Source organism: Harpia harpyja, chromosome 9 (assembly GCF_026419915.1).
Source record: "Harpia harpyja isolate bHarHar1 chromosome 9, bHarHar1 primary haplotype, whole genome shotgun sequence".
NCBI lineage: Eukaryota > Metazoa > Chordata > Aves > Accipitriformes > Accipitridae > Harpia > Harpia harpyja.
Genome location: NC_068948.1, coordinates 31,721,480 through 32,000,794, shown reverse-complemented (window position 1 = coordinate 32,000,794; position 279,315 = coordinate 31,721,480). Strand labels below are relative to the sequence as shown.

General features: G+C 47.3%; 11 protein-coding genes across 25 annotated transcripts; 6 read left to right on the top strand and 5 right to left on the bottom strand.

The window, feature by feature from the left end:
- Positions 1-2,010: 2,010 nt before the first annotated feature.
- On the bottom strand, positions 2,011-8,424 carry TRPV4 (transient receptor potential cation channel subfamily V member 4). The gene is given in 17 exon segments (XM_052797989.1): positions 2,011-2,301; positions 2,468-2,589; positions 2,818-2,945; positions 3,087-3,403; positions 3,645-3,711; positions 3,940-4,105; positions 4,216-4,289; positions 4,485-4,577; positions 4,715-4,873; positions 4,953-5,132; positions 5,619-5,917; positions 6,019-6,159; positions 6,415-6,567; positions 6,789-6,961; positions 8,031-8,248; positions 8,250-8,384; positions 8,386-8,424. Coding segments are annotated over 17 exon segments (2,592 nt in total). The 5' UTR covers positions 8,410-8,424; the 3' UTR covers positions 2,011-2,158.
- A 3,779-nt stretch (positions 8,425-12,203) lies between these two features.
- On the bottom strand, positions 12,204-15,412 carry GLTP (glycolipid transfer protein). Its single transcript, XM_052797994.1, has 5 exons — positions 15,218-15,412; positions 14,324-14,385; positions 13,863-13,996; positions 13,394-13,544; positions 12,204-13,072 (listed from the first exon to the last, which is right to left on the bottom strand). The coding sequence occupies exons 1-5, from the start codon at positions 15,318-15,320 to the stop codon at positions 12,890-12,892; spliced, it is 633 nt and encodes a 210-aa protein (XP_052653954.1). The 5' UTR covers positions 15,321-15,412; the 3' UTR covers positions 12,204-12,889.
- Positions 15,413-16,719: 1,307 nt separating this feature from the next.
- Positions 16,720-23,717, top strand: TCHP (trichoplein keratin filament binding). Of its 2 annotated transcripts, XM_052795632.1 has the most exons (12): positions 16,720-16,927; positions 17,007-17,211; positions 17,523-17,579; positions 18,148-18,216; positions 19,048-19,221; positions 19,721-19,833; positions 20,160-20,226; positions 20,517-20,689; positions 21,694-21,775; positions 22,010-22,195; positions 22,278-22,409; positions 23,039-23,717. In XM_052795632.1, exons 1-12 carry the CDS (start codon positions 16,743-16,745, stop codon positions 23,069-23,071), a joined length of 1,476 nt encoding a protein of 491 aa, XP_052651592.1. In that variant the 5' UTR covers positions 16,720-16,742; the 3' UTR covers positions 23,072-23,717. The 2 variants fall into 2 exon arrangements, with proteins under 2 accessions (XP_052651592.1, XP_052651594.1); XM_052795634.1 differs by lacking the exon at positions 17,523-17,579.
- Positions 23,718-23,992: 275 nt separating this feature from the next.
- Positions 23,993-59,072, bottom strand: GIT2 (GIT ArfGAP 2). 4 transcript variants are annotated; one of them, XM_052795628.1, is made up of 20 exons: positions 58,900-59,072; positions 54,158-54,291; positions 53,499-53,611; positions 52,646-52,751; positions 52,192-52,278; positions 51,916-52,046; positions 50,680-50,774; positions 49,797-49,842; positions 48,177-48,228; positions 46,052-46,124; positions 45,614-45,711; positions 45,195-45,306; positions 44,027-44,169; positions 43,076-43,225; positions 39,598-39,846; positions 38,102-38,191; positions 33,204-33,286; positions 32,881-33,063; positions 27,691-27,754; positions 23,993-26,817 (listed from the first exon to the last, which is right to left on the bottom strand). In XM_052795628.1, exons 1-20 carry the CDS (start codon positions 58,949-58,951, stop codon positions 26,605-26,607), a joined length of 2,274 nt encoding a protein of 757 aa, XP_052651588.1. In that variant the 5' UTR covers positions 58,952-59,072; the 3' UTR covers positions 23,993-26,604. The 4 variants fall into 4 exon arrangements, with proteins under 4 accessions (XP_052651588.1, XP_052651589.1, XP_052651590.1 ...); XM_052795629.1 differs by having other exon boundaries at positions 48,177-48,225; XM_052795630.1 differs by lacking the exon at positions 38,102-38,191.
- A 773-nt stretch (positions 59,073-59,845) lies between these two features.
- On the top strand, positions 59,846-74,734 carry ANKRD13A (ankyrin repeat domain 13A). Of its 3 annotated transcripts, none has more exons than XM_052796410.1 (16): positions 59,847-60,426; positions 61,690-61,753; positions 62,767-62,899; positions 63,034-63,158; positions 63,600-63,645; positions 64,347-64,490; positions 64,922-65,117; positions 66,213-66,279; positions 67,715-67,796; positions 68,541-68,599; positions 69,517-69,653; positions 70,030-70,187; positions 70,669-70,782; positions 71,540-71,691; positions 71,928-71,992; positions 72,803-74,734. In XM_052796410.1, the coding sequence occupies exons 4-16, from the start codon at positions 63,069-63,071 to the stop codon at positions 72,999-73,001; spliced, it is 1,509 nt and encodes a 502-aa protein (XP_052652370.1). In that variant the 5' UTR covers positions 59,847-60,426; positions 61,690-61,753; positions 62,767-62,899; positions 63,034-63,068; the 3' UTR covers positions 73,002-74,734. The 3 variants fall into 3 exon arrangements, with proteins under 3 accessions (XP_052652369.1, XP_052652370.1, XP_052652371.1); XM_052796411.1 differs by lacking the exon at positions 61,690-61,753 and adding an exon at positions 62,046-62,099 and having other exon boundaries at positions 60,312-60,426; XM_052796409.1 differs by lacking the exon at positions 61,690-61,753 and having other exon boundaries at positions 59,846-60,426.
- A 1,356-nt stretch (positions 74,735-76,090) lies between these two features.
- C9H12orf76 (chromosome 9 C12orf76 homolog) lies at positions 76,091-78,133 on the bottom strand. Its single transcript, XM_052796413.1, has 2 exons — positions 78,003-78,133; positions 76,091-77,859 (listed from the first exon to the last, which is right to left on the bottom strand). Exons 1-2 carry the CDS (start codon positions 78,109-78,111, stop codon positions 77,774-77,776), a joined length of 195 nt encoding a protein of 64 aa, XP_052652373.1. The 5' UTR covers positions 78,112-78,133; the 3' UTR covers positions 76,091-77,773.
- Positions 78,134-79,156: 1,023 nt separating this feature from the next.
- Positions 79,157-87,182, bottom strand: LOC128146459 (sodium-dependent serotonin transporter-like). The gene is made up of 13 exons (XM_052797860.1): positions 87,080-87,182; positions 85,281-85,415; positions 84,907-85,126; positions 84,483-84,621; positions 84,064-84,198; positions 83,292-83,395; positions 82,886-83,013; positions 82,452-82,564; positions 81,977-82,108; positions 81,729-81,828; positions 81,426-81,526; positions 80,147-80,314; positions 79,157-79,649 (listed from the first exon to the last, which is right to left on the bottom strand). Exons 1-13 carry the CDS (start codon positions 87,165-87,167, stop codon positions 79,569-79,571), a joined length of 1,644 nt encoding a protein of 547 aa, XP_052653820.1. The 5' UTR covers positions 87,168-87,182; the 3' UTR covers positions 79,157-79,568.
- Positions 87,183-94,724: 7,542 nt separating this feature from the next.
- Positions 94,725-144,330, top strand: SGSM1 (small G protein signaling modulator 1). Of its 4 annotated transcripts, XM_052796782.1 has the most exons (26): positions 94,725-94,815; positions 94,903-94,946; positions 108,275-108,350; positions 117,006-117,168; positions 118,001-118,153; positions 118,719-118,786; positions 119,312-119,457; positions 119,928-120,059; positions 120,629-120,753; positions 122,730-122,797; positions 123,244-123,407; positions 123,936-124,065; positions 125,692-125,871; positions 126,979-127,117; positions 127,503-127,567; positions 127,968-128,113; positions 128,753-128,881; positions 129,371-129,553; positions 131,974-132,045; positions 132,860-133,444; positions 133,648-133,772; positions 135,124-135,206; positions 135,571-135,680; positions 135,973-136,069; positions 136,490-136,657; positions 137,180-144,330. In XM_052796782.1, the coding sequence occupies exons 1-26, from the start codon at positions 94,797-94,799 to the stop codon at positions 137,266-137,268; spliced, it is 3,459 nt and encodes a 1,152-aa protein (XP_052652742.1). In that variant the 5' UTR covers positions 94,725-94,796; the 3' UTR covers positions 137,269-144,330. The 4 variants fall into 4 exon arrangements, 3 of the variants coding, with proteins under 3 accessions (XP_052652742.1, XP_052652741.1, XP_052652740.1); XM_052796781.1 differs by lacking the exon at positions 125,692-125,871 and having other exon boundaries at positions 123,247-123,407; XM_052796780.1 differs by lacking the exon at positions 125,692-125,871.
- Positions 144,331-154,526: 10,196 nt separating this feature from the next.
- On the top strand, positions 154,527-241,472 carry KIAA1671 (KIAA1671 ortholog). Of its 5 annotated transcripts, none has more exons than XM_052795366.1 (13): positions 154,527-154,693; positions 176,346-176,481; positions 176,976-178,635; positions 179,833-179,926; positions 181,749-184,964; positions 185,760-185,882; positions 227,594-227,712; positions 233,862-234,117; positions 236,150-236,324; positions 237,396-237,523; positions 237,905-238,044; positions 238,216-238,298; positions 238,844-241,472. In XM_052795366.1, the coding sequence occupies exons 3-12, from the start codon at positions 177,029-177,031 to the stop codon at positions 238,292-238,294; spliced, it is 5,937 nt and encodes a 1,978-aa protein (XP_052651326.1). In that variant the 5' UTR covers positions 154,527-154,693; positions 176,346-176,481; positions 176,976-177,028; the 3' UTR covers positions 238,295-238,298; positions 238,844-241,472. The 5 variants fall into 5 exon arrangements, with proteins under 5 accessions (XP_052651326.1, XP_052651327.1, XP_052651329.1 ...); XM_052795367.1 differs by lacking the exon at positions 154,527-154,693 and adding an exon at positions 155,348-155,432; XM_052795369.1 differs by lacking the exons at positions 154,527-154,693; positions 176,346-176,481; positions 176,976-178,635; ... (1 more) ...; positions 181,749-184,964; positions 185,760-185,882 and adding an exon at positions 192,037-192,213.
- Positions 241,473-241,623: 151 nt separating this feature from the next.
- On the top strand, positions 241,624-250,681 carry CRYBB3 (crystallin beta B3). Its single transcript, XM_052795373.1, has 5 exons — positions 241,624-247,603; positions 249,027-249,145; positions 249,311-249,443; positions 249,588-249,730; positions 250,345-250,681. Exons 1-5 carry the CDS (start codon positions 247,529-247,531, stop codon positions 250,508-250,510), a joined length of 636 nt encoding a protein of 211 aa, XP_052651333.1. The 5' UTR covers positions 241,624-247,528; the 3' UTR covers positions 250,511-250,681.
- A 2,721-nt stretch (positions 250,682-253,402) lies between these two features.
- CRYBB2 (crystallin beta B2) lies at positions 253,403-257,586 on the top strand. Of its 2 annotated transcripts, none has more exons than XM_052795371.1 (6): positions 253,403-253,597; positions 254,486-254,561; positions 255,360-255,478; positions 256,447-256,621; positions 257,014-257,156; positions 257,276-257,586. In XM_052795371.1, exons 2-6 carry the CDS (start codon positions 254,508-254,510, stop codon positions 257,442-257,444), a joined length of 660 nt encoding a protein of 219 aa, XP_052651331.1. In that variant the 5' UTR covers positions 253,403-253,597; positions 254,486-254,507; the 3' UTR covers positions 257,445-257,586. The 2 variants fall into 2 exon arrangements, with proteins under 2 accessions (XP_052651331.1, XP_052651332.1); XM_052795372.1 differs by having other exon boundaries at positions 253,406-253,597; positions 256,447-256,579.
- The last annotated feature ends 21,729 nt before the right edge of the window (positions 257,587-279,315 follow it).

Here is a 279,315-nt window from a genome sequence, read left to right as displayed (position 1 = left end):
ATTACCAATTATGCTGGAAAATCCCATCTCTGGCGCTGTAGCTGGGGGCAGCCGCGGCACAGAGCCCACCTCTGGCACGCTGGGCGGCCGAGCCCTGTGCCGGGGCTCGCCCAGCTGCTCCACACTGCCCGGCCAGCACTGGCCACCGTGTACCTGGTGGGGACCTGGCCGCCCGGCTGGGCAAAAGCAAAGTTTATCATTTTCAAATAACAGCTGGCGTGAAAGCAGGAGCCGGCTCAGGTCCTCATTCGATTATGCAGTGTGAGCCAAGAGCTGAAACCTCAGCCTCTCCTAAGTAGTGATAATGAAACTTATTCATTCCCTCACCCTGGGGAAATACTTAAACCACAATATGAGATATATGTAAATCACATTTAAACGGAGACAGTGCAGTTAAAGCTAACAGCGAGTAATCAAGTTTGAAGAAGTGTCCCCTTTTCTGCTATATCATTTGCTTAGCGAGCTGGGCTGCCTCCAAGGCCCTGGCCAGTGTCCCTGCCACCAAGTCACTGTGCCACCATGCCATCGTGCCACCCCAATCAGTCCTTCAGACCTACACAATGCCCAGCTGCAAAAGGAAACTACACCGTTGCAGATGGCTGCGAGGGGAGATGAGCAGAAAAGCAGCAACACGGTTAAAGAAAGAGGCACGATGGGATGGGATGGGGATTGGAGGGGATGGGATGGGATGGGGATGGGGAAGGGGAAAGGGATGGGATGGGATGGGATGGGATGGGATGGGAATGGGGAGCATCCTGCCCAGGCAGTACTGCCTGTCCCACTGCCCATCCTGCCGGGAGTTCATCCTGCACCAGCCGGGCAGCCCCCCGCTTCACCCCCATTCCCTGCCCGACAGCAGGACATCGCAAGGGCAGCCAGCAGGAGCAGGACACCGGCCTCATCCCGCGGACCCGCATCCCGCAGGCCGGTCCCCACCCGAGGACGGGGCGAGGGGTGCGCAGGGACACCGGGGCGGATGCCCAGCTCGGCCGCAGACCCTCGGTTCGCCGCCGGTCCGGCTGCCCCCAGCCCGGGGCTGCCCAGCCCCACAGCCTGCCCGGCCGGACGTGGGGCAGGAGCCCGGCGGGGCCCGGCCCCGGGCTCCCTCCTGCTGCCGGGGCCGGATCCGGCATTGCGCGGTGTGTGGTGCCCTCCAGTGGAACGGCGGCCCCGACGGGACGCAGTCGGGCATCGCCGGCCCTGCGCCGTGGGCTCTGCGCTGCAGCGCTCCACCGCAGCCCTGCACCGCAGCCCTGCACTATAGCCGTGCACCGCAGCCCTGCACCACAGCCATCTAGCATAGCTGTGCGCTGCAGCTGTGCATCATACCCACGTACTGCAGCCATGCAATGGCAGCTGTGTGCTGCTGGCCACGCACCTCCGGATGAGCGCAGGGCTGCCAGGGCCGGGCTCTCCCATCTCCCAGGCAGAGCAGCCAAGGCCAGGAGGGTGGCACCGGGTGCTGCAGCCAGCCACGACCCCATCCGCTGCTCGGTGCGGCCCTGCCCATCTGCAGGCACATGGTGCTCTGCCCAGTGTCCCGTGGGCTTCTGCCTGCTCCGTACCATCACAGTGCCCTGCCAGGTTGGCAGCAGGCTCCAGGAGGCACAGGGCACCACGGGAGGGTCTGTCTGCAGAGGAGCGTGAGCTCAGTGTGTTGGGTGGCCTTCCACCATGGCACAAGAAGCAGCAAGCTCCTGTGTCCCTCCCAGAGACCTGCCTGCAGCGACGCTCTCCCAGCTAGAATCAGTCAATGCCAGGAGGAGGCAGCGGCGGCAGGCCAGTCTTTATTGCTAAATAAATAGTCATATAAATCTTGTGCAAAAACATGTAGCAAAAACCATTGGCCTTTGTGGGTGGAGGGGGCCATGCTCCCTGCACCCTGCCCGCAGCAGAGGTTCCCAGCCTGGCACAGCCGACAGCCCCAGTGTGGCAAAGCGAAGCAGCAGCACTGGAGCTCATCCGAGCGAGCCGGCGACCGCCAGGGCAGAGCCAGGATCCCCCCATCCGCCAGGACAGCAGCTGCTGGAGGGACAGAGGCTGCATGAATCCCTGAGGAGCAGACAAGCACCGTCCAGCCTAGTCCGTGATCCTGCTGGCTGTGCCAGGGCCGTGCCGGGGGCCTGGGCAGAGTCCATCGGCTCCCAGCACCGCTATGCTAGAGCGGGGAGCTCGGGGCCTGGCCATGCCGCCGCTCCCGCGTCTCCACCCTCCCCACGGTCCCCAGCGGCACCACCACCTCCTCCGGCTGGCAGCTCTTGTTGAGCTCCACCACGCGTGGCACCACCGTCGACCAGCGATCTGCAGAGATGGCAGGAATTTGTCAGAGCCAGGAGCCTGTGGCTGCTCCCACCTTGCTGGTCAGCCCTGTGTCGCCCAGGCCCCAAAGCAAATCTGCTCTTGGGGCTCATCAGAGGCTGCAAGTAGCATCCCAAGGGATGCTCCCAGCCCACAGCACCATGCCTACCTCTCCGCAGCCGGCCCACGGTGTGGGACAAGCCATAGTACTGGTACGTGTCGCTCTTGCCCGGGTCCTCGCTGATGATGCCCAGGTTCTGGTTCCAGTGGGACCAGTTCACCTCGTCCACCCTGCAGGGAAGGTCAGACCCGGAAGGGCTGCACGGAGCGGCTGGGTGCCAGAGCGTCAGCTCCTGCATCCCTGCACCATCCCGCCACCAGTAATGCCACCTGGCTCCAGATTAGTACAAACTACCCAGCAAACGAAAGCACGGCCCCATCACCCCGAAATGCTGGTCGCTGCAGTGGGAGAGGCTCAGCTGCTCCCGATCCCCAGCTCCCAAGGGTGCCTGCCTTTACCTGAAGCACCAGCGGCGGTCAGGCGTCCCATCGGTGCCCTTCCCCACAGTGACCATCTCCCCCGAGCGGAAGGCTCTCCGCAGGAACACAGGGAAGGAGCGTTCGATGTCCAGGATGGTGGTGGCCCACTGCCGGGGACATCAGGGACCCCTCAGCCGCTTGGGAATGCGGGCATGGGAGTCCCTTGCCCAGGTGGTGCTGCTTTGATGGAACTTGGGGTGCTGCGGTGCTGCAGCCCCTCCCTGGCACAGGCAGCCCCGGGGTGGTACCTGCAGCTTCCAGATGTGCTTGCTCTCCTTGGAGACTTGGCCCACTGTCTCACCCATGAGAGCGATGAGCATGTTGAGGAGGAGCACAAAGGTGAGGATGATGTAGGTGACGAGGAGGATGATGAAGACACCAGGGTACTTGGCACTCTCAAGCATCTCCAGGTCACCCATGCCAATGGTGAGCTTAAAGAGGTCGAGCAGGAAGGTGCTGAAGGTCTGGCTGTCCCGGCAGGAGGGGTAGGTGGGCACCGTGCAGTTGGACTGCTCCTCGCCACAGGACTCACTGCTGGGACACGGGTTGAGGAGGGACACCAGAGCTGGGGGAGGAGGGACAGGGATGGCGAGTCCGTGGAGGCAGCAGCAAGGATGGGGTTCACAACGGGCCCCCACATGGCTCCACACTGGCCGAGCCCCTCTCCACCACAGGAGGAGGCAAAGGCTGAGCCTGCAGATGGGTAGGATGGAGCAGGGGCTCTGCAGACCCCTGCCATGCTGTGCCATGCCGTGCCACAGGGCTTGTCCTTCCCCTGAGCCCCAGCTTGCCAGCCAGGAGCCTACCTGACGCATAGCCGATCATGAAGAGCAAGTAGACCAGGAGGAAGCGGAAAAGGTCTTTGAAGAGGATCTGCAAGTGATGGAGAGTGGGGTGAGACGTGCTCGACCACAGTGCCCAGTTGTGTGCCCAGGCACCATGGCCGAGCCGTGCCGCAGAGATGATGACCGGGCTGAGAGCAGGGCATTGGTGAGCCACAAGAAACCCTAAAGAAAGCATGGAGGACCCTCCTTTTGGGCCACACATCCATAGGAGGACCAGCCCTGCTGGGGAAGGAGAAGACCCCTGACCCCGCCAGACCTTCTGGATCATGATGCTGTAGGTCCCCGTCAGCTTGAGCCCCCGGGTGAAGTACAGCGCATTCATCCAGCCCAGGACCAGCGCGAAGACCATGACGGCCAGGTACGCCTCAATGCCGCCCAGGTACAGCCCTGCCGTGACGATCACCAGCACCGAGTAGATGAAGCTGGAAGAGAGCCGGGGTCAGACCCTGCACCCACAGCCATTGTCGGCTACTGCCCCTTGCAAGCCTGGAGGTGCTGTGGCTTGGGGAGGCCCCAGGGGTTCCCCACGTACTAGAGCAGCTGGAAGGAGCCATCTATGAAGAAGGAGTTCACGCCTGGGCACTTCTTCATGAACAGATCTTTGATCTGGAGGAGAGAGGGAGAGGTTGGGGGGGGTCAGGGGAGCAAGCCCCTTCGCGGCAGGGTCCCAGTGTCCTGGGGGCATCATGGCAGGGGATGATGCCTCAGGACACGGGGCTGTTGCCCTCGAGTCACTCCTTGCATGGAGACCAGGAGGGCTCGGCCGTCCCACGGGAGGACCCCCAGCCTCGCCACACTGACGTTTGTGAAGAAGAAGAGGATGCCGGTGAGAAGGGTGATGATCTCCCCAGCCAGGCGCAGGTAGTCGACAGTGGTGATGTACGGGTAGGGAGGCTGCAGGGAAAGGACAGAGCTGAGCTGCTCCACCGTCCCAGGGCAGGCAGGGCTGCTTGGGGCAGAGACCCGGCAAACCCCACCCCTGCCAGGAGGTGCTGGCCCATGGGGCTGTGCCATGGTGACACGGGACTCACGGGGCCTTCCATGGGGCGGTAGTAGGCAACAAGGGTGAAGATGACCATGGCGCAGAGGTAGGAGACCACGCTGATGTAGAAGGAGACGGCCCCAAACTTGCGCCACTTGTCACGCAGCAGCTCGTTGATGGGCTCCACGGCCAACATCTCATGGCGGTTCTGGTGGGACACGGGCGCTGTCAGCGGGGACCCAGCCCCGTGGTCCTCCCGGTCCCCCTCCCCCCCGGTCCCTGTGCACCTCAATCTTGCTGTTGTAGACAAGGATCTCCAGCACGGACACCTCCTCCCCACAGGTGTCCAGCGAGGAGAGGTCATAGAGGGAGGAGTAGACGGGGCCGTACGCCCAGTCCTTAAACTTCCGTGAGAGGTGCCGGGCATCCTCGTCCGTGATCTCCCGTCTGATGATGTGCTGGAAGATCTACCGGAGGGAGGACCACTCGCCCGTGGGCAAACCCGCATCTGGCCCCCGCCTGCTCAGGACACCCTGCTCTCCTCCCACCCCACCCTAGGCAGCTCCCCTTCCACCGCTGTACACCCCAACCCACCCCCCTACAGCCCACGGGGGCCTGGGGTGCTCCTGGGGTGCAGGGACACCGTCGCAGCAGGCAGGCAGCCCCCCAGGATGCTGCAGCTTTTGCATTTTTAACGACCCCCCTGCCCGCACCACTGGAGGACGAGGGCAAGTCAGGGGAAAAGACAGGATGTATCGAGAGCCTCGGGTTAATTAGGGAAAGGTTAATTAGCCAGGTTAATAGGCTGCACATGCAGGTTTCTAGCATCATCTGCAGAGGGAAGCCATGCTGCTCGCTGCTGTCGGGGACGTGCACCAAGTGCGACATGGCTCAGCCAAGACCTGACGGGGCAGCGCGGCAGACGGATTGCAGCTCGGGGGGGGTCACCGTACCCCAATCTTGCCGGTCTTGGCAGCCATCATGAGGGGGGAGAGGCCATCGTTGTTGAGCAGCGCCTCCAGGTTGGTGTCGGGGAAGAGCTTGGCACACTTGACGAGGAGCAGGTCGTACATCTTGGTGACGAACTTGGTGTTCTCACGGGTGTTGTCGGCGATAGCGACCAGGGCGTGCAGCACGGTATTGCCACGAGAGTCCTGGCGCCGCAGGTCCGCCTGCTTGTGCCCGTTCTCCGTCAGGTAGTGCACGATGTGGGGCTGGTTGGTGCAGGCAGCCAGCGAGAGGGGCAGCTCGCCTGCAGGGACAGCACGCTGTCGTGACTCAGCCTGCCACTGGGGCATCCCTGGGGTGCAGGCGGTGTCCCCCAAGCAACCCACCGGCTCCCTCCCCACTCACCAAAGTAGAAGTAGCCGCCCTCGTCCTTGGGCTGGAAGAAGCGGCCGCGGGCCTGGGCATGCACATCTGCTCCCTTCTCCACCAGCAGCTCCACGTAGTGCTTGCAGCGGCGCTCAATGGCGATGTGCAGGGCTGTCTGACCTGCACCGCCGGCACCCGTCAGCCCCCCGTCTCACCCCACAACTTCCCCCAGGTCTCTGGCGTTCCCAGGGTACCTGCTGCTGCAGTCGCCAAGCCCCCCTGGAGCTTCTCAGCCTCCCTAGGGTCCTCGCTGCTTTGGTCCCCAACCTGCCAGCATCCTCCATCCTCCCCAGGGTCCCTGCTGCTCCGGTCCCCAAACCTCCCTGGGGTCCCCCATGCCCGGGCAGGTCTAGCAGCACCCCCGTGCCCCCCTACCTCGGTAGTAGACATCCCTGAAGGGCGAGTTGATGAACTCCCGCATGTTGCCCGTCTTCTCGGCGATGTCGAGGAGGAGGGGGATGGTGTCATTCCTGCCCCCGCTCAGGTTGAGCAGCGCCTTGGGCAGGCAGGTCTTCCCCGTGGAGGGCTCTGGGAGCAGAGGGTGCTGAGGGGGTGCCGGGGCGAGCCCACCAGGCTATGGGGGTGCCCAGCCCTGCACCCCCTGGTCAAATCCCCAGCTCCTCCCGGGCGCCGCACATCGCAGCCTCCCTGTGCCAGGGCTATGCATCACCATTCCCGAGGGGACACGGGGACCACTGGTGGCATGGCGCAGCCCCAGTCCCAGAGCAGAACCAGCCCCAGGTGCTCACCTCGAAACTCCTCATCCGTCAGGCGCTTCTTGTGGGTGAGGAGGAAGGAGAGGAGCCCGTCCAGGCCAGCCGGGGACCCCCGGGAGACGATATCGAAAAGGATGGGTCTGTTGAAGACCTTGAGGACGGGGGGCGGGTTGGGAGCCGGCGCCTTCATGCCCGCCGCCTGCTTCCTGCAGGAGAAGCGCCAGCACTGGGGTCCGGAGCCGCTGCCTCAGTTTCCCACCCATGGAATGAGCTTGAGGGTGCTTAGCTGCCACGGAAGGGCATGGGCAGCCGGGGGCACCCCCCAGCCAGGGTCGCCCATGGGGCCAGGGCAGCCTCCCCACCCACAGCAGCCCAGTTCTCCCAGCATCCCACCTCCCAGTATTGCCCACAGGGGCTGGTGGGCATCTTGCCAGCTCCCAGCTGGGTGCTGCAATATTTTGGGCCCCCAACCGTGCCCCTCCCAGCAGGGACGGGCCTCAGGTTCAGTCACGCTCCAGCGCCGTGGGCAAAGCCAGACCGGTCGGAGCAGTCAGCGGCAGCTGGACAACCGGCCAGCTCCGGGCACGGGGAATGGGGGGGGGAGGAGGATGGACGGCAGTTGCCCCAGCCAGGGGTCTCTGGGGCAGGGGGCACATGGGGCATCCTGGCGCCCTCCACCCACCTGCATCCCCCCCCACCCAAGGGACCTAGCCAGGCTGCACCCCTGGGGTGAGGACAGTGGCAGGGGGATACAGCGGCCGCCCCAGGTGCCCGGCACAGAGGGGCATTGTGTGCCCGGCCGCGGGCTGCCCCCCCCGGCTCCGGTTTCCTGGCGCGGGGAGGGTGGAGGCCCTCCTGAAAAGCCCTTTCATGCCGGGGAGCCAGACGTCCGCACCGGCCAGGGGAGCGGCCCGGCGCACAGAGCCTCTTTCACGGCACCGCCAAAGGGGGAAGGGGAGCCACGCTCTCGGCCCCACAGCACAGCGGGGCTGCAGACCCACGCCATGGCATGGCATAGGGCACCATGGCATGGCATGGGGCAGTGTGGCGCAGCCCAGCGCTGCCACTGGGCCTGGCTGGGAGCTGCTCTCTGTGTATGGCACCCCCTGCCCAAAGCACCCCAAAGGACCACCCAGAGAGCCACGAGGGGTCTGTCCCCATCCCCAGCTGCTGAGCATCCCCATACCCGTCATGTTGCACCCAGCGTGCCCTGGGTGCCCCCCCACCCCATCACTCCCTGCCAGCACCGGGGTGCATGGGCATCGCTGTACTCACTCCGCAACCCTCCTGCGCCAGCGCTTGTTCTCACTGGGGTGGTGGCGGTAGGTGCCATAGTCAAAGAGGGAGTCCATGGGGGCTTTCTTGGGTGCGGGGACCACAGCCGACTCATAGATGGTAGCCTCCAGCAGCTCCATGGGCTTCGGGGCGCCTTTCCGGAAAGCCCCATGGAATTTCATGCGGAGGTTTTGCTTTCCATCCCCAGCGCCGGGGGGGGCCCCGGGCTGCCTCAGCAGAGGATGGGGTGTCCTCGCTCTCGAACAGGTTGGCCAGCGAGGAGAGAGGGAAGGAGTCATTCTGGAGAGAACCGTCATCCCCCGGCCCCTCACCGGCATCACTGCCAGCAGCGCGTGGGGGGGTCTTCGGTATCTGCCATGCTCCCTGGCCAGGGGGACAGGCACGAGCAGCCTGCCTGCGCGGCTGCAACCCCCAGCTCTTTCCACGAGAGTGGGAGACCTGGCAGAGGAAAATCCACTGTCATCCCCAGATAACCCCTGTCCCTCCCCATCCTCTCCCACGGGGCACCGTGCCCCCACGTGGGAGCAGATCCCACGCCGACCCTGGCAGCTGTTGGGGCCAGCGAGACCCCCTGCAGCCCAGGGTCTCCCAGCCGCTCCTGCCTGCCCTGACTCTCCTCAGTGCCCACCTACCCAGCCGTGGGGACCCCTCACCTCTGCAGAGGCCCCACCGGCTGTGGTGCTGCTGGCTTCAAAGCGCAGCTGTAATGGGCAAGGGCGAGCCCGGCCCCGCTGCCTCTCCCCACTGCGGTCAGCTTGGGTGCAGCCCAGGACAGGGCACAGAGCAGACCCTGTGTGCTCCGATCTGCCGCCCAAGGAAAGAAAACATTCCTGGGATACACCCCGCTCCCGGAGAAGCGCCCAGAGGCAGCAAGGAGCTGCTGCTGCAGCGGGGCTGGGAGCAGGGCTGGGGCTGGTCCTCGATGCCCCACCACTCCTGCAGCCTTGGGGGGCTCGGTGGGATCTGGCTGTGGGAGCCGGCGGTGCCGGCACGGCCACGCTGGGCACCGGGAAGGGGACGGACGCAGCATGGGGAGGTTGCAGCCTGTGGGTGCTGCCTGGTGGGAGCAGCGGTTAGGGACAAGAAATTATGGGTTTAGGTTACCCAGAGGAAACAGGGCTGCAGGAGAGCCACGCTACCAGCACGGACAGCAAAGGACTGCACCATGGCACGGGAACCACCACGCCCTGCCTGCCAGGTCCCTCTGGGCAGGCGGTGCTGGCAGCGGCACGGACAGGCAGGTGAGTGACCCTGGGTTGTCCCCCAGCCCCGCTTTCCACCAAAACACACCCACAAAACACAGCAGTGTTAAGGCTCAGCCCAGCTCCTGCCTCGGGGGAGCTCAGCCCTCCCTGCGGGTCCCGGGACAGAAAAAGCAGCCGGGAAACGTATCATTTGCTGCTGGGCTGCAGCTTTGTACAACGAGCCATAATGGCAGGCTGGGCCCTCCCGGGACGGGCAGGGATCTCTGTCGGATAACGTGCTTCTAATTAGGCAGCGTGTCCCACAGCTGCCCATGGCAGCCCCACGGCGGGGGCCCACGATGCTCCCAGGGACATGGGGGGGATGAGGGCTGCAAACGGCCCCGAAATCCTGCAGCAGTGGGGGGATCCCAGGCAGCAGTCCCCTCCTCCCTACTGCCCTGGGGGACACCCAGCAGGGACAGTGCAGCCCCGGGAGACACAGGGCGAGCCGCAGAGCTAACACGGTTTCTCCTCTTTGCTGACTTTCCTGCCATCGCCCTCCCTGCAAGAAATTCCACAAGCACCTGCCAAAGCCCGCAGGTCCCACACCCTGACCCCGGGCAAACACGGGCCCTCGCACGGCCATGTTTGTCCTTGGACAACAGAGAAGAGGGGATTACCAAGCACGCTGACCCTGCGGGCTGCGCAAGGGGACGGACCGCCAGACCCCTCTGAGCTGCATTGGGAATCCCAGCCCCAGACAGGCACAGCTTTAGGGAAAAGCCCAAACATGGTGCGGGCTGTCACATGCGGCTGGAGCCCAGGGCAGAGCCAGGGAGCCACCGGCACAGGATATGGTTCCCTGTAGGAAGCAGCTGAGGACATTGGCCAGGGGACTCGGCCGGGCAGCAGACAGCCCCGGGGATGCCCAGGGAGACACGGGGCAGAAGTGAGGGGACAAGAGGAAAAGGCAGGTGGGGCCGGGAGCCAGCGCTGCCGCCAGGGACCGTGCAGGAAGCTCACGTCGGAAACGACGGGCTCGCTGGCTGGTGCTGTCAGCCCGGGCGCTCCCACGGGTCCAGCTGCTGCCAGGAAAGGTGCTGTCAATGGGGTTTTATTTGGCTTGTTCGTTATTTGGGTTTTTTATTTTTCAGACTTCCTCACCCCATGGAATAAATGAGTCGGCGCAGCTCACCGCGCGCTGAGGCATGGCTCTGGCTCTCCCACCCAACGCAAACCCTCCCGCCCGCTCCCCCACGTGTGTTCCCACCTCTCCCCAGCTTTCCACCAAGTTACCTCCCAGCCAGACCAGTATCCCCAGTTAGTCTCCCACTCCAGCCCACCGTGGGGGCATGGACACCGGCACCAACACCAGGATGTGCCGGGGCATGCCCTGGGCGGGTGGCAGGGAGGATACCCCATTAGCAGGTGGTTAAAGTGTTCCTCAAACTAAAGCGCGAAGGGCTCTGGGTAAGAATGAATCACTGAAACCACACCGCAGTGTTCATGTCCAGCCCCGGTGGAAACACTCATCCGGAGTGAACCAGCCACCTTCCAAAATAAACCGCACTGCCGGGACCGCGCTCACCTGGGCGAGAGCCGTGAACTCCCCGTGGTCCAAGGGATGACTTTCAGAGCCGTTGGTGACCCCCTCCTCAAAGGTCCCTGTGGGAACGCACCTGGCCCCTCACCCTCGAAGCAGTGAGACCCCAAATTGGCCAGACAGGTCAGGACCCCACAGTGCCAGGGGGTCTGCACCCTGCCTGGCCCACCTCGGCCTGCAGCCCTGCCCTCGCCCCGGGGGTTCCATCCTGCCCCAGTCCCCGTGTCCCATCCCGGGGCTCCATCCTGCCCCGGTCTCCTCCCACCCCGGGGCTCCATCCTGCCCCGGTCCCCGTGTCCCACCCCGGTACCTGCGTCCCGGCCCCCGCCACGGTCGTGCCGCCCCCCGTTTTTGCGGGACCCCACGTCCCGTCCCCCCCACCCCCCGGCTGCCCGCTCCGCTCCCGGCCCGTACCGCGGCACGTCCCGCGAAGGGTCCCGCAGGCTCCGGCGCCGGGGAGTCGCCGCGGGGCCCGTCCCGGAGAACGGCCCCTCCCCGGTCCGGCACCGGGGGCGGGAGGCACCGGGACCCGCCTGCGGGAGCGGCCCCCGCCCGCCCCCTCCGCTCCGCTCCTGCCGGCACCCGGGCACCGGCACGGCCCGGAGCAGCCCCGGAAACCCCTCCCCGAAACAGCCCCCCACCAGGAACAGCCCGCCCAAACACCCTCCTTGAAACACCCTTCCTGAAACAGCCCCCCCCCCAGGAACAACCTCAAAACGCTCTCCCAAAACAGCCCCCCCAGGAACAGCCTCCCAGAACAACCTCCCTGAAACAGCCCCTCAGGAACAGCCCCCCAGAACAACCTCCCCGAAACAGACCCTCCAGGAACAGCCCCCCAAAACACCCTCCCCAGAACAACATCCCTGAAACAGCCCCCCCCAGGAACAGTCCCCCAAAACACCCTCCCTGAAACAGCCCCCCAGGAACAACCTCAAAACACTCTCCCCAAAACAGCCCCCCCAGGAACAGCCCCCCAAAACACCCTCCCTGAAACAGCCCCCCAGGAACAACCTCAAAACACTCTCCCCAAAACAGCCCCCCCAGGAACAGCCCCCCGAAAGACCCTCCCCAAAACAGCCCCCCGAAACACCATCCCTGAAACACCCTCCCTGAAAGAGCCCCCCCCAGGAACAGCCTCAAAACACCCTCCCCAAAACAGCCCCCTACCAGGAACAGCCCCGACACAGTCTCCCCAAAACAATCCCTCCCCAAAACAAGCCCCCCAGGACAACCTCCCTGAAACAGCCCACACACAGAAGAGCCCCCAAAACTCTCCTGAAAACAGCCCCCCCCAGCACAGCCCCCAAAACACCCTCCCTGAAACAGCCCCCCCCAGGAATAAGCCCCGAAACAGCTGCCCAGGCCGAGGTTACCGTGAGTTTTTATTAAATTTTGCCTCCCTGCCCCACCAACATGGGGCTCGGCAGCACTGTAAGGCGGTCGGTGAACAAGGCAACACGTGCTCCCACAAACACCGTGTCAGAACAGTCCCCCGGCTTCAGCCGGTGCAGCCGTCCCAGCAGAGGGGACTTGCTCCCACGCAGGCACTGGAGGAACTGGGGGTCACTGGGGAAAATCATCAGCTCCTCCGCCACGGGCATCGTTGGCATCATTCGGGAAGTTTCTCACTCAGGTGCCGATCGGGCGCCCGTCAGCACGCGGCAGGTACCAGGCGCAGCGCAGCCGAGGGTGCAGCGGTGCAGTCCAAGAGTCAAGGTAGCATCAGCGGGACACTGCCGCCAGCCGCGCTTCATTCCCCGTACCGCAGTAGACACAAACCCGGTGGTTAGGACTAGAAACACTTGTTTTTCCTCTTTAGTACAAAAGCTTGAGAAATCCTACGATAACATGGGGTACAATTGTTTTATTGCCATATTCTCAATAGAAAATGAATTTTTTTTTTTTTTTTAAGAAAACAGGTTATCCACTGCAGATCCAGAGGAGAATCAAAGTCGCCTGACAGCCGGGAGCAGCCCTGGCTGCCTCAGTGATTAAAGACACAGGTAGCACCCATCACACCTTATTTCAGCCCTGCCAGTCCCGTGCAAGCCTTAGGCTTTGTAGCTCAGCTCGGCGTTCATCTTTGTGTACATCTCATAAATCGCATCCAGGATGGGAGTGACCCTCGAGAGAAACTGATGAATCTTCTCTATGCTTTCCTCCTCTTTGACGTCTTTACCCTTCTCTAATGCCTTCAGCAAATCCGATTTGTACGGAAGAGCATAGACTGAGCCCTGTAAAACAGGGGAAGAAGCTGTAAGGCTCCCACAAACTCAAAGTCCTCCCCATTCCACATGTAGGACCCTGGTTTGGGTTGTTCCTGTGCACCTCTGAGTGCTCAGGAACAACCTTGGGGATGGTGGCTGGACAAGCCACCCTCGGAGAAGCAGGGATGTGCAGAGAGGGTCCCCTGGAAATACTGCTCAAAATAGATCAGCAGCTTCCCATGTTTCCTAGCCTTTGTTCCTCTAAAGCACATCACTTCTCGGGGCAACTAACGGAGCAACTGGGCTTAAAGAAAGGCTGCTTTCCTCCATGGAGACGGGAATGCTCACCATGAACAGCTTCTGCAGCATCCAGCCGTGGTATTTCTTCAACGCGATCTCGTAAGCCTTCATGGCATTCACCCGGATGAGGTTCGGATGCTCCTCGTCCCGCTCGCCGTCGGAGATGCTCTGCAGCAACACCAGCATGAACTTCAGGCCCCTGTGAGAAGAGCAGAGGTGATGGGGGGGTGGGGAAGGGCATGCTGCTTGCCAGCCTCCAGCAAAGCACCCCCCAAGCCTGGTGCATATCCAGGCTCCTCCCAAAAACCCACTGCCCTGGCAGCACACCCCCCTCGCAGAGCTGATGCCTGCCCCTGCATATTCCTGCTCCCCAAAATGCAGCACCCCATGCTATCCCAGCCAGACCCAGCCCAAAGGGACCAGCCAGATCCACGCTCTCCGCAGCAGGCTCTGGCCAGCGTTCAACGAGCTCCCCACGTGCCGGGACACAGCCCGGAGCACCAACACCATGAGTCACCTTTTCAACCACATCAGCGCCAGCGTCGCACCCGTCTTGGGCCAGGCTGAGCCATGCATCTCCTTCTCCACCTCCAGGATGTTCTGCAGCGTTTTGAACTTGGCAGGGTTGGAGTCGTAAACCGCCCGGATTTTCTGAGGGTAGAGAAGGCAGGGTTGGCTCCCGGGAGCTGCCGGGTAGAGCGGCAGCAGGCGGCACCGGAGAGCAGCCGGGCTGGAGCTTACGGCTGCGGTGTGGGGAAAATGTGGTGCCTGCAGCGAGCACCGTGGCCACTAAACGGTGCTTTCGCCAGTGAACCCCATTAACAAACACACGCGACTGAGACGAGCCGCCGCTGAGCCTGAAAGCCCCCATGGGAAGAAAAGCCCTTTTAAAGGCCTCCGGGTCTTGCCTCTCAAATCCCACAGCATCTCTGCCTGGGGGTTCACCCCCGCCCCGAGCCCTCCTGCGTCCCTTCCTACCTTGATATTTCCAGTCAGGTCTGCTTTGACTGGCGAGTAGACGATGGGAGTCCCCAGGCAATCTGTGGAAACATGGAGAGAGGACTATTAGTCTTTAGGGGACACGGGAGACACAGCAAAGTCCTGAGCCGTAAACAACAGGTTTCACCTTAACCGCAGCCAAGACACCGAGACATGCACCAGCAAAGGGCTCTTCAGGCTTCGCACATGGCCCCGCCAGCCACCCTCTGACCCCCGGCTCCAGGACACGGCCCCGATGTGATGGTCCGGAGTGATGTGACAGACACAGGACCCTCTCTGCCCGCGTCCTGCCCGGTTGAGCCCTGCCACGCCACCATCACACAATAGCTGACATTGTGGATGGCAGCGGGATGGCGCAGGCATCGTGGCATGAGGGTGGCCGGGATGGCATGCACCCACAGTCCCAGCAGCGCCTGCTCCATCCCTGACACGGGGTGAGAGGTGGCGGGTGGGATCCGTAGGCCAGCCGGGAGCTGCCCACCCCGGAGCGATGCCTCCGGCCGGGGCGTACTGGGGGAAGGCGTCCGGGCCCTGGCGTCGGGATGTTTCCCAACGGGGGTTGCTCGGCGGGTTTGACAGGACCGTGATGCAACCCTGGTCCCGCCAGGCTGTTTCCCCGGGAGAGCACGAGGCACCGGGGGGGGGCGGGGAGCAGCCGGGCCCGGGGCTGAGCACCGACCGGGGGTCCAGGACCAGGAATGGGGGGACGACCCAGAACCGGGGGACCCCTAGGACTGGGGTGGGGATACCCGGACCGGCGGGACCCGAGGCCCTCTGCCCGCACACGGTCACAGACGGGCGCGGCGGCGGGGCCGGTACTGGGCCGGGCCCTGCCGCAGCTCCCGCCCCCGCGGACGGCCGGACCGGGCTCACCGAAAAAGGGCGGCAGGTGCGCCACAGCCTCCAGGAAGGGCAGCGTCTCGATCTGCTTATCGGCCGGCAGCGGCTTGAACTCGTGCTCCAGCAGCAGCGCCATGGCCTGGCCCGGCCCGGCCCGGCCCTCACCGCTCCGCACCGGGACCCGCACCGGGACCGGCCCCACCGCCCGACCTGGCAGCGCGCTTCCGCCGCGCCCCGCCCCCGCCGCTCCGACCAATGACCGTGCACCGCCCACCCGCCCCACCGCCAATCGGGGCGTGGCGGCGGGCCTAGAGGGGCGGTGGGGACGGTGTTGAGGGGCGGGGCTTTGCTCCCCTCAGGGCCTCCTCAGGCCCAGGCCCGGGCCCGGCCGGTTTGGGCGTCCGCCTGCCCTCACCTCACCCCGGTTCATCACCCGCTGCGGCCTGCTCCGGGCCTCACGAGCGCCTGCAGGCCCTGCCCCGGTAGCGGCGGGGCGAAGGGGGGGAGGGAAATCGGATCTTCCCCCACCGCGGTTCGTTCCTCCCCTGGCCGGGTGCAGTATTCCTGGCTGGTGGTTGTTAATTATTTAGGGGAGATAAATTTTTGATCGGGAGCAGATGGTTCAGTTAGCGGGGCCTTGGCCTGCGCTGGGAAAACAACCCAACCCAAAGCCGAACGTGGGAGTGATTAATTAGTGATTAATTTTAAAGGACACCGAGCTCTGTCCAGGCAGGGTGAGCTTGCCCTCCCTGCAGTGGGAGAGGGAATGGGGACGTTGGGGTATGGGGAGGGGATTTACCCGTGACAGAGCCCCAAATCTGGTGCTTTTACCAGCTATTCTGGAAAAACGGGTTGTGGGGCGATACCCATCTTCGGCTCACGCAGAAGGTGCCAGCACAAGGCCGAGGCTGGGAGCCGCGTGTCACTGGCGGTGGCACACGCTGGGGGGGGCCTCCGGCTGCCACCTCCGCCAAGCCGGTGCCGGCTATGCCTGCACCCGGTGTCCCTGGGTGCTCGGCACATGCTGGGTCAGCCAGGAGCTGGCCCGGTCGGGGTTTGGCACGGGACGAGCTTCTGCAGGCCGTGCCAGGCCGGTGTTGCTGCTGAGGCTTCCAGAAACAGGAACCTTTAACCCACCTGAGATATTTACAGCACAGTAAAGACTTGAGCTGTCGCTGGGAGCTTTAACCCAGCACAACACGTGCCAGCACCGGCCCGGCTGCCCCCACAAACCACCCCCCCAGCTCAGCGAACCGATTCTTCACATCCCGCCACCGCCCGGGCCTCGGATAGGGAGGTGGCAGCAGAAGCTGTTCCACCGGGCCGGGTCACCCCGGGGTGTGAGCCTGCGGGGAGCTTGCCTTTTGGCTTTTCTCTTTTGCCTTTCCCTTTCGCCTTTTGCCTCTTGCCTTTCCCTCTTTTCCCCCTTCCTTTCCCCCTTTCCCGCGAAGCTCCTCCCGGCCTGTCCCTCGCCGGCTCCCGTAGAGGCCGCCGGCGTTGCCGTGGCGCCGGGCAGCGGCCGTTGCGGGGGCGGGAGGAGGCGGGGGGCGGGCGGGCGATGGCGCTGTGGCGGGCGGCTCGGGGCCGGGCCCGGGCCCCGGAGCGCTGGGCCGCCGAGCGGCGGCGGGAGCTGGAGGCGCGGAGCCGGCAGCAGTGGGAGCGGGCCAGCCGCTCCTTCGCCCGGGCCGCCATTTGCTGCTCCAGGCAGGCGCGGTGGAGCGCGCCGCGGGCCCCGCCGCCCAGGTAGGGGCCGGGCCCCGGGGCGGGGATGGGGGTGGCCGGGCCCCGGGGGGCTTCCCCTGACCCGCCGGGTGTGTCGCAGCCCGGCGGCGGTGCGACGGGAGGCGGAGGAAGCGGCGGAGCGGCTGGAGCAGCGGCGGGCGCGGCTGCGGCGGCTGCTCGGCGAGGAGCGGGAGGCGCTGGCGGCGGAGCTGTGGGAGCTGCGGCGGGAGCGCGGGCCGGAGCCCGCCGGGATGCGGCGGCGGAGCCAGGAGCTGCGAGCCGGCCGGGAGGAGCGGAGGAGGAAGGTGAGGGGGCGGCGGCGCCTCCCGCGGCCCCGGCCCTTGGCGGTCCGGGCAGGCGGGGTGCCGGGAGAGGCTCCGCAGCACCGGGGTTCGTTCCCCACCTCTCCCGGTGAAGGAGCGCTCGTTCGGCCCTCCCGGCCCGTACCGCCGCTCCCTCGCTGTGGGCACGCGAAAGGGACTTGCTGGGGGCCGGAGAGAAGTGCCCCGGGCTGCGGTTTTCAGCGCTTGGTGTCCTTAACTAATGGCTGCCTTGGGAGGGCTGGGTGCCTTGGGTCCTTCTGTGCTCTGACATCATGCCACTCTCCTGTCTCCAGGTTGCTGAGCAGCTGCTCTATGAGCACTGGAAGAAAAACAACGCTGAGCTCCGGGAGGTGATGCTACTTGCTTTGTTAGTCCCCGCTGCCTTGCATTTATGAAGCCAGTTTTTAACTCGAAAGCCGTTGTGTATCTGCTGTTGTCATTCACCTTGAATCACAGCAATCGTCCTAAGTTCTGATAAGCAAAAGGCAAAGAAGTAAAATGGCTCAACTGTGTAAGAAGTCCCCCCAAAGCTGGTATTTTTCAAAAAGAGTCAGAAATCTCTTCTGACTCGGAGCAGATTTTCAGTTCCCATGATGTAAATACCTCAGGTGCTTTTTAAAGCTGTACCTGCCGTGTCCGTGGCGCTTCCTTATTCTTTACTCCACCAACCTGCCGCTCTAGCCGCCACAGCCCTGGTTTCAGTGTCACTGTAGTGTTTCCCAGAACTGGCATGTGACATTGACCCTCAGCTTGGAACCTGGTGGGCACTGAGGACACCCAAACAAGCCCACCACTGCAGAGGCAGATCCTGCTGGGACTTCAGGGCTACAGCTGGGCCAGATGGTGCTCCAGAGAGTCCAGTAGACCCTGGGGGACCGGGGAGCCTCTGCCGCTAATGATATCTGTTGTCATCTACAGGTGGAGTCAGAGCTGCACAGGAAGCACGTGATGGAGGCTTGGGGTGATCAGCTAATGCAAAAAATCAAGGTACGCTGGGGTAGCCCTGGTGTTACTGGTCACTAGGGCAGACTCCTGAAGCACATGAGCAGGTAGAAGTGTGACACTGTGTGCCTTTTGACCTGGCTGGCAGACAGCCTGCTTCCTGTACAGGCAGGGCTTGGGTGTGGAAGGAATAGGAGTTGGCTGTTCATTTTCTCTCACCAGTCTCGTACCAAAAATAACGACTGAGGTTGCTGCGCTGGTTCCTGTAGCGATGGGGAGTTCTGGTGTCCGCAGAACGACAGGAGCTGCTAACAGGGAGGATGCTTTTAATGAAGAGCCATCGTTTCTGTCTAACAAGTACATGCTATCCGTCTCTTAGAAAATCCAGTGCTATCTGCTGAATGGATCTGTTGTAGGATTCAGTGTGGCACTGGGCGCTCGTCTAACAGTGACCTGCAGTGCAGAGCCAGTGCAAAGCTGCAAGAGCTCAGTATTTGAATACAAACCTACTAGATACGGGAATACAGTGATTTTGATGTGAAAGAATAATAAAGGCCTTCAAATACAGGTGTCAGAGTTAACTAAAACAATAATCTAGGTTGTAATAGGAAAATCTGAGTGTATTTGTGAGACCGCCTGTGCTTTGCACCAGACCTGTGCAGAGTCCTGTGAAGGACGGGTATAGACAACCATTTTTGGGCAGTGATCAGCAGATAGTTTGGCTTTGTCCTTGTGTTCCTTCCTAGCGTATTTTGTTCCATATTTTCCCAATAGGTGTCAGCTTGCAGGAGTTTGATTTGTGGATTTCCTGAGCCCGAGGCTGGTTTTTTGGGTTAGCCTAACCTTAAATGCCATGTTTTCTTTTGGTTTGGAAAGCAAGAAGCAGCTGAACTTGAAGAGAAAAAACGTTACGAAAACGAATATGAAATTGCGCAAAGGGACACACTGGAAAGAATGAGACAAGAGGAAGAGAAGCGTCAGCTGGAAGAGAAGCAGCAAGCGGAGGTGTTGCTTCAACAAATAGAAGAACTGAAATTACAGGACACAGAGGTAATCTTTAGTTTCTCCTCATTTGAGAAGCAAATTCATTGTTTCTTGTGGAAATAAAGCAACACTGACCTGACCTCTCCCTTCCAGGTTTCCACTAGATTAAATCTGGAACAAAGTTAGCTGTGACGTAATTTCTGTGTAGCAATGTAGACCTCTCCCCTGAACACTGGCATACTGACTGCATTCCGGTAGCTTTTGTTTGCTTGTCTTGAAATGTGAGCACCTTTTTGTGCTGCACCAGATGAGAAACAGGTCTGTAGAAACTTCTAAGTGTGACAGGTTCAGGTCAAAGGCTTTGCCAGCTGGAGCTCCTCACAGTGTCTCTGGAGCTGTGAGCCCCTGAGCCACGAATGAAATGAACGTGGAATATTTACTGCAGTGAGAATTTTGACCACTTGCAGAGGAGCAGAATGGGGTACAAACTCCAGTAAAAAGGCTCTTTCTGGGATGTCCTAGCTCTCTGACGTACCCTTTCTTGGTGGTTGTTTTTCCTGTTCAGGCAACAAAGCTGAAAAAAGAACAAGAGAATTTATTAAAGCAGCAGTGGGAGCTGGAGGACTTGGAAGAAGAAAGGAAACAAATGGAAGAGCACCGGAAGAAGAAAGAGCTTGGGTATGAGATCAAGTGTAGCTCATTTCAGCGGGGCTTCGATAGAATCTGTTCCTACATCCATGATAGTACTTGCGGCACGAGGGGATATTTCAGATAGTGGTGGGTTGTAAGTATTTGGTTTTTGACAGAAGCGGCCAGAACAGCCAACGAGCAAATGCATTGGTGCCGTTACTTCTTTTTGTTCACATTTGCGGTAGCAGGTACCCCTGTTGTCTGCAAGTTACGTTGTCACAGGTGTACCTTCTTGAGTGCTGGTGTATAATAACATAGGGCTTTAGAGTCAGTCTGAATGTGTTCTTTTTTTTTTTTTTTTTTTCCTCCTTCAGTCGCTTTTTGAGGCATCAGTGCGATATCCAGTTAAAGAGACGAGCCCAGCAGATACAAGAGGAGCTGGTAAGAGGAAGTACCCCTTGATTTATATGTTACAGATATTGTGCGCTGAAGAAACTTGTTCTTCGTGTTTCATTTATGTGTCTGCCTCTGATGTCTACAGATAATTAATTAGGAAGCCCCTTCCAGCTTGTGAACAGGGCTGGAGCACAAAGAGTCATGGGGAAGCCAGCAGACCAAGTGTCTCGCTGAGCGCACCCTTGACACTACGTCACCAATAATTTGTAGGGAATAGCCCTGCACACATCCTGGAAGCCTGTTGGATAGTTGTTAATCTTGTGGTTTTTCTCAAGGAGATAGACAGGCAAATCTTATTAGCCCTCCTCGAGAAAGAAGATGAGGATCAGCACCATCAGTCTGCACAACGAGAACGAGCTGTTGTGGATGTTGCCTGGATGAAACATGTCATTGAGGAACAGCTCCAGTTAGAAAAGGAGAGGGAGGCAGAGCTGCAGACTATTTTTAGGTGAGTCTGCTCACCTCTGAATGTCATCTAAAGAGACCGTACGTGCTGAATGTTCCTGCCCGGTTGGCAGAGCTCCGTTCGTGTTTGTTAAATAGGCTTTGAGAGCGGATGTTAGAAAGTGGTGTCTGGTTGGCCTTGCAGTTGTAGAAGCGCTGCAGTTGAAGTGAGCTCTGCCCCTTTGTTCCGTGTGCCGAGTACCGTGCTAGGCGGTCAGCGTGCCAGTACAGACAGAGCCGAAGCTTTTCTGCCAGGACAGAATCAAAAGCTGAGGCTGTTTTTCAGCTACCTCAGCCCAAGAGCTAGTCCTTAATTTCTGTTAGATTAGCTCTAATGCAACAGCTTTAATACCAAAAAAAAATGTAGTAATGCAGAGATGGCAAGAATTACCTTTTAGTTGTAAGTACATTGTAACCAGCTTTCAATGATTCTGCATTACCGCTGTGGAGGGGCTTAGTGACTCCAAAACCTGCGTATTATTTCCTTGTGTATCTCAGAGCTTGTAGATGAAAGCTGCCTCAGGTTCCACGTTCAGGTTCACCTTTTGCTCTCCCCAGCACAGAGGGCGTCTTCACTGGTGACAGGACAGTGCATGCTACCGTCAAATTTTAGTTAAAGGTTTTGTTGCGGAGGGAAGATTTGCAAAATCTTCAGCTTTTCCAGCAATGCCCTTAACTACCCATCCCCCATGTGAAGTAGTATCCTTGCTAAGAGGCAAGTTTCCTCCCGAGGCCCTTCTGTGCCTGGGGCAGATGGGCGCATCCAAGAAGTCCTGCTACAGGCCAGTGTTCCCTTTGGCCTGTTACCTCCTGCTGCTCAGTGACAGAGATCGGAGTGGTTCTCTGAAATAGGCACAGGTGGGGTGGGCACGCTAGCTGCCTGGGAACAAATGTGAAGAGAAACCTGAGTGCTCCTCTAAAGCACTTGTCTATGCCCATAGAGTATATAGGTGGGGTTTTTTAACTGTCAATAGTAACCTTAGAGATAATTCTTTCTTTCTCCTTTAGAGAAGAAGCTAAAAAAGTGTGGGAGAAGAGGGAAGAAGAATGGGAAAGAGAGAAGGTGGCCAGAGATCGCCTGATGAATGAGGTGATGACCTTTTCTGATGAAGTGTCTCTCCTGGTTCAATGAAGCCATCGTTCTAGCTGTGACCCTCCACCCTCTGGGGGGTTACAGCCTTCACTACCCAGGGCAGAATTTTTCTGCTTGTCCGATACATTTTCTGAGAACTGTTTAGCCGTCTGCACCGGAATTTCCCCAGTTCTGCTTCAAAGGCTGGCCCCCTTGACTTACCTTCTCCCTTAATCCTCTCACTTCACGAAGGTCCTTGCAGGCAGACAGCGCCAGATCCAAGAGAAGATGGAGTTAAACAGACAAGCCCAAGAAGAGTCTATAAAGTATCGAGAGCAGCTGATTAAAGAACTCGAAGAGGCAAAAGAACTGACTAGGCGAGAGAAGGAGCAGGAGGAGGAACTGAAGGCAGCCAGCAGGCGGGAGCTGGAGGCGCAGGTACAGCACGCTTTCCAGATACGTGCCCAGCTGCTGAAGGTGCCCAATCTTGCCCTAACAGCCCCATCTTCTCTGTGCCCAGCTGACAGCGTGCCGCTTGCAAGAACGGGAGGAGCAGCAGTGCCAGAGGGAGGAGGAGGAAGAGGAGAGATCAGCCCGGCAGCACTGCGAGGAATTGGTGTGGCAGGAGGCCGAGCAAGGGTATCGCAGCAGGGTAGGTAGCAGCACGAAGGGGAAGCCCGTACACGCGGGTCATTGTTTCTAATCTGCACCTTGGTTGCCACACAGCACCAGGGCAGAACACCGGGCCTGTTCCTCTTTCTAACAGAGGTCTATGGTCCTCTCTTATAAATTGCTTTTTTTTTTTGCTGATATTGATGCTTTAAGTCCCCATTTTAAAATAACTTCTGAGGCAGACTTGTTGCTACTGCCTCAAATGTTACTCTAATTATTTTTAGCATTACCAGCTGCATTAACACAGTTGGTACAGTGCACCTCAGCTGCTGTCTTTCCATCTTCTGTTGTGCTTTGCCTAGCTCTAAAAACGAAGCTAAATTTGAGTAACCCTACCAAAACCGTGTGCCCAGCAGATCGTATTTTTCATACTAAACTGTGAGGTACTCTGGAAAGTAACTCACCTCTGTCATTTATTAGACAGTAGCTACTAAAGTCAGAGAAAGCCGGAAAGAGGTGTTAGTGCCTTGAAAGTATCAACTCTTAAAACGTTACTGATGCTTTTTCTTGGAGGATATGCTGTACTCTCCAACGTACCTCCTTCGCATGCACAGAAAATTAATTCTAGAGCCCATGACATAGTTACGGTCTTTGTTTTGACCCTCTTAGCTCTACAGTTACCCAAAAGCAGCATGGACCTGAGGATTCCTGTCCTTTGCACCCGAGGAATGAGCACCAAATGCAGCTGCAGACTACAGAAAGAAAATTTTGAAGCGTCAAGCTTCAAAAGCTTTTGAGCGTTTAACTCCTGAAATGACAGTGGCTTTGGAATAGCCTACAATGACACAGACACTCAACTTAGTAGCTTTCTGAAAATACTTAGCTGTGGCTTAGCTGAACACAAGAGCAAATTCCTACTGGCTTCAAGAATGTGGAGGTGCGAGCATCCTTGGCGGATGGAACTGCTTCATTCGCTCCACGTTCAGGGATTGTGATGACCTATTTCAGTATGTGCTACACTGGGGTCACACAGCCAACGAGGGGGCCCTTTGGACCTGAACCGTAAAAGAACTGGTGCCTCCTGCGGAACGGGATCTGTGAACCACTACGTGCTGCGTTTGCTCTTTAGGTGTCAGACTCCCACCTCTGAGCAGCAGGATGTGCCCAGAGGCCCAGCTGGCTTTTAGGAGTTAATTCCTAACACATACTGCAAATTGGTAAGATAGATAATGTGTGCTGCGGCAGTAATTCCTAACACATCCCATTCCTCTCCAGAAGGTGCTGAAGACTTCATTAAATGTTGCTTTTCACTTGTTTCATAAATAATGAATAACTGCAACCTGAACAAGTGTTTGTTTCTTTACATGAGCGAACTACTGCAACAACAAGAGGGGAGTTTTAGTTGATTATTGCACTTGATTCCTTGCTATTATTGTCACCAACTGCAGCTTAAAATATCAGTCCACGCACTTCAGCTGGTGTGGCACCTTCAGCTCTTGTCACAGGGCTGTTACCAAGATGGGTGCTACCTCAGCACCGCAGGCTTTACTCAACCGTAGAAACCTTCTCCAGGATCTTTCCTTTACAAAACCAGCAGTCAAATAACCATAACAAGTTCGCACATTGAAAGGGTTTTAGCATTTTATAGTAATACTGTAAACAAAAGATTAAGTCAAAATATTGTACAGATAGAGCAACACTGATAAATACAAGTTTTGGAAAAAGGCAAAAAAATTTTTACTTTCCTATGCAGCATTTTGTAAAGAAAGAGCAACTTTGTTTATAGGGGAAAAAGAAGGAGATCTAGTCATAAAACCAAAAAAACCATCTTTGTTATTTCAGGTATTATGCTGCATGATCTGAGGACTAATTACGTACTACTTTTTAGCTCCACTGTTGGTTTGAACCACTCTGCCTGTTTGTGAAGAGAGCTGATGCAGGTCATCAGCATATGCTCGGACCACTTCTGTTTTACTGGGGATGCCAGAAAAGGGCCACTCTTGCATCACAGGCACCGTTGTTCTGGAGCGATGACAGTGTGACCATAACCAACCTAGAGCAAACCTTTGTTCAGAGATGGGGGAATTGACCAGAAATGCTGTTGAAGTGACAAAGCAGGAAATCAGTTACAGGTTGGCCATGGTTTTATAGGTAGGCCTTCCAACAAGTTAATGGTTGATTTTAGAAAATCTGGAGCTAGCGTAGCTGGAACAAGGGTGTGCAGTTATCAAAGCGTCCGCTTGTTTTTGCACAGAGGCAAGTTTAAACAACTGGTAACTTACAAGCTAACTCAGCATTACCCTGCTTTGGAAATGGGGTAAGATATGTTAAAGAAAAGCATACAACGGCATCCTGAGAGATTTAAAAATACCATCTGCTGCCTTTCAATGATGCCAATTTAAGGAAAAGTTCCTAGAAGATTATCAATGTATTTAATTGCCAGTAGCAAAATTTTGAAGTAGGTTTTACAAATGTCTTCTGCAGTTCTAATCCCAGCCTGTCTGCATTCCCATGAGTTTAGAGACAGTTCTGGAATTCCAAAGTGCAGAAAGGAACTAAAAAACCCCACGAAGAACATTAATTTACTGGGTTGTCATCTACTCTCCATTCCTTCCCTCCCACAAACTTGTGCTACTTTAGAAAGGGAGTTAATTACAACATAGAGGAATTGAACAGTCTTATGGCACTTAGTGTTTATATACACATACAAACACACTATGATTTGAAAAGGAACCAACCACTGAACTTCAGTTCGTTTGTTCACCTAAATATGGCAGTTTTTCACCAGAAAGCCTTGAAGAGTTTGTGGTTTTGGCAGACCCATCTATGGAACAGCAGACAGCCGTTTCCAACTCAAAGCTTTCTGTGAAAACTGTCTAAACGTTCACCTCAACTGCTGCCACGTGACAGCCACTGCAGTTCCCCAACTTCACTCTTAACTACAGGACCACTTGAAGTGCCCGCCTGCTGAACTGCCACGGCCAGCTCCTTGAAAATGACAACACACTTCCAAATGGGGGACAGGTGGAGGCAAATATTAGTGATCTCCCCCCCCCACCATGGAATTTAGAATCCCCTGAAAACTCTCACTTTTGAAATTATGGACGGACACATATTTTTGGAAGTTTTGTGAACCGTTATGAATGAAAAAACGTGACACACATTGACATTTGCTACCCATCTACCCTCCTGACAGGCAGCCTAGCATGGGTTACTCCATATGTAGCTTGTGAAAGATTTGCGAAAAACTTACTAGATACAAGAAATCTTTTCACATTTGGATATGTTGAGGTACAGAGGTTATATGCTATGGCAGACACAGCTGCTTTTGCACTGGCACTCTTCTAACTTCCTTTTTTTTTTTTATTTATCACAGAAATCTTTAGTGAAATTGCATCTTGAGTTACTGAGCAATGCTGCTGCAAACAAGATGGTGCCTTAAAGATGACAGTAAAATTCTGGAGGAAACTTAAGAATGAATTATTAAATCAGAAACAAAGGATAATATTTTAACCACTAATGCCCTAAAGTAACATCAAACATATATATTAATGGCATAGTGACAACTAAAAGAAATAACTATTAAGTTTCAAATTCCTTCCCAAACAGATAAAGTGACAAAGACCTTGTATAGTTACATGTAATAAGCTCAGATGCCCACAACTACTATTGTTTTAGCAGACTAAAAACATATTATTGCACAACAGTTGATATGGGAACAGATAATATTCGGCTTGTGCTCCATTATCAGGACTACAACCTTCTTCCTGCTGGTTAGCAGTTATGGTCCTGGAGCCTTCAGAGCCTGTTTCGCTGCAGGCTTCTCAGTCAGTGGCATCACAGCATGTGAGGCTCCAGGACGGACAGACCAGAGGCAAGATTCTGCCCTCTGATATGTGCAGCTGACTTCAGTGGGAGTTTTGCAAGCAATATCTGAAAGCAGAACATGGCCCCAAGGAAACACCTAGCAAGAGCTTGATACGAGGCTGGTACGCAGTACTGGCTCAACAGCTATTTGCAACATGCTATTATCTGTAACTAAACTGGCAACACAGGCACAAAATAAGGCAGTGGGTTAAATTAATCATAAAATTGTTAGAAAACATGCAAAAATAATACTGAGTTTTAAAAAAAGTTTCTTGCCCCTTTAGTTTTTCTCATAAAAATTTGAATAGTTCCACACCTATATTTGAAATCCAACCTTTAAAAAACAAGACTAAAAAGCCAAGTGTGACTCAGTTGTTGTTCTCTTTGGTTGTGATGGTAACCAGCTGTTTAGCGGCCTTGGCGATGTCGTAGGCGCACTGGATAACTTGCTGTGTGACCAGCTGGATGTCTGTCGTAGGGCACGTCTCCACAGGAAGGGTTTTTGTGCACTCAGATTGGAGTCTGTAGGCACTAGATGTCAGCAGACGTAAAGAAGTCCTTACCAGTTCAGATTTGGGTTTCTGGGAGAAGAAAGTACAAGTTGAACTTGACAGAACAACAAAACCATTTCAGAATCACTTTTAATTAGCCAGTAGTGTTCTTTAATACAAAACTTCTGCTGCTAGGGCCCTGCTTTCTGCACAGACTTCTCTGTGCTGTAGTAGACATTGTAAGCCATCACTGCTGCAGAGACATGGGGTAGGGGCGGGTGAAACATGTCCCTGGAATTTCTCCTCTCTCATCTTGGGGAGGTTTCAAACTGCTGCCAGGCAGTACACAGGGAACACTGTTTTCATGCTCTCATTTAGGAAGTTACTCATACAAATTTTCTAGTGCCCGTTTACTGCTACCCAGCCCACGTCCTGGCTGACATCAGAGTAGAACATGTACAAGACAATCAGTTCAGGCAGGCACAACAGCAGTAGATTTTCCTTGCAGTTTTACAGAGGTAGATAAGACATTACAAAAACTCAATCATGGAGATTTCACTCCCTAAACTTGCTGTGAAGAAACAGATCGCTTTGGTAGATGGGTAACAGATCCAAACATACCTGCAAGTGAGAAATCCAAGCAATAGCACTCAAATGGAAACTTGGGGGTGATGACTCTAGCAAAATTCCTGTATAACCACATGACTCCTCAAGCAAGTAGCCTCCAGTTTTGGAGGAACTGTGTGCAATTCTTAGAGTTTTAAGTTCAAGAGCAAAATTAAAGGCCTGGATTCATACATTAGCCCTTCCCAATTGGCATGCTAATAAATACAAAGGATGCAAGATGTGACAAAACTGCCTAGTCATTTCTCCCTACCTTCGGCTTTTGGTTTTCATTTACTGAAAGGAAATCTACTAACGAGGAATGAGGCCAAAAACATTTTAATGCTGGAAGGTACTTACTTTTGGGAACAAGGCTGCCATTTCTGTTACTGCCACATGTATTCTCTCGGAGCATGGTATATAGCTGCACAAAGATGCAATGTATTATTCATTATGTAAAGACTCCTCTTTGATTTCACTAGTCAGCGGCTATTATTCTGAAAACAACTGAGTAACAAAACCCCTGTATATATTCTAAAAGTATCTTTGTAGGCTGCACTGAAGTCAACTGAAGTAGCTAGAGCAACACACAATATGGTGACTCTTAGCGTCTCATCATTCCCCAGCACACTGCAGCACAAGTTTGTATATAACTATGCGACTTCAGAAAAAGCAAGAACTTAAGAAATAATTTTGTACTATTGGTTAAGTTTTCATTATTCTTCAATCAAAGGTTGTTTGAAGGAATAACTGTCCACACCTATTATACCAAACATTGTCACTAGAAGTCTCAATTTGTATGCAATTATGGAAACATATCTATGAATATTAACTGCACATTAATTTATACGCTCGCATTTCCTAACCTCCCCCTCCTGCCTGACTACTCAAATGCTAGAATTCGTCTCCAAATTGTACAGAAAATTGCTCAACTCGTTTTCTCTTTGGTGTATGCACAACGACATATTGTTATGTGTGGGAGAGCATGCCCAAGCAAACTGGTTCATGTAAGCCAGGCACAAAGTAAAGTAAGATTCTGCAGCTTGAAAATATTTAAACAAAATCCGGTGATACAGAGGTGCTTTGGAAAAACAGCAACTTTTTTTGCTCAGTGCAGTGTTGACAATCAAAAGCGGATTTAAAAAAAATAACACTTTGTGTGTGGAATCTGAGTAAGTTTAACTTGCTGCCATTTTAGGGAAATCTATCCATTTGTTTTCAAAGAACTTTTTCTCCATAAGGCAAGAGACTGTAAAACCAGATTACTAAAAGTTTTTAAACTGCTAAGGATCTAAGCAGCTAAAAAATATCCAGTAATCTCTGAAGAAAAGTTACAAAAACCCGAAGGTGTTTCAATTGATTTTATGTTTCAGAGCTGAATTTTGGCCATCCAAACTCTTAAAAATAATCTGACAGCCAAGTGTTGATATTTATAGGACTGTCTTGTCTGCACCTCTGAAGCAATGCAATTTTCCTGCACTTCTTTTCCATGTGTTAAGTTACAAAGTAGAAGCCTTTAAAAAACCACTTTGTACTTAAGTTACCAAAATACAGTAAACTCAGAAAACTGTATTCAAAACACTTGGCAGCAAGACCTGAGGTCTGACCTCCCTAAGCTTTTAACCCAAGGGTTCTCAGCTACTCTGAGCGATCTCTGTAACAAATACATGCCTCTCTGGGTCTGCAGCGGGGCTGGAAGCTTTAGTTTGTTGCAGAGATGCACGCTGAGGACACACCTTGATTCCAAGGAGATTCATTTCCATCCTTGTACCAGTTCATTCTCAGTTGAAGCCAGGAATGCAGCACTATGCATGCATTTCCCCTTTCTCAGTTTCACAAACTGGAAGGTTAGACACCTGAGAATGGGGTATGCCAAACTTCCAGTACAGAATTCATACCTTGCTTTTTTGGTAAAGTTTAACTAAAACATCACATGAAGGTAGCTTAAGAACACCAAGATGCCTTCTCAGATTAATTTATACACAGTAAACGGAAAACGCACAATTCTGATACAGCAGCTTACAGATACATGCATCTTCAAACTACCAACTACTTTCACAGTGTGTGAGTTTTAGGCTAAATATTCAGTAATTCTGTTGAGTAAGCTAATAAAATAAAGGCAGATTCCATTAGTCTTCAGATTCCACTTCTGATTTATATACCAAATGAAAATTGGTCTGTTCAAAATAGATTTTAAAACTATTGCCATAAGCTGCTGTGAAGTGCTGTGTTAGCATGGTTTGTCAAAAGTCTAATTTCAGAAGACTTGTTTTTGTGCTTCAAAGGCTCGATGTTAGCATAAGTTAGTTAACACAATTCAATCTTAAGCAAGAGAATCCCAAAAATCACAAAGCAACAGCATTCAAGAAAAATATTCAGCGTCTGTAGATTATGGTAGATCATTGCCCTTTCAAGCAAAAAAAAAAAAAAAAAAAAAAAACAAACCCAAAACCCCAACCCCCCCAGTCATTACTTAGGCAGTCATCTTGCAATACCACAGGTGCAAAAATAGGTCACTTGCAAATGCACTGCGAAAGAAGCAACACACTGGGGTCATTCTGGCAATGCAGGAAAATTGCTTTAAAAAGGAGTATTTCTGTATGTCTCAAATCACATGAGTTCTTCCAAATAAACTAAAAGTGGAGAGAAGTTTCCAAGTTCACTGTAATTCCCATTCTGCTATTGAGTTAACAATTAATTTGCTCCCTGCAAGCCACACCAAACAGCACCTCACCTCACTAAAAAGCCAGTTTGCTGATTAAACCCTTCACTAACAAGGCAGAGAAAGCACTAGGAGTAACTTGAAAGAAAGAGACCAAGATTAACGACACATATTTCATAATATGTTCTCTAGTTTAGCTGCAAAGTTTACAGTGTATCTTGGAGGAATGGCTTTATTTTATAAACACTCACTGTAAGCTCATGAAACAAGCTGACACATTTGTTGAGTTTACGCACTTTCCAGTAAGACATCAGGAAGATATTCAAGTAGTGACAGCTTGGAAAAAAGAATCCATCATTAGCAGTAACTTGTGGTAACCTCTTCCTCCAACCCTGGTATTTGTCACTGGCAGTAACACCTGGGGCTAGAACTTGGGAAGTTCTGTTTTAAAGAACACCTCACTCAAATTTCATTTTTATTTTAGGCATTAATAAACAATATTTTGGTCAGGTTGGAAGATACTGTATAAACACACATCTTTTTTTTTCATTGATTCAAGATACAAATTATCTCATTTGACACACCAGCTGTATAAACAGTTGAGGGCCTAAGCTGTCAGGTGTGAAAGTTGCATGCTGGGAACCATGAAACTTCTGCTACTTTTGCGACAGTGCACAGAAGCAGCAACCACATGTTGTGCTGTTAGTTGTCATAATTTATCATCTCAATGAACAATAAACAGAACAGAGACAGGAGAATCTTTTACACTAGAGACAGTTACACTTCCAGGCTGTGATTCTGTTCCCAATTAAATCACTACCAGGAGCTTCGACTGAACGGGTAATATCACAGGTTCACAACTCTCTGTACTAGCTATCTGCAGTTTCATTACCATCCGAAGCATTTCGTGCATAGCCTTCAACGACCCCTGTGCAGGTGGTGCATGAGGGAAAGAGGCAGCAGAGAGAAAGAGAAAGGACACTGTGCCTGGGAGGCAGGGACAGAGGCCAGAGCACCAGGAGGCAGGACTGGGCTGCTGGATGGTCAGAGGCTGCAGGGGAGCACTCTCAGCCCAGGGAACCGGCGTGCTGAAGCAGCCGAGGCTATGTCTGAGCTTGAGCGTGCCCGCACGCTCTAATGGTCTACTCGGCCAGTTGAGCACAGGAAAAGGCACGGAAGAAAGCAAGAAAAAAAAAAAAAAAAAAAGGAAGAAGGTGTTTCATTAATAGATGATATTCTTGCATCATTTTATTACTCTCTCATTATCTATGCTGCATGTGATTTTCGTCTACAAGGTTCTCAGTACTAGCTTGGAAGATGTATTATTATATCCCAAAGTATCTCCTTTGGTTAAGGAAGCGTTCCCTTATTGCAAGAAGGCAATGCTGGAACAAGCCTACTCCATCTCCTGCATGCCCCAGGCCGTGCAGTTCTCAGCCCGCTGAGACAAAGCCAGGGAATAGGAAAACAAAGAACAGCAGCTTCATAGTTCAGTGTTTTGCACGATTATACTCATGTAACTACTGGCACACACCCCACTCCACACATGGTACAGAAGAGAAAACAAAAAAGTACATAACAGGTTGTTTAACAACCTATACAATTTAACAGCGAAAGCCAGGTAGGCTGCATTGTTTCTTTCAATGATGTTTTAAAAAATATAATTCAAATACCGTAAACTCTGATATTCATAAAAACCAAACTCATGTAAAGCTTCTCTTACTGTTGCTTCTCTGTGAGAAACAAGCAACAAGGGATTGCAGTGGAAAAGGTTACGGACAAGGGCAATGAGCTCAGCACAAACACGTTAGAACTCACTATTCAGCGTGAGAAGGAGAGGCTGCACGCTGTCCCTTCTAAAAATAGGAAAGTAAGAGAAGGAAAAAACACAGAACAAAAGTGGCCCCGTTGTTGTGCACTTCTCTCAGCAAGTCAGGAAGTGAGGGCTTAACATAAATTGACAGCCGCTTCTCACAGGCGAAGACAGGCACAGAACTTGGGACAGGAGGCAGAACATGAAACCTGCCAGTCTGCAAAGTTCAGGTCTTCTGGAGAGCAAGGCTGTTCCAGACCTAAAGCGTGTTCATACCTGGGAAGATGTAACTCTTATTCACAGCCTTCTAAAAGAGCTGTGCAGTAACACCACCTGATGATCAGTCAAGGGCAGTATTACTTTTACTCACTTAGGGCTATTCTGGAAATTAATTGTTCAGTTGGGACAGAAGTTCCAGAGGGAGCTGAAGCTGCACGCTACCTGATGTACTGATCAACAATCTCCTGCTTACTCAGCTAGGTCTGCGTCTAAACCCAATAGTTCAAAACAGCTTTTGCTGGTATGTTATCTGTACTAATATTTCAGTAGGAAAGTCAAATTGCCTTCGCAATTTTTTCCTGAAACAAGACTTGGTGTTACTATCACACTTCTGCGGGGTGTCCTTACCTAAGGACGCAGAGGTCCAAAGATCTAAGAGAAACTTACGCCAAGTTCCCTGCAACACGTTTGATTTGTATCCAAAACACCATTCATTTTGCAGCAGGACTTGACAAGCACTTTGCTCCCCAGCACTCTCCATCCCCGTGCCAGTTGTGGGCAGGCCAGACAGGTGACAGGCAGCACTGCAGCCAGAACTCACTCGCAGGGGGCTGCGCCGGCTTTTTGGATGGGAGTGTGTGTGTTCCCACCGCTTGTGCTGGTCACTCATCCCCACTCATCTTGGTGCACTAGGTCCAGTGCACCAGGAAACGCCACAGACCTACATGTTTTGTAGGTGTGAAATCTGCGTCTCCAGTGTTAACACAGGGGGTGGTGGCTGTACTTCTGAAAACACCTGAAGAATCTCCTTCATTTTCTCACAAACTCTGGAGCTTTTCTAGCACTCACACCTTACCTGTCATGCTTGTTCTCTTGCGCTGCTCGCAGCAGCTCCTGAATATTCTTAGTGATCTGCTCAGTCTTCCGAATCACATCTTCTGTGCTGGGCAAACTGGAGCTGGGGGCTGTGTCAGCATCTTCAGGGATGGATCCCTCCCCCTGCCAAAGGACACTCCTTTGCCGGCCCTTCCTGCCTGACCTGCAAAGGAACAAAGCAGAGGTCGGCCCTGTGGGACAAAACTGGCTGCTTCATGCAGCTCCCCATCTTCCAACAGCGCAGAGCTGTGCTGTCAGCTCTGCATCACCGCAGCGTCAGCCCTGCGTCACCACGGCACCTACCCCGTCTCCTCCAGCTCCAGAGGGGTGGTGGGGTTATCGTAGTCGCTCTCAGACACGCTGCTCTGCTTCTCCAGCTTTGAAGCCTGCAACCAACACAGATCTATTTCAGTGTTGTGCAGGAAAGAAGAGCCCCGAGCTGTGCCAGCGCCATGTCCCACGTACCCAGGCTTCCTCTTTAGCACAACAGCCTCTGCACCAGACGCTGCCCTGGAGCCCAGTGTGTCCCCATGCCCTGCGCTGGGCTCCTGCTGCCAGTGGGTAGCCGAGGCCCTGGGTGATGCTGGCACAGCACAGCCCCACCAGACCCAAAGTGGGGCTGCGGGAAGGCCACAGCACGGCATCCTTCCCCTGCTGCTGAAACTGCTGCATGGGCATACAGGGGGAGGCCCAGAGGGGAGCAGAGGCCAAACGGAGAGGGCAGGACCACCGGGGAGAAAGAGGCCAGACCAAGAGGAGGAGGCCCACAGCAGACTGGAGGCCAGACACAGCATGGGAGGCTGAACACAGAGTGGAAACCAAACTGAGCATGGGAGGCTGAATGGAGAACTGAGGCCCAATACAACGTGTGAGGCCAAACTGAGTGTAGAAGGCCCATGGCAGAGTAGGAGGCTGGACAGAGTGTGGGAGGGTTGTGACAAGAGTAGAGGCCAAATCAAGCATGGGGGTCTGACCACAGAGCAGAGGCTGACCCGGGCATGGGAAGCCCACCGTAGAATGGGAGACCAAAACGAGGGTAGAGGACTGTTGCAATGGGAAAGCCAAAATAAAGACAGGAGACCGAAACAATGGTGGGAGGCCCATCGCAGAGTGGAGGCCAAACTGTGGGTGGAAGACCAAAGGGCACGTAGAAAGCCGAACCAATGAGACTTGGAGCTGACTGGAGGCTGAAACGGGGGCGGGAGGCCGAAACGGGGAGAGTCAAAGCCCATTGCAAATTGGAGGCTGAAACTGGGGTGGGAGGACGAAACACGGAGAGTTGAGTCCCACTGAACACTTGACACCAATACAAGGTTGGGAGGCCAAATAAGTGAGAGTTGTGGCCCATAGGAGTGCATAGGATGAAACAAGGGTGAGAGGCCTAACCATCAGGAGTAGAGAGCCGCTGAGTAATGGGTGTCAAAAGGAGGGTGGGATGCCAATTCCAAAGTGGAAGCCACAACGAGGGCAGGAGGTACACAAGGAAGCGGAGGCTGGACCAAGCGTTGCAGGCCCATTGCCAAGCAGGAGGCCGAACCAACTGAGAAGCTGAACCCAGGGTGAAGGCTGAATGAAGAGTGGGATACCAAAATGAGCTTGGAGGCCAAATCTACAGCAGAGGCCAAACCCAGAGCGAAGGCCCGCAGCTGAGCGGGAGGCCAAACCGAGAGCAGGAGGCACACAGTGGAGTGGGGGCTGAACTGAGCCTGAGACTCTGACCTCAGAATGGAGGTCTGCCACAGAGTAGGTGGCCAAACCTAGACTGGGAGGTACACGAGGAAGGTGAGGTCAAACCTAGAGTGGGAGGACCATGACAGAGGGAAGGCCAAAGACAGAGTTGGAGGCTGAACCAAGCGTGGGAGGCCGGACCAAGTGTGGGAGGCTCAGCTGCTGAGTGCTGCTCCAGAGGGTGGAGGCCCAGAGGCCCAGTATTTTCCCCTTTCCCCTTCATGTGGCATTCCCTTGGGAGGTACGCAGTGACTGCGTCCACACCGGGAACCGGAGTGGCTCCCATTCCCTGCCTCTGAACACATGCGCTTCTTCCCAGGTGCAGTGGCAGAATGCTCACCACCTCCTAGCCCTATACAGACCAGTTCTGCAACTCCCAGTAAAGCATCCAACCCATGGGCAAGGATGATGCTCCATTTTTTTTTTTCCCTAAACTCCTTTTCAACTTATGGTTTTTTTACTCTCTCAGAAGGCTGCCAACACAAATAAGCATACTTACACTATGACAGCTCAAGAGTGCTCTCTCTGCAGATCCTAACATACAGCAAGAGTTTCAAATCAGACTTTCAGATAGAGAGCTAGGCTCCCTTCTCTGACCTAGTTTAGCCTTCTTGGATATTTTATGCCCAGGCAATACAACATCCTGGAGGGTTATGCTATGAATACCTACTGTCAGGCTGATCTCTGCACTTCACATGAATTTGCAGTTTGAAGTCCCTGAGGCACACTCCCATCCTCAGCCAGGCCCCAGGATCACCACACGTCCACCTACTCTAGTCTTAAAAATCGCGAAGCTCATCAGAAGCGCCTACTACAGCTCGTCCATTTGCAAGTACGCCACATCAGTGTCACTCTACATACATATCAGCCTCTGCATCAGCTCCTGCCTTAGTCACAGGCACTGCTCATGTAATAGGGTCCTTTGCAATCCCTGCTGAAGAACCAGCCTTCAAGCTTTACAGAAGCTCTTAAGTCAAGATGAAGGAATCTCAGGTGTCAAGACTGTAAGGGACACCTCCAATTTGCATCCCGGATCCATACACTTAGGAAATAATATTTCTACCTCGAGGACAAACCAAAAATGTGACTAGGAACTGGTTTTCATTGCTTAAGATCCAGTACATTTGTTAAGCACTCATCTAATGTTAAAACCAACAATTCTTAACTCTGAAGCACCTGGAGTAGGAACACTTTCCATCCACTTTAAAGTTACTCTGCACAGAAGGAAAAAACAAGCACTTTTTGAAAGCTCACTTCTCAGGATAGCTAGTAAAGATCAATTCTAAAAGTGACACATATTTTGAAGATACGAAACTACTATATGTAGGGTCTGACCCTTCCCCTCTCCCAGATGTACAAAGGAGAACAGTATGATTAGTGGCAAAGCTCTACACTATGGTCAGAAATACAAACAGACAACAATGAATTACAAGAATAGGATATTATGGAATCAGTAATATAGTATAGTAATGGAATAAGTGTACAACAAAAACTAACAAACAAAACCTCTGCAAGTTTCTAGTACTACACAGTACTGATATCAGCTGCAGCCAAACCTAGATTCACACTTGACCAAGCAGGATATTTCCTCCTAAGTTTTATCATCTAGCCCTACTTGCAAATCTAATATTTTCTTGACTGATATGTCCAAACACTGTACAGTCAAAATAAAATGGGGACACAAGAATTTAAAAAGCAGATTCTGTATCCCAGCAGGAAGAGGCCAGAGTATGACCATTCAACATCTAAACCCACAAACCTGTCTTTTTTGAAAAATTTAGTATTATATAGTAAAATTTGATTAGAGACACTGCAATGCTTGCCCAAGAAACGGAATGAGACAGTACTGATTTCATTATATTAACCACACAGAAATAGCAGTGCAAGAAGAGAGAACTTTTCTTGAAAGATCTTTTCAAAATCAGTTAAGTCTTACAAAGAAATACAAATACTTCTCTCTCAAGTTTACTCTCGGAAAGCCTTGTTTTAACACAGAAATAAGCAAAGCCGAAGTCTTGAATATGTGATACAACAAAATGGGTATAAGCTACTCATTATTTCCTACGAAATGAGACACAGACATCTAAAACCAGCCCAAAGGACCTTGTATCAATATTTGCCTCAAAGTTAAAGAGGTTTAGTCAGAGCAAGACCTCAAAATGTAATCAACTCATTCTGATGACGGAGGGTACTTTCTGCAAGCAGTGCAAGCTGATAGCTCAGGCTGGCCAAACAGCAGCGTAAAAGCTATGGGTGTTCATCTTCAGCATTCATTAGTCTGTGACACATTAAGATGTACCTGCTCAGGGTCCATTACTTCAGTCACAGCCCCTTCACAGCCAAAAATGGATGTTATTCTAGAGCTGCAAATCCAACGTGCTTTTCCCTTTTTTTGAATATGTAACTTGCCATTAGTTCAAGGATCCTAAATAAAACAGTCTAAAAAGAAGCTGTCACAGACTAGTCTATCATACTGTTTGCCTTGCTAAATGTGTCCTTTTGCAAGGTGGCATTTTATGCTCACTTCTAGCAGGTGAATTTGAATAAGACTAAATTTAAGGTGACCCACTACAAAAAGAGAACAGTGTTTAAAAAAAGTTTAAGAAGCTGGACAAGGCTTCTTCAAATAGCTAATAGCTCACCTATCAGGCCACAGCAAAGACAGTGTCTTTGGAATAACATAAGCTTATAGAATGCATTTAACATTTCTTGGTAACATTGCAATTTTTTCCCCTAGAGTCAGTACTGTAGCTAACAACCCTAAGAACAAAGCTTTGTAGATACTGATGGAACACCAATATAAGCTTCCTTTATACACTCTCAGTGTCTTTAATCTTGCCCTGAAAGGAGTCTTGCTAAAAAAAATTCCCACGCCCATTCAGTCTTTCACCTATCAAGGTCAGCAGAAGGCAGGCTAGCTGATACTAAACGTATCGGTGGGCAATATGAATGGCCATCTGTTTGGATGCTTAAAGAACTCACTTCAAACAAACTAATGAACATCTGTAAGATAAACAGTCAATCAGTACCAATTTGGTTTGGTGCAAACTGACAGCCCTCAAAGAAAGCAGGCTTTAAAGCTAGGACCCAGTGAGCTTCAAATGCCTCATGCAATGCATTTTAGTCAGTAGGAAGAGTTATATATTGGCTTATGAAATATCAGTGAGTGCCTGCCAAATTACTTTCCAAACAGCAACCAACCTGTCTTCTGGCTATTTTCAGTGTTACACAGTCGATACAAGTGATCTGGAGTAACTGTGCATGGTGTTAAATGCTAAAGATTTTAGCTGTTGTGAAGTTAGAGAGAGGCAAGTATCCACAGCATGTGGCAGAAGAAACGGAAAGTGATGAAATACTGCTTCATGCAAGCATGAAGGCTAGTCAGCATAAACGGGGAGAAGACAGAGGCATAATGGCTTCTAGGGAGACTGCCACCTCCTCCAGGTAAAAGACCAATTGGGAAGGTACTTAACCCTTCGTGTGCTTTCATCCCTTGACCAGGAAAGCGTGGAGGGGAAGGAAGGTAGAGATGAAGAGGAGGTCACAAACGCACTCCTCCCGATCTAAAAATGGGAAAGAGAAAAACACTCGGGAAAACCAAAAACAAAACACAAATAAATTCTTAACTGAAATAAAGGAACATTCTTAAAACCATGGAGATGACATAAAGCAAGAATGATTTTGAGAATTTGGCTAAGCCTGAGTGGACTTAATTCTTTCAAAATATAATTGACTTCATGTTAATTCTAATATTGATATTCCAGAGGTGCTAAATTCCACAGAGAATAAAATACATTCACCACAATACCACATAACTAACTCCATGTAACGAATCAATGCTTCAGAACCGCTACTTCTATCCAAATTTCAAACCAAGTGACCAAAGGACCTATACAAAGCACTGTCATATTTTGCAAACATTGCCACATACAGAAGAATTCTGACATTTCTTGCTGCCAGAACTGCCTTTATATCAACATGTCAATATAATTTCAAATGATCCAGATTTCACAGTTTAAAGTTCTTATTAATTTAATTGAAGGCAGGGAAAAACCCAGCATACAAATTTCTCTGCTGATTCCCTGGTGCACTAAACTGTCATCTTCGGAATGTGCACGGAACATTTGCCCTCCCTCATGCCAGGCAAAAGAACCCATTAACTCCCAAATATATTTTAAAAGGCTTAATTGTTTACCTGGAAGGAAATACAAGATAGTGCCACCAACAGGGAAACATATTGAAACAAATCCACAGATGTTAAATACGTGCCTAAAAAATACCATCCTGTATTCCTGCCCACAGGGCAATCTTAAAAAGATGCAGTAAAAAATTAACTTTAATAAGCACTAGTGTGTGTTGGGTCACTTATCTGAAGTGTGAACACATCAGTGCAAAATTCTTGTGGCTTAATACAGAACTCCCTCTCCACTATTAGCACATCATACAGGAATATACTAAACCAGAAGAATTTGTTCAACTAACAGATCTAAACCATCTTCAGCCTCCAGTTCCAAACTCAGAATAAGAAATTGGTGGCCTAGTGAAAATTTAGCTTCAAGTTTATTTAATTTTTGAAAGGTGATTCTGAAGTTCCACAAATTGGCACATGCCTGTGTATCTCAAGAAAGAAATCCATGAACTTTACCTACCTTCTTGGAATACTATTTCCACCCCCCCTCCTGGTTTTCAAACAGCCACACATTGATATTTGGCATATATACTGTGATGAAAAGAAACAGCTGAGCAGAAGCCAAAAACTCCGTTTACATATTCCACAATTGTTATAGCTTTTGCTTTTCAAAACATCGAGCTCCTGCAGACATGTTAATACAGCAAACATTAACAATTCTTACAGTTCAAATTCACTCTGAAGCTGACAGTTGAGCAGCTTTGGTAAATGAGCATAGTTGGAATAGACAGAAAAGCTGAACATAAGAAGAAATGCAGAAGCATCAGCAGTTCTACTTACATGTGGAGGGAAAGGCTGCAGTCTTGTTATGCTTTCTTCTGGGTATGTGACCTCTCCCATGGGGAGGTAGGGTTTCTGACCTGATCCAGTCTCATACATGGACATGGGTCTGCTACCCCGTGCAGATGGTCGCCGCTTTAAAGAAGAATTGTTGGCAGGGTCTGTGTATTCAGAACCAGTTTGGACCTGATATATATTGGTTGTAGCCTGTCTTCTGAGGTTGGTATTTTCACTCTGTAGCGTTTGAAGCTGAAAGAAATGTTTAGCAGTGGGACTTTGTTTTTCTAATAGCAAGCGTCAAAAGCAAACTGACCATACAATATACGCTTGTCAGCTTTACTAGTAAATCCAGTTACTAGTAGCTAGGGTTTGATTTCTTTTTCAAAATCTACTTGACTTGCTTAGTATAAGCATAGAAGCATCTATGTTCCAGATCTGGAAATATATATGTGCTGATTTCCAGCACTTTTTGCTCAGATGCAAACTGAATTAGATCTTAAAATTGCCTGTTGTAGTTAAAAACACACAATCCGTTTCTTCCAGACCGGCTGTACTGGCACATGAATCGTGTAATATAATGAGATTGTGGGGGGAAGGACTGCCAACAAAACAGTTTTTCAAGCAAAGTGATCCATTTCAGCAGTCAATACAAGAACTTAAAAGAGGACTTTAACATAAGGCCCATGAAATCTGAAGATGCCAGCACTACAGCACAGACACCAGAGGCAGCGCAAAGAAAACTAAAGCTTGCTCTGCAAAGCAAGAAGAGAGTTTAGCTTATGAAAATTAGGTATCAGCTACTGCTTTCTAAAGAAGCCAACAAGAAATAATTTTAAAGCTTTTTATTATTATATATTTGATAGATAGTAAAAATGCAACAATTCTGATTTTTTTTTTTTGTGGAGTTACTCACAGTAAGTTTGCTATATTAACACATCATAAAGAAAAGATGTAAAAAAAGTCAGCATCAGCAATTCTCTAACAATAATTGAGTATAGTATTTCAAACAGCTGATGGCCTTTTAAACAGGAAATTGCATATTTACTACTTGAATTTACTTTGCATCATATGAACCTTCAAGAGCATTCTCTATCAAAAAAATCCTATTTTGCCTGGAGCACTTCCCAGAACCCTAAATCGAACATGCAGACTTCTAACAAGGTAACTCATGCCTTTTCTCCCCACTTTCTGTGTGCTCTGTAGTAAGATGCATCAAGTCTTAAGATTTGAGGATCACCCAGGAGCCAAGCTGCCCCCTTAAAAGTTTGACATTAGAGGCAATTAAATATGTCAACTTTATAGCCTCCTTCTTCCAAACTTCTTCCACATTGTATAAACCTGCTTTTGGTGCAGTTTTAGCCAACAGCTAATGTAAATTCAGGCCAAACTCTTAACCACCTATAAGCACCTAAAAAAAATCCGCAGGCATAAAAAAAAAAAAACCAAAACTTTTTCCATTGGAATGCCCATTAAAGTAACGGAACTATTTTCACTTTTGTTTAGGAAGAATCTACTCTGAAGTAGCATTCATCAAGTACAGCTTTGCCTCTTTTAATTAGCTTCTTTTGCTTAGTAATTGCCATGCAAAAGATTAGATACACAGTTGGCTAATAAGGTGATATATCAAGTGGATAGATTTTTTTAGTTTATGACCTTCTAAACCCTTGCTTAGAAAACAAAAAACAACAACAAAAAAGAGACTCCTGAATGACATCTACTGCATTGGAATTGCTGAAGTAGTACAAATATATTGGTGTCATGCCACAAATAACCCAGCAGAAAATTCCCATATTGTAGTGAAGTTCCCAGCAGCTTAGAGCTAAGACAGCTGTTATCCCTTCCTCCCATGCTGCATTCTGCACTGGCATACAGCTCTATCGATTCTTCACCAATCCAAAGCCACTAAACATGAAGTTAAAGAAGCCCCATAGCTATATACATCATCAGGACATAAAATTAGTGCAACTCATCTCCAAGGTGAGTGAGCCCTGGCTATGCCATCTTTCAAAACAAGTTCAACTGCAGCACAGCAATGATCTCTCTTCTGCTACACCACATAAATATACTAAAGTCTCATTAATTCCTACGCCCTAAAGATTTTTTTTTTTTACCCTAAATAGACTTCATCTAGTTAAAGAAACTCAGTGTAAGTGAAAAGTTAATTCAATTGATGCAGAGAAGTGCTTAACCAGTACAAGCTGCTAAAAGACCACGGAAACACCCTGAGATCTCTTAGGTTCCTCTCAGTATTCACCATTCCAATAGATCTGAAAGGCTGAACACAGTTGTAACAGAAGGATGGCACTTAACAGACAAAGATATTTGAATCCACTGAATTAGCTTGGCTTCAGATGCTAGCTCAACAATTCCCACCACTCTCCAAAGCATCAGCCTCTTTGCCCCAGAACAACAGGGAAAATCTCTCAGCACAGGTTCACCTCGGCAGAAGCACAGCTTGAACACCTTTCTCTACAGAGAGAGAACACTTCTGTAGCACATACTGTAAGTCTTGCAGTATTGTAATTATTTGGAAAAGAGGATTTTTAACACTAGGCAAAGAATTAATTTGAGGAAGCAGCCAGCCTTTTCTAGGCTAGCATGACACACAGGATAGTGAACTCAATACAGATATAAATTCTCCTCTACCCTGCAAAAATCTCAATTTACCAGAACACTAGCAAAGCATTCAACAAATTGTTGATTTGTTTATATAAAGATTAGAACGCCTGGCTTCCAAACTGGGTTTTAGGAGCTTTAAATTCAGGATTTTGGCAAAAAATGTGCAGTTTTCTGTTTGCATAAGACTACCTATACATAGTAACTCATATTGTAAATGAGACCCCTCTACCTTATCCTTGTCTAGACAAAACCCACATTGAAGGTTTAAAGCAGTAATTGAGTTTACCACTATATCCTTTATGTGCTATTTCCCACAGATTCAAACACAAGCAAACAAATAAATCTTGGCCTCCTGGTATACGAGAACTTTATATGGTATTGCCTCATTTCAGATTATTTTCTACTGCCAAACTGGATTGGGATTTTAATTTCCCTTCATTCCAACTGGGCTTATTAATGGAAAAAACCCCAGCATATTTACCAGAAAAGTTGCAATTTCATTATATAGATATGTGCACACACGTAAGGTGTGTGCTAGCACTTCCTCATTGTTGAAAACTGCTTATCTTGAAGCAAGACAGCAAAAACATACAAGACTTGTAACAACTGTCTTGTCACTTGGAAAACTTATGTCCAAGTGAACTAAGCAGATCATCATCTCCACAAAAAAAAACATTCAAAGCATGTGCTGCAAACATACATTTATAGTCTTATATCCAATGCCAAGGCAGCTCCATTTTAAAATAAGTATTCTCACTATCCTAATATTGGGTTATTGCATCTTCAGTTTCAGCAGTTTTATTCCGGTCAACTTAAAATACAGCAAGAGATGAAGGGGTTACACTGTTGTGCCTGTTACCTTTTTCTGCATGATTCTCAGCTCATCACTCAAGTTGATGTTCACTTTCATTAACTGCTGAATCTTTACCTCAGAAGCCACCAATGCATTTTTAACTTGCATATATTCTTGGGCTGTCACTGGTCCATCTGATAAGTCTGAATCCAGGCTCTATAACCAGTAAGAGAACAACACTTAGACCATTGAGAAACAGATTACCAAAAGAAAACAAGACAATGAGATTTCAACAGCTTTTCAATGTACTTACTTTAAAGGAATCATGGTTCAAATTAAGTTCAAATTAATAAGATCCATTAAAATAATTTTAGTGTAATATAAAAGAAATTTGATGTCAATCGTCTCTTAGCTCCTCTATGCATAAAAACATTTGTCTCAGCATTTCAGTGACACAATACTGTTTCACAAGGATTTTTTTAAAATACGCAATAAGGAACTGGAAAGTCATAAAAGACAGATTACTAAATATCCAGTGTGCATATTACCAGGGAAGATTAAACTAGAAGTACTAGGTTTACTGCCCCTCTTTCACCATGCTGCATTATTTTCAGGAACAGTTTAAAACACTCTAATCACTATTGGTCTCCTGTAAATATTTCTTCAGTAGGAAGCAGTTTGTGAAATACCATGGAATCACTGATGAAGAGTGTTTTGGTAGATCCAATTATTTCATCTATGCAATTAGATCTATATCTTCACTCCAGACATGCACAGTGGCACACATTACTTTTCTAGAGGAGCATTTTATTTACAATGAAAATTCCTGAAATCAGAACACGTAATTTTGTTAAAGTTCATAGACTGAGAGATGATTCTGAAATGAATTTGAAAATGAATTAGAATATTCATTTTCTGATCGTTTACGCATGTTAAATCCCCTCACAAGGGGCAAGACTGACTGCAGATTACCTATATGAATAAAATTTGGTGTGTGTGTAAATATTGCAAACCTACCTTCTGTCTGTTTGATTTAGCTGCATTTGTTTCCAGATCTGTGTCTTCATCTGAAGCAACACTGTCATAATCAGGCTGGTCATTATCCTGACTTTCACTACTATGTTGATTGCTGATTGATTTGAGTATCAGCTCCACATTTTCTGCAATCAACATACACCATTTAAAAACATACTAGTCAGTTTGGAGAAGAAAGAGAAGTGCATAATTTAAAGTAATGTAAAAAATAAATAAATCAGAAAATATTTTCATCCAGAGAGACAATACAAGACATGCCATAATAAAGTACCATTTGACTAGCCCAGTTCAAAAAAATTAATTTAGATCCACCTAATAGGTATGGATTATTACTGTCCAAAACGTCAAAGTTTTATGGTTTTGTCTTTTCATTCTTCTAAGTGTTTAGGCAAGTTAAAATCAGTGGTGAGAAACATGCTTAACAACTTAATACAATTTACATAAGGGAAAAAAAACCCCAAGAGACTACACTGGCAAATGGATGTCAACATTCAAATGAAAAATATAGAGGAAAAATTAAAAGTTAGAATAGATTTTTTGTATCTTCTCTCCAGAGGGAAAACTAGTGTTCAAATCTTGTTCCATACCATCAAGGCTAGAACTATGGCTCTGTCTGGTTGTTGGCATAGGTATTTGTATTCTTTGGTATCTATTGTACTCAATAAATACAGAAAGTAAACATTTTTAGGTGAATTCGCAATAAGCTCAAGAGCATCTAAATTACAGCAAAGTCCTGCATATATAGAGCAGCCAGGACAGCCAGCATCTAACACACTGACATTATCCTAGCTGCCTATGAAAAGTACCACCACTCTAAAACTGTACAGGAGCATTCTGGAAAATTTTACCAAGTTATCATAAAAGTCACACCCAACATAAAAAGATGTTCCTGAATTGCACAAATTCCGCTTGATTTAATTGTATTACAAATACCAACCTTAACAGACAAATCTCCTGTACTTGGGCATTATTTTGGTGGCCTAATGCATGTTGTCAATAGCCTGCTATCCACATGATTTGTTCTTTTCATTTATAAAAACAGTACAAATCTCTTTCTTCATTCATATAGTACTTCTGAATGAGGCTATGGTATCAATTACACTACTGAAGAACTGCATACAGAAGTGGTGACAATCAAAAGTATACTCACCTTTTGAACCAGTGAGAGGATTCCCCTGTTGTCTTCTTTTGGCATCACTTAAAATATCTATAACTAGTGTAGCAAATTCATGGGCATTAAATCGAGCCAGTTTCTGTCTTCCCTAAATTACAGAACAACGCAGAAAAAAAAAAAAGTATATCGTATATTAGATGAACAGCAGAGTTCCCAGGTAAAACTAAGACTATAGCACTTGCAGTGAGTTGATTGTTCAATTACATTTATTGCAAAAAGTGTGATTTAAGTTATCAAGCTGCACGCTCCAGGGCAGGGGAAATGTGAAGCTATTTTAACCTCTTTACAAGTAGATGCAACTCTTCTACAGTAATGAAGTACAGTAAAACAGTATTACTTAGAATACCTGGCCTATTAAATGAAAATAGTTTTACAGTATTAAGAAGATGGCATACCTGATTCCTGGTTGAGGAATATTCAGGATTTACAGGAAGAAAAGGGACCACTGTGGTCTCTGTCACAAGAGTACTATGATTCTGAGTAGCAAGCCAGACTGCTCAGGGAAGAAGAAAAAAAAAAAGAAAAAAGAGGGAATAACCTTCCTGTACTATTTGACAGCGTTTCTCATCAAAGAATAAAAGACCACAATTTCAAACACATACACAATCAATTCAAAGGAAGGCTTTTTTCCCTAGAGGGTTCTCTACTTCATAAAAACGCAAGATTTTTTCAACTAACATCACCTTCAGACAATGCAAGATAAAGAAACTACTGTTATCAGCAATTACGGAATACAAAAGTACTTCAGACAGAACATATGCTTGCAGTAGTATCTTGTACATAATGTAACAATTCAAATTTATTTTATACATATTTCAGAAAGCCTCATTCACCTGCATCTGTTTCCCTCCTGTCAACTTCATCATACACATCCATGGCAAGTTCTTCAAATAAGTGGTTGCTTAGCTAAGGGTAGAAGAGAATAATTACAGCTTGAAAAGAAACAAAACCTAATAAGACCTCTATAACATAGAAAATATAAGAGCACAACCCTACTCTCGCTTGGCTGCTCTTCAGCCTATACAGTTGCTTGTTCCTCAGCCTGCATAGTAAAGTAATCCATTAAGCAGATATATACGACTGCCTGATTGCTAGATATGGAGACAACAATACTGTTCTACACTTTTCCTTTACTGGTTAATGGATTTTTCTCCTCTCCTATCTGATCAAAAACACCTTGTGTATTTGGGGTGAAGCAGACCTACTCTGAGAATTAGGTATCCAAATGCCACTGTAGATTTGGGCTTAACTGAACAGTGAAGACTAAGAAAATGTTTGCATGTTTCAAACTCTGCTGCTGCAGTGGATGGTTCAAGAGAGATACTTGCATTATAAAGAAGTGAGCTGTCAGATGATCAGACATGAAATTAAGATGTCACAGGGCTTTGTGGATATTTCACTTACTGAAGTACAGTACATTAACATTAGTAATGGGTAGACTTGATAACTAACTGACTGTAAGCAAGCCTGAATAGATGGCTCATCTTCCTTCTCTGGTACAAGCTGTACTAAAAAGGGTGAAAAACCTAACACTTTCTAGGGTGATTAGCAGGAAAACCAGTCCTGCTTTTTCCAGAGTTTGAGTCCTATTCTTAACCAAAGAGCAAGTGCCATCATTCTTTAACCCAGATAAAGCCAGTATGTTTACTTGTGTACTGGGTGTGGCTGGGGTGGAATTAACTTTCTTCATAGTAGCCCGCATGATGCTTGCTGTGTTTTGAATTTGTGGCTAAAGCAGCGTAGATAACACTACCTAGTTTTGGGTGCCGCTGAACAGTGCTTGCGCAACATCAAGGCATTCTCTTTTTTCCCCCCACTCTGCCCACCCCACCACCCAGCAGCAAGTAGGCTCAGTCAGGGTGGGCATGAAGCTGGGAGGAGACCCAGCCAGGACAGCTAACGTGAATCCGCCACAGGGATATTCCATACCATACCATGGCATGCTCAGCAATAAAATCTGGGGTAGAGGAAGAGACAGTTTGGTTTTTGGCTTCCAAGATGGCTTTTCAGAGACTAGCTGGGCAGTCTGTAGTAGTCTGCGCCTGTGGGAGGTGCTGAGTGATTTCATTTGCTTCACTTGTTTTTCTTCTCTTCACCTATTAAACTGCCTTTATCTCAACCTATGAGTTTTCTCTCTTTTGCTCTTCCTATGCTCTCCCCAGTCATGCTGGGGTGGACTGTGTTGGTGCTGGGCTGCTGGCCAGGCTCAACCCACCATAACTTGCAAAAATACAATGCAGGAATCCATCTACTTCTAGCTAGCGATGCACTTAAAGTAGCCACTAACAGCATGTTAACAGCAGAAAGCCAATTCTAAAGTAGGATTCATATTTGGTTTGTACTGATTGCTATCTGAATACCAGTTCTACACAGGCTGGCTTGCTTAGCTGGAATTTTCATGACCACTAGCATTACCTTTAGAGAAAAATGGACATTGTCGAACAGAAGAGTATCACCAGGATTGTTCCTCCCCCAACTGCAAGATTTTTATCCTTTGATACAATTTGTTCCAGCTAAAAGCTTTAAGTAGAGGGAAAACATATCCCCACTCTAACTTGTACAATGATTTCGTTACCAACACTTTAAGTGAGCTGACATTACTATCAACTAATTAGCAGACAGTAATGCACTATTCTGGCTTTGCAGAAAATTAAAGGCAAAGTAACATTTAACATACAGATTTATATAAAATACATGAGTGCAAGACAAACAACAAAATTTAAGGTTCTGAACTGGGGAGACAGACCTAGAGATACTACTCCAAATAAGACCAACATCTCCATAATGGATTTGTCATCATCTCTGCTCCTCCATTTCTGCCTATTTTCATGTTCTTCTCCAGACTTTTAACTTGCTACAGAGTTGACATTTATTTATGCAGGAATTAATAGCAGCTGAAACCAGCTTGAAAGATGAAGTGCAGAGTTTGCCACGTCTAGACAAAGAAGTTTTACTTACAGACTGAAGCTTCTTCTTAGCTGCTTTTGCAAGTTCTGATAAATCTAGACTGCTATGAAAACAAAAATGATCATTACATCTACAGCATTTAACAGCTTGTTTAAACACAAATTCTATGTTTCGATAATTCAATTATTAAAATGTCACTTTTATTTGAAAGTCCTTGATCTTTTAGTATTTCTAATACAGTTTTTAACACATTGATCTTACTAATATTGCTAATACACCAATTAGTATATTCTTAAGCTTGTCTGAATAACAATCTTACATTTAAAACAAAAGAATCCCAAAAATCCTTTGGAATGTGAATACCCACATTTGCATAGCTCAAGAAGCAGTCAAGTTGTAGTGCAACAAAATGCTTTCTGTAAAGAATCAAAACAATACGATCATTCTGACCAAAACTTGAGTCCACATAAAACACACAGGATTTGTTCCACTGGACTGTGCAGGAGGTAGGTGACCATCAGGCTGGCAAATGGCTACATCAATAGGGCCATGCTTAAAATTATTCTGTACCGATTAGTAAATAATCTCTTCCACTAGTTTCCAGCATTCAACATGAGGCACAAGATGAAAATTGTGCAGTTCAACAGAATTTATTCTAAAAGCCACAGATCAGGAAGCTGACAAATTTTGAGTCCATATTTGTATCACCAAGGAGAAGACTCCTCTGACCTAAAAGGATGGAAAGGCTCAAATAAAACTGCTGTATGATTAACTGACATCACAGAGAGTTTGTGTAAGCAGTCATCTAGACAAGGGGAAAAAAAAAAAAAAAAAAAGACCAGCAGAGGACATCAGGCAGAGGCAGGACAGTCAGGTTGTACTGCAGGCTCTGCAATCTGAGCAGCATCTTTGAACAAGTAATTTTCTCTGCATGTCAACTTCCTTCTCTGTGTAATGAGGCAAATGGTACTTACTGTGCTCTGCAAAATATTTTGCACTGAAAATACACAGTACTTTATCCAATAGCTAAACACAGCATATCTAAAAAAATTACAGATGTTAACACTAAGTATTTTACCAACTATTACATAGTTTCTATAATTATTTTATTACAGTTTTTCATAGAAATTTTGCAAGCAATAAGTTGAACAGTAGTTTACTTACAGCCGTCTTATTTCCAATTGCATAGCAATAAAAGAAAAATAGGGACTTATGATTAATACTTGATATTTTACACAAATATGATTTCATTGACTGTAGCCAAAAGTTAAAAGCACTCAGATGATCAAAAGTACAAATATTTTCAGAGAAAAATGCAGCTTTCTTGCAGGTATTAGTTTCAAAATGCTGTGCCAGGAAACTAACTCAACTGTTCCTTACATTATTTACAAAAATCTGTTTCCCAGGAATCCCCATGTGCGTTCCCTTAATATAATTGTCTCACCTTCCCCCTGCATTTTAACAAATACAGTAAAGTTCTATAATTTTCTGATTTTGCTTAAATGACAATATTCTTTCTAGGAAAAAAAAAGCTTGCAAGATTGATAAAGGCACACACTAAAAAGTTAGAACGACAACAAGCTTAAAAGTTGTTTCAGAAAGGAAAGGAAACTTAGTTATTAGGTTTTTCATTTTGATGTTTTCAGACATGCCGTGGAATCAGCAACTTACCTGTCTGCCATCTGAGGTATAACAAAGTGCTGTCCATTTTTATGCTCTAGAGTTGAAAACAAATTGCACTTTAATAGGTTGTTACTAGAATATAGTTTTCAATGTTGTCAGGATATACAGCTTGTATTCAGTGTTACTAAAAGACAGAGTAATGAGAAACCCAAAAATATATGCAACAGGCAAACATAGAATCATTTATCTTGCATGTAATTACTCAATTTCCAATTACAGGAATCTAGCAAGTCTTCAAAGAAGGTTCCTACCACAATTTCCTGGTGTTATCAAAGATTCCAATTAAGGCTTATCAACTGTATTAAAATTCCACTAAAAAAAAAAAATAAAGTTCTAATATAGGTGTCTTTATGGTACCTAATGGCTAAAAACTGTTAAGTGTGCTTGTGTTCAAAAGGTACCTGCTTAATTGAATACTCCCCTGCTTTTGCATTTCAATGAGAAGAAACTACTCAGACTGAGTTTCTACAATATCTCCTGGAGACTATTCAACATTCACAAAATCTGTATTTTCCCTGCAATTCATTCCTTGAAGTTAAACTGTACTCATCTGATCTTATACATAGGTTGCTCCACACTTTCAGGGGTATTCTATTTACAGAACACATATTTGTGGAAAAACAGAAAGGAACTTAATTTTTAATTTAGGTATACTTAAAATCCTGCAGTTTTATCTGAATTTTAAATGCATTATCACTAATCTTACATCTTATACTTTCTTCAGTTCTTCCTGTATAAATTCATGTAATGTTAGAATATTTGAAATGCATATAAAAAGTGTAGTAACAGCGACACAAACATTATATACCATAGTTTGAACTGTCCTATAATTAACACTGAAAGATCTCGGAGTGTAGTTTTTTCTACTTACCTGGTTTCCTGCCACAGAGATAGAAAGCTAACCTGTCTGTCAGTTCATACTGAATTTCCACCAGGCGCTCTGCCAGTTCATGATGCCCACCTTGTCTGGTTTACACACACACACACACAAAAGTTAGATTAGTTACTCATTTCGAGACATACAAAAAATTAAAAAATGGTCAGAGAAACAGCTTTAGTTTAGCCACTGTTCAACAATGCGCATGTTTGAGCCTATCAACATAGCACAGACGAACAGCAGGATTTTCAACAGTATGTTCCAGCGGGCAAAAAAAAACCTAGATAAACTTTTATGAACTTCCCAAATGAGCCAGTCAAAACTCTGAAAACCTTTGCCTACTGCTTTGGTGTAGAAAAAAACAAACAGGTTATATAGGCTATTTTGAATACATTATTTACAATTTTCTAGACGGTTCATGAGGTCATGCAGCAAACTCACCCAACTTCACATTTGAATAATAACATTGAGAAATGGAAATATTCTGGCATGTTGTCTTCTGCAACCAAGCTAACTTACACAGTCATCAGATTCCATTCATGGCCCCAACTCAAAAGGAATCAGAGCAACGAGGATGCTTCATTTACACAAATGTGCAGCTTCTAGTTGATCAGTAATGTCCAATTTTGCATATAAACACTAAAAATCTTCAATGCTGTGCTGCAAATCTTGCAGTGCCTCATTACTGCCCAACTAATCAGCAGAGACATTCATGTTTAATCTTTCTTGACATGAATATTGTCTGCCCTTCAGAAACCTAGAGCCCTTCTAAAGGTAGGCTTTCCTGAGGGTGCAGTTCTGCCACTGGATGCACCTAACAGTTCACTGCCACTAAAAAGCCTGGTTCTACCCCCTGCTCCCTGACCCATCTGTGCAGTCCAGCCCTTTCTTTCCTACAGCCATTCCCTAGTTAATCTGCACTCCTGGAGTCTACTCAACTTGCTGAGCTTGCAGAAACTCTTCTCATTACTTTTCTGTGAGCTGCTAGATTCGCACAGCCTGTTTCATTGGGATTACAACTGTTGTCTCAAGCATCCATGAGAATACAGGCTATGAAATTATGAAAATGCTTATTTATACTCTTTATGCATTTGCTCTTTCTGGAAAAAGTACCTACTAGCATTTAACAGTCAAATTATTTTCAGGACAGAAACATATCTAAGCAGGTTCATCATGTGATTTAGGAACATCATTTAATATATGAGCATCACATATGTCAGAGCCCTCTACCTTGCATAGTCAACTGGAGTTTTCCCATTGGAATCTTGCGTGCCAGGATCAGCACCATAAACGGATAGTAATTCTGCTTGTAAAGTCTGTCCTGCCTTAGCAGCAACATGGAGCGGGGTGTTTCCTTTCTCCTACAAGTTATTAAGAAAAACATCTACTTAATCAACAGGTCCGAGTAGAAGATTGAAATATAATGTGTATCAGCTGAAATTAGTATAAATACTATGAACTGTAAGAATTGATTGTATATCAAAATAATGAAAAAAGTGTTCATACAGGATGAAAGAAGTTGGCTTGAGCTCCTAAGGAGAGTAATCGCAAACACGTCTCCAGATTCCCTGTCCTTACACTGGAATGGAGTTGCTGAAAAAAGAAGCGGGATTGTACTTAATACAGCAGCAATAACTGTGATTCAGCATTTGTTTTTTCAGCCATGCTTTTAGAAACAGGTATGCAAGAATTCTTGCTACAGCTGCTTTGTGTAAACGTTCTTCTCCAGGTTAACCTAAATTGATGCCTCTTAACCATCCACATCTCCAGTATCCACATATATATTACCAAAAAAAAGTGGCTTCAAGTTGAAGTCAAGCTGTATTTGTTTACGTAATAGTGCTGAAGAACAGCAATAGTTATCTCAAGTCAAAAGCAACCAATTTAATTCAGTCAGATGTCACTGTTCTGTTACACAAAAGTTGTAGTTTCTGAAGGCTGCCAGAAAAAACATACTAACCTTACTAAGATCTTTGGCAGTAACACTGTCATCTTCACGGCATGGCAAGCGATGAACAAATGCTAACATTTGATATTTAGCTCTAATGAATTCTGCTTTATTGGGACTGTAAAGAGAAACCCAAGCAACAGAAGGGAAAGAAAATAAATATTAGTGCTTTCACAATAATACAGATGCTCTAGAAAAAGGAAAATTCACAAGTGAAGATTGCATTAGACTTCGCATGCTACTAGTAGCAAAGTTAGACGTGGAAAAATATTTTCATTAACAAAACAACGCAGTGCAGACTGTCTAACTATACAGAGCATACTTTTGTTACAAACATCAAAATATCTGCAGACTGTAGGATGTAGTGTATATTTCTTAGAAGTAAACATTGAACTTAATTATGCCAACTTAAGACCTATACTTACTATAAGCATTTATTTACATTTTAAAATGAAGCACCATATTCATGACAGAAATCTCTCAATTTTTAATTCATCAACCAAACGCATTCTCATTAGCAGCATTCAGTTAACTGAAGCACGTGGCATGAGAATTAAAAGTCTTTTGAGTCAAGTACAAGTAAAGGTTCTCACTACTCAAACCTAGAGGTCAGGAATCTATAGTTCAGAGAATTCAACCAATGTATTTCCATTTTTGCAATAATTTAAAAAAAAAATCAATCATTGGAAATTTTTTAAAAAATAAAAAAGGTAAAAAGTGAGTGAACAACTGACTAGTTTACTCCTGTTCTCTTCCTGCAACAAAATACACACAGGTTCCCACGGACACCTTGCTGTCTCAGTTACTGCTGAATAAAACAATCACGCTTCTACAAAAACAAAAAATTCTGTAATTTTCCACTTACTGCACTTTATCCTGTGGGCTAGCTTTGCGCCTTCCGCTCATAACAGAGGCAGGGTCCAGCAACGAATGTTCCCATATGGAGTTAGCACCATTATTATACAGTGTTTCAACCATCTGAAATCCAAAATGTATACAACCAGGCAGTAAAGAGATTTTGCTGCTAGCTGCACAGACTGACTATCAAATATCTGTAATTATTTTCAACCAGACAGCAAGCCAACAGAGATTCATATTCTGTGTGCCAGCATCCATAACGTACTGGGGTATCAGAACCAGGCACATGCCTAGGAGGTTATTATGTGGAATGTAGTAAGAACCCCCTTAAAATTCTCTACTCTTCCCAACAGCAGCTCTACTGAAGAGGGGCTTGCTATAGATTGAAAATTTAGGTTGAAGCAGATGCATTGCAGAAGTCTGAAAGAAAAGTTGAAGGTGACCTTCCAAAACAAAGGTATCAAATTAAAAAGGCATAGACAATTCTGATTTTAGTGGTCCATCATAGCAAAACAAGAGAAATAAAAGCAGACTAACTTAGAAAAAGAAAGCTTAAAAGGACAAGCCCCTCTCAAACAAAAACTTAGTGATTTAAATTCCATAAAAAGTGTTAAAAAAATTAATGTATCTAGTTTTAATGAAGGAAGACACAGTTTTACTTTCTACCTGCAGCAGTGTTGGAGGCCATGGTGTATGCTTGAGATGTCTCACTTGAGAGATATGACGCCCCAAACTTCGATGAACACTGCAACACTCATCACAGATCAGAATCCCTCTGTTTATAGATGCCCAACATGGATCTGAAAAAGAATATGTTAATTACAACACAGAAGGCAATATGACCTTGTATTTCAAACACAGAGTCTAAAATGAGGAGCCCTGCCTTCTAACCTTAGTTTTACTGCTTAGCCATTGTATGAGCCTGTGAATGTTATAGCCTTGCTGGGCCTCTGGATGCTGAGGAAATAACAGCCCTTGCACTTGCTGGGGAGGTAGGAGTCCTAGGACAGCAAGGAGACCTGCTGTGGAAACTCTGAAGCAAGCCCCACTGTTTGCAGTTCTTCCTATGAAGATACTTTCTTTGCAAGTGTAACAGGACACTAAATTTATTACCTTCTTGAAGTGCTTACCTTCCTTTAGTGGAGTTCTACAGAAATATTTCTAACAATAGTACCTACCTCCTCTTCTGAAAAACTCAAAAGTCTATGAATAAAAAGTGGTAATAGCAATAATGCTTTTTCACATACTACTCAGTCTTCAAGTTCTATATTAGTACAATTTTTTTTTAATTTCCACATTAAATAGTAAAAACACTCAAGAGTGTCAGAGTAAAAAAAAAAAAGCAAGATATATGTGTGTCAAGGTAAACACTCAGTAAAATCAAAAACTGTCAAGCAAATTAACTTCAACTCTGAACAGATCCAAATCGAAACCATCTTATAAGCAAACCAGAAAGACAACTGATGGAAGGTGAAGTAGTAAATAATATATACTAGCTATTACGTAGCTTCAAACATCAAAAAGTATAAAACTGAGGAGTGTTACATCAGATTGCAACTGAATATATGCAAAACAGGACATTAAACTGAGGTCCCTCTGCCGCTCTTAGCTCAGTCTTCAGAAGAAACTCCAGTTTTCTGTCAGTGACACATGAAACTCAACGTGGCAAGAACCCTGCAGTAACAGGCAACTGAGCAGCAAGACAGATCTTCAGATCTAGCACATCCCAGGAGAAAGAAAAAGGAATTCAAGATTCTCTTTTGTTTTGGAAAATTCTTCTTAATTTCAAATCCAGAGATCAGTTTGAGGCCAAATAAGTGAGTACAACACAAGGCTGGTATCTGATGCGAGAACTTCTGCATGCTGTCAGAATACATCTAAGCAATTGTGCATCATAAGAAAGTCTTCTCTGACCCATGCAATAAACTTACTGAATCCCTGCAACATGAGATCTGATTACAGTTGTGGTTTTTAAGCAGAGTTGATGTATGTGTGCTGAAGGCAATGTAGGCAAACCTGTTCGAACCACAGGCCATGAGGGATGGGAGCATCTATTCACAGATGATAACTATCACAGCCCAAAGCCAAATTAAAGCATATGTTTTAGAAAAAAACCCTAACCTAATTTAAAAAACAAATTAATAACAAGCACGCAACCTCCTTATTAAATCATTCCATTATTTTAACAACTTTCACCTCTAAGAAGGAAAAAAATAACAATGAAATGAGATGCATTAGCACTAACCTAACAACCCAAGACTGGAGGCAGCCTTCCAGATTAACGAGTCTAGTCCCTTTTCATTACAGACAACCTTATCACATACTCATTCATAAACTAATAGGATTCTTCTGAAAGCCATTACGTTTCTTGTTTCAATCACTAGTTAGAGGCTGCTGTGAGCCTCACTCTGTTTTGACTAAGAGTCATCATCAGTTTTTTTTTCTTTACATCCACCTCAATACCTAATTTAACTGGCTCCAAACAATTGCCATTTATCCATTATAAAGTCAGCTACTGTTTATTTGGTCATTTCATAGCAGAAACAGGGTTTTAAAATTCTTCTGAAGAAAAAAGCTGAGACCTTACTTATAATTTCAGCTTGTATATTCTACTTAAAAGAAATCACATTGATGAAAGAGTCCACGTTTACGTAGAATCCGTCAAAAACTGGCACCCTTGGAAATGTGGATGGTGTGATGCAAAAAAAGACGACAATAAAAGAAAAACAAAAGGAAAGACAACAGATGGATTCAGCAAGGCAACTGAAAAGTTCAGCACAATGGGCAAAGAGAAAGCTCTTTGCTCCTAGTGAGCGTTGGGGAGGCCAGAGAGAGGACCGACAGTGGCTCAGGCCCCAGTTTAGGAGCCTAAATGATACGGAACACAGCGGATTTGACAGCGTGCCTGGTGGAGAGTGGACTAATCAAAAAGCAGTCAGAAGTTGAGCACTGCAACCCGTTTTCTGAGTCACGCTTGTTTAACTGAAAGAGTTTTTTCAATGAAACTGCACAACTATTTGTAGACCCTCAATTCAATTATACCTGGCTTAGTACCATGTACTTCTTCCCAAGTAACAGGTGGGGATAGGAAAGGGAGAAGGAACACAGTGTTACACAGTCGGAAGAAACAGAGAGAGCGCTGTCAGGTTATGGGAAAATTGGTATTTTAGGTTTAAATTTAATTTAATGAAGTGTCTGTGCTGGAATTTATTTCAAACATTTTTAAAAGAGATCCAATTACGGACACAATCAAAATATGCTTAAGCCGATACCAAAATACAACAGGGGAGAAGCTAGAAAGATAGGTCAAATCTGTTTTCAGGAACATGGCAGAGTGATTCAAAACAGGAAGCGTGTGATGAAGACAAGCCTGAACTGTGAGTTTGAAAAGCGAACTCCTGCCCGAGAATAGGAAGTGTACCAGAAAAGTACATGTAAAATCACCTCATGTAAAAGAAAACTATTCATACTTTGCCAAAGAAACAAAGTGTATATCGATGAAGTTCAAGGGGCAGCTACTGATTATTACAGCAGTCAGGCATTCTGCACTTGCTACACCTGATCTGGGTGAAAAGGCTGCAGTCCCCCCAGGTCTCCTGACACAGCCACAGACGCAGCAGCTCCCTACCACCCCTCGGACAAATTCTCTCTGGTTTAAGTAAAAGAAGGGTTTGATTTTTTTTTTTTAATTTAAGAAAGGGTTAAATTAAGACTTCTTCATATATATGAGTAACCCAGCAAATTTCTTCAGCAAGATCAAGTAAATATCTGACAATGCAAATATCTGACAATGCTATAACATCACGACACAACAAAATAAAAGGCCGGCTTACAAGATTACCCTAGTAGTGATTCTGACACGCTGCATAGTCCTGACGAGCTTAACGAATATGAACACAATAACACAACTTCATCTCAGAGTCATAACACCACTGATGTTTAAAAGCATAGATATGCTACCTTGTATAAGATAGGGACAACTGCCTACGTAAGATACGCATGCTCTATTTATTGTGAAAACAAAATTATATGAAGATAAAAGTAACTCCCTGGGAGTTAATTTGGGATTTTTTAATTTTTCTTTTTAAACAGAAGTCCCATTTTATAAAAGTTGTTATCCCCTCTCCCACATCGTATCTTCTGGCCATTCAAATGTTATCTACATTACAGTGTTTTAATTAATTTCAGTATCTACATAAGTAATTATATTGGAAGAACCAGCACAGAACACAAACAACAAAAACAACGTAACTCTGGGAAGGAAAGACAATACATACATACAGTTGCTAAAAAAAAAAGTGAACTAGACAGTTTTAAACATAAGAACAGGAAAGCCACAGACGGTCAGAAAAGGAGATGCAATCGACTTTCTAAAAACAAGATTTGTTTCAATAAACTCCCAAACTTATCTGCAGTGTAAGGCAGACAACATGCATGTCAGCACAGAACCTATGCTGCTCACTGAACATTTCCAATCCGAGTCTATCAGACAGCTCAGAACACCCTTTCTTTGGAAGTCTGGGGTACCTACGCCCAACCCACACTGTGGGGCCAGTCATACACCTAACAAGTCTAAATTTTACTTCCCCCTGACCCTCAGAATAAGGGAGGTCTCCAAAGCCAGTCCCATTCTCATCTTCCCAAGTCCCCCGAAAAAGCCACTGTCCCTTTCATTTCCAGCCTACACCCTCCTCCCACCTTTTAGCTCCCTGACTGGAAGACTTCTTTGAGTAAGCCTTCCTCCTTCCGAAGCTGAGAAGTTTCAGATTTACTTGTACCCAGAGCGTGGTCGCTGCCCACGGCCCGTTCGTTCCCCGAAGCTCTGGCCCCTCAGCGCGGACCCGGGGCTGACCCGAGAGGGCAGCGGGGAGACACAGCCGGCTTCCCAGGGCGACCTGTACGCACGCTTTTAAACTAAAATTACAGCAAACCGATGAGAGGGTTGGGCGCACCACCGCTCGCTACGAAAACGGGTCCTTCAGAAAAAGGCCGATAGGGACAAAACCGCTAAAACCGCCTCCAAACCCACCAAAACCGGCTCCCCGCCGACGAGGGGCCGCTACAAGGCGGTGACACCCCCCGGCACAGCGCCGGCAGCACCGCCTTCCCCCCGCCCCGGGCAGTCGGGGCCGCTCCCGGGGGGCGGCCCGCTGACAGAAGCCCCCCCCCCCCCCCCCCCCACCCCGGGGTACCCGACTCGGTGGTCGCGGCCACTGCGGGCCCAGCGGAGGCCCTGCGCAGCCCGCCCCTCACGGCCGCCACCTGCCCGCGCCCCCTCAGCGCCTGAGGCGGGGCCGGGGGGGGGGGGGGGGGCGGGAAACGCCGCTGCCCGGTCGGAGGAGAGGGGGATGGGCTCGCCCGGCCGCTCGGGTGCCTTCGCCTCGGCCCCGGCCGCCGGCGGTGCCTACCCTGGGCGCTGCAGTCGGCGCAGACCTCGCTGCTCCTCAGGCGCTTCGACATGGTGCGCGGCGGCGAGACCGGGCGCTTCCTGCCGCGCTAACGGGTCCCCGCCGCCAGCCCCCGCCAGGCGGCCGAGCCGAGGCGGCAGCGCGCAGGCGCACGGTAACGCCACCCGCTCCGCCACCGGCGCTATTCACCAAGCTGCGTACGCCAGCGCCGGGCTGCGTTCCGCAGGACAACGGCGGGTGGTGCGAGGCGGGTCCGGGCCGCCATGTTCGCTCCTGGCAAAAGGGCGGGAGTCAGCCTGGGCGAGGCTGTGGCCGCGGCGGGGTCGGCCACGGTTGTCCCTGGCAGACGCCTGCCTCGGGCTGCGCTCTGGCTTCACAGAAGCGTTGCGCTTCTGCGGGGAAGCGTAGAGACCTCCCGTAAGTGGCTGCGCCGGCCTGCTCGCTGTCCCCTCCCGACTAGGGCAGACGGGGAGCTGGGAGAAACGAGGTTTCGAGCGCCTGGCCCCGCAGGCTGGCGGAAGAGAATGCTCTCCATCAAGCCCTGCCCTCACCAACCATGGCGGCGACGGCGGCGGCAGGGCGGGCGAAACCAATGCCCGGTGGAGGGAGGGGGAAGCAGCCAGAGCTGAGCGCCTCTTGCGGCCCAACGCCGCGCTGCCGGTCCCCCCCTCACTTCGCGCTGAGGGCGATGGGGCAGCGTGCGGGACGGACGCTCCATCTGCCCGCCCGCGCGGGGGCAGGGTGGGCGGAGAGCAGCAACTTCCTCTTTCCGTGGGCTCGCTGGTGGCGGCAGGCTGAGGGGCTCTGAGAGGGAGCGCCCCCCCCCGCACCTGCTGCGCTGTGGTCCGTCCCGGCCGCTGCCCCGGAGAGACAGGAAGGAGGGGGGCGGGGCGAGGCGGAGGTTGGGGGCAGTCGGGTGTGTGAGGCTGGGGGGGCGGCCAGGAGCGGGGGAGACCCTCAGGAGCGAAGGGGCCGAGGGGCGCAGGAGGCCCTCAGCAGTGTGGGGCTGTGGGTGGGCTGGCTCAGGAGTAGGGGAGACGCTGAGGAGTGAAGGGGCTGAGGGGAGCAGGAGGCCCTCAGCAGTGTGGAGCTGTGGGTGGGCTGGCAGGGGACTCCCCCGAGTGTGGGGCTGAGGGGGGGTACCAGGAGCAGAGAAGATCCTCTGTAGTGTGGGGTTGAGGGGGGGTGCCCAAGAGCAGGGGACCCCCAGGAGTGGGATTTTGCATGGGGCACCCCTTGGAGCGGGGTGAAGGGTTTGTAGGGGGTTGTGGCCCAGTGTTCCGCACCACCACCTGGGGCAGGTGGGTGCCAGGAGAGAGGAGAAGCTTAAGGGGTGAGGGCTTGAGTATTCTGGGGTCTCCAAAGTAAAGAGAGGGGGGAACAGTGAGGGTAGGCACCCTGCTTCCCCGGCTCCTGCAGGTGTGTGGCATGATGAGTTCCCCTGGCAGGGCCAGCAGCGTGTTTCCCCTGCACGTCCTGGTCTGGAATAATGACTACAGGCGCCTGGACGAGGAGCTGCAGGACAAGGTAACTGGGACACCCGGGCGATGGAGGGGCTGTTGTGGGGCTGTTGGCCCCAAAAGAGCTTGTGGCATGGTACAGGGCTTGGTGCCCCTCGCTTACTGCCTTTCTAGAGAGAAGTAACCTGGATGGTACTGCCAGGTCTGTTTGCTGGGCTTGTGGGATTGCTGCGCTTCTTTCTCTTTACCTATTTATTTGTGGTTGCGGGAGTGATGTAAGAAGGCATAGGAATATACTTTTTGTTATGTAAGATGTTAAACATTGACTGTAAAGCTGTGCTCAGAGCGTTTGAATGTGGGTTGCAGAGTAGCTCTTTAGAAAGTATTAGGAGTCACTGAAACAGATCAGGAAGAGCAGATGTGATGGACATTAATTTTTTTTCTGTGCCAGAAAAGCAATAAATACTGCTTACCTTAATGGGAAGTCAACACGCAGAAAAGGTGGCTGCTGCTGCCCAAGATTAAACCAGCCTTTAGCTTGCTGAGGACCAGCACTTACAGCTTCGTTGCTGTCCAAGACTGCGGGGGCAGCATTTTTATACTGGCTGGAATGTTTTCAGCATCTCTGGTAAAAAAATGGATCATTGTTTCATGCTGTGGAGTAGAAAAATACAAAGCTGTTCCCTCTCTGTGATGGCTAAGCGAGAAATGGTAATGACGTAAGGAAATGGTCTGAAAAGCTGCAGCAGAGCTCAAGCAGCAAACATCCTTCTTGCTGACATGCTCTGTAAAAGCTCTGACATTTGCTAGTGTGGAGTATAGTTTGCAGAAGCAGAGCATATTAATTACATTATACCTGACACCACAAGTATATGAGCCAAAGATCAGCTGTGCCACCTCCTGACTAGTGGCTATCATCTGCAATTCTAATGGTACACCACGATTTACTAATGCTTGCTTAGAGCATGCTCCTGTCCTATTTTTAGGAGAATCTTTGGAATGCAGTTACTTTTTATCTAATTCATGTGATCTTATTCCTTAACAAAATCTTTAACCTTACTGGCACGTTGCTTCTGTGTATTTATTTCTGTTTCAATAAAGTTCTCGCCTGTGAAAGTTTGCCATTAAATAAGGATCGTTCTGCTTCTTGTTAGTCTGAGACTGCACTTCACACCTGTAAAGTGCTGCTTCCTACCTCAAATGCTTTATACTGTAAGGAAACAAGCAACGTGTTAAGATGGAATATGTCTGCCTTTTACTTCCTTTATCTGCTTTTAAATAACTTCTTTTTTTAAAGTATTCCAAAGATACGTTTCCTCCTGCTTCCCAGGGATAAGCTTCTTGCTGTCGGAGGGTGCGTGAGGGAATGAAAAGACACTAGCCAACTGCACTTGGTATGGCAAATGACAGGTAGAATGTATGGTTACCGGTTAACAGCAGCAAAGACAATTGGGAGGGACACCTTAGAGTCCTTTAACTGTTGGTGCAGTAGGCATTGGAGCTGTAGGAAGTGGGGAAACAAATTAATTGGTATTCCACCACAGAAGTGAAAAGGGAATGCTTTAAAATGAAGCTTTCCTTACTCTGTGTGTGATCTTTCTAACTTAATGTTGTCAGATAACCGTGTTAACTTGCATAATAACTTTCCTTTCTTATTCTGCTATTGACTTTCCACTTTTCCTTTAGTTATAGATGCTCTTCTGTTTCAAATCTCTAAGCTAATAGTGAAAAATATGTAAGGTATGAGTATGTTGTGCTTGCATGTTTTGGATATTTATGCCTGTGTATTTTTTCTTTTTTTTTTTTTTTTTAGTGACTTGTACAAAATGCACTCACTCTTCATTGTGCTGTGTGTCAGTCAAATGGATGCTTTGTAAAATACCATTTGCTTCTATACTTTCAAAAAGTGCTATACAAAATCGGTGTTGTATGCCTTGTTACTTTTTTTTTTCCCTTCTCCCCGTTATGTTGTATAATGTTAAATGCTCTATTGGTCTCTCAGGCTGTTGACTGGCCATGGTGCAATGCACACAGACTAGAAGTCCCATCTTCGCCTGAAAGAGACCCCTTCTGAAGGGAGATAGAAGGGGAAATAATTATCGAAAAAGAAACGAGAAGCATTAACAAGAACTCAGTCATGTCTTACAGTGATACCGGTTCTTACCATGTCGGTTTTATAGGCCCTGTTCTGCTTCTCCTTTTATTTCAGTGGGGAAGGGCAGGACAGTAGTGTTTGAAAACTGAGTTGGCTGTGCACCACAGGCTGATACATGGGAACACCTAGGGAATATTGACCCCTGGATTACCACTGACAAGCTTTGTTTATATAAACTCTTCTCAGTGTGCTCTGATTAGTTGCATTTGATAGGACAGCTTCAGCATTATTTTTCTCTCGGATACTCAACAGGATGTTGATCAACGTGATCCACGAGGCCGGACCTTGTTGCACCTTGCTGTTTCCTTGGGTTATATAGAATCTGCCAAAGTCCTTCTTCAGCACAAGGCAGATGTAACTAAAGAGAATGCACAGGGATGGACAGGTAAAGATAATTTGGAAAACAGAAGTCATGTGTTAATACTTTTCAGTTGCAGATGCTGTATTTTGACTGCTTTTATATTATGTATTTTGCTCAGAAAGCAAACTGAAACTACCTTGTGTCTGGATTTCTTTCAGTTTTACATGAGGCTGTCAGTACAGGAGATCCAGAGATGGTACAAATGATTCTGCAGCATCGGGACTACCAGCAGACCTCTATGACACTTGGAGGAGTTCCTGAATTACTCCAAAAGATTAATGAGGTAATTATTTAGTTTAAACCTCTTACTCCAGACTGCAATTCTCATTCAAGTACTTCAGTTAAGTAAACTGGAATCAGATGGGCAATTGTGTTCTTCATTTCAACTTGCATATTCCATAGCGTGGTGGGAGATGGAGACTTTTTCCTTGACTTGACTTTGAAATCCTTAGTCATGAACTCCAACACTGGATGCTGAATCTTGAAGGTGTTACTGCTCCTATAGTAAAATAAGGAAGAATAGCTCATCAGAAAGCAGTAGTGGTAGGCCAATGACTTTTATGTTTGTTAATTTCAATTTCATTTTTTTAACATTCCTTTATCATGTCTTGAGTTCTGTTCTTTTTTTGTTTTCCTTTATCTAAAATGTTCACGAGAAATGCTGTACTGAATGTTAGAATAAAACTATTTCATGAGGTATTCATAAAGTATTTTCCTTCTCCAGACTCCTGACTTTTATGTGGAAATGAAATGGGAGTTCACTAGCTGGGGTAAGAATCCTGGTCACTGCTATGTCTTCTAAACTGTAGACAAAGGGACTTGCTTATGTAAAAATGTCATGAAGGATATGCAGACAAATATCTGCTCCCCAGAATACTTATCTCTTCACCTCTCAGAATAACCTCTTATATTTTTGTTGCACGGTTATGCTTTGTTTCCTGTTTATTTGGTTTATTTGTTGGGTTTTGTTTGGTTGGTTTTTTTATGGAGAGTGTAGCCATTGTTAGAATTGCTGAAGACTTCTTGGGATTTTGTTTACCTTAGTTGATGACTAAGACAGTGATATATATCTCATACATAGATGCACAGACTGCTTGGGAACTACCTCCTTTTTTTCTAAAGGAGTGAACGCTAGGCCTTAGAGTTGACTTAATTTTCCAAACAGCTAACTATTAGATTGCTAAGAAGTGGGGTTTATGCTAAGAGGTGGGGTTTATGCCATTTCACATCTTTTAGTCTGAACTAATGTCTTCTTCCTTTTCATGTTCATCTTTAATTTAAAGTTGGTAGGTTTTGTCCATAGGTTGATTGTTCTTAGAGCTAAAGATCAGTATCTCACCTCCTCTGGAATAATGATCGTAGTACTGCGCAATCCTGTGTCAGGGATATAGCTTCTGCTTGAGTTCAGACTTCCTGTGCGCTTAGTCTCTTGAATATTTTCTATTTACATTTTTCTCTTCTTTTTTTATAGTCCCACTGGTTTCTAGAGTTTGTCCAAGTGATGTCTGCCGCATCTGGAAAAGTGGTGCCAAGCTGCGTGTTGATATCACCTTACTGGGCTTTGAAAATATGAGCTGGGAGAGAGGAAGGCGTAGTTTAATTTTCAAGGGAGAAGGTAAATATTTTATCATGTCTGCACCATTGATCACCAAATACTATGAAAGCCACAATGAGAAATCCCAATTTTGCACAAAAAGACCTGTTGAGGCTGAGTACTAAAATTTATAAAAGTTTTATACATACATTCTGTGACTGTCTCCTAGAGATACTGTTTTGTGGTTTAATGTAATGGCTTAATATCTTTCCTTTGAGTAAATCTGAGGTAAAAATTTGGTAATAGGGCTAAAATTTGACTTCAGTCTTTTACTTAGTTTTCCCCTTTCTGTTCTCCTGCCCCCTGAATAATTTTAGATGCAGTTCCAAATTTGATCTCAGCTGAGCGCAAAATACAGTGAATTAGCGTCCACCCTGATTTGACATACAGTTTTTCATTTTGGAATACTGTTGCTAAGTTTTTTTTAGACTGAGGTGTACCATTTCCAACAGATACTGGAGGTTGGGCAGAACTAATTGAGATCAATCATGATGATAAGTTTGTTACAACAGAGCGTTTTGAGATTTCCCAACACATGAAGCGTTTGACATTGGGATCTATGACACCAAAAAGAAAAGATGTGGAAAGACGCCTTACATCTCCAATTATTAATACGTGCCTTGATACAAAAAATATTGCTTTTGAAAGGTAAGATACAAAGTTTCTCTTAACAAATACACACTTCAAGATTATGGATGGTCATACCTGCAATAAAGCTTTAAAGGCAAACTCTCAAAAGCCGTGGTAATAAAAACTTTTAGGGCTAGATCTGAAATCACTTTAAACTTCACACACCAGTAGGTAAAGAAATTTGGCTTGGTTAGCTTGCCACTATTGCTTGTCAAAAAGCTTCCAGTTGAAAGAACTGATTTGCAGAAAACTTCCAGTTTATCATATTAGTGAGATCCACGTTAATGTCTAATTACAAGTTTGCATTTCACCCAAATCTGTATGTATAGTGCTGAAACTAATGGGCAAGAACTTGGCATCTTGTAGCTAAGTCAGTCAAATCTCACATTAATGCTTTAAATAAAAATACATGTATAGTGTGTCTTTCCACAGACACACATTTGTCTTCCTTGTTTACTACACGTGTTTATCTAGGTATCTGTCAGCTTGGTTCAAACAATCCTTTTTATGAAGCTCCTTTTGGAGTGCTCTGTGATGCAGTAAACTACCCCCATGATCATGCAAAACAAGTGTTTTCAAAGTGAGCTGTATAATTCCAGCATCTTTCTCCTGAATATTTAGTACCCTCTCAAAGCTGCCCAGAACTAGTCCCTGTGATGTTCACTGAGCCTTAGTAACTGCAGCATCTACACATCCAGAAAATAAGATTTCTTAGACAGAATTATTCCTACTATCCAGTTCCCCAAATTGCAGTGACAGGTTACTTTTGAAATTAAACTGCGTGTTAAAAGCTGCCATGCCCAGGCTGTTGGACAAAATAAATCGGTAAGTTTTTAGGCTGTCTTCTGTGGTTCAGGTATCCACATCTCAATCTAAAATCTCTGTCTGAGCCTTTGCGCTTTGGCCATGGACTGAATAAGAACAGAAACAGTGTGACTTCCTCGGCCCTCCTGTGATCGGTGTGGGTGAGGACAGATTGACCTGTGCTTTTGTCTGGGGTTAATAATCAAAGAAGCTATCAAATGTTGTTTCAAAACAATTTTAGAAAAAACGGGCTGGGGATTGTGTAGAAATGCAACTGTATAGATGCTTGTGGTGTTCGCTTTTTGTCAGAACCACATCTGGATTCTGGGTATGGAGGACAGAAAAAGCGGAAGGTGTAAATGGTTATGAAGCAAAGGTAAAGCCCATTCTATTCTATTAAGAGGTCTTATAGCTAACTGAAGTCTGGTTGTGTTTTGCCTTTATTTCCTAAATATTTCAGGTCTTAAAAATTCCAATCAAGAGCTTTATTGTGTTGCCAGCAGAACTGGGCAGGAGTGAGGAGCTTCAGGGCTGCCAAGCTTGTGGGAGGGATGGGGCCCGTACGCAGGAACATCAGCAGGGGCTTTAGGGGAGAGGGAGGATCAAAGCATTTCAGGAGAAGAGGGGCAAAAGATTCAGCATAACTGCTAGAACTCCCATCCAAAAACTGGAGTTTAACTCATTCTTGAATAGTCATTCTTTCACTGTCTAAAAAACGAGGAACCTGTTGGTGAAGTGCCTTGAGCACTTTCTAGTAACAGTATTGCTGGGAAATAACAGCCTCCTGCTGCCATGAGTTGCATCATGAATTCAAGTAATAAAAGACTGCTGGTAAATTAAAGACCCTGACCATGCTCGTGAGTCATACAGTTGCTCAGATTTGTTCCATGTGACACTGTTTTTGTCTTCCATTTCACTTTGGTGAAATATTTTTGAAGATGGCTTTACAGCCTTACCGTGTTAGGAATTTAAGTTAAGAATCAAAAGAATTAACTTCCCTGATTCATAAGTCTGTGTTTACTCCAGGTTTTGGAATTTGTGCAATAAATCACATCTTGTAATTTCATTTAACAGAAGAATAAATGCTGAATAGCTTTCGACATTTATATGAAGGCTTTTCCTGGTAAGACTGCAGGACTATTCAGTTGGACATGGGGTTCATTAGTGTTCCTGCAGAATTAAACTATCACTAAATTTCATTTGGAAGGTCTTACGAGTGACCTCTGTTTAGGAATAGCGTTATCTGACTTTCCCTCCCCGTTGTCTCTTAAAATCTCTGCCCAGGTGGGGATTCTTTCCAGCAGGCTTGGAAATGTCTGTCTAGTTTTGAGGTTGGTTTGGTTAGTTACGAAAGCGTATTTAAAAGTGTAAATGTGCATTCCAGGAACTTGGTTGAAAGGCTGACTTCTGTTGTCATCAAAGCTGATGAGCAAACTCCTTTGCCATTCTTTTGGCACAGGATGCTTGCGAGATTAATGCCGTCTGGAGAGAATATGATGTATGATTTGCAGGGTTTCTTATTTTGTCAACTTGCCCAGCAGGTGGCATGTAGATTCAGCCTTAGCATAGGTCTGTCAAGATTATATTATGTAGGATTTCCATTATACCAAAGCGAATAGAAAAATCAAAGTGCAGCATTTCCTGTTGATCACCTGTATGTTAAAAATTAAGATCTTTGTCCATGAGAGGCAGATCCATGCTGATTTATTCTGTCTTTAGATTTGTGTACATGGTGTTTTACTAGAGAGAACTCTCTTTTTTAACCTGTGATGCTTTTTGGTTTTTGTCCTTGTACTTTTTTTTTTTTAAAGGTATACATTGCAAACAATGTGAATGTGGTCACAAAAATCCGAACAGAACATTTAACAGAAGAGGAGAAGAAAAGATATAAAGGTAGTTTTCCTATAGTATAACTGGAAATAAGTAGAAGCTTTTGGCTCTCTGATGCCTTCTCTGCATGACTGCAGAAGAATTGGGCAGGTAGACAAGGGAAATACTTTTCTTGCTGACTTCACCCTGCTTTACTTTCACATGTTGTGTGTCTGAGGTAGCTCATTACTTGACTCCTAACCTACAAATGAACCAGTATTTATCCTAGCTGTATTTAGAGGAAAGAAGAGCCCTTCAAAACTGTTGAAAGTTTATTGAAAGTTAAAAGGCTGCACTTTTCCATACTTTTTCCTGCTCTGGAATGTATTCATGCCTTTACTTCGCTTTGGCCATGATTACAAGATTCATGTAGGCTTTGTTTGCTTGGACTTTTTGTTTTGTTTTGGTCCATTAATTTTTTTCTAGTATTTAAACTAGAGTAAAGGGTGACCAGCCAGTAACTTCGTATGGAAACACTGCCCTTCATTGGTCTACCTTGGGGGCCCAGGAGGAGAGGCACTGTGAATAATAAAGCTATCTCCTAATGATAGGAACCACTGAAAAATCTTTGCCTCTATTCTTTGTATTGTACCAGTTTTATACTGTCAGCTTTAGGTCCTGGGCTTGCCTGGTAGAGCTTACAGAAAGTATGAACGGCTTACTTCACTTTGGGTTAGAAGCCTTGCTTTTTAGCCTGGTGTGTATGTAAATTTTACTGCTAATTAATAGTAATAGATTTTTTTGGTTTTTCCCTCCTGTTATCTGAAGCTGACAGGAACCCCCTGGAATCATTTCTGGGTACAGTGGAGCATGAGTATGGTGCGCAGGTGAGTGTCTTTGACAATGAAACAGGTCACTGCAGCGCAGAGTTCTGTGCTGGTAGGAATTCTAGGTGTGTGAAATCACCTCTTGTTTCCTTAGTTTGGCAGCAATTTTGATGATGAGGTTTAAATTTTCCCTCAGAATGTTTTTGTTTTTAAGCGCTCAAATGTTCTGTATGAATAGCAGGTACCTCCTTCTGAACACTCTTATGAAAAAGACATAGAATCCATTAGCACAGCAAGAGCTGGGTTGTGAGCAGAAGCAGTAAATCTGAGCAAGCACAGATCTTAGCAGCAACCCACCAGTAATCTGGGAAGACATGTCCACAGACCTGCAGGAACCTCAGTTGGGAGATGGTGCTAGCATAGTGATCATCAGGCAAAGATATGATGAGAGGATGAAGTGACATGTTAGCACGCTGCTCTTCAGCAACTCGGAGGAAAACCATATATCGTCTGCTGTTCTGAAATGTGTTGATAATGATTTCAATATGGCTTTAGAAACTCCCTTGCATCTGTATATACTTAAGTACAGTAGATAATAGATTTGCCAACTGCTGGCTCTGTATCAGGATGGCGTTGCAGATCTTGCACAGATCTAGAGATTTTTGTTTCAAATACCTCATCGAAGTTTTGCCTTTAATAAAGGATTTGGAGCCTAGAAATGCTGTAGCTTGTGTGTGCATTTCTGGTTGGTTTCTAGCTTTGAAGTATTTAAGTAGATTTTTCCTGTCTCTAAAATGCTTGGAGATTTTTAACCTCAGAAGAAAGCAGTCTAAATATGTGTGCTTGTATTTATGGCTATGTCTTGCTGGTGTCTAAAATAGAGAGTGAGTTACTTCACAAGAGGTAACTTAAAAGTTTCTTGTAGTAGCCACTGTGTATTTGTTCCATACTTCCCCCCCCCTTCTCTTTCCTTATAGAGTACAACCAAGACAACAGAGTATGCTGCAAGTAACAATCCTACTGCTATTACTCTGGAGGAATACTTTGACCCAGAATTTGATTTGAAAGGTAGAGATATAGGAAGACCGAAAGAAGTCACCATTCGAACGCAGAAGTGAGAAATAAAATTTTAACTATTTCTAGTTTGTCTATTCCCAGTCATCTAATTTCTGGAAACCATTTTTACAAATACCCAGTGTGGTTTTCCCCCAGCTCTCAAAATTAATCAAAAGAGAGATCTTGAAGTATTCAGCTATAGTCTAATTCTTCTTCCACTAAGTCAAAGAAAATGTTTGAACTAGTGCTGTAGCTTGTTAGTAACCTCCTGTGCTTTGCCTTTGGTCTGACCAGGAATGTGGTTCGGTTCCTCAGAGCAGTAACTGTTCTGACTCTTTGAAATGTATGAAGCAGGTGACAATGCTGTGTGTTTTGCTTTGCATCTCTTCCTAAACTGTAAACTTAGGATGGTTTTATGCAACTTTCTCTTTAAGATTTAAAGCAACCTTGTGGATGAGTGAAGAGTTTCCCTTGTCTCTTATGGAACAAGTCACTCCAATCATTGATCTGATGGCCAGAACTAGTGCTCATTTTGCCAGACTTAGGGATTTCATCACTCTGGAATTTCCACCAGGATTTCCTGTCAAAATTGGTAATATTTAGCAATTTTTACTGTAGCATCTTCTTCATTTACACTCTTTCTATTGGTTTTGCAGCATATATTTAGAAAAAACATGTTAGTTTTTTACTAATCATCTCACTGATATCTAGAGCTGAGAATCCAGACATACATTGTCTTGTACATCTGGGGTCATTGAATCCAAATTCTGAATGACCAGTACAGAAGTATAATTTTAAAGACAGTATCATTTCAGTAAGAATGAGCTGTTGCTAGCCCTTTCCTCTTAGCTTCAATGCCTTAGATTTGGCAAATTTTATTATAAGAGATTTAGAGAGACAGTGAGAATGACTAAGGGCAACTTCTTGGTGAAGTGAGTTACTATATACTTTGTCATTATGGGATGCTGCTTGTGGAATACATTCAATAAATGTATACAGGTTTGATGTGGCTCTAGATGCGGAAGTGAATGAGAGTTCTCTTTTTGACAGAAATCTTGTACTCCTCCTTGCAGAAATTCCCCTATTCCATGTGCTGAATGCCCGAATTACATTTGAAAATGTCAATGGCTGCAGGACGGCTGACAAAACATCATCACAAATGGTTGGAGGTGCACAGTGTGATTCAGGTAAGGAGTGGAAAGATGCAGTGATCGCACCTGTTTACATTTCTGTCAGTGTAATGCACAGAAGAGAGAAATGGGTTATCTGCAGAGAATGCAGTTAACAGAACATTCACAGGTGAGAGGAAGCTGCAAGGCATTAGAGCTGATCTAGGGTGTGTGATACTGATCATACAGACCCATTCTGCCCCTTCCATGCCTGCCAGACTGACTAAACTGAACTCTAACAAGTTTTCCCAAGTATTTTGAGGTCTAAATTCTGGTGCAAGCTATTGCTATGGGAAGTGGAATACAAAATTGCTGTAAGTGACAGCTAAGTCTGCATGCCCTTTCAGAAAAGAGTGGATTACGTTTGAGCAGAATGCTCATGACTGCATATATCCAGTGATACTCTGTCCTATGAGCTGTTGCAGACCCATTCATTAGGAATAACCTCAGAAAAGCCACTGCGGTATTTATCTTTTGCAACCTTTTTTTTTTCCCCATCTGGTTTTGTCAGAGTTCAGCCACCTTAGCGCTCTGCTGCACACTGGTTTTATTTGTATGATTTGCTAGCATCCTAAAGAAAGACCCTGCATTCTGTCTTACTGCTGTGCTTGTTTGCCACAGCAGTCTTTCAGAGCCTGTTGGTATATTTAGCCAGGTGGTTTATCTGAATTTTTGGAGTGAACTTAATCATGCATAAACATTCTTTAGAATTTTTTAATTCACAACTTGTAAAAATATACTATGTCATGTTTGTAAGTATATTTGGCTTCTGTAGGTGCTAATTTTGAGGTTGACCAGTCAGTGTTTGAGATCCCCAAATCTTACCACATCCAAGATGACGGTAGGAACATACACGTGCAGGATGAAGATAACGAGATCATGCAGTTTGCTATTCAGCAGAGTTTGTTGGAATCCGGTGGAAATCAAGTAAGTGTGCTGTAATCTGTGCAGTGCAGATCTGACAGTTTTGATAAGGACTATGCAGTGATAGCTGCATCTCTGAATTAAACCAGTGTAGGACCTATTTTTCTAAGAACCTCAAAAAAGAAAAATATAATAATGTATTTCAGAAGAAATAAGGGTGATTTAAGAGTTACCTTTCAGTGAGTTGCACTGCAGATCTGTTAACTGCTGTGGAATTGTCTGTCTTTCCCCATTTCTAGGAAGTGGGGGTGCATTCCAATGGAGCAGTTGCATATTCACAGGACTTCAATATACAGTATCAGAGGTAACTAATTTTTTTCACATCAAGCCATGCAGTGACAGCAAAAATACTTCCAACAGTAGCATGAAGCAATTTTGCAGGTTTTTTTGTGTATGTAGGTAGCAGATGCAGAGAACTCAAGGTCTCCTTTCTTGTGCTGCTTCTAACTTTTACTTTTCCAAGAAGCAAGGACTCTAAACTAGGCCTCCCTGGCTTCTATAGTATAGCTCTTTAGCTCAGCTGTGGGACTGGTCTGCGCACATGACAGATTCTTTACCCAACAAATAAACACAGTCCTTCTGTTCTGCTCTTAAAAACTGTGAATTTGGTCCCTCTGGGTTGAATGTTTGTTTATTAGATACTGCACACTTCAGGGTAGCTCTTCTTTCTTTTCAAAATCATTACATAATCCTTAAAAACTTAGCAACATATAGTTAATGGACCCTTGACAATATGCTCTGGTATCTGTGGGGTCTTCCTGCAGTTAAGTGCAAAGAAATCTTTGTGCGCACAAAGAACTGCATCCTTTTCGTTCTTTTTTACGTGGAAAATCATGTTACCTTTGAACCAGGTGAGAATGCTTTTAGAAGCCCATTGAAAATGTAACTGTTAGTACATGTGAAAGATTCTGAGGAACCTTCAAAGAACAGGTTTTACACTGGGAATTTTATAGATGTTAGAACAATTTCTCTCTTATCCTGAAAACTGCTTTCTGCTCTCTGGGGAGATATTTTCAGGTTTGCAGTTAGAAAACAGTTGCTAGGAAGGATTGTTGCAGGAAATGTGAAATAGGCTCTGTCTCTCTTACTTCTTGAAGTTCTTTTTCTCCTTCAGGGCACTGCAGGAGAGCTATCTAACAAGCTCAGGTAACTCACACTGCAGCACCCCTAGTGAACCTTCCAGTTTTGAAAAAGACTTGCAGCTTGCCATGGAGTTGTCTGTCCGAGAGCAGGAGGAACGGGAGAAGCAACGTCGCGAAGAGGAAGATGCAGAGCTTCAGCAAGTTTTACAGCTTTCTCTTGTGGAAAAATAACTCCTTAGCCATCTTCTGAAATAAGGATGACCAAATCTGCGTAAAACTGAAGGCTTTCAGAGCTATCAGTCTGAAGACCACTCCTGGATTGCTTAAGTAAACATTTCACCTGCCTCCTAAGTTGGCATCATCAGCTACAAAAAGCTGATTTATTTTTGTTTGAGGGAGTTTCAGATCACGGGACTCTGCATTTGGCTCCCCAACCATGTGGTCTTAGCTTTGAAGGAGAAGTTTTTATCTAAACATATTTATTGAAGAGCAGATAGAAATTTTGCTTAGCATCAGGATATAGGATTGCAGTAAAGCTTGAAAACTTGATTTATGGGGAATTCAGGAGGGAAACGTCATTACTTACCAAAGAAATACTCATCTGCTTAGTCATTTCTGAATAATCCAAAGCCATTGTCTGTTTTTTCCAGTCATTACATGGAAGAGTATCTATATGCATATACACACATAGGGTAGTGCTTCATGCTGACAGATGTTTTCTGTTAGTTTTGTTTATTTGTGATTATCTCTTCTCTAGTTACTGATATTTTATCATGTGCTCCTCCTTAAGAGGGATAATTTTATACTTGAACAGCTAATCCAAGCTCAAGATTAAACTAGTGCTTTCTGAAAAAGGACAAGTAGCCAGTAGAATTTTAGATCCTAAAATGGGACCATCTGTCTAGTAAAGTAGCAGTTTCTGCAGTGATTCAAAACCAGCTAGTTCCCATAGTCAGAGGGCAGCAAGAAAATAAGCGATAGATACAGGTGCTTCTTTGTGATCACTTGGTGTGTGTGCATGAGTGCGTGCCTGTGTGCGGGTGCTAAATTCAAATAGAAAAAAAATCAGGTGAAATTTTAATGTATACTTACTGAAAGATAAGTTTTAATTCTGTCATCTGAAAGGGAAACGTGTGTTGCTTTTTAAAATTCAAATGCTCATCCTTCATGTGAATACATATATTTTTTTATCTGAATATTTTTATTGATTTTAAAACAAGCCAATATGACTACACTCATAAAAATGGTATTGTAACAATTTGCAAGTATGTTTTAACTAGCTTTCCTCAGGTCTTTCGTCATACAATATATTTGTAGCTATTTTGTCTGCACTTCTGTCAGTGTTTACAGTACCTACACTGTGACTCTCAAGTGCACTCCACAAGTATGCAATGTATATCCACAGGAAAGCCTTACAGTAGTTAAAAGTGAGCAATATTCCTCTGTTCTGGCTGGCAGAAGCATGAAGATCCTCTGGTACATATGGTCTGATCTTGCTACCTAATCCTGCACTTGTTCCTTGGGCAAAACAGGGCAGTTCTGTGTGACCAACTATTAACCAGTATAAAATCACTATAACATGGACTTGATCATAACCAGTGAGGTGGTTGGTAACTTGGAATCCTATTTTAAACCAATAATCCCTTGTTCTACATAGCAAATGATTAAAATTCCTTCAGTGTACACTAGAACTGGTATATCTGCACTGTTTTTGTTTAATGATACAGCTTGCATCCCTAAATAGCTTATTTGGTGTTTGCAGGAATATTGACTTTCTTGCACAGTGGCAGTGGTCTATGTCAGAATTGCATCTTTCTTTGAAAAGGGGATTACTGTGACTTTCACAGTTGAAAAAAAGGGAATAAGCCTTGCATTAAGCTCTTGACGAAGTTGTGAGGTAGGAGATGAAACTGTGTTTTTTTCCTCCAGCGGAAATAAAGAGTGCTGTTGCCTTTATAAAACCATCTCTCTGACACTGGATTTTTTTTCTATTAAGCATTTCAAAGGTTACGCGGCGGGGGAAATATCTTTTTTTTTAAAGCTGTCTTGTTCTCTGTTTTTTATATTGTAAACTAAAGAATATTGAGCAGTTTCAATTCAAGTTTTGTTATGCTCCTGCTTCTTAGTCTGGGACTGTAAAAAAAATCTGTGGTGGGTTTTTGGGTGGTTTTGTTTGGGGTTGTTTTTTTTGCGTTCTGTGACATTTGCATCATTCCATCTAAACTAGAAGGCCCAGCTTCCCTGAAGCAAGTGCTGCTTTTTTTAAACCCTAGCTTACATCTTACACTATGTGGATAAAAAGTATCCTCTGCACCTCTGTGTGTGCTGGAAGAAAAAACAAAAGATACTGCACAATGTTACACTACACACACCAGTGTGTTTTTCTACGGTGGTAACTGGAGTCTTTAATAATTATCCTTATCTGCCTTTTTGTTGCATTTTTGTACATTAAAGGTGACATTATCATCTATCAAGGATAGTTCTGGTTTACTCTGAAATCCCTGGAAACATTTTTCTGACATTTTCAGCCACCCTTTGAGTCTCCCTATTCTGAAAACAGGGATCAGTACAATACAGACAGTTCTAAAGCAATGAAAAGCAGGGTGGTGGTAGGACTTCTGTGCTCTGCATTAGTTTCTGTGTGTACCTTCTTGTAACAGCAGCAAAGGGTTGCATAGTACATGTAATACTAACGCTGAGACTGCTATACAAAAGCTGAGTCCAACTTCTCTTTCCAAGGAAGTTTGAGGCTTATGTAGGAAGGGAGAAGCTCAGATTTACAAATAGCTGCAGTTTGTTCTAAAACTATAACTAGCTTTTAAAATTCTTTAAATTGATGCTGTTTCCACAGTGTCACTGCTGTTTGTAGCTGTTCCTGAAAGTGAGGCTAAGCAGGGGAGGTTTTTTTGTGCTTTTGGACTATTCTTTCAAGTAGGTAGGCTATGTACAACAATAATCCATGATGTGCTTAATTTGGAAATCCTTACGCTGCTTTGGCTGACTTTAGATTCAAAATAGTCTTCATAACTGAGTTAACTGAACTTTTCCTGTTAATGTCTGCTGGGGACTGCACTACGCTTGCAGGGTGAGCTTTCATTTTCAGTTTACTGTTAACAGTTCCTTGCTAATTAACATTCATGAAAACAGGGGCTTCACCCAGCTGTTAATATCACACTGCTGTCCTGCCCCTGTTCCCTTGCCATTGAAATGGGTTAAGAACTGTAAGATTATCGGAGATGGGAAATGGGACTGCCTCATCCCTTCATACAGCTGACTTAATAACAAACAGAACGTCCATGAATAAATAAGAGAGTCCTGGGTTGTTTACTTAGCTTTTTATTTGTACAAAGGGACATAGCAGGGAGTGAAGAATGAACGCAAACAAGAATGCTGCTCCCGGGAACTCAGAGCTGTAGCTGCAAGCTACAGCATCCACCCCCCTGTGAACAGCACACAGCTACAGGCCAACTTTTACATCAGATGAAGGACCAAGAAAAGTCAGTGATACAGGGCCGGTGATCAAAAAGAAAAGGACCAGAAAGCAATAGAAGTGTTACCTTGCTTCCTCACTTCTGTTTCACTTAGATTAGCAACTAGATCTGTTCTAGGCCAGCCTCCTACTGCCACTTTACTAATAGAGCAGCAGCAAAGAAAATCCCCCATTGCAATGAGAGTGGTCAGTGTCCTTTAAAACAGAGTGAACAGAAAACATGTCAGATGCAGCATAACATTTTAGAGAATGAGTCAACACAATTGTTCTAGAAGTTAAGTTTTAAAACACTAATAAATTACTAGCCAAAACACCCCTATGTTAAATACCAAAGTAATACTTAATAAGCAAAATCCAGTTACTACTCATAGCAGTGCAAAACAAAATAGCAGCATTCATATGCAAGTGTGATTTCAGTGTAAACCCTTGAATTCATTACTGAAAATGCATAGAACAGGTCTGTCCGGAGCTTAAACACAATGAACTTCCAGAGAGCCTGAGCCCAGCAGTCTTGAGCATCTGCCTGGCTTGCAGACTTTTGGAGGCTCCCGTTTCCAGTAGGACAGTAACCTGCTCGGGAGCACAAATCCACCTGCAAGGAGAGGAGTGCTCAGCACAAGCTGGAAACCCTCGCCCACTCCCCAGTTTGGAACAGGTTCAGCATGGCGGTTTTGGTGCAAAGCTTCTTGGGGGTATTTACCTAAGAGTTAAAGCAAATAACATGAGGAATGACAAGCCTGTCCCTGAACAGCTACACCAGATCTGTTCATGCTTCAGTATTTCTGCTCAGAGGTAAGCACATACCAGACCCCCACAGCTGTGGTAGGTGGCTGAGCTTTTGCCTTTGGACTGTATTTGAAGGCTACGCTACAAACCCTCAAGACTCAGCATTCAAGCAAGGAACCAAATTAATCAAAAAGCAAAACCAGATGTGGTGTAATCAAGCCCGTGGGCCTGCTTGTCAGACGGTGATGTCGGTAGTCTGGCTTGGTTCTTGTGCCGACCCGGAGGTTTGGTTCCCTGGGCACTGATCGGAATGGGCGTCATGGCCAGTCGAGCTCCCCGCAGCCTCCCCAGGCTCCAGGTACACACACACACACACACACACCAGGGATGCTCTTGAGTGCGTCATGTCGGATCAGCCTCGCTGAAACACTGCGTTTTGGGAGGAAGGTGTGTTGCTACAGACCCTGCTCAAACCCAACCAGGTTTGTTGTGGACGCATTCCCGGGAGGTCCAGGGGTCAAGTTTGCGGAGGACTGGGGTGTGATTTCCAGCACCCGGCCATACTGTCATCGAAAGTGACGTCACGATGGAGCCACCGATGTCGCGTGGATGAAGAGCCGTTCCCGATGGAGCCACGCGATGTTGCGTGGATGAAGAGCCGTGCGTGCAACATCGGGGCGTCCCCGGTTGCGGGCAGGGGAGGCGGTGGGACGGCTGGGTGCCAGGCGGGAGAACCAGGCGGGACCAGCAGCGCTTCTCCACGACGGACCCACCGGGTCCCGCTCGGTTACCGCCGCCGGACCGGCTTGTAGACGCAGATGGCCATGAGGATGATGGTGAGCAGCAGGGCGCTGAGGATGCTGCCCAGCAGCACTGCGGGAGGAAGGCAGGTTAGGATTTGAACGCGCCCCCCACGACACTTCTCCCAAATCAGCTTTAAAAAAACCCAAACAAACAAACAAAAAAACCCACCGAAAAACAAGCAGAAAGGTGCCCGCCGCCCTGCCGCTCCTTACCCAGGTTCTGCTTCTGCAGCACGGCGTAGGGCCGGCTGCGCTCCGCCGGGCCCGGGGCTAACAGGGCCAGCGCCGCCAGCGCCCAGCCCCGCACCGCCGCCAGCACCATCGCCGACAGACCGACAGACCGACCGGCCACCCCACCCCCCCCGGCCTTTGTGCGCCCGGCCCGGCCCGGCCCTTCCTCTTCCTGCCGCCCCGCCCCCCCCGGCAGGGCCCGCCCCCCCGGGTCAGCCATCCGCGGGGGGGACCCAGGTGCCCGCCCGGGGGGGGGTCCCTCCACGCCTGTGTTCCCCCCCAATCCCGTGTCGCTCCCCCAGCCCCGTGCCCCGCCCAGCCCCATGTGCTCCCCTAGCCCCATGACCCCCCCCAGCACTGTCGTCCCCCCCAGCCCAGTGTCCCTCCCCCAGCCCCATGTGCATCCCCCAGCCCCGTGTCCATCCCCCCAGCCCAGTGTCCCTCCCCCAGCCCCGTGCCCCCCCCAGCTCTCGGCTGCGCTCCCCTGTTGAGTTCTGCATCACCCTGAAGGAGAGCGGGAGCCGCCGAGAGGGGACAGTGAGGGGTCACTGCCGTAGACCAGCACACGGCTGAGATGCCGGCTGGGAGCTGCTGCTTTGCCTGCGCCGAGGTGAACGTGGGTGCTGGAAAGTGTTTCATGGGCCCAGTAAGTGCTGAGAAATGGTGAGGCCGCGTTGGAAGTGATGTGACGTTACTGGGAAGCCGCGACAGACGGCCGGTGGCTGGTTCACACCAGCGCCAGGGCTGCTTCACCCTGACCCCAATATTTGTTTGTAAAACAAGATCTATGAAGGTCTTTTCTTCTTCAAATGCCAGAGACCGCCACTTCTCTCGCAGCCGATCCTCCTGGCTCAGCAGAGCTCCCGCATGACAGGGCCAGAGCCGGGACGAGGCAGCAGGAGGGACCAACCTGCCCTGCTGCAGCAGCGTGGTCCCAGGAGCAACCTGAGGGGCCACACAGTTTCTCTACTGGACTTCTTTCTGCTCTTTGTAACAGAACAAGGTATTCGTGTGTCAGGACAGCGGCAGCCCCCGCCCCCCGCCCAGCCCTGTGCTCTCAGCAACACCACGGCGCTTCATGAACGCAGCACGGCGAGCTACGGCTCCTCTCCCTCCGCTGATCTAACAATTGATATCAGCTTTATTTTCCACGTCACTCACGGCACAGCTAAAGGCATGCACTGCTCACGCCGAGCAGGTTTGCACAGCAAGGTCACGAGCATCTCTAAGCGAGGCGTGTTCACGGCTTGTACAGTCGTACTGCCATCTCTCCGCAGCGGCACTCGCAGCTGCACCTCCGTCTTCGCAGGGAGTCGGGGTTCACCTCCAAACCAGAGGAGTTTGGCCCCTTTGCTTCCAGCCCACGGGACTCAGCGGCGGGTCCCGTTCTCCCTGCTGTGGATCAGAGGTTTTTCCTGCCTGCAGCGAGAACGGCGTCCGGTTTGCCAGCACGTGCTGGTGGTGCCGCTTCCGCTGAGATGCCAGGACGCGACGGGAGCTGGCGGCCGGGGAGCTGCCGCCAGCACGTGCAGCCTCTGGGGGGGAGGGCTACAGGACAGGTGACATGCACACTGTGTCTGCTCGGGGGTCTCGTGTTGTTTTCTCCGGCCAAATGCAGACGGCGAGGCGCTGGAGGGTGTAAGCAGGCAGAAAAAAAAGGTAATGGGTTTCCTTCCCACACCGGGGCCTGGTGCCACGAGCAGGGCTGCCTGCCCTGACGTGCCAAAGCCATCCCCGCCGAGACCTTGCTCGCTGCGGGGCCGTGGCCGTGTCAGCCTGCAGCAGACTGCAGTGGGCAGGAGGTGTCCTGAGAGGACGGGTGACAGCTGGGGATGGTCTCCTGCCTCCAGGGCCATTGTGGATGTAGCCCCGCTGCTTCCTGGCCCAGCCAAAATCACAGCTTCAGAAATATGATTTTAAATGATCAGGCCATCAGCCATGCTCTTCCGAGCCCTTTTCCAGGCAGCTCTCCAGGCGTGATTTAATTGCCACGTGTACGAAGATGGTCAGGCGGCATCAACCATCTGTCCAGCTCCCCAGCCCTGGTCTTGGGCTGACCCAAGTGGGGGTCCCTGCCCACCCCCAGCCCGCGCACGGGCTGCCAGGTCGCCCACCCTGCTCCTCACCTGCTTGAGAGACCCTGGTGTCCAGACGAGCTTGTACACCATGTAGAAGGGGATGCAGATGAAGGACGATGCTTCTATGAGGTACCCCACTGAGATGCTCCACTCGGGGTACTGGTAGTCGAAGAGCGTCAGAGGCGGCTGGTCCAGGAGGGAGCTGATAACTATGAACTGTAACGAACGAAGTGGAGGTCGTTAGGGAAGGATGCTCATGGGGCCAGGCTATGGCAGGACACCCCCTGCTGCCTGTCACAAGCAGCACAGGGCTGTACAGCCCACAAAACCCATGCGCACACAACATGGGTGGCCAGAAAAGCTCTTTTGGGATGGCCGAGCATCCCTGGCAGATAAGCCCGTTGGTTCCCCATGGAGAGCCAATCAGCTGTGACATCTCCCCAGCCCCGGCACTGACCCGGCTCATCCCGAGGTTAACACCGCCCGCGTCCCACTGCCACCACTGCTTTCCTAACTGTGAAAGGCCAGCGTGGACGTTGCGGTGACATTTCCCAGACTGTCAGCCCTCGCTAGGCGTGGGCTGGGAGGTCTTCATCTAACAAACCCCACAGAGCCGGTGGCCTGTGAAGGCTGCACGTCCCCGTGCTGAAATGAAATCATTTGCTGTCTGCTTTGATTATAATACTTCTCTCTTAATAACCTGGGCAAAGTGCTTAGAGCTGTAATTAATCCTCACAAGGCCTCTTCTCCTGCAGATCCAGTGAGATTAGACCCCTGTGCCTCTGCAGACGGCAGCCTTTGAAGTGCCGGGGGAGCTGGCATTTCAAAGGGGACGGATCCAGCCTGGCGCGCAGCACCGCAGTGCCATCAGAGACGCAGCCGTGGCTGGCCGTGCCAGCACGAGTGTGGGACGCCACAGACCAGGAGGATGAAACAAGGCTGCATTTGCACCCGTGTGAACACCCAGCTGCCGGCTCCCAGCTTTGCCTGGAGCTGCAGAAGAGGCTGGAAAATGCACTCCCAGCTTGCTTTCTCGGTGAAACCCACTGTCACAGGGGCTGCAGGCAGCTCGTCATTGCCCGTGGCTGGAGCAGCAGCATAGGGAGCCGGCAGGGAGGGCTGGCATGAGGTCCTACAGCCCCAGCCAGGACCCTGGTCCACCCTCCTGGCAGCTTGTTCACCCCATGCAAGCGAGAGGGGAGTAATCAGCAGCACAGGTGCCCAGGGAGCTGGGCAGCAGCAGCTGGCAAGGGAAGAGCAGCTCCCCTGCGGGGTGTTCAGAGGGAGGCTGATGACCTGGTCTTTATTTCAGGCTGTAGATACTCACCGCCAACAAGGCAGGGCTGACGGCGACCCAGCACACCTTCCAGAACATCCCCGGGGTGAAGCCCAGCATGGCTTTCACATCATGGGAGAACCTCTGTATCCCTGCCGGAGGAGAAAGCCGTCACGGCCCCAGAGACCCGCAGAGGATGTGGGTACAGGGACATGGACACGATGCCCTCCGTGCCCCATCCCAGCCTTGCCAGGAGTCATCACATACATGCTTCTTCCCCCAAACCCCCTGGCATTTACTCAGGTGCCTGTAGGTGCCTGTGGGATGTTTTTTGTAACAGAGGCAGTTTCTTACCATAAAACCAGGAGACAGCTATCGTTTCCAGTAGCACCACCGCCAGGATTGAGCAGCCAGCACCGAACTCCTCCAGCAGCTTCACCACATAGGCTCCCCCCTGGAACAGCACAACGGAGGGGAGGGTGGCTGCAGACCCCGTGGGGATGAGGAGCAGGTCTTCAGCAAAGTCCTGTGCCAGGGGTTGTTGGAGAAACGAGTAGGTGTGTGGTGGGGATGGGAGTGGAGCGGTGCCCAGTGGTACTCACGTAGGTGAGGGTGCTCAGGGAGCCCAGGAAACAGACTGTGATGAGGCCGAGGACGAAGAGCTCCCGTCGCCCGGCCAGGACCTGAGGGTACTCATCCATCACGGCCGTGATCACAGCCTCCAAGCCCCCAAACTGCAAAGGAAATGCCAGCATGAGGCGGAGAAAGGAGTTGTGGGGCCAGTCCAATTCTTGGAGAAAACCTGCTCCCCGCAAGCTCCTCTCTGCCCGTGAGCAGAATGGTGACATCCCATCTTATCCCCTCCCTCCAGGGTGACCGTCCCCTCCGACGGGCTTCGGGGGAGGCCAGCTCAGACCCACTGGAGACGATGGTGCAGTGCTCCCTCCGTCCCCACACTCAGAGGGCTTGGGCAGGCAGCCCTCCTTCCCGAGGCCATAGCTCCCCTTGTCACCCTGCTATTCCCCATGGGACACAGCCAGCCATTTCCAGTCCCTCGCGCTCAATGGAGTTCCCTACCGTGCTGTCCAGCCCCAGCGTTATCATCATCAGGAAGAATATGATGGCGAAGAAGGTGGATCCCACCATGTTGGCAATTGCTTCGGGGTAGGTGATAAAAAGGAGGCTCGGCCCTAGGAAGGGACACTGGTTTGGTTTGCCATTCCCCAGCTGCTCTGGCACAGCCCTGGGTGCTGGCAGCAGTGGGAACGTGCATGGGGAAGATGCCCCAAAGCCAGAGCAGCTGTGCCTGGCCCTGCCTGAGATACAGGGGCCAGACACCTCGCTGCCCTCCACTCCTGGGAACTGCTCCCGGGCACTAGCCCCCGCGCCCCGGCAGACCCCAGGGCCGGCCATCACCCCATCCCCCCTCAGCCGCGATGGGCACACAGAGCCCAAGGGCAGCTGGTCACCGCCGGGCCAGGACGGAGCAGTCGTGCTGGAGGGAGGCGAACCTTTGTCTCTCGCGACATCCTCCACCTCTACGTCCCTCATCTCGGCCATGTAGCCCAGCACGGTGAAGATGACAAAGCCCGAGAGGAAGCTGGTGAGGCAGTTCACGGTGCTGGTGATGAGCGCATCCCTGGAAAGCAGAAAGCAGGGAGATGTGTCCTGCAGCAGAACCCCCCCTCCAGTTCAGCTCTCACCCCAGCCTGGCTGCTCTGGTCACCTGTACTCCCACCAGTTCCCTCTCCTGGCCCTGCATACCAAAACCATCAGTAAAATGGGGAAAGATGCTCAGCCTGCAGCCGCAGGTGCAGGAGCTGTCTGGATGTGGCTCCACTGCAGCCGTGCCCGGTCCAGCCCCCGTGCCCGCCGCAGCCCCCGTGCCCGCCGGGACCCATGGCTGTGGGAGCTCACCGGTAGCAGTTGTTGTGGAAATGGTTGTAACTGGCCAAAGCAAGGAGGACACCGAATCCAGGGCCCAAGGAGAAGAAAATCTGTGCAGCAGCATCAACCCAAACCTGGCAGGAGAAGCAACAGGCAGGCTGGAGAATGGGCAAGGCAGGAGGTCCTTGGGGCTGGGAGGTGCCCCATGGCACGCCCACCCCATGGCACGCCCACCCCATGGCACAGGGATGGGGTCTGTGTTGGCACATGCTGCCAAACCTCCCCTTTTGTCTGCCTCATCCCCCTATGAGATGGAAGCAGGGGAGCTGCCGTGGGACAGAGGGAGCTCATTTCCACCCTGAGATCCTGCAGCAGCAGAATTAAGCAACGGCATCTGTGCTTACCCATGCCCGGAGTGGGAACGAAGTCAAGGGGAGCCCCGAGACCCCCGTGCCCAGGTTCGGCGCCAGCAGTGCAGCCCTGATTACCTTTAATGAGAATTCTCAAGTGCTGCCTGGTAATTACCCACAGGAAGCCTATTGTCAGGCAGGGGTGAGAACATGGCACAAACAAAACCCAGCAGCAATGAGATGGGTGATTCAATTATAGATTTACATTTCCAAGAGCCTGTCCAGGGTGCCTTGTTTCTGCAGGAACAAGGGCCTCTTCGCCCTGCGGCTCCAGCAGTGGGACCAGACGCGGGCAGGGGTGGGTGTGCGTCCCAGGGAGGGGGTCTGGGTGCTGCAGTCCCTGGGGTGGGGGGCAGCCAGAGCCGGGGCGGCACGTCCTGCTGCGCACTCACCGCGGTGCTCAGGAGCTTGCCCCAGTCCGGGCGCAGGTAGAAGATGACCCCCCTCCAGGCGCCGGGCAGGGTGGCCCCCCGGACCAGCAGGACAAGGAGGACGACATAGGGCAGCGTGGCCGTCACCCACACCACCTGGAGAGAGGCAGCTGTCAGCCCGCGGCACCGGCAGGGCTGCTCCACCAAGCACCCAAACCGCCTGTGTCGGGCACGGCCGGCTTGCTCATGCTTGCCTGGGGTGGCCGAGGGGTAGGGGTGTGGGGAGGAGGCAATATCCCGTGTTTAAAAAGCCAGGGGAGATGCAAGACCTCACCAGGGCTCAGTCCCTCCTGCCTGGGCCTGGCCGTAGAGGGGATGCTGCATGCCGGGCTGCAAGCTCTGTGCCTGGGCAGGGCTGGTGCTGGAGCCCTCTTTCTTACCTTCCCGGAGGTTTTCACCCCTTTCCACAGGCTGAAGTAGACAATGGTAAAGATGAGGAACAGGCAGAGGAGCAGCTGCCAGTGGACACCCCCCATGTCATACAGACCCCCAGACTTCTGGATCTCCAGGACCTTCCTCCTGCGGGTAGGGACCCCCGTGGCCGGGGAGGGTGTCTCAGGCCGGCACAGTGCTGCTGGGTCTGCCCTTGCAGGCAGCCGGGCAGCGGGCTGAGCCCTGGGCAGGCAGTCCCACGCTCACCTCTCCCCCAGCACACCAGGAACGGGGACGATGAGCTCCCCAAGAGCATCCCCGCGTCAGAGCCTGCTTCCAGGCACCCTGGTCCTGCTCCCCGCGCAGCAGACCCGAGTGCCTCCACGGGAATGTCCCCCAGCTTAAACACATCATGCACGTACGTGCACTTACGTATAAAACTCTTCAGCGGGGGACCTGGAGAAGTTGGTCCAGGTCACGTTGCTTCTCCCAAAGTAGTTGGTGCAGGCCGGTGTGTTCCAGGGGTTGTCGCAGCTCGCCCAGGGCAGGGTGCCCGAGAAGGACGAGTAGAAGTAGTAGAGAGCCCAGGCAATGATGGTGTTGTAGTAGAAGGAGACGTACAGGCCAATGATGCAAATAGCAAAGCCGATGCCTGGGGAAAGAGGGGGCCAGACTCAGCAGCCCACGTGGGTCCGGCCCTCTCTCCATCCCCTGGAACATGGCTGCGGGGACCTGCACGGCCCCGCTCACCAACACCGCATGGCCCCAAGTCCGCAGCGGTGGCCTGGGGCTGTGGGGGCTCTTACCTTTAAAGATGGGGCAGATGCGCTTCCAGATGGGGATGGCACCTGTCCTGTGGAACTGCCCCAGGGCCAGCTCCATGTAGAAGAGGGGCACCCCTCCGAAAACAGCCATCAGTGTGTACGGGATGAGAAAGGCTCCTGCGGGGCGAGGAGCAGAGCAGCGGTGACCACCACGGCCCTGTGCCGGCTGGCAAGCACAGGCAGGCTGCGGGTTGGGGGCTGCCACTGCTGTCCCTCCCAGAGCTGCAGAGATGTGTCACAGAGGAGCATGGATGAGGGGTTTGGGCACATGTTTGTAAGATACTTTGCAAATCGTCTGTTCAGAGGGGCTCATGGGTGTCAGGACCTTGGTTGGTGCGCCAGCTTTCCGGGCTGCTGTGTCAGTCCCCACTGGCATCCCAGCCTTCACCGGGGAGGGATCGTTTGGCTGGGATGGTACAAAGAGCAATACAAACCATCAGGGTGCAGAGGACAGGGCACCAAGCACCTCCCGGGTCTAGAAGAATTTTGGAGAAAATCCCGCTGAATATGCACGGTCACCCCAAGACACAAATAATTAATGCTGTAATCTGCATTATTCATAACGATGTCATCTTTACCAGGGCTACACTTGTACCCCATGGAGGTTTTGGAACTGGAGCTGCTCTCTGCGCTCGTCAGAATAGCCCTGTTGGGATTAGTTAATTTAACCCCCACGGCTCCTCTCTCCGAGAGCCCTCCATGCGCTCCACCCTCAACCCCTCAAGGGTTTCTCTTCTAGGAACATCTCCAGCTGATGGGTGAGCCCACCACCAGCCCGGATCAGCACTCCCGCTCTGTGTGGACCATGGCTGTCCTTTCCAAGAGCCGCTGTTTGAACTCCTCACCCTCCTGTGTGCATGGCGGGGCGAGGAAAGCATCTGCCTGAACCACATCAATGAAGAATGGCTAAAGTTTGCTCCCAGTCCCATAGGAGTAAATCGCAAATAACTGCGCTTCAGTGTGGGCACCTGGGATACATGTTTTAGCCTTGAGTATGGTACTAATTATCTCCTTCTAATTTTCCCAAGCAGTAGAGGACGTTACCCAAATGCCGACTTTGGCAATTAAATCCACCGTGCATTTGCAAACAGCACAAAATTTTCATTCCTCATTTTTAATTTCCATGCAAGGGTTTTTTTCTACCCTGCTCTATTTAAAGCAATTCATTTAAATGTCATTTACTCAAGGTTTTTTCCTTCATGGAGCTTTTGTATCTTAACTTTCTGTTGATCGCTCACAGGATTGAACACCCCGAGCCCTGTGCGGCATGGGTCTGAGCGTGCCGGGGAGCTGGGGCTGCTCTGTGGGGTCCAGCACTGCCAGCAGCATGGCTGGGATCTGCGGCAGGCGGCTGGGATGCTTACGAGGATTATTTTAAAACATGAGCCATCAGAAAGGGTTGCTTAAGTCACAAGATCTTAAAGGGTATGAACCTCCCACCCCAAATTTACAGATTCTTAATCTTTTTATGCAGTTTGGACCATGCTAATTTTCTCTTTGTGACCCTAGAGCTGCTAATGCACCTCTAACCATGCCAGGGAAGGAGTGAATGACACCGGGGAAGGAGCGAATGGAGTAGGATTTTGAATGAAGAAAGACACAAAAAAGAAAAAAGACAGGTGTCAGGAGAAGTTGGGTCAGTCTCTAAACCGCCCTGTCCAGAGAGGAGCAGCTAGAGACAAGGAAAGAAAAGAAACAGCTAGTTTTTCAGCATTGGAAAGATGAAAAACAGATTTCTTTTCTCCAAAAGAAGACTTAAATAATCCTAGTGGTGTCCTTACCCCCTCCGTTTTGGTAGCAGATGTAAGGGAACCGCCAGACGTTGCCCAGATCGACGGCGAATCCGATGACGGAGAGGAGGAAATCCATTTTTTTGCTCCACTTGTCCCTGGGGTGGCTTTGGGGCCCCGGGGGTGCGGGGCTGGCCATGGGACCCAGGTGGGGGGCCGTGACTTGCCGGGGAGGGCTGGCGGTGGGTGCCAGGCAGGACTGCTCTGCCATCCTGCCACCCCGGTAAATCCTGCAGGATTCAGGCTGAGTAACTTGGGGAAGGGAAGGATTTTTCTGTTGCTGATGACAGATCCGAGGAGGGGAGGGTCAGGCTGACTGCGCTTCCCCACCTCCCGCTGGAAACCCACAGCACCGAGAGCAGCCGGCAGAGAAGCCCATCCTCTGATCAAAGGCAGGAGGGGGGAGAGCAGTTTTCTGAGCGCAGGGCTGAGGACCAGCCTCACCGCATGGGTTTCTGTCCGCTATGCTCCCTGGGTCTGCACCCGCGTGGGTGCAGTTTGGGTTTGGGGTGGGGTTGGTGAAACGGAACCATATTTGCACACAGAGGTGGTGGTCCTTCCTCCTAACAAATAGATATTTCTTTCTCCTTGGTGTATTTTGCAATTACCGCTCTGCGAATGATGACACCAGACCCACCAAAGGCAGATGACCGCTCATTCTTGCAGGGGAAGCAAGTGGGGCCTGGAAATTTCCCCCTGGCCAGGAGGCAAGTGCAGGGCACAAACCCAACCGGCACTCACCGGGAGCCCACCAGACCCTCGTGGGCCGGGGGCATCTCTGTGCACTGCCGGGAGCCAGCACCACTGGCACAGAGCTGCCCAGTTTAAGTCATCCCGCATTGCCCTGTCTGTCCTCATGGATTTGCTGGGTCTTTCTGTAGCGCAGGGGTGTGAGTTGTTGCCACTCAGAAGTGAAGTAATTTTTGCAGCTCTGATATGATCAGGGAGGGGATGGCAGTGTACCGAAAGCCATTGTTCTCTTCAGTTTGACAGTTTAACAGCAAATTTCATTGCAAATGAAATGTGCCTGTGAAGGCTTACAGCTGGGGAAGGTCCCTGCATCTCACCCCCAGCTGTGACACAGGGGCTGCTGCCGAGCGAGCCTTTGCCGGGAGCCACCGGGTGCTCCCAGGGCTCCAGGATGCTCCAGCACCAGCATTTGCAGGCACCCTCATCTGTAATTAAAAGAAACTACAGAAGAGATCAAACTGGGAGCTGCCGTTCTTAGGGCCACGGTTAGCAGGTTGCTGTGACGACGTGACGCAGCCACCTGGCGTCTGCCCAGTACAGGAAACCTCTGGACACTGTTAATCCTTCAGGCACACACATGGAGACCTGTTAGAAACGTCCAGTTAAAAACACTTTTTTTTTTTTTTTTTTTTTGGTGTGTCTGGTCCTGGCTGCCTGGGCTGTTGGATGGGAGCAGCTCAGGGGGCTGATGCCAGTGCCCGGTCGGATGTCCCAGTGCTCTGGGTGGCTGCAGCAAGGCGGGCAGGAGAGATTGTGCCTCGGTGGGTTTAGTCCAGGCTGCGGTGGCACAGTCACCCCGGGGGTCTGCCAGGGGACATCAGCCCACCAGCTCCTCGCCTGCACAGCGTGAGCATGAGAGTCCTGGGAACAGGATTTCTTTTGTCTTAACCAGCTATCCCTCCTTGCCCTCCTGCATTTGGCTGCCCTCCCCCCCTCCCCCTTGCTGTGTACCCCCAGGTGTTCCCTGACCCAGAGCGGGGACCCCAGCAGTGGACAGCCAAACTGGGGTGCCCAGCCCAGAGCTGCCCCCTCCCAGTGGGCAGTGATGGGTGATGGATCTGCTCTTGCCACCCGCCTGCAGGCTGCGCTCGGCACAGCTTCTCCCTCTCTGCTTGTGAAATCATGGTTCGTTTTAACACCTCTCATTTGAAAATGCAACAATTTTCTGCTTGGGGGTATATGAGGAGGGTACTGGTTACAGCTCTTTGCACATGCTTTTCTCTGAGCCAAGGGGTTTAGTTGGAGGGCGTCATGCTGATTCCACGTACTGGTCCCTGCACTGGGTGGGGAGTGAGTGGAGGTTGGGGGGTTCCCGTCACAGCCAGGCAGAGCCCCCCTGCTCCGTGAGCCCGGATGCACGTGGCCTTGCTGGGTTTTGCCGGTGCGGCTCTCTGCCGAGCTGAGGCCTGGCACACAGGTAAGGGACGATTAATCTCCTGCGGGTTTATATGGGATTTGTGTCACTCCTGGGGCCTCGCAAAGCCATGAATTTCAGTTGCAGGCGTTGTAATACGGGTGCGGGCACAGCCGTCGGAAATTAGAGACAAGGCTGTAGTCAACTGCTGGGGCTGCGCGGGGCTGGCAGAGGGGCTGCAGTTGTCCCTTGCTTAGGGATGAAGAGGAGAAATCCCTGCTGCTGGTCTGATCTGTCTGAGGAGGCTGCTGGGGGTAGCAAGGTTTAATCCCCCCCGACCGAGGACCATTTTAAGAGCATAAATGGCAGAACAGAGACAGCTGGTGCCATAGCAACTGTAAAAAAACAATAGCTCTTTCTCCGTAGCTGACCCTTCTTTTCTCCGGGTAGTTTACATGGAATGGCTTGGTGTGCCGAGTATGGAGACCCTCCTGCACCCCGGCCTGGCTCCCTGCTCAGGAAGCCTCAGCAGATGGGCTCAGAGACTCTCCCAGCCCAGACAGGAGGAGCTGGCTACACTGGTGGGGGGATGAGAGGTGGTCTGCGGTGGTCTGCACTGGTCCGCGGTGGTCTGTGGGGAGCAGGTCCCCCCACAGCATCCCCCAGTGTGGGGTGACGGGCTGACACCACTTCCCGGGTGTGAAGCAGCAGCTGTTCAAACACTGGCATCTTTTTAAAACTAAGCTACTTGCTCTCCTGAAGAGCCTCGCCTTTTCTGCACGTTGATCTTTTAAATTTTATGAGGTGGGCTTTGTACTTGCACCTTGGGCAGATCTGGGCATGCAGAAATGGCACTAGCCAGGCACGGCTATAGCTATTCCCAGAATAGCTCCAAATCAGAGCTGCATGGTGGTTTTGCAACACAGGGATGTGCAGCCTGCACCTTGCCGTCTGAAAGCTCCCTATGCCGAGGCACCGACTGGTATCAGTTTCCCAGCACGCCAATGCTGCTCCGCTCCAGCCAAGCCGATGTGCCGTGCCGTCGGTTCGATGCCGCTGCTGCCGTTCCAGCAGCTACCATCCCTGACAGATCCCCCCCCCGGGGTCCTCACTGGCGAATGAGCCGCAAATGCACCCAGCGTTCCCATCCCGATCCCCCAGCTCCCACCTTATCCTTGGGTGCCTGATTGCCCACTCGTGCCGCTGCCCACTGCCTCTCCACTCTGCCCTGCTGATAGGGCTGCCTCTTCCCCAGCATTGGGTCAGGGATGCTGCTGTCAAGTCAATGAGGAAAGAGCTTTGAAATCTCAATTTATTTTTTTTAGAAGCTGCAAGCTGGAAAAGCCATTGCAGGTTCTCAGGGCTGCTGGAGAGGGGAGGAAGGCAGAGGGAGAGGTGTCTTTGGGAGATGGTTTTCATTGCAAGGAGCTGCACTCCCCAGAATCAGCTCTGGTGTCTTGGGACCCTGCGAGCAACCAAGCTCCCAGCGGGATCCCGGCTTGGTGACCCTCTGGAGAGATGAGTTTTCCCCAGAGTTTTGTTTATTCTGGTCATAGTTTTCCAGCTCCTGTGTAAGGGGCTGTGTGTGTTGCTCTAGCCCGGCCCATCAGCTGTACCGCGTGGGGGTCTGTGTGCTCATCAGTCACGTGCCAGACAGGGGTGTTTTCTGGGTAAAATGTTGTTATTTTGCCAATTGTAGCCAAATATTTTTGTCCATCCTCTGACATTCGATTAGAAGCATTTCAGAGGAGGCTGTGGAGACTACGTAGCATTTGAAATAATACACAGCTGAAGTCAGGAGTGCTGGATCCAAGCATTCACTTTGGCCCGTGATGAGGAAGGGGCAGCCGGCAGGCAGTTACAACAGGGGTCTCTGCTTTACTGCAGCTCATGCTCTGAAAGCAGCTGGTCCCCTGCACATCAGCCATCATGCTGTCTAAATACCTGCAACATCGTGGTCAGATGTATTCCGTGTGCTCCCTTCATCAGTTTACTTTTGCTTTTTCCGGTTATTTTCTTTACTCAAAGCACGAATCACTTTAGACTTAAAATGTAGAGTTTTAATCTAGCTCAAATCAGATTTAAATTTGAATTTCCATCGAGTTAGAAGTTGTTTCTAAACAGTACGATTATTTGATTAGCAGATCGCTTTTATCCTACCTGCTCCATCCATGCAATGAAATGCAGAGGAGTGAATTGTGGTCTTAACTATCCCGTTTAAGCTGCAGAGGCAGCAGTGGGAAGTTTAATTTAATTAGCATGATACTCAGAGATGTAACTTAATCACATTAAGTATAGCTCAACGTGCTCTCATTTAAGCTCTCCAGACTTCAGAAAACAGGCCAATCATCTCCCACCCATCTTTAATCCAGGAAGAAGCAGAATTTTCCAAGGAAAAGGAGCCAGCAAGGCTTATGAAGAGCTTGTCCCTGTGCTTGTTTAAGCTAATTTCTCCCCAAAGGAAGGTCATAAATTAGTAATAGCTCCCACCCCCTGTATAGCACCGTTGCTCCTGGGGAAAAAGCAGCCAGGCAGATCACGCGTTGTCCCTCTCAAATGGTGTAAGCATTGCCTTGCTTCATACACGGTCCCACAGCAGTGCCGGCACCACCAACCACCTGAACCTTGCTGGGTTCGTTTGGCGTGTGGATGCTGCCCACCCCGTATTAGATAGCCTGGAGTATTGCAGAGAGATTGACAGGCCTGAAGATTGTACAAAACCAGCACGGTTCATTACAGGAATCAAAATGATCTTCTTGCTCCTCAGGGCTTCCTTCTGCCAGTGCTGTGCATTTGAGTCAAGCTCACCAGGTGGGCATCGCTCCCCCGAGCTCGGCAGAGCCCAGGAGGACTGTGGGTCCCCTTGGCATCACCCCTCAGCCGCATCCTGCCGGCACAGGCATGGGGGGAACCAGGCAGCACTCGTCAGAGCACAAACGCTATGGCAGAGCTGCCAAGGTATTCTGGGTGCTGTAAAAGTTGCTTGGGCTCATCCTGGCCCTTAAAATAAGTGGGGTTGGTTTGTTGGGAAAAGTCCTAAAAGAGTTGTTTTGGCTCAGCTTGGACAGACTCATTTTCCTGATTGAGGTCCTAACTGAAAAATTCCTGCCAGTCGAGAGGCAGGTCAATGTCTCCAACATCATTTTCACAACAGCAAAAGTGAGAAATGGGCAGGAGAAACTCGCCTGCCTGTCTGAGGCCAAGTTCAAATCTTTGTCAGGCAGCCCAGGCTCTCTTGGCTGGCAGATGCTGTTGGTTTAAGTCAGACAGTCTCATCCTGGGCTGGAGAAGCTTTACAGAGACCAGAGCCATGCAAGGTGCTGTGCGTGACATGTCCGTGCTGTGCCCTGGCTCCTCGGGAACCTGGCACCTTTTCTGTTTCAACATCGGCATGCACACAGAGCCACAGCTCTACGCTGTCCCAGTGACAGCTCAGTGTCAGGGGAGCGAGTAGGCTGTCTCTGCCCCCGGTAATTGGATTGATATCTGATGGTGCTTCTACATGGTGTTTTACGAGGCCATGATGCCTTCATTGTGATTGTTTATTAGCCTGTCTTAATTGCCCGTTCAAGACTGTAGGACCCATGGTCATCAATAAATGATAGGCAGGGTTGCAGAGCAGCAGAGCTCAGTAGGAGCTGTGCGGGCTGACTGTGAGCACAACCTGAGTCCTGGCTGGCTGTGTGGGTCTCAGGTCAGACCTGAGAAGCCCGGGTCTCCTGCCTCTTAGCACGTTTGGTCCTTCTCCTCCCGCAGCCCTTTTGGAGGAAGGGGACCCCATCCGCAGGGCTCTCCACAGCCAGACTCCCGGTGCAGGCTGCTAGGTGGATGCAGTGGTGACACCTGGTGAGACCGGGCAGCCGGGCTCGCTGCTTCAGGGGTCCGCAGCTGGTGGTCATGGGGAGCAGAGCCGCAGCCATATGGACAAACCAGGGGCGCAATCCCCAACCATGGCACACCAAGTCCTGTGTCACTCGCAGGGGGCCCAGCCTGAGGCCAGGAGTGATTCCCCAGGCTGAGATCGGAATCCTGAGGGTCAACACTCAGTGGCTGCAGAAGGGAGTTGTGACTCCCACCAGTGGCACCGAGAGCTGCCCAGGCTAGATTCCCACAGATCCCAGAATCTCTCTGGGATCCGTCTGGATCAGCAAACACTTACCCCTAAGCAAGCTGTCCCTGTTGCTGCAGTTCAGTAACATTTGCGCCGCCACCACCTCTGTTAACAGGGTACTTAGCAAGCAAATAAACGGGGAAAAGCAAATAGCATACAAGGAAATAGGTTTTCTCTACAACGCATATGGCACAGGTATTCTCCTGGCCCCTGTGCCAGAGATGAAGTACAGAAAGGGCCAAATTCTGGTTAATCCTGAGTCCGGAGCTCTCTCCTGTTCTCCCGGCAGACAAATGCCCAGGCGGCAGAGGGGAGCCACTGGGATGGATGGTCCCCGCTGTCTTCAGGGCCACCGAGCACCAGCACGGAGCAAAGAAGGCAGCCACTTGGATGCAGCCCCGCTGCCGGTACGGCAGAGGAGCCGTGCCCGGGGCTGCGGGGGCTGGCAGGTCACTGTGGGGGGGCTGGGAATTTCTAACAGGACAGGATCAAGTGCTGGGATCAAGTCCCTTTCCCAAGAGATGGCAGCGAGGGCCAGCTGTGGCTGCGTCGGTGACCAGCGGCCGCGTGCCGGCGTGGAGCGTGGCTGGGCGCCGCTGACCCTCGCTCTAATGCGGTTTGTAGTTATTGGAAACTGGACTGCAAAGGAGCCGGGATCCTGTTTCTATGGAAATGTCCTGGAACAGCAAACGAGGGAACAGAAAAACAGAAGAGACGTTAATGGCAGCTGCTCGGCAGGCCTTTCTCTGAAGGGGTTTGTGATTTTGACAGGAGGCACCTCGGGTCTCCCGTGAAGGGGTCCCCTCAGCCTGTTATTGCCTTCCTGGCGTGGAAGAGCCCCCAGGATGGTGCCTGGATGGCGCGTGGCTGTGAGGACAGTGTCACTTCGCACCTCCCAGTAACTCCCGGAGCTCCCACTCCCCCCCACACCTCCCCAAAGCACCCCCCCTCTGCGGGGACACACGGAGGGCTCGCCCCGGCAGCGGCCTGCGCCTCCCCCCTCCCTCCCCCGGTATCACCCAGCCCCGCGGGTCGCCATCCCCAGGGCACCTCACGGCACCTTGGCCTCTGGTCGGGGGGTGCTGGGGCTTGGCTTGGGGGGGCGGGGTGGTGTCCCAGCTGGGGGGGTGTGCCTGGTACTGGTGAGCCCCTGGGAGCTGGACTCCCGGTTGCGGTCCCCGCTGAGGGGCCGGGCCTAGTTGGGGTCGTCGTGTCCCCCCCCGAGTGCCAAGGCCCGGTTGAGGCCCCCCCGAGGGTACGGGCACCGGTTGGGGTCCGTCCCCCGTCCCCCCCCCAGGGCCGCTCGTTGCCGGGGTTGCCCGAGCCCCGGCGGCGCGAGCTCGGATTGGCGGCGGCGGCGGCGGCCCCACCCCGGCGGGCGCGGGTGGGCGGTGCGGGCCCGGTGGGCCCGGCCCGGCCCGGCCCGGCCTGGCCCCGCGGAGCGGCCCCGCCGTCAGTCTGCTGCCGGCGCTGCGGAGAGGAGGAGGGCGGCCATGGCGGCGGCCCCGGCGGGTAGAGCGGGCGGTGGGGCCGGGGGCGCTGGGCGGCGGGACCGGGACCGGGGCCGGGCTAACGGGCTTCTCCCCCTTCTCCCCACAGAGGCGGAGACCCGGCAGCGGCTGCTGCGAACCGTCAAGAAGGAGGTGGGTGCGGGACCTCGGCGGCCCCCGTCCCCGTCTTCCCCCCACCTCCCCCGGTTCCCTGTCACGGCTCGGTGACCCTCCCCGGCCCGCGGTCATGGGCGTCTGAGTCGGGACCCTCCCCGGAGGGGAGCCCCGGCCCCGGGCTCGTCTGCCCGCAGTATCCCGCTGGCTCCTGCCGCTGCTGCTGCAGCGAATTTAACAGCCCCCCCCTCCCCCCCAAAAGCCCCCCAACCCTGAGCAGGGCTACGGGTCGGAGCGTGAGGCCACCCCGGGCGGTGTGGGCTCCAGCCGCCGGGCGAACCTGGGCAGGTGGAGGAGCATCCCTCCGCAGCAGCACCGGCGAATTTCAGCACTCTAGTGTCCTGTATCTTTTGAAAATCAGCTTTCCCTGGTGGCAGAGCCACTCTCACAAGTTGTGATTTTCCGCAGGGAAAAAAGGGCGACTCCCGGTGCTGCTCACCTTGGGAGCTGAGATGGGACGAACCCCTCGTTGCAGCAAAGTGTTTTTTGGTGGGGTGAGAGGCAGCCAGGCGTTGGAGGGCCAGCCAGCCAAGAAAATGGGGAACCTGCACATGTGTGTTTGTGTGTCCAGTGCAAATCGATGGCATTTTACATCTGGTCTCCCTTCTCGGACATCTTTAACTCTCTATTAGTTTATACTGTGTGTTATGCTGAGCTGCCTCAAGCTCCTCCTGTCTGTGCAGAGCTTAGTGTTTATAATGTGTGTAGCATTAACACAGTGAGCTGACGGTAGATCTAGACAGGGAGCTGAGAGTCCCACTGCTTCTGCCACGTAGTTCGTGTGTTGCTTGTGCGGGGAGGTGGGCTGCGTGGGCCAGCGGGGGCGGCTGAGCCACCCATCTATGGCTGCCGAGTCTGAAGTGGCTGAATGTCGTGGGACCCGCTGCAGGGGAACCTGGACTTGCTTTGCCATGTGGTGGAGCGCTGGATTGCCGGGAGCTGTTGTCCTCTCCTGCCTGTGGTCTGTCCCTGCAGGTCACCTCCCCTGGGATTTTGGAGGGTGTGATGTGTAGTGTTTTGTTTCTGGTCTTAAGGGCATCTTGATATCCAGCTTACAGGCTCCAGGAAGTGGAACATCCCTGCTGGAGACACTGCTTGGAGTAGGGTGAAGAAGACCCGTGGGTGGTAGGTCTGGGGAGGGTGACAGCGCAGTGTGTTCGGCTGTTCATCCAGACCACTTCCCACCTTTAATCCTGTGCTGGGTGTGGTGGTAAGGAATACTACTTGTTGCCTTGGCAACAGCTATTAAACCAGAAAAAGGGTATGACATTTATTTAGCATTGTGGATAAAGCTGACATCTCATTATTACTGTCTGTGACTCCTCCTGAGTGGAGAGAGACAAAACAGCAGGCTGCGTGCCGACTGCTGCTGCAGGTTGGGAGGCGAGGATTGCCCATCGGTGTGCTGGTTAAACCACTCAGCCAGCAGACGGGAGCTTCCTTCTGGAGACCACTGTGGCCTCTGCGGGCTGTCACTGTACCCAAGCATCTTCCGTGCTGGCGTACAATACCAGGCTTCTGTCCCTTTGCTCTCCCTCCAGGGGCTGTGTGCTTGTAGAAAGTGCAGCTTGTGTCTAGGGGAGGAGACCTGAGGGTTGTGACATGCCCTTCTGCTGGCTTTTTGTAAAATAAACGTAGCGTACGAGGGTTTGGTGAACACAAGTAAAGATTGAAGGAGAGAGGTGGTGTACGGGGAAAGCCCTTCTGCCCTGGTGAAATGCCACCGGCCGACACATCATGGTGCCACGACATAGGTGTTTGACACAGTCTGGTATCTCTCCAGCAGTCCTTTAGCAAGGGCAGTGCTGACGCAGAGCAGAGATTTTTTTCTGGTGGTCTCATCACTCTGGGCTCTGCCTCAGGATGTTGGTGTGGATGTGGGTTCTTTGCCTGCACGGGCACTTTCCTTCAGGTTTCTCCCAGCTCAGTGCCTGCTGGAAGTAGTGAGACGTGGTAGGGGCCTTGGTCCAGCGAGGTGGGGCTGCCTGTGCACAGCCACACAGGTGGGGGAATTCCATGTCAGACCCATGTTCTGCCCTTTCTCCACCTGGGCTTTGCTCTGTTAGGGTTTAAAAAAACCTGGGGAAACACGATCCCATCGGTTATGTAGTTAATTATTTAGCAACCGCTGAAATTGGGAGCTGGTGGGGCATTCTTTTGCCTGTTGCTCCCTGCTCACTAGACCCATTTTGCTCATGCTTTTATTTTTAATTCCTCTCCTAGACTGACTTCAGGTTAAATTGGGAGCTTGTACAGACTCCCAAGGAGTGGTAGAAATGGCCAACTGTAGAAGTCTCTCTCTTCTCCCCCCCCCCCCCCCCATCCTGGAATTTTTACCTTTCACAAAACTGCATATTCTCATTTCGTTAGACCATGTCTGGTTTTGCTTCAGCCATGGCTCTGTGTGATCTTCTGGGGTCCTCAAGTGCAGGTGAACACCACTGAGACTGGCAATGGCCATGGATCGTACTTGGGAAGCCACGCCACGTCTGTCATCCTAGTGTGATAACTGAATGAATAAAATATTGTGAAGACGAGGTCTGATTAGAGAAGGTAGAGAAACAGTAAATTGACATTACCCAAAGCACCACAATGAGCAAATGGACTTTGATATTTGGTTGTTGCCATGGTTAATGCATTTTTATTTTTAAGTAGTCCTGTTCTGCAGTAGATTTACAGGCTGAAATGAGTTGTGCTACCACCGTCTTTTTCCTCTCTCCCCTGTCCCCCTCATATAGTCATAATAAATCAAACTAATCCTGAAAGCTGCAAAGTTGACTATTTGTCAGCGGACTGCAAGGGAAGGAGTGGAAGTATGACTTTCTGAGGAATCCTGTTTCCTGTTATGCAGGATAAGAAGCATAACCAAATCTTCTCTGATTTTTTTTTTTTTTTTAGAGTTTTTATCAGATGCAATGAGGCTTCTTTAAAAACCAGAGCCTGAAATATCCAGGTTTAAAAGGGTGTTGGATTTTCAACTAAAAATATTCTTCTTGCAACCCATGCTCCTCCCCTTCTTTTGCAGGTTTCATTTTTAATAGAGGAGAATCCTGTGGTATGTTTTTGACTACCTCTAGGTAATTGCAGTGCATACAAGAATAGGTGGGGAAGCAGGTGTTACCTGTGAAACACAGGCTGTACTACACTGTGCCTAGAAAATTACTTGTGTGAAAAGCTGAATGGAATATGAAAGTAAACAGTTGTCTTGCTTATTCTTCTGCACAAACTTAGTTTATATTTAACCTGCCACTCAGCGAGTAGCTTTAAGTCTTTTACTCGTCAATAACTGCTGTGCCTGTATTGAACATTTTGCTGCCTGTTCTTAGAATTTTTAAAAGAACTGTTGTTGACTGACCAAAGCCTGCTTGCTTGCTGATGTCCCACGGTCTTCTATCAGATATATTTTTTATTTTTTAATAGCTTGAATGGTTGTCACTATGGAGCTGTTGACTAATTCCGTCATCATATATCATAGGGACAACAGTCAGTCTCTCTTCCTCCCACCCTTTAAATGATGTGCCCCCACTACACAGCCATATTGTCTAGTTTGTGGCTAAGTAACACAGAATGACTGGTAAGAGCAATATTTTTGCAGCTTGGGTTTGTTTTTCTGGAGCGTGTATGTATGCCTGTGGTTCCAAAATATCAGATTGTGGGTGTCAATGCCAGCTATTTCATTCTGGATTGGTAGAAAATTGTAAATTAATTTAATGTTATTAGGATTTGAAAAATTAATGTTGATAGCTTTAAATGTTCTCAAGGCCAATTTAAAAAAAAAAGGCCTTTGTGTAGCTGTCAAAACTGTTCAGGCAAAATGAAGATGAGGATGATAAGCTGCAGGTTTGTAATGAAAGCTGATATTTGCAGAGGGACTTTCTGATGCCTCTCAAGCACCCAGGTCAGCCTTTTTCAAATGTTCCTATATCAAAAGTAAACAGACAGCTTTAATGCAGCATTTCTCGATTGCCTGCATCGACCTCTTCTGAAAAGAGTATTACTAATCACTGGGGACCATTTTCTCTCCTTTTGAAGATAAAAGCAGTGGTGTGCAGAAGTGCTCTCATACTCCAGAACCCCCTGGCTTGATCTCTCACACCCAGAAAAGGTTTCGTGCTGCTTTCCTCCTTCCTTCGTCTTCCTTCTCAGCATACAGGGAGACGAGATCTGTATGCCAGAGGAGCCTCCTTCCTCCCCACCCAGCTTCTCCTCTCTGCTGCCAAAATGTCATCCTCCTCTTGTGGCGTCCTGGCTGTCGCCATGGAAATACCTGTTTTTGCACAGATTCAGGACTTCAAAGCAATTCGGGGCTGGAAGTTGCACTTGGTTTCAGTGCGAGTAGTGTCAGTCTTTGCCACGTTTGTTAATTGAATCCAAAACGCTTGTCAGTGTAACATTTAGCACCTTGGAAAACAGAAGCTTTGTGGTTTGATGGGTGCAGAACAAAACAGGGTAAAGCTTTGAGATCAGGCATTGAAAACAGAGAAATGACTAAAGTTTTTCCTGAAATGTTGCAGTGTCTTTATTGAGCATCTTACAGCTAGCAGTACCAGCAGTGCCAACAGATGGCATGGAAATTTGTGTTTGACAAGCACAACAGGAATAGAACCAGCTGTAACATGATCTTAAGTGATCTTAAATTAGTGTTGTATGTATGGATTTTTGGCCAAAACTTGATGCCCTATGAAGACAGTCTGGTGCAAAATACTGTCAGCAAATATACGTCACTGGGATCATTCCTGTTTCCCCCAAGGTACAATGTTGCATTATGGACCCTTCTATTTAATGTCGTCTTTTCCAGCAAACTGTCCAAATATTCAGAGTTAATGCGTATAACCGCCTTCTTCCTCCTTACCCCCCTAAGGAGGCTCAGCCCAGTTCCCAGCTGTGAGTACACATGGTTCCTGTGGAAAGTCTGAAAATCCCACGTGTGTCACGCGGATGATACCTCAGCTGCAGAAGGTGCTATGTTTTATTTAGTAAGCGATGATAAATAATTAAATAAGACTTTTATAAAAGCCAAAGGTCTCAGTTGGTAGGATTGCGATAAACGTTTCTGTGGCAGCAAGAATATGGAGCTGCCAAACGGCTTTAAAGGCAAGTGCATGTAAAGTGCATGGTGCCATTGGAGCTGTCCCTGTGCTGTCCTCCCGCGAGGAGGCCGTGTTCTCCATGGTCCATCGAAATGGCTGGCAAGAGTTCTTGAAGTCTCTTGTGTAAATAGTGCATGTACTCTGAAGCTGGCAGTGTTTTAACTGATTGGAGCACAATTAATTGGAATTACTTAGTGGTCAGCTAGTAAACTTAGGTAAGTGGCAGAGCTTGGCTGCAACTTGTGATGGTGCTGGAAAAGTCTGTCTGGCACCTGCTTTTGGAATAATCAGGGTGTTTGTTGCTGGAAAGATAAGAAACTGTACCTTGCAACACTGAGTTTGATAATGTGAATTTTATAAACAAGTCTGCTAAAAAAGGATGTTGTAGCAACAAGGCAGGCAACAGGCAGACGTTTCATTTTCAAATGAGAAGATAAAGCTGGTTTGTGAAAGGTATTGGACTGAGAAGCTCCACTTTAGCTGAAAAAGTGGCTTTTAGCTGCGGTGCAGGTGGTGTGATTGAATGTACTGGTTTTTCTATCCACCATCCCCAGCATGCTGTGCCCCACAGAGATTTCTTTGGGCACTGGAGTGGACAGTCCAGAAGTAGAGGACTTGGGGTTTGGCGTAATGTCTTTGTGTCCTAGAGCTGAACAGAGATGCTGCACTTGCTTTGCCTTGGGACACTGAACCACCTTTGGTACAAGCCAGCCTAAGATCTGGAGACAAAAAACAGCCTCGTGTTTCTGCGGGGAAATGTTAACTGGGTGACCTGGTGGCAAAGCCCTGCAGTGTGACTGCTGGAGCTACAGTGCAAGGGAATCATGTTTGTCCTTGCAAATACAAACATGCCTAGGACTGTCCTAATATTGCATCTGCTTCACTAAGTGATCCTTTAGCATTTTATAATACCTGAGAAATGATAATACTGTAGTGCTACGTGGACAAGTCTTGCACAGTGTATGGGAAACTGTTTCCTGTGGAGCTTAACCAGAGCTTATTCCTGGAAAGAGACCTTGATTCAGAGAAGCAATTAAAGAAATGCTCAGATTACATCAAGGAGTGCCCACGTGGACTTGTTGCACCAAAACTGACACGTAAAATGGGATTTTTAAGTGCTAGAATTAACTTCAAACATGTAGTCAAAGCAGCACTTAAAGACTGCAATGAGAATGAGAAAACACCAGCTCATAAAAGAATTTGAAAAGCGGACATACAAAAGCAAACCAAAGCCTATATCATCAGTGTGGGGTTTTGGGGGGGGTGTTCTGCTTTTTTTTGTTTGTTTGTTTAGTTTTGGGGTTTTTTTAACATATAGAAGAGCAGATTAAAGAAGTTCATGGAAAAGAAATGCACTGAGATTTAGTGAAGAGACTTGAATGACAAGTGGCAGTTTTAGGTCCAGAAGACAGTGCTTGTTTGTGCTGGATGCTTACTGGGATGCTCTTTCTTGGGATAGGAGTCATCTTCCTGCAGTCTGTTAAAAAGAGATGGGAAGGGGAAGGGATTTCCAAGGCTGCTCCTGTATCTGCTGGGGTTTTTCAGAGCTGTTGCAGTGCTGCTGGTGAGCAGACTAGTTTTGTCTGGCACCATGATGGTTGGTGCTTGGTTGCCCTCCTAGGCAAGGTGGAGACTGAGACAGGCGGTGCAGGTTTCTGGCTCTGGTGTTGCATCATCTCATCCCACCCAAATCCTTGACATCCCATGCAGAGGTGGATGTTCAGAGGTAGCAGAAGACATCTTAATTTCCACTATATTTTTTACTGTAAGTCTTTTGTTTTCAGGATGCAGGTTATGTGAACATTCAGCAGAAGGTCTTAGAGTTTCTGACCAAACCGGATTGATAGCAGTTTCTAAAACCGTACTTTTGCAAAGACCAACTCAATCACTGGAGGCGTTTATTGTATTGTAGCTTTTACTTATATGAAGTGACTCTCTTTGTGGAAAGTCCCACTACAAGGGCTGAAATCAGACCTGGTTCTGCTCTCCCATTGCTCTGGCCCTACATGCTTCAGTGTCTGGCTGCTTTGCCCCTTTGGAGGGGGACAAAGGAGTCTGAGCACCCGGCTGTCGGCCTCACTGCTCGGTTACCTGTGCGTCTCTGTACCAGAGGCCGTCTGCCAGGGTCCTGTCTTGGGGACCCGTGAGGCTGGATCTAGCAAACAGGCCCATGCCTGGGAGTGTCACCGCAGCCGTATTGCACAGAGCTTGCTGTTCTGCAGCCCTTTTGGCAAAGTGACCAAGCTCCACCTTGAAACAGGACTTGGAAAAGGATCAAGCTGGGCACTCTGTTTGCATCTGGCTTGCTATAAACAATTCCACAGAGTTACAAGCATGGCCAACTATATGGGAGATGCTGTGCTTTAATACAGATGCCTTAATAACCAGCGAAAGGCTTTGCAAGAAGCGTGGCAGAGGAAATTGTGACTGTAAACATCTGGAGTACAGGTTGTATGGTGACTTGCCTGGAAACATCCAGTCAGGTAAAACAGTTGTGAGTCAATATTGCCTTAGACTAATTAAACCCAGAGTTATTGGTTTGCTCCTGATCTCTGCACCTCGGTGGTTATTGTAACTGCTGTAATATTTGGCTTGCTCCACCAATGTAAATGACAGCTGGGACTGGGTACGGTTATGAAGCTCTGTTATGGGAAAGTTGGACTTTGAGATGAAGCGTAACCCTGGGAATTTTGCAGCAGAGATATCTAAGCCTGCATCTCTCATTGGGGTGTGGGGACTGTTGGATAGGTAAGGTTTTGTTTTCATTTATTTTTGAAGCGGGGGTGGGGGGAAGCAGTGTGTCAAACAAAATTTTAATAGCAATGTTTTGGCTGCGATGGAGCTGGCCAGGCCCAGGGGAGCCAAAGGAGAGGCTGAGACCTCTGGGATCCGGAGCCTCACTGGAGGTATGGGGTGCAAGCTCAAATCCCTGGTCTGAAGTGGGTGCGCTGGGATTCCTGATGCCCCCGATTCATGGCATAACCCAAGGACTCTTCTCATTGCCTGTGGCTCTTGGATCCAGGTTTGGAGAACGGACAAAGAGGAAAAAAAATTGTTTTCCTTGTAATTCAGACATGCACATGAAACAAAGAAGGACTAGCTCACTTGTTCACAAGTCAGTGAGTCAGACGGTAATGTCGAGACTAGCCTGTCTTTTGTTGTATTTTTGGAACTGCAATTGATGCTGTTGGGTTTGTATGGACACCTTGTTGTGTGGTGTCCCTGTGACCCTGCTCTCCCAGAGCAGGGGGTGACTTGTCCTGTGCTCACAGCTGGAGCCAGGAGAAGTGTTTTTATTTTTGTGGAAAATTTTATGATATTCCTCTTGAGTTTACCTACAGCTGAATTATTAGTTGCTGTTTTAATTTCCTTTCTAATAAAAGAAGAGCAAACATCTCATTTTCCTTAGACTGGCTTTAGATAAAGAGTGGGCAGCTTCATTTGTTGAGATTGTTCTGGCTACAATATGAGAATTAGCATTAAAATGCTGGAATGCAGCATATTTAGAGGCTGTTCAAGTCTTCTCTATGGAGTGAGCCAAACATGGGTTAGCTGGTGTTCTCCATCCCCGCAGTGTCACAAACCCGCTTCACTTTCAGGATTGGATCCGGGAGCACTGTGGCGGATGGCTGCTGCTGCAGTATTTGTGGTTCCAGCTGGCTGTGGAGGGGCTGGGGTCCGGGTGGGAGAGTCCTTTGGGATCTGCAGACAACAGCATAGGAGACCTGTCGAGAGTTTTGGGGTTCTCTGGATTGAAGCTGTCCTACAGATAGATGCCAGCTGTGTCCATTTATGGGCAAATGTAAGATTGTTTTGTTTGAAAACTTTCTCGATATAACACTTGTTTTCTGTTACGAGACTGTATCTATCTGTCTGGCCCCTACCTGTTGGGGCTTTGTAGTTGTTGTATAGCTGCTCCAGTTCTGCTCTAGCACTTCATGTCGGGTGAGTGCCCTTGTTGCAATGCTCTTTCCACTTCTGTTTCTTTAGATATCTTTGATTTATTTTGTTTAGTGTGATAACCTCAGTCAATACAGTGCTTTTTTTTTTTTTTTTTTTCTTGTAATGAGTAATTTTCCACTAAACTGCCTCTCTTGGAAGGTTTTTTTTTTGTGTGCCTTGAGAGTGCAGGTTGTTTGTGCTGTGTTGGCACCAAGATGCCCAGTCAGAGCCGGAGTCCCACTGTGCTGGTTGCTCCACAGGCACTGGATAAGCAGATGGTCCGTGCCCCACAGAAGGCAGTCCTGCGGTAGGTGTGACTGCGGGCGTTGCGTCAGAGCAGTGAGATGACGGCTTGCACGACAGGTGGCTGACAAATATTTGAATATACTGCTTAAATTTGAATACGTTCCTAATTTAATCAGAAGCTGGTAACTATGTAGCTATGTGCATTGATGCTCAAATGTATTTTGAGGGGATTAAAATACGGGCAATACCAGTGTTGCTGTGAGAGTACATTTTATATCTGTGTTCATCGTTTTCTAGTAGATTAGTTGGATATGTGAGAGAGAAGTGCCCATGACCCGCTGACGGAGGAAGCTCAGCCCGGCCATGTGAGGGCCATAAGCCATCTGGATGAAGACAGCTCAACCTGCTGGGAGAGCCTAATTTTGGGGAATCCCTGAGGGCCCCAAGGCATGCATTGCCGGACCTTTCTGCCAGGGCTGTGACAAGGGCCTGATTAGTGATGGTTCTTGGGCTGATCAGGGTTTCAAAAGCAGGGATTGGCATGGTTTTGTTGGACATTTGTAATGTCAGGTGGACGAAAAGGAGGAACTCTGTTTTGGTGTGCACCTGGGCACTGGTTGCTGCTGGACAATAAGTGTGTGCTGCTTCCTGTCTCTAATTCACCACTGCAGCCTGGGTCAAGGGATATGTCTCGCTATAATGCAGCAAATGGAAGAGGGGGACTCCTTTCCTGTTGCTGGGACTTCCTCTGTCCCTGTTTCTGTTTTACAGTGGTCCTTCTGTTGTTAAAGTTTAAAATAAAACACTGCTGGAGCCGTGAAGCCTGAGGATTGCAGCTGCCCCCTTCTGTGGTGCTCAGCATGTGGCAACAGTACAAGGGGTAAAACTATGCGTGGGGTGTAATGAAATGAAGGGCTTGCTAACCTCACCTGGCCTTGCCTTGCAGGAAGGTGCCCTGATAGGGGACAGCTGCAGTTTTGGGCCACTTGCCACAATAAAGCACTGAGGTAGAAAAGGGAGATCTTTTTTGTGGGTCTCTGGAAGTGGAGACCTCTGCGCCTGGGGTGTTCCTGCAGCTGGAGTCGCTGCTCTGAGCGAAGAGTTGGGATGTAGGAGCTGCAGGAGCTGTATCGTGCTGTGCCAAGGTGAATTTCCAGCACTCTGAGCCACCTCCAGTCCCAAGATCCATCTCGGTGATGTTCCCTGCTGTGAGTTCCTGACTCATTGTCAGCTCATCTGAGTGCTGGGATACAGGTGAAATCACTGTGCAAGTCCTGCTCCCGCCGAGTTCACAAGCAGGCTCTGTTAGTCACCCAGCACGTTGGAGCAGAGCAGCGCTGGAAGCTGACCTGATTGTTTTGACATGCAGAGATGCTTTTGGCTTTAGATATGACTTTTTTTGTTAATCCGTATTCGTAAAAGGGTTTCCTTTATTGAGCTGTCAGCTGTGCTTGAATGACCTTGATTAAATCTTTCAAAGGAGTTTAATTCCCCAAGTGATGCCATTAAAGGTCTCTTATACATATAAGGTTTGCTTGGTCAAGTCTTGACCTGCTGTTTTTCCTCTCCCCGGTGCCTTTAGAGAGAACATCTTGATAAGCAGAGCCTCTCTTACACCCACATCTCTGCACTCTGAACCCTTTCCCCTGCATTTTCTGAAACTAAAGAGTGAAAAGCAAGATGTTATAGAGGCACTAGAAGATGAGATCCAGGCATGCTGGCAGCTCTGCATTTAAAAAGAAGAACAGTTAGGAACTGAACATTTAAGGGCCAAACATTCAGCTGGACTTTTGCTGATTACGGCAGGATTAGGGAGGGTGACAGCTGGGGCTGGAAGTCACTGCTGCTCCAAGCAGGGTATGGCGGCCTGGCTGTAAGAGGCATGGCAGCTCGGGAGCAGGACAGCTGGGGTCTGCCTGGAAAGGCTGCAGTGTTGACACCAGGGCTGTGGGGTGATGGGGGGGACAGACAGAGGGATGGCAGATCCTATGGTCTGCTGGTATGAGCTGGCAGAGCTTTGCCAGTGAGGCTGTGGTGGGCATGGTGTCGAGGAAGCAGTGTGGCTGGAGGACGGCAGCTGGCAGAGCTATGGTGGTTCATGGGGCCATCAGTCTAGGGCTGCCTACTTCATTAATAACACCTACTTCTCCAGCACTTTCTGAGCAAGGCTCAAACCTCCCTGAGCACTAAACTCCACATCTCTTGTGTGCAGCTCCTGCATCCTACAGAGGTGTGGGGGCAAATGGAGATGATGTTGCTTCAGAGCCGAGGCAGCTCTCAGCTGCTCTGCGTTCCCTGCTCTGCTCTGCCCTGATCGCAGGACCATATTCCCCCACATAATCCAGCTTTAAGGGCATTTCATGTAGAATCCCACCCTGAAAGTCAGAGCACCCTGAGCAGTATTCCCCCAATTTGTGGGCACTGGGAGAAGTCATCTCTGTTGAGTACAGTAACTGAACCGTTACTGTTTAGCAGTGGCATGTGTTCAGATGCTCCTTTCACCGTCCTCCTTGTAGACAATAACTGAGTTCAGCACATCAGCAAGGTAGCTCCCAGAAGCGCTGGGAGACACGGCGGGAGGACAGCATACTTCCAACAGGAGACATTCAGCAAGGCTTGGGACAGTCTGCTGGCAACCTGTGTTGGAAGCTGATCATTGGAAATAGGCAGTCAAGGCACTTAAAAAAAATCCTCTCCTTTGATAAGCGACTCAAGTTTGCAACCTGCAGTTGCTGTGTAGGGTTGGAACAAAGCTCGGCCTAGCCCAGTTTTCTAGCTCCAAAATACCAAGCAAACAATGCAGTCTGCATGGGAAGGTGGGCTGGAGAGCTGAGAGCTGGCTCAGGTACATCTGTTGAGGCTAGAGGCACTGTGGGCAGTGGTCTGTGTCCAAAGGGTGAGGGCGAGCCCTGCAGAATAATACTGTTTTGTCTGAGCTGCTAAAGCTGAGCCATGGGGAACCAGTCTCATAGCAGCATGTTGTACCTGCTGGCTCTGAGGGCATGTGTAACAGACAGCTTTAATGCACAATGAGTTCATTAGCACTTCTTTACAGGGTGGCCCTGCCATATCTCCGAAACAGGTCTGAGCGGTCTGTATGCTACAAAAGGGATGCTCTCGGTGGGAAAGGGAAAGCTGGGCCATGTCAGTGCTGGCAGCGACAGGTACTAGTGGAAGAGCAGCAGTGCTTGGGGTACTTGGATTTCTTGCTCTGGTAGTCCTTGACTCCTCAGGCTCCTCTGAGCTACTGCTGTGGAGTAGCTAGGCAGTCCTGGGAGCTTCTCCAAAGCTGGAATCTGTCCTCTGCAGCCTGCTTACCTGGCAGGTCTGACCTCCCATCTTGTGTATGCAAAAATTACGCTCCTAATTTATGTGGGTTCCTATTTATTTTCTTCCCCTAATCGTGCCCCTGATGTGCAACCTACACAACAGCTTCCTTTTCATTAATTGCACTGAAATGAATGCCAGTAATGTGTCATGAGCAGTACAGACTCAGTCACTTGGAGGGCAGGGCTGATTGCATTGCTATGCAAATAGCATTCCTGGGCACATTTGGTGCCAGGTGTTCATTGACTTTGGCATCGACAGATAGCTACAGTCATTTGGGACAGCTATGTCACATGAAATTTGTCAAATCCCCAGAAAATGAAAGAACATAACAATACTGTAAAAGCACTGAATATGAGATTTGGTTACCTTTATTAAGATGTCTTTTATCTAAATGATGCTTGATTCCCACAGTTAATTCATAGTTTTCTTACATTGAAGTTTCTCAAAAACAAAACAACCCTTTTTTTTTTATATCTGACTTTTTGAAATAGCTGGTGATGCTCAACAAGCAAAGATGCAGTGATACTCTGTGAGACCTGTTGTGCTGTTTGAGGCAGTTAGAGAACTCGGAGAGCAGAAGAGGTTTCCTTATAGACACGAAGCAAGCAGAGCACCTCATGCCAACTCCACCACGGGTCTCCTCACTCTGGTCTATGGTTGAAATTCAACATTTTCTCTAACTAGGCCTCTGTTCAACAGGTGAAGCAGATCATGGAGGAGGCGGTGACGAGGAAGTTTGTGCATGAGGACAGCAGCCACATCATCTCCTTCTGTGGTGAGTCTCTGGTGGCAACATGTTCACATGAATTGGGGGGCTGGAGCACCCTCTTCATGTTGACCCTTCCCTGCCCAGTGCAGGGACTGTGGTAGGCACGCTCCAGCTCTGGGGCTGGGGAGGCGGTTAGTGCCTGAGGATGAGTTGTTCTGGCAGCGGTCTGAGTCCCTGAGGCCTTTGCTCTGGGCTTGAAATATATTGAGGTGTGTCAAAAGAGGGAGGGATGTTGGCAGTGTATACAGTCACTTAAGAAATACTAGAAATAATCTCTTAATTCACTTGAGAATTGATGCAGCAGAAAGTCTGTCAAGTCCAAATATTTCTTTGCTATTGCGGAATAGGAATTTATGGAAGGGAGTCTTCAGTCTGCCTGAGTGCAGGAGCAGAGAGGCTGAAGACTGCTAAAGAATTTTAAATGGAGTTTGTGGAAGATCTGCTGTGATATTGTGCTGGTTTCCCGCTTGTTTTCTGGCAGCTGTGCTTTTCACTTAACCTGCTTTTTCCAGAATGGATCCATCAAAATCTTGGTAAAGCTTTTTTTAAAAACCTCCCTGAAGAGCTGTTGGACTGTGTGTGCCATACATGCTGGGGGGACTTTGGGCGAGAACTGTGGAGCAGGAAAGGACAAGTGTTTGTATCTCAGAGGTAGTGTGGAGCAGGAGAGAGCAGCCTTGTTCCTGGTGGCACGTGTCACGAGTTTGAGGTCAGGTCTCAGCACCCTGCCTGGTGCAGAGCTCGGCAGGCCAGCGCATCCCGGGAGGAGCATTCAGGGCAGCCCGCCAGCTCCCGTGGAGCAGCACGGTTTGTGGCAGCCCAAACTGCGACTGTGATGCAGTAACGTGCGGTGTGGCTGGCAAGCTTGCTTGGCAGCAGTGCCCAGGCTCCTCTCAGAAGCTGCACTGCACGAGAGAAGGTTTCTGGGGGCTGGACCAGCCCACGGAGCGGTGCTAATGGCCCAACATGTTGGCTCTCCACCTCTTCTCTGACAGGTGAAAACAGAATTTTGCCCTTTAATAAGATCACTGCTGATCATCAGGGGAGACTCTGTAATCAAGGTGGTAAAATGAGATTATTTCTATTCTTTTGGCCCTTCTGTGCAGCTTTGGTCGCCTGTTCAAACTGGAGAATAAGCATCTGCCTGGACAATGCCCAGGTAAAACAGCTTTTTCAGCAGCTTCAGCTGTCCAGTCCGCCAAGTGCTACCAGGGTCAGTGTTTGCAAAAGTACGGAGACCTGGCTGGTGGACTGGGGGGTGTTTGATGAATTTCAAACCTAGGCAGAAACCAATTAGTCTTACTCTGTTGATAACAGGGCAAGCACTTCAGGCTGTTGGATCGGTGAGGTGGTTGTAGCCCTGGCTGTGGAACAGGCCCTTTGTGCTAGGTGCTGCATGGATAAGAAAATTCCTCGGCCCCTTGGGGTGCAGGTGGGATGGAGCTGGAGCCAGATGGGGGCTTCAAGGAAACAAAGGGACAGCATTAATCAGAGATGTGAGCTGTGATTTCTGTGCCCCGGCAGCCCTGTCAGTCTCAAGTGTTTACCCACTCACCCAGAGCTCAAGAGCATGCTTTGGCAAGGCGCCTGGTGCCCTCCACCTGCCTCTATCTCCTCACTAGCAGCTGTCTGAGAGTAGGATACTGGTTTTGGGAGACATCAGTGACTGCTACGGAAGAAGAGCAAGTCCCTTGCTGTCCTGCGGCTTGGTAGTAGGCTTGCACAATGCTGGTTTTCCCAGGTGCCTTAGTTTTTGAATCTGTTTATAGCCCCTTCCCTTGGCAGTGTTATATAGAGCAGCAGTCAGCTTTGCAATGGACCGTTCTGCCAGACTCCTGCCAGACGCAGTGGTTCTCCCTCCAGGTACTGCTCTCAGGGGGATGTGGATGCAAAAGCTGTCGCTGCTGGTCACTGGCAGCACTGGGCAAATGATGGAGGTAGTTTGCTGAAGGTGGCTTGCTGCGGGCTAGTGATTCTGCTGTGTCTTACCCTGTTGTGCCTCTCCTCTTGCATGTGTGAGATAAAGCTCCATCCACCAAAATCAGTGGAATTTCCTTCCTTGGGATGCTCCCTGAATTTTGCAAGAAAAGGTTCCTACACTGGACTCCTGATGGAAGTGGTTGGAGTTCCCTCTGCCCGCTGACGCCCAGGGCAGGATGTCTTGTCCTACAGCGCAGCATCTGTCCCTGCTTGGAAGGGGCTTTTGGGGAGTGCAGCGTGCGTGCCTGTGCCCCTGGCATGGGTAGAGGTTCCATCTGCGAGGTGGGTGCTGCCCTTTCTCCTGGCTCAGTCTGATCTCACACACTCACTGGCTGTGCACCACTGCGGAGGAAGCTGTGCCTCCCCTGTGGTTTAGCAGGCTGCGGTGCTTGCCCGCTGCCCTCTCCGTTTCACACATTTCTACTGAGAAGACAGACAGAGGAGGCATCATCGTAGCTCTGCTGGAAGAAGCTGTGCTCCCTCTCTGCCCACTCACCAATTTTGCAGCCCTGGTGCCTGTGCTATCCCCCACGTGCCAGCTTTCCCGGCTGCCGTGGTAGTGTCTATGGTAACACGCAGAGCGATGGCTGAGCAGGCAGGCTGCAACGCTGGTGGCTGCAGAGCCAGAGACTGGGCCCAACGCTGCCATGTTGTGGAGGTGGTGTTGTGGGCTCCCTTGGCCTGAGCCTTCCTAATAGCCACGGCCTTCCTGCTCGTCGTGGTCCTGGAGGTCTGTGTGGAATCCCTGGGGACACCACTGTGCAGAGCTTGGTCTCTGCAACATGCCTGGCTGGTCCTGGAGCAGGTCTCGGGCACCTCCTTGTCACTTGCTGCCATGCAGTGGTGAACCCCTGAGACCAGAGGCCTTCCCAGGCCAGCAGTTGCCTCTGCAGAGCACTTAGATGGCAGAAGCAACCTGTACTCCTTTCTGCAGGGCACAGAGCTGCTGACAAACCTTCCCTGCTTTCTGCAGAGAAGCTGTGTTAAGGGAAGGAGGCTGGCTGTCCCCTGCAAGCAGTTTCTTTAAAGGGCAAACCAAGAAACTTCCCTGTCATCCTGTGGCTCAGCCATGGGACTGAAGGTGCCAGGGAACCTCTCGGCTGCTGTGCTCTGACACCACGAGCCCTGGCTTCCAGGTAAGGGGGGTGGCAGCCTGTTCCCATTTGCAGCCTGATCTGCTTGCTGTGCCTGTCGCTCTCAGCAGAGATGTTTGCTGAGTTACAGTCAGCTGCGCTTCCAGCACGCCCAGGCTGGGGCCATGTGGCTGCTGCTGAGCAAATGCAGCAGACAGCGTGCGGAGGGGGAGCGGCACTCCTCAATTTGCAGATAGCTGAAGGGCAGCTTGCTAATTTGGAGGCTGGGAAGAAAATGACAGAAGTAGGTAAAAACTAGCTTTTGAAGAAGTTGCTCCAAGAAGGCTCGTGCAGCGCTGTCGCCACTGAATAAGGCTGTAGCATCCACAGATACAGACACAAAAAAGAAAGAGAAGGGAGCTGTGAAGAGGTGTCCTTTTCTGCTTTGGAGAGCAAAGAGGCTGCCTTCTTCCTTTTCTCCTGGGCCCTCGCATGAAAGACATGCAGATGCTTGTTTCAGGCCTGTGTGCCTTTATACGCTGTTGACCGAATGGCATCGAAAGAGCAGAACAGACTTCAAGGTGTGACTCATTCTCTGCTTTTCTGTGCAGCACGAGGCTTTGCAGCCTGGAATTATTTATAGCCTCCTGCGACACAGAGCTGAGGCATCCAGGCACGAAGGGCTCGTTGGTTCCTTCTGTCTTCTTAATGATGCTGCTGCACTTTCACCGGCTTCTGGTGTCTACACCTTCTGGTCTGTCTGCTGTTGCGCTCTCATTTGAATGATATGTGCACCTTCCTCAGTGTTGTGGCTATCCATGAGCCGGGTGAGCTCATAAATAACCTCTTTTCCTGACAAGCAGAGCATGCTGCTGCAAGCCTGGCTCTGGCTAGGCAGAGCTGCCCTTTTCTCTGGGGAGAGCCGCCTTCCTCTCAGAGCCCTCCTCAGTGAGCCCTCCTCATCCTCTGTGTAGCCAGCGTACCGCAAACCCCTTCTGATGAAACCAGTGGTCTGGCAGGAAAGGGCAGCTGCCCCCAGCTGCCCTGTTCTGCCTGCAAGGGAAGGGTTTGAAGCAGACAAACGCGAGTTGGCATCTGTCACGTTCACGCTGCCCTGGGAGGCTGATGGAGAGCTGGCGGCAGGGCTGGGGGCCTGCATGAGCCAAGGGGCTTGTTGTCCACATCAGTGCTGAGACTGTCTTCGTTCTCAACCCGTGAGTGGTTTGAATTGTGCCAGGCCAGAGCACTCTCAGGATCTCAGAAATATCTTTAGTCTTTTGCCAGGAATCAAACCTCCCACCTTACCTGGGTGTAGCTGCATGGAGACCCTGCACCGTGTGTCTCTGCTGTAGATTATATCCTTAGGGATGGGGAGAGTCTCTTCACAGCATCTGTTTGCAGTGGTGACAGTAGGCAAGTTATGATCTGGGCTTAAAAAATCATAAGGTTAAAAAAGAAACTACCATTACCCCTGCATTTAGCGTGGACAGGGTGCTCTTAGTTTGTGTGCTCAAGCCTCTGAGCCCTTGGGAGAGCACAGGGAGAGTTTTTCCTATGGAGACCGCACATTTGTGTGTGTTTTTGCCAGCAGGAGTAGTGTTTTGGAGAGGTTCAAGCTACAGTTTTGAGGACAGATGCTGATGACTGCTCCGTCTTGCTGGAGCGTGCTGGGAGGCTTTTCAGCGGTCTGGGTTTTCTCCCGTGTGCTGCTCCCTAGCTGGCAGGGAGGTGTGATGCACTGGCCGTGACGAGAGCAAAGCGATCCGCTGCTCTTCTGCGCGAGCATGAGTGCTCTCACTCGTCTGCTGGAAATTCAGAGTGGAACCGATGGCACATCGAGCATCTGGTGCCCAACAGAAGTTGTCTGTCGGGGTGCTGTGAGCCGCGGTGGCCCCTCGGCTGGGCTGCTTCGCACAGCCCTGTGCTTGCCCGGGTGGGGTGCCATCTCCTGGCTCAGTACCGTCTGGCAGTCCAGGGGCCAGCAGAGGAAGAGGGTGCCTTGTTTGCTAAGGCATGTTGGTGGGCAGCAGAGGCAGACCTCATCTGCCTGCCCCAGGCTTGCTCGTGTGACTTTTCTCTCTGGCGTACGAGGGTGGGTGTGAGTCACAGAGGGGCTTTTTGGGCTCATTGTCTTGCTGGCCTCCTGCTACCATGTGCAGCTGGCAGAAAACTGGGCCCTGATAAGTTGCTGTTGGGCAGCATACATTGATTTGACAGCTGATGGCCTGGCAGAGCTGGGAGTGCCACAAACCCAGCACTGCTCTTGCACCACGTCCAGCAGCTCCGGTGCCCAGCTGTACCAGGTGAGCGTTGGAGCCCAGCCAGGCTAGCTCTTGCTGCAAAGAGCTGGGGATGGCTGCTTGAGAACAGTGAAATCCCCAAAAATACAAGCTGGAGGAGAGGGTGATGGTGCCCTGCCTAGTGCTGGCAGCAGACACTGGGGCTGAAGTCCAGCTTCATCGGTAGAGTGCTGGCATGGGCAGTGTGGTCCCACAGAGATCTTGCCCTCAATTCAGTCTCAGTGGAGAGGGGGTACTTGTCCCCAGGTTTTGAAGGTGCTGCTGTGATTTCTTGTTCAGCTGTATGTTGGCATAACCTTACATTCCCAAAACAAAGCTGTGGCTTTTCTGCTTGCAATTCCACTCCAGCTAGCTCCTGGCCTCACTTGACTGGGGTTGACTCCACTGTGGGAGGTTAGCAGCGGAGATCTGCCTGAGCTTTTGGGATATGCCTGCTCCATGGTTGGACACTCTAAAATGGGCATGACTGGATGCAGTCTCAGGCAGGTAGGGTTGTTTGTGTCTGTCACTTGTATTTCAGCCTTGGAGCACAGAACAAATGAATGAAGGGATGTGGGGTGGGATGAGTTCAGTGTGTGAGGGAGGGGTGGGTCTTCTTGCATTTGGTCCCGAAGTCATGAAGCAGCCTGGTCTTACTTTGCAGCTGCAAATAGTCCTCTGGGACAGGTAGGAAGACCCATCGTGCATGGGCCATGCTATTTGCAGCATGTCTGGGCTTCAGGAGGGTTTGTGTAGGGCTTTGTTTAAAAACTAGGTATCCATCCAGTGGCTCTGAATGCCTGGTATTGGGTGAGCAGGACTCGGCTGGCCCAAATGTGTTGCTTTTCTGCTGTTAGCACAGGACGTGTCTCGCAGCACCTCAGATGCTGCACACCCGCCCTGCCTGCTTGGTGGTGAACTTGGGCATAGCACTAAGAAGGGCAGAGCTAATGAGAGTCTCTCTCAGCCCTGGGAGCTGATGTTGATGGGTCTGCATGAAATATCTTCTAAAATGTCTCCATAGAGTTGTTCAGCTGTAGGAAAAAAGTGCCTTTCCAAGTGAGAGGCGAATCAGCATCTGCTGGGCCGCTGCAGGGAAGGCTCAGTGTGGCTGGCTCTGCAGCATCGGGTTCCTGGGGAAGGAGGGGTGCCAGTGTGCCAGAAAGCTTGTTGTCAGACCCAGATCAATAGCCTGCGGAACTGTGGGTCCGTGTAATTTTCCAGTGCTTTGATCGGCCTGTTTAATAAGTCTGTGTTTGACACTAGACATCCATCCTGAGCCCTCCCAGGGGACTCTGGCAAACAGACTGCCCGTGGAGCCTGTACGTGTGCACATCTTTCTGTCTCCCATCGTCAGCAGAGCTGGCTCCCCGCTTGCTGCGTGCCTGGGCAGGGAGCCTGGCAGGAGAGGGCAGGCGGCTGGTGCTTTCTGGGCACTCGCTGTGGTTTGGCGAGTGCCTGATGCTGCCTTTTGGCAGAGCCCAGTACAGGGAGTTAGGCGAAGCCTTGCACGGGGACTTAACTGCTGAGTACCAGCTGCCAGGAGCCAACTGAGTCACCACTGAGCTGGGAGGGTCTCCGAAGCCAGACTGAGCTGCTTGCATTGCCTGTGGTTTATCCCCAGGTTCTCTATTGCATTTAGGTTTTTCAGGAAAACGTTTGCGTGGACAGTGAGATTTTCTGTGAAAAAATTGCGCCGTTTCCTCTGCTGCTTTAGAAGTCCTCAGTGTACCTGTCTCTCACTCCTGAGCTTTCTCCTTCTCGCTTGGACCATCCCAGCACGGGGGACCAGGGGGCAAAATCTCCTGTTCCATCCCTCAAATTGGGCCAAAGGGAAAACTTCAGGGAGTTGTTTGGTTTCTCTATGATCTGCAAGAAACCTGCGAGGAGAATGTCAGCCTGTTTGTCTGCATAGCCAAGCAATTATCCTACCTGGAGCAGATGCAGCACGCTTGCTTGTTAGTTGTTGCATGTCTGATGAGGACATTTTCCTGAAGGCCAGGTGGGGATGTTCTCTGCCTTAAAATATATTGTCTGAGAAGTTTTACATCCCATCCTTCCATCTAGCCCGTTGGTTAATGATGGTGGCTGGACTGATCAGCACACTGGAGAGAAAGGAGAGGGATTCGTGTGCTGAGCTTGCAGAGGGATCCCAAGTCTGGTGTGCTGTTGGCAGCGCCCTCCCCAATGACACTGCAGAAGCCTGCTCTCTGTCCCAGGCTTGGCTGGGGCTGCTGGCCCCATAGACAGTCTGGTCACCTGAAATGGTTTCAGGCCCCTTTAACCAGGGGAGCAGAGCCAGATGCATCACTGTGTGGTGTACAGCCACACTTAGCTCCAAGCTGTTAAACTACAGATAAACTGTTTACTCCCACAGGCTTAACCTGAGTGACTCTGTATGAGCAGGCTGTTGGCAGCTCCTGATCCATGCGATTACTGCCACGCCATGAGCTGGTCACTACTCTGCTGGGAAAATCACCGCTCTGCTAACAGCGATCGTGCTGGCACAGACCTGGAAGCAGGATGCAACCTCTGTGCATGCTGAGATTTCCCTGCGTTAGCATCGATTTGTTTGCATTCAGGGTATCATGTAGTGGAGCTGGATCCTGGCACTTTCAGAACAAAGGGCTGTGAGCAAAGCGGTCCAAGTCCTTTCTCCCGCTCTGTTTTTATGAATGAGCAAAGTGCCCTGATAAATCCTAATCCAGGCTGCTAGCTTGGCACGTCAGCGCAGACTGCTCACTGTTGGTGGCACAGAGGTACCATCTCTGTGGTCCGAAAGCTGCACGTTCCCATTTTATCACCAGTCTAGTAAGGTCTCTTTAGGCTGTCGGTTGGTCAGATAAGTCAGTCCAAGACAAGTTAGTCTGCCTGACCGGTCCCTCTCAGATGATTTCAGGGAGACCCTGGATCTACTTTAGCAGGCTCAAGTTAACTTTCCTTTGAAGTTCTTACATCTTGGCACACCCACAGTTCATGTTTACTTCCATCAAGCTAGTCGTTTTGTTCGGATTAGCCGAACTTCTAATAGACTTCACCAGCCTCAATTTTTCTTCTGTTTTGCAAAACTAACATTGTACCTCTATACAGTCAGCAGAACTGATGACTCTGCAGTCAGAAAAGCTGTACCACCGTCTGCTGCTTTGGGTCAAAAGACATCTGTGTTCCCTAATCTCTCTGCCTAGGCAGAAGTAGAACATGGCGCTGGTTTCCTCTTGGGGAAACATTTCTGATGTGGAGTCAGGTCATGGATGCAGCAGAAGACCGTCTGTTGTGACGTGAGCTCTGAGTTCACCTGCTGCTTCAGTAACAGCTTTGCTTTGTTACAGCTGCTGTGGAAGCCTGCGTGTTGTACGGCTTGAAGCGGAGGGCAGCAGGATTCCTGCGCAGCAACAAAATAGCAGCTCTGTTTATGAAGGTGGGAAAGAGCTTTCCTCTGGCAGAGGAGCTTTGCAAGAAAGTGCAAGACCTGGAGCAGCTCATTGAGAATGCGTAAGGCACCAGCATTGCTATTGTCCCACAGGTCACTCATGTTTTGGTGTGGGTCTGTAGTTTGGGTATGGCTGTGGATCGCAATGCCCAACTTGAGCCTATACAGAAGGAATTGCTTTTTCAGTGGAGCAGAGTCCTGTCCTGGGCTTTTGATATCTTGACTGAACTGGTTGCTCTTCTAGGAGACTGTGAGTCGCGACTGTGGTTTAAGCTAGGATGGACAAGTTCTTACTTCCTCTGCCCCTTGTCTCATGCTTCAGGGACAGCTAAGCGTGTTTGCTCCTGAACTGTCACAGTTTATGGACCACTGCACTAAGCCAACTGGAACCAAACTTGGTCTGCCTCAATGTGCAGGGCTTGAACCTGCATTAATTCAACTCCTGTTTGAGAGTGGCTTACTCATCCTTGGACAGGAACCAGGCAGATGGATGGAGCAGCTACCTGGGGGCAGGAATCTTTATGTTGTCCTAAGATAAGCTGCTTTGCTTGTGAACTGCTGTCCTCAGGCACCAGTGGAAAAGGTGTGTGGGTTGGAGGACTCTGCTGAGGCAGAGGCTTGTTTTAGGGTGCCTTTACAGTGGGAAACTGAATTAGTGAATTCATTTTTCGAATGTAGATGTGTGCCTTCTGGAGTAGGGGGTGGAACAGATGAAGGCAGCAGTCTCCAGAGCCCTGTCCCCATGCGGTTCCCTGGGCATCCCCCAGCCACCACAGTCAGCACCACTGAAACCCTGGCTTCATGGCCCCACAAGGTGCCATGAGTGCCCTGGGCTCCTGCAGTGCTCAGTGATGAGCCAGTGATGTTGTTGTCTTTTGCCTTGTACCTCTAAAGACGAAATCAAGTCCAGGGCATCCCGGAGAATGTGCGTAAGATGCCAAAGCTGCCCAACCTGTCTCCTCAAGCCATCAAGCACCTCTGGATCCGCACAGCCCTCTTTGAAAAGGTCTTGGATAAAATCGTGCATTACTTGGTAGAAAACAGCAGGTGAGTGCTGGCACAGGCCAACCACTTGCCCATCCCAACTCACTGCCAGCATCTGCCCCTTTCGATGGTGCTGGAGGTGCTCCTAGCTGAGCTGTGTCCAAGTGGGCCAGAGAAGTCCCTGCATGGGACAGGCCAGCTATGTCACTCTGTGCCTATCATGGGGACTCTGACTGATTCCCTGCTGCTGGTGGCCACCATACACTCCCTAAAATAAAGACGGGCCACACTTGATCTGCTGACAGCTGGGTTGTCAGGGACTGCATTGTCCTTGTCTTCTGGAAACTGCATGCTGAGGTGTCCTGTCCTGGTGAGGTGTCATCTACAGTCCTGGGGATGCTTTGTTATGAGATGGTGATGCTTGCAATGTGCTGCAGGAGGGCATCAATTCCCCAGGAATTTCACGGCTAGCAGAAACAGCCTGTTAAGGGCTTCTTGCCCTTTCACCATCAAGGAGTGATACAGAAAGAGAAGGGCATTACAGTGATTTAAACTACTGTCTCTATCATTTTGTAGTCCCAAGGGGTTGAAATGCTACAGCATTCTGCTTTCTTTTATTTTTTTCTAGTAAGTACTATGAGAAAGAAGCTCTCCTGATGGATCCTGTGGATGGGCCAATTCTTGCATCTTTATTGGGTAACACTTTCCTCTTACCCTACTTTGATAGCTTGCTTTCCAAACCTGTGTTCCCAGTTCTGTGATCCGGGATGTGAAATGCAGTTGTTTCCTAGTAAGAGCTTCAGAAAACTTAATAACCCTGGACAGGTAGCCCTATGGCTGCTGACCAGTGCGTACAGGTGGACAGTTGCAAGGCTGAGCTTGAGGGTTTCCTTTCCTTGCACAGGCTTCAATAATGCTGATGGGCATAAACCAGGGCTGAACCCAGGATCTGGGAAGCAGTGCAGTGCTGCAACGCAGGGCTCGGTATGGACGTGACCAGTCAGGCAGTGGGTTATTGCTCACTGCCAGGGCCAGCTGACCCCTCTGAATTATTTGCTGCTGTTACACAATGCAGCAATACATGGTGAGCCTGGTGCTTGCTGCCTGCTGTCCTACCACCCCTGCTCTGAGGTGCTGGGCTCTGGGGATCTGGGAGGTGACCACAGTCATTGGAACAACACCAATGACTTCCTTGTGTTTATGATTTTCTTCTCTGCGCAGTGGGGCCTTGTGCACTAGAGTACACAAAGATGAAGACTGCTGACCACTTCTGGACAGACCCCTCAGCTGATGAGCTGGTTCAGAGGCACCGGATCCACAGCTCGCACTGTCGCCAGGACTCGCCCACCAAGCGCCCAGCGCTCTGCGTGAGTGGGGGGACGGCCAGGCTGGGAGTGTGACAGCCCCTCACAGTGCTCCTCCTGGGGTGCACAGGCAGCGCTGACCAGGGCTTGAGGCTCCATCTGCCTTGAAAAGTGCAGTTACTTGAAGTCTTCAAGCCAGAAATGCTGGGAACAAGGGCTGGGGAGACTGCTGGACCAATGTGGCACTGCGTCATGGGGTCTCTGCCTTTTGAGAACTTCATGTGTGAACAAAAAGCAAAGGCAGCTGAAGTCTGCCCTGTTTATTGCAAACAAAGCACACTCCTGGGACTTCTCTAAGTACAGAATCGAGCTTGGCCAGAGCCAGGAATCCTCTTAGAGAACACAGGGGGAAAGATTTCTAGTAGTGACTTTCTTAAGTGTATAAGTGAGGAGGGAATGAGCTTTCAAGAGAAGCTTTTTGAAAGCAAGAGGCATCTGCGCTCACCTCACGTTTGTAGGTGGATCTCTTCCAGATTCAGAAAAGGCATTCAAGTGGTAGTATGGATGACCGGCCATCACTGTCTGCCAGGGACTACGTGGAGTCACTGCACCAGAATTCGCGAGCCACGCTCCTCTATGGCAAGAACAATGTCCTGGTGCAGCCAGTAAGTACCTGCTGGGGCATCTGGGCTTTAAAATGCTGCTCTGCTCCCTGCTGGGTAATTCTGTCCCAAGTTGCTCTTTGATGGAGAAAAGCACAGGCTCATTTTTAATCTGGGAAGGCAGTGACTGGTGGTATGGACCCTCCCAGTGGAATGGAAGAGCTCTGCTTCTGCCTGGGTAGAAACAGGCTCCTCGCCCTGCCCTCTCTTGACCAGAGGCCACAAAACGCCTCCTTCTGTCCCTTCCTGCTTACTGTAGTCAACTAAATGAAGTGCAGACTGCTTAGGTGGAGCTGTTAAGTTTGCCTCAGCTGGGCAGCTGCTCTCGGCCCTTCTCCAAGCTGCTGAGGTGTCCTGTTGTCTCTGCTGGGAGGTTTTGCAGGGCTACTGTGGGTTTCTCACTGTTGGTGAGTGGATGGGCTCAGGGGCAGCAGGCAGGGCTGTGTTACGGTCCGGGACTCTGCTCCAGGACATGGCTCAGCCTCGGGTAGCCTGAGGTGGTGCTTCATGCTTCTGGCGTCTTCCAGCCTGCTCTCACCAGCTCACTCTCTCTCTGTGTTTCTCTTCTCAAGCGAGATGACATGGAGGCGATCCCGGGATATCTGTCCCTTCACCAGACTGCTGACATCATGGCACTGAAGTGGACTCCCAACCAGCTGATGAACGGCTCTGTAGGCGATCTGGACTACGAGAGGAGGTGACTGGCTCTGAGTGTGCCCTAGCATGGGGCAGAGGGGATGCAAATGTTCCCCTGGTTCAGAGTTTGGATCTGGTGTCCAAGGCCATCAGTGAGTGACTGCAGAGCAAAACAATCATCCTGGAGTCAGTAACAGGGGAAGGAGGCCTGAGGTGGTGGGAGAGGTGGGCTGCAGGAGATAGTGTGAGATGCTGTGCTATTGCCCATCTCTGCTGGGAAGTGTTCAGCAAGGGAACTGGGGGGTGCTTGTTCTGAAAGATGCAAAGTGGTTTAATTTATTGCCCTCAGGGATTTTCTCAGGAGAATGCCCTCTGTACGCCCTACACAGTGCTTTCAGGTTTATTGTGATTATTTTAATCTGGGGAACTGAGAAGCTCATGAACACGGGAAGAGTATTGGCAGACCTGGGTAACAGAGTGTGTGCCATTTTCTAGTGCTGTTTCGGTGCAGTCTGCAGCTGACCCTGCGTGCAGGTATTCAAAGTCCCTTGGATTTAACAGAGTCCCTGGAGCTTGTTCCTCCAGGCGGCCTGAAGTCTGCTTAGTTTGCTTGACAAGGTGTATTGCCATGCCCTTTTGCCTGGGATTGCCTTATGGACTGCTGGCATTTCTCTTGATAGCTGCAATCCTTTTAACAAACTACAGAATCATGCCAGGTCCTAATTTGCCTGAGAAATGAAACAAAGCAAACAAAATCCCTTTCCACCAGCTAACGCTCCAGGAAAGCTGGAGTGTTTAGGACACTGATTCTTTGACCTAGGGTAAAGATCTTCTTCAGCAAAACTTGTTCTCAGTTTTGTTTATTTGCAGTTGTAGTTTTTTGGGGTTTGTTTACCTGTGTTCTTTTCATCTCCTTTCTTCTTGGCCCTTGGGCCATTCCATTATGCCTGGTACCCTCCCCCTAAAATGCTATTTTCATCTCTACACTACTTTTCTGAGTTCTTGACTTGGGCATCAGCCTAAGCTCTAAAACTTTCCAGTGTCAAGAGGTGACCAAGGAAGAGAGGAGTCAGATGACAAAGTAAGTATGAATCTTTGAGGAATGACTCTCACGCACCCCTTCCTGTCCTTAACTGTCTTCATGAGCCATTTTATCAGGCCTTTATTTTAAGTGCTATTTTTGTGAAGTGGCAGATAATGCTGCTCAAAATCTGGAAATTCACTTTGTTGAAAAGAAGTAGGATGTTATTAAATGCTGACACCCTCAGAGAGCAGTGCTTTTGCTAGGCTCTCCACAGAAAGGAAACCCTGCGTGAGACCACATGTCTCCTGGAGGCACTCCCTTCCCTGACTTCCTCCTGGCATCTCTCTGGCCTTCTGCCCTGCCTGGTGACCAGAAGCTCTCCAGCATTTTCTAGATTTGCTCAGTCACCTTGAGGTGCCGTTGCTAAGGGAGTGCAGTTCTTGAACAGAAGCAACTGAGACTAAATCTATTTTCAGCTTTGAAAAAACCCACAAGTTACAAGGGTTTATTTCCCCCTCCCTTGGGGACAGGAGCTCAGCAGAGCAGCAGCCCAGGCTTGGACTGCACTGCGCATTCCCTTGGGGCTCCGGGGCTGCTCCTACCAGGTTCATGGTGTTCTCCTAGCACCGCAGCAGGGCAGGGAGTCCTTTCCATGGTGCCCAGAGGCAAGTGCTCAGCTCTGCAGGGCTCCACATCCCTGGCAATTGCCAGGATCCACGGGCATATTGTCCGTATCTGGGAACAATGTGAGGACAGAGAAACAGCCCCGGGGCAGGTGGGACTGGACTTGCCCTGATTGAGCTGTAGTGGCTGGGACAGTTACTGGTTCTGGAGGGATGTTGTCACTTGCTTAGGCTGGCTTCATGGCAGTTGCACTGCTGCTGGGACCTCATCCTTTCTGTAGCTTCCCCTGATGCCAGGATAGCTGGAGGCAGGATCTGGAGCTGATGTGAATAGAAGCAGAGCCTTTTGCATCCCTGAAGCTCACGACTTCCTCTCTTTCTCTGTTCCAGCGTGTACTGGGACTATGCCATGACTATTCGCCTGGAGGAGATAGTCTATTTGCACTGTCACCAGCAAGGTAAGGCCAGAGTGGGGGGCTGCTGGAGGGTGTTATCACCCTGACATTTGCTTCATTACATCTTTGGGGAGTGCCCCTATGGGGATGTTCTGATTCAGCTCCAGGGCAGACGTCCAGAGCTCTGGGTGGTCACTACTATGTAAGTCCTTCTAGGAAAACCTTTAAACCAACTCCTGGCTGTAGTGCTTGGCTGGGGAGTGCTCCCTGCAGAGCAATGCTCTGTGGTTTTCAAGGGTGTGATCTCCCAGGCAAGCCTTCTCCAGGGCCCCAGACTTGTAATGGACTTAGAGAAGAACCCAAACAAGGAAAAAAGTCTTTTTTTTTTTTTTTTTCTATACCAGAAAGACAATTCCCTGAGTTTTCTTTCCTGCCCTCTGCATTTTTGACTGGTAATGTTTCCCACGTTCATGTCTGTGTCTTCTCTCTGTTGTCACTATTGCTAATAGTAGACAGTGGTGGAACTGTTGTCTTGGTGAGCCAGGATGGGATTCAGAGACCCCCGCTGCGGTTCCCCAGAGGAGGGCACTTACTGCAGTTCCTGTCCTGCCTGGAGAATGGCCTCCTGCCCCATGGGCAGCTGGATCCACCCCTCTGGTCTCAGCGGGGAAAGGTAAGCACCCCAAGATTGGGCTTGTTCCTGAGCCCACAGCACTGTGGGTTCTTGCAGGTGTTCCCTTGTGGAGTATCTCAGAGCAGAGCTGATGGGGAGGACTCTCTGCCTGATGTTAGTGGCTGCTGCATTTTAAACAATCCTCCTCCCTAAACTAAGAACCAAGATGGGCTTGAAACATGGCAGCTTGGTTCAGCTTGTGGCCTTGACCAGCTAAACAGACCCTTCTGGGCAAATCAGGAGGGAGGTGGTATGGGAGTGCTGGCCATGAGGCAGGTTTGGTTCTCATGGACCTGGCTGTGCTGCATGGGTTATACATACCCTGTGCACAAACAGGGTTATATATTCACCACGTAATTGAAAGCTTAATCCAACGGCTGCTCCAGCACAGGGAACGTGCGAACGTCATCTGGGCTGAGGAAGCAACTGTTCTTGTTAAGCAGGAGTTTGGCAAGCGAGGCAGCGACCACGCTGGCCTGTGTGGTCAGGCGTGGGGTGGCTTGTGAAGAGCAGGTTTTGTTCACCTAGGGGAAGGTGTTTCCCAAGCTGAGGAAGCGAAGTCCCCAGGGGTCCTCCGAGTCTGCATCCGACAAGGAAGATGATGAAGCCACAGATTACGTTTTCAGAATAATCTACCCAGGGACGCAGTCTGAATTTGGTGAGTGCGTTGGCAGAGAGTGTTTCAGGTGGGTTATCACGGGGTGTATGAGCAGCCAGGGACGCAGCCTTGACGGGCACATGGCAATTTGCACCAGGAAATGGTTCCAGAGAAATGGGCTTTGCTTGTAACAGTACTGCCTTTTATTCAATGTCATGTGTGGGTTGGGGTTTTTTTGTTTTGTTTAACCTTTCACTAGCTACTGAGTCCTTCATTTCTGCAGCTGCACAACAGGCCACGACTGCCTTAATGGTTGGAAGAAAAATTCTTGCGCATAATTTCAGTAGTAAGGTTCACTTTGGTCATGTTCCTTAGGGGTCACTTCTCACCATCACAAGCCTCCAGGACTGATTCTTCTCTTGCTGTCACCAGGCCAACTCAGCAAGTGCAGCATTAAATCCAGCTACGTTCCTTCAGCATTGCTTCTGCAGCACAAAGAAGTGTTTTTGTGTACTGCCAGGCTTGACCCATGTATCTTCGCTCCCTAGCTCACAGGGCAAAGGAGAGGATACTGATGGATTCACCAAACCAGAAATCTCTCTTAATGCCTGGTTGTGAATGTTCTGAACAATGTGCTTGGCTGAAGTCACTGTATGTTTGTCCTCACTCTTCTGTGGGATACTAAGAACAATTTTTTTGACATCTGGGAACATTGTAGATGACCTGGAGTACTGTGTTCGGCTCTGGGGCCCCCAACATAAGACAGACATGGACCTGCTCGAGCAGGTCCAGGGGAGGGCCACGAAGATGATCAGAGGGCTGGAGCACCTCTCCCGTGAAGACAGACTGAGAGGGTTGGGGTTGTTCAGCCTGGAGAAGAGGCGGCTCTGGGCAGACCTTAGAGCAGCCTTCCAGTACTTAAAGGGCGCCTACAGGAAAGCCAGAGAGGGACTTTTTACAAGGGCATGTAGTGATAGGACAAGGGGTAATGGCTTTAAACTGAAAAAGGGTAGATTTAGATTAGCTGTAAGGAAGAAGTTCTTCACTGGAACAGGTTGCCCAGAGAAGTTGTGGATGCCCCATCCCTGGAAGTGTTCAAGGCCAGGTTGGATGGGGCTTTGAGCAACCTGGTCTAGTGGAAGGTGTCCCTGCCCATGGCTGGGGGGTTGGAACTAGATGACCTCTAAGGCTCCTTCCAACCCACACCATTGTATGATTCTATGATAAGGGGGAAACCCAAGAGTGTAATAGAAGACTCATGGAGTGCTTTTAAAAAGCTATGAAATTTGATCAAAACTTGTTCCTATATTCTTGAGGCTAGAAGGGGGCAATCACATCTCCTGTGACTCCTTCATAACATCCGTTAAGATTATACTTAGTTCTTCCTGCCTTTAGCTGACTAACACAATTCAGTGAGTCAGATAAAAATCTGATTGAGGCTAAAACAGCAGATAGAGATGCTCCTTTCTGTAGCTTCCTTTCGATCTACCCCTTAAAATTCCATGCTGGGGGCCAAATTTTCTGTGAAATGAATTGCTGCAATCTCCTCAGCTGGCATCATCAAAGTCTGTGCGGTTCCTGTGGACCTGCCCGGGGGGGGGCTGAACTGCATCAGTTCTTTCTTCTCTACAGATTCTTCCTTTCTCCCTTTTCATTTGTGCCCTTGTCCTCTCTCTGTGTCTCTAGTTACCATTAATGGTAATTTTCATCCATTCCTTGTGTCTGTGATCTCCATCACTGCTATGAGAGGGAAGATCGCGAGGACTCCAGCTACAAGCAAGATGGTGGTGATTCCTAAATGGTTTCCGAGTCTCCCCATCACGTCCCGACCTCCCCTTGCCGCTCTGAGGGCCACTCGGCATCGGAGTAATGCGGCTCTTGTTTGTGTCTGGTTCTGCTGCTTGCCTGTGTTGTCACTTGACAATTCCTGCAGAGGTGTCCCCTGTCACTGCTGACTGTCACTGACCCATCAGCACCTGCTCAATATGAGGGAAATAGGAATATTTCAACATTTTTCTTGCTAGTATCAATATCACAAGCAGGGAGAGTCAGTGAGACCAAGGGCAAGTGAGGAAGCCTGCTCCCAGCTGGAAGCTGGATTTTCTACCATGATTTAATTTCCAAGGAGGAGCAGATAGAATTATTCTCCATTAATCTTTTTCTGTATCCCATAGTTCACCTTCATCAACATGGCCTTTTCCTAGGGAAGCCCAAGACCAAAGGGCAGGGGCCATTCCAGGCCAGGCAGCAGCCAAGCTGCTCAGCGTGGGGGCTGCTCGGCTCTCGGGGCTGCACATTCCCCTTGCACTGGCCCTGCGCCTGGCCAGTTTGCGGGGCGGTACCTGAGCAGGATCTGAGGCCATTGCAGTAACACTTCTGAGTTTAAGCAGGGATTTAGCAAGTGAAAACATGAAGAGCTACTTGCTCCTGCTGTCCCTCTCAACCTCTTCATCAAAGTCTTTATCTCCTGTCTTGTGATTTGGATGCTCCCTTCTTTCCCTGAATCTTGGCTGGGATCCTTATGTTGGAGAGATGGGGGCTTTTCCCTTCCGGTGATCCACTCTTCCTGGAGCAACGGTTGATTTCAGTCACGTTTTTTCTCATCTGTCTGACAGTCTGCTGCAGCCCCTCTTCTCGAGTCTCTCTGGGTTGGGCTTTTGTTTTCTGCATTGGTTGGCACGCAGCAGTTTAAGATTAGCTTGCTGAAGGCACTGTAGTTAATTAGCAGATGGTTTTCTTTCACTCTCTCTCATCAATGCTCTTTGTTTCCTTTCCTTTCTCCTGAGCTCACCAGTGCTGGTGCTGTGATTACCTGGTGTGGGTCCTCCCTGGTTGCTGGAGTCTCCTTGGGAAGAGTGTGGGATGCTGCATTTGCTAATCAAAGCTCTCATCTCTGCTGACCCCCCCGGGCTCACCTGACTCCAGGGGCAGTGCCAGACAGTAGCTGATGCTCCTCTCTCTGCCCTCTTACAGTGCCCCAGGACCTGATGGACACACCGGGTGCTGCCCTGCCTCCCATGTGGCAACCCAGCACTCGCAAGTCTTCCTGCTCCTCCTGCTCTCAGAGTGGCTCCTCTGACGGTGGGCCATCCAACGGCTGCAGCCACGAAAGGTATGACAGCTCTACTGCTGCTTGCTTTGAGAAACACAGGTAAAACAAAACAAAGGTTACAAGTGAAAGTCCAGCTGAATGGCTCAACTAGAGCAATTATGGTGCAAGTGATGTCTCCAGCCTCACACTCAGCTCGGTTGTCTAAGGACCATTTGCAGGTGCCAGTGGGATGTGTTCAGGATGAAGTGAGGCTTGTCCCCTCATCTGGGACATCTCAGCTGCTCTGTGGCCATGTCCTGGCAGCAAGAATTGCTGCTCTCAAGCTGAGCAGAGGTCCCGTGGTGCACCTCTGAAGGCAAAGCTGGCACAGTCAGATCAAAGCAGGGGCTGAGGGAATGCATTGGAGCATTTCCTCTCCTCACATCTGATATGTTTTTATTGGCAGAGCTCCGCTGAAGCTCCTGTGTGACAATATGAAGTACCAAATCCTCTCCCGGGCCTTCTATGGCTGTGAGTATTTGTCACATCCATGATGCCTTGAGATGTGTGATGGGCAAGGGATAAGGTTCCGGGCTCTGGGCTAGGAGTGGTGCTGAGGCAGTAGGGCAGTGGCCAAGGGTACTGGGACCAGTCTGTTGCATGCAGGGCCCTATTTACACGTGCTCAGGATTGGGAGCAAACATCTGAACTCTGATCCTCGGACTTCAAGCCCAGCGAGCAGCAGTGCTGGTGGTACAACAGGATGAGATACTGACCTGTTGTCCCAGTAGACTCCCTGCTTTGCTGCTTAGGCTGGATGTGGCTTCAGAGGGTCTCCTTCAGGGACCAGATTCACCAGAGCTTTTTCCTGCACTTCATCCTCATGGGTCCCTGAGTTCCTTGGCTGAATGTTTGCTTCTGCCTGATGCAGGGCTGGCCTATTGCAGACACCTCTCCACGGTGCGAACCCACCTATCTGCACTGGTTCACCACAACATCGTGTCTCCTGATGTGCCCTGCAGTGCCAGCTCGGGGCTGACTGTGGACATATGGCAGAGATACCTGCAGGACAGCACGGTAGGGCCAAGACCCTTGGGACATGCCAGTTGTGGTGGGCTTGAGATGTCCAGGGCAGCGTCACTTAAGTGGTCATAGCATGGTAAGGTAAAGCAAATTGAGAAGTTCACCGAGAAGTCACACAGCCTGCCCCAGGCTGCACATAGCCTGGGGCTCCTAATCCTCAACGTGTGGAAGCTGGGGAATGAAGGCTGCTCTTTTTAGCATGCTTCTGCTCAGAGCCTGTCTGCAGCAGTGTCTGTCACCCTGAGTACTGTGGTCTTGAGGGGGGTCCCAGCATGCTGTTACAGCAGGATAGCTGGAGAGCTGTGACCACTGAGTGCTGCAGTCCTGACGTGCTGCCAGGGCTCAGAGGCACAGCAGTGACCTTGAGTGACTTTGGGCCACTTTCTGGCTGTGGTGAGCCAGTGTTTCCCAAAATGTCCGTCCGCAGGGGCCTCTGGCTGCGCTTAAGCCCAAGTGGAGATCTGAGAGAGCATCTGCAATGAATGGGTAGCAAGTTTGCAGGTGGTCAGCATCTGGGCAGCACTCTGGGTGCTGAAAGGCAGCATGGCTGGGCTGGGGTTGCCCTTGCATCTGCCAGCTGATGGGCTGTGGTCCTGGCTGCGTCTGTGTGCTGACTCAGAGCTATTCCCACAGAGTTACGAGGACCAGGAGCTGCTGCGGCTGATCTACTATGGCGGGATCCAGCACGAGATCAGGAAGGCTGTCTGGCCCTTCCTTTTGGGCCATTATCAGTTTGGGATGACGGAGGCAGAAAGGAAAGAGGTTGGTATGGGCGTGCTGCCAGCTCAGCAGCCTGCTGTATTGCATTGATGTGCCTTGGATATTTCACAGCTTGAAGTGTCTATGCCAGCCAGAGTCCACCCTGTGAACTCCACTGGGTGTCTTGTCCCCTTTGTACTGCGGCTGTAGATAGGAGGTGGGAAAAAGACTCAGATAAGCAGGAATTGATAGGACCAAGCTCAATGCTCCCCTGTGCAGCTGCTGGCTGCTTATGTTCAGTGCCCTGCACACCTCTGCAAGGCAGGCAGGAGATGGATGGTTGTTTTTCTGTCCTAATTTTTGCAAGGTTTTGTGAGTCAGGCTCTGGCTGGCACTGTGTAGGATATGGGTGACTTTATGTCCCATCTAGCCAGAGTTAATACGAGCATGCATTTCTCTGTGCAGGGCTGTTTGGGGGATGCAGGAGGTGCTGGTTTCTGGGCTCTTCAGGGGACAGCTGTTCAAAGACCCTCTGTCTCTTAAACGCTGCAGGCTGACGACCAGATCCGCACCTGCTATGAGCACACCATGGCAGAGTGGCTGGGCTGCGAGGCCATCGTCCGGCAGCGGGAGAAGGAGTCACACGCAGCAGCTCTGGCCAAATGCTCCTCCGGGGCCAGTCTGGATTCCCACATTCAGAGGATGATGCACAGGGACTCGACGATCAGCAATGAGGTGAGGGTGGGGGGTTCAGGGAGGGCTATGTCCAGCTCGACTCCACGTTGGCCTGTGCTACAGGGAGGGATGGAGACACAGCTCTTGCTCACCCTCCTTCCCTGACCTCTGCCTGCCTCTGTGCCTCATTGCTCACTGTAATCCGCGCAAGTTAGGACTGGAGCTTTCTTACCTGTTTTCTTTCATCTGGTCTTCCAGAATGTTTAGAAATAGGGAGCGGGCATCTCCTGCAGTACAACCCCAGTTTCCATACTGTGTGGTACTGCACTGACTGAGAGGTTTTGGTCTGCAGCCTGAGTGATGTATTGGAGGTCTAACAAACTGGCTTTGGTTCTTGCAGCCACAGTATCCGCAGTGGCACTGAACAGCTCCGCATCTGTGACCCTGGGTAGGGGTGCTGGGCACAGAGGGCCTGAAAGCCAGGGGCAGCTGGGAGAGGGCAGGGGGTCCTGGCAGAGGGCAGTGGGTCAGCCAGGACGCCAGAATTCATTTGTGGAGCTGCGTGTCCAAATCAAGATGCTCTCACCAGTCCTGTGAAATTTTCCTTGTGGGTATTTCTGGAGAACAAGAAGTATTCGCTACCTGGTTTGCACTCAGGTACAAACTGGTGCACATCAGGATTAGCTCCATGGAAGTCAGTGTTGAAGTAGGTGGAGGGAGGAGGACCATGTTTCTGGCACTGAGGGGCTGTGAAACAGGTCAGTTGGTGGCTTGGTTCCCTCTTCCATCAGCTGCTCAGCACAGAAGCAGCCTGGGCCGCTGCCTGTGGGCAGGAGGAGCGGGGTGGCTCTAGGACTGGCTGTGAAGGAGCCTCCAGGGCTCGGGGCAGCCTCAGTACACCGTGCTGTCGTGGGACAGATTTGGGACAGAGCTGGGCCCTGGCACACAGCTCCATGGGACTGGCTTTTAGCAGTGCAGCGAGGAGTTAGATCCACAGCCCAAACCAAAGGGTGTGGAGGGAAAAGCCTGTTAAAGGAAAGGCAGTCCTGGGAACAGAGTCCAGGGAGTGTTTCTGTGTGGGTTTTGTCCTTGGAGAACAGCACGACAGAGCGAGCGGTGCTGGGTTATCTGACCTCGTGCTGCCGCACTGGAGGTGAACGGAGGCCAAACCAAAAAGAGCTGGTACGTGCAGCACTGGAGATTTCATCTGGTTTCCTCTGGGGAGTTTGTGTGGGTGCTTTTGGAAAGAGATGAGCTCAGCCCCAACTATGCAGGCTACGTGTGTGTACAGAGAGGGAGAGATGCAGGGAAGGCAAGTCTGAACCGGGGTCTGTGTGAAAGAGCTGGATGACAGAGGTCTTGCAGGGGATGAGCGGAGGTGGGCTGCATGGTCGGTGTTGCTGAAGCCCCAGGAATCATTCCACATCTTCGCTGTGGTTCTTTTGTATCCATGCCTGCCTGTTCTGGGAACATGCCCTGGGAGGGGAGCTGGCAGATACATGCAAAGGTTTACCCTTTTCCCATCTCATCCTGAAATTTCCTGTTGTAAAATGGTTCCATGGTAATGGAGGAAAACTGTCGCCCTTCCTCTATCCATCAGAGCCCTACCCAGCAAACACCCACAATACTAGGGTGGGGACAACTCCTGCTGCTGTTCTGAAAGTGCTGTGTTTTCTTAAAACCCTATTGTTTGTGTGTGATGTCATTGCAATGCTCTGTACATCCCAACTTGGGTGCAGTGTGAGCAGCTGCAGGCTCCTGTGCTACAACAAGCCTGGTGCAGGGGCGACTCAGATAACACGGAGAACTTGCTCTTTAGTGAAGACTCGTTGTTCAGAGGGAATCCATGAGGCAGAGCTCTGAACTGGTTGCTACAAAGCCCGATGCTTTCTTCTGTGCTTGAACTGGAAGCCAGAAAAAGGTGCTGTTGACTTTTAGAGGGGCTGCCTTGACTGAGTCTGGCTTGAAACATCAATATTTGTCCTTTAAGAAAAGGAAAAAAAACATTAATATGCTTGGAGGGATTGTTTTATAGCCTGTGACTTCATCGTTTATGTAAACTAAGATGGGGTGAGCTGCATTGCTGCCAAATTAGGACAGAGATTTGTAGAAATTTGCACTCCAGGGAGACAGCGTGACCTCTCTGAAGGCTAGAAGAGAGCAGTTTCTTTCAGACCCAAACATACCGTGTTTGAACAACCGGATTGGCCTGGGACTTTGTTTTTTTGTCATCTTCTCCTGCAGTAAATGTCAGTGGCAGGCTGAGGCAGGGTGCTATGCTGTGTGACAAATCTGCACGGCAGAGTTGATGTGATGTGAACATCTTTCATGGGTCAAATATGAGAATTTATTGGATGCCTTTTCTGCTTGTTCTTTACATGCAGTTGTGCCCACCTCTGATAATGTGGCATGAGCCTCCCCCCCCACTCCAGACACCATGCTCTTTGCCTTTTCACTGGCCGTTTCCCTCTCTCTTGCAGTCTTCGCAGAGCTGCAGCTCTGGCCAACAGAATCATGCCCGGTTGCAGAGCGACTCCAGCTCCAGCACACAGGTGAGCAGCAGCGCTTTGTCCCCTCTTGCTCGTTCAGACACCAGCCACCCAACAGCATACGGCTCCCTGCCCTGGCTTGGGCTGATCACTAGTCAATAACCGTAATGATTTCTGGCAAACAGAAGCGGTAGCTGGAGGAAGTAAATGACTCGCAAACCTGCCTCTGGAGCCACTAAGGTCAGAACTGTGCACTGCTTGGCGGTGTTTAATATTCACCAGCCTGCTCTGCCCAGGCTCAAAGGACCAACCCCTGTGTGGCCTTCACACTTGAGGGCCCTTGGCTGCTCCGTATGTTAGTAACCATGTGTTTAACCAACCTGTTTAAATGACATTCTGCCCAATATATTATGCTAAGTAAAGCATAGTTCTTTGGAGCAGGGACTGTGGGCTCCGAGCTCCGCAAATAACTGAGCACTGACCTGCCAAATCCAGGCAGGGGAACCTAAAGGCTGAGGACTGTGCCGAGAAATTCCTCCAACAGTCTAGTTAAAATGGGACAGAGAGCTAGATGCTCAGGCCGAAGTTGTCTCTGGCTATAACAAAGATGTGGAGCCACAGCCAGGCAGAGCACTAGTAAGTTAAAATGCCCTCAAGTCCTCTGAGCTTTCTTCCACTGGTTGCTTGTATAAGCCCTGCACATATAGACCAGATCTTCCTCCCTCCCCGCTGTTGGGAACGTGGGCATTATGTCCCTAATAGCTGCAGTTAAACCGCTGAATGCAACTCTTGGGGACATAATGCCTGTGTTCCCAACAGTTTGCTGAATGCAGGGGGTTTGCTCGCTCTCACATGGCGCTCTGCTCGTGCTTTGCAGGTGTTTGAATCTGTTGATGAAGTGGAACAGACTGAAGCAGATGCTCAGCTGGAAGATGGCAAACAAAGCAAGATCCCCAACGGGACGGTTCCCAATGGCATGTGTTCCCCTGATTCTGGCCACCCCTCTTCCCAGAACTTCTCCATCGCCTCGGGATTCTCGGAGCGCAGCTTCAGCAATGAGGACAGTGCTCTGGAAACCAACAAATCCTCAGCCAGCTCTCAGGGAAAGGTCGGTGGGTCTGACGTGCCAGGTCCACAGGACCTGGATGGTGCCCAGCAGGAGGAGAAGCTGCAGGGCCAAGACAGCCTGGAAGGTGAATTTTCCACTGGTGGAAGTGTGGACTTTGTTCCCATGGGTGAGAGCTCGGCAAGGGTCCTGCGTGATCGTGACGTTGTGGCCCTGACTGTGGTAGAGAGCTGGGCAGACAGTGAAGCTGAAAAGCAAAGCTTGGTGGAGAGTGAAGATAATCTCTCCGAGGAGCCAGAGATGGAGAGTTTGTACCCGCAGCTGGATTCTCTGGCTGTAGCTGATCTGGCCAACAGTGAAGCGTCTGCTGTCTCCTCGACCGGTGTCACCTACTCTGTAAGTATGGACTTGTTCACCAAATGGGTTTCTTCCTGGGTGCCTCGCTATTTACCTGCATTTGCCCTGTGCTAATCCTGCAGTTGGGTGTACAGGGGCTCTCCACCTTTCACCCAAACTCTGCCCTGTCGCTCTGTTGCCCTTGCAAATTTCATTTTGGTTTCTGTTTATAAACAAATCGGCTTTGCTTTTGTTTTGGGCAGCCAGAGCTACTGGACATGTACACGGTGAACCTGCACCGCATTGAGAAGGACGTGCAGCGGTGTGATCGCAACTACTGGTACTTCACCCCTGCCAACCTGGAGAAACTCCGCAACATCATGTGCAGGTGGGAGCTGCGGGGGTCAGGGTGGGGGCCTGCCAGCCCTCTGTGTGATGGGAGCAGGCTCCTGATGCTGGTGGCTGGTTTTCCTGAATTCACCTCGAGGCTGCAGCCTCAAACTTTGTTCTGGTTACTGAGTTTTGCCTCCTTGATTTCCTCCCCCAAATCCCCTCATCGTCCCAGAACTGGGGCCACAGGTCCAAGGACCTCACGGTTGCCAGACCGAGGAGTCCAGCCGTCCTGCCTTGTGCTGCTCTGCCCCGTGACTGCCGTGTGTCTGGGTTGTTGGCCAACGCAGAGGGCTCCCTGGGGCTGCACAGGCATGCTGCCCCGTGGTCTGAACTCAGCGCAGCCCACCTGCTCTCTGGAATATGTCTGGAAAATGTTTTAATGAGGATCAGCCCGCAGAGCTGTAGTGCTAATGAGGAAGTGCCTGAAGCGACCGAGTGGTTAATGCCTACCCAAGAACCCAGGAGACAGCAATACCTGGGTGCGTTTCTGATTCTCTTTGCTTAGTCCCTGTGACTAAGAGGTTGCTGTGTGACATTCACGGACTCAAATGAGCTCCAGCTCAGCAGCTGTGGCTGCTTCAGGGCAGCGAAGGCTAAAATATTATTACTCATCTTGCAAATATGAGGAGAAGGTGCTATTTCATTAGAGCTGTCACTTTATCTAACAGCCAGAGTTGGAGATCTCTGCTGAGATGAGACCTACAATACAGCAGATTTTGGAAAACTAGTGGGCAGGATGGAAAAGATTATTCCCTTGTGCCAGCAGTGGATCTGAGTCCTCTCTGAACACATTTTGACTCGCTACCAAATATGGGAAGATATCTCTGCAGGGCTGGTTGCTTCCTGGGAGACTGGGTCCAGTGAGGCGAAGCAGGCAATATCATGCAGAGAGCGCCAAGAGGATGAATTGAGGGGGAAGGGTGAGAATGAGAGATAAATTGACAAACTCTATCAGTCTCTGCCCTTTGACCAACCACCTTCCCCTTTCTGTGCAAAAGCAAAAATTATTTCACTTTTCCTCGCACTGATTTCCATGCAATGGCCATGGCATAGCCCTGGATCAACATTGCAGGGTGTTGATCCAGGGCTGTGCCATGCATGGCTTACCTGCAAGTCACTACGGGAACTTAATCATTTACAGGCAGGCTGCAGAGGAATGGAGCACAGGTGTAACAGAATAAACAGGTCTGATTTGCCCTGCCTGCCGCCGTGCATTGGTGGCAGCATGTAGGAAACACCAACATCCCAGGAACAGAGGCAGGCAGGCCAAGCAAGGTGGCAGGCTGTGGCACTCATGTGTGGCATGGGAAAGGCTCATGGGCCACCTTTCTTGCTCTCTCATACAGCTACATCTGGCAGCACATTGAGATTGGCTATGTGCAGGGGATGTGTGACCTGCTAGCCCCTCTCCTGGTCATCCTGGATGATGGTGAGTGGGTGCTCTGCTGCGCTGTCCCCACACCTTTGTGGGAGTGTATGGGGGGATCTGCTGGGCTGGTGGTGGCCCTTTGCAGTGGGAGGGTCCCATGCTCAGAGGTGTGGAGCAGCTGGTGGCAGGATCCCATTTGTACTTGATGCTGTCTGACTCCTGGGAGCTCAGCCTGGGGACAGTGTGTACTTTTTGCAGCATGAGGTGTCTTTCCAAGGCCAGTCCCTGCTGTGTGCTCCTGACACTGTGTGCAGAGCAGGGAAGGATATTCCTGCTGTGGGTGGATGGCGGGGTGTGGTGATGCGGGTGCAGATGCAGCAGTGTCTGTGCAACCAAGCAGTGGCTGTCTCTATTCCCTGCACAGAGGCTCTGGCTTTCAGCTGTTTCACTGAGCTTATGAAGAGGATGAATCAGAACTTCCCCCATGGAGGAGCCATGGACACCCACTTTGCCAACATGAGATCTCTGATCCAGGTGGGGGATTCCTGGCACAGGGTCGGCAGCCTCTCAAACCAGAAGGGGAAAGCTGTTCTTGGGATGGGGGTCTCGGAGGGGCTGAGAGGAGCTTTCAGTGGTGGGAAGCAGGAGGGAGAGCAGGGGGCTGTAAAGACAGCCTGGGAGTAACGTGTGCCAGGATTGCAAAGGAGGGAGAAGCTGGGAGGAAGGTGGTGCGGTAGGAGAGCAGAGGGAATGGAGGAAGGCAGACAGAGGAATGGCTGGTGCCTCTGGTGTGCGCTGCTGAGTTTCCTTTTGCTTTTCTTGGCAGATTCTGGACTCTGAGCTCTTCGAGCTGATGCACCAGAATGGTGATTACACTCATTTCTACTTCTGCTACCGATGGTTTCTCCTGGATTTCAAGAGAGGTGCGTGCTGGGAGGGAGGCAGCTGAGACCAGAAAATGGGGAGAGAAGGCAAGGTCTGCCAAGCTTCCATGCTTCTCAACACACTCTGCAACTTCAGTTGTTTGAACTTAACTTTTTACCATGTGTTCCTGTTTTGCTTTTCCCTGGTAGATTTGTGGCTGACTTTTCTGTCTCGATACAGAACCTGTTGTTCCAGAGCTGCTGGTGAGCCTCCACCGGGTTTGTGTCCTGAAGCCTGTGTCACCTGCTGCAGGCCAGAATATTTGTCTCTACTTACTTATTGCTTCCAACTGGAACAGGTTCTTGTGAGAAGAAACCACCCACCGTGTCTTCCCAGTGCTGCCGTGAACTCTGTGAGTCAGGATGATTGTAAACCCGTGGCTGGTGTAGTAACTGCTGGGCTTTTTCCTCTGTTAACAGAGCTGGTGTATGATGACGTGTTTGCCGTCTGGGAGACCATCTGGGCAGCTGCGCATGTTTCCTCTGCACACTATGTGCTCTTCATAGCCCTGGCTTTGGTGGAAATGTACCGGGACATAATCTTGGAGAACAACATGGATTTTACAGACATCATCAAGTTTTTCAATGGTACAGCTTGTGTTCTCTTGGGCTGAATTTGTGGCAGCTGCTCAGATGTAGGCAGCACATGTCTGTCTGACTATAGAGAGTCATATCTGGGCTATACTGGTAGATGTTTAAAATAAACAGAGCAGTGTATGGTTGTGCGATGCTGATACTTGGAACGCAATGGTAAAGAGACCCCTTGCCCCTGAACAGTCAGGCTCTGAGGGGGTCTGGTGTGGTGCCTGGGGGAAGCCACCCTGCCACCCTGGCAACAGCCCACCTTGCCGTGCTTGAAGGGAGCTGTGAGCGTAGGTTGTGCTTCCTGCTGGCTGTAATCATCCCAAGATGAGTTGGTTAATGATGGCTCTTCAGAGTAAGGTGTCTCTGTGATGGATAGTACTTGGGAACTTGGGCAGGAGTTTGCAGCTTCAGCTCCTGCCTGGAGCTTGGCTGAGAAGCACAGAGCTGTGAGGCTGGGGTTTCTCCTCGAGATGCCAAGCTGCTCGGGTCTAGCCTCTTTGTGGGTTCCTTCTGTCTATGTTCCAGAAATGGCTGAGCGGCACAACACCAAGCAGATCCTGAAGCTGGCTCGGGACCTTGTCTATAAAGTCCAGACTCTGATCGAGAACAAATGAAGGACATGGGGAAGACGAGGCATCCAGACAAAGAGTCGGGACTCCCCTTCAATGCTTCCTCCCCTTCTCCTTTTTCTCAAAGTGCCACACCTGTGAAAATAAGGTAGTTGGACACATGCTGCTGTCTAAACTGGAAGTACCCTTAGCTCTCCAAGTACTGTGTTCAGTGTTAGGTCCAGGGGCCCCGGCTCAGATCTTTGCAGCCTTCTTCATTGACTTAACCAAAGATCTGTACAATTGCATTTTATTGCTAAGGACTTGCTTTGGAAGCAGGACCCAGGCAGTCGCTTCCTCGCCTTGCTGCAGCAGAAGGTCAGCGAGTGTGGTTACCACCACGACTGCTGAGGCAGTTGCCAGCATCCCAGGTCAGAGCTCGGGGTCTGGGAGGGCAGAGCTGCCCACCATCCTCGGGGCTGACTCAGGCTCAACAGTCTTTGTTGCAAGGAAATAAAGCTGCTTCCTTGGACAGCCGTTACCCTGTGGCACAGGGAAGCCAGCCAGCCCTGCAAGCCTGGGCAATACAGGGATGCTGCTAGTACTCAGTTTCTTACTAACGTTACAAGGTTCTGCCAGTAACAGAGAGGGACTTTGATCACAGAAATTCCTCTTCTTTTGATCTTGTCCCTTGATGCATAGCATCCCCTTTAGTATTTTTTTTAGGGCTCTGTTCTCTCCCTGGGATTTTAACATTGTTTGTTACTACAATATCTGAGCACACAAGAGTTTCAGCTCTGGGTGGATTTTCAGAAGAGCTCCAAATTCAGCATTGGGTTTTTCTTTCAAAATCCAGCTTCTGTAATGCTCTCTGAACACTGGAAAATCTGGTCCTAACCTCCTCTGGGAACTCTAGACTTGAGGTTTTCTTACCTGCCTTACTCTAGCTGCTTGTGTTAGGAGTCTGGTCTCCCTATTGTTCCTCTGCAACCCTGTTAGGGGAGAGCTCCTCGGAAGGCAAGTCAGAGCTCCTGACTTCGGTGACTGTGCTGACTTTCCCTCTGAAGGTGCCTTCCTCTATTAATTAAAAGACCAGCTGCTCAAAGCTAGACAGTGCAAACAATCCCCTTGGTGCCTGCAGGTTTTCTGTGTGCTTCTGGGGCTGGCTGCAAAGCCCCCTAAGTCCACTGAAAGTCTCCAGTTAGGTCTTGGTGGGCTTCTTTTACATGCCTGTGAAGAGGAAAATAACCCAAGGTCCCTGAGTGGTCTTTGCTTTTGGAAGATGCACTTCTGTGGCCACTTTTCCTGCAGTGGCTCTCCAGTGTTGCAGCCCCTGGAGCACACTGCATGAAGTGCCTCTCCAGCACTACCAGCGTGAGAGCTGAGCTGCTGTGTCATGCTAAGGCTGTGCTACGGAGGGTTTGGATTCATTTTTCAACTCAGGTAAAAACAATAAAGGAAAAGGAGAGTATAGGTTATTGGTAGGTCTAGTTCAGCCAGGGAGGGCTTTGTCATGGCCACAGAAGGCTGCCTTGAACGTGTGCTTTCAGCAGCCAGGAAGATGCTGGCTTGTAGCTCTCTAATAAGGGTACTTTCTCTCAAGTTTTGCTGCAAAAATTTGTGTTCCCCCTCCATGCAATGTGTGATGTGTGTGTGCTCTCCTCCTCCCCTCTGCAAGATAAGGCCCTGCTCTTCTCTTGCTGTTGGAGTGCTGCTCACCAGAAGGGAAAAGGGGCCCTTCCCTTCTTCTGTGGAACATCTGTCTGTGCTGACTGTGTTTTGTATTTACTTGTGGCATGTGTCAGATGTTGCTTGCAGAAAAGAGACAGATGTAAATCAGCAGAAGAGAAGACTGCTGCTTCAGAAAAGTTCTGCAGAGTGTGGTGAAGCGGTTTGCAGTTTCTGAGCAAATCAGCTAGTCTTTCTGCAGTACTGGGACATGGAGGTTGCAGCTAGAAAAACAAGGGAACAGTAGTGCATCCCGAGCCCTTTGGGGAAGAGGACTGCAGCAGGGGGTGAGAGCAATGGGGAGCCTTTCATTTCTCATAATCCCAACAAGCAAATGTGTACCACCAATCTAGGAAATTCTTTGAAGCAATTTTCTGCATTAAATCTCCAAAGAGTGCTTGGTCTGTAGTAGCACAGGAAACAAAGGCATTTGAGCTTCAAATCTGCCGGTTCCTGTGTGAATCTTTCATCTTTCCCCAAAGCAGAGCGAAAAGCTTGTGCCCTCCCTACCAGGCTGTTCCTGTTCCCTCTAGGTCCTAGGACAGGTAATAGTCTGCCTGCATCACATTCTCCAAAGGGGAAGTGCTCTGTCCTCCCCTTTCTGAAGGACACGAACCAACAGGTCAACTTAAATACAGTCTTATCAAGCAATGTCGCTGACACTTTATCTTTCAAGCTTCTGTTTTTCTTTCCTTGGTTTTAAGCAAAAACAGCCAAGAAATTCTGCACAATATTTGCTGTCTGTATTAACTGAGAGTGTCTTTGGGCCGCTCAATAGCAGTGTTTTTTGAATAACTTCTGGGGGAAAAAGGTATTTATTTATTGATTGTACATTACTGTGTGTCCTTGTATACTGAAGTATGTGAGTGTGCATTGTTATGCAAATGGAGATATATCTTTTCAATGTTCTTTACAATATCTTGTAAATGTTTACCAGAAAATTGTGTCTATATATTATATATATATATACAGTATAGAGAGAATATATGTGAATTAAGTGAGTTATTTTTTGAGGGGTGGGGAGAAGAAATCTTTTGCCTCTAAGAACTGTGTGGTTTCTATAGCACCTATTCCATGATGTGCCAATCTGTCGCTGTCCCTGTACTGTGAGAATTGTTCTGGTACGGCAACAGGAAGCTCAGAGCAGAACCACCATCATGACCTCAGTTTGGCTTGATTTTAGTTCGGCCTTTAAAACTGGAAAAGAAGAAAAAAAGGAGGAAAAAACCATAATAATAAAAAAAGCTTTGTTCCAGCTATGGCGCTGAGTGGAGTCCACAGGAGCAGACCCCTGCTCGAGCTGTGCAGGGTTTTGTGCCTGCCCTGGGATTGGCTTGGGTAAGAACAGTTGCAGAGTTGAGGCTTGGTGTGGGTTGCAAAGAAATGGGATAGTCCAAAGAATATGGTATGTCATTTAAATTAGGACTAAAGTAATTCTCCTTTGCAGCTGGTCGTACCATTTTGTTAGGAAGGGAGTATCACATGACCCGTACAGAGTACTTGCGGAGCTGATCTGCTCTCCTAACTAGTGCTCATCCAGACTAGCTCTGCCGAACGCAGTGCCCCCCATGCACTGCTCTACTCTAATTCGTACAAAAGCCAGCGAAGACCGTCTGCTCCCGAGTACTCCTGTGAGGCCTCGAGTCTGAACTTGGAGGTCCAGCTTTGTGTTCCCATGCAGATCTGAGACAGGACACGTGAACAGCTTCCAGGCCCTGCGCTGGTGGACGGTGCTGTTCCCCGGCTGCCCATCCTGCCAGACCCTCGCCGTGCTGCCAGCACAGGAGCGGGCAGGACAGCAGCTGCGGGAGGTCAGGAATAGGCTGTGTGCGATAGTCCCTGTGCTCTGCCCTTCCACAGCCCCTGTCCACATGTGGTCCCAGCTCGGTTTTGAGCATCTCGTCAGAAGCTGCAGTGAGTAGCAGCCATGCTCCTTGCTGATCCCTCCGGGGCAGCTGCTGTATGACCGGCAGGTTTATGTGCTTGTGGAGACCCAGCGTGAAATGCCACCAGGAGTCTGGGGCTCAAGATCTATTCGATGGTTAAAAGCTACTAAAATTTAAGCAAAGGTTTTTGTTGTGCCGCTGTTCGTAGGCCTTCTCCTGCCTCAGCCTCTCCTGCATGGTTCTGCCCCCTTTGCTAGATTGCCCTGAGATAAAAGCATTATTCTGAGTTTCCAACAGCATGAATCCTTGTGGCCCTGTGAGATGGCACAGATCTCTCCCAGCTGTGCAGCCAGAGGATTGCCTGTTTACTGTGGAGGGAGAAGCCCGTCACAGGGGAACACTTGCCCATATACAGTAATCTTGTCTGGCTCCTTGGGGGAGAGGAATGTCTCATCCCAGCAGCTCTGTGCAGCTGAAATCCACCCTGTGCAATGGCATTACAAGCCAGGGACTATCTTTAGCCTGCTGCTGTTCGCTCTGTGGGATCAGGGGCTCGAGCCACTGTGCCTTCTGACTTGAGACTGCTGCGTCCTTCCTCTGGGTGCAGTGAGGTTTGCATCCCACTTGCCCCCAGCCGGCGTTCCCTGCTCCAAGTTGCTCCAGAGCTGAGCCTGAGTGAAAGACGGACTCCACGGGCTGAGCTGTTCAACTCATGTTGCACCCGCACTGAGCATCCGCAGAGGTGTGGGGTTTTTGCTTTATCTTTTGTTAAAGCTGCTCAGCTTGCAGATAATCTCGGTATGTTTAAATACAGTGAATGTTTGTGTCCTGGCCCCGTGTTCCCCCGAGGGAGTTACTAATGGATTCTCTTTCTGCATTTGAGCTTTCTGCTAATGCAACCTACCAAATAACTCTTGGTACCCATCTCTTTTAGTGTTACTCATGTAAACGCTTTAGAAGTTGTCTTTGTTCCTAAATGTGTGATTTTTATAGGAGGTTTTTTTGTACTGTGCTGAGTCCCTGAATTGCTTTGCTATTAACATTTTTCATGAAGACTGAGAAGGTTTTTTGCATGGGAGCTTCTTGTTGCCACCCTGTTCTGCACTCATCCAGCCTCTTACATTTTGAACATCCCTTAAAATATCCAAATATACCTTTTATTGTAACTAGAACCAGCAGTAGAAATGCAGGTATCTGCAACCGTCGTCACTGATAAGTAAAAAACAGATCAAGAGAAGTGACTATTCGTGATGTGGTAGCTTGGAATCGCACTTCTGCTGGGAACCCATCCATGGGCAAGCTGAGCCCATCCCTAAATCCTACCTTGGAGACACAGGCCTTCTGGCAGGCTGGTGGCAAAGAGCAATTTATGGGATGAGATTCTTCTTATTCTTTCTTCTTTATTTATTTGTTTACTTATTTTAATCTGGCTGGCTAGTTTTCCTTCCTTTCCCCATTCATTTTGAGTAGCTGGCTAATTCTCTGCACTGGGAGCCACTGTGGCAAACAGTCCTCAAAATAGGTATAGGACCAGTTTCAGGATTCTCATCACATAAGTTTGCTTTTAAAAATACCTTGTACTATCTTGAATTGCTGCTCTCTACTGTGTCATTGCTGTTCAGCTAGTGGTAGCCTCTGAGCGCGTTCATCAGTGGGGCCAAAATGATTGTCATTTTATCAAAACATCTGTCAAATATTTTTCACTCAGTTTGGGAATTTTCACGAGTACCAAACAGTTCTGGGCACATTTTCAGCATTTTACTCTCTCATGAGCACAAATTGATAGTGAAAGAGCACAACTTATAGCTGAAGTGACAATTTTCTAGCAATATGGAAGGGTTGTAACTTTCACCAGAACCAGTTTTCAGAAATTATTACAAAAGTCTTCAGATACCCTGAAGTAGATAAAATGCCACTTACTATTGCCTACTATTTCAGGCACTCCGATGATCTTCAGTCAAGGTCATTATCCTCGTTGCCTGCCCTGAAGTAAACACGTATCGCTGATTAAGGCACCTGATGTCTTTGTGGTCTCCAGTCACACCACGTTTATGTTTCATGGTGGCAGTGTGGGCCAAAGTTAAGGCTGTTTTGGTGCCATAGCTATGTGTTTCTACAGCTTAGATTGTTTGGATTTCTTCTAAACTTTGTCGGAATCCTGATTTTCCTGGAGAATGTATGTTGTTGGAATAGCCATAGCAGTCTTTTAATATGTGTCTAATTTTAGATTAGTGACAAGCATATTCAACCTTAAATTCCCATTTTGCAGTTTAATAACTTCCTTTTTTAAATTGATTTTGCACACGGAGACTGAGCACGGAGCCCAGAGACGGAGCTGCAGGTGACGGCCTCTGGTCCGTGGCTGGGCACAATGGCTCCTGAGCTGCTGGCACACGGAGGGTCCGTGGCCCTATCGGCTCCGGGGCCAGTCCAGCACACAGAGCCATGTCTGGAACAGGCAGGTTGTGTCCCAGCCTCTGCCCCACCAGACAGGTCTGCTGCTGTCCTCAGCAGAGACTCTCAGGTCTTCCGGAGATGTCACGACTTTCCTCTGCCCAGCAAGAGCAGCCGTCTCCTGTGCCCTCGGTGGTGGTGAGAGCTTCTGAGGAGCTCGGCATGTGGCAGGGGATGGGCATTAATTGCTGCTTGAAGTGGGAGATGGTTAGGAGGATGGCCACTTTTCATCAACTTTTTTGTAAGGGGTTAAAAGCACCTTTTTTTTTTTTTTTTTAAATTGATGCTAAAATTTACGCACAAGATCTCAAAAAGTACATGGAAGTTTTAAGAATCGGTGTCGCTTCACTGATAGGGAGGTAAAGAATTGAAAATCCTAATACTGGATACTGAGATACTAAAAATTTCATTTTCATGACTACATAAGAAGATCTACTTAAATTCTCAGAAATTCTGTCTCTTCTTGGAGAGTAATTCCCAGGAGCCAGGGAAGGAGAAAGCTGTTTTTTGCAAACAGAATTAATGAAAACCTTTGTTGAAAAATCCAACTCACATGTAACCTTAGACCCACGATTGTCACTTCCCTATCCCTAGTGCTAAGGTGTGTTCTGGAGAGCTTGGCAGGGTGAGCGGGTGATGCTGGGCTGTCACCCTGCTGCAGCCGTCGTGGAGATGACAGGTACAATCCCAAACTCTGTGGGACACGGGATTACCTCTCAACAGCAGGGTTATGAATGTATCTGATGTACTGGCATTAGACTTTTATGTTGCCCTACACTGAATTGCTGCTTTTCTATGTTGGATGCCATTTTGGTCTCTGGGAGTTGCTCTATCCGAGCTTAATGAGCACTATTGCTTTTAATGTATTTGTAGAAGTGCTGCTAATGTTCTTAGATTATTTGAATTCCACATTGTGGTATAATATCTGTTTTATATTATTTTATCCATGCTTTTGTTTTTTATGTAAACTGTTCCTTATTGTTGTTCAGAAAGAACAATTAAAGCTCTATTCTCTATGGTTAATGTGTTTTCAAATCAATAAAATCCTGGTTGTTCTTTACGGCTGCAGAGTCCCTGGTAAGACAGCAAACATGGACTACCCAGAAAAGGCAGCACTGATGCAGCTTCAGAAATGCTGTTTCCGAGAGCACTGGGGGTTATCTGTGCTGCGCCCAAAAATGCTTTCGTCTCTGGGGGAGCAGTGGGATGCTCAGGTGCTTTTACCCTTGTTTTGAGGACAGACTTCTGCTGCCCTCCTCAGAATACCCACTCCTTGTTGCTAGAAAAACTGCTACTCATTTTTAATGAGCACTCAAAGCCACAGCAAAACAACTGGGCTGGTATCAACTTTGGTCTGGAAAAAGCTGCTCTCGTTGCTGAATGCATGTCAGTAAATGCTCACTGGTGCCATTAATGAAACAGTAATTCCAATGAAGTTAATCTGCACCAAGCTATTTTTGTGCTCTCTAAGCTGCTGACAAGGAATTTTTCCAAGTAAGAATCAGTGCATGGCCTGAGATCTTCTAGAGCAGAATCTTTCGGTTGCCCTTCTCCCACTTCCAGCACTTCTATAGTGGGGAACGCACTTCTATTTTCTGAAAGTTGCGGATAGCTCTGTGCAGCGCTGCGACTCCTGGTTGGTTTATTTTGTGCTCCATGGCAGCTTCTCTTATTTCCTCGCAGCGCTGGCAAGGGGAAGGCCTGAGATCTAATGGTGCCTCTTGGGTACAAGTGAATTGGGGAGGAGATCGTCCCGGGGCGGGCAGAGGCGTGCTGGTTTCGTCCCCGCTGGGTGCTGCGGAACTGCGGCGTGCGCAGCCCTGCAGGCAGCAGCTGCAGCTGGGGTATGGGCAGCTCGGCTGGAGACCTGCCTGCATTTCGGCAGAGGTCCCTCAGCACCCGGAGTCCAGGGGGAGAGAGGCGACAAGGGTCCTGGGCTGCAGGCTGGCTTGTGCAGGGGAGTCCAGGCATGGTTGTAGGGAGCGGGATGGGGAATGGCTGAGGAGAGTGAGAAGCATGGCTGCCTGCTGCGGTTTGGCAGAGCTCTGGGTCTCTCTGTCCATGTGGGCGATACCAGGCTCCCCATGGTGCTGGGGGCTGTGTGTGTCTTGCCCAGGTGTCTCCTTTCCAAAACAACTCCAAAGAGAATGCCACGGCTGCCGGGAGCCGCACATGAGCAGGGCCAGATGCTCCTCAGCATCCTGTTAGTTCCAGCCTCCGGCAGGGCAGATGGTCTGGGGCAGAGCTGCTGCTCCTTCAGCCCCAGGGGAATGGCCAGAGGCTCCTGGTTCTGCCTACAGCCCCCCAGTCGTGCTGGCGTGACCAGCTGCACCATGGTCATCCGTGCTCCCATCCCGGCACACAGGGCTGCAGTCTGCTCCACTTGCTCGCCAGCCGAGTGACTCGTCTGGGGCCGGGGCGAAGTTTTACGAAGACACTGAGAATCACAGCGTGTGGGATGGGGGAGCTGAAACGAGCTGGGCCAGAGGGGGAGGCAGGAGTGCCGTGCTAATGAATTGGAGGGGTTGGAGAAGTGCTAGGGCAGGCCCCCACCATGGCGCTGGGCCAGCACATGTTCTGCCACAGCCCAGCCCTGCTCCGCGGCTGGGGAGCAGGGGCACGGAGTGAGCGGCAGTGTGGCCGGCCGGAGGGTGGGCAGGGGTTGCAGTGGGCAGGGGGAACTGGGGGTTGTAGCCGGGCTGGGGAGATGCAACCCAGCGCTGGGAACCTGCAGCCCTCTGCATCCTACTGCCCTGAGCTTGCCGGGGGTGGCTCTTCCCCACAATTGCCCTTTCTTAAACTCAGACCCCGCGGCAGCTCCACAAGTGTCGAGTCCCGTTCCCGGAGCCGGTCCTTTGCTCCGCAGGAGGTGGAGAACAGCTTAGCTCTGCAGAGCCGAGGGCTGGGTCCCAGGGTCCTGGAGGGATGGAGGCAGCCAGGTGAGAAGCACGCACCCCAGGATCCCCAGCAGCCAGAGCGATGATGTTAGAACTGCGTTTTTGAGGAGATTTGTATTTTCCCATCACTCCCAGCTTCCAGAGCCCTCCTTTGCTCTTGCCAAGTCCCTCCTCTCCCAGGGACACCACTGTCACCTCTCCTCCCTTTTGCACTTCTCCCCTCTTGCCCTGTCGCAGTGCTTGTTTTGATCTGCGTCGTGGTCCTCGCTCTCCCCGATTGCATCTCTCGGCCTCCTCAGTCCAGGCAGTGCGTGGCTTTGCTGCCTGACCCTGTCCCTCCCCGGGCAGATGTTGTGTGTGGCCAGGCACTGACCGCAACGTCCTTGCCTCTGCTGCCTGTTGCTCTCAGCCTGCTGATACTGTCACCGCCGTCCTTCCTCTTGCTGTATCCCCCCTGGTAGTGTGGAGAATTTAAACTGATGACTGTTAAGGTGAAATAGAGCACTGAAAGATGAGGGAAAAGGCTGTCAATCACCAGGGAATGGCCGGGCCAGATCCTTGGCTGCTGGGCGAAGGGAGTGAATGGCACCAACATACAGCTGATGGAAAGATGGCAGAGGGGCCCGGTGTGAGGGCAGCTCCTGGCCATGGGGCAGCCCAGAGCTGGAACGTGATGGTGATTTTTTATATCTGCTTGTGATCCTCTGCTAACACAGACCGGGTGTGCGGAAGGCAAGGGAGTGCTCTCTGTAATAGTGCGTAAAATGACCTTGGACTTGATCTCATTAGCTTGCCTTGATATTTCTTGGATCTATCTGTAGACCTTTAAACTGGTAGCAATATGACAGGCTGCGGTGCCTTTCTCGCTGCAGGTCAGCAGGTAACAGGAGTGACAAGTTTTTCATTAAAAAATGCAAGGAGGATGAGTGGAGAGCGGGAGGACAAGCCGCTCATGGGTCCCTGCCTGTGCTCAGGGTCGGCACTTGTCATCCCTGCAGACTCCAGAAGGTCTTTGGGTGCTCGCAGAGGCTTCCAGTGCTCCCCGGGGAGGGTGTTGTACATGGGAGTGGGGAAGAAGTGAACCCTGACCTCGGGAGTGCTTGGTGCCATCAGCCACCTTTTAATGATGTTGTGCTTGTCGGTTCCTGCGCTCGCGCTGGGAAGGCAGAACAGATTTGCATCAGCCTGAATGTCATGTTTTAAACAGCACCAAGTTTAAATGCATTTCTAAAAATGGGATAGGAGTGAAAGCAAGATTGGATGCTAGCTCCAGATTTCTGCCTCTACATACTTATGAGAAGAGGCTTAATTAAATAAAACCTGGTATTTAATTAATCCTTAATATGTTTGCTTCTTGGGGCATGTTTGCTCTAATGGCACAGCACCAGTTTTTAGTGCAGGCTAATTGATTGCCAGGGAGCTCACAGTTAAAAACTTCAAAAGGGGGATGCAGGCACTCCCCAAATACGCATAGTTTGCAAAATGTCAGGGTGGGATTCAACCAGCCCTTGCAAATGTGTTAATTACCTGATATTAATTGGCAATCTAAGCACTAAAGGCCTGGTCCCCAACGTGCAAAAGCAGAAATGCTCTGCATTCATGGTGTGGAAAGAATGGCAAAAATCCTACTCTTCAGATGGAGGAAAGTAAATGATCCTAAAAGTGAATTTCATTAATTTTTAACTCGGGATACTTTCTCACAAAAGCAGATATCCTGAGGATGTGCTTTGAAGAGCACTTACGTTGGTACAGCCACTGAAATTTCCATCAGAATTGCCACCTCCATGCAGCGGAGGAGACAACAGCCTGCAAAGCAGCTCCCGAACGGGTAGCCACTTTCCATCCAGTGCAGAAAGAAGAACTGTTCCCGATGTTGTGCACCAGGCTGCAAACAAGAGCACTTCAGGAGATGCTTCATCATCAGCTGGTGTCGGAAGGTGGCAGCTGCTCTGAGGGCAGGAGGAATGGTGGCAGCCCCAGTATTTTCTGTGGTCCATTTTGATCCTCTGCTGCATGAGTCTGAGCCCTTAGGCTGCCTGTGCGAATGCAGCAACTGCAGCTGACAAACCAGTTTTACGTGGCACATGCCCAGAGCAGCCCAAGGTGGTGGCTGTGTCTGACGGGGGGTGAGGGGCAGCCGAGGGGCTGTGTTGGTAAGTCTGGCAGCGCGGCTGCTGGTGCTTGTCCTAACACACCCTCCCTGCAACGTTGCGGCACATGGCAGCTGCGCAGCACCTCAGCCGTGGCTGCAGCGGCCAGGAGGGATCGGGTGTATTTATAGCACGTTGTTAACATGCATGAATGAACATGTTAAATCTCAGCACAAAGTACTTCTAGTCTAGACACCTACTTCTGCTAAGGTCTGCTCTGTCCTGTTAACAACTCTAGATACGTCTGACTTGTTAAGGTGTTCTAACACGTATTTCAGAGATGCCTGTTTTCTAAGGAACATAAAGCCAGTATACAAAGGCTTACCCACAACTGGGTGTAACAATACCTGGGCAAATCCTCTGGAGAGCCGCATTTTGCACCAGTACAGCATGGTTTGCCCAGGCACCACTAACTTACCCTGATGCCAGGGTAAGGTGCACTAGCACAAACTGTGCTTGGGTCCCTACCCTGCCCAGCGGTGCCGAGAGCCAGAGGTCTGTGCAATGGGGATGGGCTTTGCCAGCCGGGGATTTGGAGTCTCCTTTTGCTAGATTTGTGTGCGGTTGCTGTGGTGGAGCAATTCGTACTATGGTATTTCAATGAGCTGTGGATGTGAACTTTCTACAAGGACATGTAGTGACAGGACAAGGGGTAATGGCTTTAAACTGAAAAAGGGTAGATTTAGATTAGCTGTAAGGAAGTTCTTCACTGGAACAGGTTGCCCAGAGAGGTTGTGGATGCCCCATCCCTGGAAGTGTTCAAGGCCAGGTTGGATGGGGCTTTGAGCAACCTGGTCTAGTGGAAGGTGTCCCTGCCCATGGCAGGGAGCTTGGAACTAGATGATCTTTAAGGTCCCTGCCAACCCGAACCATTCTATGATCTACCTCGCAGCCATGAAAAACAAGCTCAGATACAGGAGACAAAAGAGCAGGGATGTGTTAAGCTGTTTGTTAAGCACAGGGAGGTAGAGTGCTTTTTCCTGGAGCATTTCTCAGAAAGTGAAAGCATTTCTGCAACACTTTTAGCAGCTGCATTAGAATGACATGTAAGCGTTCACGATATTTATCAGAAAGCTCTCAACTATGATAATGCACAAATTGAGATCATCCATGCTGGTTTAGACAGAAGTAAATGTATTTTTCGAGTAGCTTCCAGGAGTTCAGGGAGGCTGTTTGGGAGCAAGATGCTGTCGTCACTGTGAGGGGGCTCAGGGTTCGGCACATGGTCTCTGCTTTAGTGACTGAGCTGGCCGTTGGGTGGACAAGCTTATTGGAGCTTTTATTAGTTCAGCAAATGGAACAAAGATACTCGCCTTTATCACTTTGACTAACAATGTGTTGTTGTTGGCTGAGTTACAGGAGTGAGAGCTGAAATCTGAGTCACTCTTCTGCTTGGGAAAACAAAAACAGACTCCCAGGAAATCTGCTTTCCTTTGTTCTCCCCACAAGTCCCCCCACGTCTGACCATGTGCCTTTTGCTGATAGCACAGGGCGGGCCTCCGACCGGGATGGGTGCTGTGTCCTCGCCCAAATCAGTGGAGGCAAAACCGCCAGAGATTATATAACCAGCAAAAATTCCACACCCACTGATTTTTCACTCTGATGCAATCAAACCTCCACTACAGTGCAATCTAACAACTCCTTCCTACTGAAGAGCATTATACATACAAATTTGATGCTCAATTATCCTTGTTTTTTTGACAAAGATTTCTGGCTACAGCTGCTTTCAGCAGCCTAGGTTTGTCGACCTCTGCCTTGATGAATTTCTCCTTTCTGGAGGAAGAAGTATTTTGTGGATACTGAAAGTACAATGCTGAGGCACCGTGCACCCGCCGGAGGGGTGATGTCCTTTCCAGGCCTGCAGCCAGGGCTGCTCAGCACCCCGGCAGAGCTCAACCTTCGCAAGGGCACGGATGACAGTCAAAGTGATCCAACTGACATTGGACTGTGTGTTTTACAGACTCTTTTCTTTAAAACAGGACTCTCTCCTGCGCTCCTTCTCCCAGCCCTGCTCCCGTTTAAATCAGGGGTCAAACTTAGGGGTGCCAGAGGAAGCAATGGGGGGTCCCGTGGCCTGTGGGACTTCTATCAGGAAGGCTGTGCCAGGGCTGTGCCCTCCGCTGTGCTCTGAGCCAGGCACTTGGTGCTCTCTGTGTAGCTCTGCACTGATTTTCATGGTGAATGAACATGAAGAGGTGGGAAAGGAGCTTTTAAGGACCCCTGCCGTGGTGGTGATGGGGAGTAGGAGGATTTTCTGCTTTCCTTTTTGCAGATTATCTGTAGTCGGCAGTGGAGCACCTTCCTGCACTACTTAATGCCTGAGATGTGCAGGGAGCTCCTGGCCGATTCCTCCTGGTGCCTTATCCTCCACTGATATTTTTGGCTTTCATGGGAGCACTTACTTCATGGAGAGTTGCAAGACAGGACACTGAAGTGCTTCACTGCTTAGGGCCAGGGCATTTCAAACCCACGTGGGCCTGAGAAGAGCAGATGCTTGTTCCCCAGATCCAGATGAAGTGTTTTTGCATACATCTCCACCTCTTCATAACAAGAGCAACTTGCTTAGCGGGAAGAGACGGATATTGTTAATGGCTGGAACAAAGGAGGGAATCTTGCCATTGCACCTGGTGAAGTCAGGCAGAGCCTGGCTGCCGTTACGGCAGAGGTGACGCAGGAGCAGACTTTTGTCCCCGCGGAGGCAGCAGGCCAGCTGCTGTAATGAAGCAGCAATGGTGTTAGCCTGGGATCTCCTCAGGTTTGCAGGAGTGTAACACGGGGGTTTGGCAGTTGCTCCATGTGGCATATGCAATTAACCCATTTCTCCACTATAGGGCACTGACAGACTATGTGAGACGAACCAGATCACTGGAGCAGCCCCGCTGGCGCACACAACATTTGCTGTTATTCACTGTTTTATGCAATTCTTAGTTTAATTCTGAAAAGGTCCCACCCTGGAAGTTAATTGTATGGTAGAGAGCAGAAACAGTGGCATTACCCATCTGAAAAGCGGAGCTGCTGGTAAACTGGTGCATCAGCCTGGCAGAGCCTTCTGTTGGTTTGATAGCATGGAATGTTTGTGTTTAAAAAATGGAAACTTCTCATAGATAAGGGGCCTGTCATTTTTTTCTGAATATAAGCACTCCTTCACTGTATATTGCTTGCATATGATCGCACTGACGGTTCTGGTGAAATCATAAACCAAAGGGTCAAAGCTCAAATGTCTGTGTGAGATGGGTCTGGCAGTGTCTGTTTGCTATTGCCATCCACACCGCAGGGTGGAATTACAGCTCTAATTTATATACATGGGGTGATAGAACAGGACTGTGCATTTAACTCTGCCCCTAGATTGCAGTTAACTCTAGTCCAACAGTTGCTGATAAATGCAGTGGGAGAAAGGTTCACACAGTCTCAGGTGGGGAGAGAGCACGGGGGAAGAAACCCTTTCTGGGGCCAGGGCTGTGTGTCGCGCGTTGTCCTGCGCTTGCCAAGGGAGCCACAGCGGTGGGGTGGTGGTTTGTGACGGTGGGGTGGCAGTTCTTCTGCCTGGTGCCGGAGCTGGGGTGCAAGGGCTGAGCATGACGGCCGGTGGGGTACCCGGCTCCCCACAGCAGTACTGCAGGTCCCACGGTTCCCCGCTCTGTGCTGGACCCACGCTACAGACATGCTCTTTCCCACACGGTTGGGATGTCCCCAGGGCAACAGGGGCTGAGTGAAGGTGAGGATATGGCCCCTCCAGCTTTGCACTGGAGGCTCGTCGAGACCAGGCCTGCTCTGTGCCACTGCATCTACCCTGCAGCTCTGCAATTCCGCAGGTGCAGCTGCTGCTGCTGGCCTGCCAGGGCTTGAAGCACAGAGAGTTTCTGTGGCTACTTTGAAGCTCCCAGGTCTCATCTCCCTCGGCATTTGCAAAGGCACACGCTGAGGTTCCTCCTCAGACAGCGGGAAACGAGGCAGCAGCTTCTTGGGAATGCGTCTGCTCTTCTTGAAGTTGTCCATTTGAATGCAGCCTCCCAGAGGCCATGTAGCCTCCAGAGTCTGGCTTGGCCAGTTCTCTCGTCTCTGGCTGCGTCGCTGCATATAGGTGTTTTTGTGGAGGGTGCTGCCATTAGAGCGGCTCCTGAATAACTGATCAGATGATTTCATTGTTTCACATTACTTGCTGAAAGCCCCATGTGCAAGAGAGCAGGGGTTCCCAAGCCATGGATGGAACAAGAACCACTTCAAAGAGGTGTAAGAAGCAGTAACACCCTCTTTGCAGAGACACTGATCCGAGCCATGGATCACACTCTCTTCCGTATGGGCATGTACCATTTGCCAGCAACAGCCTGAGCTGCAAGGTGGGTGCTGGCACAGAGGTGACTCCTGCCAGGGAGGGGTGCTGGGGGGGATAGGTGGATGAGTGGATGGGTTATGTCTTGGTTTCTGGAAAAGAGAAAGGCAAATGAGTCATGGATTTGGGATCCCTTTGTGTTTGCGTGTGTGGTGAAGATAAAAGGATTGCTAAGGTGGGGAAAACACATATATTATCCTGATTTGGGAGCAAGGGGGGTCTGTGGGAAAGGGATCTTAATTTAAATGGGATGTGGGCGTATACAACAAGGGTGGAGACAGAGGAGGTGAGGCACGCTCGTTTACTCCTGCAGCTGTTGCAGAGCTGGATGCTTTTGCTGCTGAAACCCCATCCACGCACCTGCTAAGAGGCAGCGACTGTGCACCCGTATAGCTAAGGCATGCCAAGAAGCGTCAGTCACGTCCCTTGTGCAGTTCGGGAACGGGTCACAAAGAGATCAATCAGCTTGATTTGCTCAGGACCCCCAATGTCTGCAAAAGAGGCGAGATTTGAACTGGCTCCCTCGAGGGCTGGTTAATGGCGGATTAGCAAGTTCCCCACTGACAGTGGGGACGTGGGACCTGCTTGCTGCCTGACCTCTCAAGGTCCTGCTAAGAGCTGGGCTGAGGATGTGGAGCTGCCTTCTCCCTTGTGCCACAGCATTAGCACTCCTGGCCTGCCGCTGCAAGCCGGGCCCTCCTTTCTCTGCCGGCCGCAGCATGGGCACTGCCCGTCGGCCGAGTCACGAGCCTCCGCACCGGCCCTGCCTCAGCAGCTGACTTTGGACTCCTCCGTCACACAAAACCACACCTTTCGTAAAGACGAAAAGCAGCATTTGGAGCACGTGAATTACTACAACCGTGGCACGGCCTTGGAGATGGCGGAGGGGCCGCCGAGGTGCCCATATGCATGTTCAGTGACTCAGGAGTCATTCCTCGGGGGATGGGGGGTGTCAGGCTGAGGAAAAATGCTCCCTACCTGAGGAGAACCGCTCCACAGTCTGAGGAGAAATGCTCCCCCTCTGAGGAGATGCGCTCCCTGGACTGGGCTCCTATGCCTTCCAGGCTGCCATTTGAGCACGCTGCAAAGGCTGCGGCCGCTGCTCTGGCAGGGGTAGCAGGGAGGCTCTCACAGGGTCTGTGAGGTCCTTCACAGGGTCGCCGTGAACCACGGTTCATGCCTGAACCACGGTGGCAGAAAGCTCACCCGAAAGGGCCACCCCTGCCCGGGCAGCCTCTCGCCGAGCGGCTGCCCGCGGAGGGTGAGAGGCCCGGGGGGCGAGCTGCGGGAGGCTGGGCGAAGGGATAGGGGGCTGCGCTGTTCTTAGGGGAGGAGGAAGGGCAGCAGCAGAGCGCTGCGACGTGCCGAGGGGCGGCTGCCCTCATCCGGGCCCTCTCCCTCGGGGGCCGGGGCGGGGGGAAGGATTGGCGCCGCGGGCCAGGGCCAGGGCCGGGACGCGGACCCTCGTCCTCCGCCCCTCCAGCGCCGCGCCCGGGGCCACGGGGGAGCAGGTGGAGGGGGCGGAGCCACCCGTGAAGGGCCGCCGGGCTGCGCGCGCGAGGCCCCGCCCACCCCGGCGGAGCCGCGCGGTCGCCGTGGCAACAGAGGCGCTTCCCGCGGGGCCGGGCCGGGCCGGGCCGGGCTGCGCGCGCGCCGCGGCCGGCGGCTCCTGGCGCCGGGGCGAAGGGCCGGGCCCGCCCCGCCCCGCGGCGCGACGGAGCCGGCGGCGACGGCAGCCCGGGACGCGGCGGGACCGGGGCGGGGCACCCCGGCGCGACCCTCCCTACCTCTCCCTCCCACGGCCTTTCCGTTGCCCCCGGCAGCCCCTCGCCCCCCGGGGATCGCGGGGGGGCGGCCCCCGCTCCGCCCCGTCCCGCCCCGCCCCCGGGTGGGGGTGTCCGGCCGTACCCGGCCGCCGTTTACCTCAGCCGGGCAGGCCGCTGGGTTCCGCCGCAACGGAGAAGTTGCTAACTAAGTTTCAGCACGGCTGAACCAGCCCCCGTCCCGCCTCAGCTCCCCTGAGGGACGAGCCGGTACCTAGTCAGGGTAAGTGCCGGTGGTGGGCCCCCGGTGAGGGGCGCGGAACCGCGCTGGTGGCGGCGGGACAAAGGCGGCCCGGCCCGGTGAAGCACCGGGCGGGTCCGGTTCACTCACCCTGAGGGGAGCACCGCCCCGGGTTCCCCCCCCACCTTCCGCCCGGCCGGCTTCGCCCTCAGAGCCCGCCGGGGGGAAGGGGGGGGGGAGCCTGGGGCGGCTCTGCCGTGCTGCTCCGGGGTCCCCGGCACCGGGGAGGGGGGGTACGGATACCCGGGGATCCTAGGGACAGACTCGCCCAGGGCTCGGTGTCCGTGGGGGTCCGGCACGGTGGTGTCGGGATCGCCTCGCTGCTTGTTTTTCACTGCGTCAGAGCCAAGGGCGAGGGGAGAAGTTGGGTCCTCATGTGTGTGTGTGCTCCGAGTTAAAAAAGGAAAAAAAAAAAGCCCTTCGTGCTTTTAATTTAGTGTCTGTGTGCGGTTATAGGTGGTTTTTCCTGGTGATTTGGATGGCTCGTGGGTATAATGTTCTGCTGGCGAGCACTGCAGATTAGAGCTTTATTTTGTAATCCAAGATGACTTTTGTAAGCACTGCAATTATCTGTTCCCCTCTGGATTAGTGATGATAATGTGCTTGGCATTCTTACGTGTACAAATAAAGATGCTCCCCCCGCGAAGAGTTTACAGCCATGCCGACTAGTGCTTGGGTTAACAGCAGTCTGGAGAAGGGACACGGGCGTTTCAGAAGTGTGGTATGTGACTTTTTTATGCCTTGGACTTTAGGAAGTGTATCTGCTCACTAGAGTTAGTTTTAAGTGCCAGCTTAAGGTCATCATACTGGATCTTTTTAATTGTGGATGCACATACCTTTGCTTGTTGGCATAACAGCCCATGCATGTGTAGATGTTTTTATTTTGGAAGCATGTCTGACGTTTGGGTGGGCAGTTTTGTATTGCTTCCTTGTGTTATGCAACTGATTTGTCCATTTTTCTTCCTAACTCCAAATGTAAGCGATTTAGGTGTGGATGGAGGGATGTGGAGTTCTGCTTATGGGTGGAAATAGCTGATCCAAAAGATCACATGGAGGTCAGTTCCCATTTCCCTGAATTTGCATGGAGTTTTGTGCTTAGATCTGGGAGGGAGCAAAATCAGGATTCTGAAGAGGTGAAGCTAATCTGCGAAACCCCTTTATTGCCTGTGTGGTGTTGCGTCGAGTCGTCTAAAAAGCTTTGCCGCCTTGAGTCTGTTTGCGGCATTGTTACTGTTCTTGCCTTTTTCTGGTCTGAAGGTAGGAGATTAATCTTGTGGATTCAGGTAGTGAATTGACTTCTATTTCTGTGGTATAATCCATGTGATTTTGATTTGTGTGTAAGGAATGGGATTAAGGGAAACCACACTTGACAGATGGCAGAGCTCTTCTATACTATTATGAGATATCGTAACTTTTTATTATACCTACAGAGTTGATTCTTCAGAGTTTAGTAATATAATTCTATTCAAGATAAAGTATTGCGTGATAAAATACTGGTACTGCATTAAAGGAATTGCAGCATATAGCAATTGATATTTTGTCAAAACTGGTGCTTTATTCCATTGTGGTAATTGCAGGCAATTTTCATGGTAGGCTGAAGAGGTAAACTATGTTTCCAGGGTAACTGTGAAGTTGTTTAGCTGCTTCAGAGGTACTTTTTGCCAGAATTGAAGGTTGTTGGTATTTTCTTTTTCCTTGTCTTCCTTGCATAAATTAGAAGACTTTGCATCTTTTTAACGACCACATGAAAAAATTATTTTTCTTTGTTTTCCTGTGCCATTTTTAGGGTGTGGTAGGGAAACAGACAATGTATGGCAGAAATGCTAATAAAGTTGCCTGGCAGCTTAATCAGGTAATAACTTTTTCCAAAAAATTTTTCAAGAATTTATAAACTTTTTTTTGCTTTTTTTTTTTGGTAGGATTTTCTTCACTGTATGCTATGCCTTTTTATGTAAAAGTTGTCAAGGATATTTATTAGCAAGTAAATCTATAAAGCCTTTCTACTTTAGAATAATTAGAGAGGTAGGAATCCTATTTAAATAGAAGACATAGCCTGTAATTCGCTTTTGATAGGTGTATAGTTTGTTGAAAATACACTGATAAACTTTAGTCTGTTCTCTTTCAGATGATGCTCTGAACTAATTCTAAGCTAAATGTTTCTTTTCCAATAAATGTAAGACAGAACAAAGTGACTCTAGAGTGTCACAGTATGGAAATTCCCTAAAAGATGTAAAAATCTAGGACTGTTTTCTAATTCAAATACTCGTGTTTGTCATTTTTTATTATCTCATTTTACATATGGTAGCAAATGAGGTGAACGTCACCAATACAAGGTTTGTGCTCACGCTGCAGTTCTAGACGCTGCCTATCTTATGGCTAGAGGAGAAAGGGCAGAGTACCCACCTACGTTTCTCCTCACCTGGGCTCTTAACTGACTAGATACCAATGTATTAGGAAAATTTTAATGTCTGATGATTCAACAATTTATTACCTCTCATGATTGCCTTACGGAGAGCTATGTGTAGTGATGATTGTGTTGTTTGGTGGTTGTTTTGGTTTTTTTAATACTGTTTCCAAACGTGTAGCACTGTCATCTTGTATGCTAATTGAGCCTCTTGTGTGACTGCAGGCTCCTCTGACAGTAGTAATATGCTTCCTGGATACCTCATTTCTCCCAAAGGAAAAAAAAAACCAAACCAGTTATGACTTGGAAATAGATTTTATTGAAAGAAAGAATTTGAGACTCTAAGACCTATGTTTGAAAAGTTTGCCAGCCCTTACTGCTCCATGGACTGGAGGTAAAATTTAGACCACATGTGAAAGAAGGAAGGTCTGATCAGCAGGTCCCAGGTGGGAGGTAGATGGAGAGCTCGGGTATTCCACCTCCTGGGATTCTTTGCATGGCTCTGTGATTTTGCTTGGGTGTTGTCCTGGACTCTGCTCCATTCAGTGCTGCTGTTTCTCTGGCTGCTAGATAATTTTGAAACCAGTCCTGTCACCTCCCTTCTCTTTCACATGTGCTTGGTTACTGTAAAGTAAAAAATGAGCTTGCTCTCCTTGGTGAAGAATGTGTCGCTGCATTTGCTGCCCCGTCCTTTCCTCGGGATTAGTCTTTGTTTGATCTTTGGTCATGGAGCTTTCTCTCTTCTGGTAGGTTTTCCAAGTATCCTCAGAATCAAGATGATAGAACTCCTGGTGATTTTTCTCCTGTCCTTGAGTTTTTAAATAGTGGTGAGAAAACTTCCTGTAGTCTTGAAAATTTCATTATAGCGGTGCTTGTGGGGAATACTCTGCAGATCAGGAGCACAGGACTTGGGATCATACTTCAGAGGATTACTCTGAGCATGTCAGTTAGGGATATGGTACAGTTGTGGCTGCAGAAAACTCTCTCTCTCATACCTTTGGCTGCTCATGTGTTTAAAAATTATACTGTTTTCTTACTGAGGAGTCTCATATATCAAGAATTTTCTCTAAGACTTGGTATGTTTTCTTGAATTGATATTCCACAGGAATTGATAACTTGGCACTGCTCACTAGCCAGGGGAAGTTTCCTTTGGCAAATGAGTTTGTCATGCTGAGTTGGGTGCTGTGTAGTAATTTAAAAATTTGACTAGTAAAAGGGGTGTGTGTGTGCATGCATGTCTAAATGCAAGTTTTGAATGTTCTGCATCCAGTTACATGTAATGTCACTGTTCTTATTTTCAAGCTGTTTCTTCTTGCAGGGTGTTTTTCTGCATGAGGATACGAATAATGCTAGTTGGAAGTCTTTCTTTCACAGATTGGTGAATTTACATGATGCTGTTGGTTGTAGGGAGGTATTTAATGTCTTAGCTTTTCTGCTAATTTATGTTATTAATTTATTTCTTAAGGCAGGCGCAGCCTTTTGGGGCTCCTTGCTTGATTCTTAAGTAGCAGACAGCTTTTGGGAGGAAAGTACTATGTCTATTCAGTACTTTAAAGAGACTTTCATGGAATAGGAGATCATACTGTATTCAGTGGGCCGTTTGTAAAAGTGAGACTGAAGTAAACTACTTAATCCTGCAAGCCCAGACATGAAGCTTGCAGTGATGCTGTGAGCACAATCTGTATCACTTCTTTGTGTTTGATGCACAAGGGTGACTAGAACCTGAGAATGTTGCAATGTTTTAGGTGTGTTTTTTGTTTTGTATGTAGGAAGCGCCCAAAGACAACATATGGAAAAAGCCACAAACTTTTTGCTTTTGCCTCAGAAATCTATTTCAGTGAAGACTCCCTGGTTGCAGTAGTAGCCTTTGCCGTTTAAACCACCGCGTGCTTGTCTTGCGTTTGTAGCCAGAGACTGGAATAATAGCGTCAGGAGAGCTGTGGAATTCCCTCTGCAGCAAACTACTCTTGAATCCTAATCGCAACCTTCTGAACAACCACAGACCTGGTAGATTTAACAGTTTAACTGAAAGGCATCATGCTTGATAAATTCTAGATGCACCTGCCCTCTGCAGCTGAACGTACAGACTTTTGCTAAAAAAGTACAGTGATTTGCTGTTGGGTTGCCCATATACGTGATTCCCGTGAGACGTGACTGTAAGGATCCGATTCTGAGGGGGTACTCTACTTGCTGGATTGAAAGAGGTGAAAAAAGTTGCTTTCTTTCCTTGATTGACTTTCAGTAAGTTTGAAGGGCATACATAAACTTCTTTCTGAACTCTTAGTCCTTTCTCTTGAAACTGTGTTCTAGTAATACTTTAAAAAAAAAAAAGTAGTAACAAATGAAAAACATAGCAAGTCAATCACTGTTTGCTTTGAGTGGCCTTCTGTGGGTGAAGCAGTTTCATGCACAGTGGACTTTCCATATCTTACGTTAAGTGGCAGGAAAAACAAATTCTTAAGAAAACCTGGGTATTGAGTTTTGGCATAACACGCTAAATTTAGTATGATCACTATTCTATCTTTTTGCAGCTATTGATTAAAAAAAATCAGTAATGTTTCTCTTTTCTCATGACTGGATATCAATTTACGCTAGTATGACCTGAACATCTGATCAGAAAGGGATATGTAGGTCTACTGGATGACGATTTTCCTCAGGCTTAAATAATCTAGACTTTTAAGTAGACTTCCATAAACAGTTTAATCTTTAGATTCTTTTCTCAGATCAAGGTGGCTTATTTTCTTGCTTCTCACTGTCTTTGCTTTGTTCTGGAAATATGTAATGCTGGAACTTCTGCAGGCAAAAAAGCCTTCAAACTGTTTGGGGTTATTTTTCAATGCATCTGTATAAATAAGAGATTGTTAATACATATTTTCACAGTTCCTGAATACCTTACGATTGTGTTGAAACAATGGGAGATGAATTTTCTTTTTATACTCTTCATCTCTACAAAACATGCTTGAGGAGAGGAAATGAATTTTTTCTTAGGCTGGTGTGACTGTGGTGATGCAATTTGAGCAGTCTGGGACTACAGAGGGTTATTATCTGAAACATTGCTTGGTTTTGTTTTGAGTCATGTCCCATGAACATGCACTTACTCATTGGGGGGGAAATCTAGGCTCCTTTAAAGCCGTTCATTAAAAGTTCTTATCAGAATTAAGTGCCAAAACTTTCAGGTTTGGGCTATAATAAAGCTGTTGCATGCCTGAAAGAAGACAAGTGTTGGTCTTGCAGCAGTGTGAGAACTGAAAGCTTCTTACTATTGTAGTAATTATGAGTCAGGATGGTCATTAGCCTGATGTAACAAGTAGAAGATAACCAAACCTTCAGCAATTTAATTGTTATCTACACAGTTTTCACTTAGAGGGAAAAAGCGTGCCTGTGCGTTCCAGCAGTTTCTTCAAAGAGTGTATGTATGCAGCATATGAACGGCTCTAGCTTTGGTGTAATTTTTATTTGTCTTATTTTACAGAATTAGCGCAAGCTTTAATGTGGGGTAGTAGGAGTTTTAAGTCTTTTTTTCCAGGTCAAAATACCCCTTTAATTTGGTTGGGGGCTGGGGAGAGAATTGCCATGAGCCGAGTGGCCTCTTAACTCCAGCTACAGGCTTGACCCAGTTACAGTTCGGCAGCGAAGTCTGCAGAGCTCTGGCATCGCCGGGAAGCGCGTGTCCTCTTTGAGCTAGGCCAGCCCACTAACAGACAACTTTAACTTTGCTGCAGAAGCAGCGCTTGGATGCAAATAAGATGGATGGCAAAAATAGGAGAAAAAGACATTAGATGCATTTTGTTGTTTACATCTAAAATACATAGGTTTGGCACATTGGAGAAGAGGTGAAGAAGTGAAGATGTTAATGCTTTATTTTGTTAGCTTTTCTCGAATTCTAGTAGTTAAAAACAATTTTACCCTTTGTAGTTTCTAAGGGTCAAAAGCTGCCAGTATTTTAGTGAAATGCATGAAAATATGAGTGTTTATGTGTGCTTTTGCTGATGCAAACAGTGTTGTTGCCATACACATCAGCCCCTTCTGTTTATATTTTCATAGTGACTTTTTTCTGGTCTTAGTATTGGTTAAATACATGCTTTCTGTGCCTTTGAACAAGTGATAGTAATAAATGTCAAATTCTAAAACTTGTTGTTCCTACTGTTGTAAAACTAAGATGATCTTTATTTTACAGCACTGATGAGAATTTGAAAGACATAAATAGGAATGGAATTTAAATTTGTCTTTATTATGTTCTTTTAATGAGCTCAGACTTCAGTTTGGATTAAGTCTGGCCGCTTTTTCAATTCAGCCATAGTATCAGTAACTCTTGCTGGGGAGCGAGTTGTGCCAAAATTTAAGAGGGATGTTTATCTGCTGCAAGTATGTTCAACCATACAAGGCTTTCAATGGACAAAGCTGTCTCATCCATAACGAAAGCATTTGGCCCAGCAAAGCCATGATATATTTTAAACAGGGTTGGAATTTTTGGCCACCATAATTGTGTTTGATATTTCATGAGAACACTCAGAATTCTTCATTGAAAAAATGAGCACAGATGCCTTTCTAAAATGGGTATTTATGCTAAAGTTGTGCAGCTCAGCTGGCTCATTCCTTTACTTAGAGACCTTACAAGAAATGTCATTTTTATTATTTGTTGTCAAACAGTGCTCTGACTGTATTGACACTACTAAATGTCAGATATTAGTATAATCTGCCCTTAGAATGTTTTAAGCAACATGATGGCTGCAGACTTACCTAAATATCATCCTATTCTTTTAGTACGCATGTACAAATGATACAGGGTTTTTCTTTTGCATGTTTGAGCCTACAATAACAGTTATGTCCAAGAAAATAGATAGCTTGATTTATGCAAATAATATTAAGTATTTCTAAACCATGTTTGAATTTATGTCTCTTGTAATTCTTACTAGTCATCATAATGTTCAGTTTACGTTCTTCACAAAATGAGTATTAAAAAAAAAATATCACTGCAGCTCTCTGGTTACTGCTTGCAAAGGAGAGATTAAATGAATTGATTTGATTACAGTAGTGTTTCTAGTACAACTTCAGATTTTTTGTTACTCTCCTAAGTACAATTTTATCTACTAGGAAAGAGATGCTCACTTTTGCTACGTGGTCGTGTGAGGCTGCAAGAGAGGTTTCCGCATGTCTGACCTATTCTCACTAAACTTGACAGGGCAACGGATGTTTTCTTGACCTCTTCCTTAATATAGTTGAATCACAGTACATATGGGAAAGACTCATCAATAGTTACAGATCAGCGTTTCAAGAAGGTCAGGGAAACTAGTTTCTGCGTGGTGAGCATTATGTTAATTCAGTTGTTAAACATATTGGAATTGCGCTTCCTTTTGCTTCTGCAGTGCTTGCAGATTCCATCAGAGCCTTTGCTCTGCGCTTGGAGTACAGAGGGTTAGTTTTGGACAGGGAGAAGCTTTCTTGTATGCTGTATTGTAATCACATGCAAGAAATGTGTCTGCAGATCTCAGTTTGAATTGAGTTCTTTGCACGAAGTACTTGCTTAAATAGTGTCACTGTCATGTTGGTGCTTATGCGTGAAAATGAAATCTAAGGAGATGATACCATGATGGAAAGGTTGAAGCCTTGTTTAAGATGAAATACATATTTTCCTCTCCCGAAGGCACTTTTATATTGGGATAAAAGGCTAGGGTAGACTAGCAGCTGTAATGATTGAATTCATTGTTTATGTGCGTGCAAAAGTGAAATGAGAGTGTGTACTGAAGCAGATGTGTAACTTAGGCCCCGTTACTGACACCTCTTACAAACAATACTAAGCCTTTTTCTCTCATGTTTGATCTTGAATACTAGGAATGTTGTATTAGTATTGTTTCCTAACCAGTATGTGTAGTATCTTTAGAGATTTTGTGATGCGTTAAAGCGTATGTGATACACATGTAAAGTAATGATTACACAGTTTCATGTTTGTTGATATTGGACTGTTGCACACAATGTAAAAAGTAGTTAATTTTGAATCCAGTTTTTTTTGTACTGTAGATTTATGGTTAGCTGAGATGGTTTTTGCACAAGCTTGGTTCTGTAAGGAGCAGGTTAGTATGTTTTTCAAATTGTCTCAAAGTCTCGGCTCAGGTCCATTGAGTTCCTTTTTTTTTTTTTTTTTTTAAATGTAACAGGTTTAATCCCAGATTAATACACTTTCAAAATGCTGTCTTTATAGGTGCTGAAAATGGTTACTTTGAGGTTAAAGATCTTGCCATCTTTTCTGTTTCAGCTTGGTTCTAGAAATGATTGTGCTCTTATGTCTGTTATGTCCTTTCTAAAAACACTGGAAAGTTGAACTCACTGGTATTGCTGCTGATGAATTAAAAGCATCGTTATAGCTCAGGACAGTTGGAGCCTTCCCACAAGTTCTCGGAGCAGGGTGACTTCTGCTTTCCTGCCTACCTCCTGCTCAGGGCTGCTGTAGTCTGGATTTTTCTTACTGCTTTAAAACCTTAATAAACTATGGCCTGCTCCATTTTCTGCTTATGTTGGCTCCTTCAAATGCTGTGAGGCAGCTCTGTTCTGGAGATCTGCATCTTGGCATCCTGTTAATTACACTGCTTCCACCAGGACTCAGTTGCTGATGGGAGTGTGGAAAAAGCCTGTGAATATGGGAGGGGCACCTAAACCCAGCATTTTGAGAATGTCTTCAGGAGTGTGGAGAAGGAGGTAATGAAGCAGATGGCAGGTTAGCATCTGGAGAGCTTTAAAACTGCTAACAGCACATGTTGGAAGGCAAAGGAAGCCATTTGGACACTTGGCGGTGTGGCAGCTTCCTGCTCAGGTGCTCCGGCCTGGGGTGTCAGTCCGAGTCCCTGGCATTGCTTTGAGTGTGATGGCCACTGCCAGTGCTTGATGGGCTCTGGTTGTGGAGCTGTCTGATGTGTTTGAGACCAGGGGTAGTAACTGCTAATGAATCAGAGAGTCAATACCTGAACTGGTCTTCAAAGAGTAACTAGAGAATGTACTGTTGACCAGATTCAGTGGCTCCGCTCTCGATTACATCTGGAGAGTGTGCAGTTTTGGTCAGGTAGATCTCTTCTCCCATCCTGTGTATCTGTTTTTTGTTCACCCTGATTTTTATCACCTTGGCTCTTGAACCTGAAGACTTCTGGGCAGGGGAACTCACGTTGATCAGTGCGATTCCTGGGCTCCAAAATATGCCTGTGTCAGCTGTTTGTTATTACCCTGCCTTAAAATGTAGGTGATCTCTCTGTTGTTCCATGTATTCTTTGACAGTGTCTGCATTTTTTATTAAAGTGTTTTTATGTTACTCTTTTATCTTCATTTTGATGTGTTAGAATGTTTGTGGCTTCTGTGCTTAAAACTTACCAGAAAGTTTAAAAAAACACTGTTCACTTGTGGTTAAAAATTCATTTCTATGCTAAAGCTTGTGAATGTCATTTAAGCAGCCACTTAATGCTTTCCTTCACCTCCCCTCCATGCCCCTGCTAGCGTGGTGTGCCGGACGTGGGGGTGTGTTCCACACGAGTGTTCACAGCTAGGCACTTCCAGGTTCTCAGTGCCTCCACGGTTTGGATTTCAGTGCTGTTTTTTTCATGCTTCTGCTATTATTTTCTTTTTCTTGCACCCGCCTCAAGAAAAATATTAACATTTTAAGTGTCTGAACTGTTGCCCTTCAATTAATAGGCAATTTTTGCCTTTCTGTGCTTTCTCAAGCATATAGGGAGATGGAGGGGATTGTTTTGTAGTCATAAAACTTCTAGATAGTGTGTTGACCAATAATGCATTATAGGCCTTGATTTCGCAGAATAACATCATGTTTCTGAAGAACAAGGTAGTAAACGATGGCTAATGTGCATGTGCAGGCTTTGTGCTGTCAGAGTTCTTGGCTTAAACATGCTTTTGTTCAGAAACGGGAAGAAATATAGTGTCACTGCTTTGATTCGTCACAGCCATACACAAACCTCTGATGCTCTGTTCGATTTGTATCGCTTTGAAGGAAGAGGAAACACTTTTGTGGATTGCTGATAACAATAACCTGCTAGCAGGTAACAAGCTTACATACAAATTAGCAAAAACAGCCAGTGTCTCTGAAATGGGTAGTTGCATTGGTGGGGGAAAAAAAACCTTAGACTATTTCCTGCATATGTGAAAAACTAGATGTGACCACTGAAGGAAAAATGTGAGCCTTATCATCAAGGTAGCAGCAGGAGCTCCTCTGGCACATGAAACATTCTTGACATAGCAGCTTTTTTATGGGTATGCAGCTTGGGGCAGATTATTGACGCCTGACAGGAGTCAGCACCCTGCTGCAGAAACGTATCCTGCCCAAATTAATGCTGTGTTGAGTATACAAGGAAGAGATCAAAGAGCTGTCTGAAAATTGTTAACAACCTGAGAGGCAAAAAGATTAATTTCAAAGTGTGTAATTGTTTTTCAGAGCAGGGGATGACATAGGGATTTTGGCTCATAGAATGATAAATGCCACCAAGTATTTTGCTTTTATAACAATATTTTATTTGACTCAAAATAGATCCACCCATCTCTTGCTAGTCTAGTAATTTTTTCAATGTTTATGGGACATGGGAAATTGTAAATCTGATGGTCATGTCCATTTGAATTTGAGTGAGTTTTAATGGCTCCATCTGTATACTGAAAGGCATAACTAGAGTAAAATTAATCCAGTTTAAGATCGTTAATAATTGGCTTGTTCAAAATTGGGTCATCTTTTATGTAAAGCATTTGAATTGCTGCTATAGGAGCAAGAGCTTGGGCAAAGGAGGATTTTATCAGATAACCTACCCTGCATCATAAAAAAATGTTCTGGGTAAAACAGCTGAGACCAGTATTTTCTGTCCTGTGTGGTGTTGGACTACCAGAACTGGTGTTGAAGTTGGATTTTCAACGTGGGCAGGCTGTTGTTGAGTGCACTGGAAAATTTCCCCCAGAGTTGATGCCAATGACATGTAAACTCAAGTCCAATTTCAATTCTACTATTTCCTCCATTTTGCCTTAAATATTTCTGGGTTATGGGGACCACGCATAAAAAAGGGTCAGTCATAAAAACTCCTCTGTATTCACATGTCCGAGAGAGTCATGTTGGGATCTGCTCCTGCTGGTGCACAAAAGGAAGTTTGTTAGTGAAGCTGGGGTTTGTCTTGGCAGTGCCAGTCAGCCCTGTGCCTGCAGACCCCAGCGCTCGGGACGGAGGTGCTTCCCCCTTTCTAGGCAATTCAGTGTTATATGTGCTGCCACCGTTGTTATTGTCAGCTGTTAAGAATTTGTTAGTCAAAATTTGCTAGATAGTGCCTACGGCTTTTTTTTAATGTTTGTACCCAGCACACTTAGTTGCATCCTGTGGTAATTCTGAGCTGAATCTTGGAGAAGCAAAGCTTGGTGCAAGGCGTTGTTCTGGTGTCAGCACTTGGTGTCCCTGCTGGCAGTGCCTTTGAAAGCTGCTCTGTGGGACCACCTGCCTGCCTTGGCACGCGAATGGGGGGAAGCGAGAACTTGTGTTGTTTATTAATGCTAATTCTGTCAGCTTGTTGTCATAGTGTTTGTCTTTTCCAGTGGTAACAGTGAGATGTCATTATTGTCCACTTCAGATAGGTGCTGCCATGGTGCAGCTTTGTGGCAAGCTTGTTCTTTAAGACAAAGGTGGCTACAACTTAGAGGAGCAGGCTTAGAAGTTGTTCATTTGTTCATGGAACAGAATAATCCATTCCTGGGAATCATCTGGTCCAACCCCCTGTTTAGAGCAGGGCCAGTTCAGAGTGTCTTTCTCCCATTATGCTGCAGTTCATTTCTAGCGTAGTGCTTGGGACAAGTATTTTGGGCTTGAGTATGGTTGCTTGTTGACCAAGCTAGACTACATGCTTCTGTTATGACTAACACAAATATTTGAAAGGTAGAATGGTGGACTGAATGGAGAAATTGCTGCTAGACAGTATTGGCTGTCTGTATTGAAAGAAAATATGTAGTTAGGAGCAAAATCCAAAGCTGTTGAACACAGAGCTTCTTAGTGTATGATTTTTTTAAGGAAGCAAGTGGAAAATCAGCCAGTAAAGGCATCAAATGGTATAGCTGTAAGAGCTGAAGCACAACGTAAACATTCGTAACAAGATTAGGCAATGACAAATTTCTTTTTAGCTAGGTGAAAGCTTAGAAACAGCATAATCTATTAGAGCATCTTTGCTCTAAGTATTTTGTCTGTAGGTGGCATGTGCTATTCGTGAATGAGTCTTTTAGCTAGTGATTGTGCAGCTTCAGAATCTGTCCTTCAAGACAAGTACAGGTATAAAACTAATACAGTGTAAATCCTCTTTCTTTTTGCAGAAGCAAAGGAATCTTAATGCTTACACCTCAAATACAGATGTTAGTCATACCCCTGCCCTTGTATGTGTGCAGAACTGGGGCTGCGGTGGTTACACAGCTCTTCACCTTCTTGCGGCACTGAGCAGGTACTGGCCTGTACGTGGGTCTCTGCACCTCTGCTTCATTGTATAGAGGGATGATGTTCTCCCCGCTGCCTGGCAGGTCTGGCTCTGCTCCGCCCTGTGAGCAAACTGCATTTTCCCCAAAGACATTTTCCCAGGGTCAGTTCGAAGTCGCTGTTTAATAATTGTTGGCAGTGGCTGTATAGTGGCCTGAGACAGCTGCTTTGAACCTTCATGGTGAGAACAAATCCTGAGGATTAAAACAGGAGGAAAGCTGTCTTCCTTACGGAAACTCTGCAGTTTAGCTTTGTCCAGGTGTTCTGTCTTGGAGAAGACGCACGCATATATGTACACAGACACACATATTTAATATTTAGTCTGTCATGATTCTTTTTGGTCTTCTATCACATCACTGTTTCCTTTGTCCTCCATTTTATGGGTTCAGGTTTTCTTCAGATGATTAAACTGTTGAAGTGATCTCCTAGCATGTTGAAGGTAGTGCTCTAAGGCCAGTAGCCTCAGGTTTTCTTAAAGTCTTGATGAAACTCCTTTGTTCTTTTCTCCATATGGCAATACCTTAAGCCCTTTTTCAGCAATCAGATGAACATATAAAAGACATAGCATTTATAAATTAGTACTGGTGATTCCAAGTCAATCACAGAACAATGCGAGCTGGCTATACCTTCTGAAGGTGGTTTACTGGGCCAGGCTACAAATGCGTTTTCCAGCACTGGAAATCCTGTTAGAATTTGAAGAGGAAGATCAGAGGATTATGGCTTTGTCCTTTCTTACAGTCCCTTCTGACACAAAAGCACCTGCCATGCATAAAGGCAAGCAGGAAATGTCTTCTCACATCATGCTATTTCTGTAATATAGTGACCTTCAGAAGCTCAGTTTCTATGAAATGATCTGTTCCCTCTGATTCCTTCCTGGGTGCAGAGGGTGATGTGTCAGGTTTATTTCTGAAGGCTTCATAGCCTTTGCTTGCAAGCAGTAGTTCTGTGAAGGCACTTGCCTATTTTTGTAACCAGTAGGTGGATTTTTTTTTTAATAAACCAAAGCCCACAGATCTGTTTGACTTGATACTTTGACTTGCATGCCACTTTGGGTCAGAAGCAGACCCATCTCTCATGAGTAATGGGAGTGTTGCACCTTTTCCAGTTCTCATTAGCTTTGCTTGTTTCCGTGCTGGCTGGCAAGCTTCGCAAGGTGTTTCGCTGCAGAGATTTTCTGAGTAGTATTTTAACATTGCATTTGCTCCATGAATTAAATAGTTTCAATGTCAGTGTCTGTGTAGTTTTCACCAGTGTTCTGGAAAGAAGCTGTCCCAGTAATATCATTGCTGTTTATAAAGTCTGAAGGCAGTGAGCGAAACAGAAAATCCAGTGGTGATACCTGTGTCCTGTCAGCTCTGAGATCAGAGACAGTTGTCCTTTGTCTTTCCTTTCTGCCAAGAGGACAAGAAGTATGCACAATTACAGTAAATATTTCCAGGTGTGGGTGGTTCTAAGCTCCTTTTACTGTTGAAACATGGTACTGAACATGGTATTCTGTAGGGGAGTATCAAATGGAAGAATGCCAAAGTTTTTTTTTTCAGTCCTATATTTCTGTCTGTGCTGCAGACAGCTGGCTCATCCATCTCCTTACTCTCCTTCAGCTGCGTCCATGGTGTGCCTGCCAAATGAGAGCACTCACACTCAAAGCTGGAGCCTCTAGAGAAAATGCAGCCCTGCCTCGCCTCTGTGGGCTTCTGCTAGAAAAGGATGGTCAAAAGTGCTGCCTGCTCGAGGTCAGAGGGATCAGTAGCTACTTGATATATTTCTGAAACAATAATGAACCAAATTTCACCTCTTGTAAAGCAAGGTCATGGAGTCCATACACTCAAAGGAGGTATAAATAAATTAGTGTGTGATTAATTTCATTGTATTTGTGATGTACAGTGTAAGAATACAAAAGCAATAGCTGGGGATTTAACCCTGTTCCTTTAGAATCTGTGCATAAAAACTTACTCTAATAAAAATTTATTTTAAATATAGTTAAAAGTGAAGTTAAGCTTCCTGCAACAAGATGACCATGGTGTTCCTACAAATTAACCAGGAGGAAGCTTTATAATGATTCTGAAAATGTTTGAGGAGAAATTTTAGTTTCCAATTAAAGTATCCATCCACCGTTGTGTCAGGGATGTAACCCCACTGACCTTTGGGAACTGCCGATACAATAGAGTTCTACCTGAAACAACTGAACATATTCATCTAAGAGCCTTAGTTTGACTTCTTTTTCTGTTTTCAGTTCCATAACCAATTTTTCTTGCTTGTAGCCAAACCTGATCATTAATATTTCATCTGGCATGCAACGCACTTGTTTCTGGAATGTCTTTTTTTCATGCTAAATGGCATATAATGGGGGAAGTTATTTGCAGGTCTTGTTTGTGGGTGAAACGCATTTATGAGGATGAAACCTAAAAGAATATTAACAGGAGTTGAAGCTGACCGCAAAAACAAATGTTTGATGATGTAAGCAAACAAAATAGCACTTTCTGAGGCTTGCTGGGAATACCAACCTTCTGCACAAACATGCTTTTAGCCTGACTTCAGCCTTATCGAGTAATTTGTGTTGTTCCTGCTCAATGTCATCCTCCGTTGGCAGAAATCAAGATTTTGCTTTTGTTCTCTATTTCAACTGCCAAAAGAATTGGATTTTCTGAAAATACCCACCCACTAATGAGCTGGGTGGAATCCCTCATGCAGAATGCTCGCTGGAAATAAAAGATGACTCACTCAGGAGGGTGAGGATTCACAGCATCTGCTACCAAAAAATGATGATTCACCAACATTTCAAAGCATTTTTCCTTTGGTTAGGGTTTGTTCTAGCTTGGTCTCACGAGACTTTTGAAACAAATTAGACCCTCTGTGAAACTTGGAAGGGAAAAGAGTTTACTCTGAAACTGTCAATGGGAGGGTTGTGGAGAATGAAATTATGGAAGAATGAGATGTAATGAGGTAGTTGTACAGGTCAGAGGAAATGCCTAATGTGCTCTTTCAGTCTGTGTGCTCTTGATGGATCTCTCTCTTGAAGAGAACACACTGGCAATGTGTCCGAAGACGAAAAACCCTAAACAAGAGTCTGGTTTTGACAAAGTTTATCTTGACAGAGGAGTAGTTGTCCTTAATTGCTTGTAGAACAGTGGTAATTGCCCCCAAAACTCAGAGTGCAGAAATTTTTGGATGTCTTTTCAGTGCTAAAAACCCTGAAAATGGGTAATTGATAATAAATGTGATGGCCATGCAGGGGAAAGTATGGTCGCAGTTGATGTTTGGAAGGATCTGTTTTTGCTGGGAAGAATAATAGATTCTTCCTTTAAAACCATTTGGTGAAGAGCGTTTTGTTGGGCAGGAAGGGTGATGGGCGCTATGTCCATCAGTGCTCCATGATGGAAACTGGGCTGCCTGAGGGGAAAGAGCAACAGAACAAGCAGGCTGATATCCAGAATGCAACTGGACCTTTTTAAAGGGTGAAATTCTGAAACTGTTTTCTAGAAATAACTGGAGGCAAACCCCTCTGGTTCCTGGTCTGTTCCACCCCACTGCCCTTTGTTTCTCAACAGAGTGCAGACACGCTGCTGGACAGACAAGGACCAGGGGTGTTACCGCTCACTAGTGGTGACTGATTTTTTTAGATTAATCCTTAATAATTACTTTTTATATGTGACGCACATTGTTATGAAAACTCTATAGGACTGACAGCTGCGGAAGCAGACAATTACATATAATTTTTTTCACAAGTCATTCCCTCCAGACCGATCTTTGTCTCACAAATTCAAGAAGATTTGGAGGACGACTCCCCCTGCCCCACAGATGTCGCAGCGCATTCCGTCTCAGTTACGGAGAGTTGCGTTTTGCTGTTGAATCCTATTTTAACATAAGTTAATGTGTTTTCCTGAATGCTGGTCTCGACTGTCCTGCTACATCAAGAAAGTAATCTTAGATTTATGTTGTCCATTACATGGACACGCAAGTGTATTTAACATCAAATTTTTGGTTTGCTATAAATGTTATTGCCTCTGTGGGGCCAGTTTGAATTACTGAAGCTACTTGCTTGTGGTGCTTTATAATTTGTTACCCTTCTAACTGCCTTACCTTTGTAACGTGGATATTAAAATATAAGGTGTGAAGTTTTCACTCTAGTACTGAGGTGGCAGCACATCATCAAAAGGATTGTTGAAAATACCTTTGTTCTTTAGTGCATGTCTAGATCTCAGTGAAGCTCTAACAAGTGATGATAGTTAGCAATGTACTGGCAATAGCAATTAGAGATTTACAAGTGCTTGTAAATGCTGCTATTTATAGGATGGGCACTTTATATAACAAAACGCTAATCTTTCTCTGCAGTGGGAGAAAATGTCAGAGTGGAGTATTTCATCTTTGTGATGGTACTGGACTATAATATCCAAAAGAACAGTACTTTGTACTTTTAAAAAAAAAAAAACAAAACTGAAAGGCTTCAAATAGGCTTGCACATGGGGAATGGAGAAAGAATATTTTAAATTTTGCAATGCTTTGGAATATTAGTATTAAAGATCTATGGATCTTTGCAGGTCATATCTGTCTTGTGAGATTTGGAATGTGTATTTTTAGTTCTCAACCTGTTAATTTTGATAATTGAGAAGCAGAACAAGCGCCTTGTTCTACTGAACTTCTCACTGTGAGTCTGGGTAAAGGTCATTTAAATGCATTGTATTACCTGTTCTTACTTTGTGAATAAATTTGTCCAGGGATATTTTTAAAAATTAGAGCCAGTAGGACAGTATTTTTGTTAATCTTTCTCTTTAAGAGACCCTGTATGTCCTCTTAAATACAACTGATGGATCCCATTTCAGTAAATGACGGTACTAATAATGCGAATCAGGCTTAAATCCAAGAATAGAAAAAGCCTTTTTTTTCCTGAATTAGTTGCATCTACTTAGTTATGAAAGTTTCAGAAAAGGTTTTTCTTTCTCTTTGTGTTATTTTGGTTGTGCTATAGTAAGTCTTACGTTCTTAAGAGTATTCACACATATGGTTAAGTTACTCTTTTCTTCATACGTGCACGTTAAGCGATAGGATCTTCTCTGTTAATTCTTATTTAATCCAATCAGCAACTCTCCAAGTGTTGTAGCAAAACAGCAGAAGGATGATTGCTTAGGATAACTGATACGAATTGCTGTAGACTGATGCCAATATGTGGTCAGTGAGGAAAGGAAGAAAAAAAAAAAAAATTTTTTTTTTTTTTTAAAGACTGAAATACTTAAGACAGTGGGGAAGTCTTTTTTAGAAGGAATGAAATAAATCTTATATTGTTTTGTGTCTGTGCAGCTTATATGGTCATTGTGTTTGTTTTCAGTAGCACCTGTGGCTTGCTATAGCAATGAAAACCTGCAGGACAGATGAATACATAGTCATTGGCAAAGCTGTGTTTTCAGAAGGTGCTAATATATGTAGTTACAAAAATCTCTTCCTGTATTTACACACTAGGAGTAATTTTTTTATACTGGTAGCAGATTTGCTGGCAAAGTTGTGTCTAAAGAAGGAAAATCTTGTGTTTATTTGGTAGTTTTCTACTGGAGTATTCTTAGTATAAACAGAAACGGATATTCACTGTTGGAGCCATGCTTTCTGGTTGTTTTCAATTTTATAAACTATTTTTGGTGTGTGGGTTTTTTTTGTTTTTTTTTTTTTTATAGCAGAGATATTTTTCTCTGTGGAATTTTTATGCTTTCCATCCTTACAAAAGACAGATGGACTTGTTTATCTGCTGTGAGGTTCAGGGACAGATTATAGATTATTTTGCTTTGTGTCATTTAAAACATTCTTATTTATGAGCAAGGAGGTTGGCAATAATCACGTGATTCATGGTGGAAAAATTATCTGCAGGCTGCTGCTCCTGTTGTCCTAATAGGCTTAAAGGAATTACCACTGATGTAAATAATAGTTCTGTGTGCTGCTGGTGGGCAAGGCAGGGCAGGCAAATGCTAAATATAAAGGGTGTGTTTTGGGTAAAGCCTTTCTCTTATGATTTTTGCAAAAACAACACTGAAGTGAATAATCCATTTTGATTTCTAATGAGCAATGTTAATAATCTTTGTAAAGATAGATTGTTTAATTAAAAATCCAAACAATACCTCAAGACATTAAGATTTTAAGACTCAGTTGGAGCCTGGAGCGGTGTTTGCATGTGCATCTGTAACACCCTGTAGTGGTTCAGCTTTGCTTAGGAAAAATCACAGTTGCAGTTGTTTTGAAGCTGAGGAAGAAGAGCAGCAGGTGAAGAGCCAGGCCTTCATGTGCCATTCTTTTCATTAAAAGCAGGAAGAATTTAAAAAGATATTTCAGTGCCATTTATAATTTCATTTGTGCATGCAGAATGCACCCCAGAACAGCCGAGGGGATCATGACTGAAACTTAGGGAGCACAAAGAAAAATAGTGTCCAGAAAAGGTGACAACGTGACTTGGGTGCTTTGCTCAATGGAGTGGGGACATGTAGAGGACGGTGTGGCGGCGTGGGACAGCGCAGCTGGTGTGGCCACAGCAGCATGTGCAACTTGGCCGACTGTCCCTCAACTGAGGCAGGTCAGGGAAGGGAAGAACATATTATAGCTGATGATGAGGGATTTACAATTGTAATAGTACAATTACAGTGGTAATACTAAATATTAACAGCATCTAAAATTCTCATGTGATTTAGTTTACAGCTGATTTTTTAAAATTGCCCAAAATTTTGTGCATTGCCAACTTCACTAGATTGTATTTTATTGCACATTTATCTAAACCAAGGTGTGTATTTCAAAACTGAGACACAATGTCTAGTGGATGTTATATGTGGCGTTGATAACATGATTTGCCTTTATCAATTGTACAGCTTTTTGAAATTCTAGGAGCTTTATAATTTTCAAAATTGGGTGATATTTTTTCCCCCCAAATATTTTGTTTTCCTTTTTTGAAAGCTTGTCTGTTTTGGGCCACATATCAGTTGTAGGGTATCTGAGCAATAAGAACTTAAAACCCGAACACTGACTTCACTAGATCATGTAGAAAAAAATGGGATCCTGTAAAGCTGAAGTGTCGTGTAATAAAACTAAGGAACAAATATCATCAGAATGGGTAAATTGTGGTTTAGGAATGTTGGCTGGAGAAACGAGTTGTACGCTGTTAGCAAGGATTATGTCCTGCATTGTATACTCACTGCCTTGCGTTCCATTGAGGATCAAGTTTTATTCCATTTAAGAAGCTCTGTACCCCCTCCTTCTTTTCCAAAGAAAAAGCACTACAGAATGATAGGAGCAAACATATTCTAAAATACTGCAAGACATGCTGTTTTTACAGCTTAATTTTTTGCTTTGTGGCATTTCCTGTTAGCATTGCCCTTATTTCAGCAAGTGTTACTATTTTACTTTTAGAGCGTAACTGCTTTTCAGAAAACCTTTGCATCCTTGGAATGTGAGAGCATTTTAATTGGATTTTGATGATGTTTCTTAGAATAAGGAGTGGGAGAGGGAGGAAGATTTCATTAGGATCTGTGAGATTGTGGAAGGGACAGATTGATTCTGATAAGCTGATTGGGCTAGTGACTATTTTGGAAAGGAGAGGTCATGGACTCAAAGGGGACTAGCATAGTGTAGAAGTAGTTGAGGCAGAATTTCAAGTGGATTGAAAGATGAAAGGGAACAGGCAAGGTGAACAGAGGTCATTAGCCTGCCTGAGAGAGGAAGGCCTAAATGCAAGGGACAAATATAAATCTCTGCAATTTATGGTGCCAGTGTGGTGTTAGTCTATTCAAGGGAAGCTGAAAGTGAAATAACCATTTTTCCAGACTGCAGACTCAGGAAGGCAATATTCTGGGTTTTTTTAATATTCATATGCAGGGGGCTCCATTTTCCACAGAATCTACAAATAGGAATATTAGTAAGGTAAATATGCACCAAAATAGATCAGGAGAGAAGAGTCCAAAGACTGCCCAAAAGTAGGCAAGAGGGTAGCAGCACAAAATTGAGCCCCTGAGTGAAAGACTATGAAATACAGTATGAATTTCCTAAAAATTAAAGAGTATGACAGCTTTTAAAGGGGAAAAAAAAAAAAAGCGCATCTAACCTTACCTAGCCATCTGCATCTGCTACAAAGTTTAAATATACTTTTTATTGGGAAAAATTCAGGTTACTTCCTGTTGCTGGTATTCTAATTACTGCTGGTTTTCCCTCATCTCTGCAGTAAGAATATAATTAAAGCCAAAGCTAATCTCCTGCCTTTGTTGGTGAGATACTGGAAAAACTGCTTTGTCATGGTAAAAGTCATATTTTGATTGAAAATCAGCCGTTTGAAGGTCAGCTTCTCAGGTAGCACTTCACATACTGTTGTCACAGGAGATTTACAATAGAAAGTAAATTACAGTAATTGAGATTACAGTAATACCGAGTGCTCTGTTTAACCAGTGATTGACAACACTTGAATTTGCAAACAGTACTGTACTCATTGAAATGTGGTTTTAGCTATGTTCAAATTTGGTCTGTCTATTGTGCGGACCAAGTTATTTACCCTTCACCTTTCAGTTACACCTTTCAGGCTTTAGGTGATAATTTCTTCTTGATTCTTTAATAACTGTCTGAAAAATAAACATTCTTTTGCTTTATACAGTTAAATCAGGTGACTTTATACTTCAAAATGGGAGCCAGCTTTTTTCCTTAAAATGCTCAGGATTTTTGTCTCATGTGGTATTACCTGTGTAGATCTGGGTACGTGCCACACTTGAATCTGAACGCTCTTTGTTTATTTGCAGGAGAGGTCTGATCAGTGTTGCTGAAGTGATCACTTTCCCCTGTTCTGAATGTCATCTTGGCGACCGAGATCTTGTTTTCACTATGAGAAGTGAATCAGGTTGTACAGATTGGTTGCAGCAGAAAATGCAAATTATGGTAAGTGGTAGCAAAGCTTTTAGAGTTTTGTAGATTATGCGTTTATTTCTGTTGTTTAATTGTAGGCCTTAGCTAATAGATAACAAGTAACACTTTCAGTCACACCAATCTTAATATTTTTTGATAGTTTGAAAGTATGTACTCAATGAGTCTGGCCAGCTATTTATATTATAAAAAGGAGTTGATGTTTGTATGTTAAGATTGAGATGTCTGCTTCAGAAAAGACATTAATTTCTTATTTTTAAGTGTCTGGGTTTTGTGAGGTGTTCTTTGGTTGTTAGGTGTAATCAATGAATAATGGTGTTTCTTGCTGCTTTTTGAGAGGAGGAGGAGGAACAGTATGTCTTTCATTATATGATAGACTCTGTAAACAGCATATCCAAAAGGCACCTTAATCTGAGTTTAGCTACCTTGTGAATTTAAATTAGAATGATGTTATTTGATGTTCATGCTGACTTTACATCAATACTTGAAATTTCTTTCTTTTTTTGCAGATTCTTTTTCCTTGTTGGATTTTTTCAATTCTGTTGAATGCGTAATTAAAACTATGGCAACAAGAGTAGAAATAAATTCTACTTTGGCGTCTTTGACGACAGTACCTGACTTAAATGAAATCAGAAATGAGGATAAATCACAGCGTGTGTATGTAAGTGTGCTTTCAGATGCAAGTAACAAGACAAAGGAGGCTTCAGCATCACTAACTCTTGAAGAGAAGAACAAGTTTGGGAGTACTTTGAGATCTGCAACAATGCCGTCGCTAGGATCAAGGCCAAGACTTTTCCCAAAGCCTTTTTCTAAAGAGAAATCTTCAGATAGTTTTGCGAATGTAAAACCACCTATTCCGGCTTTCAGATCAAGTACTCTTATTAGAAAGGCCACTGAAGAAACATCATCTGTTAAGGTATTAAGTGGAAATGTTCCTCCATTAGTAGATCAGAAAGTAATTGAAGATGAAAATAAGGCTGGCAGTGAAGTAGTCACAAACATGACTTTCTACACGGGTCCCAGTGCGAATACTGTCATTCTTTTTGAGACAGCAGGCACAGAGCAATCAAAGGTAAGCCTGGCCCAAGAAAAAAGGGCTGCTGATGACCACAGAGTATTTAGTACTATGCAAACCAAAGAGCTTCAGTGCAACATGAAGCTGGAGAAACCATCTCAGCCTTCTGAGACATCCAGGAATCCTGAAGGGTCTCTTCATAGGCAGATATCGCTTTCCTCCAGTCTTAGACCAGTCTCTTGGAATTCCCTCAAAACTGGTGAAAAAAAAGACGCTTGTGAAGTTCATCCAGGGGAGAAAAACAATGACGATGCAAATAATATCTACAGTAAAGGTGATTTCTCTATTGATATGCAGCAAAGGCCAAAACATAGACCAGTATCTGCTATTTTTCTGGAATCATTACGAGATCAAAAGCATCGCACTGTGGAAGCTTCTGAGGAAGAATCTCCTACAGAGAAATCCTGGGTTAGAAAACCAAGGCCTTTGTCCATGGACCTGACAGCTAAGTTTGAACATAAAGATCTTTCTTCTTGCAAGAAGACTTGTTCATCTCATGAAAGCAAGGAGAATGTATCAGTAATTTCTTTTACTGATGCTGGCTGTCACGATCAGTCTGAAATGGGGCCAAAACCTGAAGAGACTGAGTTTAATAAAGGCAGTTCTTCTAAAACAAATTTGAAGTGCAGTAGTCAGGACATTGGCATCCTAAATAATGGAAAATACATATGGGAAACAAAGCTTAAATCTAAAAGTGAACAAATTGAGACAAAACCAGAAATAACGACTAGCTTGCACAGTTCTGAAAGAAGCCATGAAACCACTAGTGAAAGCAGAACTAGTAAAGGGGGGAAAAGACTAGATCAGAAGGAGACGTATATGTTTCTAGGCTGTGAAAGCCCTGCAGCTTCCTCAGAAAAAGAGAATAATGTCGTAAGAGGTAGTGTTAAAAAACACATTAGTTTGTTTACTTCAGAAAATCCCAGTACTTCAATGGATACAGAGCTTCTCCCATCAGCTGCTGAGAAGGAAAACAGGTGTGTTAACATCCAACAGAGAATCAAAGAACTGACAACAGAAAATACTGATGTTAAGCCAGGAAATCTACGCAGGTCGCTTCAATCACGACCACTTTCTGCGGACTTAACAAAGATGTAGGTTGCAGAGAAATTCTATTTAATCCTCTTAACTTCATCACATTCAGTAAAACTTGCTCTCTCAGTACAATAACTGATCATTTTGGTTCTACTAAATGTAATTATTCTTTATACTGTTATTCTTGAGCCCCTTTCCCACCTTTTCCTACCTCAAAAAAAAAAAAAAAAGAAAACTTAATGAAATATGCCCTGACAACAGCTGCCAGAAAAAAAAAAAATGCTGTCAATATTGTTGCCTTTGCATGTTACTGTAACTGTATAACTATTATTAAAATTTCATGGATTTTGAAATCTTGAGGTGAGCATTGTAGTCTGCAGGCCTATATATTTGTGAGAAACCAAAAGAATGGTTACCATGTCTTTGAGTATCTTTGAGTATCAGGTTTTCAGCCAGACAGGAATCTTATTTTGCTGTCATATTAAAGCCTAAAGATCTATGATGTCTACCCTGCCTAAGCTGTGGCAATGAGCAGTGTTGTTAGAGTAATACAAGATCTGCTAATTTTTGCATGCAAAAAAAAAAAAAAAAAAATCTTGCCCAGTAAAAAGAGATTTAGTCCAAGGTAAAATGTGTTCTCTCAGTACAAAGTTGGGTAATTGATTATTCAAAATCATAAAAATTTGTTTGTGACATGAATGAGAGAGCACTTTGTGCACTTTGCAACGCTATCTGAGGCCATAGTGCAGGGCCTGGTACTAGTCTGGATAGTTCATGTTCTGTATGGGATGACAAAGGAATAAGGAAAGAAGGATAACGGTTTTTGGTAGTGTAAAGGAGGTGTGCTTTGCATAATGAATACAGCAGATGTTTGGCTAACAGGACCTGCTTTATGAACAGTGGAATAGTAGAATTTTTCAGCAAACCTTGGTCTTTTAAGATTGTGATCAAAAAAAAAAGGAAAGAAATTTAACCGAGGCATGAGAGTGTTAGTGTCTCTTTCACTATACCTCTATGTATCTCTAAATCTTATACTATACAACAAGCTGCATAACTAACTGTTTTTTGGGAAACAACAATCCTTTGGTCTAGATAGAATTACACCACCAAATACAGTTACTTACTATGAAATAGTGATGTTTCTCCTTTAAGAAATACAATGCATTGGATAATTTCTATCAGTCTGCTTTGGTAGGAAGTGTACCTGCTAACCAACTAACTGGACTAAAAGAAGTAACAGAAGTCTTTTGTCTTAGGTTTTCAAGTCCGACATCAAGCAGTGAAGCAAAGCCCGAGAAATCTGCTGAAACTAGAAACGACTCTATCAATGAAATGCAAGAAAATCAAAAAGTAAGAAAATGGCATCAGCTGATGTGGTCTCTAGCTGGGTTTGCATTTAGAAGGCAGAGAGCACTGTCCTGTGTGTCTTTATCAATCAATGACTTTAAGATGGGTATTGAGAGTATTAAGAATTACATAATCCTAATAGGTTTACTTGTGTAAGTCTATCTTTAGGACATGCTGATAAAGTATGGGAGTATCATATCTGTTGAGTTTTTAAAAGTTAAATATGCATGCTGTTAAATGCATGCAGTGGTATAGAGTGAAAAGTATTTTATATACTATTCTAAAGGGACTTTTAAAGCATGAAAACCCATAGTGAATCGACTATGGCTGTTGTGGTTTTGTGCAGTGATTATCCTTTATTTTCTCTAAGCATAGCATTAGTGTAGTGTATTTCTACATCTAAGTCACCACTCCTTTTAAATACAAGCTGTATGTTTCACATCAATCTCCTAAATAACATTTAACTTGGAAGTTTTGACAATAAAGTATTATACAGAAAGTTCTGATTTGCTGTAAAAGCTGTTAGGTTGTCTTTGTTTCTATGGTACAATTTGGTGTTGCAAAACATAACTTCTCTCCTGACACTTCTTAGTATTGGTGATTTAATGTAGTTTTAAGGGTATTTCTTGTGAGTTCTCATGGCTGTGCTTTTTTCCTGTCTAGGTTTAAGATAGGAATGTATGATAAGGAAACTAGCAGCTAGACACAAAGTTTCTGTAGTTTAATATCATTTTAAAGAAGGTCAATATGTTTTAAAAAGAAAATCTTTCATTAATGGAAGTGCTGTTTTCAGAATCTGACAATGAAGTAGAATTAAAAAAATTCCTTTGAATTCCTAGAAGAATGTAGGTTATATTTAAAAATCTTTATTTATAAATGTCTTTAGTGTTAATTTTCTGACATTCTTGAGCTTTTTTTTAAAGAGAATCTTAAATCAATTCCAAGTTTTAAATTTTGAAACTTGAAGGTTGAACTCTTGTAGGACCGGGGAGTATTCTGTGATTCTGTTTATTATCTGCATGCTGTGTGTTTTCAACAAATGTTACTAAAAATAACAGCTTTCAGGATGCTAGGTGTATTTCCTGCAAGTAGATAATAGTAAAGAATTGGCAATAAATATTAATTCCTGCTTTCTCTTTTTACTTCAGGTCAGCCTTAACCTTCTTAGCTGAGCAGCTCCAGCTGTGATATTTACTCAGATCCTCATGTTCCTTACAGTTACTGACCATGTAACTATTTAGTTAGTGAACAGCTATATTTGAAAGACAGTTTTGACAAAATACAGTGTTTTTGGTGTCTCCCAGGAGTTTAGACTTCTGAAGGTGGCTACATCCCTGTGGTGCTGTTCTATCCTTTGCTTTTGAACTTGAATTTCTGTGGGGCTTGCAGCATAAATGTTCATAAGTGTTTCTGTGGTAGCTGAGGTTATGAACCTTCTGCAGTTTTGTACTATTTTTGCATGTGTTGCCTTCTCTGGAGTATGATGTGGGTATAAATTCATTGCAGATTAAAATGTCTTGTGAAATCTGAGCTCAGTAACTCAAAGTCATGCATCTCATATATCAACACTTCATACATTTTTCCGTTTTTGTATTAAAAGTAAAAATCAAGCTATGAGATAATTTTGTTATAATTAAGGTTCGGGAGCTAGAGCTACACAGTTGCTTAGATTACCTTGGTCTGTGGTTTTTGTGTTCAGAGAACATGGATGTGTTTAACTTGTGCAGGCTGTGTTGCACCGAGTAGGTGCAAGTAAGTTTTAAAATAAACTTTATTACACATCTTTAAAATAAACTATCTTAACTGTTGGATTTTCTTGTTCCAGAGTAAGGAGATCAAGCTTGCATATGGCACAGATTTCACTGAAGCGCATGCTACTGGGAACCCTTGGAAACCCCGGCAGATTTTAAAAATAACAAATAAATCTGATCAGGTAGAGAGGAAAGGAAGCTTCCTTGGAGATGGTCAGCATTTTTCTCAGCAAAGTGAAAACTCTGTCTCATTCACAAGCAACTTGGAAAAAAAATTAAAACCAACCACACTTGTGGAAAAGACCTACATTAAAACTGTCCGAGCCACCATGTTTGACCATAATGTTCAGAGGCATAACGTTGCTGCTGATCATTCTGGAACTGATTCTGCACTGAAAATGAGTAATGAGCTTGAGGCAAAGCATGATGTGGTGACTTCGGGGCACAACAGACGATCATGGATGGGAGAAGTGGAGGAAACCACTAGTGTAAAGAAGGAGTATCACAAGCAGTCTGATTCATCAAAACATATAACAGATGTAGAAAAAAGTGGAAAACCAGCTTGTTCAAGTGAAGACAAGAAGATGACTCCAGGAATTCTCTTAGAAAAATCTTTGGTTGAGAAAAGTGAAAAAGCCACTCCTAAAAATGTAGAAGACTCTCTAATTTACCAAAGAATAGAGCCGAGATATGAAGTCTTTCAGACGTGTGGTGAAAGAGCTCTTAGTGAAGCCATTACAATGGCTCCTGAAAAAAAGGCCATGACACTCAGAACTAGAAAATCATCTGTGAGAGAGAATAAAAATGATGAGGATATTTTACACACTGGTCAGTCAGCTAGGGCAAATAGTAAAACTCTGTACTTGAAAGAAGATAATGTTATTTCAGAAGCTAGAGACACAAAAGTTTTTACAAGCACGTCTGTGTTGAGAGAACCTAATGATCTTTTCTCCAGTGAATGCACTTTACCTGAACAGAAGAAAGACTCTGATAAAACTGAAACTGATCCAGTATTGATAGCTGAGAAAATACCTTATTCTACAAACAAAAGTAAATGTTTGGGAATGAATGAAAAAGTAAACAAACTACATTCTGAAATTAAAAATGATAAGAGTGAAATCTCTTCCATGGATAAAACAGAGAGGTCTAATATGATGAAATGCTCTTCTGAGAAAAGGGGTTTTAGATCAGGTGGGGCAGACAGCTATGAATTCAGAACCAACTTTGATCGTGAAGTTATTTCAACAAGTGTAAATAAACACGGGGCCCAGTCTGCTTCAGTGCTTTCAAGTGGACAATTTTGTAAATCTTCCAGTAGCCACCATCCAGATACAAAAGTACTAACCATTAATAAAGAGGAATCTAGGGCCTTTGGTTTAAGGAGAAGTCTAGACTTAAATTGCAAAGAACAAGACTTTAACTTAGATAGTACAGCTCATGAAAACAGTGAAAAAATCAGAGTAATAGATCCAGAAGAAAAAGTAAGGAGAACCAGAAGTAGTGTTTCTGACTTGAAGATTTCTGAAAGGTGGAGAAGGAGGACCTTGCCTCAGGATTCTATCAAGATGGAAGAAGTCGTCTGGCTCACTCCCGAAAATATCAAAAGGCTGAGTCGGACAGATTCATTGCAATTGAAGGAAAGCTCAGTTAAAAAGAGAAGCAAAAAAAGCAAAGAAGGGCTGGAAGGGAATGAGGCAAACCAAACTGTTCTTGGCAGTCCTGATGATTATTTGAAAAATCAGCGTTCTGCCTTTGAGCCAAAGGCAACTTACTTTGCAGTGACTTACCAGATTGCTGGTAACAAAAAAGAGAAAAGCTTTGTTGGTACTCATAGTGCAAGTGAAACTAATAAAATTTCTAGCTCAAGTGAGGGAGCAGTAATTAATCTGGACCCTGTTTTTCCTGGAAGGTCCAAACCTTTATTGCAGCAACCAAATAAAAATTTCATGAGTACAACTTGTAGAGAAGACTCACGGGAAGTGCATATTAACAAGGATTGTGTCAAAGAAGAAGACAAAGATGATATCTTTTCCAAAAACATTGCATTTGGTAATTTTCATGTATCTAGGAAAGATAACCACCAGTATCGTGAAAGAGGTCTGGATCATTCTAAAGAGAAAATTATAGATGTTGATGCTTTCCTGTTAAAACAGGATCTGGAAAATACAGCTCAAGCTGATCTCAAAAGTGGCAAAAGAAAAGTCTCCTCTTACCATGAACCCAGATCCCCCCTGCGTTTTGCACAGTTACATAAAGACAGTGAACTAGTCCCCCAGAAAAGGAATGAAAATAATTATGATTTACCTGGAAGGAAGGCTGAGGATGGTTACAGATCCCAAATTCTTGATATTGATGCACTTATGGCAGAATATAAAGAAGAATCAGTGAAGGCCAGTAATGTTCAAGACAAGCTCTCTGGAGATCACAGTTCACTTAGTAGGGAGAAATCAAAGAACAAAAGAAATGTGTCAGATAGGATGACTTCTTCCTATAGCTGGAAAGCGTGGAAGGGGTCAGATCGCTGTTCTGTTAATAACAAACAAGGTGACTGTGCAGAAGAGTACCACAGGCCAGAGGAATTAATTCTAAATGAAAAGAGCAAAGAGAAACTGGAATCATGTAGCCCTGAATTTGATAAACAAAAGTCCAAAGACAGAAAGTTCAGCCCTCCTTACTGGGGAAATCCTAGCAGCTTTCCTTCAGATAAGTTTGTAAATTCACCTGTGGAGTTCACTAGGAAGAAAACTTTCATCGTTGATGAGGATGAAGAAGTGAACTTAACTTCCAGGAATCAAAGTTCAAAATTTGTAATTGATAAGGTACAGCCTATAAATGCAGTTGGTACAGACCAAAAGTGGGAAGTTAGTTTTGCTTCCAAGTTGTCCATAAAGGCAGATGATGGCCTCTTACAGAAGAAGTTGGTCACAAAAGAACAGTTCTTGGAGGTGTCTCCAGAAGGCGATTGGAGCAAAAATGTAGCAAGGAGCTGTATAACAAGGAACAAAGACAATGCAGATAAGATGACATGTGAGAATGACTCTTCCAATGTGAAAAGTAAAACTGATTGGAAGAGCTATACATCTGATTTAGGAAGTGCACCCCCAGATTTAAGACGATCCTATTCAGAAAAGAGCCACCAAGGAAAAGACAATCTACCACTTACGCAAGAAGTAAGGGGAAGAAAGGATCCATACCGATCCAGGCAAAGCTTCCTGTTGGAAAGTGTGGATAACGGGTGGAAACACAAGATGTCATGTCAGTCAGAATCATTCTTCCATGAGGATAAAAAGGTATTACCAAATGGTATCTAAGTGTTTCCTGTAACTAAAATTGAAAATGAACAGAAGCTTTTATTATGTCTCTCTACTGCTTTTCAGTGATAGCTGTGACTTTGCAGCAAGTTAGCAGATACATACTTTTCAATAGAGTTCATTTCCTTTTGGGTTGTATTTTCTCGAGGAATTTGTATTGTACTAGCTGACTAGATTTTTGTTTCAAGTGTATAAATATTGATGTTTCCATGGAGAGCTTGAAAAAGCTTTAAAATGTAGGCATGTTCTTTTATTAATACTATGAACCTAGGATGTTAAATTGTTAACTCTGCAATTTTATAATTATTTGAAAAGAAGTAGTTTGGGTTTTGTCGTGGTTTAACCCCAGCCAGCAACTAAACACCACGCAGCCGCTCACTCACTCCCCCCCACCCAGTGGGATGGGGGAGAAAACCAGGACAGGTTTATTTTATGAGTCGTCAACAGTGCTCTTTTTGGAGTTTGGGTTTTTTTTGTTGTTGTTTTTTCTGAAGGAAGCAAATTTATTTTTTTTTTCACTGGGTGAATGGCCCTCATTTGTATGTGAAACTTCACTGCTGGTAGTGACTTAGGTGAGATGCAGGTGATTTCCTTTAACACCATGACAGTTAATGCATTAATGCATAGCCAGTTGGACATTGATGACTATAATGTTTTTCCATTTTGCGTATTCAGCTTTGGACTTCCTCTGTTTTTTTTTCAAAAGGGCATTTTATATACATATGTATGTGTATGCATGTATATGTAACAACATACATAACTTTATTTTAACAGGCTTCTAGGAAAGAGTGGACCAAGCAGAGTTCAGACAAAGCAGACGGAACAGACTTCTCATTGGTTTCTACTCAGAGAAGCCGCCACAGTTTTTATAAGGACAGAAGGACAGAAAACGGGATGGTATGTTATTTTGGAGGAGGTTCTTGGGCAGGGGCTAGGGGAGAGATATGGGAGATGCAGTTTGGCTTACTCCATTCAGCACTGTTTTCGTTTTTGCAAATAGCTGTGAAAGAAAGGATGTGTGTGCCTACCAGAAGGAGCAGATGCACTTTCTGTGGAGTTTAACTGCCAGAGAATGCTTCTCCCTGGGATTCTACCACACTGGTCTATGCCAAATTTGCATACACAAAGCATTAGCCATGCAGTGTGTTCATTTTTCTTTCTAAGCAAAGAATTTTCATCCTGAACTCTTAAGATGGGTCTAGATCATTATGCTTTTTGGTTTTTTTTCTCAGCTTAGGTAATGAAAATTGGTTATATTCCAGAAAATCTTTTACGGAAAATTGTGTAGACAAATAGAACTGTATCATAGCCTGAAAAATGACTTTAATTTTCTTTCTGTAGAGAACACAAAGAGAACTATTTATGTGAAGAATCAGAGCTGACATTTTTGGTAGTCTGATTTGTCTCTAATATGCATACTTTTGGGGTAAATTCCCACTTAAAATTGTTGGGTGATGTTCTCCTAAGTTGCAGAAGGCTGTCCTGACTTTAGCCCACAGATGAATTTTATGTTGGGAAGTAGCATCCTATGTCCAGATGCTGTTCTGAAATACAAAGCAAAGATCTGGATCTTCCCAAAGGTATATAATAAATGAAATATCAAAATTTTCTGTGGAAAATAAAGGATTTGAAAACCACACCAACAACACAGAACTCTACACTTCTAAGAGACATTGCTGCTGCCACTCAAATGCTTCCTTACTGGAAGAACTTGTTTTGAACCACTGCAAGTGCTGTGGTTTTTACGTTTTGTTCTGTGGGTTGTTTTTTGGTTGTTTTTTTTTTTTTATTTAACCTTGTGCGTGGAAACAGATTTTATACACTGGAATAATATTGTAGTAACATCAGAGTGTGCTCTTTTATAACTCTATGCATACATATTTGAAGTTTTGAAAATCTGGATGTCCCACATCTTTTCAAAACTCTTCCACTTGTACAGAAAAGGGGTGACTGAAAGATGTTGCCATACCGTCCCAAGGGCAAATCTCATCTGTCCTCGTAGTCTGCTAGCACACCCATGTGGTGACTGAATGTACTGCCCTCTGCAGACATCCTGTTTTTGTAATTGCTCATACTGCTATTTACAACCCTTTAATAGAGAATAGACAAAAAAAGAAAAGGAACTGACTTCTTTTTTTCTATTCTAGTGAAGAAAAAGAAAACAGCCAAAGCTATAAGGATTTTGTAAACAAGTTTCCTAATAGGAGTTTTGGAAACAGGCTCACGTTGTTCCAATTCTAGTCTTAAAACTTCATGGAAGGTATCCAAGGGCTGATATCCCCTTGTCTTTCCCATTTGTAGCATGGACTTCAGGTTGAATGCTCATCTTAGGGGAAGTTTGGGTTATTTACAGAATTGGCAGTTATCATTCAATCCCTAGAAGTTGGTTTATGCCATCAGTTTACAATGCAAATATGTAAAGGTGTCATTGACAAGGTAGAATATGTGGGAGAAAAGTGCTTTCAGAAATAGTGCTGGGATAATTCAACTATTCAGGTAGCATACTCAGATAAATACGACTGTTATTCTCCAACTTGGTTGTTAAGTGTGAGGTTACTCAGAATAAACCTTTGACTTCGTCAAGTGTAGCCTGAGACAGGAAAGGAAGGCTGTCAACCCCACTAAAAGAGAAAACTTGCATGTCCAGCATCCACTGGAATTCAGTAGGATCCGAGTGCTTTAGTCCTTTGTATTGCTTTGAAAAGCTTAATCGTGGTGTATTTGTTGTTCTGCAGTGCCATGGTAGCAAAAAGGGCAGTCTGGCCTTCGTGCATATAAATTGTGAGTGAGCAGGTGCAGAGAAGCGATTTTTACATGCTTTCGGGAGGTGGAAAACTCACCATACTCTCACGTTTTCCAAAGCCCCACATAGATATTGCAGAAGATTATGTAAAACTGAACCATTTCTTCTGGCACCAAGGTTAATACCTTTGTTTTCATTTGGAGAAAATACAAAGACTTTTGCTGTGCAGTTGCTGTTCTCATCAGTACGTTTCAATACTTCCCTCTGGTGGAGAGACGCATTGTAGTTGAGTTCAAGGGATGCGAGAGGTCAAGAGAGATCCACAGGAGAATCACAGTTAAGTGACATATTTCCTCTGAATTTGAATGCAGTCTGTGTTTTGCTTAGTACACCTTTAAAAGAGGATTAGAAAAAAACAAAACTGCTGCTGTTTTGTTTGAATGGTTTCTAGTCTGTCTGTTTAGTTGTGAAGTTATTTGCTTTTTCTTGTGGCATAGTGACAAAAAAATATGCTACAGTACATATTGCTGGCCACTCAAGATATTGTTACCTTTCTAATGAGACTGTAGTGCTCAAAGTGATAAGTTATGAATTTTAATGTAGAATAAAAGATCCACTTTCATTCACATTCACTACTAAAGTAGTGTAATGAACTGTCCTGTATTATTTTGATATTTAACAAACCAACTTAAATTAATATGCATTTGTTGCATTATTTCCCATTGCCTATGATAATAAACAGCTACTTGAATGAAATTTTCCCAGACAGCTAATGAACTAGATTCTTAGGGATGACCAGAATTGTAAATGGATGCAAGGTGCAATAGTATAATTTTACTTCTGGAGAAGTAATTTCTTTGTGATTATATTCTAGGGAATCTACTTCCAATGATGTTATTTTTCCAAACATTATTTAGGACTTTTTTGAAATCAAGCCATTACAATATACAATTGATGATATGGGATTGTGGTTGAAATTGTGAAGGATGATACTCTTGAGATTTTACACTCATCTAGACTGCATTTTTTAGCTATTTTGAGTTTGTATTGCTTAAAAACAGAGTAAGGCTTTTTATAAAGATTCCAGTGTCATTGGTAGACTATCATTGTCTGTGTTTTTACTAGGGTGGTACTTTGTCTTTTACAAAGAAAATCTTCAGTGCTTTAAGTATTACAAGGCTGGTAAAGCATCACAGCATTCAAAGAGGTGTTGTTCCTGGTGGAAAGGAAGGGTGTTCTGTACTTACAGCAGCAGCTTCCAGACTTCACCACTTTCGAAGACTGTGGTGAATTAATGACTGTGAATGTATCATACTACCAGTGGTTTATATGCTGGAGTTTGAGGAAGGATTGGGCTACAACGTCTCTACGTACTTTAAAAAAAATAATAATGTGTTCTACAACCTGAAAAGATGGTTTCTCTCCCCATGAATAATAGAAATACCACAGTTTGGAACTGCCCCCTTATTTATTTGGGCTGTTCCGGAATAGAGGATAATGAAGTCTGGATTTTAATGTGAAGGTCTTTGAGGCTGTGGAGGTGTCATGCTTTAAAACCTTCAAACTGAGATCTTTGAAGACTGACAGATTTCTTGGAATATATTTTTCTGTGAGGTCAGTAGCACTGTACATCTTGTGTACTGGAGAACATGTTATGATCTGTAAAACTATTCCTGCTACTTTGTAGTTAGATGTTTCAGTATTCTCTTGGCTGCCTTTTGTTGAGATGTTCAGAAAGTGACTTGCGCAGCAGGAGTCAGCCAGATAGCTGTGTCTTTGGCGTTAGGATGGGAGATGGACTTCTGCTTTCTGGGGTGCATGAGTGACAGACACACAAATTCACCTCTAAGGCAAATTCTTCTAATTTCTGATTTCTGTGTGAATATTTTGGCCTTTCTTTCTGATTCTTGGAGGTTAGAATAAGTTTATGATTGTAATCTTTGTTGTTAGTATTTTTTTAACAAGTGACTGACTGTGTTATAAATATTACTGCTAATTGTAGCTTAGTGCTTAAAGGTTCTATTCCAACATAAGATTTTTTTCCTTTCCCTTTTCACTCTTTGATGTAGCCTGATTCTAGTAAACAAGGAAATAGTTTCAGATTTAAAGGCATTCACCTAACAGAGAATTAAGGAAAAGAATAGCATTTATGCGAAGAAATAACTTCCTGTTTGCTTTGCTAGAGCTAACAGTATCGAGAAGACAAAACTTTTCCCTGCCCATTTAAAAATATTTACTCCTTCATTAAGTAAAATACTCTGTCTGTTGTGGTTTAGCCCTGCCTGCATCATAGTATAGGTATAAAAATAAAGTTGTTCTTATGTTTGCTCTGGACAACTGGGATTATAGCTCACAGAATTAGCTGCAAATCTCCTGGACTCTCTAGCAGGCAGAGAGCTCATCTGCATGGCTTAGTGCCTTAGACTGTTGTAGGGGTCTTTTCCTTTAGACCTTGAATGCAACACTCACAGAGGGACTGTGAGCCTCTGTTGTAACTATCTGTAAACTAAAAATGCTCTCTGGTTTTGTAGCTTGTTGTGAGACTTCGGGTTATTATGCACCCTGTGCTCCCTTAGAAGGCACTGTAACTGCAGTGTGCTATAGTAAACCACTTGAATTTCAGAAGGTGTTTTCAAGTATTGTCTTTCATAAATTGTAATGATTCCATCACAGCTGACACAAGTCTTTAATTCTCTGATGTTCGGTCACAAACCTCAATTCCCGATTAAGTCATCGGGACTGATAGGAGTCTTATGAATTAAAAACTGTGGAATGTGTGATGCAGCTCATCCCCCAAATAGAAGTAACTGCGCTTGCTCTGTTGGGCTGAAGGGATTGCGCCTTCATTTGGAAACAGAGCAGCTTTAATGCAACTATGGTTTATAACCAAAATTGCTGCTTTGTGTAGTTAAAACGGAGCACTCTGGTACTAGAACTGGTGTAGGCATGAATTATTTTGAAGCCTATGGTTATACATTTTATTATTTTATATTAAACTTTGGGGTTTTGTCCTTTGGCGAGGAAAATCTGGTATCCATAATGCTGTCCATATAAAGATGCACTTATTTGAGACTGTGATGTGTGGGTGGAGAAGGATTTGTTTAAGAAAATCATGAGCTGTCTCTTAAAAAATATTTTTGAAATGAACTGCAGGGGAGAGAGGATAAATATTTTATAAACATGTGCAGATGAATTTATAGTTTGGCATGTCACAGTTCACCAGTGTTTCCAGTTCTGCCCATCACAGGTCTCTCTCCTGCCCATTGAAAAGTAAGCCTTCTCATCTTCTGATTGTGTAAAGCCTCTAATATTGCAGCTTCACTCCTTCCCAGATGGAAACAGATGTACTAAAAAACCCATCATGTGTGAATTGTTCTGTTAGTCTAAAAACTGAATCTGCCTGGAAGAAAATCAAAGAATTTGTCAGCTCTACAAGATCTTATACGTAACCATTAGAAAAGTGGTGGTATTTTTCTTAAAGATCCAGAAGCAAAATTGCAAGTGAAGGAATTGTGGAGTCCTGGAAGCTGTTTTGTGTCACCTCTGTGTTGTCCCTGCCCAGGAAAGGTGAGAGCCTGAGTGCTGCATCAGGGGGAAAGGCAGTCGGGGTCTTCCCTTGACTGGCTCCTGTCACTTGTCTTTCCTTTTCCCATCAAAAAAAGAACATAGGTCAAAAAAGAAGGAACAGATAGAAATGTTACAATTCCAGTTTTTGCTCTTCACAAAATACCTACCACTGTTTGGTCGTTTAGCTCTGCTTCCTATTTCTAACAGGCCAGAGGAGGATGACCCAGTGTTGGTTAATAACTCGGTTTGCCCAGGCTTTCTTCCTTTTTTGGTAGTATTCGTTTGCTGGGAACATTCCAGTGGTATATAAAAAGACACTTTGTTGTGTCTATTTCTTCTCCTTCACAAAAGATGTTTTTATATTAAAAGCAGGAGCTTTTCTTTCGTGTGTGGTTTTTTTCTTTTTCTTGTATGTTACCGAAAAATAAGGTCAGCTAGCAACCCCGACAGCTCTGGTGGCATTAATAGCGTTTCATAATCCAGCCTGCAAAACCGAATGGGTTTAGAAGCTTCTCTTTCCTTCCAGATGAAGGGCTTTTTAGTGCGAAACCCCAAGTACTATTATTAATTCTAGACTAACACGTTACGGATTACCGAGATGGGAGAAGTCTGAGCAGTTAGATGCTAAATAACAAGTGGTTAAGTCACATGGTGCTGGTAGCTCAGCTACTGCTTATAAGTAGCCACAGCATCTGTTAAAGGCACAGAGCTCAGCGTGGTGACGTGGGGCTGTGTAAACAGACATTGTACATTATTCATGTTGCTTTTAATTGCTCCCGTCTGCTTTTAACTTCTGCTAGAGGCGGGGAAGAGTGGGGAGGCTGACTCTAACGAAGATGGTTTTGTGTTAACTTTGTGCTTTGGAAAATGGAGTATTATTACTGTCCACGTTTGCTGAAGTTGCTGCAATATTTGTGGGTAAGTGTACTCTAATGTAATTGCGCTTACCAAGTTGGATGTTTTTAACTGTTTTCAGAAATCCTGAGAATGTTCATGTGTAGCGATGGTTTTACTTTGCAGTTTCTTTCTGATCTTTCTGAATAGTAACATTAAACTTGGGATTTATTTAGGGTGAGAAAGGCTATTTTATCTTTAATCCTCATTTAAAATGAGGAGACTGCAGATTACTTGAATGTGCCTCAGAAAACCCTCTTATTAATTGGAATTTCTTCCTTGTTTATGTCTAACCATAGGAGTTGTAGTTTTGCATACTGCATATTAGAAATATTCTTCCCCATTTGTTTAAAAGCTATCCTTGGACTCTGGAGACTGCTGCTTCCAGAAGTACTCCTTTTCCTGCTGCTAGCTAGAGCTGCTGCCTGCTATTTAAGTAAAATGGGCAGTACTAATGGCTGTAGAAGTGTGTATTTTTACAATTCCTTACTTATTTTTAGTTTGACTCTGTTAATAGGTTTCACTTGTCTTGGTGAGCACTTCCTCTTCAAACAATCCTTAGGGCCCTCTTCAGTGAAAAGCTCTTTTTAACAGTCTTCCTTTACTGTGCTAGTCTGCCAGCTTTGAAGGGTTACTTTTGCACAGTGATTGGTATTTGTCTGATATTTTCACATTTATAAAAGATGAATTTGATTTTTAAAGCCTTTACGAATAGATGCTGTATTACTTTGAACCTGATTACTTAATGTTTTAATGTCTTCTGTACTAATCAAGTATCAGTTTTCATTTGTTTGTGGTATTGTCTGCATGAATCTAGCAATTTTTTCAGCTGTAAATTCAGCATGTAATCAGCAGTGTCACTTTAAACCTTTTAATGTTAGCTGTTTGCTAGGCACATTTTGAAACCATAGCAAAGAGTTGGCTTCCCTCATTTAACATTTAATTGTACAATCCTTGCCTTGTATGTGCTTTGATCAGTAGTGAGATGAGATTGCCTGCTGTAAATTTTTTGCAGCAGGGAGAGAAAATAGTACTTGAAGAACTGGGCATTTTCTTAAAAATCTTTTCCTGTTAGAGACTAGTATTGTAAAACATGGAAGTCTTTGGACATTTCTTAATTTTTTTTTTTTTAATTTGATTAGCTAGATTTTTAAGAGGCAAGCTTTCTTTAAATTGTACATTAAAAAATTAGCACGATATATCAGATTTTAGTATGATGAGGGTGCGAATGTTCTGCATGTAAAGAGAAGTGTGAAAGAGATCTCTGAATGCTTTTGCTTTCACATCTTTCTGGTGATTTTCCATAAGGCAAGGAAAAAAAACTCTAAAACAAACTTTTTGATCAGTCCAGAAGATCACTGGGATGGTATCTACAATTTGCAGTTTTAGTCTGTTATATTGTTATGTTTTATGTTATATTTTCTGTGTGTATATGCTCTTTTAGAGGCCTTGAAGTATTTCTTAGGCATTTTCATTAGTGTACACGCTCCTGCTGTGTTGCAAGAAAATATTGGAAGGACAATTGTGATATTCATATTAAGTATATATATAAAAAAGAAATTTTAAGGGAAAAGCACAGCTGTGCCTTTTGACACTTTCTGTGTTGATGTTACAGCTGAAGGCTACTAAGGAGATATTTATCAGTTCTCTCTATTTATAATCAGGAGTAACCAGAGATGTTGGGGTTAGTTGTCAAGCTTTGTGTTATTTAATCTGTCTTGGGGAGCTAAGATAGTTAATTCATTAACTAGACATACCTGAAGAAGCTGTAACTCTCAATTAAAAAATATTATAATGAAAATCCATTTTTAAAGCTACTATTTTGAGTTATTGATAGGTTGTATCTCTTCTGCTGTGTATTTGTTTTACTCCTATGCAGTGGTGGAGTTTGACATCAGTGGACCCACTCAGTGCCAGCTATCTGCTAATTACTTGCTGATTCCTCTTCTGATCTTCGAATAGGATATGTATTATTGTGATGTGTAGGAAAGTTGTCAAAAGAAATCCTCATAGTATTTTCTGAGCACAGCATAGTTTGTGGTCTGCCTGAGTATGTGTGAAATGATAGCTGGCCACCAAGAAGTCTGTGTCCCGTGGTCATGGGTGTTGAGTGACAGCTCTAAGTTTCTGAAAAGTGGTCTTTGTGTCTGGCAAAATGTTTTGTTCGGTAGGTTGTATTAGATGCAGGCAGAGTTCTGTCTAGTAATGCAACCATGAGCTCCCTTTTCAATTTGAGTTGTAATAATGAGAAGAGCAAGTTTATCAAACCTGGATCGTTTGCACTCTTAATGAGGCATGCCGCAGGACTCTGAAGTACTGCAGCTTGCTCTTGGTTGGTGTTTTCTTTAGTGTGATGCATAACACTGAAACAGGGATTACTGAGCAGCAGGTTCCTAGGGAAGACTGAGCATTGAACTTTTTGATGACAGAAGATGGACTAATGAGAGCTACTGAGAGCTATTGCTGCAACTGTACCAACCAGCAAAAAAGAAAAGAAAAATCAAAGAGGAAAGCCAAGAGGGCTGATTGAGCCTTGCAGATGGCTACATAAGGCTTTTATGAGTCTTTTGGATGGCTGTTCAAGAATCCAGAAGTTCCTAGCTGGTGTGATAACACAGTCTGGTTTTGGTCAAATTAGTTGATGTTTCTTTGACAGGGGAAGAGCAGGACTCTTAAACACCTCTCTGTGTTTGGTTCACTCTCCGTAAATTGTCGCTCTGTACTATAAATGTGCTCATTGTTGGGAGAAATTTCTCAGAAGCTTGTGGTTTTGTGACTCCAGCAATATATTGGTCCTTTGATTCTAACCATTCAGATTATAGGTGGTATGAGAGAACCTGTATGGCATACAACTGAGCTCTTGCTGGTGGTAGGGGAAAAAGGGTCCAGGCTGCCTTTTAGGTCTGTCTGCTGCTCTTGCTAGGACTGCCTGTGGTTTTCCTGTCTTAGCCTGTGTTTTCCAGTAGGCTGCTGGTGGTGCTCCTCTTCTGGCGTTTTCAGGGCTGGCTCTTCACCATCCAGCTGATGTCGGCACCGATTCCTCTTGCTGCCTTTTCCATCAACCTGGAATCCAAACTTACTGAGTTGCTTTCAGTCATATTTTCAGTTACAAACTGTATTTGTTATTTGGTCCCCTTCGGTCAAATGCTCAGATAAGCATAAAGCAGAGCACTGCGCACTAATTGCCAAATGCGTTGTGGTCATCTGTAGTTGAGCGGCTGAAATTCAGAGACTGAATCATTGCTCTCTATATTCCGCATCATCACTTCCTTCTCTGCCCTGCCATGTACCTTCCTCCTAGCTGTGATCTTTTCATCATCTTTAATTGGTTAATTTTTGTAATTTTGTATTCAAGTGCCAGTCTTTCAGTGACCATGTGCTATATTTATTATATTTGAGTATTTTCCAGGGTACATGGGGTATTCATCGTCCCTTTTCCAGCTGGTGATGAGCTTCGCTGCAGCTGATACAAGACATCTTTAGGTCTGACTTGCATAAGAAGACATTTAAGTGCAGCTCAATAGTCTTGTTGTCCAGCTGCTTGCATCAGTCACACTGTCAAGCTGGTCAGCATGCCAGGTATGCAGCCACAGTAATGAGGTTTCCTGTTACTTTGTAATGCCCTTTGTCCAATAACCAGCTTTTTTGGCTTGCTTGTGGTCACAGCTACTAGTGGAGCGCTCTCGGTTCTGTTCCTGTCCTTAGCCATCTCAAAGTTGTGAGCAATTGTTGCTCTGCCCCAGGGAATTTTGTGGGATACTGCAATTTTGATGATGTAATCTCTTTTTTGATGTATCCAAGGCTACTGTAGGAGCACACTGATAAACAATGATCTGTGTCACAAGTACGACCAGGTAACATAAGCCAGCTTGGTGAGTGGAGGCCAGACTTTTTGCAGTGGGGGCAGAGCTGGCAAGAGATAGGAAAGCTCTGGATCTATTCCAGAATAGGTGCTGAGGGAAAAGAATAGGAGCTCTGGCTGATTCTGAACAGGTGCTGCAGTGCTTGTGGGGAGAGAAGGGTTGATGTCAGGATGTGAACTGTGCAATTTTTAGTACCTTGGTCAGGAACTAGCTGCGACTTTGGTGGTTGCTTCTGCTGAGCCACCTTCAGGATGGTCCTGGCTGGTTTGATGGTTAGTGAGGGACCCAGCTCAGAGTGCTGGCTGGGCCTCCACCTGTGCTGCTGTGGTATCAGAGACAATCAACAATCAAAATCCTGGGGCTTGATGGAGAGCTATGTGATTGCCGTTCAATGCAGGTAAGACAGATAAAGTCAGTAGATGAGAGAAGACAGCTGGAAAAGCTGAGAGCAGCCACCAGTGCACCCCCTTGTATGAGAGAGCACTGTAATCTCTAGTGAAGATGTGGTCTTTCTCTTGACAGCCAGATGTTGGCTTGGTCTGGATCCCCCCACAGTGCGTGTGGTAGATGCACAAATCCTGATGCCTCATAAAATGGATAGTTTCATTAGTTTCAACTCAGTGTGACAGGAAAAGCATCTGGGGCAGGTGAGTGGCTTGAAAACATGAAAACATTGTAGGTATGGTCTAAGAGTGGTCTTGGCTCCACTTTAACAAAATGAAGGTCCGAAAAGCCTGTGGGAGCCCAGTGTCCTATTAGGAGCAGTGAATCTCTCATAAATCTTGTAGCTGTGTTATACATACGTAATACTGTGATACACAGTTGAAATGCAAGTGGGTTCCAGATTCATTGCTCAGTTTTGGCCTTCTGGTGTGGATGATGATGGTGAGTCTCCGGACCATGCTAGGTACCATTCTTGATGAGCTGTTTCTTCTCAGTCTGGCACTTGTCTTTGTTCAAATAGCAAACAAATGCTACATCCTGAAAGCATCCAAAAGAAAATGGCATATTTTAAATAAAGTGTTACCCTGCAGCACTGTGATGGTTTAAAAAGACCTTATTCTTTATCGACAGTCATTAAACAATAATTACAAAATCAAAAGAAAATTGAGGTATTTAAGTAAGAAGTAAGATCTAAAGTTTGTTTTGACAAGAGTTTAGTTGCTACCTTTTAAAAGTGGTTTTGATACCTCTTTATCAGGTGACTCCAAAGGAAGTGGCAGCTCGTTAATAACCATGCTGTCGTGGCATGTCACTGCAATAGCATTTTGATGGGCGATGGAAGGAAACGTTAATCATCGGTCTGTGTGCCACGGGTAATGGTTATCGCTGCTTTAAGGGAGGGAAGGCGTTCTGTGTTGGTGTTGTGTGGCTTCCCTTTGTGTGTGCTGCCTGGGGATTTCCTGTCGACAGTGCTGCTATTCTGTTATGGTGTTTACTTTTGATGATGGGGCAGTTGCATTTCAGGCATACATTTTTTCCAAAGACTTAAAAATCCCTCACACCCAGGTAGTGTCTGAGGTGTATCTGCTGTGCTGGTGTCAGCAGCTAAATCTTCCTTTCAGATAATCTGAGTACACAAAGCCCTGTTGCAGGGCATTTTCCTAATTCCTGAATGCTGCTGTAGAAGAGGAATTCTAACTTTTGTGTCATTGCTAAGAGCAAGCAGACAAAATAAACCCGGCCAAGGAAGCCCATTCCCCGCAGGAACGCGAGAGAGTGCTGTTCAGCCGTGGGAGGCCGGTGTGCTGGCCGGAGGCCACTTGTCCTTGCGCAGCTTCAGAGCTCGCACAAGGAAACAGTGCAGAATCCAAGACAGTTTGTTTTAAGTAGGTGTGGTATTAAGTTTAATTTACCATAAAATGCTTTTATGAAATAGTGCATTCTAGGTTAACTCAGTGCAATAAGGTTTGCATTCAGTAAGATGTAACCATTTGTAGACCTGGTAATTTTTTTTGTAATGACTATGTCATTCCTGGCTCAGAGCAGCTGGAGCTGGGGGACTGTCTGCCCCTGCCCCCCTCCCCTTTAATTTGAGTCTGAAGTAGGGAGTATGCTTCTGATAAAAGGCTAAAGTGGATTGTTAAACCTCATTTATACATACAAAGCAGAGGTAACTTCACTGCCTCCCTACTAATATTTTGATCTAAAGTTGTTTTGACTCAGTTCCTGCTTTCCCATGCTGTTGTCCATGTCGCTAATGCTGGGAGACAGCCAAGTTCCCACTATTGTTCCTATTCTTTCAGCAGTTGTGAGTTGTTCATACAGCCAGTGCGTGTTTACTGTACTGAAAGGAAATGGCATTTTAGAGAGCAACTTGAGCATGGTGAAAGTAGTCCTTTGTAGTGGACTTTCCTCAAGATACGACAGGACTCTGTACTGCAGTGCAAAGCTGCTCTTTACAAGTAACTTAAGGTAAATCTTAAGCCTGAATGAAGCTTGGAAAAAATGTACTATTTGGTTTAGTGATTCACAGTTGAGGCTAATAAATACCTGCCACATTAAGGAAGGCAGTATAGATTATTTGCTAACCACAGTGCATATTTGGCAAGTTTTGATTGCTGGGGTTGGAGATTGCAGATGTTGGATGAGACTGGATTTACTTCTGGATTTGTTCCATAATTCAGCAGTATTTCACAGTTCAGGGCAGGAAATACAGCAAATCTAGTTGAGAATGCAGAAGGAATTTTAGCAAATCATTGTTTTAGCTCCACAAAGATCCAGACCTAGCAGGAAATAACACTTAATCTAAAAAATGTAAATGAAGGCCACGCCTGTAACAATGACCCTGATAAGCAATTTAAGATGTAGTCTTCTGCAGTGTCCCGGGAGTATTCTTGTACCAAGCCACTGCTCTGGGCTCCAGAAAAGCATCTTGGCTGGCTGTAGCTCGGTGCAAGCATGGGGTTGGCTGGCTTGTGGTCCCCCACCAGTGCACTGACCACGTCCCGGGGGACATGGGAGCATCGGGCTGTTATGCGGCTGGGCTGTGCAGCCACCCTTCTGTCAGGTGACGTGGGGCTGACGTGCTGTGCATGGGAGGAGGCAGTAAGAGCAAAGAGTCCAAGAAATAGTGGAATCACGTATGCATGCAGTGTTACACAGCAATGGCAAATAAAAATAAAAATGCCATGTTGCAAGATAAAATGGATGAAGGACGTATTGTATAAACTTATACCTGCTATTTGTTCTACTTACTGCGATCAAGAAGTGGCTAATGTAAATGAAAGATGCATGGAATAGTGTTTTCTAGGGAGAAAATGGAAAGAACAATCAGGCACTCAGTGCTTCCCAGCTGTGCAGTGGGAAGGTGGTTTAGACAGTTGTTAGGCAGTATGTGATTAAGCTGAGAACAGCTGAAAGGATTTAAGATACAGTTTTACCTTCCAGCTTCTTCTTACTACTCTTTGAAGAAGGAAATCCCTTGCACAAAAAAGCATGCTCTTCCTTTGGAGTGCTTTCTGAATTCTGAAAGTCAGATTTGAACCTTCAATAGTTGGAGATTACCTGAGCACCCTCTGTGAGAAAGAGAAATACTACCAAATTTCTGCAGCCAGATGGTAATGAAAAGTTCTGTATTTTATCTCTTTGAAAAGGATGACAGAAATGCACTATTTAAGAAATAGTAAACTTGGCATTTACTGACTGATTTAAGAGAGTAGTGTGTTTTGGGCCAAATTTAGATTGGATATTAGGAAAAATTCCGTTACTGAAAGGGTTGTCAGGCATTGGAATAGGCTGCCCAGGGAAGTGGTTGAGTCACCATCCCTGGAGGTATTCAAAAAGTGCGTAGACAAGACACTTCAGGACATGGTTTAGTGGGCATGGTTGGTGGTTGGACTTGATGATCTTAGAGGTCCTTTCCAACCTAAATGATTCTATGAAATCTGTTCAGAGAACATATCATTCCCCAGTATAGCATGCAGTCTGTCTGTCACTTCTTGAAATTGGCTTGCCTGTGTTTGCTGTGTTGTGAATTGCCCATGCTCCCTGACGCTCGGGAGCACGCTGAAACGGACCCTGACTTTAGGTATAGTGTTACCAAGCAACACCTAAAAATTGTGAGATTTGAGGAGACATTTTCTGACTGCTAAACCCTGCTTAATAAATGTACTGTGTGGGGGCCAAATCCTGCTTCCTCAAAAGCTCTGCTGTGCACAAGAAAAAAACTCTTCTTGCATAAGGGGATTCCTGCTGTTACAGGGTGGGGATGACAAACCCCATCCAGCCTACGTACCAGGGCTGACTGCCTCTGAAAAGTGAGGTGCTGGCTGAGCTGTAATGCTACAAAACTGCTCAGACAGCATTTAGTGAGATGAAGCAGAATTTTGTGGTGAAATTTTAAGGAGATGGAATGAAATTGGTGAATCTGGCATTATCCCTGAAGTTGGATTTTGATGCCTTTGCAGAAGGGTGTTGGTGAGGAGGGGTTTGGATGACTGCTCATATGCAGGTCTGAATTGATGGTAAAACTTTATATCAAAGAGAAGAAAACACTTTGAATGTCTCTTCATATCGGATTGTCCTTTCTCATTTGCACGTAATTTGACTCACTCTTATGGGAACAAGAGATTTCCCAACCTTTCTTCCCGTTACCGTTTTGAGCAGAAGTAGCATGTTCCCATGCTTGTTTTCTTCCACTTCACTTACCTTCTTTGCCCTGCGAGAAAAGTTTAGTAGTTGAAGGTATTTTAGGCCACATTCTGACCTCAGGAAGTCTCTGTTAAAGGTGTTTGGCATTTACCTGTGCTTAACGTGTGAGTGTCCATTGGATCAAGTGATGGAGAAATAACCATTCCTACGTTGGACTTAATATAAGAGCCCTGGCTATGGTACAGCTTTGTTTTGCCTCCCTGGTGCAAGGAGGTCCTTTGCAGGCTGAGGCTTTTGTCCTGTGGCTGCCTGGCATGCTGGGGAGATTCCCTAACTGAAGATTGGGACCTTGGGGAAAAATGAATCAGTTGCGTGTTGAGATCGTGTATTTGATCAAAACAACAGAACTGCTCCTGAGAACGCTTGGGCACATTTGCAGGGAGCATTTGGTGTTCAGCCTACTTTGTATCTGTTTACATGCTCATATTTTCATTTCACTGTGCAAATAGCTGCCTTTTCTTATGGATAAGTTTCACATTGTGTTTCTTGTTGCCATTAGGTATCTCCCCTACTGTAAGATAGCTCCTGGTTTTCCATAGCATCATTCTTGGGTGATACAAAGGCTAATGCTTAGCTTATTGCTAAGCTTGTAGCTAATTTGTTTGTGGTTTTCAGCCCACATTGGAGGGAATGTCTGGTGTCTGTATGGTAATGTTTATCAACAAAAAACTTTCATCATCTGGATTTTTATTTGTATAAATGGAAAAAACGGTAACTATCCATCTTTTGCTTGGCTTGATCCTTTTGATGTAAACAAATGTAAAGAAAATGTTTTTAGGACTTTCCAGAATATTTGTGCTGTAGGAATTTCCTGTTTCTGTTTTGTTTTTCAGTTTTTCCTCCTCCATTGAGATGGAAGGGAAGTGCTGAATGATTATGTACGTGGGCTTTCAAACAACACAGTATATTTTTAGCTTGTTCCCTCAGCTTTAACATTGATAGCTTTGTTTTATACTGAAACAATTCAAGGTACAAAAACTATGCATGTTCAGGATGTTTAACTGGGCCTTTCTCAAGTTCAAGAGGAACATAGTTTGGGGGACAAAAGAATTAACATTTTCCGAAAAACTGTTTTGGCACTCTAGTTGTTGCAATTATTACTAGTAATTGTATTTAAACTTAAATTGTTTCAAAACTTAGATTAAAAGTTCTATTTCACAATTACCTTTATTTACAGATTTTTATTAATCTTGGAATAATTACATGCTACTGTAAAAGTGCGCAGAATTTTGTACAGAGGAAAGGATGACTGTCTTTCTACTTTGATTACAAATGCAATGGGAAACTGCAGTTTTGCACTGATCCCATCAAGGATGACCATGGTAGTAGGATGGTAAAATTATTTTGGCAGGTACAAAGAAGTATCTGGAGTGTTCAGTCATGAAAATTATTAATGTGTTTTCTTCTATCACAAGTGTAGTTCTGGAAGGAAAACAAGGAATGCAAATTTTTTTTTTTCCCCCTTCTTACCTGGTTTCTCTAATATTGGTTAATTTGGAGGAAAGCACAGCTTTCAAGTGCATTTGGAACTTAATAAGGCTCACTCTGTGCCTTTGCTTCCCCCTGTTCTTGCCCCTTCTGTTATCATTTTTTGATTCAAATCTGTAAGAAGTATTGTACTTAAATGTGATTTTTCTTAAATGAGAACATAAGGTACAGAATTTTATCTTAGGTGATAGTGCTGTGAATTTTTTTTTGTTTTGTTGTTGTTACAATGTACATGAGTGTTACATACCTTTTACAGAAACAGTAAGACAAATGTACCCTCAAAGATTCATAATCTGAAGAATGGATATAAGCCACATGATACGATGAAACATGTTGGGAAAGGTGGTGGTAGCAGAGGCGGGGGACGTGGATGAGAGCTTATGAAAGTGGGTAGAGAGTGCATGGCAGCTGGGGACCAAGTGTTCCTAGTGAGAAGAGTCAGGCTATGGGGTGGACTTGCAGGCAGATTAGACGCGTTTGGTATCTGACCTTCTTTAGCAAACATTGCAAAATGTTTCTTTGTGATAAAAAGCTTCATTTCATATGCGCTAACATGCTTCTTGCGTGAGAGGGAAAAAGATGATGTCCCAGCAAAATTTCTAATCTTTTTCTTGTCTTGTTTGAAGTGTGTGGATGTCTAACTGTGTGTTTCAAATTAATTGATCAGGCTGGGTCACTATTTTTTCAAAAAGATTGAAGAAGATGTTAGAAGTGGTAGCTCTTTGTATGTAAAAATGGTTTGGAACCTTGCACACGGAAGTTTAATCAGCTGCACACATAACACTTCAACAGCTTTTTGCTGTTTTCACAGTGTTATGTTGGACAATTCTCATTGTGTGCTGCGGAGAATGTTTTATTTGTCAGAAGATGTAGGTGAGACGGGAATCCGTGTTCAGGCATAAGCTTCAGCTTTAATAGATTACCACTAGGTAGGTATGAGATGTTTACCCCTTTAATGTTCCTGCGACCTTGCTGGGGTTATAGAACATCAAGGACGTCCCTCATACTTGCTTCCAAGTCCTCTAATTCTCTTTAGAGCTGGCCATTTTAACCTTTACTTCCTGAGCACTGGATGCATTTTTCTGCTTGTTTTCATGCTTCTGACTCCAAGTCACTCTTACCGCAGATGAACGTATACAGAGTGAGAAGGTTGGAATACCAACAATCAAGACAAATGATACAAAATAGGGTGAAAAAAATTTTCTTTCTGCTCCCCAGACAGGCGATACACTGCTTGCAGAGATCTTTGGAAACAAACCTCACATTCTGCAGTGGGGGAGAGAGGAGTTGGACTGCAGGCAAGGAAGGGAGGCCCTGTCCAATGTAAGCTCCATTTTTATCAACCCTGAGCATTGGATCCTCTTGGCAGCAGTGCTCAACTGGTGCCAAGCCTGAGGAACAGTGTGCCTGCTTTCCCCATGTACCTTGCTCGGGGAACAGTTCATACCTGTTCCTTCGCCTGCCAGGAATGTTCCACTAATGCTACAAGGTGACAGTTGTACCTGGGGAGTGTGGGTTTTTTGTTTCTTCTTAGACTTTTTTTTTTTTTTTTTAATTCAATGCCATTTTGTCCTCCCTGTAGTCTAACCAAGTCTCCTTCTGTGCGAGACCTGGAGAAAGGATATATTTTTCTTGTTTTGTCTTTCCTTGTTCCTTTTTATTGTCCTCTCTTAGCTGATATTCAAGAAGATATATGCAGTGACTATGAGCTATTTGGTTGTTCATGAAACCTTGGCAGAGTGTATTCATTTATATTGGAGAAGTGGCAAAACCTGTGCCCTAGGTCTGCAGGGAGGTTGCTAGTTTCCTCCCTGAAATCACTCTCTGTGTCAGGGAGTGTTCTTATTGCTTTTCTGCCTCTGCATGAGTGGACTCTCTTGGGCTTGCTGTAAAACATGATTATTTTTATAATGCTGTTTGTGCTTTGAGAGGATTGTCAGGTTAGCACACAGCAAGGCAGAGAATAAAGCCTTCCTCTACCTTCTGTGCCTGGAGTTGGGCTGTTCTGGATCATTGTTTTCTCCTCACCCTGGACCTTTCAGCTGGAGTAGGTTGGATAGCATGATGGCTGTCAAGTGAGTTCAGCCCTGTTATTTACCAAATAAAAGCATAATACCACAGGTGAACTTCAAGAATGATGTAGTTGTGGAATAAGGATGTGCAGCATGTGGGTGCTATCATTTCTGTTTGCAACGGACGGCTGTCAAAGTGATTCAGTCTTCTAGAGCTTGCACTGCCACCGTTCTGTTACACTGCAGGGTAGGAGATGAGACCATGATGAGTATTTGTCCTAACGTGACATGGACTGTGTGGACACTTGTGTACTAGGGAATGTGATGTCTTCAAAGGAACACAAATTAGTTTCTTAGCAGAAGTTGTCCTGAAGCAAATTTGACTGGATGATAAATAAAGAATTCTTGTGTCCTGTTACAGATCAGATGAGACTCAGATTTCAGAGGCAAATTGCAGAGACAGTTTTATTACATAGGCCTTTTTGCAGTTATGGTGCATAAGTATCAAGAAATTTCATTTTGCTCTTCAATCTGGAGGAATAATTTAAAGTATTTGTCTGCAAAGCCACTGGCACTGAATTTCAAAATGTAATTGTTTTGCCATGATTGAAATGCATTACTTTAAGAAATTAGTATTACTCTGAGGTTATTACCACCTCTGTTTAAAATAAAGATTTTAAAAATAGTAATGGGCTACATTGATGAGATACTTTATGAAGTACTTTAGCAACTTTCTTTAAAAACCTCCTGTATTAATGTGTGCTTGTGTAAACTTTCCAAACATTGATCCAGAACCTGTTGCTACTGCAGTCTTTTTTGCCCACTAGTTTGTGAGGCCTCTGTGAGCTTTTAAAATAAACTAATATAAGAAAAAAAGTCTGAAAATGGAACTTCAGTCTCTTTTGTAGTTGGCTATGCGTATGAGGTGAATGCCTTTAATGTCAAGTTCTATGCAACTTATCTTAAATTCTGAATAAGCATAAATTAAAACTGTATACGTGAGCTTAATTTGCTCAGTTTCAGTAGGAAACAAAAGTAGGAGTAGAAAACAAATATGTAGTGTAAATATTGAGATATCCAGTGTTTCAGGTGACAAAAGAGATTTCACTCTATATAGACACTGTACAAATTCCTTGTGCTGAAACACTCCATCCATTCAACTATTGTTTCTCCTTTTTTTTTTTTTTTTTCTTTCTTCTGACCATAGACTGCTTATAATATTGTGGCAGGTGAAACAGTCTAGGCATCTGTATTTGTCATACTGCCATGAAAAAGAAAAAACCAAACCAACCAGATAAAACCACGAAGCCCTTTCATCTTTGGCTGTGTTAAGTTTCATGGGGAATCTTGGATTTGAGGAATGGGAAAGCTAGGTACTGCAAATGGGAAAAAGGATGGAATAAGAAGCAAACTTACCTTAATGATTGGCTTAATGATGAGTCCATGTCATGTCAGTTGTTACTTTGTGAGGGTATCTGTGATACTGTGTAAAAATCAGAGGGGAAGCGAGGTTTTTGTTGTGTTCAGAGTACCTGTGCAGCAGTGTTTGGTTTTGTTGGGGCCTGTGTCATAAATTTGTTCCAGTATGGGCATACTAGGTACCTGCGTCACAGCTGATGATGCCCAGTGTGTTGGAAACATATGGGGAAGGTGTGAGTCTGAAGGATGTTAAGCTGTAGACAAGGTGCCTAGCCTGCTGCAAATTGTTGTCTGGGCTGCTGGCTTCGAGATAGAGATGGATGCTGTGGTGTGAATCGTATTACCTCTTTCTCCTCTCTCAGAACTGACCTTGATTGGACCAAGGGATTTATTTCTATTTCCCCTAGACGATGCGTGTCACAGCAATCTTCTGCACCCATGCACCAAGCAGCTTGTTATGGTTTTGAAATTATGGTAGATTTTGAACTCTGTCAATTGTAAACAGATACAGGAGCCTGAGCAATTCCAGTCTTTTGTTCATGGAACTAAATGTAAATCCTTTGTTTAACTTAAGTTCTGTGTTAATTTTATTTTCATTTTTTTTTAGCTTAAATGAAGAAGATTGCTATGTGCTATGAATAAAGATCAAAATTAAAGACTTTGTGCAGTAAGACTGCTCTATGAACAGTTGTGACAGCTCACTGACAGTAACAGAGGAAGTGCCTTTAATTCTGTAAGTCTGACTTATTGCCAGTGAAGTGAGATTTAACCTGGCAGACAAACTTAGACAGTTTTTACCCATAAATCTGATAACCTGATTGAAACTTGCCTATTTTTCAGATTTCCCCAAATCCAGATATTCTGCAAAATGTACCCAGGGGATCTGTCTTTTTTCTCTGTGTAATAGCAAATAATTTTGAAGATAAAGGGGGACGTGAGAACTGGCAAGTAGATAGGAGCATTTTAAAGAAACCAGCTTGATACACAGTTTTGGTTTTTGTATGTGGAAAGCAAAACATACTATATCTGCCCAGGCTCTTACCAAATTATGTGTTTTCCCAAGACTGTTCTAAAGCAGTTCAGTTGGTCTTGGTTTGGAATGAAAGAAAAAAACTAAAAACCTTTGTTCCAGCTGTTAGGCTTTTGTGTCTCTGCCAGATGTGCAGCCAGGGCCCTGCTGATGGGCCAGAGTGATGGGGTGACTAGGCAGTGGTTTGTAGGGGGAGCAGGACTGTTGTGAACTGGCAGGTCATTGCGAAGCCTTGAGAATATTACTTGGCATTTCAGATAATATTACTCAGCATTTCAGATGACTGAGTACTAAAGCGTTTCTTTATTACTTTAAATGAGAATTTGAAGGTGATGCAGTAAAAGCTTTTATTATGGGATGTTACATGTAAGAAATTCAGCCTGTAGTTAGGAATGCTTGCTAGTCCCTCTTTGAACATGACAATTCAGATGGCAAAATAGAGAATACAGAGGCAAAAATAAGGAGCATATAAAAATAAAAAAGGTGTTTTGTAGTGTCTGAGGAACCCAAGGAGTAATTGAGTGTGGAGCTGTGCAACTAAGCTCAGCACAGTGCTGCGTCTTTAAATAGTCCATAATGTCAAACACAACAGGTTAAATTAAGTTCTCTTACTAATGAAACAGAAAGAGAGTCAGTGTGGAATGCAAGGCCAGAACAGCCTTACAAGGGCAGGCTTTGCTCCTCGATGGTTGCTGAAGACTGAGCATAATTGAGATGGACAGACTAAGATGCCCGAGTGGAATTGAAACTGTCGTGATCTTTGCAAGTACTTGGTCGTGATATTTGTTTGTACGTGGGATGATGACTTGCAGAAAACACTTAAGAAATGCATGGATTATTAATAATTGCTAACAAGTGGAGCGATGGGGAGTGAGGCAGGTAAGCATCAGGAGAATGGGTTTCTGACTGGGGGTCCCACAAGGGAAAAGCAGAGACTTTGTTTTTGCAGTTAGTTTAAACTAATGTTGCCCATCCTTCTCTGTCACATCTGCTTTGCTGATGAAGGATCATTCAGGGATCCAGTCTAGGTGAAAACTAATCCCCAATATCCTTTTGATAGGTCTCCAGCTGGATTGCCTTCCCAGTTCCATGCATGCTAGTGCTGCCAGAAGGGAGGTGGTGGTGGTGGGACTCAGCCATTGCTAAAGACCTTGTGGACTTGAATGGCTCACACTCGTTATGAGGCTGTGCTGCAAGTTCCACCTCCCTCTCATGGTGTGTGTATTATGTGCTGTGCTACATGCAGGCCTGTTTTTAATTTGACTTTCCAATCCTATATAGTCATTAGCATAATTATATGTATTTGACAACAGGTAAAGCTCAAAATGAGCTGAAAGAAGCTTTTGGAAAGTATAATGTAACCATAAAATTTTGTTTTCTACTGAATAAGGGGAAAAAAAAGGAATTGTTACTTCTTTGTGCAGGATTGTATTTTTGAGTTGTAGGTGGAGTAGATGTTAACAATAAAAGTATCCAGCAATGTTTGAATAACGAGGTCCCATTCGCTACTGTGGTAATTAGTCATGCAGTACTGGTTAGCAGTGTGTGTTCTCTGTTTTCTAAAACTGCAGACCCTTGACAGATCCAGGGTGGCTGCAGTGTGAGATAATCACTAGTATTTTTCAAGGGCAGAAGATCATCTTGTGCTGTTCTTGTTCAGAAACAAACCCTTAGTCAGCCAGAAAGACTGCTGGACTGACGTGGCTGGGAGACAATTATAGAACATCTGTATGGTTTGAGCTATGTTCTGTAGGCTGATGGTTATAAAAAGATATGTGAATTCACTAGAAAAGAAGTAAATAGAGCCCATGTGTAACCCACATGCTGTTATTTAATTAAAATACAGTTGTGAGCTTTTGCCAGCTGGGAAGTTTGTGTGGAGTGCTACAGAGCATGATATTCTGGGCAGCCTTAGAAAAGAAATACAGAGAACAAGTTGGTGTGCTCCCTGGGGAGCCCAGGCTTTCTTAGTCCGTCGTGTGCACGCCCACAGGCAGGAGATCTTGTCTGTGGCAGCGTGCTCTTTGAAATCGGTACTCTTCTATGGCTAGTGTAGTCCTTAATGTATTGCAAAGTTCATTTATGTCTTTTAAAATTATTTTTAATAGTGGCTTATGTTTTTCATACAGGTGAAATCTCACTTGAATCAGAAAAGCCCCCAAACATGATTTGCTACTCAGTTTCTTACAGCTTTTGAAAACTCTAAAAGAAAGACTTTTCAAGTGTTTTCCAGCTTTGGTTGGCTGATGTAACAGGGTCCTCTGAGGTTTTGGTGGATTATTTTACTTACCAGAATAGAAGAGAGAGAAGCAGTCCGTTTTGATAAAGTAGGATAATAACCCTCCTCACACACACACTCTGCACAGATCAAGGCAGAGGTCAGCATATTATGCTTTTGATGGGGAGGGGTGAAAATGAAAAAAATGTGAACTAATCTATTCAGTCCTTGGAGTGTCCAGTGAGGGGTATTTCTGAAGACGTTTCTTCTATGTAATTGCTATGCAGATGCATTTTAATAAAGCAATATCCTACAAATTTTCTTAACAATTAATTCGTTTTTTTCAGACCTCAGTTATTTTTAGGCATTTTCTAAGGAAACTAAGTTTGACCGCATAGTCTGTCAAGACTCCTGGCAGCTGCTGCTGAACTTGGCCAGTTTTGGTATGGAGCTCAAGCAGGAGAACATGTAGTCACTTACTGCATTTCAGCTGAAAGGGTGGAAAAATCTTCAACCATTTGAATTTGATGGTGAAAGTGCATCTGATTATCTTCTAAAATGTTTTGCCACGATGTTAATTGAAGTGTAAATCTAAGCAACAATTTAGATGCTGAGTATACTTAAATACCTAGCAGTATGTTCATGCGGTAGCCAGAAGATACTAAATTTAGTATTGCAGAAAGATTCAAATCAGCAGTTTTACAATCTTCTAAGGATGAAAATGGTAAATTGGGCATAACATCTCACTCTTTTCAGGGGAGGTCTAATAAAAAAGTGGAATATATTCTCTAGTGAATTTTCAGATCCTTCAAGTCACATACATGTGTGAGAAGTTCTCGCAGCAAGCTGTAAGAAAGCCGCCTTCTTTGGATCTTGGGTTGAATGTGGTTGTGCATCTCCTCCCGTTTTGTGACAGGCGATATACCAGAAGGTTGGTTAAATTTGAGTTTTGCTCTGCCCATCCTGTTTAGGTGAAGGGACTGCTGACTAACTTGCATGGCAGCTACAGTCCAGAGCTCTCTGATTGCTGTTTCGAGGGGCTACTGAATCAGACAGAGCCTGAAACCATCTAAAATAGCAAAGTGCCTTGTGAAGAATCAGCAAGCACAGAGCTGAACTTGTAAATGCATGGATGTTTGAAATATAGAGCTTAGATTACACAGCATAAAAATGTGTAGTAAGTCTTAAATTTCAACCTTGGATGCAGGATCTCCATCGTTCATGAAGCATTATCCATAACTGTGTCAGAATAAATTGAATTTTTTTTTTCTATTTCTTTAAAAGTTTAAGAAACACCCAGCTCTTGGGGCATCTAATGAAAGTATCTCTTTCCATTTCTGTACAAAAAGAACTGTGTGAGGAAAAAAGGTTTTTCTGTGTTGGTTGGATTCCCTTTTAACCCTGTGGATTTTTATTAGACTGCTAATTTGGGAATGTTCAAAACAAATATAATGTATTCAGAAATGAAGAACAGGATACGGAATGCTACATTTTGTCACCAAAGTTTTTCTTGGAGATAAGTTACAGATTGGTGGAGTTCAACTCTTAAAAACAGTGCTTAAAAGGCAAGACACCCCATTTCTTCAGAGCATCTTATGCCTGTGTGGGTGTTTGTAAGTAACATTTCTGATATAATAAAACTTTACATGAGAACTATTTCATAAAATTATCTAGAAATTATTCGTTCCATTAAATCTCTTCCTGAATGGTTTAGAGGAGGAGAGGATGATGCAAGACCACGGTACTTTGTATGGCAAATTAAGCAACAGCAACAAACCCCCCCCTTGAATAAACAAGAAAGCGAGCAGCTTTCAACATGCCTTTCTTACCTTCATACCTGTATATCTCTTTCCTCTCAGTTCTGAACTAGTCACGTCTTGACATTGGACACCTACTTATGTTTGTTGATTTAGAGCCTTAGCTTTTATTTCTGTTGTCCTCCCAAATGGGCTGTTTCCAGAAATTGCATTGCCAGTGACATGGGACTACTCAGTGGTACCTGCGTTTATCTGTTACCCCCCACCCGTTTCAGGCTTTGCAGTGGCGGTACCGACCCTGTGGTGTCCCAGCTGCTGGGGAGGGAGCAGAGCTGGGGAATGACAGTGAGCTCTTGCTTACAAAAGTTATCAGTGTATGAAAGTGGAAAAAAAAACCTGCTTCAAATGGTCAGACCTGTTCAGCTTTGTTTTGAGCTTCTGGCTTAATCATTAGCTTGCACTGATATCATAGTCACTGACTTGAAAGTACCTTGTTTGAGTTTGTAGATTGCCTAATGAAACAGTTATATGCGATGGTGCTGCCCGAGTACCCCATCAAAGAACAGGCATGGCGTGCAGGGTTTGTCCTAACCTGCCCCGACCGAATAGGAAGCCTTTTGGTGTCCGTGTAAAACATTCCCTGACAGAGATGTTGCTCTTGTTTTCCCAGGGAAGGGTTAAAATCAGTAAGTACACGTGACATATGCAAACTATGAATCATTCCAATAGATCTGTGCAACTCCTGCCTGCTTAGGCAGCAAGCAGATGCTGTTCCCTTGGTTGCCGTGGCAACCCTGCCTGTACTATAATAAAGCCCAGCCCAGATCCTTCCTTAGGCAGACCTCTGCGGCTGTTGCACCTAGCTCATTGTTTCCTCCCCGGAGCAGAGGCAAGGCAGGGTCAGAGAGGAGGGAAGGGGATACCAGAGGCAGTTTTCGCCTGCCTGTAACCTCTTGCGCCTTATTCAGGGAGCGCTCGGAGCACGGCAGACCTTGCATGTGAGACTGAGACGGGCTTGCGAGCAGCTGTGATGGCCAGCAGCTTCTTCAGAGTGTGTCTCCAGATTGTATAAGGAGAGGAGCTAGCGTGTACAGCGGCTTTAATAGGCAGGGGGAAAGTCTCTGCTGGCTACTGGTACAGCGTTTTACCATTCACAGCTACATTCCTCTGTTATGAAGCCCCCCTTGAAGCAGGGGAGCTGATGTCATTCAGAAGATCTTTTGGCAGGCTCTGAGCAGCCAGCAAGTCCGGTCTTGAAGGCAGCAGGCTTGACACGGTTCCCCTTCAGTTTCACTGTGCCTCATGAGCTTGTGAGCTGCGTTTCTGGAAGGGAAAATCTTGAGGATGGTTCTGAAGACGGGAAGACCGGTGAGGAGGCGATTCTGCCAATGCTGATACCTTCCTGCAGAGTTTTTTGGGAAGAAAATAATCTGGATTTATTGTTCAGAAGATCTAATCGTTTTGCTTCTAAATGGATTGTATAGGAGCATCAGAACTTTGTTTAATGTACTGTTACCTGAAAAGCTGCCGAGCCAGAAGAATACGATTTTTTTTATCCTTCTGATATTTACAGCAAAACAAAAACTTGGCTTAAAAAGGGAGTTGCTTTTCTGGCTCTGAAATGAGACAGTAAGAGAATAATTCTGTGCTTGTAAATGGACTAATTTCAAATGACTGTTAGGATTTAAACCTTGATTTCTCTCTTTAACATGGCTGAATTAAACATATTTTGATGGAACTCTGGAAATCTGATTGTAAGTAGGAAAAGTCTTTTATTTTCTCCTACTTGACAAATACCAGCCTCCAACCTCACATGTCTTTTAAGTACAGAAATATGCTGACATAGTGTAGTGCTCTTTACCTTAGCTGAAAATAATTTATAAGTGGAATCTTTTTTGCAAAATAAAATCAGGGTTAAGTTGAATATATTTTACAGTAATTGCTACTGAATATTGATTTCTCATTTCTGCTGGAAAAATGGATTACCTTGGAGACAAGCTGACAGTGGCACAAACTCACATGACCCAGTGGATGGGTACAGTGCGGAGATCCTTACAGGAAGCACTAAATTTAGTCACTACTGCGGTTGCTCATGAGCGGACTAGCGGGGAAGGTGGAAGCAGGACTCCCTTCAAGCGAACCTCCTCCTTCAGGCACTTTGCATCCCGGAGCAGAGAGTCCTTCCGAAGGTTTTCAGTGCGGAGTCAGCAGAGGTTTTCCTCTTTGAGGAAGAGGCAGACCAGTTCAGAGCCGCCTGAGCTTGTAAGCTATACACCTTTTTGAGACTCTTGAGGTAGATAATGCAATGCAAAAAACTTGGTTTTGTTGTAGCATTTTATCCAATGACGAAACCTCTATCATGTCTGCTTTTCAATGTAAAAATAGCCCCCAAAACACTTCCCGGTAGTGGTGTCTGTCTGTCTGCTCCTAGCTGGTTTCTTTCTCCAGCGCGGGTAGATATTTTCATTTGCCAGGGAACACAGTTAATCAAGGTTTGGAAGTGGGGAAAAATGTTGTTGATCTTTTTTAAAGCAACACAGTAAGGTAGGACAAATATTTGTCTAAAATTAGAAAAAAAGTTAGTCTGAAAGTGCACTTGTGTTGGTCATTTCAACACCACAGGTCAGCATGACTTTGAATGTACATCAGTATTGGTAATTTTTCAGTAAAAAATGCCTGAAGCTAAATTTGTAAAAATAGTTAAGTGCTGTCACTCTGCAGTCAATGGTAAATGATCATTATTCTCTTCTTTTATTGAAAAAGAGGAGTTTTTTCTCAGTATAATTGCTACTTTGTCATGAAATAGAAGTTACATGACCAGCATGACTTGTGAGGGTTGTAGTGGGGTGGAGGCAGGGTGTAATTTCATGGGAGCGAAGGAAAGGTGAAGAGCCCTCAGTTCACCACACTGGGTGCCACACAGAGTCCCCCACCCCTCCCTTTTCCATCAAATACCTTTCCTAGTCTCTGGTTTATTTTCAGGAAGGACGGTCTGCATTAAATGGCATGGCAGAGCGGTGGAGGAAGCGCTGGTTGTGTAGAGAGGAGCCCCTTCCCAGGTGGAAGGGGTGCAGGCTCGTGCAGCTGGGCCAGGGTCTGACATGCTCCTTGCAGCCATTATTCGACACCCCCTGTTTCTAGTTCCAACAAATACTGCAAAGCAGCAATGTTTTTAGGTTATAGTGCGTTGAAAGGTAAATGTATCTGGTTTCTTCTATTCTGTTTCATGGAGAGGAACCTGAACTGGTGATTTGAGTTGTACCTGAAGCTGATAATTTAAGACTGACATTTGAACTATGGGAAGTGGGTGTGCTGTGGTTGACTTGCACGGAATCGGGACCAAAGCCTTAACCAGTATGTGGGTAAATCCTGAACAGCTTGCTCTCTGAAGTGGCTAAAATGTTGGGGTTTTTGTTTTTTGGGTTGGTTTTGGGTGGGTGGGTTTTTTTTTTTAAATAAAATAGTTATTCGTTGTAAAGTATAAATACATAAAGTTCTGATGTGGCCTCAGAGGTTTGTTCACTGAAGGATTGAAGGTAAAGTTGCATTCCTTGGGCAGGTGTGGTGTTTGTGTACGGGCTATTTCCAGTACTTTTTATCAGTTATGGTTATAGCATTTTTGTCCTAGCTTGCTATTCATCTCCTGTTTGGCTGTACTGGAAAAGAAAATATTGTCAAGTGAGCACAAAAGAATGAAGAGGAAAATATTTGGTAACCACTGTTACGGTGTTAGCATGGTGAAGTTCTGTTGGTTTCTTTTTTAAGCTGATATTTTAGATTTATTAGAATAATCTGAATAAAAAACTTGTTTAAAAGAAGTGAAGACTGAAAAATGGAAATGTGGAACCTGCAGAGGACAACTGTACTACTTTCCTTACACTATACTGCTTACAGAGCAGAAATTGTGACACACAGGATGACCTTGTCACTTAATTCACTGGTGACAGCCACTGTAGCTGCTGTTCCTCTGTTTCAGCATTAATTTTGTATGTGCTTGGCTTTATGCATGAATTCGGTTTAACTTGTGCCCAACTCCTGTGCTCAAACTTCACGTCTTGGCACTTGTGAAAGTTCGTAGTTTGTGCCATTGCGTCTTCCACAGACCAACTTGTGAACACGGACCTTGAGCCATTATTTTTTTATCTGGCTGGAACAGGGACCTGGTTTTACTTAGTCCTTGGAGCTACTGACTTTTTTCTACAGAACAACTATGGAATTAACATAAAGCACATAATTCATAACAAACTGACTTCTTTATTGTTTTAGGGATGTACTGTAGAGTAGTCACTCAGTGCTGATAGTTCAGTGATGCAGTTTTTAAACAAGGAGCAGCCAGGTTCGCTGACTTGTGAGCCAGCTGCTGCCGTGTGCCTGACACAGCGAGGGCTGGTGGCATTCAGCTCCCATCTCTGCTGTCGCTGGTGGCTGCTGGCTGAGAACTTAGCATTGGACAAGACCAAGATACTTGTCAAAACTCAAGTCAATTTAAAATAGCGTGCGTAAACTTGCTGCTGAGCTTGAAGATAGTGGAGGTGTGAGAGTGCATTCTGCTGCATCGATGTAGCTGTCCATTTGTCCCCTCTCATGACTTTGGTGGACTTTCAGATTAAATAACCAAGGGAAATAATAGGTTACAGTTTGTGTGGATCTCCTGTCACTGCTTCAGTTATCTTCTAGAGGAATTAAGATTATTGTATTTAAAGTATTCATCCATTTGTTTGGATATCTGTGACTAAAAAAAAATGCTTAGGCTCACAAATTGTCTTAATTAAGTTGCAATCCTATGTTTGTAGCAGCTTTTATGGCAAAGGGCTGATGCTGTGCATGCTGTCTGCTGGATCCCACAGTGGGAAAACTCGGGGCTGTTCCACAGGTCTGACATAGGTGCAGTTCTCAATTTTTTTAAATGTGGGGAAACCTGGCAGGCTGGCACCTTATTAGTAACATATCTTAGCTGGGAACTACTGCAAGCTATGTAGCTGGGAAAGGGCTCATGGATATTGCATTTTTTTAGGGGCTGTAAGAGAGATTTTTGTCCACTACAGAGGAGCTTCAGGATTGGAGTGAAAGGGATTTGACGTAACTGGTTACTTCCTTGCTGGAGGTCATAAAAATAGGAATCGGGCTGCAGGAGAGAGGAAATAATTTTCTTTTCAAACACTTCTCTTTAACAGCTCAAGGATTGCGTATTTGCTTTGTTTTTCTGTTCATACCTTGTCATATTTTCCTGTTCGATGTCTGGTAGGGCTGACTTCCTGACCCAACTCGGTCTCTGATGCTCAGTGTTTCTCTCTAGCGCCGCAGAGAGGAGGTTCTGCAGCAGATTCTTCAGGAAGGGAGGCTGGGTGGATATACCTTTTTTAAAATGTAATCCTCTAGCTTTTATATGGGAACCAGACTTTATACACAGGACATTGTGAATTTAATTTGTGCCTTATAAAATCTCTTCTATCTTCCACTTTTTCTTTCTTTTTTTTTTTTTTAAATTTAAATCCGTATGCCTTAAATTACACCTAGATAAATAAATGTCTAACACAGGGCAATCTGATTCTGAATCTAGAGAAAGTACAGCCATGTTTTTAGGAATTGCTTAAAAGCTAGGACAATCAAGGGATAAAATGAGCCTGAGAGCTAAAACTAATTTATCTTGTGGTTCTCAAACCAGCAGCTGATCAGTCAGGATTTAATATATGCAAATCTGCAAATCATAAACAAGAGTGCAGGAAGAGTTTTTATTTTAAATAGCTTTTCTGGTATATTCAACAGCAACTGTTTGGAAAAAGATTTTTTTCTTTTTAATTATTATTTTTCCCTGTAGTACTCCTATTAATTTCTTCGTTGAAATGGAATACTCTGTCAATTGTCCTGCGTTCATTCATAGCACAAACCCCTGAGCACACTGTTTTTCTCATTGATTGCTGTTTCCCAGCAAGCTTTTCCTTCCTCTCTTTCACCTTGTCGTAGTCTGTTCATATAGTCCTATCTTCAAAGCTAGTTATCTGTCCTTTTTGTTTCCACTGAAACTGAATGCAACTGGTCTGAGATTATTTTCTACAAATAGATGTAATGCAGTGTTCTCATATTTAATTTAAGGAAAAAAGGTGTCACCATGGGCTGAAGAAACTTACTGGCTGCTGTACCCAAGGATGTCTGGGCCTTGCTATTGCAGGTCACGTGTACTGAAAACTGTCTGCACATAATGACACAGGACCAATTTTAATTGCATCATTATTCTGGCATATTAATATCAGATCTGGGAATCTGTAGTTGAGCTCACAGAATTTATTACTTTACAGTGAAACCTTTTAAATGGAAGCTGATTTTTCTCCCAGACATTTTTATTTGAGGCTTTTTTCCATTTTTCATCTTGCATCATCAGCTTAGTGTCTTTGTTGTAATAGGAGCAGACATACTTTCATTAAACATTGCCTCTGTTTTAATCATGGTAATATCAGTCCTGTTTCTATTATAGGTATGATATCTGGTTTCATGGCCAATGCCATTAGTTCTAGATCTCTAAGTTTCTCGCCATACAATAAAAACAGGGTGGGTGTTTAATACCCTTAGTCCCTTAGCTATCCCCTTACACCGCTGAAAAAGTGTGGCATTTTGTTTCTTTGTAAGACGTTTAACTACCTCCCGACTGCTAGCATGAACAACAAAGCTGTGGAAAACCTCAGAGGTGTTTCAGGTTCTTTGGGAGAAGATTTTGAAATAAACCAGAAATGATTAATTCTGTGGCTGCATTTAATTGTGTTTTGCTTTCTGCTGTACTGGTCAGTTGATGAAAATGGTCTTTTTCATTCAAGCCTGATCTGACAGCATCAGTTACTTTGTTTGGATTCAGTTTTAATTTAGTTCCAAAATAAAGATGGAAATTGAGTGTTTTGTTTGACTGCACGAGTCCCAGATGTGCTGGGAGGGTGCTTAGTCCTTCAGAGGGTTTTTGTTGCATCCTGCAGCCCTTTCACTATCATCTTCTCTGCTAGAGGTTGAAATTCCCATCTTGTTTTTTTTTTTAATCTTCACAGATGTTTCTTTTTAAGCCAATGTAAGCCTGGGCAGTCAGCTTGTTTCTTGGAAAAGTTGGTGGGCTATGACTTTTTCCATTTGAGTAGGATCTGTCTCTGGCGCTGAAGAGCAGGTGAGGGATCAAGAGGAGTGCTGTTAAAACCTGGTTTGAATTATACATGTGCCATTCACCTGCACATTGCCTGGGATTGTATCTCTGCTTCTAAAAGAGCATTGATCGGTATGATCTGTTTTGATTTTACCCAAGGTCTGTCTGCAAATATTTGTCCTTGATGGTGAGCATCCTTCAACAAACTGTAAAAAGAAATTAATACAAGTTGGCAGTTTTATTCTGAGCTTGGCTATTTTGATACAGAACCTACAACAAATAGTTGCTGAACTATTTTGCCCTAATATTCACTGAAAGCACAATGAATTGCTCTCAAAAATATTTGTTTTGTACCGTCAGTGAATGGAATTTTATCTTTAAATTTCCAGAGAGCTGTTATGGTGGCATGAAGCATGTTTGCAGAAAGCACACTTTTAAAAATGGGTTGTTTGTCTTGTTTCAGGGTGGGGGAGAGGAGTAAAGCTGTTCAGTTTAATTAACGAAGATACAAGGGCCAATGCTGAAACAGTTCATGCTTTTTCATTCTTAATAACTTTTCTTTGGTTTAACAGGCCATGAACATAGCTGGCAGCATAAATCTGGGCCATGAAACTCTAGTGATGGGTATTTAGTAGACTGCCTTTGTTGTTCCCTTGTTATTTTGACAGGAATAATCACTTAGATGACTTTACTCTGTGATTTTACTTAGGCTGGCTGCAAGGAGTTGATTTTTACCATGTTCTTAAAGCAGAATAAAAGAACAAATATATTTAGATCTGGTCACTTTGTGCTCATTCACCTTGCTTGCTTGTTTTATTGTGTGTTTTTGTTTGTTTTTTTTTAAAGTACTAAGTGATAGGAGTTTTCAGAGGGAAATAAATTATGTTTAAACAAAACCTTCACTGAACACAACTCTTAACAGTGGCAATCCATTTTATTGAAATTTTGTAACGTGATAGTTTCAGGAAGTACTAGTGGTGTTTCATTAGTTTGTGTGTGTGTGTGTATTTTGACCGCTCTCTTCTAAAACATCTTCTAAGTTGTCTGAGATTTTTGTTTAAACGAGCAGTGCGCAGTTTCCAAAGTCTGTGTGTTTGTTATTCACTTGTTGTCAAGAAATCCTATCACTTTCTATACATCTTTAAATCTAGACTTTAAACTAAAGAGCACTTTTCCCCAGGAATGTTTGTTTGAAGTTTAACTTGTGTCTTATGTGGAAAAACATTAACTGGGCAGAAGAGCTGTGAAATAAAGTATTTCAAGTAGGAGGTGTTGATTTCAAGTATATAGCTTTTCAAAAAAAGCAACTATATTCACTTCCTAGCATAACAGAATAAAATTGTCTTGTTCTGGCTTGTGTCTTTTGCAATGTTGAAGATGAGGGATCCTGTTCAACTCTTAGTGCCAACTTTCATTAATGCTGATGAGAGCTGCATATGCCCTCTGGGAGAGAGTGAATTCCTCAGTCTCTGAGGTAGGACAGCACTATTCTGCTCAAAATGGTCCTGATGGACAGGCTGGCATGCCTCTGGCTCTGATCCTACTTTGTTTGGTTTCTTGGGGTTTAATTTCTTTTTAGCTTGACTGCCTAAGGCTGAAAAGAAAATTTAATACGTTGATACAGGAGGGATTTTAAAGATGTTTCCAACTATCTCCTCTAGTCTGCTTTGGTTTTCTACTTTCCCACTTCTCAGAGGAAGCAGTGTCATGGCTCACTCAGCCCTAGCAAGGTATATATTTAGAATTTGGTTCTTGTCTGCTTTTTGCACATCAAGTCAACCTCTGCTCTGTCTTCAGCCTTGCGCTGAAACCACATGATATGTGCGTGGTGAGTGTTCACGCAAGTTATAGCAGCTCTATTTTCAGGGTATAAAAAATGACACACTCTAAAATGTCTTTGAATCCTCAATGGACCGAGGAGGTTAACTTCACTGAGAGTCACTGCAAAAGCAGTGAGTAGATTTCATTGCACAATGGTAGTCAGATTCCTGGCAGAATGAACTTCATCTGGATTAATTTGGCCACATTCTCTGTTGCAGCCAGAGTCAGCTCTGGGTAGACTCTGGGTCTCTCTTTGGTGCTGCTGCCTTTCAAATTGCGAGTCTCTCAGCTGGACCTGGCTCCCGGGAGGCACGGCAGAGCTGGGGCTTATGAGTGAAAGATCCATTAATGGGGGAGAAGCGATTAGCTAAAGACCGGCAAGCAGGGGAAGTCATTTTCTATGTCTAAAAGGTGTGGAAAATGCAGGGGTTTGGGGAGCTGTGATGGTATTCAGCCTCTTGGGAGTTGCAAGTTTAGGCTGAAAACGTGTTGCTGGGAACATGCTTTTTGAACTCGAGTAAATCTTGCTGGCTGTGATTTCCTCTGGCTCCTTAGTCACTGTGTGCAGAGAATGTTTTTGTGCTGGTGTGGTGAGGAGGATCCCTGTCAGCTCTGTGCTAAGTCACTTTTCAAATAATTTGTAGTGTTTAGGTCTGTTGCACAGTTTGGGTGTTTTGATTAAGGTGGAAATATTTTTACTGTAGCATGAGGCTATGGTAAAAATACATGTTTCAAAGGGATATACATTAAATACAATGGATTTAGTTTTGTTTCAATTCAACGCAAATACAGTACTGAAGCAAAGAGTTTTGCTTCTAAGATTAAGGGTGGCTTTCCTATCGGCAAGGCCGTAGGACTAGTGGTGAGAACTGTTGTGGGTGTAGTATAAAGCTTCTTAAGGGAGAGCAGCTGTGCTAACAGTGTACATGGGCTATAGCAGCTCGGGATGTTCTCTGCCCTCTCCACCCAGTTACTCTCAGGTACCAGCTGTTCACAACTTAGTCTTGGCATTTACTCCCTTGGGTTAGGGGCTGGAAGGGTCGACTGCCCTTCCCCTTATTTCTGCAGACATAGGTCTGCTTTTTTGCAATACGTGCTGTGCCTTTCCAGGGAGAAGGGGTTGGGATTCAGGCCTGTGCATCAAGCTGGGAAGCTGTGAAAAGGTGGAGAATTAAACCAGTCACCCCCCCAAAACAACCCGTGTTTCATAAGGTAAACGCTGTCAGCTTTTAACATTAGAGATATAACTGGTTGTTGCTTGTCATATCCCAGTGGAAGAGGTAGAGAAAACACATATGGCTGAGACAGCCCTGGGTTGCATAGCAACAGTGAGGAGGTAATGGCTGATATCATTTATGAGAATGTTTTATACCGTGGGACTCCACTGCACTTGGAAATATTAAATATTTTACAACTGAAAGGGATTTTGAGTAGAGCGGCGTGGATCCTTAGGATGTAACAGTGCTAAATATGTTGTGTGAGTGCTTTCGGACACAGGCTGGGGCAATTGGAGCACACTTGTGTCTCCCCGCGTGTGTGCTCATGCACCCTTGCAGCAGCTGCGGTCTGCCACGTTAAACCTCTCCAGCCCAGGAGGTCGCTGGGGCCGGCGGGATGTTCCTCGTGAGCAGACACCAAGGCTGCTCACTGCAGTCTCCGTACCTGCTGGCAGCAGTGAGGATGACCTATATAATGTAAAGACCTTGAGGTTTTGAGATTGATTAATTCAATTAGTTTTGTCACTGCTCTTAGGCTTGGGCTCCAGCGTTTGTAAAGTGCTTCCTTGGTTTGAAGATACTGTGCTGAATACAGTATTTGAGAGGGCTGAGGAAGTTGTCCTCATATATTGATGCCCGTGGGTGGAGCCTGCACTGGAGGTCTCTTAACTTTCCTCATCAGTGAGGTCAGAAAGAAAATGTGCAATTCCTGGAACTGTTTATCTGTCACTGCAGCATGGAGGGTGGGGTGGGAGGCAGAAGGTGCTGCCTTCTGCCTGGGACATTACACTAGGGCAGTTACTCCTTTCAACAATGTATTTAAACACTGAGTTGGTAAATCTTCTCGCCTGATTGCTAGGACGTAACTGAAGCATTGGTCTTGAACCATGACTTACTCCTTGTGGGCAGCACTAATTCGCCGGATAGTAAGTATATATGGAAATCCTAGGATGGTGATTCCACAAAGTTAGACTTTCCACTTGCTGTATTGGCATTTGGATACTTACAAAGAAAAAAACATATGGGTTGTGAAATGTTGTATAGTTTCTAGGGTCCTCTTATTATGGTGGGGGATTTTTTTGTTTGTTTTGTTTTGGTTGGTTGGTTTTGATGTGGTGTTATGTTCTTGATAATTCTGTTAGTGGTCCAAAATATATACTTTACCTTTTAGTAATAATCCTTAGAATCATTAGAATAACTGGAGAATAATTCAGGTTAGAACGGACCTCTGGAGGTCATCTAGTCCAGTATCCTGTTCAAAGCAGAGTCAACTATAAAATAATAGAATAAAATTTTAATAGAATAATGTGTATTGCCATCTTCCTGGTGTATTGCAGGGGAACAATTGGGACAGTTTTCTGGATTTTTAAGGACTAGTAAACTCTCCTTAAGTGCGGTGTCACACTTAAGGGGCAGGGGAGTTCTGAATATGGGCAATTCGACCAAACTTCTGACTTCTTTTAATTAAAAAAAGGAGAGAGAAAAAGAAAAAAAAAAAAAGAAAAAGCTTTTCAAGAAATTAGCAAAAAACTTTCTCTTTGAGTTTTGTACTAACAAGGCAGATGGTCAAAATTTCATTCCATTGTGCAATTGCCTATTCATATTCAATTTATGCCAGTAGATTTTTAACTTCTAATTTTTTGCACTTCAAGCTGTGGGGTGTCATTTTGGCTGTCTGATGTCTTGGTTTCTTTTGCAAACAAAGATATTTTTGAAACTGTCTGTGCAGATTCTGACTCATGAGGTCTCTTTCAACTGGTATTCCTCATATGCCAGGTCTTTATTTCACATCAGTGCAAAAGAGTTTTTCACATAAATGTATGCATTCATTCTTAGTTACGGTTAATTTTTGTGCTGGTAGGACCAATATTGTGTGTGCATCATTTTCAGGAACTGGAAATTGCAGGAGTAATCAGCCCTGGACTATTGCCAAACCCAGCTTAATTCCAAGGGAGTACTGAAAGAGGCATAATCATAATGTCTCATTTTAGAAGAACTAGAGGCAAATCACTATACAACTCAGCTGTTTTATTTCATGTGAAAATTAAGTTGATTTTTTCCTGGCTACGGGTGTAAGAATTATGAAGTTAAAGATCAAAGCATGGAGAATTATGGCATTTGACTACTGTATCAAGAGTAGTATTTATTTGATTGGGGAGATTTTTCTGTGATTATAAATAAACCCAAATTAGGAATTTTCTTATCTTGTGCACTAAGAAGACACCAGACTCCTCTTTTATCGACTTTTCCTTTGAAATGTGTTTTTACTGTATCGTGAATATTCTGTTTATCGAGGAAATGGCTGTATCTGGCCTAGCCTCACATGTTGTCTGCCACCGCCTTCAACTTTGGTTTCTTCTTCCAAGGAATGAATAGAGAGAATGGATCACACATATCAGCACAAGTTTGTTGAGTTAATAATGTGTAGTTGTCTCTTACAGAAAAAAAGGTTTCTGTTCAGAGCAGATCTGTTCTTAAGAGCAACAAAAGTCAAAGCCAGATGCATCAGTTCTTTATCTTGCAGGATCTCTTGTTCTGTGGAGCTTACACATTAGAAAAAAAAAGAAAAGAAAATATTATTTTCATCCATCTGAAGAAATAAGCTTTAAATCAGGATTTAGGCTAGGGAACAAAGTATGAAGCAGAAACTGGTCATGTTCGGGAGCAGTACGTCACAAAGTATTTCCTTCTTTCTCCTTCCATTACTGGGTAAAAACTGGCTTTAGTGCACCTTATTGTGCCACTGGATGTGTTGCAAGCACTGCTAGGCAATATGTAGGGTGCTTCGATCTGTCTGCTATGGTTTTATGTAAATTAACGTGATATAGGGCACTGTGGGATGTGTGATATAATGGGCTTGTGACAGACCTGAAAATTGTCACTCTAGTACATTCAGTGAGTCTTATATTATTTTCCCAATCTGTCATATGTTTCAAAGCTTTTGATTTGTAATCCCGGTTTGTTCTCATTCATGCTCTTTGTCTGTAACACCAAGTTGTTCCAAGTAAAATGTTAGTGCCAGAAAATGCAAATGTATCTGTATGATCTAATTTGAGTTGCTGGTGTCTAAAAGGATCTCAGCCATAAAACTTAATGGTATATATGTATAGTTCTCAGAATTTGTGTTATTTTGACTGATATTTAAAAACCCAAAAGTTTTTAATAGCAACTACTAAGTGCTGTCCAGAGAGAATGAAGGCTGAAAGAGGATGCAAGTAGAGAAAATTATCCTTTTTGTGTGGCTTTTTTTTTTTTTTAAACTAGCTTCTACTGTTTTCTAAAAATAAGCTTACAGTTACTGAGAGTAAACATTTTGAAAACAAAGGGAATGAATTTTTCCAGGCACCTCCAAGGTCCCAATGCCCAGTGCTTCTGTATTACCAGATTGCCTTGAGTCTTTCTGGAGTGCGGTGAAGATGATGCAAAAGAAATCTTCAAAAGAATGGCTAAAACTCATCATTCTTATGCTTGTCAATAGTCACGTACTGGAAAGAATAATCTTTATGCTTTGTTGTCGCTTCCTTCTTCAACACACGCCATCTCCTCCAAGCTGCACAGGCTATAAATTGCTTTTCTGTATCACCCTCGGTCCCCCCAGCTGACACCTCCTCCACAAGCTGGGGAGAGGATTGGCTCCTCTTACCTCTCCCTATTTTGGCCATAGCTGGTACCTTTTTTCTCTCAGCTAGCTGGCCAGGTTATTGTACCTCAATAAATTCTCTGCGGTTCTTCTCAGCTGGTAGAAGCCAGAGCCTTTAAATAGATTAGGCCTAAGGAGTGAATTGTAAGCTTGAAAGAATGTTTATTTTTTCCAACTTAATCATTTGGCCTATCAAAAAGTATCAGTTGAAAGGAATCATCACGGGAAGATGTACAGTCTTCTTCAGAAATAAGTAGCTTCCTCCAGAAAGAAGCAAAATGCAATAACATTACTCAATATAACAAAGTAATCTCTTATAATTTGGAGTGTTTTATTCCTTACATTTAGACTTTTCAGTTTGTTTTATTGAATTTAAGTTCACAATGTCTACAGAAGTAGTAATGTTACTTCTTTCTCAGGCTTGTTTTGGTTTTAGCATAGAGAATTGCTATCTGAGTGTTAATTGTGTCATTTTGGTTATAAAACCGCATCTCAAAGTTCAAATATATATAACATCAAGTAAAATGTTGCCCAAAACTGAGGAATATGAGCTGATCAGTTTGTCAGCAGTGTAAAATTTTGTTAAGAATTACTGAGCCTTCAGATGAGCGATATATTTGCATCTAAATTTCTTTGCCATCACTGCCAAAACGGTATTATCTGGGTTGTGCATGCTTTCTCCGTAAAACCATCACATTCTTGATAACACAACACTTTTTATAAACAATGTCTCCTACATGCAATAAAATGAAGTTGCTTTTCTGCTGCTCCCATTCCTGTTTCTAAGCTTTTTAGACTACATTTCTAGCTAGAAACAATGTGAGTAATTGCAAGTAATACAGTCTATACCATGCATAGAGATAATGTGGTTTAGTCATAGCTGCTGGAAAATACTGGCTTCCAAAAAAAAAAAAGGTAATGTGCTTGTGTCTGGTCATCTTCTGTTTGTGGCAGCAAGCGTTACCCTGGGGTATCAGGCAAGGGCTGTGGAGGTGAGTGTGCTGCCACTAAGACTGCCAGATGCTGCAGTTACAGTGCTTAATACAGATCAACTTTTTGTATGCAGGAGGTGGCAAAAGCTGATAAATACTCTGTACATATTGATTACAAAAATGCGGTAACTTGTAATGTGAGATTGAGATTGGAAAAAAATTCTTAACAAGCGTCAAGTTGGAAAAAACCCTGAACTAGCATGCACAGTAGGGAGGAAAGCGAGAATAATGATTTGCATTTGTTAGTGCCTTTCCTAGAAGTGAATCAACTTGCCAAAGGTTTTGTGGCCACCAAGTGACAGCAGAAGGCTGAGCCCAGGAGTGTTAGCTTAGCCCCTGGTGCAAAGCATGAAATCATGAAGCTACAGAGGGAATTTGTGGAAAGCAGAACATATGCCCAAGCCATGTGGGAGGAAATGCCCTGTGGTTTCTAAGAAATACAAGCCTACATCCCCTGCCACTCACCTAGCTGTTAGAAGAAGTGTATGCCTTACTCACGGTTGAAAGCTTGTACCTGGAATGGACTGAAAAAATGTAAGAACTCAGCTTGCCTCTGGGAGTACATGTATATGTCTATATATAAAGTGTAAGAATTACTACCAGTGAATTATTAGGCTGTGGGATCATCTGGAAGATGAAAAGCAGGAAACTTCTGTTTCTTGTAACTCACAAACTGAGCTCCTGTTTTACTTGAGTATTACAAACTGAGACTTTTACTTTGTCTAGTAATGGTGCATTGTAATAGTTGGAATAAATGATGGAGCCTTTTTTTGTTCTATTTCACCCAGCATTAAAATAGATCACTTTGTCAGCAGCAAAGAATATGATAGAACTAGAGAATGGCAATGGCCAATAGTACGTTTGGGGAAATAAGCAACTTGTTTACAAAAGATGCAAGCATTGTAGGACTTCTTCAGTAGCCGAGTATCAGTACTGCTGAATTACACTTAATGTCAATATTTTTATAGTCTTAAGGCAGCATTCTTTAGGTTTACAAAATTAAGGACACAAGAAAACATGCAACCTCTTCTTTTCTGATAATACTAAGAAACCCCATTTCATTGAATATGGTTGTTACTTTGTGCGTGCTGCCTAAAGTGAAATGGATGTGTTGGTAGTTTCCACCAGCGTGTTCTGCTAGGTGGGTTTGAGAGGGTGAGTGGGTGTTGTTTCTTTTTTTTTAAAGAGAGAAAAAGCTTAGGACAGGTGGAAAACAATGTTATCTGCTGTCAGATGAGATCTTCATAAGCAAAGTTGACATGGCGCTGAAAGCCATACTTGCATTTGTTCAGCATAACGAATGCGAAAGGGGCCAACATTTAATTGTCTATGCACAATGTATTAATTTCAGTAACTACCTAACTTCAGTGTGTAACTCAATACTGCTGCAAAACAAAAGGTGCCACAGTGCTATATTCTGAAGCGTATTAATGTTGGTCTGCTGCAAATCTAGGGTGCCAGCAGCAGCAGCTGACCCACTTCTTTCCCCTGAAAGGGAAGGGCCCTTAGATGCACTGTTTCCCTCTTATGAAAGTAGCAGATCTATGACATAAAAATACTTAGGAGATGGGAGGTCAGAGTAGAACACATCAAAAACACCGTGGTCTGTCCTTCTACGTTGTACATTGTGTTTGAACTTCACATTAACACACATCAATTTGTCAAAGGCTTTCTAGTGTCTGGCATTATGCTTATTTATTTATTTATTTATGAATTTTATTTTGAATGTCTTCCAAAGAAAGAGCTGAAAAAAAGAAAAAAAAAAAAAAGGTCCTTATACTAAACCCAGGAAAAGAGCAGTGGAGTTGATGTTTCCCTTGTACGCTTGGGGAGATTAAATGCAGCCCCCAGCAGAATTCTTTGTGTTTGTATAGCTGCTTCTAAAAATTTTCTGCAACCTGAGATAAGAATAATGTTAAAGCAATATGATGTTACTAAAATCAGGGAGTCAGTTCTGGCCCCTAGAACCAGTTATTTGCCCAGGAAAACAGTGATTATTTTATAGAGAATTGTTGTTCTGAGTTCATAGCTGTTTTCTATGTTTAAATTTATTCCCAGTTTTGTGTTGACCAAATTGAATTGGTAGATTCAAAACCACTATTGCAGATAAAATATGTTAATCATTTGGCCAAGGGCTAAAGGAATGCTGAAATGTTTCAATTGTTTCATTGCAGGATCAGCTGAAGCAGTGCTTCTCCAGACAGCCCCCGGGAGCAAAGGACACAGACACGCTCGTGCAGGAGCCTGACAGCCAGTACGGCACCTGGAATGAGCAGAGGCACAGTGGGGACAGGTAAGGGTGAGCAAGGTCCCCTCTACCATGCGTGCAAGCTTTTCCTTAGCTGAGTAAGAGAAGAAACCATTGGTTTGGGTGTGTATATGTGCACATGTGTGTACATGTATGGTTTTTCTGAAGTTGCATGCTCAGTTTCAGTGACTATACCGTTTCTTTAGTCTATAGGTGAAGAAATATTTCTTTAACATCTGCAAATTGCAATAAGGTTTGAAATTTAAACCCCATCCTCCAGTGAGAATGCAGTATCGCCACTTTTATAAGCAATGACAAAACCTGCTTGGACTGGAGTAGATTTAACAAGTCTGCTAGTGAGTGAAACACAAGTTAGATGTTATTTTTTAGTGCTAAAATGGTAGAAAGAAGATATGGGAAAAACAGTTTTTCTCAATAAATACACCAAATGGCTTTGACTAGATTAATGTAGGTAGTAAAACTTCTTTTATGCTTTGTATTTATGTGTTTCTAATTATGATTAGAAATGTACATTTTCACATTTAGAAACTGATTACCTGCTTGTGTGATACGTGCCTCTGATGGGTAGAACTAGGGTTCTGGGAAGATTTTGCTAAAAGTGTGTGATTTCCTCCCTCTCAGGTAGGTAAGGAAGTATCTGATTACAGTTAGACAGGGTACACTAACAGTTTTGGGGCTTGTTTTATTTCTTTTGTAAATTTGGTCTCTCCCATACCAATTACCATTGCCTTAAAAGCCGTGCTACCAGGTAGGCTGAACGGCAAAATCCATTTGAAACTGGTGCTCTGAACACCAGGCACCTGCTCCGACAGCAGGATGACGTGTGGTATACCTCTTAATGTGCCCTGATAAACCTTGGGGTACAATCTCCACATCTCACTAAGTCTGAAGCATTTTATTGAGGTGAAGTGGAGGATGAAATGGAATATCAGTTGAGTGAAAGCTGGTATTACTGCTGCTTTTCTGTTATTAAAATGATTTGATGAAATAGAGCATTAAAGTGTGAGGTTTTTTATAATTTACACCTGTTGTGTAAATTATAGCTTGATCTACACTGTTTGAGCCAATATCCTATCTGCTCAGTGTAGTATGAAAATAGCATTTTGTCTGGTTCTTTTTAATGCTATACTTGTTGAGATCTTATAGTAGACATTAATGTCTATTATACTTGGTGTGTTCTACACTTGAGAACTGTGTATTATAAATATTTTATTGCTTATGAAATCAGGGTAGCTTTCAGCTTGAGGTTCAGTGAGCTAAACGACATGTCAACAGTGACATCCAAGTCTTCGGTAAAATTAACTTTGATTTCAGTATGTTATACACATTTTCTGAAATCAGTTTCTTAATAAAGGTGCTTGTCTTGGCTCCAAAACAGACAGCATCTGAATGTTATTTCAAACCTGGAGGGTTCTTCTGATTAGAAAAGCTCCACCTAAAAATCCTGGTTTATTGAAGTATTGAACTCAATCCCCATGTCCTGGAATTTTGTTTCCACTGTAAGAAATGTTTAGTTTTTTCTTTTTTTACAGGGTAATGATGACTCTGTAGTGACTTTTCAGCATTTTGCCACGCCCTTCCTCTGCTTTAGCTTGACTTATGGTTGGTTCATCGTGGGAGTATTACTGGTGTATTAATTCAAGCACTTGGAGAGGAATGAGAGCAATGTACTTTTAAATATTACATTAATAATGGAAATCTTCCTGGAATATACTGAAAGTGTATTTTGTTTGCAGTTTATTTTTTATGAAGTAGAAGGCCTCTGCCAGGACAAGTGCAAACGTTCTCCTCCTCTTGCCATTGGTGATTGGAGCACGTCTCTGCATTCAGCCCTTGCCTTGTCATCTCCTCTGCTTGGCCCAGAGGCAGGAACTTACAGGGGACTTTGATAATTCAGCTTTCCTGTTTTGCCTGGCTCACTTCCCTTAGACTTTATATCTTGCCAGCTGTACAGCCCGTGGTGTTGCATTCCTCACGCACCCCGATATGCTCTCCCGGCTGGCATTCGGCCATAAGCCAAACCCACAGCTGAGAGAGCACCGGGGGAATGGGTACCGTGACCTGAGTCCTGGGAGAGCATCCGGGGAGCAAACAGGGAACACCGCGACAGCAGGGACAAAACAACATCACCTGCCTGCTGCTGCTGTGTTGGAGGAACTTCCAGTTTCTGGCATTTTCCAGTATTTGAGTTGTGGAGTAATTATTTTAGCCCCTTTAGGAGTGTTTCATTAATGCATCTGTGAATGAACTAATTTTCTCTGAGAGGGGAAGGGAATTTAAAATAAAAAGCCGTGACTACATGGCAACAGGATAAACATGGTCCTTTGACTAGATAAGCTTTCAGGAAGGTGAAGGAAGGATCATTTTCAACTAGAACTTAGTCACTGCTGGAATAAGCGTAAGGGGCTGCTCTTGGCTGGTTGCAATGGGCTTTGGCAAATAACTTCTTAGAATGGAAGGAGATGGTTTAATTTGGAGGTGTTATTGTATTTTTCTTAGCTTATCAAAAAGATTTTATTTTTATTTTTTCTCAAGTGCTTTAGTAATCTTTTCCAGGTTGGCATCGTAGAAAAATCCTACTTTTAGATCAGAACAGTCTTCATGAGGAAAAATTATTCCCTTTTACAGAAAAGGAACCGTGTTTTTAGGTGATGGATCTATACAGCTCTGACTTCATAAGATTTTAGCTATTTGTTTCTTCAAATCTTTGAAGCTAGGCTACAATGAAGTTTGAGAAAAGAAAACTCACTACAGGGTTTCAGCTACCCGTAATAGATGGGAATCTGCAGTTAAAGAATATAAAAGGGCATTTTTAAATGGACATCATTTCTCCTTGATGCCCTAGGCAAATAGTCAGAGCTGCCTTTTGATTCTAACTCTTCAGCAGTGCAGGATTCCTTTACTTTTTGACTCCTAATTTCACATGATGAAGCAACACATTCTTTATGGCCTCTTAGCACTGTCTTGCTAAAACTAATTAAATTTAATTGCAATTGAAAGTGAAGATTGATCTTAGTTTATTGCATATTTGTGATAACCATTCTGCTGATATTTGTGTGCACTACAGGAAGGATAATTTTTCAGAGAAGCAAGTCTCTGTAAATGGCACCTGTTGAACATCGTTGGTAGCTTATGGATATGCTCGTAAAACTTGAAATCTTAATGAAGTAGTAGAAAAAGATGCATAATGCATCTCAGTAATGAGAACTGAAAACATTTTAAATTTCAATATTTGACCATTATTCTGAAGGGAATTTTCCCCCTAGTTTGCAGCTCAGATGGAAAGAATCCACTGTGCATAAGAGTGTTTGTACTCAAGTCATCCTTGCCGCGTTCGGTGGTTAGCTGTGCCACAGTGTTTATTGTGTAAGGATGCTATAACTGTGCAAGAACTCTGAAGGAGAATCCATTAGAAACGTTTGTGAATTAGAAACCACCAATCAGTGTAAATTCATCTGTGTTTCCGCCATTGCTTACTCTCAAATATTTCAGTTTGAAAAACTGCTCTGAGTTGTGTTAGCTGAAGCCCTAGGAGGTAGAAGGGAAGAGGCTTTCTGGAGATGAGCAAATCAGACAGGATCCTTTTAATATACATTTTAATTTCCACGAAAGGTGGTAAGTCTGCAGATTGTCTTCCGTCTCCATGTTTTTCCATATTCTAGTGGATCTAAAGCCTAATGCTGCAGATACCAAATATCATTCGAAGCAAAAATACTAGACAAAAACTTCCCCCTGGAGCTCATTAGTACCATTTCTTAATTATCCTGGGGCCCACTGCTGAAGGAGGGAAGAAGCATTCACTCTGCTCGTGTGCTGGAAATCCTCTGCGCAGTGTTCACTCTGCCAGACTGGAAATTATATCGTGTACTGCTGCTTGATAGAAAGTTGTTATTCAACACTAGACTCCTGAGTGTTTTCCTCCCAAGATGGCTATCACTGTGGACTTTACCAAATACTTAGGTCTATTGTTTAAAAAATGAGCATATATTCATACACATGTGTTCAGATTTTTTTGGTTGAGCTAGATGCTTGCTCAAGAAAAGGTGCTTAGTGACAAAAGACTCTTGTTAAGCAGAGGAAAAAAACCTGAACTCCTTGAATACTTCAGGTTTTGTTTTTTAAACTAGAAACTCCTAAAATTAGAAGCAAGACAGCCCTATTTTTACTGACAGTAAAGTCTTACTGTGTTTCTTACAAGCTCCTGCTGCTTAAAGGAGTACTCCAACCTATGTGACAAAGGGAGACACGTAACTGTATACAGCTTTCAGGCCTGACACTACAACTCATTTCTGTTAGTCTAGGCAAAGGGAAGATTTCTAGGAATACGCTGGGAGGATCACACTGCTGGGGTGCAGGTCCTGCCGCCCTCGGTGCACTCCCCGTGGCACCCCAAAAAGCTCTGCTCGTAGAGCCCTGCCTGAGGGTGCCACCTGCTGCCCACCGCTCCCTTCAGCGCTTGCTAGCATCCATGGAAGAGAAAAACCTCTGGCTGGCTGGATGGGCAGCTCCCTCCGAAATATATCCTGAAATAAGAGAGAAGTTCTTTAGGAGAATGGTTGGTTCAGAGAACCAGTTCTGTAGTTGGGTGGGCATCTCACAGGTTAGTTTCCATGCTACAAATGTGCATAGTGGAGGAGCACAGGACGTTTGTCCCTACTGCCATCCCCAGTCCAGAGGCACTGGCTCAACCTCTCCCCTGCAGAGCTTTCTGGAGTGATTTCCAGCCGCCTTCTTGCCCCTCTCCAGTCCCCTTCCCTGCCAGTTCACTCTTTGCATGTTTTAACGTCACCCACTCTGAAGCCAGCAGACCTCCTGCCTGGCAGGAGTGAATCGATGAGCCTGTAGCACTTCTGTGTGATCACGTTGTTGCTTAAAAACTGCTAAACTTCCCAATAGGATCCAATCCACCTAAACTAGCAATATCCTCTCTCCTCTTTCACATCTTGGCAATTAGGGTTCACTGGGTTACTGTTGCTTGTGTTCCTTGTCTCTTACAGACCAAAACTAGAGGCAATAAGAGAAACAAAATCTAATACAGCTCAAGTGGAGGAGCTGTTATCTCAGGATAGCACCAAGAGACCCTTCTTTCTGTCAGAACATAAGGGATGCAATTTTTTTAAATCCAATATCTATTAGCATGTAAAAATTGCATCCCAAAAATGTTTAAGTCCTCTGCGCTGCTAAAGATGCTTCAGTTTCCTTGGAGTCATGTGAAATGGAAATGACTCACACCTGCTGCTGGGTGTGCATGGAGCACAAACTGTGTTGTAGGAGCTGCCATGGTGGCTGAGGCCATTCCCAGTACACTCACATTTTCTTCAGGTCCAGACGTGTATACACAGCCTTCTTGTGATTTCAGAAAGTGTGCATACAACTTATATATCTATGGTAGATATATATAATTATATAATATATAATACTATATTAATAATAGATGAATATGAATTAAATTAAAATAAATATAAATATACTTTTGAGATAGCTATATATATAAAAAAACCAGTGCCCTCCTAGGGAAAAGATGGGAACATGAACAACGGACGTGCTTGTAAGGTGTGTTCTTGAAAGGGCTGCAAGTAATTTGTAGTGTCCTGCAGGAATCCCCTTGCAGTAAAAAAATATTTATTGTTTTGTATTTATAAGCATTTATATGTATTTAAGATAGTTTTGGATGAACAAGAAGAATCTTTTAACAGTTGCTCTTTGCCTAAGGCCTGTAAACAGGGTATTACTCTTCACAATGTTTTAAAATGTATACAGTGCCAAAGTGTAAGGTCTGCTGCTGTTATATATCAAATGGGCAAATTTAAGCAGATTTTAAGCAGCTTGCTATTTCCCTCATCTCATTTGCCTGTATATATTTGAAGGGGCCTTTGTGCTGGGGAAAAGAAACCCCAAGCAATAAAACCATGTTACAATCAAATTATTACCATTTATCTGCATACTTGCATTATTCAATACACTGTAAATCCCAAGTGGGTAAAAAGCTGTGATAACACAAGTGATTCACACCCTTGCGGCTGGTACCTGCTGCCTCCAAAGATGCCTTTGTTACTTCTAGCTGCAGTTTCAGTTCTACCTTTATTTATCATCTGCTGAATATGTGTGATCCAAGCAATGCTTGCACGCATTTGTTTACCCTGAAGTCTCATATATTTCATTTTAATTTGCAGCTTTGTGCCTGAATCTCCTTCCTTGGAAAACGATGTCATTTCGACGAGAAAGCAACCTCCAAATAGCCACCCGTCTTCACTGTCCTCTCAAACAGAACCTGCCTCCCTGGTTGATCACCATGACTTCTCAAAAGACCAAAGGAGCACAAGTTTGGACCGTTCCAGCACTGACATGGACTCTACTGATGGGACTGACTTACCTCCTCTGGGAGACACCTACCCTGATGAAAAGACCACTGATTTCTCTTTCATTGATGTAAGTTACCATAATGAGGAATAGAAGTTCTCCTTCTATGTTAACTATATTGTTACCTGTGTTAATCGCTGCAAAGCGCTATCTTCTGGACACTTTGCACTCAATCTTCTTCTGCGTTTTCTTTATCACATTGAATTTTCCCAGCTGATTTCCTGCCTGAAAAGTTTAAGATCAAAGCTACAAAGTTCTTCTAGTTCCTGTAACGCTTAGGTTCTGAGATATTCCAAAAAGCTATTGACCTCGGATAATGTCTGCCAGTGGCTTAATAAAGTTGCTGTTTCTCTTTCTGCTCCTCAGTGAGCTGTAACAGAAGAGTTAGATGGCTCTGTGAACTTTGGAATTAAATAACACAAATAGCTAGTGACTGCTGTGCTGTAAGCCATGCAGATTTAAGGCTATAGAGACATTTACTAATATTTTTCTTATTTACAATTGGTCTCTTTCTGTAGGAGCTTGCAATTGCATTTTTAAGGATATTTTTCATACTTAAGAATCTTGCAGCTAGTATAAGAACAGTAATTTCTGGCCATACACAGTTAGATGAGGTTTAGTGTTCTTTGAAAGCACTAACACAACTGTGGTTTTTCACTATAGCATCTAGAAAGTACTACTTTTTCTTTAGTAGAGTTGGTGTGCCTTTTTTTAATTATATCTAATGGCAGATATATTGGTAAAATTCCCAACTTAAATGGATCATGCAGCTGCTAGGAAGGTCTCAGATACACCGCCTTGCCTGTCGAAGTGCCATAACGCCTTCTGAATTGAGGAGTAGACTGCTCTGCAAAACGTAGGAAGGATCCAAGCAGGTTTGTGACGGAGGCAGTTTGGTCTGGTGCACCAGAATTGACTGTTAAAATCACAGCTGCTTCCTGCGTAGGCTGTTCAAAAGTGCCTCCAGCCAGCTCTGTTCTCTTCTGGTGTTGCCGTCTATGAGGAACTGCAGAAACCTGTGTTTTGCCAAAGTGGGTGCTGCTCTCATTTTCCAGCCCGCTCCAGCTCTGAAGCAGAGGCCATGTTTGGCTGTCTGTTGCTTTAAGATCCCTAACTGTATGTGCCTTGGCCATAGTATCAGTTAATAATCCTTTGGCAGGATATCCCAAGTGCGTTTTTTGCTCTGTAAAGGAAGTGTTAGTAGCCCAGAGCAGGGCAGACAGCACTTTGTCTGTCAGTGGTTCTGCAGGTAGTGGAGATGGTCCTGTGTTGTGCCGTTCCCTGGACAGCTAAAGGTGTCTCTTTAAAACATTAATAGCTTCAAGTACAGCTGATAATATGCTGTTTTAATGAGTAGTTTATTCCTGACCTGAAATCTCTTGAAAAGACATAAAAACACATCTTCCGAAGGACAATAGGAGGCTCAGTGATGTTTGCTGATTACAGGCAAGTCTCTTAACAACAAATTGCTTTGAATAAATAAATAAATAAATTACACCACCTTCTTTTGCTCTGTAAATGTTATTGCCTAACCGTCATGCACAGAGATGGTTGTATTTGAAATGACTGATCACAGAAACTTTCTGAATGCCGTGACACTTAACTTGCAGTCTCCTGGTTGCTGGTGAGTGGCTTGAAATTTCTGGGGATGGCAACCTGTCAGAACAATGAAATTGCAGCGCTCTACTACAAGAGAATTCTGTGTAGTTGCTCGTTTTAGATCCCAGTCTTCTTATTGGCCTTCAGCTGTTACCAGCTAGCAAGGCCTGTATTCTTAAAACACTCTAGGCACCAAAATCCTATTTATTGCAGTTATTTCTTTATTAATTTAGTGAAAATAATTCATGTAGATCAGACATCCACAGCCAAGAGAGATCAAAGAACAAGCATTGCACCCAGTTAGCCACAGTGTAGCATATCCTCATCGTAAATTCTTTTTAATATAGTTTTAAGTAACTACGAGAATAATAATCAGGCAAATACATATAGTTTAATTAAACTGAATGGGTTAATGCATTAAACGAGGTTGGGAAATCGTTATGGAGGGGATGACTTTTATTTTCAGGCTGGTTGAAAGTAAAGGCTTTATTTCTTTTTATAGCAAACCACTATTCTGGACTCCAGTGCACTGAAAACTCGTGTACAGCTCAGCAAAAAGAGACGCCGTCGGGCTCCTATCTCACACTCTCTTAGAAGAAGCAGAGGGCTGGAGTTTGAAAATAGATTTTCTTTGACAGAAGAACCAGATAATACCTGGATGTTTAAAGATTCCACAGGTATCCCTCAACTATCTGAAATAATTAGTCATAATAAACTATGGTGGGTTGACCCTGGCTGGATGCCAGGTGCCCACCAAAGCTGCTCTATCACTCCCCTCCTCAGCTGGACAAGGGAGAGAAAATATAACAAAAGGCTTGTGGGTTGAGATAAGGACAGGGAGAGATCACTCACCAATTACCATCACAGGCAAAACAGACTCGACTTGGGGAAATTAGTTTTATTTATTACCAATGCAATCAGAGTAGGGTAATGAGAAATAAACCAAAATCTTAAAGCACCCACCCCCCACCCCCCCCCTCCTTCCTGGGCACAACTTCACTCTCTAATTCTCCACCTCCTCCCCTCCAGCGGTGCAGGGGGACAGGGAATGGGGGTTGCAGTCAGTTTGTCACACCTTGTCTCTGCCACTCCTTCGTACTCAGGGGATGGACTCCTCACTCTTCCCCTGCTCCAGCGTGGGGTCCCTCCCACGGGAGAATGTGTGATCAAACTGATCTCTTCTGTAGCCTCTCAGTCAGTGGAAAGACTATTATCTGTATGGTGGTTGCTTTGGTGCAGGTCTAACAGACCTAAAATATTTTGAAGGCTTACCTTGATAAGAAATGCTGTACTGGAAGCTGGAGTGTAATTATCAACTAAGGATCCAGTGCATGTAAGGGTGACCATACCATTGCATCTTTCCCTGTAGTATGCAGACTTCTGCTACTCAGCCTCTTTGTATCAAAGCCCTGCTTTGAGCAGGGGGTGGACCAGATAACTTTCAGATGTCTCTTCCAATCTAAATTAATCTCATGTTCTGTGATCAACTGAGATGTTTAGAAGCAGCAACATTCATTAAATTAGGAGTACCTTCTGCTCCCTCATCTCTGTCAGCAAGAAATCTTTCTATTGCTGAGTACTTTCTCTACTGAAGCACTGAATTCAGTCCTGTGGTGTGTTAATACCACTCTTAATACATTTTTGAATGGAAGGAGAGATCTAGAACAAGGTATAGATGAAAGGCGTGCTGACTAATGGGTTTTCCCCCCCTCTCCTTTTTTTTTTTTTTTTTTCAAACAATTAATTAGAAGAGAAGAAAACTGTGCAACAGGAAGATTCTGATGAGGAAGACAAGATACAGCATACTGCGAGATCGTCTTCTGTACAAGCTCAGAGACTTCCCGTATTTCCAGGAATGGACCACTCTGTTCTCAAGGTGAACATAGGCAGAACACATGAGATGAGAGTTAAACCGGTTCAGTAGCTGCAGATGCTCTCTAGGAAGAGAGCTAGGAAATTTTGCTGAAGATGACAATGTTGTTTGGGGGTGGGGTAGGGTGTGTGATGTGTAGAAAAACCGCACAGTTCTCTTTCTCACTTTTAACTGTTGGTTAGAACTATTAAGTGATTTGGAAAAAAACTAGCTTTGCAATAGCAAACATGCTTTCAAAACTGCATAGGTTTATAAGGAATCCCTTCACTAATTTCAGGTGTGGATTTTTTAGTTTTTATAAATCTTGAGTGATTTGTTTTGCATTCCAAGAAAAGTCTGAATGCTGACTTAAAAAGGAGCCCTTTTCTTTATTTTTATATTTAGGCCCAACTGCGGAAAAGACAAGAGTCTGAGAGTCCTGGTGAAAAAAATTCTGCTCAGCTGTTCAAATCCCCTAAACCGCAACTGCCGCTTGGAACTCCTGGTAGCAGACTGCTGCCCTCCAGTGTAGAGAAGGAGGACAGGTGAGAGACTTCCACCAGTGTCAGAAAGATGCTAATACTCATTTTGGTGGGAGAAAAAAATAATGCAAGTAGGCTTCCCAAGGCTGTAGGGGAAATTGTGTATTTCCTTTTTTTGGTTTTGTAATGAGTTTTCATAATTAAAGACTAAAGAGTACTTTTTTTATATCTTAGGTCAGAAGAAAAGTCTCCTCAGTGGCTGAAGGAGCTGAAATCAAAGAAGAGACAGAGCCATTATGAGAATCAGGTTTGAAAAGGTACCTTCCGACAGAAAGAGGGGCTTTTCTAAGTGAAAGTATGCAGTGATAAAAACACACACGGAAAATGTTTCCTTAATGAGTCAGTATAACAACTCTGTGAGCATAAGCATTGAAGCAGACTTACCGTGAAGCGTGCACCCAGGAATGTAAAGTGATTCTGTGTTGAGGCAGAGCAGTTTCTGTAGAAGTGAAGTTTTCATCCGCAGGTGATAGTTTCACTGATTCTCTGCACATAATTTTATTTTAACAACACTCGGTCTGTTTGTACTGCGATTTCATAGTGTTTCCATCAAGCAAGAATGAGTCTGTCACTGAATAACTGAGGCTTGCACACATTTTGAAAACCTTGGGGTGTGTTGTTTCAGCAGTATTCTGGGCAGCTCTTGAGCATTTAGTGCATTAAATAGGACGAGACCAAGATGACGCTACAACAGTAATATGCATTTGTGGGGGGTCTCCTGTTACAGACATTGAGAGGGGTCTGACTGCTGTCTTGACCATGTCATACCATTACTTCAATTGCTTCTGTTTTTTCTTTCCAGATAGTGATTCTAACTAGAAGATAAAGAAGTTTAACAGAAGCCTTAACTCATCTGAACCTAAAATTCACTTGTCATGTTGCTGCTGTTTGCTTCCTGCCTCAACTGCTATGTGCATGGTGCCTTCCTGTTTTGTGGAGAAAGCTGCTTAATATTCATAGTCAAATACAAAGCTGTATCTTTTCAGATATGGGAGGAGGGTCACTTTAGACCTGCCTGGAAGAAGAACCGGTGGTTCATAGTTAGCACTTCAGAAAGTCTTGAAAGATTGTAATATTTGATCTAGGACTGCTGTGCACCAGAAAAGTCCCCTCACTGTTGAACAAAGACTACATTTCTACGTTCGTGTTCAGCAACTCAAAAGTATGACTTTTGGTAGACATGTCAGGTGTAAGGCTGGGCTTTGTGTTTGTTTATGAAAATAACAATTTTAATCAAATTGTATCTTTTTTTGTGAAAAAATAGTAAGCTCCTATTTAGAATGAAGTTTGTGGAAGGTGAGAGTGAAAGGACAAATTATGTTTACTGCCATATTGAAAAAGGAAACTTGATTATTTTTTGTAAAATGTATTTTTGATTGGCTTATATTTACATGTGATCTGCTGACCTAGCAGATAAATATAATTTTTAGATGAACAAAATGTTAACTTTTGTCACTCTTGAAATGGTATATTCTGTGTTTTGTCAGCATGTGGAATAATTGCTTCATTGGAATGTCTTTCCTAAAAAGGATCAAGCAATAATGTCAACCAGTTCTCTTTAAAAAAAAAAAAAAAAAAAAAAATGTAAATACTGTTTTTATAACAAAAAAGGAAGGGAAGAGGGAGGATGTTACACTCATATCAGGGTTCCAGTTAATTGTTGAATGTCACTTTAATAGCAGTTTGGATAGTCCCACTTCATATTTTTATTTGTTAATCTGTAAATACCAGGTTTAAGTTTTTATTTTTATGCTGATTTTGTGGGATAACCTAAATGTGATCTTCAGTTTCTCAGATGATTTACTTTTCTTCTTTTGGTAAGACCAATGTTATAATAGTGGTAGAGATATCTCATAACATGGGTGTGATGAATATCACTAATATCTCAAATATGTTAATATCTTTGAATACAGATTCTGAAATATCAACCAAGATGTCCATTTAAGACATACTTTATTCTTTCCCCAAATAAGTGCTCTTTTCAGTAAACCTTTAAAAATGTAGCCCAACGAGGGAGGTTATTCTGCCATGTCAGTATGCCTCATGACTTGACTAAGAAAGCAGCAATGTGGGAAAACGAAGCGAGACAGGAGCGTTCTCCTCCCCTGGTGCCCTCCTGTAGCATGGGGGCTGGGCAGAGCTTGCCACGGCGGAAGCGCCGGCGGCCCTCGCGCCGGGTGGGTCGGTGTGGCAGCCATGGGGCTGGAGCAGGAGCAGATGCTGCTCCTCGCATTGCACTTCCCATGTCCTGCTGATGGGCTTCTCTTGATATTAAAGCACCAGCACTTGAACTCATTTTCTTTTTTTTTTTTTTTTTTTTTAATGATCAGCGTTTCGGAAAGCTTGATTTACGTGGGGTTACCACAATGGTGCATCTGCTAGCCAGAGTGGCATGCCTGGTCTGCTGTCTATCAAGCTTGTAGCTGCCAAAACCATGTGCCAATTCTTCTCATGGAGGAGTCACAGATGAGGTGATTTTTAGTCCCAGTCTGCTCGTAGGAAATAACAGCAGTATGTCAGGAGACAAGTCCCATATGCGCATCTCTCTCCCAGATTTAGTTCCAATAGCAGCTCCCTGTGCTTAATGGAGATGCAATGAATACTTTTCTCTTATGTGAAAAATCTTTACTTGCTGCTTTGCCCTATTTCACATCAGAGCTGTTGCTGCCGTTACAGTTTTACAGCCTCTTCTGCTACCAATCAAGAAATGATCACCCCAGATCTCTGCCAAGCATTTCATTCTGTGTGGCTTTTAACCCTGGGTGATGGGAGATGGACTTCCACTTGAATGCAGTTGACCAGACTGTTAAAGAGCTCCTCTTAGCTAATTTGAAAATGTTGCACATATTTTCTTCTTCCCTTTTCTTTAGATGATGGTGGAAAAGGTGATTCTTTAAGATAAGCTTTGCATATGTGTCTTTTGGGATTATTTTTTTTTTTATGGCAGCACTCAAGGGTACCATCAGTTCTACACCATGTGTGACACACACACTTCAGCCAGCCCTGAGCAGGAGTGTTTGCAGGTGTCAGAGAAGAATGACGATTGCTTTTCTTACTGTTACTCAGATGAAGTGGGGCTTACCTTAAACAGTATCTAGAAATCGGGTAAATTCCCCCTGCTTACAAGAATATTTACACAGGCATGATTTTTGAATTCAGCAGGTTGACAGTGTTGCATTACCAATAGTTGGAGGATATACCGTTTTTTGGTCTAACAAATGAAGGCCAGAAATTCTTAACTGCAGTGTTTGCTCTGTGTTTGAGGAAACTGAGGGGATTAATACTAGGTTTCCACAAAGCCCTTTGAATGTGTATGCATTTCCACATCTGCTTGGACAATGCACTGAAACTTACTGTATTTAGTAGTTTAACCTACTACTGAGAAATGTTTAATGCTTAAATGTCTAATTAAAAAGCATCTTTAGAATGTTGTTGAATGGGAAAGTGTTTTTTCTGCTCTATCGTTTCTTTATATTGTACATGGATTAAATATCTACTTCCTTCTCTTCAGGTTACTGCTATGCAATAAAAGATACATAAATATGTTTTTACTTCTTAAATAATAGACCATACTGTAATACACTTTATATAATTCTATATTTTAATTCCAAATAATGCTGCTTGAATTTCTTAAGCTTTTACTTTTGTTGCCACATACTTATTTTTTGCTGTTAATACGAGATGGGAGTGAGCTCTTAGCTTCAGCACTTTCTTCAGGTATGCTTTTTCATTAAATACTGGAACCTGCCTTGGAGCATGTTTCAACTCTTGTCCTAACAGTGTCTGAGTAATAACAAACGTCATGGAGATGGTGGCACTCCCCATGGAGTGCAGAGCCCTCATCCCTTCCATTACAGCTTCTCAGCTTTTTTTGCTTGCTTAAAAAGCTGCATCAGTAGAGTATTTTTTTTTTTAAAGTGGAAGTACATGGTTTGTGGAATTTAGAAATACTTCTTTTCTGATTGCACTTCTGTCATTGTTACCAGGAATCCTCCCTCCATCTTAGTTTGTCAATTGGGGATTTACACAGCCATTCTGTTTCTTTTTCTTGGAATCCCCAGTTGTGGATTTCTTCCTTCTTATTTTTCTGTTTGCAAATTCACCTTTTTAAGATCTGTGTAGCTTTAATTTGAGTCCTTAGCTGTTCAGAGTCTTGCTGCTTTGGTTTTACTTCCTGTAGAGAAAGAGGCAACATTTCTGTTCTTCAGCCTTTGAAGTCTGGAACCTTTATAAAAAGTGGCCCTGTAGGAATTCACCCCCCCACACCTTTTTGCTTGCAAAAAGGTTTGTTTCACTCTGTTACTTGTTTGCAAACAATTATTGGCAAACTGTTAAATGCACCCTGGGTCACATTTATAAATGCAAAGTGTTAATCGGCCATTTCGTCTGGCACACCAGCATCAGTTAGTTTATAACCTTTAATACGTGTGCAAACACACTGAAATATGCCTCCTGTCCTAGGTATTAAACTGATGTGGTTTGATATTAAGGTGTTAAATGGAGAGCTGATACACCAAAACAGCTTAGTGGGGATCAGGGCAGTTCTAAGACAAATATCATATAAATAGTTTAAATACAATGCTTTAAAAGTCTGTGCTTCAGTAAAAGGCACTTCCGCCTCTAACGCCTTTTCCCCTTACTATGAAAAAAAACCTGGTGCTGATGCTACAGTATTATTGCCCTTAGTGTTCCTGCGTGTAGGAAGCAAGAGAACTTTGGCAGACATTTAACTGGATCCTCGGGAGCCAGAGGAACTGCATATCCAGAACTCCTGTGGTCCCAGCCCACGTGTTCTGTGTGTGTGGTACCCGGAATGCGGTCAGAGTGAATCCACGGAGGAAAGCAGGATTGCCAGCAGGGAGTAGGCTGTGTCTGGTTTGTGAAAAATTGTAAAGTCAGCTGAATGTGGTATTTTGGGAGATGGCAGCATGTTGCACACATGGTGTGGTGGAAGGGCTTTGCTGATCCCTTACTGCAGATACCCAACTTTGAACAGTAAAACCACGCTTTCTCCTGGGATGGTTTGTTGTGCTGGGAGATGGGGTGGGTGTTTCAGCACGCTGCCATGCAGCGTGGCTCTTCCACAGAAGGTGCATCCAGGTACAGAAGCTCCTGGAGCCGTGTTTTCAGCCCTGTTACTGCAGTTGTCAAGCCAGCCACAGCGAATGAAACAAACTGTTCCAGTAAAAGCATAGTGTTGTTGCCATAACTGTGCTTGCACGAAGAAGATGCTGTTGGCCAGAGATTGCCATCTTCCCCTTCTTGAAGGACACTTGTGCAAGCCCGTCGTGTAGATGCAGCAAAGCAGCCTGCAGCCCACGCCGGGTCCCAAGGTGTGAAGGGTGCATTGAATAAGTCGCCCCAGCCGCTGCCTCTGGGGTGAGTGCCAGAGGTGGAGGTCTTGCTGTCCTCAAATAGAAATGTTGTGATGGAAAAGCATGTTTGTTTTCTCATTAACTTGAGGTCTGCACTCATGAGAGCTATCGGTTGTTGTTTTTCCTAGATCTTCATGTGAATTAGAGGAACAAAGGTGGGCTTTTTGGGAGGACAGGGCTTTGGGGGCAGAAACTAGCCCTCCGTGGAGCTTTACCATGGATTTGGGGATACAGTGTTCTGAGGCCTGTCAGCTGGGGCCGCAGCAGTGTCCAGGAACCTCTGGTCCAGCCTAGTTTTGCCTGCACTGGTACGTGTGGAGGGTGAATGGTGGGCATCCTTTCTGAGGGGGTGTTAGATGGAGCGGGTTGTGGAGAGCACTGTTCCTCAGCACGCTTGGCCGCCCGTCTCCCCTCTCCCCCTCCTGTGGCCATCCTCTTGGCTCAAAGTGTTCTTGCAAAAATACATCTGAAATAACTTTTGGTTCCTCTGGTGGGATTGGAGAAGGAGAGAAAAAGGTCTAATGGCTTACGGGTTTTTCTCTTTCCATATTAATCATGATGATATCAAGCCTGTTTTTAAAGGACTTATTGTATAGATTAAAATTTTATATCATCCCACATAGCCTTATAGAATATGTAAATATGGGTCACATAATAAATATATTGTGCTACAGAAAATATTTTGCACTACGTAGTTTCCTAAGTAATAAAGATATTCTGGCTGTTGTGTATTGTACTGTACAATTCCCATTCAAGTTTAGCTTTACCAGATACTAAGAAAAAAACCTATTTTCTAACACTATACTGTAAGCATTTCTCAAAGGGATTTAAGAGGCTGACAGCAAAAGGAAATTGAGTTCTGTTAGGAAGACAAATCAATGAGATCTAGTGCCCCTTCTGTCACGTTTTTGCAATTGCCTTATCAATGTGCAAGCTCTGTGAGTTTGGGAAAGGAACATTCACAGGCACTGCAGCAACTACAGAGCTAAGTGGAATGGGGACGCTGGCAAGGAACGGACTGGTAAGAAAAATGCTGTATTTCTCATCTGTTGAAAACAGATGCTATTGCGTTTGGCAAAAGAGACAATCCATTCCATGCTCTCCTTTGAGTCCCCCTTCTGTACAGAAGTGATTATCTATTTCACAGCCAAGCAGTTTCATATTCAAAGAAAAGATGCAAATGCAAAAAGGAACTGCAATAAAAACGGACTATATCAAACCGCTTTCCATGCCAGGGTCTTTGTAGGTACCGAATGTTGTTTGACTAGTGACAGCAAATGCTACTACTGAGCTGCACTGCACTGCCAGTTGCACATCATGTTTAGCGTTGCATTGCTAAGACCCTTATCCCACCCCCCTCGACTCACGCTTGTCAGAGCTGTGCAGCATCGCACAGGCGGGCTCCGACAGGGAAGGCAAATCTCCTTTGGAGGTGATTTGTCTCGTCCGTCATCAGAAGCGGCAGCAGCGGGCAGCAGTGAAAAAGAGTCTGTTGGAGCGCAGTGCTATGCCAGACCCTGTGTGGATCGTCTCTGTTGTACTGTGCTTGGTGCATCCCCCCCGGGGGCTGAGCCTCCCCAGGAAAGCCACCCGCTTGGCCGTACATAGGTGATGGGATGGGGATGAAGAGCCTTGCCATAAACAGCTCTAATGTGTGGTATGATACAGCAAACTGCAGCAGAGAGCTCCATCTGGGTGCTGTCGTGGACGGGACGATTTTCCGGCCATCTGCCAATTAGGCAAACTTCAAGTTTGTCTAGCCTGGCCAAGTGGAGTAGCTTTTTGGCAATTTTGGTAAATGTTTCATGTGTGGTTCTTAGTTTCAAGATGAGATGCTATCCTGGTTTCGGCTGGGATAGAGTTAATTTTCTTCCTAGTAGCTGGTACAGTGTTATGTCTTGGGTTCAGTATGAGAAGAATGTTGATAACACACTGATGTTTTCAGTTGTTGCTCAGTAGTGTTTAGACCAAGTCAAGGATTTTTCAGCTTCTCATGCCCAGCCAGCGAGAAGGCTGGAGGGGCACAAGAAGTTGGGAGGGGACACAGCCGGGACAGCTGACCCAAACTGGCCAAAGGGCTATTCCATACCATGTGACATCATGCCCAGTATATAAACTGGGGGGAGTTGGCCTGGGGTGGGGATCGCTGCTCGGGAGCTAACTGGGCATCAGTTGGCAAGTGGTGAGCGATTGCATTGTGCATCACTTGTTTTGTGTGTTCCAGTCCTTTTATTATCATTGTCATTTTATGATTGTTGTTGCTATCGTTACTGGTTTCTTCCTTTCTGTTCTGTTGGCCCGTTCTTGTCTCAAGCCATGAGTTTTATCTTTTTCCTTCCGATTCTCTCCCACTGGGTGGGGGGGGAGTGAGCGAGCGGCTGCGTGGTGCTCGGTTACTGGCTGGGGTTAAACCATGACAGACATGCTCAGAGCAGGTACAAAACCCTGCAAGAGCAGCAGTAAATGGAGATGTGTGCAGTTGAACGTAGCTTAGTGTTCCCTGAAGAAGAGGGAATTGGGCCCACTACCAGCAAAGTAAAACGCTCTCAGCTTGGCATCTGGTGTGGAAAGGCTGCGCTTTCCCCCTGTTAGATTCTGCTTTACCTGCAAAGATGGATGAATCCGTGTACGAGGCACTCGGCTCCCAAAAGACCCTGTTACACGCCCCAGGGCAGCGTGCATGCAGGCGTGCTCCCGGCAGACGTGCAGGGTGGGCAGATGGACCGGGGTGCAAAGAAGGAAAAGGGGCTGGATGCAGATGACCCCCACCAGGAAGGTTAAAGCTGAAGGAAGAACCCAAATCTTGAGTGCCAGCCCTGCTCTCTGGTACCAGCTGTCCCCAGCTTCCCTGCCGTGCTTCCAGCAGAGCTCCCAGGAGCTGACACCGACCCCACGTCCCGTCTTGCGTTCGAGCCCAAACAAGCTGTAAATATTTTGCACGGTTTTTTTTGCTTTGCGCTGGGCTTGGTTTCTAGGCTAAACCCTCCTGTTAACTGCTGATGGGAGAGTTTTCCAGAGAAGCTGGCAAGAAGCAGCGTGAACGTGCTGATGTGAATTTCAACGTTAATCTTCTGTAAATCGAGTGGCACATTTTTAAGGGACGGCCGGGAGAAATCTGAATAACGTTTCCATAGCACGCTGCGAGCCCGCGCTATTGAGATGAAATCTCATGGATGGAATTCAGTAGACGCAGCTGCTGTATCAGCGTCCAAATAATGTGCTGTTCTGTTCAGAAGCAACCCATAAATAGCAGGGCCGCCTGCGCCGGCCGGCAGAGCGGAACCACGCCGGGAGAGGTAGCGGCGGCACTGCTTGGACTGGAAGGGGCTTTAAAAAAGAATTAGCATGTCTGAGTCGAGGTCTCGCTATAGCGAATGTTTTGCTAATGCTTGGCGAGAAGTGATGCTGCAGGGTTTTGATTAAGGACGCCGGTCAAACTCGGTTTCTTTTATTAGTTTACTATTAACCTCTCGACAACCCCTTGCGTTAGCATGGCGAGAGCAGGCGGGGGAGGCGTGTTCGGCTGGGGTTTCCTATTCGAATAGGAACTTTGTGAGGTGTTCCTGGAGAGTGAGGAGGGGGCTCTTGCTGCTGTCCTACCAGCCAACTGCCTGGGGGTCTGATGCCCCCCTGGGACGCTGGGCTGTGGGAGAAAGGGGGAGCCGCCAGATTTACATTAGTGGGGAAAGATGTCAGCAGCTGGAAGCTGCAACCTGGCAAATTCCTGCCGGAAGCAAAGGACAGGCTTTTAGACACGAATTTAATGAGCAACTGGGGGAACTGGCCAGGGTCAGAGAGGGATCCTGTGTCACTTGGAAGATGGCTTGGTTCCGTCATGGGCTCTCTGGCCCCACGGTGATGCCCGGGTGAGGATGCAGGGCCCATGTGCAGGAGGGAGAGGACGATGGGTAACAGAGTGCTTCCGTTTAGCCTGGACATCCCTGGGGATTTACAGCTGCTGCATTCGGGTGGAACTGTGTTAACTTTTGCTACCTGTTCCCATGCCAGCTTCATCTTTTCTATTTTATTAAGCACTTCATAATTTAAAGGCTGATACCTCACATAAAAGTGATGCTGTTTTAACCTCTTACAGTTTGGGTTTTCCAGGCACAATGACTGAGCAGCAAAGTCCCCCCGAGCAGATGGCGACTGGGGAGGGTGCTGGCGAGCGAGGTGGCAATTACAAGGTATACTGGGGGCAACTGGTTACAGATGGACTTTGGGTGATGCAATGCTGTAGGTCACTGTGTGTTGCAGCGTGCAAGGCTGGTACCGGTGTCAAAGTGCTGCAGGTTGCACTGGGGAAGCAGACGGCCTCCAGCTCTCCTAATGCAGCGGCACATTAGTGTCACTGCTCTGATAAATCTGCTCCTCGCCCACCGAGCTGAGCTGTGCAGGGCTGTGGGCCGGGGAGGGAGGCTTCATCCAGGGGATTTGCTGCTGCCTGGCAGGAGGAGACGCTGCTCGCTGCGTTTGTGGCTGCCAAGCACATTTGCCTGCCGGTCTGGTGTGCAGCTGCGCAGCACTCATTCAGGAGATGAAAGTATCCCGTCACAGTGGGGATCACCTGTTGGTTTGAGCAGTGAAACTCCCTGGGAGTTTTTTTAGGTTATAATTCTTATGCTCGTAGGTTGGTTAGAGGTAAATCAGCTGTGGGTGTTGCCATGGCTGCAGCTCATCCCGCAGCTTGGGAAGCTGGCTCCTGGCTGGGGAAGGCTGAAGGTGGGAGCAGATCCTGCAAATGGGGTAAAGAGGTGCCAGGAGCTTGGGCTGCTTATTGCTTTGGGATGGAAAGAAGTTCCTGAGGACCAAGGGTGTCCCCTCCATCCCTTGACACCCCCCATCACGTGGTCTCTGTAGGAGGCTCTGTCCTTGTCCCGGGCGCAGGGGTTTCAGCTGGGACCCCTTTAGGGCAGGGGCTGGGGGGTGCCTGGCCACACATGCGCGCAGCCTGGCTGCCGTGCTGACCCTCCTGGTCCCCAAGTTGTGCCAGGCACCCTGGGCCCTGCTCCCTGCCGTGCTCCGGCCACTGGTACTGGCTTGAACTTGTCCTGCAGCTCAACCTCGAAGCTCTGCTGAGAGCGGGCGGTCCTGGGGAGGTGTTGTAGTCTCTGCACCTGGCAGGGCTTAGAGGAAAACACCGAAAAATGAGCTTGTTCCATGAGGTGAATGAATGAGGTGAAGCCAGGGGAATGAATGGATCTGGAGGGAGCAGTGAGAAGGAAAGGATGGGCCGTGACCAGGCTGGGGTCAGGAGACCACAGCCCACTGCCCCGGAGGTCTCTTAGCACAAACCGTCTGCGTTTTCACTGCTGTGTTTTCAGCCTGTCATGGATGAAATACCAGCCCATGTTTTACTGAACAAATGTCTTTGGCTGTGGAGCGGAGCCTGGGAGCTGTCTGTCGGGGCAGAGGCACGTGGCAGGATCCAGCCTTGCCGCAGGAGAGGAGCGACGTCGGGGCAGCGGGAATGGAGGGGACACGGCTGGAGCACTTCGCACTGCTGCTGCTTGCATTTGCCAAGGGGGGGTCCTGCACCAAGTGCAGCGCACTTCCCCCCAACGTGGCTGCAGCAGCAGCAGCAGCCGACGGCATCTCTCCCCACTTTAGATCACGATCTACGAGCTGGAGAATTTCCAGGGGAAGAAGTGTGAGCTGACAGAGGAGCTCCCTAACATCACCGAGAAAGAGCTGGAGAAGGTGGGCTCCATCCAGGTGGAGTCTGGCCCGTAAGTCCAGGGTGCGGAGGATGGACAAGCCCTGGGGTGAGGGGGTAGGGGGCAGGGAAAGCATCCCCCACCTCCCGCTCACGGGCAACAGCAGTGCTGCCTCGTGCTGGGGTGCTCCCCCCGTGCGCAGATGGCTGTGCCGTCCCCGACCCTCTGGTCCCACAGGTGGCTGGGCTTCGAGCGGCAAGCCTTCGCCGGCGAGCAGTTTGTGCTGGAGAAGGGGGACTACCCGCGCTGGGACTCCTGGTCCAACAGCCATAACAGCGACAGCCTGATGTCCATCCGTCCCCTCCAGATCGTGAGTAGCAGCTGTGTTGGGGTGTCTCTGCCTCCAGGGACAAGCAGCACAGCCACAGCAATGCGGACTGCCAGGCTGGGAGGGTCTCAGGGGGACAGGGGGCATGCAGGGCAGGGCAGCCCCTGAACCCGCACTTTCCCCCAGGACAGCCCTGACCACAAGATCCACCTCTTTGAGAACGCGGGCTACACCGGGCGGAAGATGGAGATCGTGGATGATGACGTCCCCAGCCTCTGGGCCCACGGCTTCCAGGACCGCGTGGCCAGCGTCAGGGCCCTGAATGGAACGTAAGGACGGTGGCACCGGGGACATGTGGGGACGTCCCAATGAGGTCCCATCCCGTGGCACCGTGGTTGGTCCCCCCGGGGTGGTGGCAGAGACGCCTGGCACAGCCCCTGCAGCAGGGACAGGGCAGCTGTGCCCATGATGCTGCTTGTGCCCATCACGTCCCTTGCTCCCTCCCCACTGCCACCCTTTTCCTGGCCCGCAGGGAGTGAAGGGGACCGAGGCGGTGTCACTCGGGCTGTGTGACAGCTCTTCGCCCTGACCTAGGGCTCTGCTGGGCACCGCCGCAGGAGTGGTGGAGCCATGGCCCCTTCTGTGCCCTGGGCTCTCCAACCCCTCCTGGCACGATGGCATTTCCCACTCGGGCTCTGCAGCTGCAGCCTCATTGCAGTAGCACTTGGTGCTGATGGAGCAGCGGCCCCGGGCAGCTCTGCAGAGCATCGCATGGCTGCGGTGGGCAGAGGCACCAGCACTGGCACAGCCTCTGGGGTGGTATGGGGATGCTGCCTTCCCGCTCTGGGCAAGGGGAGACGTGCCTACTGGGGGTGGGGGGCTGCAGCCGGGCAGCTGGAGCTGACCCCGGGGCACTGCTGAGCGCTGCCTCCGTCCCCTGCAGGTGGGTGGGCTACGAGTACCCGGGGTACCGGGGCCGCCAGCACGTCTTCGAGAAAGGCGAGTACCGCCACTGGAATGAGTGGGACGCCAACCAGCCCCTCATCCAGTCCGTGCGCCGTGTGCGGGACCAGCAGTGGCACCAGCGGGGCTGCTTCGAGAACAGCTGAGGGATGCCCCGGCCCCCCACTGCCCCCGCTGCCGCCCGTGCTGGGGACCGGCTGACGTGATGCCGCCGGCTGATGCCGTGACGTTGGTGTTTTTTTGTGCAAAAACCTTAATAAAGCTCTGAGCTGGAGGCTGCTGGGGGCCTGCCCGGTCCTGGGCTGGGGTCATGCTTGTGTGGGGGTTGCAGTGAGTGGACCTGTGGTCTGGGGATGGTGGGACGTGGATGGGTGCCATGGCAGTGCCCCCAGCATCTCCTGTGCTGAGCAGAAATGGGGAAAGAGTGAGTATTTGCAGTGTTATGTAAAGGTTGCAGCTTTCAAAAAATAACTCCCCGTGGTACCGTGGCACGGTGCTGGCATGGCCAGCACGCGGAGGCGAGACCGGGGGCAGCTCAGCCCTGGGGGGTGGTCTCAGGGCATTTGCAAAGGGTTTTTCCTATGATTGTGTCCCTTCTCAAAGCATCTGCCTGGGCCCGGGGAGCTCTGCTTGTGGCTCCTTCCCTACTTTCCTAAGCCCTGCCTGCTCTGCTGCGGAACAGCATCCAGCCCAAAGGGCATGGTGGTGGCTAGGGGGTCCTGGGGGACACGGGCAGCCTCAGGGCCCATGGGGCCAGGGTGGCCCCAGGAGCAGTGGGGATGGGGAAAATGGTCGTCTCTGGGTGGTGCCAGGCCTTGTGCACCCCAAAGGGGGACTCGCCTCGCAGGGTGAGGGCTGTGCCCGGCCCCAGCACCCTGCAGGGCCCCCAACCCAGCCCAAAGCAAGCTTCCCACCAGCACCCAGGGCTGTTGCTCTCTGGGGATGATCTCTGACACGTGGGGCAGCCGTTCTGGTTGCAAAGGCAGCGGTTAGAGGCTCCTCTGGGCCACGTACACTGAGGGTGCCGGCAGGGAGCTGGGCATCCCAGCATTGAGCGACCTCAGCTGTGCAGGCAGAGGTGAGGAGTGCAGGCAGAGCCCTGCCGCAGGGGCACAGCGGCTGCGTTTGGGGACCACCTGAGGCTGGTGGCAGAGCTAGGAGATGTGCTTAAGGCTGCCCGAGCACTTCGTGACGGGCACCAAACAGCCGCTCCAGAGCTTTTCTTTCTGGGCCTGGGTTTGCAGCTATTAAAGGAGGTTGCGTGGCCCTGAGCGGCAAAAGCTGCTTCCAGCACGGTCCACAGGGCTGCCGGGGTCCGGGGTGGCCGTGGCTGCCTGTGGCTGCCCGTGGCTGCCTGTGGCTGCCCGTGGCATCGTCGCTGCCCATGGCTGAGATGAATGAAAACCGGTCCGGCAGAGCTAAGGGGAGGGAATCGCAGCCTGGCAGGAGCCATGCCGAGCACCGTGTCTGCCACTCGCTGGGGTGCGCGAGGGGCCGGGATGTGCCGGACGGAAGCCGCGGGGATGCACGTGCCCTGCGCTGGGACCTGGGGCAGGTCCATGGGGGTCCTGGCCCAGGCACCCCTATGAATTAGCCCAGGGAGATGGGGAGGGCATTGGCTGGATCACTCTGCGGTGCTGCAGCTGGAGGCACAGGGAATGAAGGATGGTGGCAAGACCGGGAGCCTTGTAGGCACTTGCTCGCAAACCCGACCTGCCAAAACCTGTCCGTGGCATGGTGTGATTTCTTGCAGAGCCACATGGTCGCCTGTGGCCCCCGCAGCCCCATGAGGCCCCATTGCCCACAGCCAGGGCACCTGCAGACCATGGGGACCGACCCCTCTCCGTGTCACTGCCAGGGGAGGCTCTGGTTGCAGTACGGCAGAGGTGACCCTGCGTGTGGCCGTCCTGGGTGCTGGGGCTGGGGGGGTGGCCAGAGGTGCCCTTGGGGGGGCTGTAGCATGCTGGCACGGACATGGCTGGTGGCACATCTGCTGCGGGACCCCCATGAAATGTTGCGTGAAGGAGAGAGCTGGTCTGGGCCAAGTTAATGCTGTGTGACACTTGCTGGGGTGACAAGGGGGATCCTACTTCTGCAGGGGCTAAGAGGGGGCTGTGGGTGCTGCACAGCACCCAGGGAGTCTGATAGCTTTTTTGTCATCCCACCCCACTACAAAACTCACTTTGCTGCAGCTAAAATCAGCCCACGGTCCTGACGTGTCCTCCCAGGTCAGCTGGCAGCAAGATGCCAGCGAAGGGGTTTTGCTGCTGCCCTTAACCCGCAGCTCATCCCTGGGCGGGTGCTGCCCGTGCCGGGCACAGGCCGTCTATGGGGACATGTCCCAGGCTGCGAGCTCCCGCCGCTGACCTCAGCTTTGTCCTGGTGTGATGGAGGGACCTCCGTGCTGTTGTTCCTGCTGCCCTGTGGGGCTGGGACGCTTCTCAGGGACCTCAGACGGGTGGGGGGATAATGGAGGAGGGGCCCAACACCCGGCACCCAGGTGCCCCCACGCTCAGGCTGAGGATGCTGCCCGGTGCTGACCCACTGCATCATGCCACCAGGACCAGATCCTGCTCCTGGCCATCCCTGAAGTGCCGGGTCGGCCATGGGAGACGGCAGCGGGAAGGGGGTCCCGTGGTGCCCCCAGGCCCGGGAGCCTCGCAGGGTCCCTCTGCGGCAGCACCGGCATCGACACTGGCACTGGCAGCGGGGTGCGGGCGCTCCCTTGCTGGGGATGCAGACGGGCAAAGCCAGACGTTTACCAGTTATTTGAAGGCTCGTTTTATCGCGCTTGGAAAGAGCCAACTTCAGCAGTTTTCAGCAGTTCCAGCGGCGGGGCGGCTCGCTGGTTTGTTGGAGGGATAAACTCTCTGGCTCCAAAACTCCTGAAGCAGGGCTGGCGGGTGCTTTGTTTGCAAGGGCCGGTCTGGGTCTTGGCATGCATTCGGCTGATGCATGCAAACTCCAAATCTCCTTGCCAACAAACCCAACAAAGCGGGTGACTCGAATGTGAAAGCTAATGAAATAACTCCCCGACTTGGTGTTTGGGGAGACAAAGGCTGCGGCTGATCAGCTGACCTTGGTTTTCATTGGGTTTTAATCCAGCATTCTCGCTTTGAATCATGCTTTAACTATTTTGTAAATAGTTTTGGCACCATTCTTCTGCGGCTCGGTATAAATTCCACCTCTCGGCCCCAGCCCTTCACTGGCTCAAGCGGGTACTGGTATAACTGGTAAGACTTTTCTATTTATTGTGCTCTTTTTTGTCATTGCCTCCTCCCGACCCCCGGTGCCGGAGCTCCCTTCCGCAACACCGGGCAGAGGTGTGGAGGTGGCAGTGGGATGTGGGCATGCTGGCCGGGGGTGAGCTGCAGGGACGGTCCTGTCCCTGCAGCCCAAACCAGGTGGCCAGCTCAGGAGTATTGCCGTCTGTCTGTGGCTCGGTTTTTGTTTTATTGGGAATGAGCCATTTTCACCTGGTTTGGAGCCTGCTCAGACACAGGGGGTCCCACTGGGCTTGAGAACGAGGGTCCTTCGTAGGGGTGGCTGTGCCAGGCGGAGCTGGGAGGGCTCGGCACCGGTGACCCTGCACAAGTACATGCACATGCCCGTGCATGGCCGGGGCTGGCGGTGGAAGCCCCGGTGTTTCTCCCCATCACCCCATTCAGGCACTTGCGGGACAGGGGCTCCTCAGCTGTCACTTGCTGGGCAGGGACAGTAGGAAAAGCCTTGGCTGCAGGGGCTGGGCTCCCCCGGGAATGACTTGGGAATGCCCTGGGCTCATGGGTCCCCTCGCTCCCTGCTGGAGACCCTTTGCAGGTTCCACCATGGGTGATGCTGCCCTAGGACTATCACCTGGCCTCCTCCATGAGCCTGGGGAGGTTTGAGCAGCCCGGAGCAGGGACTGGGCCTAGAGAACCCAGCCTGCGCCCGCCCTACTGCGAGCGCCAGCCCCGGCACCCCTCTCCCCTTTCTGGGCAACTCGGCAGCAAGCAGCAGCCAGCGGCCGAGCGCTGGGCAGGCTGTGGAGCACAGACGTGGGGCACGGATACGGGGCTGTGAGCACAGTCCCGAGTGCATCCTCGGTTGCAGCTTTTAACCTTCTGAGTTTTCCTCCCAAGGCAGCGGACAACCCAGCTTATAATGGCTTCCGAGCACCAAATGCCAGCCTCCAAGCAGCAGCAAGCCAGCTCCAAGGTCAGTGTGCGGCTTCTCTGCTCTGCGGCAGGGCCTGTGCACCCTCAGCCTCGCGGAGCACCCAAATTATCCCCCCAGGACATCCCGGGACTCCAGCCAGGCTAGGAGCAGCTCAGCTGCCACCATGCAGCCCCTCACCAGCACCCCGCAGTGTTACCGGCTGGTGCTGACCGTCGCCGGCTGCGGTGCCGAGCCGTTCGCAGAGGGACGAGGGGACGGGGAGGAGGGTGGGAGATGCATAGGATTTTGCTGGCATCCCACAGCCCCAGTACAGGCAGAGCGGGTGGGAACGGATCAACTCCTAATCTCCCGCCACCTCTGCAGACACAGCAGATCTGCCCCCGCCGCCCCACTGACCCATGAAATCTGTGCTGAGCTGGCGGCTCTCGGCCCCCCGGGCTGCCCCAGTGCCTCCCCCATGTGTGCTGGGTGCCCTGCTCACTGTGTCCTGCCGGCAGCCGCGATGCTCGAGGCAGAGCCTGGGTAGCTCAGTGGTTTGAAGTCTGGTGTGAGCGCAGGCATCCCTCTGCAAGCAGCACCAGGGCGCTGGGCCGGCGCTGGCAGGGACTCGCAGGTATCCAGGAGCGAGAGCTGTGTGCTCAGAGGGATGGAAATGTTGGTTCATGCTTGCAGGCTGGTTAAAAGCCACTGACATGCAGGTTTTGGGGGGCAGCGTGAGGTCTGGGCTGCAGTAGACGTGGGGCTGGGCTGAGCCGGTGGTTGGGGACAGCGTGTGCCCCCCCACGTCGTGGTGCCGGGGGTGGCGTGCCCCACTCTGAGGCCCCCGCTCTCTTTCAGATTGCCATCTTCGAGCAGGAGAACTTCCAGGGCCGCTGCCATGAGCTCAGCGGTGCCTGCCCCAACCTGAAGGAAGCCGGCGTGGACAAAGTGGGCTCCATCCTCGTGCACTCCGGACCGTATGTGCCGGGGGGGGCTGGGAGGCCACGGTGGTGCGCGGGAGGGAGGCAGGGGCTGGGATGTGGAGGGGATCCCCCTATTGCCGGCACGTGCACCGCACCCTGGATTTCATGTGGCCAATGCTGCTGTGCTGCTTCCCCACCTCGCCCCAGCGGGTGCCCAGTGCCAGTGGGTGAACAGGGGGTGACTGGGTCCCCTGGGCGGGCTGGTATCCCCCAACCCTGCTCGGTGAGAGGGGAGCTAGCACAGATCGCAACGTCCCCCCCAGTTTGGTTTCCTTCCTTTTGGGAGCAGGGACAGGCAGGGATGGCAGCCCCTCTGCAGTGCGCGGCGCTGCCGGCGGCACCTCCTCTCCCCATCCACCTGCTGAGCCCTGTGCGTGCTCTCGGAGAGGGGCTCTGCTCCCCAGGCTGGGGGCTCTGGGCAATGGGCACCCCCTGAAAAGTGCCTGGGGAAGCGCCGGGGTGGGTTCCCTGCCTGCACCCCACGGCCAGCAGGGCGCTGCACCCAGAAACAACGGGGCAGCTGTGGAGTGCCCTGGCAGGAGCACAGCCCCACGGGGGCTGCGTGGGTGATCCCGTCCTTCTGCGGGTTCCCAGGGACCAAGGATGTGTGGCCACCACGTCGAAGCATCCCCACCGGCAAGTCCTGTGGTGCCGTTGCCAGTGGAGAGCTGGGACTGGCTGTGCCGGGCCCTGTGTGTGGGACGGAGGCATTGCTCCGCAGGCAGGGCTGCCCGCTCCCACCCTGGCACTGCTGCCGGCACCTCACCAGGCACCGTGGTGCTCATTTCCATTTTCCAACAGGGAGCAGAGGGGCCTGTGCCCTGCTGGGGGGGCACGGCTGGGGGCTCAGCCCAAGGGCGTTTGCCGGGGTCGGTGCCGGAGTGCCGGTCCCTGTGCCGCTGCTGGAGTGCCGGTCCCTGTGCCGCTGCCCTGTCTGAAGCTTGTCCCCTGCTCTCTTCCAGCTGGGTGGGCTACGAGCAGGCAAGCTGCAAAGGGGAGCAGTTTGTGTTTGAGAAGGGGGAGTACCCCCGCTGGGACTCCTGGACCAACAGCCGGAGAAGCGACAGCATCACTTCCCTGAGACCCATCAAAGTGGTGAGAGCACCCAGACAGCCACTACCCACCCGCCAGACCAAGGTCTGCAGCCAGAAGTCTTCCCCAGCCTTCCCCCGCCCTCCCCAGCCCCTCGGGCGGAGGGGCACCCCCTCCTGCGCACCCTCGCCCCAGCCCTCGGGGCCCAGGGAGCCGGTGGGGGGGTCGGAGGGAGCGCGGGGACGGGGGCAGTGGTAGGTGACCCCAAGAGCGAAGGACGTCTGCTGGTAAGTCTGGCAGTGCCCACGCAGGCGCTGGCTCTCTGAGCTGGATGGAGGGATGCAGAGCACCCCTGGCATCAGTGGGAGGGCTGGCACGCGGTGCCGGTCCCTCGCCTCGGTTTCCCCACAGCCCTGGGCTTTGCCCCCCCCCCCCCCCCCGCCCAGCCCTGGGTGCCGGTGGCCACTGACGCCCCATTTCTGCTCTCCCCGCTGCAGGACAGCCAGGAGCACAAGATCGTGCTGTACGAAAACCCCAGCTTCACCGGCAAGAAGATCGAAATCATAGACGACGATGTGCCCAGCTTCCATGCACACGGCTACCAGGAGAAGGTCTCATCTGTGCGGGTGCAGAGTGGCACGTGAGTACCGGGGACGGCGGGACTCGGGTGATGCCAGAGCATCGCACGGCTGAGGAGCCTCAGCTGTGCCGTGGTACGGGCGATGGTGCGGTGCGTGACCCACGTGCTTGCCTTGGCAGGTGGGTGGGATACCAGTACCCTGGCTACAGGGGCTACCAGTACCTGTTTGAAAAGGGGGACTACAAGGACAGCTCAGATTTCGGCGCCCAGCACCCCCAGATCCAGTCGGTTAGGCGCATCCGGGACATGCAGTGGCACCAGCGTGGCGCCTACCACCCCACCAACTAGAGCCCCCGGCCCATGCCGGGGCGCGGGGAGCAGAGCAAGCTTTCCCCCGGCCACCGCTGTCCCCCCACGGCCTCACCTCCCGCCTCCCTCCGTGTGATGCACACCGCTGCCAAAGCAACCGAATAAAGCTTGGAGTTTCAAAGTCCTGGCTCTGGCCCCTTCATTCCTGGGGTGGGGGGGTTGCAGAGGGACCCCACCAGCGGTATGCCCGTCCTGACCCCATGCTCCTGGGCGGGGAGGGGAAGCCCACTGCCGCACCCCCAACGCTCTCAGTGCCGCCCGCCTCCCCCTTCATCGCCAGCAGCATCGCCGCCACCGTGTTCACCGGCGCTGGTAGACCACCAAACCGCCCACAGGGAGGTGAGCTGGGGGCTCAGCAGGAGGGACAGGAGCTGCTCACCTCCTCCACAGCCAGCACCCCTGGGTGGCCAGCCCGACTACCATGGCTGCACGGCTCAGCCCTGTCCTGGGGTGCACGGGCAAGGGCGAGCATCTCCTCCACAGCCATGCGTCCCGCTGTGGCTGGCAAAAGTGTCCCTGAAGCACCATGGTGCCAGGGCGGATGCAATGATGGCTGGGGGGTTTGCCATCTCGGCCAGGACTCCTCCAAGCCAAATAATTGCTTTAGTTATTAGGCATTGTAAGCCTTAATTAGCAATAATGCTTTAATTTAGCATTAATAATGCTAATGAATGCTTGAATTATTTACATAGTAAGTCGAGCAAGGGAAGCTGTGGAACACCAGCTCCCGCAGAGGAACCGCAGACTCACCCGGCCTGGCCTGGGGCACGGGGCAGCGGTGGAGATGGCAGTGGAGGCTGCTGGGCCAGCTCGGTCCCCGCCACCGGCAGGATGCAGCCACGGTGACGGCAGCTGCCGTGTGTAACCACAGCTTTGCGGGCGAGGGGCAGCTGCGGGCGTGCAGGGGCCGGGGGTCTGCATGGGTGCCAGGTGATGGGACACCCCGGCCATCCCCACGCTGGCTCTTGCCGCAGCTCCCGGGGAGCTGGGACCTGCCTGCAGCTGCTTGGCTGCGGTGTTTTGGCGTGAACACCAGAAAAACATGGAATCACAGGGAGACGGGGATGCACGGCCCCCGCCTTCATCGGCTTCCACGCGCACCACCCTGGTGGACAATGTTTTGCCCCCTGAATCCTCTGCATTTCAGAGCCTTTTCCGCTGTGCTCAGGATGACTGATCCCGGTATAAATCGCCGGTTTGGCACGGCCCAGCTCCACGGGGCGATAATCTGAATTAATCATTTGCCAAATGTTGCTGTGAAATGTCAGCTCCTCAGCGAGTCATGCTTTGGCAGCGTGCTGCCGCGTCGCCTCGACCGAGCTGCTTCCCTGCGAAAATCTGCGCGCTTCCCTCAACAGGGAAAATTCAGAATGATCCCAGACCTGAAAATTTCTCATGAAAAATGGGGTTTTAAAGGAAGCAGTGACACACACCCTGCTGTGCTGCTGATGGGCGAGCTCTGCCTCATCTGGGCATTTGCCTGTGAATCATCGTTGGGAAATGGCATCTTCTGTGGGTGCAAAATCGGCGATGAGGCAGAGAGCGGAGACCCGCAGTCCCCGCAGCTGGGGACCAGGGCAGCCCCCACGGGGACCGCGGAGCCCGGCTGCGAGCAGCAGGGAGGCTCTGGGGGGGGGGAAAGCACCGAAAGCAGAAAAGGAAAATGTGAATGAGCCCGGGGGCGGCTCATCTGGGACCTGTCGGGGGAATTTCCTCATCTGGTGGCTGGATGCACTCAGGTGGGTGCCCTCAGGTCACCTCGATGCAGCTTTAGTTCTGCTGAGGTGGGTTTTTCCACTCTCTGACCCCAGGCTGCTCCCTGGGGCATCAGAAGCCACCACACTGCCCCAGGTGCCCAGGCAAGGGGACTCGGCAGTGGCCCGATCCCCCCCCCCCCAGGATCCTGCCTGGCGGCATCACCTCCCCAGGATGGCACTCCTGGTTGCTGGCCCGAGGTTTTCGTGGCCTGAGCCAGAGGTGGGAAGAAATGCAGCGGCCACAGCACGAGCAGGACCTGACCCCCAGCTGGGGGCTTTGCACTGGTGGGTGGGCTGCACCCTGCTTGCCGCAGGGCAACGGCAGCGCACTGGAGCGGGCGGTTTCTGCAGGGGCTCACGTAGAGGAGACTTGTTTGCCTGACTGAGCGAGGGCTTCTGTTATGTGGCAGCTCCTCCTGCTCTGACTCACAGTTGCTCATCAGTCGCCCCAGCCCCAAAACCTGCCCTTGCCGAAGGAAGTCACATCCCGGCCTGCAAACGGTGCCGCCCGGTGTCATCCCCGGCACAGCCCGCACCTCCACACACAGCCGTCCTTGACCAGCTGGAGAGGTGCCGGGACAGAGCACCACGTTCCCTGCTGCCCACCTTGCCGCCACTGCCCGCAGAGGGACCCTGAGCTGCAAGGATGGCAGCTGGATGGCCACGCGGCTCCGTTGTTCCCTGTGCCACGGGGCACCGCAGCTGCCGGCTGGGACTGAGCGTGGACTTGCTGCTGGCAGGTCCCCAGCTCTCCTCTCAGGTGGGAGCAGCGTTATTCCCTGGTCAGCCTCCCAGCATCACTGCTGTTCCCAACTGCTATGGGCAGGGAGAACTCGGGAGAGAGCCGCTTCCCCACCTGGTTGCATTTTTAAGTGGACACAGATAACAAATGTGAAGCCATCTGCCTGGTAATACAGGCAGCCCTGGCAGGGTGGGCAGATCTCCCAGTCTTCCCAGAGGATGGTCTCGGCTGAGAGAGGTAAAGAGCTGGGTCTGGTCCGGGGAAGGTGAGCAGAGACTTACCGCATGGTGTCACCCAGTGCCACCAGGGCAGAGCCGGGACTCTGGTCTCATGTCACCCTGTGCCAAAGGCCAAGGCAGGAGCTGTCGGATGCTGGCGCATGGTCAGGACCTGATGGGGCTCTGGCTGCCACCCTGGCCGTGGCACCCACGCTGGCTGCGGGAGCAGGGAAAGCCAGGGTTCGGTTCTCAGGGGAGCAATGCTGCAGGCACCGCTGTGAGCTGCAGAGCCCTCTTGGTGCTCCTCTCACAGGGATTGCTTTTCAGCCGCTTATGGCTTTCCCTGAGGTTTGGATCCAGCACCCAGGAGCGTGGGGCTGGAGAAGGCAGCGTGGGCTGCTCGCTCGGGCTCAGCATCCCTCTCCGGGACGTTTCCTCCTTCCAGCTCAGCTTTTCCCTTCTCCTTTTGGAGAAACTGTAGAAATGGTAGGACCCGGAGGGGGAGCAGAACGTCGAGAATCAGAGGCTGTTTAGCTCAGCAGACAGCCAAATAGCAAGAGCCACTGAGCGGCACTTGAAGCCAAACCAACCAAGCTGAGGAGCGAGGGCTGCGTTTGAGGGTGCAGGCAATTAATCTGTGCAAGAAGCACCCTTGGCTTTGGGGGGATTTGCTACCATTGGAAACACCACTGCCAAACCGAGTGTTTCGGGAGACATGGTCACCCGAAAGGCACAGCTCCTTGGCATGGCTGAGCAAATGCCATCTCTGGCTCAGAGAGAAATGCGCTGGGAAATTTTATTTTTTTTATTTAGTTTTTTTAAAAAAATTATTCAAAAGCACAAGATCGCCTCCATCCCACGTAAGCTGCGGAGATGCCATCTGGCATGCTGCTATCCTGCTGCTCACCGCCTGCCCCCGCCCCTGGCACGGCCACCCGCCACAGCGGCTGGGTGCCCCCGGCCAGCCCAAGCTGTGGCTCTTGGACTGTCTCCCTTGCCGCTGCCCACCAAGCCTCGCTGCTGGCGGGGCTGCGGGGGGGAACAGCGGGCTCTGCCACCGGCGGTAGCTGGTGGTATTTCAGTGGTCCCACGGCTCTGCCGGCAGGTGGGTGGTTTTGCTGTCATGCCAATAGATGCGAGAGCTAAAGCTGTTCTCCAGACTGCAAAGTCTTTTTTTTTCACCCAGCAAATACTGGGGATGGTTGAGGGGGGGGTCAAACCCCATTGCCACCAGCCACGCAGGGCTTCAGCCCCCTCAGGTGGCCCTTCAGCACCTGTGATGGCCGGGGCACGTTCGGTGCTTGTGGGAGCTGCAGGTGCCATTGGGCGGTGGGGGTCCCTTGGGACCCTCAGCAGGTTAATCCCCCACCGCCAGGCACCGGGAGCCCGGGCTGTGCCGCAGGCCGGAGGCAGGAACGGGTCCTGCCTGCAGGGGAAAGGGCAGCAGCAATTTGCCACTGAGTAATTCATGCCAGAATAAAACTAATGCAAACCCCTGTCTAAATTGCATCTGAGATCTAGGTGCCTTTTCCTTCCTATTTTGTTTTTCAGCTTGAGCATCGGCCATTGTCCGTCCTTGGAACGTGCCTTCATGGGGGACCGTGTCCGATGAGGGATGAGCTGGCTGGCGGGGAGGAAGCAAATGCAATGAAAAGAGATGTGAAAGCGCCCGTGTGCTCACACTGACTTTCCTTCGCCTTCCTGCCGTGCCCGCCGTGCCCAGTGGCGGCAGCTGGGTGAATCCCCCTTCTTGCGCAAGGTGCCGAGGCCCTGAGAGACACGCCAAGGTCGGGGAAATCAATTGGCTAAAAAGGAATAGTCTTGAAAAATATGAAATGTTTATTCGTAGTTTTAGTGGTGTGAGTTCTATCTTATCTGCAGCCTGGATACTTTGGGTATTGCATGCGCCTTGCCAACTGTTAGGGGTTTACTGCGGGTTTCACAGATTTTTTTGTCCTTTGAAAATTATTGTTATTGTTATGTTTAATTCTCTGGCTTCTGGAGCCATGCGGTTACATGAGATGCTTAGCTTTGACTTTTTTTTATTTCTTTAAATTAAATCGAGCCTCTAGCCTCATGTTTGTGCATACATGCACAGACCCTAGCCACAAATACTAAAGGCTTAAGAAAGGAAGGAACAATAAGCAGGAACCCAGCATATATTATTCAAGTCTTGTGGTTTTCAGGGCAGATTTGTGATTTATCAAGCTCAGCTTTGGCATTTGGAGCAGGAAAGTAATCTCAACTCTGATTAATGCGAAAGCTGGGACGAGAGTGAAATAACCCAGCATTAGCTCCCCAGCCGAGAGAGGAGCCTCTCCCCACTTCAGTGAGGGACGCTGGGTTCCTGCTGTCCCTTGGGTGATGGGGAGCAGCCGGGCTGGATGCTGAGCTCCCAACGGCTGCTGCTGCCTTGTTTTCCTCCTCTTCTGATTAGAGAAAACATCTGGGGAGAAAAAGCAGCTGCTGCGAGCGAGGGGACCTGCTGCGAGGCAGGTCTCTGCTGGGAGCTGGGGGAGGATGGAGGGGCCAGGTGCTGGCACTGTGCTGTGCGGCGAGCAGAACACTCTGGCTTGGCCTTCCTTTTTAAAATCACCTCTGTTTATAGTGACCAGTTTTTCATACTCATATATGAAGGGGTGTGGGGGGTGTTCAAGTAATTTTTCCATTTCAGGCTCTGAATGCTGCAGCCAAACACAGGATTAGAAGTGGAAAGGAACTAAGCTGGGACTGATGGCTGCTGGATGCTGGCTCAGGACCCATTAGCATCGCTGGACTGGTGCCAGCCCTGAGTACGGCTTCTCCCGCCTTACAGGGGGCCCTGCGGGTCAGCAGAGGAGATCTCTTGTATTTATAGGCAGAGGTAATACCAGGTCCTGTCCAGCAACTGGTAAGACAAATGCACCTTGGTCACCTCATGGTACCTGGGGCTCTGTGCTGCACTGGGAGCAGATGACCGGAGCTGATGGATGCTCTTGTCCAGAATGCCAGGCTCCCATTTGCTTGTTTTTGTTCCTAACGTCAATGCGAAGAGGGAGAAAAAGGAATGAAAGAAAGCTTTACAGCTTCCTAGGATTCTTGCAGCAAGTAAAACTCCTGTCCAGTTGAAATGCTAATTAAGAAACATCACTTCTTCAAAGGCCAGAATTGGAAATAGCTACATGGAGACATAATGGGATTAAAATTTATCAGGGGATTATAGCAGCAGTGAGGACTCAGCGACACTGCTCCTGCCCCATGCACTACAGTCAGTTGCTCGGTGTGTTTTTCCCAATGCTTGATTATGAAACGCTCAGGACAAACCCCAAACACTTTAATAATATGAAAAGCCAAATGTATGTGCCGGGAAATAACGAGTCGGCTGCAGCCGAGGGTGAGGAGGCTCCTGCGCACAGCTGCAGCACTCAGCCCCCGTCCCCCCCCAGCGTGGGGGCTGCAGCTGCCCTTGTGCCATACTCTGCTGCGGGACGGGGCTTTGCATTGAACAGCTTTACCCAAACACATCTGAAAAAAGAAAATGTTGTCTTTCCCTCCGGGCGAGCAGCCAGGGCAGCCCCAATTGCTTCCTCGTCCCACCGCAGCTGGCAATTAAACCCAGTGATCGCCAGCAAACGTGGCGTGACCCATCCATTGTAACCCTGGACTCCAACCTGCCATCAGCACGGCCGCCTTTGTACAGAAAACAGCAGCTTGAGGTGGGCAATTGGAATATGAGCAGCCAACACCATTATATAATTTGAGGCTGTAAAAACCAGTGGCGGGGTCTCTCTTTCAATGTCAACACGAAAGGCAAAGAAACTGTTTGCAGTGATGTGAACTCCTGGGCAGCAGAAGTGCCAATTAGGAAACATCTGTTCCTCATAGTCCAGGCGGACTATGAGCAGGCACATGGCAACGTAATGGGATTAAAATATATCACCGGATTATGTTAGTGCTGCAAAGATCAGCTGCTGTGGATGTTCTTATGAAATCAGGGAAAAAATGAAAAACAAATTTCTCTCTTCAGGACGGACATAACCTTTTTATTCCTTTTTTTTTTTTTAATTTCTTAATTTGTATCTTACGTAATGTGCAGGAACTGGTGCCATACCTTTTCTCTGTACGGTTCAGTTCATCTAAAAAGACAGCCTGCGCTGAGCTGAGTTTAAGCAATTTTAGATGAAATGGCCACGTGAGCAGCTGGTCCCTCCTGGTCCCCGGGCGCTGCCTGCGTGGCCGTGGCTGCATGGTGGGAGGCTGCAGCCCATCAGAATTGGCTTTACCCGGGTGCCTGGGGGTATGAAATGGTGGCTGTCCCCTCTGCCACCTCTGTGCAGCCTCTGCTCCCACTGGCAGGGCTGGAAGGTGCTGCGTGAGCAGGATTCGGTCCCTGGGGTTGAGCAGTGCCTTGTATGCAAGAGGCAGGGGTCCGGCAGCGGTGGGAGGCTCGTGCAGGGGCAAGGCCACGTCTGTGAGCATCTCTGGGCTGCAGCGGCGAGAAGCTCTTCCCCTCGGGCTGTATCCTCCGCTTGTAATATTTCGCAGGTAGAAAAACACTGAGGGAAGCATTAGGAAAGAAGAAATTCAAGGTAGGGAGAGAAAGATGATCAGAGCAAGAGAGAAACTGACATTGTATCCCATGCCCCCCCAGCTCGCAGCAGTCAGCTCCCCTGCCCTATCCTGCACATGGGGGTCCCCTGCCGCTGGGACCCCGAGTGTGGCTCGGCTGGTTCGGGGGTCCCCATCCCTCCTGTACCGCAGCCGACCCACCATGAAAGGGTTTTGCACAGCATCAAGCAGCTATTTCCAGCCATCAGACACTGCAAACACAGCAGACAATAGGGACATTCTTCAGAAAACCATACAAATAACACAGAAACGTGCACACTATTTTGGGATGCTCAGACGCTCTAAGGCAAATGTCATTTATATGTAACATCCATTTAGGGAGCCGAGCAATGTAGTCGTGCATCATAAGGAGGGAACCGCTTGCTTAGCAACCTTCCCATAGCATGACGTCTTCCCTCTGCAGGACGGGATTGCTCCTTCAACAGCCAGGAGAACAAAACGCTGCTCGCAGCTGCCATAAGAGGCATTTTTAATTGAGACACACCAGCTCCCATTAACATCAAACTCTTGATTCGGGCTTGTGCCCCGAGTTAGACCCCCGGCAGCCTTTGTGCTACGAGGGGTGGTTTGGGTCCTGCTAGCTCTGACTTACACCAGCACATTCATGTGCTGCCTTCCTGACGGCTTCCTCTGCTCTTCTATGGGTGGAAAGAAGCTGGGGCATGGCGGGGAGGAGGGAACAGAGCCCTTTCGTTTTGAGACTGAGAGGGAGAGCTGTGATTTCAGTTCCCACCGAGAGCTGCTGAGCGCTGCAATGGCTGATGGCAAATGCAGCAGCATTGGTTATGAGAAGCACAGCTATAAAACCCTCCTGACATTTTGTTCATGAAAAGCATCTTCAGAGAAGCAGATTGAAAACGAGCCCCTGCTCTCTGCTGGTGCCGCTCGTGCCACGGCAGATTTTGGCTGCGACGTGCCATGCGTGGTGGCGAGCGGGTACAGGGGTGTGCTGGGTGCACTGGGTGTGCTGGGTGCTCTGGGTGCAGGCTGGCAGGAGGATGGTGGCAGGGAGGGAGAGGACGGCTGTATCACATGAAGTGGGAGTGTCTGTCCTGGCTTACTCCAAGGTTTCCGATGATAAGCAATTAAGGGAGAGAGATTTACAGAAGATTAAGTCAGAAGGCAAAGTCCATTATCTGCCCAGATGAGGTCTGAAGGAAGAGGCTGTGCTGAATGGGGAAGTAGGATGCTTTAATTGTTAAAGTCCCTTTCGACACCGATCTGGTATCTGAAGGACAGCAGCTCTCCTCCTGCGGAGATGGTGGCCGCTGCAAGGATGCTGGCATGGGAACCACAGCAGGTCCACGCGCTGCCTTTCCCTTGCCACTGTAATGGCATTTTGGTACCCGAATTAGCCCTGATTCTCTTATAACAGCCTAGTTGCATGAGAAATGTGAGCATATGCGATTGCAGCACTTGGTTTAAGCACTCTATACACCTGTTGTGTGCAACGTGCCTGCCATGCTGTAGCTCTCACACAGCGAAAGCAACATGAAAGATGTTATTTGCTGAGTTTGTGATGCATGCGCCTACACAACAGTAATTAATATCTTGCATTTTCCTGTGTGTGGTTTAGAGGCATTTAGTCCTCCTCTGCCCTATGCAAGCAGAAAGGAGCTCGTTGCTTTTAGTGTTTAATTGAAAGAAGTATCTTTTCTGCATGCCATCTGGGTTTGATTTGCTCTTAGTGCAGTGCAGGGTAATGACTGCTTCTTTTAGAGGACAAACTAAATTGTCCTGGAGGAGAGGTGCTTTTCACCCATGCCACCTGTCAAGCTGAGCTAAAGATGCTAAATCCATGTGAATGCATTTTAGCAGAAAGATGCTTTTGAGGTCACTGACAGTTTATTCACTGTGCTTTTTTGACATGCAAATCTCTCTGTGAGTTGTCCCTTTCCTCCCCATGCAGGCTGTCTTCAGGATGCTGCAGCTATCTGCCCGGATGCGCCCATGGACCCCATCCATGGATAGTCCTGCCGCTGGCTCCCCTGCCCCCCTGGGCAGGGTGGCCTCATTGGAAATGAAGAAATGAGGGTGGCCTCAGCTGTGAAATGAAGATAATTTACTGGTTTGCTTTACAAGGGCACCAAGAGGGTAGATTAATTGTTTGGCATATGGGCACTGCAGATAGGATGGGTTATGATCCTGCAAATCCTCTGCTTCATTGCTGTGCACAGTGCAGCAGGAGCACAGCTTTGCTCCATGGCGATTGTGGGCTCCTTTACCCTGTGGACCTTTCCTGTGGCATCTCTGCTGACAAGAGGGCCACGGACTTGGGTGTCCGGCATGAGAGTGGAACCAGCATCCCGGGGACGGCATGGCTGGTGGCTCTGGTGGCCTCACGCCTGGCATGCAACGGGCAACCTGATCTCCAGCATCCATGTGTGGGGCAATGATGCAGCCGTCGCTGCCTGCCAGAGGCACCCGCTGCCACACATACCTTTGGTGTCTGGATTAAACCTGGCACCAAGAGCCTGAAAATCTGCTTAAGAGAAAGCTGACATAATTTTGTGTGTTGTCAGGGCATGGGCTGCAGAGCGGAAGCAGATCCCTCCCTGCTCTCCTGCTAATCCGAGGCAGGTGCCGATGGACGGTGCACCCATGGGCTTTACCCACAGCTGATAACAGCGGGATGCCCCTTTGCACCATCCTACAGCCGACGAGAGGAAAATCCTTGTATGGGATGATGTCAGGTGCCCGCAGATGGGCAGCAGATGTCCTCGAAATGGCCAGCCCACCCACAGCCCCTGGCCCTTCCCTGCAGCAGGGAGGTCCCCGGCCCTTTGCCTCGTTAGTCCCTGGGGGGGGTGCAGGACCAGAGCCACGCTGCACGGTCTTGCTCCCTGCTGGCTCCTTCCCTGGTACAAATGATTTCCCGAGCATCCCCTTGCCCTGCCACCAGCACCAGTCCCTTGGTGTCCCTGCAGTGAGCTGGACCCCCCGCTTTGCCAGCTCATCAGCTTGCTGGGGTGCTCCTTCCCCTTGCTCCATGCCAGTCCTGGGGATGTTTGCTGCAAAATCAGGAAGTTTTGGGGGAAGGCAGCACACTTGCCTGTGCTGGTGGCTCTCTGGCACAGCAGCACTGTTCAGCTCCTCTGGGACCTGGGCACTACTGACAACAAAGTGATCGCTGTCATCTCCTACCGAACTGGAGAAGGCAGTAATTAAGGCTGCTGAGCACACACTTCTTCCAAAATTACCTCATTTATTCAGAGAATCAGATGCTGCAGTCCTTCATGGCTTCTCGCAAGGCTTGGATCTTGTGGGATGCGTGGCTATTAATAGGAACAAATCTTTCCCCTTCTCCTCCAGGCTAAAGGGAGAAGAATTCAAACAAGGGCCCCTTTGATGTGATGGAAGTACAAATAAACTCCATGCCATTTTGTTCCCAAGCTGGCAATGCATTCCTGCCTCTTCACCCTGTGTTTCTGGCGGGGTTGGCCTGCGCAAGGGCTCGGATCCGCAGCACCTGGGGTGCCCCGGAGCAGGGCAGTCGAGGCGGAGGAGCAGCCTGCAGCACCACAGCACCATCATGGGACATGGAAAGCACCAGGTTGGTTCTGTTTTGCAGAGAGTTGTTTTCTCCCACTGATATAGAGAGTGATGCAGCCAAGTAGAAAAATGAACAGTGTAATGGCTGGCTTAGGCAGAACAGCATGATTTCCCTTCTGATTTCCTGAGCAGCCTTGGAGGGAGGACTTTTCCCACGTAGATTTTAAACACAACACCCAGGTAAGGGGAAGGAGGGCTGGGACACAGGCAGTGAGGAGCAGGAGGCTGGGGCAGCCTGGCTTTCCCCTGTGCCTTGCTTTCTCCATCCTCAGACGACGGAGATGAGCCGCCTTCCACCCCTCTTTATTTGTGGGTGTGATGGCCGGTGCTGCAGGCAGAAGGCATCCCTTCCTGCTGGCCAGAAGGCTCCTACCTCCAGCAAGATGTCAGTGGATGAGCAGTGAGGCCAAGCCAGCAGCACCCGGGGCTGTGTGTGCCAGGGGGATGCTGAGCCACATGCCTTGCCTCCGCTCTGCCCAGAGCAAGCCAGAGCTGCCAGGCTGGAGGAAAGGGGACAATCCCGACTGCAGTGCTGCTGCAGGCACATCTGCTGGCACAGGAGCTCCACACCCCAGTCCTGGGCGAGACGTTGACGCCCGGCTCTCGGTGCCGCGTAGGTTCTGGTGTCAGAGCGCGGCAGAGTCATCCCCGCACTCGCCCAGCACCAGGGATGTGCCGGCTCAGGGGTGGCTCGGCCATGGGGGACCATGACTTTGGCTTCTGCCACCATGCACCTTCCCACTGACGCTGCTGTCGTCTGCGGTGACATCAGGCGCCCAGGGCCAGCTCGGAGACCAGACATGTAATATTGGATTTGGGTGAATGATCAGCTAGGGCAGCAAATGCCAATTTGTGTGCAAATAGACTTGGAGTACGAAAAGCCAGGGAAGAGAAATAACTAGAAAGCATTTCCCACATAACTAGAATTGTTTCCAGGGAGCATATTTGAAAGGTTTTCTAGCAGGCTGGCTTGGCTGGCTCGTTGCAGGCAGCCTTGCTGGCACTCTGGGGGAATTTCAGCGCAGCAGCACTGGAGCCCTGCACCCTCCGGCTGCCAATCTGCCCCCACCGCGACTGGTGCATTCAGCATCGCCCTGGGGTGCCACCGTCTGGAGCGAGCCCCGCACCCTCCCACTGCCTGCCAGAGTTAATTGTGTCCTTCTAATATACTCTTGCAACAGCCAGCAAAACCACCCTGGAGATGAGGGCTTTTATTTTCAGCACTGTGTGATTTACCTTCCATAAGATGTTGTGACAGAATCTGAATTAGCTTGTGCCATTTCAATATCTGCACAGTTGTCGGTTTTTCTCCTTCTATCCCTCAAAATTTACAGCTAAATTAGTCAATTATTGATTTTTTTTTCCTTTATCAAGTTACATTCAAGCCAGACCGTGGTACAGTGATGCTCAATGGTTCCCTCTTGACAACTGTTTGTCTAATCCATCTGTACAAGGAAAATGCTTCTTTAATGCCAGCTGATATTAGCTCTCCCATATAGTGCTGAAGGGGGACTCTTTTTTAAGGCTTTAAGACATTTGCTGTTACAATCCTCATTGGGTTTATTTGCTTTAAACTGTAACAACATACTCTGTTGTTTTTAAATCAGGGAGTTCTTGAAGATGGGTCAGTTCTGAGCTGGGCAAAGGCAGGCATGGGCAGAAGGATGCAGGGAAGGTCCTCTGTGACCCCAGGAGGGGGGTCTGCAAGGGTCTCTGCCCACCACTCCTGGCTCTCGTCAGCAACCTCTAACCCCATGGACAGGGCTGCAACGAGCCTCTCCAGCAAGGTCTGAGCGAGATGTTAGGTCCATATTGTGGTTGAGCTGTAAGGACAATCGAGGGTGGAGATTTAGGTGTAAAAATGGCTCGAACTTCTCCTTGGTCCCCTCCTCCCCCATGACAATTTGCGCAGGGCAGCCCCGCTTGCAAAGGAACACAGGGTGGCAAGTGGCACCTGGTGATGCTGCTTAAGGAGCAGAATCAGGGCTGGGGATTAGTCTAGGTCCCCAGGTCTGCCTTTCTCCTGCAGCAGTAACAGTGGCTGTTTTAGTACCATCAGTGCTGTTCCTGTGCCTCTGCTGGTTACCCCGGCTGGGCTGGTTTTGGCGTGGTGATGCCAGCTCTGCAGCCCCGGCTCGTCCAGCAGCTGCTCTGCACTGGAGATGCTGCTCATGCGCTTTTTACGCTTGTGCTGGCCAGGTCAGAGGCATGCTTCTTTTTTTAGATGTGTGCATGGTGGGGAAGAAAGCTGTTTCATCACCATACTCAGTTTTAGTAACATCTCTGCGTGTACTGCGAAGAGGTCACAGCCAGCTCTGGCGGCAGTGTGAGAGCATCGGGCTGTGGGCTGTAGGGACAGCAAAAATACAGCCCCTGGAAGGGACCGATGGCTTTGTGCAGCAGAGGGTGCATGTCACAGCTGGGAGGGAGAGGTTTTCTGGCACTCACGTTTTCAAGGAAAAGCTTTATTTTTTTTTCCATGCCTGTGGAGCTAGCAGTGGTCATTCAGGTGCTAAGATCGTTTTTACATTTGACCTCTGTGGGTGGCCTCAAGTGAGGGCATCTTTCAGCACATAAATGTCCCTGTTAACTCTCCATTTACAGCTCCGGTATAAGTAAATAAATAAATTGTCTTTAATAACCATTCTTCCCAGCCAATGATTTGGCTCAGCCCATAAGGCTTGGATTTGAACCCTCTGCTGGGAAGCCACTCAAATGACTTCTAGTTCTCAATATAAGCAAACAAGTGGGATCTCCTGCTGCGGAGAATCCAGCACAGGGAGCGCTGTGATTTCGGTCAGGCCACCGGTCCCTGGGGACCCCTCGGGTCCTCGGTCCCGATCATAGCACACCCTTTCCATGACAGGTTTATGCCAACTTGTCTCACCACCAGCATCGCATCACCCTGCATCTTTGGAGATGAGCGAGACCTGGCTTTCCCATCCCTTAGGCTGGGTTTTTCCCATTCAGCTGGAGGACAAAACCAAAACCGATGAAGTTATTCACAAAACAAAACAACCCAGGAGGGATCCATGGCATGTTAGTAGCTGCTCAGGTGTGCCTTCTGTTTTGGCTTTTCTCTCTGTCTTGTTGGAGCCGGTCCCTGTTATTTGTTGGGCAGGGGAAGCGCTGATTTCATTGCTCAGCAATGGAGATACCTGTGGGACCGGTGGGAAATCGCACCCCAGCTCCTGGTCAGAGGTGCAGAAGAGGGAGCCGAACCAAGACAGGCAGGGAACCAAAGCTCCATTTCTCTCTGTGCAATTTCACCATCGATTTGCACCCGAGCCCGAGAAACCCTTCCTGTCTGGCCAGTGTTCTCTTGCAGGAAACTTCAGTGTCCGTGAACGGGCACCTACTACCAATTTTAATTTGTCTTTAAAAACTCTGTATTTTCTTCACAACATTCAGTGTTTTCATCTGTGCTTCACTGAAAAGAAGTGAAGGGACATAAATAGTAGAGACCATCTTAAAAATCTAGAGTCATTCCAGTGGAGGGAACAGTGTGCTTATTTAAAGAGAGAAAGAGAGTGCCCTTCTTTTTTTTTTTAAAAAAGTCTCTTTGTGAGTTTGAACTGCTTAAATTTGACCACTTTGTATTCAGCCATTTTCCAAAATGTCTTAATAACGCAGGAATTCCTGCACATGACAATTTGTTTATGCTTTATAGAAAGTTCATTTTTAAATCACTGTGTAGAGGAAAAGATGGCTGAAAACTCAGCTCGTGTCTCTTACCTCTTGCTGGCCCTGAGTTGCCCACTAGCTGACGCTGGGACTGGAATATTTTTATTATCCAAAATGACGAAATCACTCATGTACATAACTTTGGACCTGCAGATTAGCTTTGTGAAATTAGTTGTTCAAGGTTTCAAAAGTTAACGCTTGAGCTGTGAGGTTTAGGTGATTTGGTCCAATTGCCTGGTTAGCCAAATGTCCAGACAAAGGGCTCAACGCGTAATAATCCAGAAGAGAAATGTCATCCCTATGAGCAGACCCGAAAACACTGTTTCTGTGAGTAACCCCCAAAGTAAAATTCTTCCTTTGGACAGCAATCCCAAAACCAACAGGAAAGGTGTCCCTCAGAGCCTGTCAGCTCCTGGTAGCTCACCTGAAGAGCAGGCAGGATTTCAGCTGGCTCCTGTCAAACTGGGAGAGACCGGAAAGAGGGTGGAACCAACTGGGATGCCTCTTTTTTTTGGGTTGCCTTACGACTTTACCTGACATCCATAGTATGTTAAAAGATTTGTAGGGCTCCAGGTACAGGATGAGCCTCCCCAGCTTGTGATACATGCTGGTACATAAACCATCAGTGCAGTAGCTCATCTGCAATGGGGCGTTTGGACTCAGTCACAAAATAGATGTTTACTATTGCTATTAATGACCATTAATGGCTAATAAAGAGAGGGATACTGCCAAAGTGTCAGCCCAGCCGGTGGCTAAAGGGACCAGCTCACTGAGACTGTGCAGGCTGGGAATACAGGACACAAATGTGCTACAAATGCACTACTAGGAAAAAAGCGTCTGGGGTTGTGGTGGGTTGCATGCCAGCAGGATCTGAATTGCAGCATTTCACAGAGTTGTCCTACTCCCGTTCAAAAGCCAGGATCTCCACTTATGACAGATACAGAATAGAATATTGTCTTGCAGCCCAGACAGTACATGACATTAGTAGCTGTTAGCCTGTTATGGAAGAGGATTATTACTGGAATTAGTGCTGATGTACGTGGACTGTTCTTTGGGGGAGAAAAAAAGGAATTTGTAGAGGATCCTTTCTGGCTTCTTTATATTCCCCACTGAATGGGCAGAACAACACGTCGGAGTGGTTTTCACTGGTGTCCAGCTGTGCCTTGGCGTAAGGGCACTCCTGAACACCCAGCAGGATACGTGCTGTGCTGGATGCTTGGAGGGCTGCGGTCTGCTTGGCAGCACCAGAGACAGGCACTGGGGTTTTGGAAGATGTTTTTTTCTTCCTGCAGCCTCACTTCATAATTTGGGCAAGCACAATGTGTTTGTCTTTCCAGTCCAGTGTTGCACAGAAGCCACCTGCAAGAACTGAAAGCCCTCTGGGGTGGAGCGTGGGCAGGATGGGTCCCTGCGTTGCTCATTGAACACACATGGGCTGTTTGGCAAGCCCATGAAAGTCAGGCTGGAGGCTCCCACAGATGTCGAGCCGAGTTGGATCAAGCTCACAGTAAATCCATCATAAGCCATCAGCTCCTGCACCAGGGTGCTGTTCGCCTTTGGGGAGCCAGTGCGGTTAAACCAGAGCGGAAGGAGGGCCAGATGTCTTTGGTGCCATCAGTATTGGCCCACCAAAGCCAATGTAGCCACATAAATCAACATCTGCCCAGGATTTGGGCCCCAGTTTTTATGAGATGATCTGTACTAGAGAATGTCCTGTGTGGCTGGCAATCAAATTAGCCAGAAGAATGCATTCTGATGTTGCCATCATCTGAATTAGATTCGTTATTTCTTCACAATTTATTTTGATAAAAAATACTGCTAAAATCATTTCAGTCAATTTTGAAGGAACACATATTTCCTCCTGGAGGATTAAGCCAAGCCAGGAGTCCAGCCAGGCGCTGCCACTGCACAGAGCAGAGAGGACGACATTTCCTGCTGTCCTCAGCGCGGCCTCCCCAACCTGCTGTCCCTGTGATAGACTATGAGGCTCTTCTAAATTGTCCCCGTGGGACCATTTATAAGTTTAAAAAAATTGCAGGAGACTCTGTGAGCACACCTGGGGCACATCTGCCCAGCTCTTGGGCAGCCATGGAGAAAATAGCAGGCTCGGATAAGGAGGTGGCAGCCTGGCAAGGCGCGGACTGAGGAAGGAGACAGCAACAGGACATTTCTATGTGGCGTGTCAGTTTAAGAAAATGTGCCCAGGAAAATGTCTGAAAGATATTTTTATTATAGTGGCGAGACAAATAGTGTAATGCAATTGCAAACTGAAGGACCCATACCCCTCGTGGCTGTGTTTTCTCATGCAAGACTTAAGACGTTGCATGACTTTCAACTCTGTTCTTACCTCTATCCCCAGAGGACATTATTATTACTAGTCAGACTATTCAAGTACAAATGTTTGATGGTGAATAATATTTTTGAGAATTTAATTGCCATTTGTTTCCTAATTAAAACTTAGCCTCATCACCATGTCAGCTAGTTACAAAAAGGAACGTGATGATGATGAACTACATTGAGTGCTTTACCTATCAGAGGAAGTGAAGTACCTTCATTAAGAGTATTCAGGAGAAAGCTGGAGGAATTTGTAGACATGCAGAGGAGCCATCACGTTTCTCCAGGAGGGCAGAGCTGCAGCGCTCATCCCCCTCCTGAGATTCAGGGTGCCTAATGCAATGGCACTGCGAAGGCAGAGGCTGTCTTCTGTAAAATTGCTCCTTCTGGAATAGTCAGTGAATAAAAGCAGCAGCAGAAATGGCCATTAATTACTCTATTTGTTTTCCATATTGCCTCTCACTGCTTATTAGCATAGCATTAAGGAGATGGGATGCGATGTCAGTCTTGGTGCAGATGCTGCGGAGGAATGCCTGTGTGCTTGGCCGAGCTGTGCCTCCTGCCCGGCTCCGCACCGTGTGTGTGGGGAGAGGGGCCAAAGCCACCCTGGAGCCCAGCAGATTGGAGAAGCCCACCAGGCAAAGGGGATAGCGTGAGGCTGTTTCCTTGGGACGCCGGGCTAAAAACATCCCTCGCCACCATGTCCCGCACGGCCGAGCGCGGGAGCGGTGACTCTCTGCACCTTCTTGTCTCTGCTCTAAGGCAAGATCAGGAAAATGCAGCAGTGAGGAGGGTTTACGCTGCCTAAATTTTACTAAGAATAGTTTGCATTTATTTCTCTCCTACTGTCCTCTGGGCACTTTACCGTTGCTTACTAATGAATCCTCATGCAACCTCATTAAGTAGGAGCTGCTGCTCCTGTGCTTTACCCTTGGGTAACCCTGCGCTTTAGGGAGAGGAGCTCGGTGGAGGTCAGTGTGGGGAAGGGATTTCTGCCCTCTCCCTTCCAGCCAAGCACACAGTTGCACCCCAGGTAATAACTGCCAGAAGTAGAGGAAACAGCAAAATGCAAACTCTCTGCTTGGCTATTAGACAAACAAGCCACGGAGATCAGATCCTGTCGGGATCCATCACCAATAAATATATTATCCTCTACCAGTGCTGCTGAGGAGGAGCAAGGAATGCATTGGGTTTCTGGCTGTTGGCTTGCTCTCTCTGTAGACAGCAGCATCCCATGGAGGGAACTGAGCTAAACACTGCTTAATGCTCTAAATCTCAAACTATGTGCATTCCTGTTAATGTATTAGAAATATTTAAAAAATAGCATTTAATAATCTTCTATGTGAACATTCCCCTCAAGAGGCATATTGCTAGCATTAGCCATGCATAGCAGCAGAGATCTTATTTGTTATCAGATTTGCCACAGGTTTGAGGGCAGCCGGACGAATCTGCCTCCATCCTGGCGTGCCATTTTGCACCATTATCTTGATGGGATGGTATTAGTATAGGATGCACTAATAAATCTACTTTCGACTCGTTACTCTGTAATATCATCTGTCATCCTGTGAAGCAGAGCAGTGCAAAATTAAACATTTAAATCTTATACAGATGGTAGGAGAAACTCACTCCTTGGAAGGAAGGAGCACCAGAGAGGAGGCAGGGTTTCTTGGCTCTGCAATGGATGCACGCAAACCCCTATGCTCAAGCCCAGACAGGCCTCGAGACACGCTTAAATTGATTGAACAGTATCAGTCAGCATTCACAGAAATGTCAGGAGATCCTTAAATGCATTCAGAGCCTGCGTGAGTGTATCATATTCTGACCTCTGCTAACCCTAGCATTGATTAACTGAGGGTTTCCTTTACCTAAGGGAATACACACACGGACAGAGCACTGTTTATAAACACACACAATTACTACATACAAACACTGAAACCAACACACAATGCATAAAACACCACACACAAAAAAAGCACCACCACCCCCCCCCCAATACAGACAAACACTAAACCTGGGATACAAACAAATGCTAAGAAAAGCTGCAGACTTGCACTTGGGGAATTGAACTTCCCTGCAGCGGCTGCTAGCACTACCTGTTCTGCTTGCTTCAGCTTCAGGAAAAAAATCAGGTTTGCTTCCACTCCGTAATTAAAAAAATGCCCATCCAACTGACCTTCAAAACCTCTGAATATAATACTGCAGAATGCGCGAGTTTTACACGCTGCTAGAAGTAACAATTAATAAACAGACCCTCCCTGCCCCTGTGCTGGTGCAGCACAGCTCCCGCTGGGTCTAAGAAGGGAAGTTTGAATTCTGCCAGCCAGCAGCGTGCCTACCTCACCAGCTAGTGCTCAGGGGTGGCTGCGGAGTCACGCCACCACCGCTGACTGCATTGCAAATACACTTTTTAAACAAGAGGTGAAGAGAATGCTTTTTCTTATATGCCACCGCTAGTTTGGTTCCAGGTGCTGCTGCCACGCCAGCTAGCACCAATGGAAACATGACAGCAGAAAGAACAAGTTTCTTAACTGGGTTTCTGTATTAGCCATCACCAAACATGACTTCCTAGAAATTGTCACCAAGAATGCCTTCGAAGTGTACATTACAATAATATCCAGACAATAATGGTGAAAACGTGGCACAGGAATAAAAAGGAGAGCATTATGAATCCTAAGTGGCATTTTTGTGGCCATTACAGCTATCATCATCACTGTAAAGCCATTTCAATGTTTTAGAAAACAAAAGGGCCTTCTTTGGCGAGGCAGTGCTAGGCGGGCAGTAATGGGTTTCTGTTTGCTTTCTCCTCCCCTCGGTGCAGTTGCATTGTGATGGTGGTGTTTAGCAACACTATCAGGTCAGCGCTGACAACCTCCCTGCAGTGCCATTGCTTCTTCTGCACGTTCACATTTCAGGAAAGGAAAACCCATCCTCTCCATGGAAATATCTGAGTGGTGAAGGACAGGGGGGCTGCAGGAGCTGCAACTTAGCTGTCACCTTGGAAAAGCCAGCAAAATGCACGTGTCTGCTCCTGTAACCAGGCTAAGGACGTGGTAAGAGTGACAAATATTTACTCCTGGTTAAACAAATTAGAATATTCCTTATAATAGTGGAGCCAAACAGTTTTGGACCGATCATTAGACAACGCCAGCCTTTCTCATCAAAACTCAAAACATTTTAGAACTCTGAAATGATTCCACAGGTGAGGCGCAGACCATGGGTTTTGCCTTAGGTGGTAGATGAGTGCACTACAGCACAGGGCATCATGTATGCTCATGTATTTACAACTAATTAGACAATAATGCTGCAAGCGTTGATGAGGGTGCACAGCTGTATGTGCCTGGATGGCTTCACGGACAGCAACGGGACCCCTCCCGTGCGGAGGACTGAGGAAGAACGCTCTGCCAGGCTGTGGGAGAGGTACCACCGAAAGCATCCACAGTCACCGCACCTGGGTGTGATGATGCTCCCGTCGCCACCCTGGCAAAAGCAGAGCTCATGCAGAGGCGCTGAAATAAGCCCGGCCCACAAGCCAGACCCAGCGTTTGCTGCCAGCCCGGCGGATCTATGAAAATAAAAATACCCCTTTCCGTCTCGTAGCTCGGCTCGGTGAAAACTTTAAACAGGGCTGGTGGGAAACTTTACACTAAGCTTCCAAGAAGGTGGTGCCCCCGGTCCTCCTCTGCTCCCTTCCACCTCTCCCTGAACACCCTGAGCCTCAGCACTGCTCTGGGGCCATCAGGAACTTCACCGGCAGAAGAGAAACCTTCCCCAATGGATCTGTTCCGGTGAAAAGTGTTGGTTTAAATTAACATTTTCAACAAAAAGCGGGTTCTCAGACAGTTCATAATGAGCCGCATGGTGAAATCCTCCCAGCTGTATACTCTACCTAGCTTTAATCAGATCATTAACTTTCATAAAGATGTAGGAAGGAGGAGTGGCGGCACTTGAAAAGAGCTCAAAACAAGCTGAGTTTTAAACTTCAGACTTGTCATTGATTTAGCCTTTCATTGAGCCAATTATTTATGACATATTTGACGAAATTCAGAAAAGAACGAACTTGAAATCTGCATAAGTGCTTGGCTGCAGTAGAGCTACTACTACATTTTTAACGAGGAATACCCTCGGTGCCCGAGGGCACGCGGGAGCACCCAGACGACAGACTGGCACAGCCAGCCCTCGGGTTTCAGCGCGCAGCCTTGTTTTGCACCGGTATTTGCCAGCAAAGGAATTCCAACGAGCGGTAACGGAGTGTCACACGCACGCGTTTATTCGTATCCCGCTCTCCTTACGCACATCGCGTTTCGATAAACTGCGAGGAAATTAATTTTAAAGACGGGCGTCGAGGCTCTGAAGCGGGCAGGCCATCGCGCTCCTCGGCTGGCAGCACCCCAGGCCCGTGCTGTGTGGGGCCGGCGATGGCTTTGCCCCCCACCCCCACCCCCGATGCCAGCGGGGCCGAGGCGTGGGGGGTCCCGGGGGAGCACCCGCATCCCCCAAACCACGCCTGGCATAAACAAACAACGAGGCCCCTGCGCTCGCCTCCTTGCTCGCTTAAGATACATAAACTCGCAGCGTCAGGGGCTTTGCTCTCTGCCTCCCCCCGCCCCCGGCAGCAGCATCGAGAGCCGGCCCCGGCCTCCCCGCCTCCCCGGGGCCGGCGGCCTGCCGCCCTCTCGCCCTCCCTCCCCTGCGGCGGGATGGGGGGGTTGATGCGGGGGGCACGCGGAAGCCCCTCGGGGCCGGGCGGACCCCGGCGGCTGCCGCCCCCCTCCCCGGGATCCCCGCGGGCGTCCCCAGCGGCTCCCCCCGCCCCGGCCCCGCCGCCGCCGCCGAATCCAGGTCCGGATTTTTGCAGGCGCCGCCGCGCCGCAGCCCCTAACGCCACCGGGCAGCCCCTGCGGCCGCACCGCCCGCCCGTGGCCGCCGAGCCCCGCGGGTGTACTCGGACCTGCCCG

Coding starts and splice junctions, on each gene's coding strand:
- GLTP (XM_052797994.1), bottom strand. CDS start 15,320: ATGGCGCTGCTGCTGGAGCACGAGTTCAAGCCGCTGCCGGCCGATAAG. Junction 13,545..13,862: donor GCGCTGATGTGGTTGAAAAG/GTGACTCATGGT, acceptor CTCTTCTCACAG/GGGCCTGAAGTTCATGCTGG. Junction 13,073..13,393: donor TGCTGCAGAAGCTGTTCATG/GTGAGCATTCCC, acceptor CCTGTTTTACAG/GGCTCAGTCTATGCTCTTCC.
- TCHP (XM_052795632.1), top strand. CDS start 16,743: ATGGCGCTGTGGCGGGCGGCTCGGGGCCGGGCCCGGGCCCCGGAGCGC. Junction 20,690..21,693: donor GAGCTGCAGACTATTTTTAG/GTGAGTCTGCTC, acceptor TTTCTCCTTTAG/AGAAGAAGCTAAAAAAGTGT. Junction 22,196..22,277: donor GGCGGGAGCTGGAGGCGCAG/GTACAGCACGCT, acceptor CTCTGTGCCCAG/CTGACAGCGTGCCGCTTGCA.
- GIT2 (XM_052795628.1), bottom strand. CDS start 58,951: ATGTCGAAGCGCCTGAGGAGCAGCGAGGTCTGCGCCGACTGCAGCGCC. Junction 52,752..53,498: donor AGCCCACAGGATAAAGTGCA/GTAAGTGGAAAA, acceptor TTCTCTTTACAG/TCCCAATAAAGCAGAATTCA. Junction 45,307..45,613: donor ATTCCTCAACCAGGAATCAG/GTATGCCATCTT, acceptor TCTGTAATTTAG/GGAAGACAGAAACTGGCTCG.
- ANKRD13A (XM_052796409.1), top strand. CDS start 60,328: ATGATGAGTTCCCCTGGCAGGGCCAGCAGCGTGTTTCCCCTGCACGTC. Junction 70,188..70,668: donor AGGATTTCCTGTCAAAATTG/GTAATATTTAGC, acceptor TCCTCCTTGCAG/AAATTCCCCTATTCCATGTG. Junction 71,993..72,802: donor TTCAATATACAGTATCAGAG/GTAACTAATTTT, acceptor TTTCTCCTTCAG/GGCACTGCAGGAGAGCTATC.
- C9H12orf76 (XM_052796413.1), bottom strand. CDS start 78,111: ATGGTGCTGGCGGCGGTGCGGGGCTGGGCGCTGGCGGCGCTGGCCCTG. Junction 77,860..78,002: donor GCTGCAGAAGCAGAACCTGG/GTAAGGAGCGGC, acceptor TTCCTCCCGCAG/TGCTGCTGGGCAGCATCCTC.
- LOC128146459 (XM_052797860.1), bottom strand. CDS start 87,167: ATGGATTTCCTCCTCTCCGTCATCGGATTCGCCGTCGATCTGGGCAAC. Junction 81,829..81,976: donor CCCTGAGCACCCTCACCTAC/GTGAGTACCACT, acceptor GTGCTGTTCCAG/GGGGGAGCCTATGTGGTGAA. Junction 81,527..81,728: donor AGCTGTCTCCTGGTTTTATG/GTAAGAAACTGC, acceptor CTCCTCCGGCAG/GGATACAGAGGTTCTCCCAT.
- SGSM1 (XM_052796782.1), top strand. Junction 125,872..126,978: donor GAGGGCCACTCGGCATCGGA/GTAATGCGGCTC, acceptor GCCCTCTTACAG/TGCCCCAGGACCTGATGGAC. Junction 135,681..135,972: donor ACATGAGATCTCTGATCCAG/GTGGGGGATTCC, acceptor TTTTCTTGGCAG/ATTCTGGACTCTGAGCTCTT.
- KIAA1671 (XM_052795366.1), top strand. CDS start 177,029: ATGGCAACAAGAGTAGAAATAAATTCTACTTTGGCGTCTTTGACGACA. Junction 237,524..237,904: donor TGGACCACTCTGTTCTCAAG/GTGAACATAGGC, acceptor TTTTATATTTAG/GCCCAACTGCGGAAAAGACA. Junction 238,045..238,215: donor AGTGTAGAGAAGGAGGACAG/GTGAGAGACTTC, acceptor TTTATATCTTAG/GTCAGAAGAAAAGTCTCCTC.
- CRYBB3 (XM_052795373.1), top strand. CDS start 247,529: ATGACTGAGCAGCAAAGTCCCCCCGAGCAGATGGCGACTGGGGAGGGT. Junction 247,604..249,026: donor AGCGAGGTGGCAATTACAAG/GTATACTGGGGG, acceptor TCCCCACTTTAG/ATCACGATCTACGAGCTGGA. Junction 249,731..250,344: donor GTCAGGGCCCTGAATGGAAC/GTAAGGACGGTG, acceptor CGTCCCCTGCAG/GTGGGTGGGCTACGAGTACC.
- CRYBB2 (XM_052795371.1), top strand. CDS start 254,508: ATGGCTTCCGAGCACCAAATGCCAGCCTCCAAGCAGCAGCAAGCCAGC. Junction 254,562..255,359: donor AGCAGCAAGCCAGCTCCAAG/GTCAGTGTGCGG, acceptor GCTCTCTTTCAG/ATTGCCATCTTCGAGCAGGA. Junction 255,479..256,446: donor ATCCTCGTGCACTCCGGACC/GTATGTGCCGGG, acceptor GCTCTCTTCCAG/CTGGGTGGGCTACGAGCAGG.